This window comes from Ochlerotatus camptorhynchus, unplaced genomic scaffold (assembly GCF_037179485.1).
Source record: "Ochlerotatus camptorhynchus isolate MF236.1 unplaced genomic scaffold, CSIRO-AGI_Acam_v1.1 ptg000558l, whole genome shotgun sequence".
Lineage (NCBI taxonomy): Eukaryota > Metazoa > Arthropoda > Insecta > Diptera > Culicidae > Ochlerotatus > Ochlerotatus camptorhynchus.
Window position 1 is genome coordinate 133,616 of NW_027041041.1, and position 288,358 is coordinate 421,973.

Below are 288,358 nucleotides of genomic sequence, written 5' to 3' on the forward strand. Positions count from 1 at the left end.
AGAGCAGAACCATTGACTCGTCCCTTGAGTTGAGTAGAGTCCCGAGCAAATTCGGTTAACAAAATCAAAACAAATCGGTATAAACATTTGCTGTTCCTATCATAATGAAAACTCATTTTGATTTCAATTGCCGCGACATAAGTCTGATATCTTATTAAGCTTCCAGTATGCAGTCAAGACTTTTTTTTTAATGGAGGCAACTTAACTTGTTGAACATTTAATTTAATTTCATCTGTTGTTGAACAAACGATTATTGTTGACCATATTTTAGGTCCTTTTCCAGGGTGAGATTTGAACTAAGACTTTTCAGTGTAAAAAATATCGCATGCTAACCATTTACGCCAGGTCCGTATTCATTTCAATATTATGAAGGCAAAATCAGTAATCAAATTGATTTAATTGAATGCAGGATTAGTTTTCAGTTTGATTCCTCAGTGTAAAATGTTGTTTCCATTAACTAAACCAAAATAAGAGTGCTGTGCTGTGGACCCCTGGTAGTCTGACCGTTTTTAATCTGGACACTTTTTAGTTTGAACCCCGCTACGCTAGCAAAGCTGGAGATCCAATTTAAATCAAAGTTTGCTGTTATGATTCAACTTATTTTGAATACAGTTGATCTCATTTTGGTCGACTTAACGGTTAACACAGCAAAAATGAGAGCTGTTCACACTTTTTTTTTATTATTATAGTCACTTTAACACTCTTAGGTCATTCGTGACTTGTCCGGGGTGAGATTTGATCTCGTGACTTTGGCGTGAGAGGTATGGACGTTAACCACTACGCCGGGGTCGCCCCGCTGTTTACACTGTTGAATGAAACGGAAAACTAATCTTGCTTTCAATGAAATCAATTTTGTTAACCGACTTTACCCGGGTAATCTGCACGTCGTGCACGTTACTCAAACGTCATTTAGCACATGGAATGGGGAAAACCGAAATGTCACGACGGAACGCAGAATCAAGACAAAACAGCAAATATGGCTACCAGAAACTCGCTGGTCGTAGGATTACGAGGGTTACAAGTGGTGGCCCGATTACTGGTTTTACTAGAAATACTCAGAGGGAGAGATGGGCGGAGAAAACAAAATATAATTCGGCAGCAGGGATTTGTGCCTAAATAATCTTGCAACCCTGGCTAGAAGCTAGCATTTCACATGACTGTTACTTTTGATTCGATTTATGTGCAAAATAATAATTGATTACATCACAATATTTTGCACATTTCTTTGTGCCATTAATTAACCAACTAAGATCAATTAATCAACAGAGTTAGAATATTGTTTTTTATTCAAAAATCTAGTTGAATTTGAGAAACACACGAAACATAAAGGTGATTGAATTTCTGTTCGATTGCAATACTCTCAAATTTAATCTAGTAAGAATAAGAAATGCTCGGAAAAAATCTATATGTGATATAAGTTTCGTTTACCAGTGAAATAGTAAAGTGAATATTTTCAGGAAGAACCAAAATTATTCTTCAATTGGGTTGTTTAATTTCGAAAAACATACCGGTTTTTCTACATCATCTGAAAGAGCTTTGTTTTCTGAGCATCACGATATTTTTTTTCGATCCCATAGACATTCATCTTGATTTGTAAATCAAGATTTAAATTTTTAAATGTTGACACTAAACCTATTCGTTAACAGCTCGCTCCCATACAAAGTTCCACCGAGGGGCACTAAGATGGTGATTTTTGCTAATGTAATCGCACTTGTTTAAATTAGTTCCAGAGCACCAAAATTGACTAAATTTTGGATTTAGGTTCCATTTTTTATGCTGTTTACGAATACCCCTAAACAACCCAATTGTGGTTTATCCATCTGTGCACTACACGAAGGTTGGTTAGCTGAGCTAAAGTTTGGACAAGTAGCTATTTAAACAAATCGATAGGGCGAACAGAAGGTAAAGGTGGAATCAAGAGAAGCTAAGGTTATAATGGGTTAGGAAACCATTTTACAACCGTGGGCCCCTGCTAATCTGAACGACATTTCGTTTCATTTTGAATTTGAATTTCTAATAACCCAGTTCCCCAGAAAAGCGTGTTTCTGGTAGCCTTATTGGTTGTTTTGTTTTGATCCTGCGTTCCGCCCAAGCAACCAACAAGCCCGCTAATTCGACTTTTTGCAATATAAGGCTAATATGCGACTAATATAAAGCTTAGCATGCCCTATGTTAGTCGTGTATCAGCCTTATTTTGCAAAAAGTCAAATTAGCTTGTTGGTTACTAGGGCGTTTCACAATGTTCCACTCAATTTCACAAGCTAAAAAATGTTTGAACCATTTTTAGTTTGCACGTCGTGTAGATTAACGGGGGTCAAATTAAACAGTGTTCAGATTTAAAACGGTCAGATTACCAAGGTTCCACGGTATTGAAAAGTAAAATTGTAACTAATTGCATAAAAATATAAAAGTTTAAGCGTTGCTGACGAAAAATAGTCAGCTGCTGCTAAAAATTTGATTCTGTTCCGGAAAAATCCAAGTGAGAGGTCAGGATCTTCCCACGGTGGATAAACAGCGACTCCACGTGAAATTTGCGTGGCGTTAACAGGCGTTAACATGCGACAAAGTAATGGTTGATAGCGACGATTGTTTAAGCTGGTTTCACTCTCGCTTTGTAGACCTTACGGAGGGACATAAACCGAAGAAATGGGCCTATGAATGCCATAATCAGATCAAAGAAGGCAATAAGCAGGCTCATATCTGGAAGCACATCGACCCGTCAAATTCAGTGTCAACTCTCGCAAAAGCACTTCCAACGTTGACCAAAGAATGAAGGTGTTGGAGAAAAAAGCATAAGCGACAGATCGAGGAGATGGAGGTCGAGATGCTCCTATGGAAGAAGGAGCAAGAGATGCAGCATTAATTTTAAGGAAAGCAGTTTGGGATGGAGATGAAGATCCTCTCTTATCAAGAAAAAGAACAAATAACTTTGCAGATAGAGATTCTGCTGAAGAAAGCGCAGATTGAGTTGATTAAGGCGAACCAAAAATCGTTTGTACAGCAGATGACGAATATGGATAAGGAGTTGGTGGAATCAGAGGTAACACTTCCTTCTGGATCATCATGCACGCATTTAACTATTGATTTGAATATTATCAATTCCGTGAACTGCGCATCGCAGCGCTGCTGATTACTTTGATGTTTATATATGTATATTCTGTTTACGTTGCATGCAAATTTTTTTGCGACTTAACGAGCTAGCTTGTTTTCCGCGAGAAGCTCGAGAGATGTCGGTTCTATTTTTAAGTACAATGTTTTCAAGAAAACTTTTCTAATAGTTACGTCTGTTTATCTGTGGTGGAACTATCGCTCGTCAAAGTTCAAAAGACGGTGCCGACAAAAAGTCGATGATGGAAGGGAAACAGGTCTTGTTGGTAAAGTTAACAAGAAATTGCTGAAGCTGATCGAGGAGAATGTTATGATGGTACAGCACGCAACAACCACCCAACTGCTTTCTCTCTGAGATTGTCATGACGAGAGGAGCAACACAATAGTTAGGTAAAGAAGAATTGCATTATAACACACCATCGACTGAAAATGCTTTGATGAAACATCCCTAGAACTATTCCACAGCAGCAGACTGTACATATATGAGCAAAGGCGGGTGCCCACTTATATATACAGAAAATTTGATTTTGTTTCAATTCGTCGATGATTTTGGAATATTATTATAGTGAAAGCAAAACACCCGTCGGAGATCACCAAAACTGCCCAAGCATGCTTGGATCGATTTACGGAAGCGACTAAAGGACTTAACGTACAACAACGCCAGGAAAAAACCAACAGAAACATTCTAACAGTATTCAACAAATCAGTGTTTGAGGAAGATCACGGGGTTGAACCCACTAATGGTGATAAGCTCCAACTGGTATTATCCTCAGATTAAATCCCGATCATGAATGTCCGGCTGCTTTGATGTTGAAATCATCACGATTCTAAGCAAACACTTTGCAGATCATCTAAACAGGAATGGGATTAAAAGATAATCCGAGTTGGAATTTACCGCCATAAATGTTGTTGTCTGCATTGAGTGGACAAGAATCATTGGAGTTGCGACACGAACTTTTGACTCCGAAGGAGATCGCCCGGTTTATATAGGTACAGAGAACCTCGACAACTTGAATGTATTGAACTACCTACCAACGATTTGGAAAGCTATCCAGCTTTCCACACTCGGCAATGGCGTCCTGTAGGTATGAATAAATAAATCCTTCACTGTGGTTTTTGACACTAACTGGAGGGCGCATGTTGTTCCATTTTCCTCTGTTCCTGGGAGTGGGAAAGAGAGGGGTGACAATGCGAACCTCCAGTTAATGTCAAAACCACAGTGAATGATACATTTATTGATACCATACTGGACGCCATTACCGAGCGTGGAAAGCTGGATACCTACATGGAAAAGTGTATGATGGAAAACACGAAATCTTCAAACGAGATTTATGCATAGCTGGATGAAGTTCACACACAATTCACTATACAAAACTGTAACATACCAGATCCCAAGATTTACGAACGGAAGAATCAAAGGCCAAAGAACAACTTTCACAGACACTTGTAAAGAAAGTAAAATGTACTAAATATGCATTTTCATTAAAACCATCAATCAACGATACAGCATTCGGTTGAAGCAAGTTAGTATCTCGTTGGCCATTTTGCTTGCTATTCGGTTGGTGGTAGCGCAGATCAAGGAACATCAGATTCGAGATCGGCTTATGTGATAATTGAAAACGCTCAACAGTCGAGAGAAGAAGAGAACATCAAACCGATTAATGTCAGGACTAATGTGGAATGGCAGAAACTATTGAGCATCTAATACATACACTGCATTGTCCGAGATATGTATTTTTACGGATGATGTACACTTTCGATAACCGATAGGTATAAAACGCTAATGGATCTGTTGAATACTAAAAACGTGAATCTCTTCCGCGAAGTGACAGATTTCCTCAACACCGCAAAAACAGTTGTAATCAACCCGGTGTCCAATGTGACGTTAAAACTTGATGCCTCTAAAGCAACTCTGAAATTGCTCGTGATTAGGAGCTGTCCTGCCCCTTGCTCTACCCCCTCGTAGCGTATTTTGCTATACCTAACACATAGCCGGTCACACATCCTGAACCGCCCCCTTCTCCCTTTGGATGCTACGTCATTTATGAATGTTCCCTAAATTTATCACGATTAGCCTGATCCACATCGTATTCGATCAGATTATGCAGCGCATTTATATTTTTAAGTACATTGATGGTTCCGCATCAGATTGCTTCAAATATAGCCTATTGCGTCAAGACAAGTCTAAACGTAAACTTAAGCTTTTCAGTAAGCGAAGACGTCTAATTGTGGTCCCTCGTGGCTTTTACAATATTTAAAGGGTGAGGGATGCAACTCAAAAACAAATTTAACACTAGCAGACTCACTTCGAAGATATCATATTGTCTGTTGAGACGAAAATCGAAATGCTTCGATTGATAATATGCTTCGCTAGTCACATTACTAGCGAACTTCCGATTTGTGCTTTACCGGCTATATGTACACACACGCACATCTATCACTCTTTATAACGACAATTCCTCGGTGGAAGAGTTGATTTGTGTCGATTCGCTCTGAAGTGGCCTATCTGGTCCCACACCCGTACCTCCCGGCGGATAAATGTCCGTTAAAATAACCACCTCGTAAGGACTGCAATCGGAGAGGTGCAGGAAAGAGCACAGCCATCCGTAGAAACCTTTTTCGATGTCACATATCTCATTGATCCAGGCGGTAAAATGTAAGCTGACTTGCTTGATTCCAGCGTAGATTCCCAAGCCCAGTGTGCACAGGACAATCACCAACGGATAGGCCAGAATCAGGAGCGGTGACATTAGCAGTTTGTGTAGATATGATTTTTCCTCGTTAAAGTAGGTGAACATGTTGTACCACGTGACGGTTCCGATGTAGAACGAATAAATGCCAGTGGTTAGTATGACGAAGGGAAAGCAGATAATCGACAGCAGAAGGATGTGGACTCCAGCGCGGAGGGTACACTGGCAGCAACAATTACGCTTTGTTCGACATACTTCCTCGTGGGCCGCCAGTGCTTGCTTGTTGATTTGCTCGAGCTCTTCCCGGGATATGTTCAGCTGCACGTCCATTGATTGACCTTTCTTTCGACCACGCTTGATGGTTCCTGAAATATAACAATTACATATTTTTGTTTCAAATTTTGAATTACTGTATGCAATGAAGAATTTCATATGTAAGTGACATTACCATAACTGATAAGATTGCCAAGAATGAACAATATACTTGGATGATATCTAAATAAAATCAAGATTTCGGGTTCGGTGGTAATGCGTTGCGAAAACCGCACACCTTATATTTTTTTTTTTTTTCCTTGGATTTGTTTTCCGTCGATCTTGTTTTCCGTGCTGAGCACCAATGCTACCGACGCCAGGAAGGCAGCTCCCACACCTGAACCCTACCTATCGACCCATCAACTCATGAACCGGGGACCAACGGCTTTACTTCCCATCCGAAGGAAGGCGTGATCAGAGATGTTATGCCTCAGAACATCCCGGCGGCGCCGACTGGGATTGAACCCAGGCCTGCTGGGGTGAGAGGTAATCACGCTTACCACTACACCACCGGCGCCGCTCAAACACACCTTATATAGAATGTCAACTAATTAGTGCACCGCAGTAGAGAAACCACATGGCTCTAATGTTGGCCTATGGATCTAAGATTGGGCCCATCGCTAAAAATCTGCTATTTATCAATTTTATCTAGATGAACGCGTCACGGACGGTACTAATGGATATTTTTGGTCGCTATTGAAAATTTAGTCGATTGCTGAATTTATGTATGGGCCCAAAATAGGGGCATTTAAGCAAACATTACATCCATTTCCTCTAGTTGAGAAAGTTTTTTGTTGTATTATAAGGTACACCGGGGCAAGTTGAAACGGAACCCGTAACTGTAATCGGAAATGAGTTATCACTGTGATTATTTTAAATAGTATAATATTAATCTAAACGCATCCTATGACTGCCAAATTAGGTAGTTACAAACAGATTAGCGTGCTCCTCAGCTTTGTTTATTTTAATTTTATGTAGGGGAAATGGCTCTAATGTTGGCCTATGGATCTAAGATTGGGCTCATCGCTAAAAATCTGCTATTTATCAATTTTATCATCATTATTTTTGGTCGCTATTGAAAATTTATGTATGGGCCCAAATTAGGGGCATTTAGACCGACATTACATCCATTTCCCCTATATAAAAATGAATTTCTGTCTGTCTGTCTGTCTGAGACCCTTATAGACTCGGAAACTACTGAACCGATCGGCGTGAAAATTTGTATGCAGGGGTTTTTGGGGCAGGGAAAGGTTCTTATGATGGTTCGAGACCCCTATCCCTCTGTAAGGGGAGGGGGGGGGGGGCTCCCATACAAATGAAACAGAAATTTCTGCATAATTCGAGAACTAATCAAGGAAATGGAACCAAATTTGGCATGTGGACGTCAGGGGGGGGGGGGGGGGGGTGGTATACGTACAATGTAGCATGTTTTTTTTTTCTGTAATTGGCGCATAAACTCAAGCTACGATTTTCTTCCTCAAGACTGAGCTCCAACCAGGTGAATTTGTGTACCGGTTCTTGAATTTATCCCGGCTTGTGCTCTCTGGTATATTATACATACATCCGGGAGGCAGCACGAATAGAAGCTCCATTGCTTACATAGTCTAGAGCGTTGCGCAATCTATCCACAGTGAATTGAATCTGATTTTTCGAAGCCATTCTGGAGTAGATACCCAACCACGGTAGATATTATGATGTTGGTATTGCTTCGCTAATGAAAAACACAAAACAATACAAATTATATTAAATTCTATGCTAAATCGAAGATCCACCTGTAGCATTACACTCAACGTGTTTTCACTTTTATTTTATTTAAAAATTTTAAATAAAAATATAAACCAAACTTTTTCTCACGTCCTTAACTACGCTCAGACTGGGCAACAAAAATTTACAGGTTTTTATTTTATTTTTCTTATTCATGCTGTGCTGGCGCTGGGTGTATGCGAAGTGATTTTTTGTTCAATGCTAAATAAAATGATTAATCGTCATGGGTTGACTGCCAAACTGTGTTTCGCGTGAAGGCCAATCATGACTCTTAGATTGTTTGTTTACGTTCGTGGATTCGTGAAAGAGAAGGGATAAGCCAAATGAACCAATTTGTGATAAAAAAATTAGAAAAATACTATTGGTGTTTAAAAAAAAATGATCTTAATTTTTACTACATTCCATCATAAATAGAATAATTTTCGGACTGATTCGAAGTGAGCTAGATTATTTTTCATATTGAAGGACTGCAATACTTTAATCATACCGGGATAGTAAAAAAATGGGTCGATTTTGGGGTCCATCTTTGCATCATCCAGTTGCTGTGTAACTATAGTTGTCAAGTTAGTTATGCCTTAGTAAAGTAGACTCGATATTCTGAGATTTGCGGTAAAAATTTATAAACTAATCAATCAACAACTCAAAATATTCCTAATTTTTAGCACGGTATTAGGCGCTGTGTGGAATTAGAGCTGTTTACGGTATCATCAGCAAACATGAATCTCTTTGAATATGCTTAGGCACATTAAATGTTTACGGTATCATCAGCAAACATGAATCTCTTTGAATCTGCTTAGGCACATTAAATTAATTTTTTTTTCAAATACCTACCAGTCAGAGTTAAATAATTATCCGGAGACATCGATCGCCTGCTGTTGTACCGATCTAGACTGTACTGATCCATATCGGCATTCAAAACGCTCGTCTCGCCAGATTCCAAATCTTCATAATTGCAGACAGCCGACGGTGACTGCCTGCTGCTGATTTCGTCAACATCTGTTCTAATATTGACACGCTTCTTAGATCGTTTTCCGCTTCCGGTTAGCAGTTCGTGAGATTTGCTAGACTTTCTATCCAGGCTACTCTCCGATATGCTGCTTGGTGTGACGGTCGAACTGTCCTTAAGTGGATGAAATTGCTGCAGTTCGTTAAGATCATCATCCTCGTCTAAGTGTTCTCCCCGACTATTGCATTTGCTACCATTGATTTCGATTATCTCCTCGCTATTCCATCGTTTTGCGTTCCTTACATCGTCCTGTTCCGCCGATAAATCCCAGTCTTTTTTGTTACCCTACAATGAAAAAAGAGCACGTGTTGCTTTATGTTGCATTTATCATGTTAATAGTACATACAACAGACGAATACAAAGACGCCCGCCACCCAACAGAAAACCACCCCAAGGGATGTATTCAAAGCATAGACGTCAAAACAAAAACCAATGCATGCGCAAAACCGACAAAAGAACATACCCCATACAAAACAAGCATAAAAAAGCGTCCCAGATCGGACCCACCCCGAAAAAAGTATGACTGAATGGAAGTAAATGTAACTCTTCCACTGGCTTGGAGCTGAATTATACCTGTAAATGAACAATGTGATCCACATGATTGCCGAGGAAGGATTTCTTTCCGGCTTGCCGTTTTCGTGGCGGTATAAAAACCGGTAAATCTGGCTGTGGTGATTGAGCTTGGTGCGGAGACAGTTGTGGTCGAACTGGCACTTCCCCGCTGTGGCCTACCATGGCTTATAATTTCAATTTTTATTGCCTAAACCACGCCTTTACATTCAAATCTATCACTTTTTTTTCCGTAAAATTCCGTCACTATATGGCGCTTTGGACTATACTACAAATCAAGAGAAAAAAACTGCGTTAAGGAAAAGTTTGACTACCATTGTGGAAAAGTGGAAAGCTACTGATGCTCGGATAGAACATAGCAGGCAACGCAGTTGTCAGTCATCCTCGCCCGGTTCATAACAAAGCAAAGGGGGCGTTTAGGAGTTTTCCAAAGAGTGTTTTCCCTTTTTCTTCGATTTAGGGATGCTTCGCAAAAGATGTTCACTTAGTTATGGATAATACATTTTTACCTATTTGTTTGATAGATTTTTTTATTGAAGCTGAAAAAATGAAAAGTAACTAGGTATAAGAATTGATCAATAATTAAGTACCTAGCTTAATACGTTTTGGTGATTAGTTGTTCAATAAAATAGTTGAGAAGTGTAAAACGTTGTGACGTCATGGAACATAGTTTCATCATTTTGTGGTAATAATAAACTCTTGATCAATTCTTGTAGGAAATTTATCACGCTTTCCAAATCTGAAATAATATTTTAGGCTTACTTTTATTTATTTTTTCAGTTACAGTACATAAATTGACAAAAAATCAGGTTAAAACGTGGATGCATCCTGGTAGAAGATGTTGAATGTTTCTAATATGTTTGAGCAAATAAAATCAGGGCCACCAAGCTTATTACAGTAAAGAGTAGGAATATAATTAATCTGCCTGTTTGTCCATATTCAGAACCAACGATCACACAAAATGCTCATGTAATCAAACAAACAAATTACAATTTATTTTGATCAACCTTGATCAACTTTGAATTGCCATGGCCGGATATTTTCGATGGAAGAAGCAACAATCTAGCATCTAATTCGACGAAGACGGCAGGAAACATTTGTGAAGCCGAGTTATTTACGAAAGAGAGTGTCGATAAAGAGAATCGATCAATGTAGATAGGACCTATTGAAAAGTGAAGCGAGATTTGTTTTCCGTACTGAGCTCCAATGCTACCGACGCCAGGAAGGCAGCTCCCACACCTGGACCCTACCAATCGACCCATCAACTCAACCGAGGACCAACGGCTTTACTTCCCGAAGGAAGGCGTGATCAGAGATGTTATGCCTTAGAACATGCCGGTGGCGCTGACTGAGATTGGACCCAGGCCTGCTGGGGACGCTGGGGTGAGAGGTAATCAGGCTAACCACCGGTGCCGATATCTTTCAAGGTGATATTACGGCGAATGATATCGACCCAAATTTGAGTTTAGTTATCTCAGAAATAAGAAATAAAGTGCAGGAACTCAGCGATGAGTAAATTTGCCTCATGTTTTCCCAGGTTTTTCCAGGATTTGAGAATTTGAGAAAAGTAAAGATTGGATTCACTCAGTCTATTGGTACTACTCCGAGACTGAATAAAATTTTTGTCAATTTCATCATTTTCTGGCAGATTTTTTAGGTTTTCCACAGGAAACCATGAGACAAATTTATTCATCGCTGAGTTCCTGCACTTTTGGCGATTATGAGTGAACTAAACTCAAATTTGGGTCGTTCTCATTCGCCGTGTACGCAAAAGGAAAAGAGCCAGTGTCGCTACTTGATAGCAAACTAGTCATAATGGGAGGAGTCTTTGTAGCTTTTATACCACTTGGTTGCACATCATTCTGCTTTAACCTGAAAATATCTAAAAGAGCGCTGCTGTATGGCATTAGCTCATTATCGCTTCGGACGGCGTGGTTGGAAGGTGGTGGCTAGTCCACTCCTTCACACCTAAAGGGTGTCCACGATGAAATTGCTACACTATGAAATTGCTCTAACTTTTTAACCGTTGGGTAGAATTTAATGAAAATTTGGGTGGATTTAGTTCATAGTGCATTATTTACATCCTGCAAGTTTTAAAGTCCTGTGATCAAAACTCGCGGAAATGGAGTCGAAAGAACAGCTCGTGCGTGATAAAATCTTGCGCATTCATCACGAGAACAAGGATCTCTCGCATCGTTCCATCGCTAAAACGTTGGGAATCGCGAATTCCACGGTGTCGCGAGTGATTAAGCGGTTCGAGGAACGGTTGACCACCGATCGGAAGCCCAGAAGTGAAGGAAAAAGTATTCCGTACAACACCAAAAATCACAACCGCGTAGTTGGGGCCTTCAACCGAAATCCGAACGCCTCCGTTAGGGATGTGGCTAAGAAGCTGCACCTAAGCCGAAGTTTTGTCCAGAAGGCCAAAACTAAGGCTGGGCTTCGAACGTTCAAGGTACAAAAGGCCCCTAATCGCGACGAGAAGCAGAACAAGTCCGCCAAAACCCGTGCCAGGAAGTTGTACCTCAACATGCTGACGAAAGTTGAATGCTGCATCATGGACGACGAAACATATGTGAAGGCCGACTTCAAACAGATCCCCGGCAACCTGTTTTTCACGGCCAAGGATAAGTTCAGCGTTCCGGAGCATGTCCGCACTCAGAAGATGTCCAAATTTGCGAAGAAATTCCTGGTTTGGCAAGCCATCTGCACGTGCGGGAAGCGAAGTGCACCTTTCGTGACCCAGGACACGATGAACGGACAGGTGTACATAAAAGAGTGCCTCCAGAAGCGGCTGCTTCCTCTCCTGAAGGCCCACAACGTCCCAACAATCTTCTGGCCGGATTTGGCCTCATGCCACTACTCCAAGGACGTGCTGAAGTGGTATGCGGACAATAAGGTCAATTTCGTGCCGAAAATGTTCAACCCTCCCAACACTCCGGAGCTCCACCCCATCGAGAAGTACTGGGCGATTATGAAGCAGCACCTTCTTAAGCGACCTAAGGTAGTGAAGACAGTCGAGGAACTGAAGAAAGTAGGGGTTTACATGCAAAAAACGGTTGATTCACAGGTTGTGCAGAATCTTATGGCCGGGGTTAAGGCCAAGGTGCGGGCATTTGCGTATGGACTGTAAATAAAATACGAGTAAAATGGTAAAATGAAGTTTAATAGTTATTTCTCAATCCCTGAAAATTTGATGGCAATCGGATGAAAACTCGAATTTTGCGAATCAATTTCGTGTGTGGCAATTTCATCGTGGACACCCTTTAGCAAGCAACAATTGACTGAGGAGGGCCATCAAGCTTACATCAGTAAAGAGTTGGAATAGAATTTATCTGTGCTTGTTGTTTGTCCATATTCAGAACCACAAGCCCCCAATGACCACACAAAATGCTCTCCAGAATTGTAATCTTGTAACCAAACTTGGAAGCAGGGGTGCAAGTGATTTTGAATGATTCTCTTAATCAACTTTCTCTTGGAAAAAAATTGCTACAAATTTGGTACGCCTACAATTCAAAAACGGAAAGAGTTGAGATAATAGATAATTGATCAATTAAAAGAACTTAATGCTCTTCACATTTATTCCGTCCACTAGCGGTCCTACGTCAAGCTTCCGTTCGTGCCCCTAGGCACATACCCTTCTACTTTTTTAAATACTGTAACATTACCTTTCCGTTGAGAGGTTTACAAACTGAAGCAAAGGGGGTGAGGGATTGGGGTTTTAACACTCCCGTTCCAGAGCCTCAATAAGATTGTCTTTTATGCTAAATGTTAGTCATCTTTTTCACTTTTTAATACAGTCAACTCTACTTTAAGAACTGTTCATGTTATAAAACGGACATCAAAAATTGTTAGTAACTTTTTCATTTTTCATTGTATCCGTTTTGTTTATTTAGGATATGTATAGATTATGATCCAAAACAAATGCATTGCTTAAATTCATGATAATCAAACGCATAACTTCATAATGATTGAATACTCATATCAAAAAATGCATTTACTAAATACAATAAAAAAAAATTCAATATGTCCATCTTTATATTTTCTCGCGTAAACAAACAAGGTCTTTTAATTTTTGGGATCCTTTTTAGACATTTAAGTATTATAAAACTTAAGCCTATTGGCTATTAGCTCTAAAATTGCTAAATTGTTGAAAGTGTAACCTACAATTTGTTGAAAAGTTGATAGTGCGGTCTGATTATAAGTAAGATATAAAAGTGAGTTTTAGTGATGTAAAATTACTAAATAAATAATCGAGTTTAAACGAGATTTGTTCCTAGGATTGTAGTTAACCTGTGTAGTCAAGTTAGACCAGACTAGTTGTCTGAATTTAAAATGCAAAACTAGTCAGGGACCAAACCCACCACCTCGCCCACCGCTTAACGTGGGTGTTTGTTTGGAGTGGTCCATTTTCAGTCTATGGTTTCAGTCGGTCTGTGCTGACGGATTGGTTTTGTTTTTCCGAACCATTTATCCTGACGGTGAACCAAGTTGTACCGAGATATGGTAATGCCGAGCTTAACAAAGCTAGGCCGCCCAACACCCTACGGTTCGACAACCCTCACAAAATCTGCACGAAAACAGCGAAGAGGACGATATCGCCATCACGTGGTCGGTTTTTTTTTTGTTCCAAATTCAAAATAAATTACATTTCATTTTAACCTAGGTGCTCCAGTTACTGCAGTAACGTACCAGCCTTAATTGTTATGATATATATCTAAGTGTTTTTACATTGTTCATGTCTTGGCAATTCAGTATTTTAAACAGGTTTTTTAACCTGCATGTCAGTATAACAATTGATATCTTAAAACTAAAAACTAAAACTAAATCTTATCTAAGTATAAAGGGAATTAATCGTTGCAATTGAGGATTGCAACGATTTTTGCCTGAAATTATTAATTATTTTGTTGGACATTTGTGCTAAAGTCTCAACATTCGAAATTCTATGTACTTCGGTTGTACTGTACCAGGGAGGCAACTTCGAAATCATTTTCAGAATTTTGTTCTGAATCCTTTGAAGTGCTTTTTTCCTGGTAGTGCAGCAACTAGACCATATTGGCACAGCGTAAAGCATGGCCGGTCTAAAAACTTGTTTAAATATTAGAAGTTTATTCGTCAGGCAAAGTTTGGATTTCCTGTTTATAAGAGGATACAAACATTTTATATATTTGTTACATTTGGCTTGAATGCCCTCAATGTGATCTTTAAAAGTTAATTTTTGGTCAAGTATTAATCCAAGATATTTCACTTGGTTTGACCAGGAAATTGGAACTCCGTTCATAGTGACTATGTGACTACTACTAGGTTTCAAAAACGAAACTCTAGGCTTATGTGGAAATATTATAAGTTGAGTTTTGGAAGCGTTGGGAGAAATCTTCCATTTTTGTAAATAAGAAGAGAAAATATCTAAACTTTTCTGCAGTCTGCTGCAAATAACACGAAGACTTCTTCCTTTAGCGGAAATGCCTGTGTCATCAGCGAACAAAGATTTGTGGCAACCCTGAGGCAAATCAGGGAGGTCCGAAGTGAAAATGTTATACAATATAGGCCCAAGAATGCTACCCTGAGGAACTCCAGCTCTAACAGGTAGTCGTTCAGATTTGGAATTTTGATAATTTACCTGCAGAGTTCTGTCAGTTAAATAATTTTGAACTAATTTCAAATATAAAATGGAAAATTAAACTTTTTCAATTTAGCAATCAAACCTTCATGCCAAACACTGTCGAATGCTTTTTCTATGTCTAGAAGAGCAACTCCAGTTGAGTGGCCTTCAGATTTGTTTGAACGAATTAAATTGTTAACTCTTAAGAGTTGATGAGTAGTTGAATGCCCATGGCGAAATCCAAACTGCTCATCTGCAAAAATTGAGTTCGTATTGATGTGAAGCATCATTCTATTCAAAATTATCTTTTCAAAAAGTTTACTTATTGAAGAAAGCAAACTTATTGGACGGTAGCTAGAAGCTTCAGCTGGATTTTTATCCGGCTTCAAAATTGGAACAACTTTTGCATTTTTCCATTTATCAGGAAAGTATGCCAAATGGAAACATCTGTTAAATAATTTTACCAAGAAAGACAAGGTACTCTCTGGGAGTTTTTTGACGAGGATATAGAAAATTCCATCATCACCTGGAGCTTTCATATTTTGAAATTTTTTAGTTATAGACCTTACTTCGTCCAAATCAGTCCCCCAGGAATCATCAAAAATATTTTCCCGAGAGAAAATATTCAGAAAATCCCGAGCAACCTGATTCTCAATAGGACTAGTAGGACCCAAACTGAAATTATGGGAACTCTCGAATTGCTTAGCAAGTTTCTGAGCTTTTTCCAAATTTGTGATCAAAATTTTACCACCTTCTTTAAGCGCTGGAATAGGCTTTTGAGGTTTTTTCAAAATTTTTGTGAGTTTCCAAAAGGGTTTGGAACTCGGGTCTAATTTAGAAATATTATTTTCAAAAGTTTTGTTCCTCAGGGCAGAGAATCGCTTTTTAATTTGTTTTTGCAAATCCCGCCAGATAACTTTCATGGCAGGATCGCGTGTTCTTTGATATTGTCTCCTACGGACATTTTTAAGACGGATCAAGAGCTGAAGATCATGGTCTATTATAATTGAATCGAATTTAACCTCGCATTTTGGTACTGAGGCAGCTCTTGCTTCAACTATAGAAGTAGTCAGAGATTCAAGAGCATAATTAATTTCATCTTTGGTTTGCAAAGGAATGTTTGGATCGAAGTTATATTCCATAAATGTTCGATACTGCTCCCAATCAGCTCTATGGTAATTGAAAGTAGAGCTGTTGGGATTACAAATTATTTCTTGGGATATTTCAAAAGTTACTGGAAGGTGATCAGAACCGAAGTCAGCATGGGTAACCAATTGGCTACAAAGTTGACATGAATCAGTTAAGACCAAATCAATAGTGGAGGGATTTCTTGCAGAAGAAAAGCATGTTGGGCTGTTTGGATATTGAATAGTGTAATAACCTGCAGAACAATCATCAAACAGAATATTACCATTGGAATTGCTTTGAGCATTATTCCATGAGCGGTGTTTTGCATTAAAATCACCAATAATGAAGAATTTAGACCTATGACGGGTAAGTTTCTGAAGGTCACCCTTGAGAAAATTCTTTTGCTGGCCTACGCATTGGAATGGCAAATAGGCAGCTATAAACGTAAGTTGTCCAAATTTTGTTTCAACAGAAACTCCCAAAGTTTCAAAAACTTTGGTTTCAAATGAAGAAAGAATTTTATGTTTGATTCGTCTATGAATAATGATGGCAACGCCACCACAGGGTCCATCAAGACGATCATTTCTATAAATCAAGTAATTTGCGTCCTTCTTAACCTTATGGGCAGGTTTAAGGAACGTTTCAGTTATAACGGCAATATGCACGTTAGGAACTCTCAAAAAGTTAAATAGCTCGTCTTCATTATCTTTAAGAGATCGAGCATTCCAATTTACAATATTTAATGCTTTAAAATCCATTACTGAATTTTAAAGTCATGACAATATTATTTGCAAATTTTACTCCAGTTTGAATAGCATCAAACATGGAGTTAGATTTAAGCATATCAGAAATCATGTCAATTAATGAATTCTGTAAAAATTCCATTTTGGGAGCAGTAATGCTTCCTAAGTCAAAATTGTCAAAATTTCCGTTAGAACGTTGGTTAGTATTTTGATTTCTACCCGCTGCAATAGCAGCATAGGTAGCTCCATTAACTCGCTGAACATTGTTAGCAGCGAGGGGAGTAGGTACAGATGAAACATTTGAAGCAGGGGAGATATTTGTACCTACGGGTACGAATGTAGAATTTGTTCCTCGCTGACCGTTGTTAACAGCAGAGGAATTTGTACCTGGTCGGAAACGTGGAGCGTTTCCTACCTGACGGTTAGAACGAGATTGTAGGATCGCTTTGCGAGTCTTACATTCCCAAAAATTGGATTTGTGGTTTTCACCACAATTTGAACATTTAAATTTCTTAGGATCTTCCTTCACAGGACAGTCGTCCTTTGCGTGAGAGGAATCACCACAATTCATGCATTTAGCTGGCATGTAGCAATTTTTAGTTCCGTGACCCCATCCCTGGCACTTACGGCACTGGGTGAGGTTTTGGAAATTTCCTCCAGTCTTCCTGAAGTGTTCCCACTTCACTCGGACATGGAGCATAAGGCTAGCTTTTTCTAAGGCCTTAAGGTTGTTTAGTTCACTAGACTTGAAGTGAACTAAATAAAAATCATTAGAAATCCCGTTGCGCGAATCGCCAGGACGGGATTTCATTTTCATTTTGATTACTTGGAGTGGCACAACTCCTAGTAATTTTGCCAGTTCATCTTTGATCTGATCCAGGGATTCACCACTGGGCAGTCCTTTCATGACAACCTTGAACACACGTTCAGTTTTGGTGTCGTAAGTAAAAAATTTGTGCTTCTTCTCAGTAAGATACTTGAGAAGACATTTAAATCCGTCCAAGGTTTCAGCCAATACACGGCATTCACCCCGACGTCCAATTTGTAGTGAAAACTTAACTTTCACGAAATTCAAAAGTTCCATGCGAAGAGCATGGAAATCGGTAGTGGTTATCACAATAGGGGGAATCTTTTCCTTCTTGGCATTAAGCCGGGAAAGTTTATTAGAATTTTTCTTGGATGATGGATCATTCTCATCATCCGTGAGCAAATCAAATTGATTACTCAAATTAATTTCATCAGAAGGGGGGTCAAGAGTTTGCCCCTTTCTTTTGCGTTTAGGCGCCATGGCGGCAGTAAATTTTTATCCAAATCGACTTCCAAGCAGATTACTATAAGAATCTGAAGGATCGAAGAGGAATTTTCCAAATCGATATCCAAGAAGGATTACCTCGGGTAGGGTCCAAACAAGGATCGAAGAGGAATAAGAGTTGAACAAGGTAGAAATTTTTACAGGTACACGTGGTCGGTTGTGGCTACCGTTCAGGTAACGTGTGCTATCATCGGCACGAACCATCCGCTTCGAGCCGTTACGTCATCGGACGTCGAAACATCGCACGCGCGTAAGCCAGTGACAAGGCCATTGACTTCTCGACGCAAGATCTCACTAATACAGCCTAGCTAGCGTAGCCGTGTTAAATCGATTTGTTTATTATTTTCAACCACGAAATCAGATGTCAAAGTGTTCGACTTGACAGCGGTTTGTTTTTTATTTTCAACCAGCAAAATGCATGTATTAGTGAAACTTCTCACTAATACTAACAGTGGTAGAGAACTCTATACCAACAACAGAGTTTCACAGTATGCAACGTGTCCCGGGCTCAAATCATTTATTTTGCTGGCTGGGCCCGCTGTCACGGTATAACATGTTGCCTATACGTGCCTGCCACTGGGCTGCATGCTCGCGAACGTGCCAGGACTGCCCTCCAGTAAATCTACGCACGTGATCTGATCTGATTAATTTACTAATTAAAAGCTATATAAACGTTGATTGTCTTCCTGATTCAACACCAGAAGTTTGATCTAATAACAAACTGAATAAATGTAATTTGCACATAAATTGACGCTTTAATTCTACTGTTTTCAATTGATTTATTAACATGCTCTATTTGACGTCTAATAATTGTTTTCTAGCTCCATCATTAGATTCCATTGAATTGCTTTACAATGTTGCTGAATAAAGGTGAATACAGTCAGCATAATACCTCTTATACCACTATGTGTCCATGATTTAATCGTATGCTTTGTAAATGCTTTACAAACGACGTATTCATTCATTATTCCACAACACTGTTTCAGGTCAACAACCAGACGAAATTGGTAGCATAGTGGTTACCGTTTCCGCTTTCCAAGTTGAAGATCACGCCTTGTTCTACGCCTAATTAATTTAAATCGTGATCATCCATCACATCACACACGACAAGGAATTCATCAACTTAGTGAAAATAATTGCCCAGCATCCTTTCTATGGAAATTGGAGTGGTGAACAGGTACCATTGGTCTCATGTAAGACAACGATGAATGAATTAATCAGTCCCACAACTCCTTGAAGTAGTTAGAGTTGTAATCGGGAATGCTGATAGGTATTCAGATTCAAGCTTTTATTAATTATTTAGCTGCCCATATGATGTTTTCTAGGCAAGGCAAGCGGCTGGTGATCGGAAGGTCATGCTTCGAATCCCATGGAATGACATGTGTATGTATCTATGTAATTCATTTTCTAGTATCTGTGGTGGTTCGTGCGACAGAAATAATTACAACAATCACTAACGAGAGAAGATGCAACAACCCTGCTCTTTCTCTCGTTCTTATTTTAGAATTAATTATCCCGTAGTTGAATAATCTTTTAATAAATGTATAATAGTCACTAATTAAACGTTACTTCACATGATAATCAAGCGTATATGCACAGTGCATTGCACACCTTTATACCATCGCTGTTTGAGGAAGCAATGATCTCTAATAAACGCTGAATAAACAAAAATTTGATGGAATTAGGTCTGTTACAACTCCTTCTTCTTCATTCCGTCTCGCACGCTGAGCCGATCAAGTCGCATCGGTCTCGTTGTACGACACTATCATTTAGTTTTGAGTTTTTCCCCACGCGAGGGTTTTTTCTCGCCAAAGTTAATTGGCATAGTGTTTAGACGACTAGTGCGCGAGTGAGGAAGCCGTTAATGATATGCCGAGTGCTTTCATTACGGTCCAGCTTTAACCCAGCATCATCGCAACATCATCAGCAAAATCATCACCACTATCGGTACATCACCCCACCGATAGCAACAACGAAAGAGCGTCATATTGCCTACCGAGTCGACCGAGGCACACCAGCATCGAGGTTATTGACTCTGCAGCAGTTGGATCAAACAATTATATCTCTCCAGTCTGCTGCCGCCTCAGTGCGTTAGGTATAAATCGTGTCGTTTGTACTGTCGTTCAAGTTAGACATCGGAAAATCCCACACGCGACATTCGATTTTACCCTCGTTCTGTACGTTAAACATAACGTCGGACATAGTGCGCTGAATAGCGCATCATTGTGTGAATACAGAGCACTATGTCCGACGTTATGTTTAACGTACAGAACGAGAGTAAATTCAATTGGCGCGTGTGGGATTTTCCGGTTTTCTACTGAAACGATAATATTGTTCTCGCCAGTATAGCATCTTCCTTGTTTCCCTGGTCCAATATTAGATTGGTGTTTAATTAGGGTGATCCAAAAATCCAATTTTTTTTTTCGCTTGATTTTTTTTTTCTTCTTGATTTTTTTTTATTATTATTTTTGTATTACTTAGGGTGATCCAAAACTCTGTAAATAATATATAATCATTATTTTTTTTTTTTTTTTTTTTTTTTTTGATTTTTTTTTCTTTGCATGTATTACTCGTTAGTAGAGTGAAACTATATATATATATATATATTTTTTTGATATTATTTGAAATTACTGCAATTATTTGTAAAAAATTTTACAAAAAACACCATTGCGGCGATATTTAACCGCAATGGATGAAAATGATAAAGGCGGGGGATGGTCGCTTTCCATCTCAGACGACGAAACTCTTAATTCCACCTCACACGAAAGTCTCGAGGAAGTTGTGGAAATGGAAACCCTTGACGTTCCAGTTGACTCGCTCTCCAGCAAAAATACTGGAGCATATCCCAAGAAAAGGTATCGCCCACAACCCTCTCCCCCACCATCTCCTCCTCGTCCACCTGCACCCCCCACACCATTGCCCCCAAAAACCTCTGCTCTCCCCCGCCTAAAGGCTTACCCAGAAGCCTCGAAAGGCCCATGGGTTGTTTTTTTCCGGCCCAAACAAAAACCTTTGAACATTCCGAGGATCTCTAAGGATCTAACAACACATTTTTCGGCCGTTACCGATATTTTCAAGGTAACACCAATAAAACTGCGCGTTACCGTTGATGACCGGAAGCAGGCTAACCAAATTGTTGCGTGCGAGCTTTTTTCATTGGAATACCGAGTCTACATACCCAGTAGTGAGGTAGAAATTGAAGGAGTGGTCACCGAAGCGAGTTTGACTAGTGATGATTTCTTGGGTCCCGATTCCTTCGGAATCTTTAAAAACCGTGCTCTGCCGAAGGTGAAGATATTGGACTGCCTTCAAATGCAGTCAGTATCCGTAGTAGGCTCCAAAAAAACTTATTCCTTGTCAAACTCGTTTCGTGTGACGTTTTCGGGTTCAGCGTTACCTCACTACGTCGCTATTGGCAAGGTTCGGCTGCCTGTACGCCTGTTTGTACCTCGGGTAATGAACTGCTCGAAATGTAAACAACTTGGTCATACATCGGACTACTGCTCGAACAAACCACGCTGCGATCAGTGTGGCGAGCAACATCAAGAGGGCCCTTGCGGTGCTCCACCAAAATGCGTGTACTGCAAGGAGAGCCTGCATACCCTGACTAACTGCCCGAGGTATAAACAGCAGGGAGAAAAACTTAAGCGGTCTCTGCAAGCTCGCTCCAAGAGAACACTAGCAGAACTCTTGAAGAATACCGCTTCATCTTCTCAGACCACACCAAAAAACAGTAACACGTTCTCCATTTTGCCAGTTGATGATCTAGACTCTGACTCAGAGGGCGGTGAGGGTAGTCCGTTTGTCTTTAAAGGCAATACGAGAAAACGAGCAAAACAACACACCACCGAAAAGCCTCGTAAGGCCACTCGTACGGACCACCCTTCCACCTTGGAAAATTCAAGAGGTAACGGAAATACACCGAAACCCATTCCACCGGGTTTTAAACCTTGTAATTATGACAAGAACTTTCCGTCACTTCCAGGATCATCTAAAACCCCAGATGTCCCAGTTTTTCGGCCAGAAAAGCAGCTGAATAATCAGCAAGAACATGCCCCCATGTTCACGTTTTCTGGTATTGTGGATAGCTTCTTCAGTATATTCAATGTCTCTGACTCAACGAGGAGCATTATTAATTTAGTGCTGCCAATGGTGAAAACTCTTTTGAAGCAACTAGCTTCTAGGTGGTCCTTCCTTGCATCGATCATATCTTTCGATGGATAATTCTCCGAATGAGGTCGGGGATATGATCTCTGTTCTTCAGTGGAACTGTAGAAGTCTTATGCCAAAACTTGACACATTTAAATTTTTAGTTAACAACTCACTTTCTGATGCATTTGCCCTTTGTGAAACATGGCTCTCTTCAGACAACGATCTTGCTTTCCACGATTTCAACATTATTCGCCTTGACCGCGCAGATTCGTATGGAGGGGTGCTTCTGGGGATCAACAAGCTCCATTCCTTCTACAGAATCGATCTGCCTTCGGTGACAGGCATTGAAGTTGTTGCATGTCAGGTTAATATTCGAGGTAAATGCCTCAGTATTGCCTCAGTATATCTTCCACCGCGAACTGCGATTTCTCGTCAAAGTTTCTCGGATATCTGCACGGCTATGCCGGAGCCACGGTTGATCTTGGGAGATTTTAACTCTCACGGTACAGGCTGGGGGGAACTGTACGACGACAACCGCTCAACCTTGATATACGACATGTGCGACTTTTTCAAAATGACAATTCTGAACACCGGGGAAGCAACACGAGTAGCCAAACCTCCAGCAAAAATAAGCAGATTAGACCTCTCACTTTGTTCGAGTTCACTATCGTTGGATTGCTCGTGGAAAGTAATTCAAGATCCCTACGGTAGTGACCATTTGCCAATCAAAATTTCTATTACCAATGGTTCATCTTCTACTCGTTCGGTCGACATCGCGTACGATCTTACAAAAAACATTGACTGGCGAAAATTCGCGACCGCGGTTCTTGATGCCAGCCAATCGGTTGACGTACTTCCTCCGCTGGACGAGTACTCCTTTCTCGCGCGTCTTATCATCGATTGTGCGCTGCGAGCACAGACGAAACGTGTTCCGGGTATTTCCGTCCGCAAGCGACCTCCCACCCCGTGGTGGGATAAGGATTGCACCGACGCGAACAGCGAGAAGTCCGCCGCGTTTAAACGGTTCCGCAAACACGGCAAGGTCGGGGATTTCGAGCGGTACACCGACCTCGAGAAAACTTTTAAGGACTTAATTAAAGCAAAAAAACGCGGTTACTGGCGTCGGTTCGTCGATGGTTTGTCGCGAGAGACTTCCATGAGAACACTCTGGAATGTCGGCAGGAGAATGCGAAACGCGTCATCACCGATTAACGAAGACAAGGAGTACTCGGACAGTTGGATATTCAGCTTCGCGCGGAAAGTTTGCCCGGATTCGGTGTCGGTTCAAACCAACGTTCGTGATCGTCCGTCGGGTAATAACGAAATAGATTCCCCGTTTTCGATGGTGGAATTCTCACTTGCTCTCCTTTCATGTAACAATTCAGCTCCAGGAATGGATAGAATCAAGTTCAACTTGCTTAAAAATCTCCCAGATGTCGCGAAGAGACGCTTGTTGAACTTATTCAATCAATTTCTGGAGCACAACATTGTTCCGGATGACTGGAGGCAAGTAAGAGTTATCGCCATTCGAAAACCCGGTAAACCCGCGTCGGATTATAACTCGTACCGTCCCATCGCGATGCTGTCCTGTATACGGAAATTGTTGGAGAAAATGATTCTTTTTCGTCTAGACAAATGGGTCGAGTCGAATGGTTTACTTTCAGATACGCAATTTGGATTTCGGAGAGGCAAAGGAACGAGCGACTGTCTTGCGTTGCTTTCAACTGAAATTCAACTGGCCTATGCGCAAAAACAGCAAATGGGTTCAGTTTTCTTGGACATTAAGGGGGCTTTTGATTCTGTTTGTATCGATGTCCTTTCGGATAAACTCCACGATAGTGGGCTTTCACCAATTATAAACAACTATTTGAGCAACTTGTTGTCTGAGAAATATATGAGCTTTTCTCATGGAAACTCGACAACTTCACGAATTAGTTACATGGGTCTCCCCCAGGGCTCATGTTTAAGCCCCCTTCTTTATAATTTTTATGTAAAAGACATTGATGGTTGTCTTGATGAAAATTGCTCGCTAAGGCAGCTTGCAGATGACGGTGTTGTGTCCGTTATAGGGCCAAGTGCACCGGACCTGCAAGGACCATTGCAAGATACCTTAGACAATTTGTCTACTTGGGCTATGAAGCTGGGTATCGAATTCTCTCCGGAGAAAACTGAGTTGGTTGTTTTTTCTAGGAAGCATCATCCTGCACAGTTACAGCTTCAACTAAAGGGTAGAACAATCACTCAAAGTATATCTTTCAAGTATTTAGGTGTCTGGTTCGATTCCAAAAGCACATGGGGAAAACATATTGCGTATGTGAAACAAAAATGCCAACAAAGAATCAATTTTCTTCGTACAATCACTGGAACTTGGTGGGGAGCATACCCGGAAGATCTGATCAGGTTGTACCGAACAACCATCTTGTCAGTTCTAGAGTACGGAAGCTTCTGCTTTCAATCCGCGGCGAAAACACATATCCTGAAGCTGCAACGGGTTCAATACCGTTGCCTCCGAATCGCGCTTGGCTGTATGCACTCGACGCATACGATGAGCCTTGAAGTACTCGCGGGTGTTCTCCCACTGACAGATCGTTTCGCGGAACTGTCCTTCCGGTTTCTTATCCGTTGTGAAGTAATGAACCCATTAGTAATAGAAAACTTTGAGAAGCTGCTCGACAGAAATCCTCAAACAAGATTCATGAGTCTCTATTACGAGTACATGACGCTGGAGATTGGCCCTTCTTCATTCAATTCCTCTCGTGTTTGCCTCCAAGACTTTTATAGTTCCTCTGTAAATTTTGATCTGACCATGTTGCAAGAAATCCGTGGAATACCAGATCACCATCGATCGATGGTTGTTCCCTTAATTTTTGCAAACAAGTACCACCATGTTAGTAACAATAAGAGTTTTTTCACAGATGGGTCAACTATAAACGCTTCCACTGGATTTGGAGTATTCAACGAATTTCATAGCGCCTCATATCAACTGCAAAAACCCTGTTCCGTATACGTTGCGGAACTAGCAGCCATATTTTACGCAGTAGAGCAAATTGCCTCACTACCATCTGATCACTATTTTATTTTTACTGATAGCCTTAGCTCGTTGGAGGCTATTCGATCAATGAGGCCGATGAAGCACTCCTCGTATTTCCTGACCGAAATCCGAGCAAAATTGAGTACTTTATCTAACTGCTCCTATACTATCACCTTAGCTTGGGTCCCATCTCATTGCTCAATTCCGGGTAATGAGAAAGCGGACTCGCTAGCTAAGGTGGGCGCTATGGAAGGCGATATTTTTGATCGACAAATCGCCTTTGCGGAATTTTTCTCAATTACCCGTCAGCACGTCCTCACCAACTGGCAACAAAAATGGAATGAGAGTGATCTGGGAAGATGGTTACATTCTATTCTCCCACAGGTGTCGAACAAGCCATGGTTCAAAGGATTGGACATGAGCCGTGACTTTATACGTGTCATATCAAGGCTCATGTCCAATCACTACTCGTTAGACTCGCATTTCTTCCGAATCGGGCTCGCAGGCAGCAATTTGTGCGCTTGTGGTAGTGGCTATCACGATATCGACCACGTGCTTTGGTCATGCACCCTACATTGTGTTGCTAGATCCGAGTTATCCGCATCCCTCAGGGCCCGAGGAAAACAACCTATGCAGCCCGTTAGAGACATCTTGGCGAGCCGAGATCTCGAATATTTTAATTTAATTTATGTGTTTTTAAAACGGATCGATCTGAGGATTTAGTAGTTAGTGTCATCTTGTGTTCCCCCAAGTTGTTAGCTGCCCATCGGTGTACCCCCATGTTTGTCTTTTTCGTCAGTTGGTCGCTTAGTTCGAGATAAAAAGCACATTGCTCTCCAAACCTTGTGTTCTCAATCCCTACCCTGCCATCCATTTGTTACAATTTGTTACCCCTAACCTCGAGATAGCCGCGAGTAATCGGCCCCCGCTTTACTAACGTTAGTTTTAAGAAATTTTGTCATCCAAACAATGAATATCGGCTCCGCAAAGCTACGGCAAATGAGCCTGAAAAAATAAACGCATTTAAAAAAAAAAAAAAAAACTCCTTCTTCTTATTATAATTCGCATTTCAAGCTTATTGCTTAGTGCATATTAGCTTATTGCGTGCTTTCAACTTAGTGTTCTAAATGCACTTCCACAGTTATTAATTGAGAGCTTTCGATGCCAATATCAATGCATGAATTTGTATATTGTGTGGCAAGCACAATGATTCTCTATGCCCAGGGAAATCGAGAAAATTTCCAACCAGATTCCCTCGACCGGACCGGGAATCGAACCCGCCGCCTCTGGCTTTGTAATACCGTGCCTTTACTGACTAGGCTATGAGGCCCCCTGTTACAACTCCTGTAAGTTGAATAAACATTTCTCGACATACCTTATACAACACCAAGTAGTTCAGAGTTGTTGTTGAATAAGTTCTCTAGATTTGTGTGAACAAAGCCTGAACAGAAATTATTATTTAAAATAGTACAAGTATTATTAAGCATGCAGTTGCCTCGTAACGTTGGTTGATCACTTTTCCTGGTACGTTACGGGATGTAACATCTAGCAAGGTGACTACATATAGGTGTTCTAATGTGTCAAATTCATGATTCAGCCATGTTGTATTTTTGTAAGGGTCACCTCCTCGCCTATATAGTGACAAAGCTGTATCACCATGAGATCTACCACCGATTCCTAGTTCTGACTACTTCGAACCAGGGGGACAGGATTTTTCAGTAATTAAAGGACATACATGGTTTTTATGTACCTTGTTAATATTTATGCCTTGTTAATAGTGATAAGTCCTCGGGTTGCTTGGACGAGGATGATTTTGAAACAAGGGAAAAAATTAGTTAATCTTCGTTTATGTGATTCCTAATCCCTAGTTTGAAGTGGTTAAGACCAGAGACGTTGATAGAGACGCGCAAAGAAATTTTTTGTCAACACAGCAGCACGGTTATTGAGGGATCTTTTTTCAAACATGGTTCTTCGAGCGGCTTCAAATGACTTTCATAAAGTGTCGCAATGCTGTTGAGAAAATTTGAACGTTCGACCGGTACTGAATAAAAATGAAGTGTGCGGCAACATTTTGCATAAATAAAGCGAAGGCGGCGTTTCGATTTCCAAGAGAAAAATTATTGAGCGTTTCGTTACCTTTAGGCTGAGAATCAATGTGCCGTACAAAGTTCTATGAAATAAGTATGAAAGTCGCTCCGTGACAGGATAATTTTTGTCATATTTTACTGTTTTGTTTTAAGCGCAATAATTTTTATTAAAATAACACGTTCCGATTCGAAATTGTTTTTATCACTAATAAATGTTGTAGTTAATTGAATCAACAATGAATAAATAAATAACAGATATGAAACATTTCATGAAAATAATTAAACACTTTTTTCATCATTGAGAACAATACTCCTTTCTGGTGAATTGAGCGAACAGTAATGCTTGTTTACTTTGCTCGTTTGGTTTAGCGTTTGACGGTTCGTTTGGTTATTCTTGCTTCAGTCTATGCGTCAGCGTTTGACTAGGGTTCTGATGCATGGTTATTATCGGTGTCATTCCTTAATTTTCTAAGGAATCAAATTTTGACTGACAAAGGGGCACGCCTTTGGAGGATGTTTCAACACTCCGAATGGTACACTAGTAAAAATCCACACATAACTAATAGAAAATTTCTATAAAATAATAAGCATAATATTCATTTGGCCACACATAATTAGATATCATGGAACAAAACACATACAGATTATGTGTCATATAAACAGTATGTGTGATCACATATAGAGATGATATGAGCAAGTGAGATTTATGTGTCTGGCATATAAAAACGTGTAAAAACTATATCATATCATGTGTGGAACACATAGAAACAATCATTGACTTTTTCTCAGTGTATAAATAGCGGGACCTTTCAATTAGAGTCAGATCCTTGCGATAAATGCAAGAATGACAACTTAAAAAAAATCGAATACTTCAGGCATAACATTTGATAACGGCACAAAAGCATTTGTAAACAAACTTTCTAAGGTCCTTTACACGCGAACCAAAGTACGCCCACGCAAACCAATACCACTTCCGGAAAGGTGATAGTTGCCCCTATCTTATGATGTTGTTGGTTTGCGTGGGCGTACTTTGGTTCGCCTTAGAAAGTTTGTTTACAAATGCTTTTGTGCCGTTATCAAACATGCAGAAAAATTGATTTTTGTTTCAGGGCCTAATGTTTTTTATTATTGATTCAAACGTATTGTATCACTATTTCAACAAAACATATTTTTGAATCGACAAAATGGTTTTTATAACCAACAAACAGATTATTGACTCTACAACCGGTTTGTTAATTCATAAATATTTTTCTTTGAATTAACCGAATAATATATTTGTATCAATACCAAAAATATATTAGGCCATGAGCCAAATATATATCCATTTGAATTTAAAAATCATTTCTCTGCGTGAATGTTATGCCTGACTTCATCGTTTCTCAATTGACAAATCCAAGTTTCAATCGGCCACCATGGCGCTGCAATCGCAGCGGTGATAAGTCCGAAATAATGTGTCAAACTGAATACATTTTTGAAATTTCAACCAAAAAACTATTATTTTGTATTTATTCTAGCGAGTTTCTGTGGGAGTCAAAACATGATCCGAGCAAAAAAGTAGTACTCGTAATAATGGTATATAATTCTGAATTTTATCGTGCTTTGTTTCGAAAATATCTTCCAAATAAACAAACATCATCCAGATCACCCGATTCGTCCACCGACTAAATATATTGCCACTTAAAAATTAATTTCAGTTGGTGTATTAATCAGCAGATTAAATCGTTTTTCGTCTGGTGCTACACCGAGCAATCGGCCTATTTAATAGTTTTTCGTCGATTGATTTAGTCGGTCAACTTTGTCTGTTGTTTAATCGGCAGATGATTTCAAACCTTAACATGTTTTCAATAATTTATAAGTCTTGAAGTAGCTTTTTATTTAAGAACAATGCATTACAAAATAGTTTTATGCATTTTGTACAAGATTCATCCATGCTGACAAGAAATTTTCATGAAATTACATTGAAATTAAATAATTTTGCAAACAATCAATGAAATTTTCAAGGGCTGTCACAGACCGTCGGTTAGTGCTTATTCCTGCCACCAGGCGCGCATGAGTTTAAGTTGGATTTCTCAATAGTGATGGAGTAATATCTACTTGACTAGCCTATTGGTCCCAAGCAAATCGATTAACGTACCCCATTTTAGTCGAAATTCTATACTATGTTTGTTTTGATTCGATAACAAAGTTTGACAGATAAAATGCACGGCAACCGCAAAATACCCAATAATGACTACAAAGTAAGCATTTTCAAGGGAAACTGGGACTACCCATTGGCAAATCAAAGTTGGCACTCGTGGAGAATAGAAGAACTATGAAAGTGAAGATAGTTTCAAAATTTTACACGGGGAGGTATACGAGTATAGTCTTTAAAAGCGTTTATTTTGTAAATGGAGCATTTTATTTAAATGTGGTTGTTGCTACAGTGGCAGAAAAGCTGAAATCTATGTATACATCTAAAAATCTGAAAAGAAATTATTCCCTCCCCTTGGCTAGTTTTTGCACCTTGCTGTTGGTGGGCGGGCTTAATTTCATGCTTTATAGTGGAGTGTTGGAGACGGTAGGTTTATGGCCGGCGTTGCTGGCTCATGCCGCGATAGAATGGCGTCATGGGCAGGCAATGGGGATTACTAAGCTTCCCCTCTCTGATAAACCACTGCATGAGAGAACCAAAGATCTAGTCTAGCAGTGATAGTATCACACTTGTTACTCCTTTAATTGAGAGCCGCGTCGTAGTACGCTTACGTATAGGCACTGACGTTGGGTGTGATACTGGCGGGTTTTGCCGCAAATCACTCTTATTTTATTTATTTTTACGCAGATAGATTTATTTGGGTTTGCAAGGGAATTATACTATTGAAATATTTCAGAAGGTGCCCAACGGTGCTTCTTCTATTTGCGTGACAAGCTTTCATTGTTGTTTTCATTGAAGTATTACTCAGGAAACAATGTTTAACATCATTTTTGTACATGGTATTGTAACTAATCTTATATGTGCTTCAGTTTTGATTTGGGATAAGTGTTTGAACTATGGCTCGAGATTTCCACTGTGGTGTGCTTCTATTGTGACATACCCATATGTATTTTGTGGTGCTACAACGTGAGAGCGTAATTGGAGCATATACCCTATATAATTTAAAAATCAGCTAGGAAACTAACTTCAAAATGAAGCATTTTAGTCACATGAAGGTGTTACCTGGGTCGAACTAAGATATAATAAATAGGTATAGGTCAAAATCAAAAGTACTTGAAACACGTTTAATTTTAGATTACAAGCACAAGTGCAGGTACTTAATAAAGCATGGGTTATGCTTGATTAGGTGAATTAGAGCTTTTCATAATTTATTAAATTAGACTAATGAGATATCATAATCATCAAATGAACTTAAATAAGAAACTTCAGAAAGTCTAATGACATTAAGTAGATTAACAAAAGAATTAGGATGCGGGGGGTCCGCTTAGGAAGGCAACTAACAAGTTGTAGAATAAATCTTCTTATTTAGTCTTGAACTTTAAAAAGAATACGCAGGCAGACCAATAGCATTTAGCAGATTAACAAGTGACCAGCCTTTAGGCTGAAAACCTCTTAAATAAAGAAAAAAAAAAGATTAACAAGTAGAGGAATAGTTTAGGAAATAAGCACAAGTAGATGTATGTGACTATTAATGGCTTTTAAACTTTTGGAGGTATTGTATTCCCCTGAGTTTGTTGTACTCGATTACTATATAATTCTCTCAATACGCGAGATCTCTTATATATGCGGTTAAAGCATTTGAGTTAACTTATTTCTTAGTGTTCAAGTACTTACATTTGTAAACAGCAGTCAATGTTAATCTATGAACTAAACCCTACGTAAAATCGATCTTTCCTTATGTGGTATTGATGCATGTTTAATTTTTCGCGGCTGTCGGAATCAACGCGCCTACGTCTACGGAGCTTACGCAGAAGTGATTCGCAATGCGGTAGAGCTCACCAAAAGTTTTTTTGAGCTTCTGTAGTATAGAATTTGTTCGATACGGTCGGGAAATCTTGAAATGATTGATACGTGCGGTAAAATAACTAAATTGAAACAAAGCTCAACAGTAAAATAAGTAGAATATTTAGGGAGAAAACCAAAATTAATCAACTTGCCAACATAGGCTATCACATTTATTTTGGTGGCACTCTTTAAATGATAACAAGCCTTTTTTCTCGCTTCGGTTGTCTCGCACGGCTTTCGGAATTCGCGCGGTTTTCGTAACTTACATAATTTAGATATTTCGTTCGAAACGGATTTACTTATTCAATCGGTTTACTACGCGGATGTATCTACGCGCACACGTCACAGCATTTTTTCTATAACTATCTTGAAACAATAAATACGGAATCCAGTGTTCAAGCGGCCAACATAGGCTAGTCCTTCTGCAGTATTGTCAAAGATAGAAGCAAAATTTATTCAAATGGGTCAAGTCTTGAAAATTAAGCTGTCACGCAGCTCCAACTTGATACCCAATAAAAAAAATCTGAAAAGAAATTATTTTTTATGTTATATGTCTATTGAGTAGTCCTAAAGTTTTCTACTAACGTAGCATTAACCAGATTTAAATAAAATGCTCCATTTGCAAAATAAAAGCATTTTACGATTGCACTCGTATACCTCACCGTGTAAAAAATTGAAACCATCATCACTATTATAGTTCTTCTATTCTCCACGAGTGCCAACTTTGATTTGCCAATTAAATGAGTAAAATTTTACCCATTTATGAGTAATTACAACTACAAAAACAAGTAGTAAGTATTCATTTTTGAGTAACAAATACCGTAAAACGGGGTAACATTGATAATTTTTTAAAGTATATTCTAAATATTTTTTGCAGCAACGAATATTTTTCAAATTTTATATTTTTGAAACAAGTACTGAGGATCCAAGAGTTAATTCGTTAGTAATTTGTTTAACGGGAATTAAAGCATTTGTACTATTTTTTTAGTTTTGTTACCGAACATCAGTATTTTGATTTGGGGTTACTTTGATAATGCTCGATGAATGTAGAAAAAAATGCGGAAACTCAAACATTTTAGTTCTTTAAATATGAAACTTTGAATGAGTATATAATCAGAAAACATCATAGGCAATAAGATGACATCTCACTGCGTCCTAGCAAGAAGCACGGCTGACTTGTTTCGCGCTCCGTTGTTTTGGAAGTTTTCTCGGTATTCGCTTGATATAAATCATCAGTTTTTTTTTCTCACTAAGTGACTCCTGGCATAGTTCCCGGTAAATTGATCGAAAAGTGAGTTTTTTTTAGTAGAAAATGCCATTTTCGGAAAGATTAATCCGTGCTATTAGAAATTCGCAAACCAATTCGCATACCCGCTCACGTATCATCATCATCGAGTGTGAGCACCCGTTTCTACATCTACATCGTTCATCAATCATCGTGCGCCTGTGTGCGCTGAGTGCCGCGCCTCGATCAAGTGCACCACAGCGAAGGTCATCCACGCTGCGCGTCGCTTCCCAGCCATCTGTGTAAACGCCTACACATATAACGCTCGGTGGTAGTAGTATAGGATTATCAGATAAGTTTTTGTTTTTTTTTCTTTTCCTCCCCGATTAGGTAAATTTTCATTTTGTATTTCTGTGTTTGTAGTATTTTCTGTAGCCGGCGCCGGTGGTGTAGTGGTAAGCGTGACTGCTTTCTAACACCCCGATGGGTCTGGGTTCAATCCCAGCCGAGGTCGGTGGGATTTTTCTGAGGCATAAAAATCTCTGGTCACGTCTTCCTTCGGAAGGGAAGTAACGCCGTTGGTCCCGGCCCATGTGTGTTGAATGGGTGCGATATCCTACGCAGGTGTAGAAGCTGCCTTCCTGCACATTCGATTGCCGTCAATGGATGGCAATCGTTGTCCGTCGGTGATTGGCACTAGATTGCGGAACAGAGACCGACGTTTAATAAAAGGAAAAGTATTTTCTGTTGATTGTGTCTGTGAGTTACATCAGTTCAGTGGGAGAACGTTTTGAGCTCCCACTACACAGAAACAAAATCCATTGGCAAAAATACTATATTGATGGTTTAAATTAAATACTCCCACCAATAGATTTGTGCAGAAACGAAATTCATTTAATTTGACTAATTTTTCTGTCAAAACTACTATACCGTTTGAGTCAGCATAGTAGTTTTGACAGAATGGTAGTAAATTTGATTATATTTATAGTCAACTATACTGAAATCATGGTAGATTTAAGGTTCAATTTACTTTGATGCTTTTTGGAAAATTTCAAGAGCAGTTTTTTCCGACGCATTATTTCAGATTGCAAAAAGCTCGCACTATTCGATTCCTTTTGATATTTTAAACAAAATGACGCGAGCTTTTGCAATCTAAAATAATGCGTCGAAAAAAAAACTGCTTTTTAATTTTTAAAAAATGCATAAAAGTAAATTGAACCTTAACGGTATTAAGCGTAGTTATACTGAAAATAAGTGTTTTCTGCAGAATAGTATTCCTAACTGTTATCTTTGTTTCAGTGTAGTAGAACAAAATGGATGTTTTGTCGGAAGACGACATGGATGACCATTAATCTCAGAAAAATGATGATGTCATCCCTGGTTCGTCGTCTCAGTCTGTCAATGGGCAGGCTGAGAAAAGCACCAGATTGCGGGCCTACCCGAATGACTCGACTGGCCGATGGGTTGTCTATTTTCAGCCCAAAAACAAACCCTTGAATGTTGTTCAGATATCTGATGATCTGACAAAGCGATTCCCTGCCGTGACCGAAATAATGAAGGTTAGGCACAACCAGGCATGGAAAATCATTTGCACTCATTTCATACATTCATTTACATTCATTTGCCTCTTACTTTTTTCATCAACAACATTCCGCAAAATGATGTATAGAGCTTTTGTCGGTTTTATTATAAGCTACAAATTTTGCTCATAACTCAAATCTTTATCTCTTATGCATCACGAACTAGAGCGGGCAGAACTTGTTACTGTTTTTCAGTGAATGTAAAATACATTCACTGAAAAACAGTAGTGGCTTCTGTTCGCTCTGGTTCGTCATGCATAAGAGATGCGGATTTGACTTGTTGGCAAGTAACAAAACCTACAGCTAGTAGCTAGTAACAAAACCTACAAAAGCTCTATACATCATTTTGCAGAATGCTGTTTAAGAAAAAAGTTAGAGGCAAATGAATGTACATGAATGCACGAAATGAATGCAAATGATTTTCCATGCCTGGGCTCAACAAACTTCGTGTGACCGTCGCTAACCTGAAGCAGGCCAATGAAATTACTGTTTCCCAGTTTTTCACAATGGAATATAGGGTGTACATTCCAGCCTCTGATGTGGAGATCGAAGGCGTGGTCACTGAGGCGAGCCTGGACCCCGAGATACTGGAGAAGCAAGCGGTTGGCCGATTCAAGAACCCCTTGCTTCCTCCGGTAAAGATACTGGCCGTTCATAGAATGAAGTCAGTATCGCTAAGCGAGGGTAAAAAGAGTTTTACCCCCACAGACTCGTTTCGGGTGACCTTTTCTGGATCTGCCCTTCCTCAATACATCGAGCTGGGAAAACTTCGTCTTCCTGTGCGGTTGTTTGTACCTCGGGTCATGAACTGCCAGAATTGCAAGCGGTTTGGACATACGGCCTCCCACTGCGGCACAAGGCACGCTGCTCCACATGCGGGGAGAAGCATGAGGATGGCGCCTGCGCAGCTACTGCACCAAAATGCGCGTACTGCAACGGAACTCCTCCTCATGCTCTCTCGTCGTGCCCGGCGTACAAACAGCTCGGGGACAAAATGAAACGCTCCCTTAAGGAACGTTCCAGGCGGTCTTTTGCAGAAATGCTTAAGACAGCCACGCCATCGACCAATGACAAAAATCCTTTTTCTCTTTTGTCAGATGACGAGACTGACTCTGACTTGGCTGAGGAGGGAACATCTTTCAGTTTTCCGGAAGGTTCTGCACGGAAACGAAAGCGCATCCGTTCGCGGATTGTTGCAAATAAAGAACTCCAAATCAGCTTCCCCAAATCAAGGAGTGGTGGAAAAAAGGAGACTTCTACTCCTCCTGGATTCCGTAGAACTGACTATACCCAGGATTTTCAGCCTCTTCCGGGGACATCCAAAACCCCTGATGCCCCAATTTTAAGAACAGAAACCCCTTCTTCATCTGGGTTGTTCTCATTTGATGACATTGGGGACGGTATTCTCAAATACCTCAACATTTCTGATCCTCTGAAAAGCATTGTTCTCACATTGCTTCCCACTGTGAAATCCTTCTTGAAGCAATTGGGTTCTTTAATTTTGAAAAATATATCGGTTTTTATATATTTTCTGAAAGAGCTTTGTTTTCTGAGCACAGCTATACTTTTTTCGAACCCACACACCTTCATCTCGATTTTTGAATCAAGATTTATAGCATAATAATAACTTTACTGTTTGACACTAAAGTGACAAACTGAAAGCTCGCTCCCATTCAAAGTGATACCGAGGGGTGCTAATAAGGTGATTTTTTGCAAATGTAATCGTTCTTATTTAAAATAGTTCCAGTGTACCGACATTGATGAAATTTTGGGTATGGGTTCCATTTTTAATGCAGATTACGAATATACATTTACCTCAATACCATTAAAGAACCCAATTGACTTCAAAATGGCCCCTTCTTGCAGCTATCATCTCCTTCGATGGATAATTTTCCAAACGAGGTCGGGGATTTGATCACTGTTCTACAGTGGAATTGTCAAAGTCTTATTCCGAAATTAGATTCGTTCAGGTATTTAGTCCATAACAATAATTGCGATGCATTTGCCCTCTGTGAAACATGGCTCTCTCCAGAAATTGATCTCCCTTTTTATGATTTTAACATTATTCGATTGGATCGTGAGGATTCACGTGGAGGAGGGGTACTTTTGGGGATCAAAAAGTGCCATTCCTTCTATAGAGTGAATCTTCCCGAATTCCCCGGTATTGAAGTTGTCGCATGTCAGGCTACCATTAAAGGTAAGAGTCTTTGTATTGCTTCTGTATATATCGCTCCTAGAGTCTTTGTTAATCGTAAACAACTTTTCGACATATGTGCGGTATTTCCCGCTCCATGGTTGATCATGGGAGATTTTAACTCCCACGGTACAGGCTGGGGGAGCTGTACGATGATAACACTAGTTTACAGCATTTTTGAACTCGGTAAGGTGATGATCATTTCCAATGCAAAATCCTATGCTGAATTCAATGCCGTGGTCAGAAAAAATTAAAGTAGAGCCATTTTTGAGATATACAAAAATTCTGATTTTTTAAATTTTGGACAAAAGTACGATTACTAAAATGTCAATATCTTTGGAACTAGTGCACCAATTTTAAATCTTTTTTTTATGAAAGTGAAGGTAAATAAATTTGCTATCGTTCACTAGAATTATATGTCTTAATTAAAAATTTAATTTTGAAGTCATTTAAAAATTTACAGCATTTTTTTTTATTTTTCCTGAGAATTTTCCATAAAAATCTTGTTTTAATCAACATTTTTAATGGGATAAAAAGATTCAAAAATCATTCCATAATTTATTCTTAAAGTCCATTCAAAACCGAAGAAAATGAGCCTTTAATGGATGAAATCGGTTGGAAATTGTCGAAGTTATGAGCATTTTTGTAAAACACTTAAAAATGTTGCTGAAATACAACAGCTTTAGAGTTCCTTTTCTAGGTGTCGTTGTAAGCATCCAAATCGCATGTAAAGTTTTTATGGGAGATTCTTTTCTCTACATATCAATTTGATTAAGGCACATCAGGATTTAAAACCGAGTTGATACAAAAGAAATTTATTTAGGTTTTATTAAAAATGATTGAGAATCGAATGACTTTGGGGGCGACCCCGGCGTAGTGGTTAACATCCATACCTCTCATGCCAAAGTCACGAGTTCAAATCTCACCCCCGGACAAGTCACGAATGACCCAAGAGTGTTAAAGTGACTATAATAAAAAAAAAAAAAAAAAAAGAATGACTTTGTCTTCGATGTTTTGAACTTGTTTCTCGAATCAGAAACCAACAATAGTCACCCATCATTGCTTCATCCCAAAACCCTTGGTAACGACGTTCCATCATCTTCATTTGTTGGTGAAAACGTTCGCCGTGCTCATCACTCTCGTCACCAAGATTTTCCGGGAAAAAATCCATGTGAGAATGTAGGAAATGTATCTTCAAAGACATATTCACACCTGTGTTCAGTGAAATAAAAGGATTTGAAATTAATTATATGTAACAAACACAATATTTTTGATTTATACCTATTTTCTCATAATTTTTGAGCAATTTATCGACGGCTTACTCATAATCTGGGCTTCTGAAATTTCCTAAAAAGGTTGTGACAACATGCTGGAACGATTTCCACGCTTCTTCCTCATCTGGTGTCAAAACTGTATTGAATGCGGAATCATTGAGCAGTTTTTTGATCTGTGGGCCAACAAATACACCTTCCTTTATCTTTGCGTCAGATAAATTTGGAAATACTGATTTCAAGTACTGGAATGCCGGCCCTTCTTTTTGCAACGCTTTGACGAAATTTTTGAATAGCCCAAGTTTTATATGTAGTGGTGGAAGTATTATGCGTTCTTTTACCACAAGAGGATCATTTTTAACGTTGTCTTTACCAATTGTAAAATTATCCCGTTTTGGCCAATCTTTTCGGACGTAGTGTTCCTTACGAGCTCGACTGTCCCATTTACACAAAAAACACATATATTTTGTGTATCCCTGTTGCAATCCAGTCAACATGGCAACCACTTTAAGATCGGAACAAATTTTCCAATTGTGTTGATTGTAATTTATCAAATTGAGCAATAGAGCCATTGATTCATACGTTTCCTTCATATTAACGGCATGAGCTAATGGAATAGAAGGTTTCTCATTCCCTTGATGCAGTAAAACGGCTTTCACTAAAACGGCACTACCATGCTGTTCATAAATTGTTTATATGAAAGTTATTCAAAAAATCAATTTACCTTGCACCTGACATCCACCTAGCCAAGCACGTTTTGCACGAACTACATAATACTTTTGGAATCCACGGTTCGTCAAAGTCTCCAGGATCAATTTTAAAATAAAGCCTGTATGCAGTTTGCAACGAAGCAGTGAAATTGACCGATTTTGTAAATATATAGTTGCCACACGCGTAACAAAACTTTTGAGGATCATTTTTACACTTGAATTCACGTTTTGTCGTATACATCGTTAAGCAATGTTGAAGAAAGAAAGCTGTCAAATTGAGTTGGTTGCGTTAGGTTCTCGCCGAGCGGTCTCACAAACACTAGCGTAAATTATATTGTTGAAAATATCCCATTTAATTTTGCGTGACAGCTGGTAGTGTTAGTGAAATGCACCGTATGCGTACACGTCCGCAGAAAGGCTTACTGGAAGTGGTGCATGAACCTAGGAGCGGGACAACGGCCAATCTTGGAACATTCAATTTCCATGATTTTACAAAAAATTTCATAACTTCGACAATTTCCAACCGATTTCATCCATTAAAGGCTCATTTTCTCCAGTTTTTAATGGACTTTAAGAATAAATTATGGAATGATTTCTTGAATCTTTTAATCCCATTAAAAATGTTGATTAAAACAAGATTTTTATGAAAAATTCGCAGGAAAAATAAAAAAAAATGCTGTAAATTTTTAAATGACTTCAAAATTAAATCTTTAACCAAGACATAATATTCAAGCGAACGATAGAAAATTTATTTAGCTTCATTTTCATAAAAAAAGATTTAAAATTGGTGCACTAGTTCCAAAGATATTGACATTTTAGTAATCGTACTTTTGTCCAAAATTCAAAAAATCAAATTTTTTGTATATCTCAAAAATGGCTCTACTTTAATTTTTTCTGACCACGGCATTGAATTCAGCGTAGGATTTTGCATTAGAAACGTTGGTTAACCACTAAAGTTCACACTTTTTATGTTGTTTTGTAAACTAGTGTAACCGTTCTACTTTGATTTATGATCTCTGCGACAACTTCAACATGACGATCCTTAACAATGGAGAAGTAACACGTTTGGCTGGTCCATCCTCGAATGGTAGCAGATTAGACCTCACCTTTTGCTCCAATTCACTATCGTTGGATTGCACTTGGCATGTAATCCAGGATCCGCACGGTAGTGATCATCTGCCGATCAAAATTTCGATTGCTAGTGGGTTTAACTCGTCAGTATGACCTAACCCGTAACATCGATTGGACTAAGTTCCAATCCCCGATAGGCGATGCAGTATCGTCAGTGGAAGAGCTTCCGCCGTTGGAGGAATATAACTTCCTCTCTAATCTCATCGTCGACAGCGCACTTCAAGCTCAAACACGACCGGTGCCGCGATCGTCAATTCGTAAGAAAACACCATCGTTCTGGTGGGATCAACAATGCACGGAAGTTTACCGTAAAAAGTCCGACGCGTTTTAACTTTTTCGGAAACGCGGAACACGCAAGCATTTCGACGCATACACATCTCTTGAACGCGAACTCAAGAGCCTCATCAAGGCCAAAAAACGGGGTTACTGGCGGCAGTTTGTAGACGGATTGTCGCGCGAAACGTCTATGAATACGCTTTGGAGTACGGTGCGAAGAATGCGTAACCGGTCTACTAACAACGAAAGCGAGGAATACTCGGATCGATGGATTCTTAAATTCGCGCGAAAAGTGTGTCCGGATTCCGTGCCGTCGCAGTTGATTCCTCGCAAAACCGCGAATTCGGTAGACGAAATCAGTCAGCCTTTTTCAATAGTCGAACTTTCACTCGCTCTTCTTTCGTGTGGCAATTCTGCCCCGGGGGCCGGGATCTGATAGAATCAAGTTCAACTTGCTGAAAACCTCCCAGACGTCGCTAAGAGGCGCATGTTGAACTTGTACAATCAGTTTTTGGAGCTCAATATTGTTCCCGATGATTGGAGACGAGTGAGGGTTATTTATCTAGTTCGTTTATTTGGAAGGCTCAATCTCGTTAGCTTTACGGAGCCGATAATTCATTGTTCACTGTGTGTAACAAGATTCACTTAATTCTATGTCTAACGAGTGAGGGTGATAGCCATTAAAAAGCCTGATAATCCCGCGTCGGATCACAATTCGTATCGGCCCATCGTGATGCTGTCGTGCATTCGGAAATTGATGGAGAAAATGATCCTTTTTCGCCTCGACAAATGGGTTGAGACGAACCACCTTCTTTCAGATACTCAATTTGGTTTCCGTAGGGGTAAGGGAACGAACGACTGCCTCGCGTTGCTTTCTTCGGAAATTCAGTTGGCTTTTGCTAAGAAAGAGCAAATGGCTTCTGTGTTCTTAGATATCAAGGGGGCTTTTGATTCAGTATCCGTTGAAGTTCTTTCAGAGAAACTCCACGTTTGTGGATTGTCTCCATTAATGAATAATTTTGTGTACAATTTGCTGTCAGAAAAACATATGAGCTTTTCTCATGGAAACTCTGCAGCTTTTCGATTTAGCTACATGGGTCTCCCGCAAGGCTCATGTTTAAGCCCCCTTTTGTACAATTTCTACGGTAGAGAAATTGATGACTGTCTTAGTGACAATTGCACGTTGAGACAACTTGCAGATGATGGCGTAGTGTCTATCACAGGGCCAAAAGAGGTTGACCTGCAAGGACCCTTACAGGATACCTTGGACAATTTGTCTACTTGGGCTATTCAGTTAGGTATCGAATTCTCCACGGAGAAAACTGAGTTGGTCGTTTTTTCTAGGAAGCATAGCCCAGCACAACCGAAGCTTCAACTTTTAGGTAAGCCGATCACTCATTCCATGTCTTTTAAATATCTCGGGGTCTGGTTCGATTCCAAATGCACCTGGAGATCCCACATTGAGTATCTGAGACGAAAATGCCAACTAAGGATCAATTTCCTTCGATCAATTACTGGAACGTGGTGGGGAGCCCATCCACAAAATCTTCTAACGTTGTACCGGACAACGATTTTATCGGTTCTAGAATATGGTAGTTTTGTTTCCAGTCGGCAGCTGAAACCCACATCATTAAGGTGGAACGGATCCAGTATCGTTGTCTTCGTATCGCGTTAGGATGCATGCACTCGACTCATACTATGAGTCTCGAAGTGCTGGCGGGCATGTTGCCACTATCCGTCCGTTTTTCAGAGTTATCTCTGAGGCTCCTCACCCGTTGCGAAGTAATGAACCCACTGGTGATCGAAAACTTTGAGAAGCTTCTGGAGCTAAATCCTCAAACATGTTTTATGACTTTGTACTACCTATATTTAACACAGGATGTCAGCCCTTCAAGAAATATTCCCAATCGTGTAGTCTTCTCCGATTTCGGCAATTCAGTGAATTTTGATTTATCTATGACGCAGGAAATCCGCGGAATTCCAGAGCATCATCGTCCTATGATTGCTCCGTCATTATACTCTGCAAAGTTTGGCCATGTTGATTCTACAAGAACGTTTTTCACAGATGGATCTCTAATAGAGGAGTCCGCTGGTTTTGGTGTATTTAATGAATTTCATAGCGCCTCTCGAAAACTTGAAGCTCCTTGTTCTGTATATGTGGCTGAACTGGCAGCAATTCACTACACTTTGAAAACTATTGCTTCACTTCTTCCAGACCACTACTTTATTTTTACGGATAGTCCCAGTTCTGTCGAGGCTATCCGTTCCATTAGGCGAGTAAAGCACTTCTCGTATTTTCTCTTGAAAATACGGGAGGTGCTTAGTGCTTTATCCGTGCGCTCTTTCATCATCATCTTCGCGTGGGTCCCTTCGCATTGCTCAATTTTGGGCAATGAGAAGGCGGATTCACTTGCGAAGGTGGGCGCTATGGAAGGCGACATTTATGATCGACAGATCGCCTATAGTGAATTTTTCTCTATTTATCGTCAGCAGTCGCTCGTTAGCTGGCAACATCAATGGAGTGAAGGGAGCTTGGGACGATGGCTACATTCAATTATCCCTAAGGTGTCGAAGTTTGCATGGTTCAAAGGGTTGAACTTGAGTCGAGACTTCATACACGTGATGTCTCGTCTCATGTCCAATCACTATTGTCTAAACGCTCACTTGTTCCGTGTGGGGTTGGGAGACAGCAATCTCTGTGAATGTGGACAAGGTTACCAGGACGCTGATCACATCCTTTGGTCTTGTGCGGAGTATCGTGGAGTCAGATCACATTTTTATGTTCCCCTTCGGGCTCGAGGTAGACAACCTAATGTTCCAGTTCGGGATATTTTGGCTAGGCGCGATCTGGAGTTTATGAAACTCATATATGTTTACTTTAAGGATATTAACCTAAGATTGTAAGTTTGATTAACCTTGTGTTTAGGTTGTATTTTGTACGTGTGGGTTTTTTTTTTCATTGTTTGTTTTCAAGATGAATAGAAATAACTTCATGCTTTAGGATTAATTAAATAGTTGTATCGTAAACCACATATCAAACCTCCTTCTTCCCTTTTCCCATCCAAAAAATTGTAAATCTACACTAACTTCGAGACAACCGCGAGTACTCGGATTTAACTTTAAATATAAGACAGTAATAATGTATAACGTAAAGGATAACTCGGCTCTGTAAAGTTTATTCGATTGAGCCTGTACAAATAGAGTTATTATATAAAAAAATAGGCAATAAGATTACGACATTGAATTTATGATGGCTATATCGGAAATTCATTTCATAAGTGATGGTTTGAGTGCTTTTTCAAACAGGCGAAAAATACGAAAATTCAGGCATAACATTTGATAACGGCACAAAAGCATTTGTAAACAAACTTTCTAAGGCCCTTTACACGCGAACCAAAGTACGCCCACGCAAACCAATATCACTCTCGGAAAGGTGATAGTTGCCCCTATCCGATGATGTTGTTGGTTTGCGTGGGCGTACTTTGGTTCGCGTGAAAAGGGTCTTAGAAAGTTTGTTTACAAATGCTTTTGTACCGTTATCAAATGTTATGCCTGAATTGTTTTTTAATATGTTTGTAAAATATGTAACACATACTATATAAAAACTATATACGATTTCAACGGAAACACCCTAAGCTACAATATGGAACCAATATTTCTAATTTAGAAAAAGCGCAGCGAGTATATTTAATCTTTATATTATACTATCAAAGTTACCCGCATTATCAAAGAAAATTTTCATTACGTCGAAAGTAACAAAGGTAAACAAAGTCGAGCTATCAGTGTCAATCGATGCTCCTGCTATTACACTATATCGTCGTTTCGCTTTTTCATTATTAAAGTGAATAAATCGAACTGTTTGTTGCTAAGATGATTTCGGTGGTCCTAAAATAATGAATGGGCTGCACGTAAGGAGACGTAATTGATAATTCTTCCGAATATTATGGTAAATACACTTTGACTTAAGTAACAATAGGGGCCACCAAACGACGTATAATAACTTTTGACTCAAAAACCAGTATATATTAGCATGAAAGCTAGCGATTTGCATTTGTATGATTAAAACCCTGCTAAATATGTTAAACATTGCTATCACTATGAGATTATATGTGTTTAATTGGAAATAGGAATAACTTTTCGGTCATCAAAACAAAACTTTATTTTTCTCGGATTGGTGTGAATGTTACTTACGACATAATGAAAATTTGCTCTTGATTGGGTATTTTGCGGCTACCGTGTGAGGGGTTTGTGGATTTTCCTATGTTTCGAGAAGTGCATCGATTAGCTTGGGACCGAAGAGGGTACCAGAGCTGAGTCAAAAAGTTGAGCACATTTCTTCGGGACCTTCTGGTACTGGAGTTACGATTTTTTTCTCCGGTACAACAATTTAACAATACATTTTTATGAACTCTAAATTCAGCAGTAAAAATCATTTGAATTTCGTTGTTTTATTATGGTTTCCGTTAATGGTCCGGAGAGAGGTCGCTTAACTAAAATTTGGGTTTAACAAACTGAAGCTTTGGCTAGTTTTATTGTCTGTGTATATAGAGATTAGTGACGTTTAACGCACTCACACTAGCGGTAGCAACGCCGTGTAAAGTTGTTTATTATTTTCCTCTGGCTAACATAAAAAATGTATGAAAGGAGATCTGTCAAAATGAGTTTGACATCGATTTGTTATGTATTCAGTGCTAACATTTGAAAACGGCGCAAAAGCCATTTGTAAACAAATGGTTTGTGGGCCCTTTACTCGCTACCCGAAGAACGCCCACGTAAACCAACAGCATCGTCAGGAAGGTGAAAATTTCCGTGGGTTTACTTCAAGTAGTCAGTAAAGGGCCCACAAACCTTTTGTTTACAAATGGCTTTTGTGCCGTTTTCAAATGTTAGCACTGTATTTTCCTCGGATATTCACTAACACACTCTCACATATCGCACCAATACAACCGGACGTGAAAATCTCTATTGTAACTAAGGGTAAAATACTTTTAACGTGTTTATTAGATTCCTATCCCCGCGTGATGCAAACGCGTGATAAATTTTGAAATGAAATGTCATTTTTCTTGTCGCCTCGTGAAGTTGATTCGATTGTGTAACTTCCAAAGCAAGATTCTTTCTTGCCTTTAGATTATGTTGTTAAATAACAATAAAATAGCGAAACTATGAAGTAAATTGTCGTTTGTCGACTATTGAAGTGTAAAACAGGCACTATATAGTGTGTATCCTGTGTGATAGTAATTTGATTTCTGTACATAGTGGAAACCGGTGCTTCGTGGAAAGATGGCTAAATACATCGCTCAAATTATCGTCTTGGGTTCACAGATTGTTGGTCGAGCCTTCGCCCGTGCACTGAAGCAAGAGTATGCGGCTTCACAGGAAGCCGCCAAGAGAGCCGGTGGTGGCCAACAGGGACAAAATCGCGTTGCGGCTAACTTAAAAACCGGTAAGTTTCCGCTGTGCTAATGATTAAATGCTGTTTGGTTGAAGTTTTTTTTTATTGTTACAGGATTGACTTTAGAAGAAGCTCAACAAATTCTAAATATTACAAAGCTAGACCCTGTGGAAATTCAGAAGAACTACGAACATCTATTCAAAGTCAATGATAAATCCAAGGGCGGATCGTTTTATTTGCAGTCGAAGGTATTCCGAGCTAAGGAGCGGATAGACCAAGAATTAAAAGCAAGTAAACCTCCAGAAGCAAACGAACGAAAGGACACGACCTCAGAGAGTACAAGTGAGCAGAAGTAAGTTCGTTAGAAATTTTTATTTTAAGTTGTATTTAGAGTCAAATTCAATAAAAATTTGATTATCTTAAAGAACTGGTAAAAGATCATCTCTCGTCTCGATGGCAATGCATATATCACTCGTCCTCTTCTTCACTTTCCTCCAAAGATTTCATTAGTTTGTTATGCTGGATATTTAAATTGAGTTCTTGTCTGTTGATTTGATCGGAAGAAACATTAGATTCAGATTTGACGCAAATTTCTTGGGTCTGTCCACTGCTTGATGGGTATTGGTGGTCCAATTCTCTTGATTTAAGCTGCAATTCTTCGACCTGTAAGACAATCATCAACACTTGTTAGTTGTATTTTTTTTTGTTATTCGTTTTTGTATTATTCCTACCAGCAGTTGGTTGAGATGACCATTGATTTTGTCAATCATCGACTTGAGTTTAGTTTCGGTGGCCCTTAGTTGATGTTGTTCCTTCAATAGAGCACTTAATTCACTTTTTGTAACGCGGGAGCTACTATCTGCCATTTTTAAACTATTATTATTTCTTATGCTTGTCTACAGAAACATTTTACGAGGTATTCCAACGATTTTGAGACAGATCCGATAAAATTGATTCGGTGACAAAAAAGCTAAAAACTAATAAAAGCTAAATAATAACAAAATTCATGTGCACGGGTGAACTTTTGTTCATCTATTGAAAAAAAATTGACACAACAGCAAGGCCCTGTTTACTAAAAATCTGGGACTAAAAATGAATAATGCTCGCGTAACATTTGAAAAGGGCATATCAACTTTTGTAAATAATTTGCTAAGTCTTTTTCACGAGAACCGAAGTGCGCTCACGCAAACCAAGAGCACTATCGGGAAGGGGAGAATTTTATCTGCCCGATGGCGTTGTTAGTTTTCGTTCACGCGAAAAAGGCTTAACAAGTTTTGTGTACATAAGTTGATAGACCCGTTTCAAATGTTACGTGAGTATTATTTATGTGTTCATTTTAAGTAGACAGGGCCCCGCTGTTGTGTCACTTTTTGTTGAGTGAGTGAACTCAAATCCATCCGTGCACTCGTCTATTAAATCCTTATGTAAACATTAACAAATTTTCTTCGTCAACTTTCTTTTTGCATCCTCACTTTCATGTTAAGACATTGTCAGCTATTGGCGTTGACGAGAGCTCTGTAACTCTTTACTCCTATTGGCAAATCAAAGTTGGCACTCGTGGAGAATAGAAGAACTATGAAAGTGATGATGGTTTCAAAATTTTCCACGGGGAAGTATACGAGTGCAATCTTAAAATGCTTTTATTTTGAAAATGGAGCATTTTATTTAAATCTGGTTACTGCTACAGTGGTAGAAAAGCGAAAGTCTATGTTTACACCTAAAAATCTGAAAAGAAATTATGTTTTCTGTATTATATGTCTATTGAGTAGTCCTGAAGTTTTCTACTAACGTAGCACTAACCAGATTTAAATAAAATGCTCCATTCACAAAATAAAAGCATTTTAAGATTGCACTCGTATACTTCCCCGTGGAAAATTTTGAAACCATCATCACTTTCATAGTTCTTCTATTCTCCACGAGAGCCAACTTTGATTTGCCAATGGAGAAATCTCATATGTATCTGTCAGTCTATGTGTGAAACATGGCGGACTTTTTCTTATTCTCTCACTCCAACGCAAAACCCCATAAGGAACTGTCAAAATGTATGTGAAGAAACGTCACTTCGGGACTGGTGTCAAGGTGAATTGTCAGATCGATGAAAGATGCTATTGGCGTTGACGGCACCGTCGAAAAATTTGCTCTTCCAGCAAATTTAGATAGTTTCTTATGGGAATTTTCGGTGGAGTGAAAGGATAGTACAAAGTCCGCCATGTTTCACGCACAGTCTGACGTTTGCTTATAGAGATCTCCAAGCGCAATCTCACGAACACTAAAACCCAACATCCATACATAAAAATGAAGAAGAAGAAGAAACAAAAAGGTATCGCGATATCACAACTACTTAAAAAGGTAGCGCGCGGTCTCACGCACACTTTTGTGCATCTGGAGAACTCTATAGAGATTGCTGACGTTTATTGCACGCACACTACGTCACGTATACGTATACGCAAAATGTTTTCATCGGGAAAAAAAACTTCATGGCGGAAATTTTTCCCGATGAAAACAAATCACTGACACAATCACACTTTAGCAATCTCTATGGATTTTCTCATAGGAGTAAAGAGCTACAGAGTCGCCGTCAACGCCAATTATCTAGCTTCTAATTCGACAAACACGACAAGACACGGTTCTGTACCCAAGTTTTTTACGAAAGAGAAAGTCGATCGAGAGAATCGATCAACGTTACTTATAGCGAATTCGTTTATTATCGGGGTTGGAACCAGTTCCAACCCAGTGCGAAACCGAACTTTTTGTCAGTGCGAACCTCAACCTGAGCTAGGTTTTAAAAACAAACGAGCAAACTGACGTTTGTCAGAAAACAAGCAGACCCAATCTTGATACCCGATCCAGGTTGGAACTGAATAATAAACGAATTCGCTATTAGAACCGAATACATTGTTCAGCTTGAATTTGTGCACGCTATTTCAAAAATACCAAAATTTAATGTCGTTTTCGTTTTTGCGGTGTAGCACCGGTGTAGTGTAAGCAGGAATAAGCGCGAGTCTTTGACAGCTCAACACCATTTGTTTGTAAAAAAAGGTGCATCCTATATCTACACCCTAAAATATTTCGGTGTACGGCAGTGTAGCACCGGTGTACCCTAATAAACAAATACCATTTACGAACAATAGCCCAAATAGTCGAAATTTTCCACAAATGGTTTGGATGATACCCCAAACACGTCGTTAAGCAAAATAACCATCACGGTGTTTCGCGAAAACCCATTAATGGGTATAAAAATACCCATTTCCGCTAAAAGTGCCCCTCCTCATTTAATGGGTAAACTATGGTTTACTCATAAATGGGTAAATGGGTGGTCTGTCAATAAATGGGTGTTTTTTCACCCATTTTCTTATATTGTGTTTACCGTAAAATGGGTGAAAAAATACCCATTTTTACAAATGGAGGATGCAAGCGCTCGTTGATGTAAAAATGTTTTTAAAACATTGACAATAAATGCAGGTGTTCCGCTCAAATTTTTCACGAAACATTATAATACAAATTATCCATTGTATTGACTTATCCGTAAGCCTCTCCAACGTTTTGGATTCTAACATTTTCCGGAGATCGTTGCTGCGGACAGTAACTGTTTGCATCGAGGTTTGCATTCCCAATGAGCCGGTGACGGAAATGAGACGATAAAATTTCGAAGTGTTTTTTCACCCATTAATGGGTAAAAAATATACCCATTATTCAACCGTGAACTGATTCTTTAAATGGGTATTTTTTCACCCATTTTATGATTTCAAAATTACCCCATTTTTTGACAGCTGCATACATGGTTTGAAAATGGGTATTTTTTACCCATTAATGGGTATTCACGAAACACCGTGATAAGAAATTTATTAGGGTAGCTACACCGCAAAAACGAAAACGACATAAGTAGAATTACAAAGGTTGGTCCATGGTGGGTATATAAATGGTGATACAGCTTTGTCACTATTTAGGCGAGGAGGTCGCGGGGGGAAAAGTGCGGTTTTAGAGCAAATTGTAAACAAACTCGGTCGCTGTTCCATACAAAATCCAACATGGCTGAATCATGAATTTGACACATTAGAACACCTATATGTAGTCACCTTGGGTTGGTCAAAATTGAGCTACACGGTAAGAAAAAGTACCCAACGCATTAGTAAATAAGTGTACTACACGGTAACCAGCGTGAACACATTAATGTGTAAAATTTCACACATTTCGTAAAAAAGGGGCCTAGTCATAAAATGTGTAAACTGCGTTTACACATTTATGTGTAAACCAAGCAAACGTCAATAGAAGTGTATTTTTTTACACATTTTTCAAGAACGGTTTTTACAGCAAAATGTGTAAAAAGTAATAATTTCTAGAACTTAAATATAATGGGTGCGCATGTTTTTTTTTTATTAACTACGGAATTCAGTGCCAATATTTCAAAGGGGCGTAATTGCTTTTGTAAACAATGACTTTAGCCGTCAATTTCTCGCGAATGAAATCTTACCTCTCCAAAACAACACTGCCCCTAATCTTATAGTCCACGTAACCACCAACAGCATCACTGGTGGGAAAACGCGTTTTTGTTGCATGCAGCCGAAAAGCAATATTTTGTAACAATTTCATTCAAATAATCTGTCCATTTGGTAAAGATTAACGGTCAGAAGTGGGCCGCTGAGCTTTTATGATTTATTGCTTAATTATTTCATCTCAAAAACGCATACGCCAGGTTATGCGAACAAACATACGTTCTGCTGAAGGTTTATTCGCATAGCTTGGCGTAAAAACCAGGTTACTGTGTTTGAAGTAGTATCAACATTCACGGTCACGTTGACAGATTTTCTCCAAAGCTCGTTAGATTCAGTGATAGTGAAAAGGAATTCAATTTGGAAGAATTAAAATGTCCGGAAGAGGTGCCCTGGATTTACTGCTGACCTATGGTAGTTCCGACTCGGAAGATGAGATTGATCCGGATCTGCCGACTGCGATTAGAGACGATATACAACCACAGCCAGCCGTAGCAGCCGCACCGAGGCCAAGGCCACCAACAAAGCGAACCTCGGAAAAACAGAGCGCCGGGAAAAAAGGTTATCTGACCGGAGGCCCATTTTGAAAGATTGTGGATTCAGAGCAGTTTGTTGCGGCAAAATTGGACGTGACAGAAGATCTGACATCAATTCATGGTTCTGGGGATTGTCGGGAACGGAACAAAAGTCGTTCGTTTTGCAGTTCAGCAAGCGTAGCCCTGTAAAACGACGGCGTGGCCAGGTGAATCCTACTACCCAGAACTTTCGGAGACAGTTTTCCTACGATTACCAACTTGAAGACGAAAGAGGAGTACCACATGATGTATGCTGCGCATTCTTCCTGAATACGTTGGGCTACGATATCAAAAGCAGGTTCGTATTTTCTTAGTAACAATAAATATCTAATTAAGGTAATCTTTAATGATGCTAACTTTAGCAACATGATCTATCGATACCACGACCAAGCGCATAAGGATGGAGCACCAGCAGAGAAACGTGTAAGATACACCCGGCCTAGAACTCTTAAAGATACCGTCAAACAAAACATTTTCCGTTACTCACCGACAAACTCGCATTATCACCGAGAGCACGCACCGCACGCGCTTTATCTGCCGTCTGACCTTTCGGCCCAGAAAATGTACGGTCTATTTAACGAGCGCCAGTTGGATGAAAAGGAAGAAAGTTGCAGTTATGGGTTTTATTGCAAAACGAAGAATGTGAACGGTGCCATGCCCATCACATCCACGAAAATCAAACTGGACACTCTACTAAAACAGACAACAACGAGCTAGAAGAAGTATCTTCTACAAACCGGACCGCATGCGAGATGTGTTTGAATTGGAAGGATCATATCGCACGGGCAATTTCGGGGCGGGAGGAGTACGACAGCGATCGGTCGAACGTGACGATGAACGGATCGGTTTTCTCGGTCGATCTTCAAAAGGTAACTTATAAATATGAATTTACGAGTCCAATTTCTTACTCATCATATTAATGCAGGTGGTTCAGCTTCCAAGAATGGAATCCTTTAAGGAGGTCATTTTTTGCAAAAGGATCGTTGCTTACAATGAAACGTTTGCTCCACTGGGTGGCTCTCGGAACGGTCCCGTTTATGCTTTTTTGTGGAACGATGTGATTGCAGGACGAAAAGCTTATCACATTGCCAGTGTTTTTTACAAATTTTTCTCTTCTCTTGGGTCCAAGTTCGTTATCACTTTGTGGCTTGATAACTGCTCGGTGCAAAATAAGAACTGGAATTTGATTGTCTTGCTGGCCTTGCTTATCAACTCTCCGGCCATTGAAACCCTTCAAATTAATTTGAAGTATCTGGAGCCCGGGCATACTTATATGTCAGCGGATTCATTTCATGCATCGATTGAGCGCACGATGAAGCGTGTCCCTCGAGGAGAAGTTTACAGTTTCCCTGATTCCGTTGACTGCGTGGAAAAATCTGGAAGTGACATTAAGCCACAAGTTTTTGTGATGGAACCGGAGGATTTCTTTGAATGTTTATTCCAGTTTAAACAGTCTGTACTAACTAAGCTCAAAGACCGATCAAAGATGGCAAACATCAAACATGTCATCTTTACCAGAGGTTCTTTTGACATACAATATTCCTATAACTACAACGACGAAATGAAAACACTACAGATACTGACAAAAAAAACAGCTGAAGGAGGTTTCCAAACCATCATTCAATTTGGTTGGTCAGCTTCAACGCCAAACAGAAGCAAGTGGAATCCAAAAATCTCAGAAGGATATTATTATTAAAAAGCTTTTGCCCTTGATGCCGGAGGAGAAACGTGACTATTGGATAAATTTGCCAGAGACTGAATCAGGTGAAGATGTTTAGAATGGCGGTGTTGATTTAATCGATGTAAACTTGGACTTAAATATATCATATGTTGAACTGAATATAACGTTGTTGTGATTTCATAAATATGAAGAAAAATTTTCAAAAAAAATCATTTGCAAATCGTTCAATACTTCAGAACAGGTCAATACAAAAATTATCATATTTGAAGAGTGAAAGCGCCTCGAACGCTATAAGAAAAGGTTCAGTACGTTAAACGGCTTGATGGCGTGTTTGACGAACCACGTACAAAGCTAGTGTGTATGCTGAATATTGAGAATGCAAAAGCGTGTAAAAGCAGCTTGAATGATATGGGTTCAAGTGTACATGTGATAAATAGCAGGATTTTTATATTTGAAATATTGCAACCTGTATGGAGGGACGTCATTTTTGCATTGAAACGGCACTTACGCCAAATCGTTTTCTCAATATTACTCACATGTTTCTGAACAAAAAAAATGAGTTTGCATGTGGAGTTTGTGTTTATATGGTTAAGAATGCGTAGAAACAAAAAAGTGGATTTTGGTCATTGTGGCTCTTACGTCAACTATGCAAACATGGGCAGAACAATGCTAGCTGGTAGATGAAACATTCATCTACCTGCTGGTGTCATTATTTTTCATGAGTGAGCTTTTATTCGCGAGAAATCGACGGCTAAAGCCATTGTTTACAAATGCAATTACGCCCCTTTGAAATGTTGGCACTGAATTCTCTTATTTGTGTCAATGATAAAATAAAGATTCCTCGGATACAATACTATTGTATTAAAAAAAGAAATGCCATTAACAAAACTCAATAGCGGCACCGATGGTGTAGTGATAAGCGTGATTACCTCTCACCCCAGCAGGCCTGGGTTCAATCCCAGTCAACGCTGCCGGGATTTTCTGAGGCATAACATCTCTGATCGCGCCGAGGATCACGCCTTCCTTCGGAAGGGAAGTGAAGCCATCCCCGGTTCATAAGTTGATGGGTCGACAGGTAGGGTCCAGGTATGAGAGTTGCCTCCCTGGCGTCGGTAGCATTGGTGCTCAGCACAGAAAACAAATCAAGGGAAGAAAAACAAACATCAGTATATGAAGCAACCAAGCGAAACACCGAACATTAATCAATTGATTATGATTTTTTTTCTAAAACTTAGCTATGAAAATAGTATAAATCACCTACCCTCTAGCATGTTCATCGTTGCGCACCTAGGCACAAACACTTGCCATCAGCGTTGATTCTCATTGCATAGTGATAAAATTTTCACCCAATTTTCGGTAAAAAATAAAGTAAATATTTGAAAACGCTCTTTACTCATAATATTAGTTAAAAGTAACGTCATTTATGGGTAAATTTTACATATATTCTGGGTATTAGCACAAATTTTGAGGTAAAATTATAACCTTATTTTAGGTTATCTTATCTTAGTGTGTACACGCTATTTCAAAACTACACAAATTTATGTAGAATCCACCCAGATCCGTCAAAACTGAACCTACCCAAAAAATGGTTAAAATATGTTGAGAGTGACAAGTTGACAAATGAACAAAGTCGATTAAATTCATGTCGATGTTGTTCATTTGTCAACTTGTCGATCCCAACACAGTTTACCCATATTTGGGTAGGTTCAGTTTTGACCGATCTGGGTGGATTCTACATAAATTTGTGTAGTTTTGAAATAGCGTGTACACACTAAGATAAGATAACCTAAAATAAGGTTATAATTTTACCTCAAAATTTGTGCTAATACCCAGAATATATGTAAAATTTACCCACCACTTTAGTAGCCTATTGGTCCCAAGCAAACGATTAACATACCCTATTCTAGTTGAAATTCTATTACTACACTATGTTTGTTTTGATTCGCTATGAAAGTTTGACAGATAACATCAGGGGTGTGTGGATTCATGCAGAACATGCAGGGGTGAGTGAAATAGCTTGGGACTGCTTGGGACCGTTGTTCTGGTACTGAGTGAGCCAAAAATAATAATGATTTTCTTCGGGACCCAGTGGTCTTAGAGTTACCTCTATGGTGGTACTGTTTACGTGGACTTAGCCGATTTTTTCTTGGGTGGATTTTCTCGATAATTTTTCAGACTGCAGTGAGATGTAAACCACATTTCTGCAATGTTCACGAGCAACATCCTTGCAATGCGCTGTTCCTCGACAATTTTCAAGTTAAAATTCGGAAATCTTAGAATTTTTTTTTTCGAAAACACGACTAAGTGTTTGTAAACAGTACCACTGAACTGTCAAAAAGGTTCAGTCGATTAACACTGAGTTCATTTGTGACGTCACGCTGCAGAACCTAATTAGGTTCTGCAGCGTGACGTCACAAATGAACTCAGTGTTAATAGGCTGAACCTTTTTGACAGTTCAGTGGTACTGTTTACAAGCACTTAGTCGTTTTTTCAAAAAAACAAATTCTAAAATTTCCGAATTTTAACTTGAAAATTGTCGAGGAACAGTGCAGTGAAAGGATGTTGCTCGTGGACAATGCAGAAGTGTGGTTTACATCTCACTGCAGTCTGAAAAAATATCGAGAAAATCTACCCAAGAAAAAAAACGACTAAGTCCACGTAAACAGTACCACTGAACTGTCATCAGATTGAGGTTAACCCCGACGGTGCAAAACCTAATTGACCAATGCACGGAATGAACTGCACGAACAAATTTGACGTTTAAGCGGTGCCGTGTTTACTAAAAATGAACACATGCATAATGCTCGCGGAACATTTAAAAAGGGTCTATCAACTTGTTTACACAAAACTTGTTCAGTCTTTTTCTCGCTAACCGAAGTACGCCCACGCAAACAAACAACATCATTGGGTAGGGTTAATTGTTCCCTTCACGTTAGTGCCCTTGGTTTGTGTGGGCGTTTTTTGGTTCGCGTGAAAAGGGCATAACAAAATGTTTAAAAAGTTTATAGGCCCTTTTCTAAAGTTACGCGAGCATTACATAATATGTTCATTTTTAGTAAACACGGCACCGCTCAAACGTCAAATTTGGACGTGAGTTCATTCCGTGCATTGGTCAATATAGGCGAGGAGGTCGCGGGGGGGGGGGGAAAAGTGCGGTTTTAGAACAAATTGTAAACAAACTCGGTCGCTGTCCCATACAAAAATCCAACATGGCTGAATCATGAATTTGACATATTAGAACACCTATATGTCAGGATAACAAACGGCACAAAAGCATTTGTAAACAAACTTTCTAAGGCCCTTTACACGCGGACCAAAGTACGCCCACGAAAACCAACAACATCATCGGATCATGCATCATGCCCCTAGCTAGAGTCGGTGTATAATGAGTCACGCCAAGAGTGAAGCCAAGTCTACCTATTGAACTGTCAAATCGGCTACCTATCGTGCAAAGTAAATAAACATTACGATGCTATGAAAGGTCTACGAAAGGTATTGCAATGAAATATAAAATAAAATTGAAGAAATCATCATAAACACGCAGCGAGCATTAAATGGTCATGGGATACGTTTGGTTTTGATCAGTAATGAGAATTTCTACTATTTTTTGATAAGATAATTTGACAAAATCACTGATATTATGATTCACTACAGCCGTTATTTTTGGTTCTCGCTAGAAGTCATTTAAAGTTGATGTAGAAGTCCTCTGTTGCCAAGTGATAAGAAAGGGAATCCTTCGGAAACCGTGATGCGAGTTCAACTGTTTTTCTCTTGGCGTGACTCATTATACACCGACTCTACCCCTAGCAACTATCACCTTTCCGAAAGTAGTATTGGTTTGCTTGGGCGTACTTTGGTTCGCGTGTAAAGGGCCTTAGAAAGTTAGTTTACAAATGCTTTTGTGCCGTTATCAAATGTTATGCCTGATGTAGTCGCCTTGGTCCGGGCCAGAGACGAGAGACACGCATTGACGAGTGCACGGATGGATTTGAGTTCACTCACTCGACAAAAAGTGACACAACAGCGGGGCCCTGTTTGCTAAAAATGAACATATGTGTTCATTTTTAGTAAACAGGGCCCCGCTGTTGTGTCACTTTTTGTCGAGTGAGTGAACTCAAATTCATCCGTGCACTCGTCAATAGACGAGTTCACGGATGGATTTGAGTTCACTCGCTCGCCAAAAAGTGACACAACAGCGGGGCCCTGTTTATTAAAAAGGAACACATGAATAATACTCGCGTAACATTTGAAACGGGCCTATCAACTTATGTATACAAAACTTGTTAAGCCTTTTTCGCGCGAACCGAATACGTCCACGCAAACTAACAACACCATCGGGTAGGAGAAATTCTCCCCTTCCCGATAGTGCTCTTGGTTTACGTAAGCATACTTCGGTTCTCGTGAAAAGGACCTTGCAAGTTGTTTAGAAAAATTGATAATCCATTTTCAAATGTTATGCGAGCATTATTCATGTGTTCATTTTTAGTAAACAGGGCCCCGCTGTTGTGTCACTTTTTGTCGAGTGAGTGAACTCAAATCCATCCGTGCACTCGTCTATAGAGAGATGCACCGTCGGCTTAACCTCACATTTTTTGACATCTGGCAGTGGTTTGTTTACATGGACTTAGAAAAAATTTATTAAATCTTGATAGAGCTGTAATTAGGGCGAAACAGCTTTTGTAAACAATGACTTCTCTCGATGATTTCTCGAAACTCAAGGCACGCCCACGCAACCAACATAACCAACGGGAAGGAGAAGTCTTCCCCTACTCGATGGTGACGTTGATTTGAGTAGGCGAGCCTTGGCTTTCTAGATATCATCGAGAAAAGTCATTGTTTACAAAAGCTGTTACGCCCTAATTCCAGCTTTATCTAGAAATGTTTCTTTTTTAGATTTTTTGGAGAGGAATATTTTTCAAAGGAACATAGTCGGATATCATATGTTTTAGTTCTTTATATTTAAAAACTAAAATCCACTTGAATAGCCTAAAAAGCATAGGTAAACAAACCACCACTGGATGTCAAACTGATGAATGCGGGTTCATCGCGTTCATTCGTGACGTCAGCGTGCAGCGTCCTAAGTGGATTTGTGAGAATATCTTTTTGAGATTTTAGTAGTCATGTTTTGTTTGTGGTTTATATTTTATTTCTTTCATGTAATTATCGTAAATAATAGTTATTCAATAATAGATAGTTTATCCATACATTCGTACTTTGACGCGAAGCGCTGTGGATTATGAGATGCTCGATGACCCTGGAGGGATCGTTTTTGCTTACTGAGCAGAAAATCATGAGTTTAATCCCAAGCTCTCCGTCATTTTTCTTAAAATTCATGATCACTAAACAAAATGAATATCCAGAACAACATGTGAAAAGGGCATACAAGCTTTTTGTAAACAAACCTTCTTATGCCCTTTTCTCGCCACTCATATGACACCAACGCAAACCTTTAACATCACCGGGTAGGGGACACTTTCCCCTTCGCGATGATATTGGTGGTTTGCGTGGGCGACCCTCGGTTGGTGAGAAAAGGGCCTACAAAGGTTTGTTTACAAAAAGCTTGTATGCCCTTTTCACATGTTGTTCTGGATATGTTCTTTCGATAGCCGGCTATCGAGAGATTGAATAAACAACAAATAAACAATACATACTTTTGGTTGCATCGCCAACTTTAGGTGAATCCTAACCGAATACCCTACCCAACCCTCCAACTCCGTAGCACTTATGAGGGTGTCGCTAAGTCGGTGGCCTCTCGTTAAGTAAGTACTACATCAACATTTCCTTCCCTATCCATAGTTATGGTAAAGATGGGCGTGGCCAGGAATAGCGACAGTCATGCTTCTGTTACTCTTGTTTAGATTGGAACCAATGTTTACTCCCCAGCATTATTCCTGAAAGTAGTCTAACTGAGAATTTCAGAAGAGACGTGAGTGTCGCTCGTATCCAATCTACGAAGTATATCATAACTAAAGAGCCTGAATTTATCTAGGCTCTTTAATCATAACAACGCTAACGGAACATGGGAGATGAGTGAAAAAAAAACTTAGCAAATCGAAACGATAAGTGAATCGAAACGATAATGAACATTACTGTTTACGCAATTCGAGATAGCCGCCGGTGCCAAACTGAATGTGCGCAAAACTGTAGCCATTGATGTTGGGTATTATGAACGAAACCGAATAGACGATCAGTGGCTGCAAACAGCCAACTCGGTGAAGATCCTGCACTGAGGCAAAAGAACGTAAGAACTACATAAGAACCACTAATGAATTTTAGCCACAAGAAATCGGTATGAATTTCATTGATTTGCCTTATGAAAATTAATGTTGAAAAAAAAAAATAAACCCCGCCCATCAATCTCATTGATCATCTTAACCTCAAAATAACCCTTTACAACTTATCCCAAATTCCCCTCCCGGTCTAACAGAACCCCTCCCCCCTGTATGATACCGACAAATAAAAAAAATCAATAAAATTAATAATTTTTAATAAATTGCTCCACCTTACCCTACTATCAGAAAGTACACTGGTACCGTATGGGACCGAACTCTGTACACCTTAAAAATGAGTCAAAATCGGTCTGCCCATAATCGCATAACTGTCCCATATATATAGGAAATCAAGCAAGGACTGATATGCGATTATGGGCAGCGGACATCTGCTTTTTGCAAGAGGTGTACGAATTTTTCCACGTAAATAGCAAAAAGAAGCGGTGCCGGTGGTGAAGTCACAGACAAACAGACGTAACTCTTCATTGTGTATCTTCGTTCACGTATTTAACGGTTGATTTGAATATTATCAGTTCCGTGACCTACTCGCCGCAGCGCTGGCATCGGATCACTTTGACGTTTCTATACATTCTATAGAACTTTTATGCAATATTGTTTGCGAGTTAGCGAGCAAGCTTCTTTTCCGCGAGAAACCCGAGAGATGTCGTTACTGAGGTCCTATGTTTTGAGATACTATGTTTTCAAGAAAAACTTTTTCACAGAGTTACATCTGTTTGTCTGTGGTGTAGTGGTAAGCGTGATTACCTCTTACCCGGGATGTTCTGAGGCATAACATATCTGATCACGCCTTCCTTCGAAAGTAAAGCCGTTGGTCTACGGTTCATGAGTAGATGGGTCGGTAGGTAGGGTCCAGGTGTGGGAGCTGCCTCCCTGGCGTCCGGTAGCATTGGTGCTCAGCACGGAAAACAAATCAAGGAAAAAAAAATAGCAAAAAGAAAATAATGGTTCAACTAAATGATGACATAGCTTGTTTTCGTAAAATAAATACATTTTATTTGATCTAGAATTCATATAAATAAAATCTATACAATGTGTCCGAAAAGTGATGAAAATAAACTATAAAAAACTACTTTATGACGTTAGTGTACAATTAAAAGTTAATACAAAACAGTATAAAATATTCGCCTAATTAAATAATGTTATCAACAAATTTCTGTTCGTTGTTTTTGGCAGAACTATAATCGAAATTCGAACTTTAAAAACAATTAGCTACAGTTTGAATGTTTAAAACAAAGTAAAGAGAGCACGTTAGGCCTGTACATTCCAATGCTAGCAAAATCCCGGATTCGTGTGTTCGATAACGCATCTTTTGCAGTACTTTTTGACCGCACGATAACCTTCTACGGAAATTTGGCAATCCTGGATGTTCAGCTGTTGTAACCCACGGCAGTAGTACGCAATACATTGGATCCCTCGATCGGTGATCATATCACAATTTCGCAAACTAAGTTTCTTCAAATTTGGACAACTCTCGGCTAGCGCCCGAAGTCCAGCGTCGCTGACGTCACACTTGCCGATATCAAGAGCCCGCAACCGAGGACAGGATCGGGCAAGGACGTTGATGGAATCGTCGCTGACAGCTTCGCAACCTCGTGCATTTAGGTAGCGCATCTTGTAGCACCGCCGGGCAATCACTTTTAATCCCGCGTCCGAAACTTGGTCACACTTTGCCACTGAGAGATATCGCAACGTAGCACCAAGCTTAGCCAGCTCGTATAGACCAAAGTCGGTGATGTTGGTGCAGTCCGAAACACTCAGCTCCCTTAGGGCTATGCAGAAATTTGGGATGAACTTGAGACCAGCATCTATAAGAATACGACATGTATGAGGAACAAAAGCATTTAATTGATGAGTAATGGAATACAATTACCAGTTATCTGAATACATCGCCTTAAGTATAGGTAAACCAACAGTGGACAATTCCGGGCTATAATTTTAAGTCCAGAATCTGAAATTGATGCACAATCCGTAAGATCCAGATACTGCAGCAATAATCGTCGGGGTGGTTCCAATCCTGGATTGACGTTTATGCACGTGATTTGAGCACAACCTAGAACGTATAGAGCAGGGATCAGTTATGTTTAGAATCGATTGTTTCGCTCTGCCTACCTGTTATGTCCAAATGTTGTAAATTTGTACATTTTGTAACCAAGTCAAACAGCGCTTGGTTTGTGACGGTTACGCTGTTTTGAACTTGTAGATGGGTGATTTCTGGACATCGTCTCGAAAGTAACTGTAAACCTTTGTCTGTCAGTCTACAGCCGTCGCTCAGCAACACTCGTTCCACCCCAGGGCAGGCACCATTTCGTGTTTGACCGCATAATCGCCTTAGAATGGTTTTGATTGCCCTATCACCGCTGTTGTTCTCACCTGGAAAGTAAATACAATTCTTAAGGTGATCTTGCATTCGTGTCAAATAAGTGAATAAACCTTTGATTTTTATAATTTTCCAAAGATGTGGATTCCATATGACCGATTCGAAGCGCTTGCAGACACGAGCAATATTGCATAGTTCACAGCTGTCAAGCCAATCGAAGATTTTCACCATCAGTTCATCGGAAAGCCGATCAAACAGAGGACCCGATCGAAACAATGATGTGCCATTACTGCCATTAAGCAGGTCGCTGCTCCCCACCACGTTGTTCTGGGCGCTACCATTGGTGCTATTCGCCGTCGAGGTACTGTTGCTGGGAGCTGCCGTGTTCCACGTGGCCGGTATCGATGACTGTTGTTGACCGGATGGAGATGGTGATACCAGCGTGTGATAGCCTTGGTCCAGACTGGGTGAAAAGCGACCATATCGGGCCAGGCCATCAGCGAAATGTTGCGACTTGGAGAGATGAATTCTGAAAGGAAGGAATGTATTTTATTTCAATTAGTGGTGTTAACAATGTGATGTTATTGAACGTCAATGAAGAGCTAAATAGCTGATTGTAAAATGTAGAGAAATGTCTTTGGTAAGTAACTTGTCGATTGATGACGGAGAAGGATGGTTCAATTCCCGGTCCGCCTAAGGAATTTTTCTGGCTAAAAGTCTCCTCAATTTCTCAGGGCATATCATTGTGGTTGTAAAAGCAAAAATTATGTAGGATAAGGTGGAGCATGGGGCAAGATGGCCCAACAAACAATTCAAAGTCACAAATAAGCATACACATTGAATAAATGCTGTATAACAGTGTACAATGCTGAATAAAACAAGATGTCGAATTATGTGCTGAAAAAAGCTCATTGAGATCGATAGAGGCGCTTTTATTCCGCCGTTTGCTCTGATATGATTAATTTCCTTATTAAAAGCTTTATAAACGTTGACTGTCTTCCTTATTCAGAACCAGAAGGTTGATCTAATAACAAACTGAATAAGTGTAATTTGCACATACATTGTCGCTTTTATTCGATTGTTTTCAATTGATTGAATAAAATGCTTTTTTAAACGTCTTATAAATGTTTTCTAGCTCCATTATTAGATTTCTTTGCATTGTTTTACAATATTGCTGTATAAAGGTGAATACACTCAGCAAAATAGCTCTTATACCACCCAACAAACAATTCAAAGTCACAAATAAGCATATATATTGAATAAATGCTGTATAACAGTGTACAATGCTGAATAAAAAGAGTTGTCGAATTATGTGCTGAAAAAGCTCATTGTTCCACTCTGATCTGATTAATTTACTTATTAAAAGCTGTAAAAGTGTTAAATGTCTTCCCAATTCAACGCCAGAAGTTCGATCTAATAACAAACTGAATAAGTGTAATTTGTACATACATTGACACTTTAATTCGACTGTTTTCAATTGATTTAATAACATGCTTTATTAGACGTCTAATAAATGTTTTCCAGCTCCTTTATTAGATTTCATTGCATTACTTTACAATATTGCTGAATAAAGGTGAATACAGTCAGCATAATAGCTCTTATACCACTATGCGTCCATGTTGTAATCACATGATTTGTAAATGCTTTATAAACGACGTAAAGATTCATTATTCGACAACACTGATTCAGTCTTACAACAAGGCGAAATCAGTAGAGTAGTGGTTATCGTTTCCGCTTTCCAATTAGAAGGTCGTGAGTTCAATCCCAAGCTCAACCTTTTTTTTTATTTGTGTAGAACATAATTAATTTAAATAGTAATATCGATCACATGACTCACGATAATGAAAGCATTGATCTAGTTTAAAATATAACCGAGCATCCTTTCTTTCGACTTGGAGATGTGAAGAGGCAACATTGGTCTCATTTAAAACAACGACGAATGAATTAATTATTCCCACAGGGCCTTGAAGGAGCTAGAGTTGCGATCGGGAGTGCTGATAGGTATTTACTTTCATGCAAGCTTTTATAGATTATTGAGTTGCCCATATGATGAATTCTAGGATAGCTCAGATGACAAGGCAAGCGGCTGGTGATCGGAAGGTACATGGTTCGAATCCCATACAATGGCATGTATAAGTATTTAATAAATTTTCTAATATCTGTGTGGTGCGAGCCACGTCAGAAATATTGAATTACAATACACTTAAGAAACACACAACACCCTGTCCCCTGTCCCCTGTCCTCTTATTTTCGGGTTAATTTTCCCATAGTTGAATAATCGTTTAATAAATGTATAATAATGTCTAATTAAACGTTACTTCACATGATAATCAAGTGTATACAGAGCATCACTGTTTTAAAGAAGCAGTGATGTCAAATATAAACACTGAATAATCAAAAATTTTATCGTATAAAACTCTGTTACAACTCATATAAGTCGAATAAAAGCTTCTCGAGATACCTTATACAACACTAGCAGTTCAATGTTGAGGTTGAATAAATTCTCCAGATTTGTGTGAACAAAGCCTGAACAGAAGTTATTATTAAAAATAGTACAAGTACTATTAAGCATGCAGTTGAATAAAATGGCCAAGAAGTCGTTTCTTCAATAGACGGTAGGTCAGTAGAGCCGTGTTGTTAGAATGAATCAGTGTTGTCGAATAATGAATCTAATACGTCGTTTATAAAGCATTTACAAATCATGTGATAACAACATGGACGCATAGTGGTATAAGAGCTATTATGCTGACTGTATTCACCTTTATTCAGCAATATTGTAAAGCAATGCAATGAAATCTAAGAATGAAGCTGGAGAACATTTATTAGACGTCAAATAAAGCATGTTATTAAATCAATTGAAAACAGTCGAATTAAAGTGTCAATGTATGTACAAATTACACTTATTCAGTTTGTTATTAGATCAAACTTCTGGCGTTGAATTGGAAAGACAATTAACACTTTTACAGCTTTTAATAAGTAAATTAATCAGATTAGAGGAAACAGTGGAATAAATGTGCATCTATCGATCTCAATGAGTTTTTTCAGCACATAATTCGACAACTCGTTTTATTCAGCATTGTACACTGTTATACAGCATTTATTCAATATATATGCTTATTTGTGACTCTGAATTGTTTGTTGGGTGGTATAAGAGCTATTTTGCTGACTGTATTTACCTTTATACAGCAATATTGTAAAGCAATGCAATGAAATCTAATAATGGAGCTAGAAAACATTTATAAGACGTTTAATAAAGCATTTTATTAAATCAATTGAAAACAGTCGAATTAAAGCGACAATGTGTGTGCAAATTACACTTATTAAGTTTGTTATTAGATCAAACATCTGGTTCTGAATCAGGAAGACAGTTAACGCTTAGAAAGCTTTTAATACGTAAATTAATCATATCAGAGCAAACGGCGGAATAAAGGCGCATCTATCGATCTCAATGAGCTTTTTTCAGCACATAATTCGACATCCTGTTTTATTCAGCATTGTACACTGTTATACAGCATTTATTCATTGTGTATGCTTATTTGTGACTTTGAATTGTTTGTTGGGAACACTCGCAAGTTGTTCATCGAGCATGCATTTAACGGTTTTTTTTTTAGTTTGTAGCACCACCATCTGCGGCACGCATAGTCAATTCCCTTGCGTTTGACGTTTACACACTACCGCCATCTGTTCATCGTACTGTTCATCACAGTATACTCAACAGATGGCGATAGTGTTTTAGCAACGATGTTTTTTAGTGAAAAATATTCAATGTGTTTTGTCTGTTTGTCTGTGATATCAGCTTCAATCGACAAAATCATTGCGACGAAGAGACTGCTAGCTTTCTTTTTCTGTAGAAGTTTAACAGCAGTATTCTAGAACCTCAGTTGGCGTCTACAAACAAACTTTAAATCGCTTGTGTCTGTTTCTTCCGTCGCTTGATTGGTAGGGTAAATGTTGGCTTCGGCACCCATTGACTGTTTTCGGCAACCTAAATTTAAACGTTAATTTCACTATGTTTTCCCATCCACGCACTTCCCTGAATGTGTCCAAACGATTGTTTAGCCTTTCAGCTTCAATCTGATTATATTTGAACGATCGAGCAATCCAGTAATGCTACATTTTTCTTCAAATAAAGCATACGCACTACAAAATGGGGTTGATTTCGAGTTGCCGATAATAGAACAGCTGGTTAACACGCAGTTCTAATGGGAAGGTTGCCGAAGAAAAAGAGGCTGCCGACAATAGTCACACTCACCTGAGAAGTTTGGAGCGTTGTAAAAACGCTTTCAAAACGTTTTGAAAAATTCTGTCGATTGGAATGGATAGAAAAGCAAGCAGCAGATGAATGTAAACAAACAGACACATCATATATGTGCGTGACGCTGAGAAAATGCTAGTAGAAGTGCAGACGCTGCTTAGATTGACGAGAATACGTAAATTCCCCTATTTCATTCAAGCTTCGGTGAAGCGAACGAAAGAAAAAGAGAGCTTGACATTGACAGTTTCGTCTTTCATGAAACACATCAACAGAGGTTTCATGACGCCGGCGCCGGTGGTGTAGTGGTAAGCGTAACTGCTTTCTCACCCCAATTTAATCCCAGCCGAGATCGGTGGGATTTTTCTGAGGCATAAAAATCTCTGGTCACGTCTTCGGAAGGGAAGTAAAGTCGTTGGTCCCGGCCAATGGGTGCGATATCCTACGCAGGTGTGAAAGCTGCCTTCCTGCACATTCGATTGCCGTCAATGGATTGCAATCGATGTCCGTCGGTGATTGGCACTAGATTACAGAAAAGAGGCCGATGTTAAATAAAGGAAAAAAGAAGAAGGTTTCATGACGTATTGACGGAAAATGCAAATATATATTTGAAGCATTTCTCACGTGAAAACACTTGAAGATTACACGTAATTTGTTTAGTTTATCTCTCATCCACATATCAAAATAAAAAGTAACGAAAACGGAACATAACGCATATTAAACAAATTGAAAGGACGGTGAAAGGGATTGAAAGCCATAAGAAGATTTTGTTTCATCTCGATAATCGACGTTACTTTCATTGAATGTGATGGGCAAAGAAACGGCGAGAAAATCCACAGCCAGCCTTTCGTTCTAAGCGTGCTTGTTTTTCATAGTCTAACTACACGGTTAGAAAAAAGTACCCAAAATTAAGTTCTTTTCACTCATCTCGGCACTATAGTGCAGGAACCCAAAAGTAGGTAAAGCGGGTCAAAGTAATTTTCATTTACTTGTGTGCAGTTCGTATGGAATTTTCCACTGAATATTTAACCAAAAGTAAGTTAGTTGTACCCAACAGTACGTAAATATGATAATACTCAACGTTGGGTTCCCACACTTTACTACCCCTGTTGGGTGGTTTTGCTCCTCCGTTTTTGACAACATTAGAAGGAGAAAAGGAGACAAACTAGTCAAAAGTAGGTAAAAGTGAACTGACCGTTGGGTACTTTTTTCTTACCGTGTAGGTGTTATAATAATCATGCGTAGAACACGTTGTATGAAAGAGACAAAACTCGAGTTCACTGAACCAATATGACATATTCCTGTTATGTGGAAGTCTAATAAATTTGCGCTATAAGATAATCCAATGAAAACGATAAATGTGTCAGGTAAATTTTATATGAATATCTGATACATTTCCAATGCTGATAATTTGGTAACTTTTATATGATCGTCATATGATAAATGAAAATCGGTCAAATTATAATAATTAACTGAAATGGATTTGAAACCCATAAGCATAAACTTTACTTTTCACCACAATATAATATATGTGTCATAAATCAATCGAAATAAAGTTAAAGTGCAGCGGCGCCGGTGGTGTAGTGGTAAGCGTGATTACCTCTCACCCCAGCAGGCCTGGGTTCAATCCCAGTCGGCGCCGCCGGGATGTTCTGAGACAAAACATCTCTGATCACGCCTTCCTTCGGAAGGGAAGTAAAGCCGTTGGTCCCCGGTTCATGAGTTGATGAGTCGATAGGTAGGGTCCAGGTGTGGGAGCTGTCTCCCTGGCGTCGGTAGCATTGGTGCTCAGCACGGAAAACAAGATCGACGGAAAACAAATCAAAGGAAAAAAAAAAAAAAAAAAAAAGTTAAAGTGAAAATCACATGAAATTTACTTCTTCTTTTGACACATATATTTAATCGATTTCTAAAAATAAATCGAAAAATAAACATCAGGCAGCTTTCACAGTTGTGTTTTTTTATTGTAGCTGATTTATGATTCGATCAAGAACTGTTGAGGTGTGATGCTTTCCGTGTCTGCGCTCGATTCCACTGGGCCACGACTGACATCAAGATTGAGCTCGTTCAATTAGCATGAAGTAAGAACAGCTCTCCCGACATGGAATGTAGTGCAACGTTATGCTCGTTTTGCTAGAGTGAAGAAAAATAGCACTGACAAATTTATGCGTTTGCGTTTCGGTGGTGTCGTGTATTCAAATCTTTCAAATGCTCCTGTGTGCAATAAAACAACGACTACATTATATGAGTTCATGGAACTGGTTCATGAAGTTCGAGAAGTGCTGGAATCTGAATTAGCCGTGCACACTAAGATTTTGTTTCTGTGTTCGGTAAATTTTAACGAAATCAGAACAACTGAACATTCGGTAAAACTTTGACCTTCATTTTAAAGGCAATATTTGAAAATAGTTTCAAAACATGTTCAACCTTGTTTAAATGATCAAATCTTGTCATTTTAGTAGAGATTTAGTTTCAAAGTAGCTTTTACCGAACAGTTCAGCTGTTCAGATTTCGGTAAAAATTACCGAAGTCGGCGATAATTTCTAAGTATGTGTAGGAGGCTTACAATTAGAATCTTAGCAAAGTAAATATTGCAGTAGAATCATTTTTTCAATCTCAATACATTCTTTTCTTGAACCCCTTATCTAATGGAACAATAACAAACAAGAATTATTCAATAGAGTATCATTGTTGTTAGCTGTGTTTAGTTCGACTAATCATTTTAATGAGTGTACGATAACATCATTGAAAATTGTTTCAATAATTTATAAAGAACAATCATGTAAGATGTATTTTATTGGGAGCGACATTTATCACAGAAAACCATGCCAATACAAATGTTTGCTGTTGGATTTCTTAAAAGGCAAATCTATATGACTACATATTTAATGATTGGGATAGATCTTTATACAATCTTTAAACGTCAAAAATCAAAGGAAGCTATTACAATGAGATGCTTGACGTAGGGCACGGAACAAATGTGAAGAAAATTTAGTTCTTTTCATTGATCGATCATCTATTATCTTAACTCTTTCCGTTTTTGGTTTGTAGGCGTACGAAATTTGTAGTATTTTTTTCAAAGAGAAAATTGATGAAGATAATCGATCAAAATCAATTGCACCCATGTTTCCAAGTTTGGTTACAAGATTACAACTCTGGAGAGCATTTTGTGTGGTCGTTGGGGGCATGTGATTCTGAATATGGACCAACATGCAGATAAATTATGTTCTAACTTTTTACTGTAATAAACTTGTTGGCCCAGAAAAGGGCCGTTTTGTTGCCAAAGTTGGTGATGATTTAACCTCCGAAACTGTACAGAGTTCGTCTGTCGCTTCAAAGCGTAGATGACATCGATGGCCGCTTATGCTTGGCGTGTTAAGTATAGGTGACAGCATCACGGATCACATTTTCCAAGAACACCTTCAGCACACCTCGTGTTTTCTCGTAGATCAGACCGGAAACACGTTTGACACCGCCACGGCGAGCCAGACGACTGCTTTTGCTGCTTCTGCTGCCTGCTCACCACGGCGTCCGAAGCGAAAATGAGTTGAGGCACAGCAGCGTTGTTTTATATCTTTTCAGAATGATGTGCAACCAAGTGGTACTCGATTATGACGACTGCGTTTGGGAACAACGTTTATTTCATGAAAACAGTGAAAAAATTATCACTTTTTATTTGTACTTTGGATAATGCTTGACATAACCACTTTTTCAATAGTTTCTTGTTGAAAATAATCAGTTGGAAGCATTGTGTAGACATATTTCTGATCGATTGGTGATAAAATTATTGAAATTGATCCAGGGGCAGCTGAGTTATTAATGATCAAAATCTTTCATAATTTGGTTTCATGTTCCATTTTCGGTTTTCACAAAGTGTACCCCAGTATAAAAATTAAAGATGCAGTCCTACGTCAATAACTATTTGCTATGTAGCTTCCATGAATATTGACTTCATGACCCTGGAAAATTCAGAAACACCAGGAAAGCTGCAATTAATACCACGATTATAAAAAGATCTTTGTTCCCATGTAAGATATTGGGGTGCTCATCATATATCTGAGTGATGCAACCCGCTTTTTCCTATTAACTGGAACCACATTATAAAACCAAGTCGAAACGAATGTTTTCATTCGAAAAGCGCTTCGTTTCGTCTTCCCCAATGAGGCTTCTGTTCTTCATGTTTTAAAGGGAGGTGACTATGTCGTTCCATATCGTGAAGATTTTCATTAATAATGGCAAGAACAATTTGTATTTCACTGATATACCACTGGCGTGGTAACCATAGTACGGTGATAGAGGAAATGCTTCACCAAACCCGAGCGTCTGTTCACCATGGAGGTGCGGCTCAAAACGGCGTCTGTTCTCCATGTTAGGAGCGGCTGATCACCGTCCTAGTGCCAGCGTGGGACTCTAAACAGAGCTGTGCACGATGGTCCCCCGGCGAGACAGGCGGTTGGGGCAGGCCCAACAAGCCGCCCTGGAAAAAAACAAAGTTGCAAATACCGAAGAAAAAAATACGGATTGGAACAATCGGCACAGACCTACGCGACGAAATAAGGACTACGATTGGAAACTCGGAACATGGAACTGCAAATCGCTTGGCTTCCCGGGTTGCGATAGGTTAATCTATGACGAACTTCAACCACGCAACTTCGAAGTCGTAGCACTGCAGGAACTTTGCTGGACGGGACAAAAGGTATGGAAAAGCGGGCATCGAGCGGCTACTTTCTACCATAGCTGTGGCACCACCAACGAGCTGGGAACCGGCTTTGTAGTGCTGGGTAAGATGCGCCAACGCGTGATTGGTTGGCAGCCGATCAACGCGAGGATGTGCAAGTTGAGGATTAAGGGCCGTTTCTTCAACTACAGCATCATCAACGTACACTGCCCACACGAAGGGAGACCCGACGACAAGAAAGAAGCGTTCTATGCGCAGCTGAAGCAGGTGTACGACGGCTGTTCCCAACGGGACGTCAAAATCGTCATCGGCGACATGAACGCTCAGGTAGGACGGGAGGCAATGTATAGACCGGCAATCGGGCCAAACAGCCTGCATGCCGTATCGAACGACAATGGCCAACGATGCAATGGATATCCACAAAGCCACCTGGAGATCACCTGACCAACACACAGAAAACCAAATCGATCACGTTCTAATAGATGGGAAATTCTTCGCCGACATTATCAACGTCCGCACGTACAGCAGTGCGAACATAGATTCGGACCACTACCTAGTTGCAGTATGCATGCGCTCAAAACTCTCGACGGTGCATAACACACGTCGAAGTCGAACGCCGCGACCCAACATTGAGCAACTACGGGACGCCGGAGTTGCCCAGGACTACGCGCAGCAGCTGGAAGTTGCACTACCCACGGAAGAGCAGCTTGGCGCAGCTTCACTTGAAGATAGCTGGAGGGACATCCGTTCAGCCATAGGTAGTACTGCTGCAGCGGCACTAGGTACTGCAATCCCGGACCGAAGAAATGACTGGTTTGACGGCGAATGCATACTGTTAGTAGAGGAAAAGAATGCAGCACGGGCGAGAATGCTGCAACACCGCACGAGATTGAATGTGGAGCGATACAGACAAGCGCGGAACAGACAAAACTCGGTTTTCCGAAGGAAGAAGCGTCAGCAGGAAGACCGAGATCGCGAGGCGATGGAAAATCTGTACCGCGTAAACGACACACGGAAGTTCTACGAGAAGCTAAATAGTTCGCGCAAAGGCTACGTGCCGCAAGCCGATATGTGCAAGGACTTGGACGGTAACCTTCTCACGAACGAGTGTGAGGTGATTGAGAGGTGGAAGCAGTACTATGGCGAGCACCTCAACGGTGAAGCAGCAGAAAACGAAGGTGGCACGGCAACAGACCTTGGAGCACGCGCAGAAGACGACAGGCTACCGGCCCTGATCTTCAAGAAGTTGAGGAGGAGATCGGTCGGCTGAAGAACAACAAAGCAACTGGTGTAGATCAACTACCAAGTGAGCTATTAAAATACGGTGGTGAAGCACTGGCTAGAGCGCTGCACTGGGTAATTGCCAAGATTTGGGAGAAGGAGATATTACCGGAGGAGTGGATGGAAGGTGTCGAATGCCCAATCTACAAAAAGGGCGACAAGTTGGATTGCTGCAACTACCGCGCGATCACACTGCTGAGCGCCGACTACAAGGTACTCTCCCAAATTCTATGCCGCCGTCTGTCACCATATGCAAGAGAGTTCGTGGGGCAATACCAGGCGCTACCACGGGCCAAATTTTCGCGATTCGGCAGGTTCTGAAGAAATGCCGCGAATACAACGTGCCCACACATCGTTTGTTCATCGATTTCAAATACACATACGACACAATCGATCGAAATCAGCTATGGCAGATTATGCACGAATACGGACTTCCGGATAAACTGACGCGATTGGTCAAGGCGACGATGGATCGAGTGATGTGCGTTGTTCGAGTATCGGGAACACTCTCGCGTCCCTTTAAATCTCGAAGGGGGTTACGGCAGGGTGATGGACTTTCGTGTCTGCTGTTCAACATCGCGTTAGAAGGTGTGATCAGAAGAGCTGGGATAGACACGAGTGGCACGATATTCAGGAAGTCCATGCAGCTCCTTGGCTTCGCCGATGAAATTGAAAGCGACCCAACAGGAACAAGAAGAAGAGGCGCGCAGCGGGCAAGGTGGATCGACCAAGTAGAAGGTGACCTGCGGACCCTTCGCAGACTACGAGGCTGGCGAACTGTGGCCATGGATCAAGTAGAGTGGAGACGACTTCTTCGAAAAGCAGAGGACAACAAGACCTTAGCCTGATTGGTAAGGTAAGTAAGAGATACCACGTATGTGACGTATGCTTCTACCTAAAGAGTTAAAACAAAAACAAAATATGGAGATTTCTCCGTTCAGACGCCAATACTCAATGATTGCAATGGTAAAATACAAAACATAACAGTCAAAATAAGAATAATTAACAATACAATGTGTGAAAAGCAGTCATCAGCAGGGTTATTAAGCAATGGCCGTCGATAATATCTGCATTAACGTCTGAAATGCAAATTCACCATTGCAGACGTACACGTTACCGTTATCGACGGTTATCGATCAATCCTATTCTTGAGAAGTTTATTTTCTGAATAAATCAATACATACTTTACGTTGAAATAAGATCACATTTCAAATACAGTCAAGTCTCATTCTATTTAACACGATATTCTCCCTTATTTGGTGGAAATCCTGGCTACTTCAACCACAGTTCCCATGCAAAACAGCAAAATTACAGAGGTAAATTTATTTTCATTTTGATATTGTTTTCAAATTTCTTGTTCGCATGTATCTATTTAGAAAGAGTTTATTGTAATAGACTTCTCTGACGTTTGTCAAATGCACAAGTATTAGTGCAGTCCTTTGGGTAAATTATAAGTATTAGTGCAAGAAAACCGAGGGGGGCGACACATCTAAATCTCAAGTTTAGATGGTCAACAAATCTCACACTAGCGAATCAATCTTCGAACAATCTTCTTTCATTTGTCGCATCTACTTGCATCGCTCATCAATTTTTTGCAGGAAATCTTCAGAATCGTCATCAATCTTCTTTCTATCTACTCAGCGTGCGCGCAGCTAGCCACAGCAAAACACAATCTTTTTTGCATCGAAGATAGAGTCGTCCCCCTCGAAGAAAACCCTTGAATTTATCCAAAGTTCTGCAATAATACTTGTGCAATTCACAAATGTCAGAGAAGTCTATAAGGTATACACGGTGTTTCGCAAAAACCCATTAATGGGTATAAAAATACCCATTTCCGCTCAAAGTGCCCCTCCTCATTTAATGGGTTAACTATGGTTTACTCATAAATGGGTAAATGGGTGTTCGGTCAATAAATGGGTGTTTTTTCACCCATTTTCTTATATTGTGTTTACCGTAAAATGGGTGAAAAAATACCCATTTTTACAAATGGAGGATGCAAGCGCTCGTTGATGTAAAAATGTTTTTAAAACATTGAAAATAAATGCAGGTTTTCCGCTCAAATTTTTCACGAAACATTATAATACAAATTATCCATTGTATTGACTTATCCGTAAGCCTCTCCAACGTTTTGGATTCTAATATTTTCCGGAGATCGTTGCTGCGGACAGTAACTGTTTGCATCGTGGTTTGCATTCCCAATGACGGAAATGAGACGATAAAATTTCGAAGTGTTTTTTCACCCATTAATGGGTAAAAAATATACCCATTATTCAACCGTGAACTGATTCTTTAAATGGGTATTTTTTCACCCATTTTATGATTTCAAAATTCCCCCATTTTTTGACAGCTGCATACATGGTTTGAAAATGGGTATTTTTTTTTACCCATTAATGGGTTTTCACGAAACACCGTGTACCTGTTGGTATACCTTTGTTTCCCTCTCTCGATTTTTTTCCTCTTTGTCTTTCTCTCTCATTCTCATATTTACTCGCGCTCCATCTATCACCGCAAGATGCTGATTGCTATAGATCAATAGAGATTAGTGACGTTTAACGCATGCACATTACTATAAGAGATGCACTAGCCTATGTCTAAAAATCTCTATAATAAAGAAAAAAAAAAAGAAAAGCATGCACATTAATTGTTTAACGCTTAACGCACGGCGTGTAAAGTTGTTTATTATTTTCTTCTGGCTAACCTAAAAAAATTATGAAATTAGATCTGCCGAAATGAGTTTGACAGCGATTTTTATGTATTTTCCTCGGATTTTCACTAACACGTTCTCACATATCGCACCAATACAACCGGACGTGAAAATCTATATACGCAAGCTTAAGTCCATATTCGGTAACATCGTTATGCCATATACCTCGAGAAAGAGTAAAGGTATCGAAAAATGGACAAAATGTTCGCCATTAATAAATCACGTGTTTACTTATAGAGCTTTTTGTCGTTTAAGGTGTATTCAGATCTAAGCGTACATTAGCGGAGCGGAGCAAAATTTGCGTAAGAATGAGAGAGACCTAGTACTTTTCTCCCTCTCGTACCTTCGCAAAATCTCTCTCCGCGCGTGAAATATCGCTCAGATCTGAATACACCTTTAATCGACGCACACAGAAAAACAAAACTACCCACCGCTTGGGTTTTTTAAACTCAAATTTGAGTTATTTGACCTCTGCCCGTTTCATTTCCTCTCGCTATTGTTGTCAAAAATAGAACGAAAGATTCGACTCAACCGTCTAGTTCCGTACGAGAAGCCAAAATTGAGTAATATGCGATATACCCAAATTTGAGTTAATTGAACTTAATTTTGGGTAGAAAAAATTGAAAATAACTTAGCGATGGGTATTTTTTTTTGCCGTCCTTAAATGCAAACTACTTTGAGCCGGTTTACCCAAATTTGGCTTATCGTGCGGAACATGGGAGATGAGTGAAAAGAACTTAATTTTGGGTTGTTTTGAATTTCTGTGCACACTTCTGCCTCATTTAAATCGAACGAGTGCGAGCAAGAGTGAAACACATTTGTGGGAAAACAAACCATTCATTCATTCATAAGCGCTAGATAGAGAAAGACGATTTAAACGTCAAAAAGGTCTAAAGAAGCATACACGGAACCGAAAAATTACCCAAATTCAGTTCTTTTCACTAATCTCCCATGTTCCGTTCAATAATCTAATTTTCAGTAAACCGCTTGTAGTAGTTTACATTTGACTACGACAAAAATAATTACTTACTCGTGAGTATTTTCTATCCATAATTAAGTTCAATTGACTCAAATTTGAGAATATCTCATATACTCACTATTAGCTTATTGAACGATAGTCATGAGAAAATCGAATCTCTCGGTCCATTTTTGACAACAACAAAAAGTGAGAGTGGGATGCAAAACTCAAAATTACCCAAAATTAAGTTAAAATAACTTAAATTTAGGGTAATTTTTTTCTCAGTGTATGTTTTATTCGAAAAAGTTCATCGTTCGACATTTTGGACTTGGACCTTTTGCGCCAACGAAAAAATCTCAATTTTTGATATGTTACTTAATTAGGCCCAATATTAATTTTACACATGAGCAAACATGTCCTCGAACGACTTTGAAAAATAAGCCCCACCCTAGTGCCACACCGTACTTTTGTCGGATTAAGATTCTAATAAAATTCCTGGTTGTTATCGATCCCTAGATGATTCCCGGTTTTCCCAGTTCATGCTAATAGCATCTCAAACTTGTACATTTTGACTCATCATGCTGAATGTCAACTCACCTCCCATCAACGAAATCTGTAGTGTTAACTTTCATTTGCTGGGCAATACGTGAATTTCTCCCGTGATACGCTGGTGAACCTCGTATCCGGTCGATCAGGTACCGATCGGATCCACTTGTCTCCGGGCTGGACGCTCGACGCAGCAGATTTGGTGAACTAGAATCAAGGCAGTCATTGTGACTCGAGGAGGCCTTCGAGGAGGAGTTGTGCGAGTTAAGAGTAGTGATTGCGGCTGCCGCATGGCAGTAGTTGTAGATCGCATCGATGTTCTCGTTCTCCAGGTAGTACCGTTCGGTGTTATTGCTACTGCTAGACTGGTTCCTAGTAAGACTGGACGGAGTGTTGGCGTTTCGTCGGATGGCACCTTGAATGTAGAGAGAGTCCATTTTCTCCTCCAGAAAATATCGATCCGCTTCCGAAAGCGATGTGAGGGGTTGTCCTTCCCTTTGATAGTTCACATGATTCCGCTGGATGTCCATTAGGACTGGCGACAGTCTTTGATGGTGCTGGTAGGTGTTGGTTAGTAGTGCATCTATTGGGGTATACGTTCTAGGTCGTAGCGGTCGATACTCGCCACGCCTATTGACGCTTGGCCGTGGAGGTTGGTGAAGATAGGAAGCGTTTTGATCTATTGATGAAGAGGAGCTCCTAGAGAGCATATTGCCATTTTCTAATGTTTTATCACTCGCGCACCCATTCGTGGCAGGATGGTTAGTTACTAGGCTTGTTTCCGCAGTGTAGATGTTCGAATCAATACCGAGGATTGGTGATTTTCGGGACATTTGGTAGGCCTGCGGATCCAGTGGACTGGAGCTTAGTGGGTGGTGATACTGAAGGGCGTCCATCGAGGGAGTGTTCCGCCCAAGGGACGCTAGCGGACACTCGACCGGCGCACCTCGGCGCTGTGGATGCGACATGTTGTGTAGAGTGATGTTATCTGAAAATAAAATAATAAAAAAGGTTTTTTAATGTTTTTGCAATATTACAAGAGAGAATTTGAAAAATAATCTTCACAAATTTGATACTACTTGATATCCACTGAATTGCACTTATTAAAATGTCAGCGAATGCGGAATCATGCCTGGTAGCAATAGATTGGACATAGCATATTATTAATCAAACGCCATACATGAACATAAACATGAAACACGATGGGAAATAAAACACCATGTTCTCCACGTGAATGAGCGACGATGCACTTGAAGTTGCCCGTCAGCTGGGTATAGCTCACGATGGGAGAGGATAGGTAGGTCCTGACTGGAAGTATCGCACTTGATGGACTTTATTCCACTTTTACCTTGGCCGTGTGCCGCATATCAATTGTGCTGTGGTGGCTGTGTTCCATCGTCTGTTCTAGCCTAGAGTGCAGAAGTTGTTTTGCGATGAATTCCTTCATTTCCAGTTGATAAATTATGCGTATCAAGGCTAATAAAAACATTAATCAATGGCAGTTTCCGAGATTAAAATCAGGCAGCATCGGATTGCGAAAATTCCTCAGGGTATCAACTAAGTTCCAAACGATTGAATGTTGTTTTACGTTACTGGGCGGAATTGAGCTCAGGGTTCTTGTGGAGTGTTAGGTTTTTTAATTTGTTAATCAGAATAATTTTTATTTTTGTTGTGATGATTTAAAGTGATCAATTTATGTATTTTTTTTTTATAAATCAATTTTCTTTATCAAATCTATATTCAACATTTAAAATATTCCCCAACCAGACACAGTGCTGAATTTTGTGCTTCTAGCGTACAATTTTTATTTATAGGGGAGTTCTATCATAAACATATTTCTTTGCTCGTTATTTAACTATCTATGATTTTCTGGTCATATGATTGTGATATTTGCGTTGATAAAAAAGCTGCTCTTATTGAAGCTTAAATATCAAAACAATTAATAATTATCTTACTTATTTGAGAAAGTGATCTAACAAATAATTCAAATCAGAACATTGTTCCTATCTGACTTATAGATGGTGCCTCTTCTTATTAATATTAAGATTAATATCACTGACATTTTCAGCTATTCCAAAGCTTAATGAACTGGCATAAAACTAATTTAACATATCAGCCAACAACGATAAAAACGTACTCAGCAAAGATGTTCACCCGATTTGTTGTACCTTTTCCCGGAATTAAATCAGTTCTAGGCTAGGTTCTAGGTCATGTTTTGATATCCACGTTCGATGAATAAATTATGTAGGGTAAATGTCGGCTTTGGCACCCATTGACTGTTTTTTAAAAACCTAAATGTATACAGTAATTTCACTGTATATTCACACCAAACACTTCGCTTCCAACTTCCAACGTGTAGTGTAATGTGGACCGACACGATTGCTTTTATTGACAATAATCGTATTGTCAATACATTCAATATTGACGTCAATACATCGGTATTGACAATATTTCTTTATTAACATCATCAATATTAATGTCAATAATTCCCCTTCGCGTCAATATATTGATACGTGTGGGGTTTGCTTAGGCAGCAATAGAGCTTTTTGACGTTTAATCGGCGCACACTACTGCACTATTTAAATTGAACGAGTGCGAGCAAGAGGGAAACAGATAAGTGGGAAAACAAACCGTCCATTGATCCATATGTGCTAGATAGAGAAAGACGATTAAACGTCAAAAAGGTCTGTAAGCGCGAGTCATTCTTCTTCTTCTTTCCTTTATTTAACGTCGGTCTCTGTTCCGCAATCTAGTGCCAATCACCGACGGACATCGATTGCCATCCATTGACGGCAATCGAATGTGCAGGAAGGCAGCTTCCACACCTGCGTAGGATATCGCACCCATTCAACACACATGGGCCGGGACCAACGGCTTTACTTCCCCTTCCGAAGGAAGACGTGACCAGAGATTTTTATGCCTCAGAAAAATCCCACCGACCTCGGCTGGGATTGAACCCAGACCCATTGGGGTGTTAGAAAGCAGTCACGCTTACCACTACACCACCGGCGCCGGCTGCGCGAGTCATTGACAGCTCACCATTCTTTGTTTGTGTTTGTAAACAAAGGTGTAACCGATAGCTATGCTACACCCTGATTTTTTTCGGTGTTCGGCGGTGTAGCATCAGTGTAGCTACACCGCAAAAACGAAAACGACATTAGTTTTTCAGCAGTCTGATTAAATTTTTAAGACTGCCCAAGTAACAAATCTAGAGCTGCTTGGCTATATTCAGAATGTATAAAGGTTTTATTGCAGCTGCAACCATTACCTACTGCTTTATCACGGTCATATACAATGCAAGTCATGAAACATTCTTATAGCTATCTACACAACCCCTATAAAGCTAATGAAAAAACCAACTGATGCTTATGCTATTTTCACTTATGAAAGGTTTTATGATTGCTTTGAAGTATAAAAAAAGCAATATGAATTGCCCTTATAAAACCCAAAAATAAATCCTTTTATTGCTTTATAAGTAAGCGCAATAAAACTAGTTGGCCATGAAACAGTTATTTTAAAACAATTATAAGCATTCAGTTGCAACTTGTCAGAAATGTAAATAGGCGGTTTATTTTTACAACATAGAAAAGAATCAAAACTTTCCGGTGCTTCCAAGCGGAGCGCAAAGAAAATCAACAAAATTGTTAGCATGAGCATGAAAACATTTCGTGTATACGTATACGCGACGTAGTGTGCGTAAGAAAAACATCAGCAGTCTCTATAATTCTTCCGTTTTCGCTCGCATATACATGGGGTGACACTGTCGAATCTTGGTCGAAATACATGGAATGGTGACAGTCCTAGGACAAAAAGGTTGAAATCACGCATAACTTTTCATAAAGGTTAATGTACCATTTAAAACTTTTCCAAATGTTTGTAAAATTCATCGGTTGCACCCGTAGAACAGGAATATACATTTGCCCTCAAATAAAAAAAAATCAAGCTGAACATTGCATTAGGTCCTAAGTAATATTGACAGATTCTCTTCGTCGACTTTCTCTTTGCATCCCCACGGTCATGTAAAGACATTCCCAGGTATTTTCAGCACATAAATCGATAAAAGAAGCTTTTATCTAGCATCCAATATGACAAACACATCAAGAAACGGTTCGGTGAATAAGTTATTAACGAAAGAGAAAGTCGACGAAGAGAATCGATCAATGTTACTTAGGACCTAATGCAAAGTTCAGCTTGAATTGCTCTTGTAAAAAGAAAATAGTTCTCGTGATAAAATCATGCATTATGCTTTTCTGTTCTGCTTTCATCCTATGCACACTGGGCCAGGAATGCAACCTAGCGGAGCAAAATTAATAACTCCGAAACGAAGCATTTCCGCGACTTGGTGTCTTCGGCAAAATTTCTCATCATAATAAGGACCATCTATTGACATAAACAAATTGTTCAAAACTCTTCCGCAAAGATGGTGCCACAATCTAACTTCTTGGGCAAAGTTGTTTATCTTGACACCAAAATATACCTCTCTCAAATTTTGATATTTTGTTTATCGAGTATTGCTTAATTTTTGCTAAAAATGTCAGTTTGCGATTTTTTGCGCTTTGGAAGATATTAAAGTTCAAAAATTGTGTTCTTTTTCGTTTTTTTTTCAACAATATCTTTGAAATTTGAAGCTTAATCCAGTATGTTTCTTCACAAAAGCTATTTATTTAATGTATTTGCATAAGAGAAAAATATAACATTATATTTTTAAGCAAAAAACCGAAACAAAAAGAAAAAACCATATTTTCGACATTTTTTCTTTAACTCCATATAACTTGGAACCAATAGACTATGGAAATTTAACGTCTTTGAAAGAGCTGTTCATTTTGTCAAGATAAACAACTTTGCCCAAGACATCAAGTCTCCAAAACGTCAGAGAAAGAAGTTAGATTGTGGCACCCTCTTTGCGGAAGAGTTTTGAACTATTTGTTTATGTCAATAGATGGTCCTTTTTATGATAAGAAATTTTGCCCAAGACGCCAAGTCACGGAAATGCTTCGTTTCGGAGTTATTAATCTTGCTCCGCTAGGTTGCATTCCTGACCCAGTGTGCAATGTAAGCATTAGACATTTTAAGAAATTGCGCTTGGTGTTTTTCTCGCTGCTGTCCTCTGTCGCCATATTGTCATTATGAAAATGCCATTAGCCTTGGAATAAAATCCAAGAAATTTCAATAAAATAATGGCTAAATAAGAGATCCGAAATGATTTCCAGTGTGCATTGGTATGAATTTATGTATTGAGATCTATTTTCTGTAAAATTAAGGTGATTCCATCAAGTTCATTTGATTTCTGAAACAATCTTTTTTGTTAACTTGAATTATTTTGGAGGCGCATTTATTTAACGCTCATATTATCCCAATATACACGATAACATTTCAAGCGCATATGTTTTGGAACTTCTAAAAAGTCATTTATTTTCTTTAAGATTTTCACTTATGTCGCCATGAAACAAAATTGATTGCATGGTGATCTTGACACCAACACTCAAACCTATTTTTACGCCAAAGATTTCCATTTGGAAAAAAAAAGTTTCAGCAGAACAGAACAACAACAAGCTAATTTATGGCGGTTGCTTTGATGCAATAAAATTAAATTGGCTTTATAACTGATTTTCACCAAAGCGTAATAAAGCTGCTTGGATATAATATTGCTCTTAAAGAGGCTATGAGAACCTTTTGTAGAGTATGAGGCTTTATGACAAAAGGTTTTAAGACAGCTTTATTATGATTCTCAAACATGCTTTATAAACCTTATCAAGAGTGGTCCACTAAGCTGTAAGACGATCTTATAGCGGTTATCAAAAGGTTGTGCTGGAGCTATTAATTTTATTGACGGTTTTATAAAATTGATCTCAATAACCACTAATAGAGTGCAATAAAACAAGAAATGCTACTTGGGTGAGCAAACGCATTTCGCCAGGTTTTTCTTGAAATGAAACACACGCACTACAAAATGCGGCTGATAATGAGTTACCGATATCAGAACAGGAGATTAACATGCAGTTCAAATGGAAAGGTTGCCGTAGAATAAGAAGTTGCCGACAATAGCCACACTCACCTGAGAAGTTTGGAGCGTTGTAAAAGAGTTTTAAAACAGTTTTGGACAATTCTATCAATTGAAATCTTTCTTTTTTTTTTATATTTATTGAAATGACTAGAACAACAGACAGCAGATAAATGTAAACAAAGAAACACTGCATATGTGTGCGTTACATCGATAAAAAGCGCATAGAAGCGCGGAAGCCGCATGGATTTGCGAAAATACGTAAAATCCTCTACCAAAAAAATAATCATTCTCGGAAATAAAATAAAAATGTTCTGAAAAATGGCATATGCCGTGACCATTTTCTCTTATATTGAATCCCAAGAAATGTGTAAAAAATAATATGAGGTTAGGGTTCACTAAACTTAATTGCGATAGAAGTTCGGAAATGGCTGTGACAATAGGACTTTGTTCAAAAATCTCATCGGTGCTACTGCTGAAATATTTTTTATTTGCGATATAGAATCGTCGCACTCAGACTATTTTACAATACTCATGAATTCATTCAAAAGTGACATTTCGTTAATTTCAGTGAGACTGTCGGATTAACGTCTAAATATTGTGTTTCTAGTGTTATAATTTCGTTTTATGAACTAATTCCAAGATGAAGATGTTCCACCGCAGCTGTAAAATCAACAATTTTTCATGAATCATCAGCAAACATACTTCAAATTTTTCAATGCACACTAGGTTTATTATTCAAGAATTCAACTCATTTTCATACTGGCGGTAGAACTTAGACAGCTGCGGTAGAACAATGGAGGTAACTCTAAGACTAGAAGGTCCCGAAGAAATGTGCTCAACTTTTTGGCTCTTGTACCATAGAGGTAACTCTAAAACCAGAAGGTGCCGATGAAACGAGCTCAATTTTTTGGCTCAGCTCTGGTACACTAATAAAAATTCAATGATTATTTTTATGTGTCCCACACATGAATTTTTGCAATGTGATAAACAAATGATATATATGTGTCGGACACATAGTTCTTATGTGTACACATAAAATTCACGTGTAGCCACACATACTATTCATTTTACTCATAAATTTCATGTGTACTTCTGAGTGGATTCTGTTTATGTGTAGACACATGAAAATCATGTGGAATTTTAGATGGATATTCGCCAATAAAAATGTGTCGAATTTTATGAGTGTACTATCTTCGGTCCCAAGTTAATCAATGCACCCCTCGAAACATAGGAAAATCCACTAACCCCTCATTTTATCTGTCAAACTTTCATAGCGAATCATAACAAACATAGTGTAGTACTGGAATTTATACTAGAATGGGGTACGTTAGTCGATTTGCTTGGGACCAATAGGCTAGTCAAGTAGTGAGCCAATTTAAAATCGTTAGTTTCGTATTGATCAACGAGTGGAAACTAACGATTTTAAATTGGCTCACTACTTGACTAGCCTGTTGGTCCCTAACAAATCGATTAACGTACCCCATTCTAGTTACTATGTTTGTTTTGATTCGCTATGAAAGTTTGACAGATAAAATGAGGGGTTAGTGTATTTTCCTATGTTTCGAGGGGTGCAAGCTAATCGGGACCGAAGAGAGTACCAGAGCTGAGTCAAAAAGTTGAGCACGTTTCTTCGGGACCGGCAATATATTTACTGTGATTTAATGTGATTGACATGAAGACGTTTTTCAAAGAAGTTATGGGGTTTTACGTCACATAATTCCAATGTAAGAGTATTATGGTCTTGACCCTGATGGGTGGATTAATTATTATCTCCTGTAATGTTAACATAGTTTGTCCACTTTCTTTAATGTATAACTTGATTTCCGAGTCATAAAATTGAAAATCGAGGTCATGGCACCTAATGATATCCGGAGGGAATTGGGAGAAATAGCGAATTTTTCACAATGAATACTGCATTTTTTGAAGTTTTTTGAACTGTCATCTGTTTTGGGACATACAAACATTCTGCAGGCGGAGAGATCATTCTGGGTACCGTTTCCTGTTCTACACTTTCAATATCTTTAATCTCAATGACAAAATCCTACCATCAACATACAGCAACAGCATAATGGAATGCTGGGGATGGCAATAATCACACTCAATCGGCCGAGAATGTCAAGCGCCTCAGGCACATTTTTGCAGTAGAATGACCGATGCAACAGCCTGTCCATACATATTCGCTCGTCTACCAACACATACCTCTATCCGTCGTAGTTTTGCATGCAACATTGAGAAATTATGCCCGTTCAGTTCAGTGAAGTAAGTGAAGCACACGGAGAGGCATCTGAGCTTGCTTCGATAATGGGAGTGACCACATGGCTGCTTAGATTATTCAAGATGGATTTCCTGGCATAAGCATCAAAAGGCTCCTCCTACCAACACTGACTTCAGAACTAACGATTCCTGAGCATAACGGGAAGTCACTGGCAAATGTGTAGGTCGAGTAAAGTTAGGAAAAATAGCTGCCTGATTTTATGATGCATGCTCGGCTTCCTTTTCTGTACTAAATTCAATTAACGGGTAAAAGGAAAAACTCAGAAGAGACAAATTAACTAAGGTTTTGCTCTAGCCATTGTAACATTCCAAAATGAGCATAGCTCTTTAATCACTCACATGTTTAGACTTTCACCATCAAAATGTGGGTAATATAACTCGCTCAATGGGAGATTTTCTAGCAGGAAGAGTTTAATACTATTCCTCCATTAAGCCAACCCGTAAATGACTTGGTAAGTCAGTGTGGTTATAAAAGTGCTAATTAAATTCAAATTATCCACATATGACTCCATTAGAGGCAGTTGAGCCGAGGATAAGATGATAGCTCATATCACTGCCGCTTGCACGAGTGGTGAATTTATCTGAAACCATATAATCCCTCGGGGAGGCACCCATCCGGCTGTATGGTTAGGGCTCAAAGTCTTGCGTGATATAATAAATGATTACAAATTATGTTTTGAATGAGCACTTGATGGGTGGATATTTGAGAAGAAAACTTTTACTGGTCGAACCAGCGCTGGATGGGACTCTCATGTTATACAGTTGCATTTTTTGATGAGAGAATCAATTACGGTGCTCCCAGGTAACAAGGATTATGTGTGTAACATTTGATACGGTTCGCTTCGGTCGGTGTTCTAAATTACGTTTATGATGATAGTGGTTGGCTGATGGAATACCATCTCTGGAGCTTTACGTTTTAATCTGATAATGTTTATAAATGGCCGAGGATATACAAATTACATCGCCATTTAGATTTTATTTTGCGGCAAAGAAACGGCCTTCTCACGGTTGTAAATCAAGCGCAGCATCGATCGCTCATAAGAAGTAGCAAAACTGTTGCCCTCGCTACCGCGTTGCCACCGCTTACCGCGCCGTGCCGAACGATGACGACCGGCGGTAGGAGGCCCCCGTTTGTAGCCCATCCATCAACTACCGACAATTGTTTTCCAAGATCTGATTTTGAATATCTGATAGTACATTATAAAAAGAGTACAAACCACGCATCATGACCGACGAGGGAAATGTTGTACTTGACGGAGCCAAAGATTTCCATCATCGCTACGAAGAACGGCGAAAAGCCTGAGGGGGTACACATACAGGGTAATAACTTCAACATTCCACAGGTTAACTGATAGTTTGAGACTCTGTTGGATGGGTTGAATCGAATATCGTGTGTTCGACGCATGCAAAATACAACGTGCTTTGTGTACCGGAAAGGATTATGGGTTAGTTTTAGTACGTTAGCGGCTTAGCAATCGAATAAATTTTGTGATCATGTTAGAACATACTCTTTGCTTACCGGAGGCGACATATTTCGCTTAAGGACATTTCACGTAATGAGAAAAGTCATTCTTCTTCGCCTTTTCACGCTATCTTATCGAAGCTTTGAAACAAGTTAGAATCCAAGGAATTAAAAGAACATTCAGGGACCACATTATGAACAACGCACAGTGGCGCGGGCCTCCATTCTCAAATGTCGTACAATACCTTAAACATTGCCATAAATTAATAAAATAGATTTTTTATTTGTTTTCCGTGATGAGCACCAATGCTACCGACGCCAGGGAGGCAGCTCCCACACACCTGGGCCCTACATATCGACCCATCATCAACTCATGCACCGGAGACCAACGGCTTTACTTTCGTGATCAAATATGTTATGCCTCAGAACATCCCGGTGGCGCCGACTGGGATTGCACCTAGCCCTGCTGGAGTGAGAGATAATCACGCTTACCTCTACACCACCGGCGCCGCTGATGAAATAGATAGGTTTAGTTAATTGAAGTACCAATGCTGAATTCATTTTGAGCGGCGGTTGAGTGCAACGTGAATAGTTAATAGTTTATAGAAAACAGAAGTTTCTAAAGGAAAGAAAACGTGATTCATCATGTTTGCAAGCATCAGAAGAGATGTCGTTATCTGCGTTGTTTGTTTTTTGACATAGAACTACGTCTTTGTCGACTATACTAGGGTACAAATCAAAAAATATGTGTGATAAAAATAGTAGGGGTATTCACGTAGGGTCGAATTATTAACTAAGCGTATTTGCTAAAAGTTTACCACTGCTTGTATGTGAACGAACCATGGCAACATTGCTATGTTTGGATGCGTAAAGTACGGACTGTCAAAATCATCTGTTTCTTTTTTGTTTTCATGCAGGAGAATCAGGATGCCGAAGTTCAGTGCCGTGCAAAAACAAATTAGATGCCGGCTTCTGTTTACAGTTTTGTTGACGTACGGCGCGAGCGGTACGAGAAACGAAACGAAATGCGAGAAACGAAGGGTGCGCTGATTTTGTTACGGTCATGACATTAATAAAATGCAGCAATTATTTTTTGATAAGGGGCTGTTCATAAACTACGTAGACAGTTTAGGGGGGGGGGGTTTGACAATTTTCCACGGCCCATACAAATTTTAAAATTTTTGTATGGACAATTGTCTACGCAGGGGGAGGGGGGGGGTCAAGAATCCCAAAAAACTGTCTACGTAGTTTATGAACAGCCCCTAATTGAGAAGTTGCAAAATTGGATTTAATTTTTAAAGTTTTCTTTTTGTTTGATAACATATTTCCAGTCACATAAAACGAAGAACAACAACATCATGAACTCACAATTTTATGTTGGTGATTTATTAATGGAAAAACTACATTTTAGAACCCCTCAGACGTGGTATTCTAAAAAGACGTAAATGAATACACATCAAAATCGAGGACAGACAGACGCCCTCGTAAATCTTTTTCCTTTGAAAATAAAACGAGCTCATAAACATTTGGATACACGGTATACAAGAAATACACTAAATACCATACGCTACGTGAATACCCCTAGTGTTAGGTTTTGATCGTTTGTAACTTTTCATTTATAGATGAAATTAAAATCCAAATACGCCAATCGATAGGATATTACTTAACAAATCTGCTAAAATAAATACTTTTCCAATTTTTAATCAAAAAACTTTTGAAAAATGCGCAAATGATAATTTTATCACTGTTTTCATGAACTAAACGTTTTCCCCAAACCCAGTCATCATAAACGAATACCACTTGGTTGCACATCATTCTGCTTGAACCTGAAAAGATATAAAACAGCGCTGCTTTCCTGCCTCTGCTCATTACCGCTTTGAACGGCTTGGCACTAGGTCCTGCAGCATGAAAACAGTGATAAAATTATCATTTGCGCATTTTTCAAAAATTTTGATTAAAAATTTGAAAAAGTATTATATTTCAGCAGATTTGTTAAGTAATATCCTATCGATTGGCGTATTTGGATTTTAATTTCATCTATAAATGACAAAGTTACAAACGTTCAAAACCTAACACTATTTCACCACACATATATTTTTGATTTGTACCCTAGTATAGTCAACAAAGACGTAGTTCTACGTCAAAATTGCTTGAAAGGCATATTCGATGATTTATGTTGGTGAATTACACACAACTGACTTTAAAACATATCTAGTACCTCTATATATGCAATTAGATTAACATCCAAAGTCCATCCTTTTTTTCCATATTCTGCAGAAAAGATCGTTCTGTCACGCCCCATTCATAATAAAAAGTATAATAGTCAAAAATGCATGACAAACATCAATTTTGCGTGGTTCTACGTCATACTGCGGTCGTGTCTAGGACACAACCCTTTAATTTTTTTTTTCTTCGCTTGTGCTCCCGGAACAGGCATTTGAGGCATCATTCATTCATTCATCATCAGGCATCATTCGGGTGAGGTGGTTCCTTTTAGTTTGTTTAATTTTATTTTTAACCGGATTGGAATTTAAATTTAGGGGCTCGGCTAAGTTAGCGGCTGCCGTTTTTGCTTACTGTGTAGGATTTACTCCCAAGCTCCTCGAGAACAAAACAATTACTATGGTCGCATGGCCTGCTTAAGCATGGAAAACGGAAGTGGTTATCACAATAGGGGGAATCTTTTTCTTCTTGGAAGCCGGGAAAGTTTACCAGAATTTTTCCTGGACGACGGATCATTCTCATCATCCGTGAGCAAATCAAATTAATTGTTCAAACTAATTTCATCAGAAGGGGGATCAAGAGATTGCCCTTTTTGCGCTTAGGCGCCATGGCGACGGTAAATTTTTTATCCAAATCGATTTCCAAGCAGATTACTATAAAAATCTGAAGGATCGAAGACGAATTTTCCAAATCGATATCCAAGAAGGTATAAAATTTTCAGGTTTATTGAGCACTGAAAAGTGCTGTTTAAATTTGTTGTAGCTTTAGGTAGTATTAACACTTCCTTCAGCAAAAAGCAAATAGATCCACACGGCAAGAGAGCACGATGCGGCCTGTGAGATAGCATCCCCCCAGAGCGTGAGACCGTTTATCAATACGGTACGAGGTAGATGTACACGAGCTCGGAGGCAGTCCTTCCATCCCGTGGCCCTAAATGGGGGTGGGGAACCATATGACCATCGTAAAACTGATTTGGATATATTTGTTTAGGGTAGCAGTGGAAACAATAATCAAGCTATAATGACATCTTACAATAGGTTTCTGATGATCCTTGTAAGGGAGCATCCATCAGATATGTCACGCATTGAAGGGGGAGAGGGGGTTTACAAATATGTGACAATAAATGCATTAGGTATAGGAAAATCGTTACGAAAGGGAAGAAGGGGGGTTTATTTTCCCTAAATTTCAAACTGGTTCTATGGTAGCCATATGGCTCTATAGTTGTCGTTTTGAGTGCTATTGGTAATATTTCATTGAGTAGATGTGATTTTATATGTCACTTGATATGGTTATGATAGATAATAAATTTGACCAAGACAGACATGTGGTCTTATTATTGTTCTCTATCATTTCTTGAAGTTCCAATATGTTGTCGCAATGATAGGTAAGATATATGATAAAGATAGAAAAAAAAAACTCCCCGTGACAACATATTCTTGAATATATAAGAAAGGAGAGGCCTGGGGGGCAGCCATGAGATACAAATGTTTGAAAATAAAAAGTTTGTCCAGCAAAGACGAACCAGCCGACGGCTGAAAGTCTCTTTAATAAAGAAAGATAAGATAAAAAAAAGTTTGTCCGGGCTTTTACGAGTTAATGACCAAAATTTGGGATTTTTTTTTCTGAAAAGGCGATCCAGTTTGCAACAACTTTGTCTCAGACGTCATTTTGATAAGATGACCCGTTTTCGTACTTACCTTACCAATCAGGCTAAGGCCTTGTTGTCCTCTGCTGTCCGAAGAAGTCGTCTCCACTCTACTCGATCCATGGCCACAGTTCGCCAGCCTCGTAGTCTGCGAAGGGTCCGCAGGTCACCTTCTACTTGGTCGATCCACCTTGCCCGCTGCGCGCCTCTTCTTCTTGTTCCTGTTGGGTCGCTTTCTAGAACCATTTTCACTGGGTAGTCGTGCGGCATTCTTACGACGTGCCCAGCCCACCGTAGTCGCCCAATTTTTGCAATGTGGACGATGGATGGTTCTCCCAGCAGCTGGTGCAATTCGTGGTTCATTCGCCTCCTCCACGTTCCGTCATCCATCTGCACTCCACCGTAGATGGTACGCAACACCTTCCGTTCGAAAACACCAAGGGCGCGTTGGTCCTCCACGAGCATAGTCCAGGTCTCGTGGCCGTAAAGGACCACCGGTCTAATCAGCGTCTTGTAGACAGTCAACTTCGTGCGGCGGCGAATTTTATTCGACCGGAGCGTCCTCCGGAGTCCAAAGTAGGCACGATTCCCTGCCATAATGCGTCTTTGAATTTCTCTGCTGGTATCATTTTCGGCGGTCACCAGTGAGCCCAAATACACGAACTCATCGACCACCTCGATTTCGTCACCGTCAATCTGAACTCGGGGTGGGAGGCTAACATTGTCTTCCCTAGAACCTCTTGCTTTCATATATTTTGTCTTTGATGCGTTGATGGCAAGTCCAATCCGTCTAGCTTCAGCCTTCAGTCTGATGTACGTTTCCGCCATCATCTCAAAGTTCCGTGCCATAATGTCAATGTCATCGGCGAAACCAAGGAGCTGGATGGACTTCCTGAATATCGTGCCACTCGTGTCTATCCCAGCTCTTCTGATCACACCTTCTAACGCGATGTTGAACAGCAGACACGAAAGTCCATCACCCTGCCGTAACCCCCTTCGAGATTCAAAGGGACTCGAGAGTGTCCCCGATACTCGAACAACGCACGTCACTCGATCCATCGTCGCCTTGACCAATCGCGTCAGTTTATCCGGAAATCCGTACTCGTGCATAATCTGCCATAGCTGATCTCGATCGATTGTGTCGTATGCGGATTTGAAATCGATGAACAAATGATGTGTGGGCACGTTGTATTCGCGGCATTTCTGCAGAACCTGCCGAATCGCGAAAATTTGGTCCGTGGTAGCGCGGGCACCCATGAATCCCGCCTGGTATTGCCCCACGAACTCTCTTGCATATGGTGACAGACGGCGGCATAGAATTTGGGAGAGTACCTTGTAGGCGGCGCTCAGCAGTGTGATCGCGCGGTAGTTGCAGCAATCCAACTTGTCGCCCTTTTTGTAGATTGGGCATACGACACCTTCCATCCACTCCTCCGGTAATATCTCCTCCTCCCAAATCTTGGCAATTACCCAGTGCAGCGCTCTAGCCAGTGCTTCACCACCGTATTTCAATAGCTCACTTGGTAGTTGATCTACACCAGTTGCTTTGTTGTTCTTCAGCCGACCGATCTCCTCCTCAACTTCTTGAAGATCAGGGGCCGGTAGCCTGTCGTCTTCTGCGCGTGCTCCAAGGTCTGTTGCCGTGCCACCTTCGTTTTCTGCTGCTTCACCGTTGAGGTGCTCGTCATAGTACTGCTTCCACCTCTCAATCACCTCACACTCGTTCGTGAGAAGGTTACCGTCCAAGTCCTTGCACATATCGGCTTGCGGCACGTAGCCTTTGCGCGAACTATTTAGCTTCTCGTAGAACTTCCGTGTGTCGTTTACGCGGTACAGATTTTCCATCGCCTCGCGATCTCGATCTTCCTGCTGACGCTTCTTCCTTCGGAAAACCGAGTTTTGTCTGTTCCGCGCTTGTCTGTATCGCTCCACATTCAATCTCGTGCGGTGTTGCAGCATTCTCGCCCGTGCTGCATTCTTCTCCTCTACTAACAGTTTGCATTTGCCGTCAAACCAGTCATTTCTTCGGTCCGGGATTGCAGTACCTAGTGCCGCTACAGCAGTACTACCTATGGCTGAACGGATGTCCCTCCAGCCATCTTCAAGAGAAGCTGCGCCAAGCTGCTCTTCCGTGGGTAGTGCAACTTCCAGCTGCTGCGCGTAGTCCTGGGCAACTCCGGTGTCCCGTAGTTGCTCAATGTTGGGTCGTGGCGTTCGACTTCGACGTGTGTTATGCACCGTCGAGAGTTTTGAGCGCATGCATACTGCAACTAGGTAGTGGTCCGAATCTATGTTCGCACTGCGGTACGTGCGGACGTTGATAATGTCGGAGAAGAATTTCCCGTCGATTAGAACGTGATCGATTTGGTTTTCTGTGTGTTGGTCAGGTGATCTCCAGGTGGCTTTGTGGATATCCTTGCGGGGGAAAAAGGTACTTCGAACTACCATACCCCGGGAGGCTGCAAAGTTCACGCATCGTTGGCCGTTGTCGTTCGATACGGCATGCAGGCTGTTTGGCCCGATTGCCGGTCTATACATTGCCTCCCGTCCTACCTGAGCGTTCATGTCGCCGATGACGATTTTGACGTCCCGTTGCGAACAGCCGTCGTACACCTGCTCCAGCTGCGCATAGAACGCTTCTTTCTCGTCGTCGGGTCTCCCTTCGTGTGGGCAGTGCACGTTGATGATGCTGTAGTTGAAGAAACGGCCCTTAATCCTCAACTTGCACATCCTCGCGTTGATCGGCTGCCAACCAATCACGCGTTGGCGCATCTTACCCAGCACTACAAAGCCGGTTCCCAGCTCGTTGGTGGTGCCACAGCTCTGGTAGAAAGTAGCCGCTCGATGCCCGCTTTTCCATACCTTTTGTCCTGTCCAGCAAAGTTCCTGCAGTGCTACGACTTCGAAGTTGCGTGGTTGAAGTTCGTCATAGATTAACCTATCGCAACCCGGGAAGCCGAGCGATTTGCAGTTCCATGTTCCGAGTTTCCAATCGTAGTCCTTATTTCGTCGCGTAGGTCTGTGCCGATTGTTCCGATCCGTATTTCTTTCTTCGGTATTTGCAACTTTGTTTTTTCCAGGGCGGCTTGTTGGGCCTGCCCCAACCCCCTGTCTCGCCGGGGGACCATCGTGCACAGCTCTGTTTAGAGTCCCACGCTGGCACTAGGACGGTGATCAGCCGCTCCTAACATGGAGAACAGACGCCGTTTTGAGCCGCACCTCCATGGTGAGCAGACGCTCAGGTTTGGTGAAGCATTTCCTCTATCACCGTACTATGGTTACCGCGCCAGTGTTCGCGTCGCACCTCTTCACTTTGCTATTGCCGGACTGGCAACATTGCCCAGGCTACGCCAACCAGCTGTGTCCATGTTTCAGCTGGTAGTCTTTTGTTATCATATGACTCGAGGAGGCGTGAAGTAGGAACTTGTGAGGACCAGGGCTAGGTATTCCGCTCCTTCCAGGTTGTCAACTCACCATTTTGTAGCCCATTTTCCCGTTTCGTGCTATGACTAATTGAAAAAATAGCGAATACGCCATTTGCGAATATTAGGCGAGAGTAAAAATGGCCCTGCACAAATTTGGTTCATTGTCCCAAGCGAAAAATTATGCAAAGTTTTATGGAATTCTTTGAGGTAAAATTTGAAGTTAGTTTATTTTTTTTGCTATTTGGTGTGGATTTGCTCAGCAAGATGAAACTGATTTCATTAATTTGATTTGTTTTGAAATTCCTGAGTAGATTGTTTTTTGGGACCTCCCTTAGCTCAGTCAGTAAAGGCGCAGCTACAAAGCAAGACCATGCTGGAGGTGGCTGGGTTCGATTCCCGGTCCGGTCTAGTAATTTTTCGGGTTGGAAAATGTCTCGACTTCCCTGGGCATAGAAGTATGATTGGACTTGCCACACAATCATACCAATGCAAAAATGGTACAGGCATCGAAAGCTCTCAATTAATAACTGTGGAAGTGCATCTAGAACACTAAGTTGAGAGCACGCAATAAGCTAATATGCGACAAGCTTGAAATGTGAAGAAGAAGAAGATGCAGAAAAGTAGATTGTTGAAAGTACTTGAATACAATTTTTTTAAAATAGACATATTGAGAGAATTTGAAAATTCCCAGAGTATTCTAGGTTTTTCTAGAAAAAAAAATATTTTCAACAATCATCAATACATTTTTGAGCGCCCCTGAATGAACGATTGCAATCTTAATATATTTCTGTGAATTTTCACTTAAATTTGACATTTCGAAAATAAATTATAATGTTAGAAAATCCCTCTGTTAATGATCTGTGATTTTTGAGAAGGTGTTTGTCAAAGTTAATTCCTGGTTTGTCAGAAATAAGTCTGATACAATAGCAGGTTTATTTGAAATTTTTTAATCTTACAAATTTAAGTGAAAATTTACCAAATGCAGCACAGTCTTAGTAAAGCCCTCTAGTTAAGTGTGAACGACTGTCACCACAAAACTGAAAAAAAAACTGTTCCAATCGAGCAAAGCGGTGCATTTTGACGGTTCAATTGGAACAATTTTTGACAAACTTTTACTGTAGGACTTTAAGCCATAGACACACGTGACATATACTGCCATGTCACAGCAATGTGACGTAAGCGCCAAAATCAAAGTTGTTCAGGAGAAGACTTTTTTTTTCTGTTCAGGCATTACAAATAGGTAAATTGAACCGCTGTTTGATTTCGATCGATCATTATAACGCTAATTGACATCCTTATGCATGTAGATGTTAGGTAAAATGGAATTTAATTTTGTGGTCAAGGTACATGAATTGTACAATTAGTTTTTTAAAACACTTTAAAGTACCGTAAGACGGGGTGACATTGGGCCAAAATTGATAAATAATGTTTATTGATGAAAATACTTTGAATATACAGAAAACGATGACTAGAATATGTTCCTTGAACTTCGAGAGTAAAGTGTAGATAACATTAATCAGTAGTTCTATTGTAAACTTAAGTGTCTTAAATAGAAGAAAAAGAAAAAAACATTTTTTTTAAATGTTCACAGGTAAACAAAAGTTTGAACACACTTTTATTTGGATAGATAAGGGTTACACGCAATCTATAGTCATGCAAACGAAGTACACTGTGATCATAGCCAAGTGTACTACAGATAGCTACGTTACATTTAAATATTTTAAAATATTTAAACCAAATTTGTGTTTTGGCCCAATGTCACATAAAGTTTTTCATTGGTCTATTTTTTTATTTAAATTTAGCAAAATGAGGTACCAATTTCAATCAATAATTTCCATGACAATCGTAAATATGTCATTGAATGTATTCACATGCTTAAAATTGTTTTTCTTGGTAAAATGTGAATTTTGTAAGGTAGAGAAAGAAAAAAAAATTCTTTTCGACCCTTTGTCACCCGACTTACGGTATGTGACAAAGTTTATTTCCATGTGGCCAAGAAGTGATTAGTGTCGCTTTTCCGTTGTTCGTTGTGGTTTTTCCCGAAGCCACATCGTAGACACCCTTAGATTGCCATCTGATGCCCAGTTGGTAAACAAAACAAATCAGTGTATAAGTTGTGCATGACTATCTTGTAATGACAGTACCTAGTTGTTTGTTTTTTCGTTTCTCGTAAGCAGTTGAAATGCGATGTTACGCAAAATTTTGCAGCTACAATGCAAGTGCACTAGTAAGACGAAGTCTATTTCAAGGCTGTTTTCGCTAAGTTTATATTACTCCTGAAGTGCTGTCAACAGAAAAGTGTTTCCATAAGCTACACACTGTATTAATGTTTCCTTGCGCTGAACAAGTTATTGTTCAGGATACTTTGAAAAGTTCTAAGCTGATCAATTCATTCATTTCTTATCATTTGAAAAATATGCAGAAGTTTAAAATTAAGAAAAGATGATGCATAGCAAATTTATGATGATGTAAAATTTTCTCAATTGACAATTTTGTTTGTTTGGATTAGATAAGGAAAATGGATGTCGACCTAAATGTCCCTTATTTGGGCCCATACATAAATTCAGCAATCGCATATTTTCAATAGCGACCAAAAATATCTATTAGCACCGTCCCAATGACGCGTTCATCTAGGTAAAATTGATAAATATCTGATTTTTAGCGATGTGCCCAATGTTAGATCCATAGGCAAACATTAGAGCCATTTACTCTAATTGATAAGAATTAAATAATAATAAATATATTAATATCAGTCCTATATGGAAAAAGTAGGCAATGAAAAAATTGCAGTCAAAGCTCGCTAAAAAAAGTTGTGTAAATTTCCGTTATTATGATGCACATAAATGGAGCGTCATATATCATACAAGTTTACATTTTAGATCGTGTAAATTTATGATACATGTCATGCAATATTCCATATATTGTATGCAACTGTCCACCTTTGTTTGCAAAATTTCTTGCAAGCTGCTAGTTTACGTGAAACGGAAGTTTACATGCATGAATGTCACCAGTAAAATTCAGATTTTTTTTCCTGTGTACAAAATGCAATTCCAATGCAATTGAAAAAAAAGAGAAAATTAAATGATATTTTTTGTTATATCAGCAAACAATATGACAATTTAAAAAGCAGAACTGTAACTTTACACACCAAAAAATTCTGAATTTTACTGGCGATGTAAACATCCATGCATGCAAACATTCATACATGTAAACTTCCTTTTCACGTAAACTAGCAGGTTGCAAGAAATGTTGTAAACAAAAATGGACAGTTGCATACAATATATGGAATATTGCATGACATGTCTCATAAATTTACACGATCTATAATCTAAACTTGTATGATATATGACACTCCATTTATGTGCATCATAGTAACGGAAATTTACACGACTTTTTTTTAGCTGTGTACCTCTGGACGATTGCATTTCAATATGGGACTGATATGCGATTACTTTGCTTGATGGTACAAACTGGCGTGATCACGGTCAAATTCCGTAGTTCTATCACATAATCACATAATATGAAAGTGGATACCGTTATTTTCTCAAAATTGACAAAACTCCATATGGGACTAGTATGCGATTATAGGCAGTATACTTAATATATAGCCGCTCACAACTTCTAACCCCCCCCCTCTCCTCCTCTCTTAAATGCAACGTAATTTATGTATGCTCCCTTATACTAGCATACAGCGAAGGCTATATTTCCACATAAGCGAATACGAATAAAAGTGCCTCCAATAGACTGACTAGGACACACGCGGTCACTATTTAAGGTGACATTACCTGTGGTTTGCAACGAAAGGACTCGGTGAAGCAAAGTTTAATTGAGCTCTAGGTTTTAGTTTTTGCAATGCGATGAATTGGAAGTTACATCATATAACTTTATGGTTCACTGGAATACCTGTTGTGGGTGGCTGGAAAATTATTTTGAATTGATTTGGGATATGAGAATGAGGAAAATAAAGCAATAGTGCATTTTTTTTTTCAAACATTGGAATCTGTATATGAACTGACATGACATATGAAGTCCATCATGAAATGGTTGTTATATCGCAAGCTTAGAATTTTCGTAATAGCGCTTGATCTGCTGATTTTGTCGATCGTCGTCTTTCCATACAGCGAAAAAAAAAATCAAATGACTCACATCCTTGTTCACCATATCATTGTTCCCGATTTGGCTGCCAACAAAGTTCCGTCGTCAATAATCATATAATATGTGAGTAATTATAATAATATAGGATGTTTTATGCTTCTGTCCATAAGCGCTCTGGAGAATGTATGTAGATGGTTGGAAAGTGATTACGCGACAAGCTTGCCGATGATGGTGCCGGACAGATGCTGATGGATATATTTCGCACAAGTATATGTTAGTGAAAGACAAGGGGCTAAACGAACGTGGCAAGAAGTGATCTGATCCTTATCCCTGTTTTATTCGAGCTGGCCGTGCTCTCCTTCGATGCAAGAGAGTAACCCGAACCACTTTTCGCAATGATCCCCCCGAGGAGGAGGAGAGAACAAATTGGTAACCGTGCGACAGCCGCGCATCGACGCACCAACCAGCACCGTTGTACACATTTATAGTCGCATGCACGAAACGGTTGATGGATGAATTAAGCTCTCTTTGCACGTCGCTCGATTTCGCAGCTTTGGGGCCACTGAGGATGATGATGATGATGATGACACGGGAGAATTTTGCATTTTTGCAGAAAGATGCATCACCGCAAGTCTGCGGGTAAGAAACGAGTTGGTCATAATTTCTGTCCAAGTATTTGTGATAAGAATCTGGTTGTGGTTCTGTTTTCTGTTTTCTACTGCAAGTTTGTGGGCGAAGGTGAAGTATTGTGTTTTGAGTGCATATTTTTGGTTGAAGTGAAACGTGTGTGCCAATTACAAGACATAATACTGCATTTGGGTGAAATGGACGTGTTGTGGAAAGTTGAAGGAATTCACTTAGCAGTAACGAAGTTAGGGGTAGTGCTGACATGTGTCATAGTATGTTATTGAAAGACTTCACTCTATAATGACAAAATTATTGATTGTCAAAAAAAAAAACCCTGGTCAAAATCTCATTAATTTTTCGTCAATGACAAACATTCACCTGGTAAGCAAAAGTGTAATTTCGTGCATCCTGTGTCACATTATTGCTATGCAGGCAGTTAAGGACGTAGATGCTTGTTCGCTTTAACGGCTTCATGAAATCGTTTTACTTAATTCATTTAATTTTCTTACAAATATAGCTAATAACACTGACAGGATTGTCACTGCCAATCGAAATTTCTATTGAAGATGACTCTTAGCTCGAATGAGCGATTAAAGCTGTTTTGTTAATATAGCCGTGTATGAGGCCTCCCTTAGCTCAGTCGGTAAAGGCGCAGCTACAAAGCAAGACCATGCAGGAGGTGGCTGGGTTCGATTCCCGGTCCGGTCTAGGAATTTTTCGGGTTGGAAAATTTCTCGGCTTCCCTGGGCATAGAAGTATGATTGGACTTGCCACACAATTATACCAATGCAAAAATGGTACAGGCATCGAAAGCTCTCAATTAATAACTACGGAAGTGCATCTAGAACACTAAATTGAGAGCACGCAATAAGCTAATATGCGATAAGCTTGAAATGTGAAGAAGAAGAAGAATGGTCGAGATTTTGCAGCACTGGTTAGGGTAGTCAAATCGGATGTGTCGTCAGTGCAGTTTCAGATAGTAACAAAATGAGCTCAACTTTTTTATTGATAGATTGTTGTTTTATAGAGCACCTTAGAGTTACAGCGCGATTTTTGGAGAGGCTGGAGTGTTTGATATGTTTGGAAATTAGTCCTGGGTTATGTGCATATTTATTTATTTATGTATTCATCAATCAAAAACCGTAGCCTACATAATAACATTATAACTTATGATCTATGATTTCGCAGTGCTTGGAAATATTTTTTTTTCAGTTTTAGGGGCGGCATATTTAGGTCTATCATTTAACAGTACTTACCTTACCAATCAGGCTAAGGCCTTGTTGTCCTCTGCTGTCCGAAGAAGTCGTCTCCACTCTACTCGATCCATGGCCACAGTTCGCCAGCCTCGTAGTCTGCGAAGGGTCCGCAGGTCACCTTCTACTTGGTCGATCCACCTTGCCCGCTGCGCGCCTCTTCTTCTTGTTCCTGTTGGGTCGCTTTCTAGAACCATTTTCACTGGGTCGTCGTGCGGCATTCTTACGACGTGCCCAGCCCACCGTAGTCGCCCAATTTTTGCAATGTGGACGATGGATGGTTCTCCCAGCAGCTGGTGCAATTCGTGGTTCATTCGCCTCCTCCACGTTCCGTCATCCATCTGCACTCCACCGTAGATGGTACGCAACACCTTCCGTTCGAAAACACCAAGGGCGCGTTGGTCCTCCACGAGCATAGTCCAGGTCTCGTGGCCGTAAAGGACCACCGGTCTAATCAGCGTCTTGTAGACAGTCAACTTCGTGCGGCGGCGAATTTTATTCGACCGGAGCGTCCTCCGGAGTCCAAAGTAGGCACGATTCCCTGCCATAATGCGTCTTTGAATTTCTCTGCTGGTATCATTTTCGGCGGTCACCAGTGAGCCCAAATACACGAACTCATCGACCACCTCGATTTCGTCACCGTCAATCTGAACTCGGGGTGGGAGGCAATATCATTTAACAGTGTAGATTATAAATAGACATCATCCGATTTATCGGTATATATTTCACGTAGTTAGTGCGCTGACGATCTATCGCGAAAAAATATCGATAACGTAATTGACGAACAGGTAGGGGAAAAGTTGGCTTCGGCAATACCTTAACCTATTATCGTCAGGGGGGTAAACAACGTCCTTGAGAGCTAAATTTTGGCATGTGGATACATTGTGCTTCAGAGCAACTATTGGCCAAATTTGAGTGCTCTAGGACTTTGTTTACCCCCCTGACGATAATAGGTTAAGGTATTACCGAAGCCAACTTTTCCCCTACATAAAAATTAAGTCTTGATAATAAATAAGCTGAGTCAATGAGTTGCAAATCAATACTGTTCACGGAAGAGACCATAGCATAATCCCGACGCTCTTTTAATGACTGAATGTTGATTAACAAACAACGAGCTTCATAAGATGGGAGAGGAAGTTCTGTCCATGCCAATTTACGTAATGCATATAATAAAAATTGCCCGTTGGATTGACTCTATTCGTTCTTTATGCTTTTTAATATAGGGTGACCAAACAAGACTGCAATATTATAATATTGGCGTCACATAGGCAACATAAAGTGTTTTAATTGTGTAAGGATCTTTAAAGTGGAAGCCAAAACGCTTTAAAAAATTAAGCATATTCCCTGCTCTATGAATTATTGTGTTATAATGATCCACAAATGTTAATTTAGAATCAAGAATAACTCCTAAATCTCTTATTTTATCACAATTTTGCATTTGTAATACAAATATCTGGTTTTATTAGTTTTCTACTGTAAGTTATACACACTTAATCTAGCTCGGTAAAATCTCCAACAGCCGATTACTTCGGCATTCACTTTTGCTGATATCACTGCAAAATATCTGTTTGTTAGCTGATATCTCAGCAAAATTTAATTTGTTCGCTGAGTCTCGGCAATTGTTTGACTGAATCTCAGCAAAATAAATTGCAGAATTACTCGGCTGTTGGAATCTCGGCGAAAAAATTTAAGTGTGTAAGATTACATTTTTTAACATTTAGTTCCAACAAACTTTAACAACACCACGTATAAAAACATTAACTTCATTCTGAAACGTATTCATATCATCATCATTTCTGAACTCTAAAAATAGTTTCATGTCATCAGCATAAATAAGCACTCTGAGATTTTTCAAAATAAGAGAGATATTGTTAACGTACAAAATGAAAAGAAGAGGTCCCAAGTGCGTGCCCTGTGGAACTCCTGACGTGACTTGAATTGGGTTAGATTTTTTCTCGCTGAATCTTACAATTTGCTGACGGTCCGTTAAGTATGACTTAATCCAGGTGAGGAATTTTATCTCAATTTCCCATTTTTTCTAATTTAAAAATCAACATTGGAATTTCAAGTCTATCGAACGCTTTACTGAAGTAAATTTAAAGAGCTTGTATTTGGTTTCCCTTGTTATTCTATGTTTTATTTGGCTGAAGATATTTTTGTTTATGATTGATACGAATAGTTTAGGAATACACGAGATGATGGCAATCCCACGATAATTTAGGATATCAGATTTTTTACCAGATTTATAAATGGGTATTAAAACCGATTTTTTCCATTCCTACGTGAATGTACCAGAGTCAAGTGACATATTAAACAGCCAGTATAAAGGTGGTTGTGAGCTCAATTGCTAAATTTTTCATAAAGGCTGGTGGGATTTCATCTGGTTCTGAGCCTTTATCGGCTTCCAAATATTTTAGACCTGTCAAAATATCTTGAACATTAATATTTATAACTCCAACATTTCTTGAAAAGTCAGGAAAGCATGAAAAATAATCATAATCATGATCATTATCCGATAAATTGAAGTACGTCTCTTGAAAAAATATTGCAAAAAGATTACATATATCTTCTGAATTATTTCCTACTTTTTCGTCTCAAGTTATTTTTGATGGAAAGTTGCACGAATTAATTTAGTTTTAACGTAATTGAAGAAGTTTCTTGGACATGATTGAATTTCATTTTCAGTTTTTAAGTTGTACTCATTAAGAGCAGAAGAAACAGCAAAATTAAGCTGGTCACAAATATTCAAATATTTTTCCAATAATCAGGGTTATTCTGTTTTCTATATATTTTGTGAGCCTTTTAGACACTAGAATCTGCTATTTTGCCAGTACGGGCATTGTCTCAGTCGTGTTTGATCTGGTAGGTAATATGATCTGAGGCTTAGGCCGATTTTTCACATGTATAGAAAAAAAACTGGAAATGATGCGTATAAACCTTGTATTGAGATTTTCACGTCTGGTTGTATTGGTGCTATACGTGAGAGTATGTTAGTGAAGATCCAAGGATAATACATAACAAATCGCAGTCAAACGCATTTTGACAGATCTAATTTCATACATTTTTTAGGTTAGTTAGAGGAAAATAATAAACAACTTGCATGGTGATGCACCCGCTAGTGTGCGTGCGTTAAATGTCACTAATCTCTATATCACCTTGTACATATTTGCTTGCTGAGGTATTTGTCTCAGTTGTGGCTCAACTGGTCAATCGAGCGATCCGAATACCAATAGGAGAACCTACAGCTTCTAATAATCTAAGAAATGGATCGTGGTTGATGCGCATGTACTCCATGAATCTGTATAGGCCAGAGCGTTAGTGATTAATAATAAAATAAAGCACGAGTAATGATTAATGGTTAAGATTAATGATTTAATATTTCCACCAATAATGATTTTTTAGAGGTTAATCATTAATTATTAATCGTAATCATTAATTATTGTCGTGATTTATTTTATTATTAACATGATTAAATTCATTATTCTATAATCATTGAAATAGAACTAATCAATGAATAATCATTCATCAGTAAAGATCAGTAAATCACATCACGCAGCACTGATTTTATGATTCCTCTGAATTCACCTTAAGATTTTTCTTCGATTTGCATCAATGCCCCCATAATTCTCTGAGTTCTCTTCTATAATTCTATTTAAAACTCCCTTGAGCATTCCTTGAAATTTCAGAGCAATTCACCTCATACAAATATTGAAATTCTGTCAATAAGACTCTATGAACTCTGCCACATGTTTTTTTAAATCACTTGGAATTCTACTCAGAATTCTCTACAAATTATTTCGGAACTATGTCAAGAATCATATTTTTTGTCCGAAAGAAGGCATCAAAATTAACATGTTTTTTAAGTAATACACATTTTTATAAGATCGATGATTTTTCATTGATCAGGATCATCTAAAATTTGGGATACCGTTAATACTTATAAAAGCACAGAAGCATTAACTAAAGGCTAATATTTTCCAGCTTAACACATTTTTTTCAAGTTCAATGTAGAATCTATTAAAAAAGTCGAAAGACAAAAGGTCGAATGGAGAGAAGGTCAAATAAAACGGAATGTCGAAAGTGTTTGTTCATAAATGTTATACAATTAACTACATCTGAATTCAACAAGTTGAAGAACGAATAGATCAAATCAAATTATATCGATATAATAAAAAATCAGTTTGAGAATATATACATCAGCATATATCGACACACATAGGATTCAAAGTTATAAAGGATCGGTTGAACATACGTTCGAAGGAATAAATCTATCTAGACCTAATCAAACAAAATAATAAAAAAAACTTTATATTGCATTACCTTATTGGAAGCCTAAGATTCTCGAAACAAGCAAGTATAGTTTAGTGATGCGAAATACTTGCATGATATAGACGATCATGAACAAAATATTTTTTAGCCAACATTATATGATCGCTGTTTGTTTGTTATGCAACATTTATTTTTGACATAATACATTATTAAATGGTATAAACACATTTAATTATTTATTTCTAAGAAGCCTACTGTGATTCAAATCTTGGAAAATTCTATGATACTGCATCTGCATATGGGCGTATACGCTTAGAGCTTCAAAACAACCTTTATGAAATGCATAATAATGAAGGAAGATACTAGAATTTTGAGCATAGTTTTGAACGTAATGTAGTTTATTCTATTTTATCTGCCAGTTTTGTGTTTAAGATTTTTTAAACTAATATTGCTGATAACTCCACCTGTGTTAGCGTTATAATTTTGGCGCCTGGTGTTGTGTATTTTGATGATATTGAATAATTTGTAGAATATCGTAGCCTTCCAAATCCTATAGTTTGGGATGCATATTGAAAACCCGGATTTATAGGGGCCTGTCATTAATTACGCCTCATATCTAAAAACTAAGACATTTAGAGGAATGGTGTCTTTTTTAGAATACAACTATCTACAACTTTGCTGAAGACACCTCATCTCTATCTTGTAAAACAAAAAAGTAATATTTTGTAGCGCCGCCTGTGGTGGAGTTCCAAAATAAAAAATTAATACTAGTCTTTACGCCTCGTTATAACCACCACAATAAATTCTATATGAGCGACGATTAATTGCGATTTAAGCTATTCAACCTAACGGGGTTTTACGGTAGAACTAACTACCTTACTTTCCGCACCAGTTCCCCAGTTCCTTCTACGCTACTGAGTCATGCTTGAGGTGGCATGGTGTTATATTTATCTCTCATTCGGTTGATCCCTGGAAGAAATTCGTGAGTAAAGCAAATCCACCAGTGCCTTCTTTATGATGAATGGCGTGAAAATAAATTACTGAGTTACTGGCCATGTGCAGGTAAGTATGCATTTTCATGACAGTGGCAAATGGATTTTCAATTGCAGGTTTGTGCCTCAAAACGCAACATGCAAAGCTGAGGAGTGTTGCTCAAATTACCATACCATGTAGAAACTGCATTAAATAAATAAACGAGAAAAGGACTTCTTTTCTCAGAGGCAACCGTTGTCGGCTTCGGTTAGTGTGTTTCTAGTTCAATCTAGATCAAATTCCTCTTCATACTTTTCTCTGCACTCAGAATGCTCCCAGCGAAATAGTCATCGGCGAGCGACTGCAGTTGGTGAAGATGTATGTTAACGATAATGCCTTCTCTGTGATGCACTTCCGACCGACCGACCACAGCCATTGCAGTCTCATAGTGCACTTTGAACGGAGCGACAAAATGACTAATCTGCATCTCGTAATTTGCAAATAAATATTATATTGCACATTTGGTTTATTGCAGTTTATGACGCGAGCGGTTAGGAAAGACGTCGTGAATCATGGATCCGATCCATTCGTTGTTTGCTTTTCGCAATGTGCATTTAAACGATTTAGAGATTTCAATTACGATCTCGGTTCGGTTCTTTGTTGTTGATTTTTTTTGTTGCAATTGGCTTCATTTGAAATATGAGAAATCTATTTTTTGATACAAATGGTACAAATCGCTACAAAACTTTGATGAAATAGTACTGTCTCCCAATAAGTTGTGGCTACTAAATCTTCAGTCGAATGGTCGATCAACGGCAAGCTTTCTAGTTCCTTCCGGCACTGGAGAGAACATTCATTGCAAGCAGAGAGGAGGACAAAGATGGTTGCGTGACAGAAATGCAGTTGAAAATATGCGCATAATTACCGACGGATGTGTTACGTAAACAGCAATGTCCATAGGTTCGAACTTTAAACCACGTGTTACCTTTGGTTGGCTAGTTAGCCGTGCCAAATAGGGACGACAGAACGAGATGGAGGAAACAGAAAAAAAATGAATGACTTATTAGGGTGGTGTGAGATCTATAGTCATTTGCGAAGTCTAAAATTTCTTTTGTGGATTGAGTTCGGTTATGTGACATTTGCAACAAATAACAATTCACCAAAACCATTTCTCAATACCTACACTCAATGCTGTACTAGGTGGGGTGAAAAGTAACCTCCTTGGGAGTGATTTTTTTAATTATTTTTTTTTAATTTTATTCAAGTCCCCTTTTAGCTCGATACACTTATTCCAGCGATTTTCTAACTTCATCCGGAAGGTCTGCAAAATAATCCTCCGCGGCTCGATGATTTCCTCACATGAGCTGTTTTTTTTTTATTTATGAGCCATCTTTTGAGGTTTGGGAAAAGATAATAATCTGAGGGAGCCAAATACGGTCGAATACGGTGGATGCGGAAGCAATTGTAGCCGTAAGTCATTGGTTTTAGCCGTGGTTGCGATGCTCTTGTGCGCCGACGCATTGTCTTGCACAAACAATTTTTTTTTTCGCTTCATGTGAGGCCGTTTTGCAGCGATTTCGGCCTTCAATCGCTCCAATAATGCACAGTACGCTGTTGATGGTAGTCCACGAAAAGTATGCCATGACAATCCCAGAAAACCGATGCCCTTCCATCGAGCCTCCCTCGGCCGCTTCGGAGCACTCCTGCCGGCTTCAGTCCATTACTGGGCACTTCTGTTTTATGGGATATAATAGTAGATACAGGTTTCATCAACAGTTACCAATCGGCGCCAAATGTCCGCACTCTTTCGAAGTGCTCTCGCGTTCGTGTTTTTGGTCAGGAGTGAGCTAGCGCGGCACCCAGCACTTTTTCTTATGTATAATCTAGCCAAAATATGGCTCAGTACTAATATTTGCGGTATCTGCTAGCTCGAGCACCTTCACCTTCCGGTCAGCCAACACCATTTCATGTATTTTTTGACATTGTCCTCTGTAATCGCATCGGAGGGCCTGTCGCTGCTGACTTGATCGGATGTGGAGTTGCAACTCCACGAAACTCTCGAAACCAATATTTCAGTGCCAACATTTCAAAGGGGCGTAACTGCTTTTGTAAACAATGGCTTTAGCTGTCGATTTCTCGCATCTTAAAGCTCACTCCTTCAAAATAGCAATGCTAGATGGTAGAGGAAATATTCCTCTACCTATTGGTGTCATTATTTTTCATAAGTGAGCTTTTATTCGCGAGATATCGTCGGCTAAAGCCATTGTTTACAAATGCAATTACGCCCCTTTGAAATGTTGGCACTGATTTGACGGTGTAAACTGACGGAGCTTCTTCTTCTTCTTCTTCTTCTTCTTCTTCGCATTTCAAGATTATTGCATATCGCGTATTAGCTTATTGCGTGCTCTGTGTTCTAGATGCAGTTCCACAGTTATTAATTGAGAGCTGTCGATGCCTGTACCATTTTTGCATTGGTATAATTGTGTGGCAAGTCCAATCATACTTCTATGCCCAGGGAAGTCGAGAAATTTTCCAACCCGAAAAATTCCTAGACCGGACCGGGAATTGAACCCAGCCACCTCCAGCATGGTCTTGCTTTGTAGCTGCGCCTTTAACGACTGAGCTAAGGGATGCCTGACGGTGCATTAGCCCCATAATATTTATCCAACTTTTCTTTTGTTTCCTTCGCCGTTTTGCCTCTTTAAAAATAATGTTTTATTAGAGAACGAAAATCGTTTTTATCCATACTCACCAACAACAATCAGCTGTCAAAACAAAACTAAAGACAGTATCGCACTGAAATTTGACATATCTGCCTAAATATGAACGGACTAGAAGGCACCATAACCTTTTTGCAGTACACTGAGGAAATGTTACGTATGAGCTCCATAAGATATGCTTATGAAATTTCGACAAAAGAAAAAACTTTGAAATTCATAAGAAGTTCTTATGAAATGACGTCAGTGGTGTTGATGTTCTTTTTCATACTATGGTCTAGAATTTTTAATAAGATAATCTTATGAGCGGACATCTAATCTATTTTATGGATTTCATAAGACACTCTAATGGAATTAAGTTTATGTATACATGGAGCATCTTGAACATTAATAATACCGAACCTGCAATACATTTTGCTGGCTCGGTGTAATAAATGTTAATTTATTATTGAAGTTCATATAAAAGACAACGTTTTCTATTTATCAAAAATACATTTATTTCTATATACAAGAACTTATTACCTATCTCGTGTACTCTGAAAGGGGGCCCATCTATGGTTTCAATATGTATAACACTCAGTTCATTTAATCTTTCTATTGCTTCTGTGGCACCGTTCCTACTCCATAATCTGTGTGAAAAATTATTTTGAATGATCGATTATTATCTATTTCAAACAATAAATTACCTTTAAATGTGTTTAAAACGGAAGAAGTAATCGGTAGGTCTGACAACAAGTTACTTTCGGTCGCCATTTTTCTTTTTTTTTTCACGAATCACTTATGATTTTCACATTGGTGTGACATACGGATTTCATAAGAGCGCTTATGAAATGGGTGTGCGGAACGTACAGAAAATAACGTTGTGTCGTATAAATTTCGCTCATATCGTGTGAATTACATAAGAATCTTATGAAAGCACAAAAAAATAATAAAAAATCGCTTCATAAGATGGATCTTATGAAAATCATTTGCTATTTTTGCCTGAGTGTAGGAGCTGTTTGAATCTCTGAAACCCATCTGAAGGCAGCCCGCAACCCACCCAAAACGTCAAAATTCTACAGCCTACTGAAAATTAGATATTCTAAAATTTTGGTCGATTCCACGATAAAAACCCTTTTTATCTTTTTTCTTAAGCCCAGGGAATATCCACTCAAACGATGTCTCGAGAATTTTATGTAGTTTTATTATTTATTCCTAGTGAAATATCTATTTTATTTGATAATTTTTTTGAGCATTTTGTCAAAATATCGAAAAAATCATTGAACATTGCCTTCATTTTAGCACCCCTCTAATTCTCTTTTTAGGTTTCGCAACGGTGAAAATTTTTAGACTAGCGCCGAATAGATTATGTTTGATTGCAGACGGGTAGAATGCCTATGCAGGGAATTATAAATATATTTATCACGGCAACATGAAATACGATAAACGAGCCAAATAATAATACGTGATCAGAAACTGCAAGCAACAAGATATAATTTGTTTGCAAATTTTTCATAACTATCTCTCTGCGAAAGAGCTTGATCAGAACTGTGGAAGTAACAAAATAGAACTGTACGCATAATTGACAAATTTCTCCATTGATACGTGTATCATCAACTGCGTATGTTGCAAACAAACTTTTGAACAATTTTATTCTGTTGCTTCCACTGTTCCGATCAAGCTATACCGTGCGGCACTAATTCATCATACTCCACTTCCCTTTGGCACACCTTCCTTAAATGGGCAATTCGAGTATAACTTTTATTTTTCAGTATAAATTTAATTCTTGAGCGAAGAATTCATTGCATACATGTTAGATGTAGATGTTTGGAATCAATATTTTGAGGCGTATGACAGAAATAAGTCCCATGTGACAATGTAGCGCTCAACCCAATTGCAGATAGAATTTATCATGACAATCGTCGCAAGCGTTTTGTCTATATTATGTTTGTTATCGTACTTGCTGTTCTGTAGTATGTTGTATGTATGTTCCCATAATTTCTGCAGTATAAGATTTTCTAATATAAACTTACAAAACAATACTTTAATAAAAATATAAACTGAAATACTGTATATCTTATTGTAACATTGTAATTAAACCAATTGTCGCACCATAAAACCAATGGTTAAATGAAATTAAAATTCAATAAAATATATTGTTTTGAGCTATCCAATTTATAGTAAAAATCTTTATTTTTGCGAACTAATTTGTGGCTAATACAATTTAATTTATTGTTTTCGATTAGTAAAAGTTTGCAATCTTTAAGGTTCAACAAACCATCATTGTTCTTTCAATCATCATCAAAAAATGAAAAGCAGTTTTTCATTCAAATTCAAAATTCTGCAAACGAAAATGTCATCATTGCATTCTACTGGCCTACCGGAACACAGTGATGACATTTTCATTGGCAGAATTTTGAATTTGAATGAAAAAACTGCTTTCGACGATTGAAAATTCCATGATGGTTTGTTGAATCTTAAGACGTATTGTAGATATATTATAATAGACTGGATATATTGTACATAACGCTCCTATACTCTATCGATCATAACAAAGTTTCCATATTCTAGATTTGATTCAAATTTTCAAAATTTGTAGTTCAATTAATAAGTAACAATTTTGCTGAAGATTGCATCATGAATCCAGTTTTATTGAGCTATTCGCTTTTGAATGTGTATGAGCATTTTACATTTGAAAATTTCAACCAAATCTCCTGTATGAACAATTCAACCAAAAGTGCCAGCCCGTGTAACGCTAAAAAGAGCTGAAACATTCAGAGAGTGGTTATCGCACCAAAAGACACGAGCCTGGATGTTGTCCTGTGGAAAATGTGTGTTTTTATTTTTAGTGGTAATCTACTTGTTGCATAAGCTGCCTGTATTTTGTTGCAATATACGAGTAGAATGTACATACATATAAATTCAAGAATGAAAAAATGAAAATCTCCATAATACAAACTTGAATCATGATGCTGTCTTCAGCAAAGTTGTTCCTTATAGTTTAAGCTACATGTGCTTAATTGAGTTTGCTGAACTTCTTCTATACACGAACGAGTGAAGGAATATTATGACTCCATACATTTCAACCAATATAATTTTAAATCTATAGCACCAGCTCATGTTACATCCGAATGAGCTGAAATTTTCATAGAGTGGTTTTCTCACTGGCACAAATCGAGGGGTTGGCGTTGAAAATAATAATAAAAAAATTCTGCCATATAAATGTGGGCCAGTCTAATATTGTAAACACAACCGATTGCTGTTTCTTATAAATTAACGGTAAGATGAATCATGAACAATATTTCGAATAATAGAGTTTATAACACATTTGTTTTTTTTTATGGTTTACTTTTGATATTTTTTATCCGGGTACTCTGGCCTTAGTGCATCGGATTCAAAATAAAAAAAAAAAATCCCCTTTTTGCCCTTTAATTTTAGGATCACATCCGTTCAGTTGGTAAGTCGAAGTATTTACCCACTGACCTGGATTCATCTTTCTTTACTATGGAGACTTTTAGCATCATTAGTATACGAAATGATTTCCGTCGAGCTTTGAATAATTCTTCGAACTATGGTCGTAAAATTCCCCTGTCCATTATAAAGTGTTTATTTAATGGGAGTTTTCAGCGTAAACAACCTGAGGAGAATTGCTTTCGCAGAAGCTAGAAGAAGTCGAATTTTTCTCTGGCACGTTCTTCCAGGAGAAAACGTGTACTAATTTATGTACATACTTCGCCGTGTTCAGTATCCAGCACAGCCGGCGCACAGTGCACTGGCTAAGCGCCCCAGTCAGATCCGCAGATAGAGCCGCGCTTCGGGAGAAAAACAATAATTTCATATCAATTATCGGTTTGTTGCTGCGAGGTTACCGGCATTCATTTCCCATTGCCCGGGGTCTAGTTTGTATGTGCGATAATTAAGGCAACGCAAAACCGTGCTGGTACTCTGCTCTAATGGATAGCATTGGCGTATGAGTGGGTTAATTTTATAGTCGTTGGGACGAATTAACCGCTAAATATCGGTGCCATCGAGTGCGATGGGAATGAAAGTTTTGGAGCAAGGCAAGGATTACATTTTTGTTTCGGTTAAAAGTTTTTGTTTTTCCTTGATTTATTTTCCGTCGATCTTGTTTTCCGTGCTGAGCACCAATGCTACCGACGCCAGGGAGGCACCTCCCATAGCTGGAGCCTACATATCGACCCATCAACTCATGAACTGGGGACCAACGTCTTTACTTCCCGTGATCAGAGAAGTTATGCCTCAGAACATTCCGGCGGTGCCGACTGGGATTGAACTCAGGCCTGCTGGGGTAAGAGGCAATCACGATTACCACTACACCACCGTGTGCGCTTGTATGAGACTCGGCACTCAGCTGAAAACACACGATGATAGATGAGCGGTGTAAATGCGGAGGCAGATGCTCACACTCGATGACGATGATCCGTGTGCAGGTATAGAGATCTCCAAGCGCAATCTCACGAACACTAAAATCCAACATCCATACGTAAAAACGAAGAAGAAGAAGAAACAAAAAGGTATCGCGATATCACAACTACTTAAAAATGTAGCGCGCGGTCTCACGCAAACTTTTGTGCATCTGGAGAACTCTATACGTGACCACGCACCGATGTCGCGCAAAATGGTTTGGTGAATGAATCATATCGTCCGGACTTTTTTCACAGAGATGGCGCTGGCGCTGGGAATAATTCGCTTTCGTTGCATATTCAGGTCAAAAAAAAGTGAACGACAACCTTATTTAATTAGTCAGGGACATTGTCGTTCAGATTTTCCCGGAAATTATTGTTAAACAAGCTTTAATTGAATAAAAATGAATTTCCCCATTCAATTTTACCTGCTTTACTACCAGTCCCCAGAGAGCCACAAAAATTTAAATTTGAGAAAGAAAATTCTCTCTCAAAACCTTAATCACTAAGACAAAACCAGAGGATTGTGATTTGAGAAACCGTTTATTGGTAATTATTCAACATCACTCCAAGATGATCTGCTTATGGCAGATGTGGGTGTTATCTCGATGATCATCTCAGTCAGAAGTAGCAACGAAAAAAAAACACATTATTAGCAGAGTTTTACCAATGTTTTCGCTCATGTCATGCGTTCTCTTTTCTGATGTTAGTCAGTTCTGCCTGGCATGACTTGCGCCTACCTGACTGTAGAATCTTATGGATTGCAGTTAAAACTTCTTGCCACTCGCTTTTATCTTGATTTTGTTTGATGGATTTGTTTATTGAGCCTCTACACTGGCGATGGTCCCGAACAGGTTATTAAAGAAAAAAAGTTGTAGATTGGTGTTCATTGAACAATAACATTCACTACATAGGTACGAACCGAAAGAAAAGGTTCAATTGTCATAATTATGAATTCTGTATGTGTGCGCAGCCATTAAGATAACTGTTTATTAGTTGTTTATTTGTGTTAGGCACAGGAAGTAGTGATTTGTAGCTGTCCGAAAAGTTTATAATTTAATTAAAAACGGTGCACAACAAACTTTTACCAGCCTGCTAAGTGAATCGGCGAGTCGAAGCGAGTGCTGCGATCGGTCGGCATGCCGTGCCTCGACAGACAGTAGCCAAAATGGTACAAGTGGAACAAAACGTTTATAATTATTCATGGAAACGAGAATTAACGAGAATTAAAATATTTCGGATACTTTTATTTTCGGATTTATTAAACACTCCGAGGGTGCCCGAACGCTTGTTTGCGGCATTTGACGGACAGAGCGAGGAGAAGGCAAAGCAACAAAGAGTGCGAAGTAGTTTTCGAGCTCCATCATCGGTGTTCAGCAGCGCCAAAGTGCCACGGTTTGGATGAATCGAGAGCCTAACGGGCATTTGTATATGTGTAGTGCGCTGCTCCCATTTTGGAAAATGCGGTTGTCAATCTGTCAGATTATGTTTCAGATTGTTTTTTTTTTTCTTTCCTTAAAATTGGTTGCTTACTTCGCATTCTAGTAATTGATTGTCGACCTGACCGGTGGTGGTGGCGGTGATTAGCGGACGAAGGAAGTACCGGGACGGATGGGCTGAGAGGAAACCAGATTAACAATTTCTGTGCGAAGACCTACGTGAGGCTCGATTGCTGGAAAGGGGGGAGGAGGAGTGAAAGGCGCAAAGGTAACCTGCGATATTTGAATGATTGAGTCGTTTTTGGTTCGATATGTAGTTATGTGCCAGTGGATATGGTCGTTTACGCTTTGGCTTGATGATTGAGTGAGGTGAATGGCCATTGGCGTACACAGGTGGGAGCATGCTAAAGGTATGTTTCAACGAACAGTCTTGGTTGAATGCATATAACATATCACATGCAACATTTTGCATATAAGTGTCTCATTATAAATAGCTTCAAAATAATCTTAAATTTTTTGATCATAATTAATCTTAATAAACTAATTCCTAATTTCCCCGTAACGTGGGTAGATCACCTTTTCGTGGTACGTTACGGGATGTAAGTTCGACCACCGATTCCTAGTCTTGAGTACTTCAAACTAGAGAAACAGGATTTTTCAGTAATCAAAGGAACACATCTTAGTCCTTGTTACTTTTTATGCCTTGTTGATAGTGACAAGTCCTCGGGTTGTCTGGACCGAGGATGATCTTGAAACAAGGAAAAAAATGAGTTAGTTAGTCTTCACCTATGCGATTCCTAATCTTCTATTCGTTGTTACCTAGTTTGAAGTGGTTAAGGCTAGGGTTCTGATGCATGGTCATTACCGGTGTCATAGCTTATTTTTGTTGCTAAGGAAACCAATTTTGACTGACAAAAGGGCGCGCCTTTGGAGGGTGTTTCAACACTCCGAAGGGTATAAATAGCGGGACCTTTCAATTAGAGTCCGATCCTTGTGATAAATGCAAGAGTGGCAACTGTAAAAAATCGAATACTTCATCATTTATCATGTAAAGTAATACGACATGCACTAAACTAAGGACTCGGGATATACTACAATAGATCAAATTACTGGTCGCAGTGTTGTTATGTCCCGAACAGAGGAAAAAAAAACCTAATTCAAGAACAACTTGTGAAAAAGGCATACAAGCTTTATGTAAACAAACCTTCTTATGCCCTTTTATCACCCCCCATATGACACCAACCGGATGTTGGTTTGCGTGAGCGGTTTTATTTACAAATAGCTTATGTCCTTTTCACATGTGGATCTTGAATTATACGGAGATAGGAGGGAGCATTAGGATATCATTCAAGCTGGAGCCCTTCTTAAGAAACCATCCGATGGGATGCTTTATAAGTATTGAGAATTGTGTTATTCGTTTGTTGGATCGTATAATTGGAAGGAGACTATAATTTTCCTGCGTATTTCGCGTAGGTGTCTCTGCTTACTGGTTTCACAAAAATATGTCAAGTTATTTAATTATTTTACCTTTTCACTGTTTTAAGTAAATATAATCATTGTTGATATATTAAATAGTATCCTTAGTAAATATAATGTCCCATGTCCAAATAACCTCGATTTTGCGATCTATTGATTCATAACTTTAGCATTATAATTTTAAAACATTCCAGGACACGTCATAATTTCTTTTCATATCACATGAATAAAAGTATCAGTAAAAACTACTTACAATCAAGGTGGCAAAGACTCATTTCAGCTAAAATAATGTTTTTCGGAATAAGAAAACCAAAAGATGGTATGATGGCATGTTTTACTTGTAACTTACAAGAAGAGGTTACAAAGTATGCGTTGGAAACATAAAACCTGTAAATTTTGCTTTCTATGAGTCACAATCAGCGATTTGCTAATCGCTGAGTGAGTGAGTGAGTTTGTGAAAAATCGCTGATTGTGACTCTCATGAAGTGAAATAAACGGGTTTAATATGTCAAACACATTCTTTGCAACCTCTTCTTGTATCCTACCAATTCAAAATTTGATCATGGTATCTAATTATTTCATAATTTAGAAAAACATTGTTTTAGCTGAAATGAGTCTTTGCAACCTTGCTTACAATACATTGAAATCAAGGTTATTTGTATTTTGTATTATTTATTTATTTTACATATTTTGCATATCCTTATATATTGTATTTCCATTAAATATATCATGATTATAAATATATAAATTTATCCTGTATATTAAAAAATGCTGGGACGGGAGGGAGCATCAGGGCATCATTGAAGTTGTAACTGGACAATGGAGTGGAGTGCCAACCGGAGTCTAGGAGGGAATGTGCACACTTAGATTTTTTCGCCGAGATGGGCACCACCGAGCAGGTCGGCATTTTATTTTGCTGGATCTCAGTGATAAACTTGCCGAGATTCAGCTAACAAACGGGAATTTTGCCGAGATCTCAGCTAACAAACATATTTTCTGCTGAATTTCCAGCAAAATAAAATGCCGAGCTGCTCGGTGGTGCCCATCTCGGCAAAAAAATCTAAGTGTGTGCACTGTCATTTTAGATAATTACATTTCACTTCAACAGTTGCAATGAATTTGACGCGCTCTTCTAAAACAAACCATCCCGTGGGAAACTTAACATGTATTGCGAATTTCGTTATTCGTTTTGATGGATCATATTATTGGAAGGAGATTCTCTTATTCCCGCGGGTTTTGCGTAAGTGCATCTGCTTACGGGCCCGTCCAACCCTTTTTGGCCCTTCATACAGCAGTATGTTGAATTCAGAATGATGACGAAATTTGATCTTGCTGTTGAGTGGAGCCGCATGCAGGGCAAGACCCAAGCTAGGATGGTGGCTACTTACATACATACATACATTTTCATATGTGGATCTTGAATTGACCAGGACATAGAATTTTTATAACCTTACGATTTTTCGTCTTCATTACTAATTTTTTTTTCGTTTGCTTCGGTCGTTGTAGTGATTTTCACTATCCCAGTTGGTCACTAAGAGCTGAGTAAGATTTCAACGCACTTTACTTAGAATAGTACGTTGAAATCTTACTCAAGACCTTGAACGTAGTTAGTAAAAGTAAAGAAAAGAAAATTTCGACATAGGTTACCTGTTAAAACATGGTAGTTGCCCTAATACTTACATAAGTGCGTCTAATGTTAGGTCCTTGCAAAAATAAAGGCACTTTGTGTCCATTTTTCATTAGCAACTAAAATTTAACATCTAAATTATGCAATCTCATGGACAAAACAGAAAAAAATTAACAATAAGCCTGCAGTATTGATTTCAACCTGAAATGTGTGAAGGTGATGGTGAAGTCCTTTTATGATTTAATTTCTTTTTAAGGGTTTTGTGAGTAATTATTACTTCGTGTTGAAAAGTGTTGGAAATTTTTCATTTTTAAATTTTCTCATAAATATACTTTGAATAATCCAATCATTTCTGCAGCTGATATCAGAAGCTACGAATGAGCAGCTCTAGGCCAAATGATGAATTGATCAGAAGCGGCCTTCTCCGTGGCAAGTGTGTGCGTTGTTCTACAAAACGTAAGGCAAATGCTTGCTTATATAGTCAAAAGCGAAGAAAGAATTCGAAATAAAAAAGATAAAAAAATCATGAAGTAATGAAGTAATGACATTGGGTTGTTAGCGGAATGCTTAAATAAAACAGCAAAAAAAGGTTATCTTCCATTTAATTCCACTTAATTAATTTTGGTATCCATGACAGATACGTATTTCGATTACAATGTGCAGTCATCAGTGTTTTTTTAGATAAAAAATCATTGCATCGTCTGCAAGGTCAACTTATATTATTCGATGCGGTGTTCGCTGCTGAGGATGATATGAAATACAACTAACTTTTGGTTTGCGTGTAGACATAGAGGAAATTCGCGCCAAAAAAAAAATCAAAATTTCATGGTCTAGAAATGTGAAAAACAGGAAATTTCACAGCGATTTAACGGCAATAAAAAAATATCAAAAATAATAACATTTTCTTCATTTAAACAATCACTTACCACAAAATACAACAACTTAACCGAAATCATGTGATTTCTTAAATTTGGTTGTTCCAAATATTATGATTTTATTTCAAATTTATGTCAACTATCTACTATTTATGTGACCTAATACCAGCCACATGAAAACAAATAAACCACATCAACATTACGGTTTAGTGTCAATTACCAAATCTTCTCGATTTTCTTGATAAAAAAACTTAAAATATTATTTAAAAGTTTGATTGAAAGTAAATGTAATTTTAAGCTGATTGACAAAGGTGATCATTGATCTAAAAACCACAACGTCAACGGTCTCATAAAGTCTCATATTCCAAGTAGTGTAGTTATTTGTTGGATTATTGAAAAAAGAAAAAGGAAGTGCAATCAACATTTCTACTACTTTACACATCACATTCATTCAAAAACGACACACCCGTTGTTTGTCACTTAGACATCGTAAAGCATTAGTGCAATATCAGATCGATGGTAGAATAGTTCAGATCAGACTCAATATACTTAATCATCATAGAAAAAACACTGCACGCTAAGATCAGATAACCCAAATATAGGTTTACTTTACCCAAATCAGGCGTAAACCGCACGAACTCAGATATAGGTAAATTTTTTAACCCAAATATGGGTAAATTTAAATCAAATTTGCATAAAAATAAATTATTTATGGTTCACAAAAACCCATATTTGGGTTAAAAAAATTTACCCATATGTGAGTTTGTGCAATTTACGGCCAATCTCGGTAATCTCTTTGTACCGTCTAGGTAAACTGATCTTAGCGTGTGCATTGCATATTATAGTTACAGAAAACAGAGGTTGAGGCTCGAACAAAATTTCTCTAAAAACTAGTGTAAAAATTCCTATTCGGATTGAATGGTGTAAGGAGAATAATGTCAATTTTATTGAAAAAAGTGTCAATCCACCGAATTGTCCAGATTTTCGTCCCATCGAAAAAATTTTGGCACACTGCTGAATACAAATGGAGATCTCCAAGCGCAATCTCACGAACACTAAAATCCAACATCCATATATAAAATGAAGAAGAAAAAGAAACAAAAAAGTATCGCGATATCACAACTACTTAAAAAGGTAGCGCGCGGTCTCACGCACACTTTTGTGCATGAGGAGAACTCTATGAGAGACTTCTCGATTTGGCATTCGTAAGTGATAGCGATGCCGTAGCCCTTATCGAACCTCCGTTGCCAATTCTGAGAATCTGTAACAAGATACATTCCTACACAACCTCATTAAATTACTATTTTCACATGAGCGAATCGCGTTCCACGTCTCTGGATTCAAACCGACAAAGAACGTCAAACGAGGAATTCATATGACGGTTGGTAGGTAGCGTTTATGCCACCGGAAAGACTCGTCCGAACGTGTGCGATAATGGGAACCGAACTTCAACAAGGTAGACTTCGGGTTCGTTCACGAGTCGAGATGAGAGAGGCTCCCCAATTGGATAGTTATTGGTTCAAAACTGCGTGAAGGGCTAGATCGGGTTGGAGCAGAGATTAGTAGGAAACGGTGGTAGAAAAAGTTAACGAGTTTTATAATACGTCTTGAAATTTTACGGTGCTTAGTAATCTAAAAAAATAATAAGTAAAAGTGCGATTTAAAATTTAAAACTTAAACTTAAAACTATTATTTAGATAGAAACTCAAAAAAAAAAAGTGCATTCGAGGTTTACGTGGAATACACGTGGGTGATAAGGATTTCGCACAAGTAATTGAACATACATCCCTGCAATTAGCCATATCAAACTGTGAGACATTACAATAAAACACAATTTGTTTGAAGATTTAAACCCTTCAAACAAGGGTGCACCCCTCTGGACGGAAAAATAGAACCGGCCGATCCCGTTCACCAGACCGACTCGACCGAGCGTCGGAGTCCACGTGTCGGCCGTATTATCGGACAGAACCCCAACGATTCGACGCCGCCCAACGATACCGGCGCTACCCGACCGCCACCTATTCGTCGATAGCCACCTGTTGAGGTTAAAATCGTGGGGGAAGCTCCCACCGATCGGAAACTCACCTTAGTAGCGTGGGGTAATCTGCTACCTCGTGCCCTCGTTCTCGAAGCTCGACGACGCGATACCCAAGACGCACGCCGCGTGGTATATGGCATCGAAACCACGATTTGTCGTACCACAACGACGCCCGCCGTTGGTGGAAAACTACACACCACCGGCACCCTGCAGCGTATCGCAAAAATCACCGAAACCACACGTCCAAAAACAGGTCAGATAACTTTAAGTACACTCCAGCCCATTGTACACACTCTACTAACCCCATCACCGATTTAAGTAAAGAAAAACCAGCCTTACAACACACCTGAAAAAACTTTTTCTTCTTGGCACGCCATAGACCCTAGAATCTACACAGCAAAAAAATAATTTTGATATCACGTCAAAGTGGATGCACTACAATCATGTCGAAAATATGGTGTAATATTACTTGCTAAAAAGGACAAAATTATCATTAATACAATGCATGAACTGACATTACGCTGCTTTTACTGCATTTGTTTATTTATGTGGTCATAAAAATTACATGAAATTTTCGACATGATTGTAGTGCATCCACTTTGATGTGATATCAAAATTATTTTTTTTGCTGTGTGTCCCATAGAGATCTCCAAGCGCAATCTCACGAACACTAAAATCCAACATCCATACGTAAAAACGAAGAAGAAGAAGAAACAAAAAGGTATCGCGATATCACAACTACTTAAAAAGGTAGCGCGCGGTCTCACGCACACTTTTGTGCATCTGGAGAACTCTATTTGGGCGCCGTACCATACCTGTCAAGACTTGCGTATCGAAAGGGTGCAGAGAAGCTTCATTAGATAAGCTTACGAACAACTGCCGTGGCGTGATCCACTTAACTTACCAGAGTACCCAGCGCGATGTAAGCTAATTAATTTGGAAATGCTCTCCAACAAAAGGGTCAGTATAAGGAGCTTTTTCATTCGCGATCTATTGACAGGCGAGATAGATTGTCCTATGTTTCTGGAATAGCTAAGAATCAACGCTCCTCAAATTTCATCCGAAAAGCTGGCGAATATTTTTCTTGTAATTCTCCCTTAAAGCTAAATAAAAAAACCTACACAATGATGCCTTTAGAGTTTTTGCATGGTATATCCTCTTGGAGAAACTACCCTTTTTGTGTGACCAAATTCTAAATGGAACAGATTTGAATACAAAAACAAAGAGTTCTTGTTTGACTTTCATCATTTTCAATAAATTTCGTCGCATTTCGTGGTCTAATCCAAATTTCGTGGAATTCACGGATTCTGCGAAATTGTGAATTTTCCCTGTCCCTATTGACTAAGAGAACCCCAAGGGTGCAAAGTGCATTGCGATGCTGTGATATAATACACCTGTCCCATCGCCACACACTGTGCACCCTTGCACAGGCCTTAGAAAGTTTGTTTACAAAAGATTTTGTGCCGTTATCAAATGTTACGCCTGATATACAAAAACTTCACAGAAGGCACTACCGTGGTAAGCTTGCAATTTCAGAAACAACATAGTTTGTTCCTCCTAAATTTACTTTTTGGATCACTGTGGATTTTGCGAGATCAAAGAAGTCTAGTTTGTTCCAAAAGACCTCAGCCTACCCAATTGTTCCCAGTTTAGTCCGATTGAGAAATTTTGGACAAATATAATGCGGATACTGAAGGTTAAGGGTAAAGTGATCAAAAACACCTAGGGGTCATCCATAAATGACGTAGTGTTTTTTTGACCACTTATAGCCCTCGTAGAATATTTTGCTATAACTTATATAAGGGCGGTCACAATGTCTGAACCCCCCTCAAATGATACGTAATTTATGCATGTTCCCCTATCAGATGAGAACATGGTACATTAGAATTACTAAAAACGGTGAGCGGGTTGATGAGTCGGGATCCAGGAAAAGTCGCGAATGTCTTTAAAATCGCGATTAATTTTCCTTTGAAATATACATGAAATATAAAATCTAACCTTTCTTTAATTTGTAAACATAAATTCGAAAAGTACGCAATTGTTGTTTTTTTTTTCATTTCTAAATGGTTCATGGTTTACTGGATAAATTCTTGCTACGCCCATGGCAAATCTGTACCTTTCGCACACCTATGCTAGCAAACAAAATACTGCCGTGAAGATCGACAACTAATCGTGGGAATGGGATTTTATCTTGCCATGAATTCGGTGGCAGAACTGCCATTTCTTAGAATCCAATGAAACAAATTTATACGGACCACTATCGCAAATACATAAATCAAAATGTGTGAAACTTGCTACCTTCGATCGGCTGAATCCTTTTAATCCAACTCACCGGTCTCCGGGACGTTCTCGATTTTGCTGCACACGGACCCAACCAAACTTCACTCAACATTCCACTGGCTCAGGCATAAGTCAAATTTTCTCCCAACCTGCATTCTTGAAGCTAATTAAGTTGTTTTAATTTACCTCGTCTTATTTGTCAAAAATCGACTCAACTTGATCGCAAAAGTTAAGAAGAAATAAAACGTCTTCCATTTTTCAGCGACCCAAGCTTCAGCCTGGAAAATGCAAACCCTTCGAGACTGATTTCGAACGTGAAGACATTGCGCAAATAATTCAACATATACCGGAGTGCATTGAAAGTCAGAAGAAGCAGCAACCGTCTCGTGAGGAAGTTGGTTTTCTTTTTGCGCCAAGGAGGAACACCGAGAGACATGTCCGTCCATAGTTGTTTTAATTAATTCGCAGTAAATACGTTCTTTTTTTGTGGTTGATGCATAGTCGGAAGGTTGTGCTTCCCTTTCTGGCGGATGAGGTTGTTGGCTATGGCCGCGATATACAGCTGAACGCGCACAGCCGTTGCCCACAGCATTTAATTGCAAATGACTGATATCAATTAGGAATCGCTTCGGGGAACCGTTATTAAAACATATCTACGGAGTTGTTAAGCCCGTGCGTGAAAATCATACGGATAAAGGATGCTTTCTCGTGTCGAGTTGTGGTGGTTGTGAAGTTTGGGTGATTGATCTGTGTGACGGACAAAACTAAAATGGTTCCTTTGTTGCTATGAGCCTGAATTCATCCGATTGACTAAGGAATTTCGTTATGAGCAATCATGTAGTTGCAACCATACACGACAACCGGGATAAGTAAGATTCTCTTCCAATTATGTTTAAAAGTCTTGTACGGCTAATTAAAAAAATATATATTTTTCATTTAAAATATCTCTAGCTTTCAAAACTTACATTTCTTCTAGAAATCCTGTTCCTGTTATGATGACATGATAAGAGAAAAAAAAAAATGCTATCAGACATGATAAAAGAAGAAAAAAAAATGCTGATCTATAAATAGATCACTGAGCGTTAAGATCCCCTCAACGGAGACCGGCCGATTCAAATGTGCAGCGATACCATCTGTCAACACCATAGAAACTATTCAACTAGATAAAAATAACTTGTCCAGAATAGACACGAACCAATCCATACATTTTGCACTCGTGTTCATGGCTTAGATAAACGTTTTCCGCGAACACGGAGACGGATCCATGTCGGTAGTGTGCTTTGAGCACGTGGTAATTTCAAAGGTCATTCATGTCGGTTTGTCTTAGCATCTATCTAGTTGATCTTTCAAGTTAAAGCAAGTAATTATAAGTCAAATCGTGTACTCGCCGGGCCTTGTGTGAGAAATGTAGAACTGAGCTGTCCACTATACAATAGGTCGTGTTGACAGCAACTTTCTGACATCATTGAACATTTCACTTAAAATAAGGTTACTTACAAAAATCTGCTCGAATAAGACGGAAAATTAGCTGGTGCCGGTGGTGTCGTGGTGACTGCTTTCTCACCCCAATGGGTCTGGGTTCAATCCCAGCCGAGGTCGGTGGGATTTTTCTGCGGCATAAAAACTCTTGTCATGACTTCCTTCGGAAGGGAAGTAAAGCTGTTGGTCCCGGCCCATGTGTGTTGAATGTGTGCGATATCCTGCGCAGGCGTGGAAGCTGCTTTCCTGCACATTCGATTGCTGTCAATGGATGACAATCGATGTCCGTCGGTAATTGGCACTAGATTTCGGAACAGAGACCGACGTTAAATAAAGGAATGAAGATGACGAAAATCGATAACAAATTAATCCAGCCGATAAAAGTAACTCAATACCTGAGTCGAGCTTAACTCACAATTGCATTACATTGCGTGGCGCCATTGGGCACTGTAGGGATATCCGTTAAACAAATTCAAAATGAGTACCGTTTAATGCAATATTAGCTGTTCAACGGGGTTCTACCATAGAGTTAACTCTAAGACTATAAGGTCCCGAAGAAACCTGCTCATCTTTTTAGCTCAGCTTTGGTACACTCTTCTTTTTTTTTAAGTTACTTTAACACTCTTGGGTCATTCGTGACTTGTCCGGGGGTGATATTTGAACTCGTGACTTTGGCGTGAGAGGTATGGATGTTAACCACTACGCCGGGGTCGCCCCCTGGTACTCTCTTCGGTCCCAAGCTAATCGATGCATCCTTCGAAACATAGGAAAATCCACGAACCCCGCATTTTATCTGTCAAACTTTCATAGCGAATCAAAACAAACATAGTGTAGTACTAGAATTTCAACTAGAATGGGGTACGTTAATCGATTTGTTTGGGACCAATAGGCTAGTCAAGTAGTGAGCCAATTTAAAAAAGTTAGTTGCCACCGGTTGGTACTACCATTTTCACCAAATGTACTAGAATGTTTTGGTTTTTTTTTTTTTTTTTTTTTTTTTTTTTTTTTTTTTTTTTTTTTTTTTTTTTTTTTTTTTTACGCGTTGTATGATTTTGTGAGCGGTCGCTTCGTGTTCGCGTCATGGAGCAATCGACTACATTCGACCAGAGGATTGATCCCCGTAGGGCGGGTCTATGATCGGAGCTACTACACCAAGCGTGACATAGCTGCTTGCAAGGGATTCAGTTGGACTGATTTGGTGAGATTGTTCCATTTTTCTACTTTTGTCTATTTAAACTTAATTTCTATGAATGCGTATCGTTTGGAATCATTTCAGTGCTAACATTTGAAAGCGGCGCGGGGGCCGTTTGTAGACGAATGGTTTGTGGGCCCTTTACTCAATACTTGAAGTACGCCCACGCGACACAACAGCAGCATCGGGTAGGGGAAATTTTCCCCTTCCTGACGATGCTGTTGGTTTGCGTGGGCGTTCTTCGGGTAGCGAGTGAAGGGCCCACAAACCATTTTTTTTTTTTTGCAGATGGCTTTTGCGCCGTTTTCAAATGTTGGCACTGATTTGATTCGGATGAGACTCTTAACTTTTATTTGTTTACATTGTGTTTCAATTGGTATTCTTAAGAACTTCACAAAATAAGGTTTCAATATTTAAATTGAGCAGCTCGACTAGCCTGGTGGCTGCCGCTTTTGCTTACTGAGTAGAAGACCGTCGGGGATCCACATTGTAAAGATTCCCTATTTTCAGCTTTTTTACAGGCAGGAGTTGTTGTTTGAACCATTTAGTTTATCAATTTAATTTATCTGTATAACAATTATTCACAAGCATTCTTCCAGGTCAATTCAAGAATAGTTTGATGATGATAAATCTTCCTAATATGCACATTACAGTTATGACCCGATCCTGTCAATCTCTCCGCGCATCAGACTGTTATTTTTCAATAATTCCACATAATTGTAATTTCATACCTTCCTCCTTCAAGATGAATGTTTAAGATACATATACTTTGCTAGCTGACAAAATGGGGTCATTGCTGTATAATTATTCTCTTTTTGCAGCATTCATTCAGACTGGATCTATTGATTTAAATTATTTGAGTTTTCTTCCAGCTCCTTGATGACGGAACATCACTAGATTTATACTGTAATGATTCACTCTTACAGTTTTCACCCTGGTTTTGTCTGTTGATTTGATTTGTTTGAATTGGTTTTCAGCTCTTTGGTGTTGGCAGTCGCGGGTGATCAATTTTGCTCATGCTCATGCTCTAAGTTCATTTTCAGCATTTCGATGATGGAACGTCTTCAGATTTATATTATAATGGGGCTTATTACGGATGTCACATCACGGTGAAAAGTTGTCACTTGTCGTCACGGTGAAGTGATTTCCATTTGATTTGTACGGTAATCACGGCTCTTATTCTGAGTATCACTTGCTTATCACCGTGTAGTGACACCCGTAATAAGACCCAATGATACACCATTTGGTTTTGGCTTCGCGCAAATCCAAGTATAATGCATGATAACACTGATTCATTTAAAACCATGGCCGCATCACTTATCAAGGTGAATCCTGATCCAACGAACCCAACTTACTAACAAAATCTCCTTTTCTGTGTCTTTTGTTGGGGTGCAGAGGTAAACACGGCCCACAAACAACAAAGGTCACTCTAATATTCCTTCCCTACTCCCACCTGATTGCAAGGACGTGGCCGGCGCCGTTATTGATCTACAACATATAGAGTCACTGAAACTTGTACAATGAGAATGGACGGTCACTCCCAGACCCATTCAGTTGATTCATTGTACAATTTCACTGATTCTGATCAATCACGGAGTGCAGTCAATCTAAGCTAAGCTAGCTATTGGTTATCCTATTTGTATAGTGTTTATAGTACTACATATCTTTCATTATTGAGTTTACATCATTTAATATTATTGTAAATTACATTTTATTATACTTAATTCTTAATGTTAGCTATTATGAGCGGCTCCAGGGAAGCATAGTGTCAGCTTGAAAAGAAATCTGAATCGTTCATTATCTGTTTTGTAAAAATCTTGTGTTTATTGTATCTTTTTACATGGCATTATAACGCATTTTCATTTAAATTTAAATAAGTATTAACCCGGTTACACACATTTCAGGTCATCCAGGTCTTAAATAAGATGGGATCCGTTCCTTTTATCAACAGTTGTGATATTGCATCATATGCTGAAAATATATGAATTATCGCGTATTTCTGTTGTTCATTACATACCAGGTGAGGGCTTAATCATGTTTTGCCACCTAGTGTTTTGGTTTTGAGATGCTCGATAACTTTAGAGGGATCGGTTTTGTTTAATGAGCAGAACATCATGGGTTTAATCCCAAGCTCTCCCACAACATAATACAACACAAATTCATATGTTTGTTCATTCTAGCTAAAAATATTTATTTGCATAATATAACCTGGAAATTTCAGGGTTACATCTTCCTTATTGGGAGCTGAGGAGACATAGAGCTGCATCATATTGTATGTAAAATAATTATTATTTTCATTGCAGAATACCAGTTTTTTATCCATATAAATGTATTTTCATTATTACGTATTTTAATGTTCTGATATATTTCATTTCTCCATTACATATGTTTACTATATATATAAATAAATACTGGGTTGGAAGGGAGCATCAGGGTATCATTTGACCTGGAACTGGACGATTGGAGTGGTATGACAACCGGAGTCTAGGAGGGAATAAAAACTATCATTTTCTTTATCCTACCGATTCGATTGTGATGGTGTGAATTCTACTCCAACAGTTTCATGGAGATTGACGCGCCCTTCTTAACAAACCATCCTGTAGGAAGCTTAATAAGTATTGCGAATTGCGTTATTCGATTTGTTGGATCGTATCGTTGGAAGGAGATTCTTAAATTCCCGTGGATTTCGCGTAAGAGCCTCTGCTTACGGGTCCACCCCACCGTTTTTGGCCCTTCATACAGCGATATTGTGAATTCAGATCGGTAGCTCAAATTGATCTTGCTATTAAGTGGAGCTGCATACAAGACAAGATCTTCGAAGGGATGGTGGCTACCTTACATACATACATACATGTACTAGAATGTTTTGGTTCTATTTCTGAAATCTATAAAAATTGACAAAAGGATACACTCTTTGCACACTGTCAAAGATCATTGCACACAAAATCAACTTTGTTCAAATCAAAACAAAATTACTAGCCCATCTGGGGGCTGATGGCACAAGCTTCTAAGAAAATTCTATTACAGCGAACCACATTATTTTAATTGATTTCTTCGCCAGTTAGTCGTCTGTCACTTCATTTGTGCCTAAATAGTAGTTGGAAATCACTTGATTAGAATTTTCTTCAGTCGCATTAATTTCTCCAGGCACTTTCATCAGCTCCTAATACTCTTCCAATGGAACATCTATTTTCCACCAATGAATGCAAAAAAGCGTGCTCTACTGCGTCTAATCCGATTAACTTGTTGACATGAGGTTGTGGTTACTGCATGGTTGATATTTTTAGCTTCTACACGCGTGTGGCTACATGTCACATTTAATCTCTCGATGTACCTATGTTAGCAAACATACTATGTTGAACTTAGGATGTTTACTTAATGCACTGTATAGTTTAGCCTTGTGGTTTCGAAAAATAATATTCAATTATTATCTGCCCTTGTGCAGCTGCAGTGATTTTGAAGTTAAATTTATTTTTACTGTCATGGCAGACCTGAAGACCATTCGCCGAAAATTCACGCAATCCATGCACTCGAACTAAAGCACGCTGTTTGGCTGCTGGCTGTTGGCCGCATTGGCAAAATATTATAATAGCAGCTCAACGATTAAATGTTATTTTTGATTTCCGGTTCTCGTTTGCTCTCTGTCTGGCTGGCTGGCAAACAAAGGCTGGTTGCCCAAGCAAAAGCGCCTCCTCGTAACCAACTGGTCGAGTCCAAGGTGATTAGAGACCAATCAATTATACTGTTTGATAATTACCTTCACCAAGGGGCAGCTTATAGACATTGCTGTAGCAGAAAATGATTTTCAGGTATATTTTTCTTTAGGTTTGCACTGTTTTCCGGTACACAGGTTAATTAGTGGGATTTATTAAAAATTCAGAACTTTTGAATTGGTCTGTAAGGTGTTTGCCGAGTTTAAACTGAATAACAGCAGACGTTTTTAGATGCCCACGATAATAATACTTACTCAATTTGGATAGGATATCAGAAAAAAAATACACAAAACGCTTTTTATTTCATTTTCAATCATCAAATGTCATGATTATCTAAGTCTAAGATCTGTTTAATCATGTAATTATAATTCATGGAATGGACAAAAGGTCGAAGGTACAAAAGGTCAAATACAAATTAAATAGACTAAAGGTCAAATGGATAAAAGCTCGAAAGACAAAATATCGAATGCTATGAAATATAGAGACGATCGCGTGGTACACATCGACGGGTACAACTGCTGCTTCCGGTTTCGACAACAGCTGAGAGAAAACTGTACTCTTCTTCATAATATGAGAAATTTTAAATGGTCGTTTTTATCCTTGGTTGCTTTTTCCCATATACTAATTTTGCCTCTTGAAATTTAATTTGACCTTTTACCCATTAAGCAGTTCTACGTCCAATGACGAATTGGAGAAACTCGACCTTCTCCGAATGTGTATACAACTTTACATAATTCTTTGCCATGGGTAATGATTAACATTTCTGCTAAAATTCTGCCATTTTGAATCTTATAAAATTTTCAAAACGACGTTTTTGAAATTTTACAAAAAAAAAATTGTAGCATGAAAACGGCCATTCTGATCGAAATGCGGCCTCAGACAAAGTTGTTTTTCTGGGAAAAACTAATCAAAACATGTTTTATTTTGTTGTACATTATTAAGAAGTTTGGAAAAAAACAGTTATAGGGGAAATGGTTCTAATGTTGGTCTATGCATCTTAACATTGTGCAAAACATGCTTTGCTATATATGGGCTCAATATTAGGAACACTTAGACCGACATTAGGGACATCAACCGTATGCCCAATTTTAAGTTTAATTTCACTCAGTCTCTCTCGCTTTTAAAGTTGTATGAATGTATGAAATTAAGTAATTTCAACCGGTGCTGAGATTTGTCATTGTCATTGTCAGTCTTTCGCACGATATTGACAACATTGGTTTTTATATAGTCACTGACAGACAATGACTCTCATAAAAATCCACGTCAAAACCTCATTAATTTTTTCGTCGATGACAAAGATTCACCTGGTTATAAAAAGTGTAATTTCGTGCATTCTGCGGATTTTGTCAGTTTGAAATTTTTCCAAATGACTTCTCAACGCAAGATCTCAGTAATACAACCTAGCTAGTGTACACACAGAGTTCAGATTACCAAAGTCGGTAAAATTTTACTGGGTTTTTAAACAGCTGAGTTTTCAGTAATCAATCCAGTATTTTTTACTTTTACTGAAAACTCCGTAAATTGCAGAATCTCTGAACTGTCAAAAATTACCGTTTAACTCAGTAAAATAATTGCTGACTTTTTCAGTAATTTATTTGTTTGCATTTTTTTTTGCTTAGTTTTTCGGTATTTTTATTTTTTTTTGGTGAATAAGTCAGTGAATTCATCAAAAAAGTTCCATACAAAGGGAGGATGAAAATTTATGTTTTTTATTAGGGGACTGAGTTTCAAGTTTAACGCTTCATCATGGTGATTCAGCCGGTTGGTTGGTGGCTCTCTCGGTGTGCCGGATTGCATGTCCATGCATGGAGCTAAAAGGCAATGTTAGTGAGCACACTAATCGAGTCAGTACGGTTTTACCGAGTTTTTGAATTGCGGAACTGTTCGGTAAAAGGTTAAAAATCTGTGGAAAATTTATTAATGAAAAAATTTGTTCTGAACATGTACATACTTAGTTCTGTTAATCCCATTTAATGATAAAAAATAAAATTGGTCGATTTCATTGATTCCTTACGGATAACGGTCATTTGAATTTTTACCGACTTTTTCAGCAATTCAAAAACCCAGTAAAAAAATACTGACTCCTGTAAAAAAATCTTAGTGTGAGTGTTTTTCCTTCAAAATTATTGAAACATCTGGAAGTCGATGCGGGAGTGCATAAACTGCGCAATTCCGTGGTAGTTTCTGCACTCCTGCGTTGGCTTCCAGATGTTTCACTTATTTTCACAAAGGTTTTCTATTATAACACAGCGAATTCCGGGGTCAAGTGCGCGAAGTGATACGGAGCAGGATGATGCAAACAAGTTCACTTACTGGAGAGATCAGCAATTTTGAATTTCATTTGATGATCATTCAGTAAATCATAATGAATACTGAAAACTCGGTACTCTATTTTACTGAGCTGTAGTCATTCCCCGTAATTCTGTTATTTTACGGAAAATTCAGTACGTGCTATTACCATAGAGGTAACTCTAAGACCACTGGGTCCCGAAGAAAATCATTATTATTTTTGGCTCACTCAGTACCAGAACAACGGTCCCAAGCAGTCCCAAGCTATTTCACTCACCCCTGCATGTTCTGCATGAATCCACACACCCCTGATGTTATGTGTCAAACTTTCATAGCGATTCAAAACAAACATAGTGTAGTAATAGAATTTCAACTAGAATAGGGTACGTTAATCGTTTGCTTGGGACCAATAGGCTACTAAAGTGGTGAGCCAATTTAAAATCGTTAGTTTCGTATTGATTGTTGCTATTACCGTATTCAGTAGTTAGTCGCAAAAGCTACTGAACATCGGTAGTTTCATTGAGAATAGCTGTATGTTCGGTATTTTTTGTGATTTACAGTTCGAAAACTGTAAAAAAATTACCGAACAGGAAAGCCATGATTAAGTGTGTAGCCATGTAAAATCGGTTTGTTTATTATTTTCAACCACGGAATCAGCTGTCTAAGTGTTTGACTTGACACCGGTTTGTTTATTTTTATTTTCAACCAGTAAAATGCATGTATTAGTGAAACTGCTCACTAATACCACAGAAAACAGACGTTGAGGCTCGAACAAAATTTCTCTAAAAACTAGTGTAAAGATTTCTATTCGACTTTAGCACCACTAACGGCGACTTCCCCACTTAAAAACCCTTTTTGACAACCTGATGGCGCTGGCGTTGCACAATTTACACTGGACACTAAGTGCTAGTAGCGCCAAGTGTAATTTTTCAACAGAAAATTTATCGATACTAGCGCCAAATTGGTTGAAAGTGGAAAATTTATAGAGGAAATCCGCGGATGCTAGTGTCACGTAACGGCGATGTTCCCACTTATCTCTACACAAGTTTCTGACCGAAGTTGGACGTCTGTTCTCTGTGCTAATACTAACGGTGGCAGAGAAGTCTATTAGATCAATGAATACAATTGACGAAGCTTGGTAAATGATTGTTCTTACCGAAATTGTGCTGAACCCAGATCCGTATTTTGGTAAACTGTTATATGTTTATCGAAACTTCAGCAAATTGCCAGTTTACTGAACTGTTACGGCAATACCTTTCACCGAGGACAGATTTCAGGGAAACTTGTTACATTTCCTGATTAATTCATCCATCGCAGGTGCTAACAATCGTCATCCACATGGAATATTTTTTTATTTTCTTTATCAATGTTGCAGTGTTCTGGCGAAGGGCGCGCCCCAGATATATCCAGATATATATATTTTTTTTCCTTTGATTTGTTTTCCGTCGATCTTGTTTTCCGTGCTGAGCACCAATGCTACGAACGCCAGGGAGACAGCTCCCACACCTGGACCCTACCTATCGACTCATCAACTCATGAACCGGAGACCAACGACTTTACTTCCCTGATCAGAGATGTTTTGTCTCAGAACATCCCGGCGGCGCCGACTGGGATTGAACCCAGGCCTGCTGGGGTGAGACGTAATCACGCTTACCACTACACCACCGGCGCCGCTGTCCAGATATATAAGTGCGTGATATTTAAATACATCGTGGTAATTTAAATACTTTTTGACAGTAATAATTTGAATTTAATTACAGGGCGGACTCGATTATCCGGAGTCTTGAAAAAAATTTCACTCCGGATAATCGAGCCATCAAAATAATTTTTTTTTTTTTTGGTCTTATGTGGTCTCATTTAATGTTTTTAGTGGTCCCATTGAACGCTATTGAAGGATTATGGAATCGGACCAATGGTTTTGTAGATATGGCCGGAACAAGTTCCGGCGTTTATGGGCCATGAGGCTAATTTGACTTGAAAGGAACAAAACCCATTAAGCGACATATCAAATTAAATCAAAATTTGGTATCAAGATCAATGGTGGCAAAAATTAAGTACTTTGGACCATTTTGGCCACTTCCGGGCTAGTTCCGGGTGCCTCCGGAAAAGTGGCCAGAACCAGACTTGAATAATATCCTATCATGCGACACATCAGATATTTAAATACATCGTGGTAATTTAAATACTTTTTGACAGTAATAATTTGAATTTAATTACAGGGCGGACTCGACTATCCGGAGTCTTGAAAAAAATTTCACTCCGGATAATCGAGCCATCAAAATAATTTTTTTTTTTTGGTCTTATGTGGTCTCATTTAATGTTTTTAGTGGTCCCATTGAACGCTATTGAAGGATTATGGAATCGGACCAATGGTTTTGTAGATATGGCCGGAACAAGTTCCGGCGTTTATGGGCCATGAGGCTAATTTGACTTGAAAGGAACAAAACCCATTAAGCGACATATCAAATTAAATCAAAATTTGGTATCAAGATCAATGGTGGCAAAAATTAAGTACTTTGGACCATTTTGGCCACTTCCGGGCTAGTTCCGGGTGCCTCCGGAAAAGTGGCCAGAACCAGACTTGAATAATATCCTATCATGCGACACATCAGATTATCTCAAAATCCGATAACCAGATCAATGGTGGAAACAATTAAGTACCTTGGACCATATTGGCCACTTCCGGACAAGTTCCAGGTGCACCGGGAAAGTGACCAGAATCGGACTTGGATAATAACCAATTATGAGGCACATTAAGACCAAAAAATTTTTTTATTTTTATGGCTCGATTATCCGGAGGGCTCGATTATCCGAAGTGAAATTTTTTTCAAGACTCCGGATAATCGAGTCCGCCCTGTAACTCGTCCTCGGATTGAAAGTCGGTTTTCCAAGCGGTTTATGAAAAATAATTGGCAAGATAGGTAAAAAAAAATATCACTTCGGATAATCGAGCCATTTTCTCCGGATAATCGAGCCCCGGATAATCGAGCCTCCGGTTAATCGAGCCTCCGGATAATCGAGTCCGGCCTGTACTTAAAGCGGTATTGAAAGTAATTAACAAATAATTAACGATAATTTATGTAATGACAAATAATTTAACTATATTGAAAATAATTAAAATATAAAATTTTGAAATTAAGAGTGTATTTAAAGTATGTAATGCAGTAATGGCAAGATTTTAAATATTTGGTCAGCAGGCTGTGTAGTATTGAAAGAATAGTGCGTGCCCCTCGGGCGGGTGCTTCCTTACATTTTTGTTGAGGAAATAAAGATTTATCAAACTATCCCAGCGGTTATAATCTTCCGTGTTTTTAATGTGTGATTATTTGAGCTGTAAATCAGCTTAGATCTGTAGACAATCGTAAAAAAGGACTAATACCCATGGCAATTTTCAAGATATGCAATAAAATTTGCATTATTTTGAGTTTTGAAAATCGTCATTATGATGTTAACAAACGGTTTGGATGACATTCCCTCTCATAATCGCCTAGTGCAATCTACATTGATGGTGCGTCAAAAGAGCCCATGGATTAATCAATCGGGAAAAATAAAAATAATTTTCCTTCCTATTGGTGGTCAAAGTTTTGCACGGTGAGGTATGGAAGAGAAATCATCAAAGGATTCCCTAATAAAAAATTACCATAAACGAACGATCATCCAAATGATTGAACTATTCCACAAATAGTTTGGATGATTCCCCGAACACGTCGTTAAGCAAATTAACCATACCATTTTTATTAGGGTTTATTAAATATCCGAAAAAAAAAATGTTAATTTTTATATTGCTGGTACGGGGGAAAAACCCTGAAAAGCTTCCCAATAGACGTATTATTCAAAAAATATGATTATTTTTCTTAGTTTTCGTTTAGATCTACAGGTTTTAGCTTTATTCGTAAAATAAAAGCATTTTAAAATTATTCTCCCATATCTCGCCGTGCAAAACTATGAAACCATCATCATTTTTCTAGTTCTCCTATTTGCCACAAGCGGCGATTTATGTCATCGTTAGATCGCCAATTGGAAAATCAAAGTTGGCCACCGTTGAGAATAGAAGGACTGCAAAAGTGATGATGATTGGAAAATTTTCCACGGAGAGGTATACGAGTGCAATCTTAAAATGCTTTTATTTTGCAATTGGAGCATTTTTTAAAAATCTAGTAGAAATCTGCTTATACAACTAAAAATCTGAAAAGAAATAAGATTTTCAAATGGAGAGTCACCTCACACGAGGTGACAATTGTCACTTCACCATCACTTCACTGTCACCTCACCTCACACGCCGCGCAGAATAGGCCCATATATGCCTTCTAAGTAGCCCTTATGTTTTCGACGACCGTAGCATTAACGAAATTTTATTAAAATGGTGTGTTCGCAAAATAAATGCATTTTAAGATTGCACTCGTATACCTCACCGTGCTAAATTTTGAAATCATCATCACTTTTGTAGTTCTTCTATTCTCAACGGTGGCCAACATTGATTTGCCAATGCTTCACGGTGAAAATTTTAGCCTTCATCACTCTTTTGAGGGTTCCCCTATTCACCACCAAAGGCTGAAACGATCGCTTAGTTTCTATTGAATTTGCCTATAGGTGAATCCAAAAGAAACTAAGCGATCGTTTCAGCCTCTGGCGGTTAATAGGGGAACCCTCAAAAGAGTGATGAGGGTGTAAATTTTCACCGTGAAGCATAGGAAGAGGACAATATTTTCACCTTTCCTGATTAATTTATCCACCGCAGGTGCTTGAAATCATTATCCACGTGGAATATTTTGTTTTCTGTATTGGGTTTGCAGAGATCCGACTGGTGCTTCCATATATTTTTTATGAGAAAAATTTAGATTTATAAAATTGTCCCAGCGGTTATGATATTCCGGATTTTTAATGTGTGATTATTTCAGCTGTAAATCAGTTCAGATCTGTAGATAATCGAAAAATAAGACCATTCCCGATGGAAATTGGCAAGTTGTGCAATAAAATGTACATTATTTTGAGTTTTGAAAATCATCATTATGATGTAAACAAATGGATTGGATCGGCTAGCGCACTCTACATTGATGGTGCATAAAAAGAGCCTATAGGGTAATTGTCAACAATAAAATGTCCTTTTGTATTTTATTGTTAATTTATTTTAATTGTATGGTTTCGGGTCTCACTCCAGAGGCGAACCAGGATAAACATTTTTTTAGATTACATCAGATCGCGACGTTTAATTAATTTTTCAGTCATTTGGCATAACAAAATCTGAAATCCGAAATTTCATGATTTATGTATGAAATATGTATGATTTTTTGATATAACAAAAAACTAAAATTTTAACAATAAAGCACAACCCCTCCTAAACTATGTCCGATTGAGCCGAAGATTAGCCCAAGTTGTGCACAGGGTCTTTTTTTGATGCAATAAACATCTTACAAATGGTTGGCCCCCTAATATCCATTGATCTTGGTGAAAGGGTCGACGAAAAACGATTACAACCTACTTTCAAATCTAACAAGATAATCTTTCCATTATTTTATCTCTGTTTACAGTAGTTTATCGAAATCATAGGGAACATTATGCCAGTCTACTGACCCGGTTACAAGGTAGCAGATACAAGTTCACTAAATGCCCACCACTTCGAAAAATGTCTAGCTGGGTGCAATTTTGTATTATTTATGCAATTATAATTAAATTTAATCAGTCAAATTATATATCAATGTTGTTGTTTTTGGTTATCGCATATTGATCTCCTTGCACTATTTCATGAAAGTGAACAGATCGTCGTTGATGGCACAGAAAAGCGACAACACTCTCATATACGGTTTCATTGATCCTATTTTTTATGCTATTTGCTATGTTTGATTTTTGATGCATATGTACAGTATTCATCCAACTAGTGCCATTAATTGATACCACTGGATTTGAGCTGATTGACTTCATGCGCAATATCTTCTTAGTAAATTACTTACTTTTTTAAAGGCAGATTCATGAAGTAATCTATGTACGATGATTGGTCATATCACAGAGTTAGAGGTACAACCACTACCAATGCCATGATTTTCGTACACTTCGAATTTCTTTATATCAACATAATTGGAAACCACGCTAACAAGGGGATAACTGTATTCTTAGATGAAAGCAACGTCCACAATGAAAAACACCCCATCTCACGATTCGCATCGTTTCGGTGCTTTTATTACTGCTGGCTGCGGTTCGACTGTGGACGATGACTGCAGCAAAAAGAAAAATGGCTTTGTTCAGCACATTGTTAGCAAACAAATTATAACGTCCATTATTGAATTTATTACCATCTGGCTCGGTGTTGGCTTCATGTGGCAGACACTACACGGGACTCGAAAGTTTCTTGGATACGATGAAAGTGAAATTGTCTTCTATCTTCAGATTGACGTTGACCTGTATCGTAGCATTTTGGTATGCTGGAATTAATAAAAAATGGCGTTAATCAAACATTCACATCAATTCAAGATGTCCATCGAAGTATACACACATTGCAACTACAGTAACCCCTCCATATATGCGATGGGTGGTACTGTCCACCCACCGCTATTTCTCAGCTGTCCTTCAACCAATTGAGCTGATTTTCTGTAGATAACTATTTTATGGCTGACACTAATCACATACAAAAGCGTAATTGGTTGCAGGACAGCCCAGAAACAGCGGTGGGTGGACGGTATTAACCAACGCATATATGGAGGAGTTACTGCAGCGTTAAACCATATGCTGAAACGTTGGCTCACTTGGTCGCATTACCGAGAGAGTGAGGTGGAAAATCATGATTCGTGGGAAATGCACCCCAGGGCAGAAAAAAAAAAGCTTTCTGACCATGTATAATTACCGGATTTGCTGTCGATTTTTCGATCACTAACCACCCAGCCAGGAAGCTCGTCACTGCCTGGGGGAAAGAGAGAAGAAAACAACCAACGTATCGTTTAGTAGCTGAGTGTCTCTCATAACAACACATGTCTCACATGATGGGTAAAAGGCGCGCGCGAACGGGTCAGTTCAGTTTGTTTTTAGCCAGAGAAAGATGCAAATCAGCTGCGCGATCCAAATTATGAACAATTTCGGGCAGTTTATGACGCTCAACGTGGCTGGTTAAGGGGCTACGTAACACAAGTATTGTTTGTTATGTGGATGGTTGAGGAACTACTGGGTACCAGATGGATAATTACCTATTTTCTACGATTTGTAACTCCATGCTGCCTCCGTCTGAAATGAGAAAAAAAATTGTAAGCTCACAACGACTACAGGTATGTGTTGGATAGGTGAGTAAATGTTGGTTGATCTTATGTTCGTGTTATGGTCTTATTTCTTTTCAATAATTTCCGTCAACAGAGCATCCTAGATACACAGCAAAAAAATAATTTTGATATCACGTCAAAGTGGATGCACTACAATCATGTCGAAAATATTGTGTAATACTACTTGCTAAAAAGGACAAAATTATCATTAATACAATGCATGAACTGACATTACGCTGCTTTTACTGCATTTGTTTATTTATGTGGTCATAAAAATTACATGAAATTTTCGACATGATTGTAGTGCATCCACTTTGAAGTGATATCAAAATTATTTTTTTGCTGTGTACGAAATAGACACAACACCCATACCAAGCAGCAAATGCATTAAATATACACGCAAAACAAATGTAATAGACATCAAATGTAAGAGTTCGATCCACTGCATTTTTTCTAACAACAAATGTAATGGCGGTTATTACAAACAACTGTAGCGTATACAGTTAAAATTATTTTTAATTTTACACGAATTTCCATGCACATAAAAAGAGCATGCATATGCATGTAAAATTAAATTGGTTTTTAAATTTACACCACTTGAAATTTACATCACTTGAATTTTACATGGATGGCTTTAGATGGGCTCAATTTGTAATTCTACAGGACATTTAGAATTATACGCATTTGGCTTTTTGAACGAATTTGCATGAAATCGAACTGATTGTCAAGTACGCGGAAAAACCCGCCTTTACGGCACAGTACACCCTAAACTTCCACCGCTGCATCAAAACGATCAGTCAGGAGAAAAAAAGAACCACGAGCGCATTTTTGAATGTTTTTCTATTTTTCAATATCCAAATTTTTGATTTTCTGCACGAACTAAAAGTGCTCTCTGTATAAAACGCTTTAATTAATATTATGTCTGTCATATATTTTCTATTTGTGGACGCGCGTATGCACGATAAATCGTTCCACATAACCAAAACTGAGCGCACAAAACAAAACAAACCGAGCGGAGAAAAAACTGATCGAATAATCGGTCCGTCCGCCATATTTGCTTTCTCAATGTTTGTTGATATAAATTTACACGAGCATGTAAATTTATATGTTTTATCGTTGAAAATTCGATGTTTTTCAATAAGTTTTTACATCGCATGGAGAGAGAACAATACATTGCAAGAGAAAATTAATCGAATAAACGTGTAAATTTATGAGTTTTATCATGCTCCTATGATGTGCATGATTTTTAATGTAAAATTAAATTAAAACGTAGTTTAAAGCGATGTAAATTTAAAATGTTTGTGATTTACACGTCATGTAAAATTCCTTATTTTTTGCTGTGTACAAGCAAGTTTTTGACAATGATTTTTTTCGTATAAAATCTTCACGAGATTACAAAATTCTCTGATCACGCCTTTCTTCGGAAGGGAAGTAAATCCGTTTTTCCCACACAGATAAAAATTCTGAATTTGAATTGTGATGTAAACATTCATTCATGTAGACTTGTATTTCATTTCACGCAACTGAGCAACTTGCAAACAATGTTGTTTACAAAGATGGGTTTTTGTATACAATATTTGCTACATTGCATGAAATGTGTCAGAACTTTACATAATATATAATGTAAACGTTTATGATATGTGACGCTCCATTTATGTGCATCATATTGAACAGAAATTTACACTACTTTTTCGAACTGTGCATACACTTAGAAATACCTAATTTTACACGTGACGGAATCCATCTTTGACATAATGGATGAGACGTAAACAAAAATGTCATGTAAAATTAAGTGCTTCGAGACTGAAAAGTTCATTACTCGACGAAAAGTACATTTGATTTAGCTGAATTTCGCGTCTATTATGACTCAATTTTATGTCATAATTGACGCTCGTATATGTCAGTCTCAGAGCACCTAAATTTACATGATTTTTTCTAAGTGTGCAGGTTCATGAGTTGATGGTTCGATAGGTAGTTTCCAGGTGTGGGAGCTGGCGTCGGTAGCATTGGTGCTCAGCACGGAAAACAAGATCGACGGAAAGCAAACAAAGGAAAAAAAAAGTATTAGGTATTAAGCATGCAGTTGAATAAAATGATCAAGAAGCCGTTTCTTCAATAGGCGGTTGTTTGTTGGGAAGTGCACTGACCGATCTGCAGGCAATGAACAAAGCGCACCACAAGAATGCCGTGATCGAGTAAACAACTGTCGATAGCACGACCGACACCGAGAGAAACAAGTGCGGCTTAAGCTACAGCTGAAAGCAAACTGACACATGATTTTCTTGTAAAGTACAAGAAGTATGTAAAGGTCGCAAAGTATGTGTTTGACACATACAACCTGTCAATTTCGCTGAGAGACTAAATTAGTGGTTTTATGATTACTGTATGTGTCATACAAATACTTTGCAACATCTACTTGTAACTTACAAGTAAAACATGAGATCATTACATCTAGCCGGGAGTAGCCGTCAACAATGCTGATGATGGTACAGCACACAACAACCACCCTACTGCGTTCTCTCTGAGATGACTACACTGAAAAAAGTTTTCACTTAGTTTCTATTAGGAACGCACATAGTATTTTTCCAAAAACAAAAACAATGATTTATACCTGAATATCACATAGCATAAGAAATTCTATATGAGAAATCATATAGATTTCATTGGACACATAACGTTCATGTGATTTAGTGGTGCAATTTCCAATTATGGGATCACATGAAAGTTATGTGAAATTCACATGGATATTTTCCACTGGTTATGTTATTTATTTTATGAGTGTACGTATCATGACGAGAGGAGCAACACAATAGTTGGGTAAAGAACAATTGCATTATAACACACCATCGACTGGAAATGCTTTCGGCAACGTAGGGCTTAATGTAGTGATGAAACAACGCTAGAACTATTCCACAGCCGCAGGCAGTATTTGAGAAAAGTCAGGAGCACACTTTTTGCCTGTAGATTTGAAGACATAGTTCAAATCTTCGCGTACATCGTACGAGTAGGCAAAGAGTGTGCGTTTGACTTGCACTGTCGCATTAAAGGCCCTTCGCTCATTTTCAACTTCTATACAATTTTCATACTGCCGCACTCTAACGGCACCATATACCTACCCTCTTCTAAGATCATTATCTAGCTAATAAACTATCACACTAAAGCTTCACGGTAGATAGCATTTCCAACCAACTATGGTAATGAACCATACACCATTACTTTCTCCTTGATTTTAGCTTCCATACGCCAGCAATTGACGAATTTGCTTAAACGGTGCGTTTTGCACCATCCTACCCTACACTCCGCAATAAACAAATTGAAATTATCTGTGTGCAGTCCAGATGGCATACCCTCATGCATCTTTAAAAAATGCGGTGAAGAGTTGATTTTCCCTCTTATGATACTTTTCAACATATCCTTACGAGATCGTAGGTTTCCCGCAAGCTGGAAAACTTCGCTCATGTTTCTTGTGTTTAATAAAGGGGATCAATTCCGAAATAAATGATGTAGGGGAAATCCGGGAAAAACCGACCCTTTGGGTATTTCCGACACCCTTTCGAATTTGCAGATTATTAGTTGTTTTTAGCAAACTTTTAATAATTTAATTTAGCATAGGGGTTGCACACTTGTCGTTTCTTATGTTCCGAATTACCTTATAACTGTCGTTATCCTGTAACTGTCAGAATAAATACATTTGGTAAGCATTGATCCAGTAAGATTTCGCTCTCAGATTTTAACTGGTTTTAGACGTATCATTTTATAAAATTCAATAATTGATGTGCGCATAGTTCATCATAAATCATTATTTCGTGTATTCCGTACGAAGATTGATAATTTTTTAGATTATTGACTCTCAAAAACTTTGTTCATTCGTGGTTAAAAAGACATTAGCAATATGCTTCAGAAACAGGATATGTCTTAAGTTTAATGCAAAATTGATGGGTTTTCTACATTTTTTTGTACATGCCTCTTGTTTATGATCGAAAAATTGACATTTGATATTTATAGTCGATTTTACCACGATAAGGTGTATCGGTTTTACCCCAAGTGGTGTCGATTTTAACTCCTATAAGATGTGCCGCTTTTACCCCAACAGGGTGTCGATCTTACCCACCCTCCCGATTGTTGCGCCTGAAAACACATATAGTCAGGAAGCTTTATTGCCGGGGTAACGGGGGCGTGAATAAGGAACTGCAAATAAGGATACCCACAGTTTATGAGATTTCCACGAATGGGGGCTGTGGTGGATTATCTAATTTATTTCAATATATAAAGCTATACTGTTTTGGACAAGTATCTAAATGCGCATTCCAAGCAAAATCTAAGTACAGATCAACACGGATTCATAACTGGGCGTTCCACAATTACGAACCTGCTGTGCCTAACGTCTTACATCACAGACAGTTTGATTGCTCGGACCCAAACGGACGTTATCTACATAGATCTTACGGCAGCCTTCGATAAGCTGAACTACAAAATTGCGATCGCTAAGCTTGATAGGCTAGGGATCGGTGGAAATATTTTGAGATGGTTTCGTTCATACCTCACGGAGCGCCAATTGACAGTAACTTTGGGTACTTGTCGCTCAGCAAGCTTCTGCGCAAAGTCTAGTATACCTCAGGGTAGCCATCTGGGACCATTGGTATTTCTCCTTTACTTCGACGACGTTCACCATGTTATCACAGAGCCACGATTATCGTTTGCAGACGATCTGAAAGTTTTTCTGCGCATCCGCTCACTCGCCGACTGCCGTTCTCTCTACAATCAGATTGACATCTTTGCTGACTGGTGTAGTCTAAAAACCGACTGGTGGTCAACCCAGCTAAGTGTACAGTTATTACTTTCTCACGCAAGAAACAACCGATTATTTTCAACAACAAACTACTAGGCACGACTATCGAACGGGTGCATTGCGTGAAAGACTTAGGCGTTTTTCTAGACTCAAAGCTGACATACTCACACCATATATCGTACGTCGTCGACAAAGAGTCCAGAACTCTTGGCTTTGTCTTCAAGATTACTAAGAACTTCACAGACATTTACTGCTTGAAATCCCTCTATTGTTCTCTCGTACGATCTACGTTGGAATACTGCTCTGCAGTCTGGAGCCCAAACTACAATAATGGGGCCGAGTGAATTGAATCTGTGCAATTTGCTTCGCGCTCCGTAAGCTGCCTTGGAGATACCCACTTCGTCTTCCAAGCTACGAGAATCGCTGCCAATTGATCAATGTCGAGCCCTTACGTATCCGAAGAGATGTTTTCAGAGCCTTAACCGTCGTCGATACTCTGCAAGGAAGTATAGATCACTACGCAACAGTCTTATGCTGAGACTTCCACTTCTTCGAACTAATTATAGCTTAGGGAGCGCTATGTACGGCTTGCAGCGAGTGTTCAACCGAGCAGCGTCGATGTTCGATTTCCACTTGACACGGAATATGCTTCGCCGAAGATTCTCTGCCTTTTTTGCTGACCGAAGGCACTTGATGCCCAACAGCTAAGTGTAAAATTTAAGACTTATAAATTTTTAAATAACTTGACAATGCTTTCCTAGTTATTTTGATGTGTAACTGTAGTAACTGTAGTATATGTATTCTGTATAATCTGTACTTTTTTTTTACAACACATCATTGGGACTATTTCTAGTCTGTTGATGCAAACATAACAAATAAACAAATAAAAAGTTGTTGTAGACCAACAAGCCTGTGTCATTGGATTCAGGTTTAATTGGGAACTACGCCGCTAGAGGCGCTTCACTTTTATGTTACTTATGACGGGCGCTATAATATATGGATCTTAGGTCCAACATAGAATATTTCGTGATCCTGGCCATATAGAAAGTTACTGTATTCAGCAAAGTTGTTCAAGTGGAAAAGTCCTTTCGGATGGTTTCTTATTAGTTCAGAACTCTCATTACACAGCGCTAGTGTGCACATGACCTTCTGTATCCCAAAATCCTGGCCATATAGAAGGTTACTGTCTTCAGCAAAGTTGTTCAGGTGATTATGTCCTTTTGTATGGTGTTCATATTAGTTCAGAACTCTCTCACTACGTAGCGCTAGTGTGCATATAAACTTCCTATGTAAACTGTATCTCGAGAACCTGGCCATATAGAAAGTTGCTGTCTTCAGCAAAGTTGTTTAGGTGATCAAGTCCTTTCGGATGGTCGTCGTATTATTTCAGAACTCTCTTACTACGTGGCGCTAGTGTGCACATGCATTAATATATTCTGTGTGGAAAACTTGTCCACATAAGATGTTGCTGTGCAATATGAGGACAGAAACCGGAAAACCGATGATGTGTAGAGGTCAGAAATAAATTTCGGACGCCATTCTAAAATTTAAGATGGCGACCATCGGTTCAAGAAAAACTGTCAAATACTCTACAATATGGGTATTTCTGGAAAGGGGACGACGTGTAGAGGCCTATTTTAATCTCACTCTTCATCAATGACCGTTCTATCGTACCTTAATATTTTTGAAAAACTGTAGCTCAGAATGGAAAAAAAAAACATCGCCGAATTTTTTTATTTGTTATATAAAAAGCACGAATATAATCAATGTTTTTCAATGTAAAACCACAAATAAGGTCTTTTTTCCTTGATTTGTTTCCCGTCGATCTTGTGTTTCGTACTGAGTGCCAATGCTATCGGTGCCAAAGAGGCAGCTCCCACACCTGGACCCTACCTATCGAAAAATCAACTCATGGACCGGGGACCAACGGCTTTACTTCCTTTCCGAAGGAAGTCGTGATCAGAGATTGTATGCCTCAGAAAATCCCGGCGGCGAACTCAGGCCCTTTGGGGTGAAAGGCAATCTCGCACCAGCACCGCTCTGATAGGATGTTTAGGAACAGTTAAAATGTGCATATTTTATCACTTCCACAAAATTTTACATTTTAAGTGGTAGTGGATCGTTTGTTAAGGGAAAAGTTTCAAAAGTTCAATTTTAAACTACTTAATCAAATACAAAACAAATTATATCTTGACAATATGATGAGAAACGAATAGTAACACAGACCAAAAAGGACCTTATTAAACGCCAACCGTAGAATGCCAAAACCTGAAAAACACCAAAATTGTCTTAAAACGCTAGAATAGCATAAACTCGTCAAGACGGTAAACCATTAAAGTAACCTTTAAAACAACTTTAGATCGATATTTTTTTCATTCCGTGCTGGGTATATTCATTACTGCGACCATTACCAATTTTTACTTTGTCAGTGTCCCGCAACAATACACGAATGCAACAATGTTATACTCTTAGAAAGCTTTCAACAGCTCTGCAAAAGTGCTAAAAGCACAGTGCATTGAGGACATAGGAGTGAAATTCTAGTGAAGAAGAAGAAAGCTTGAGCTTCCCGAATTTCAAAATGTACATGAGCACGCAACGCCAACGGGAACGGTTTGTTCCAATTTATTTTCGAGATCAGGTTCTCAATAGAAAAATGTCTACCATGATTGTGAGTTGATAGCTAAAAGAATGTCGGTAAAGGCTATTATTTCCGCAGTTGGTAATTTCCTAACAGTAGAAAATATCGAACAATTTATGTCCCATTTTAATGCTGCCGGTATGCGATAAGTGTCACCACAAAAAGTCACTGGGAAATAAATCCCGACCAACTCCCGGTCTTTCCGCTGCTGGTCCGTGCAGCAGTGAGCGGTGCCCAAGCATGTGTATCTGACCTCAAGTCGCTGCATGTACGTATGTTGGGTACGCTGTAATCACGGCAGCTGCTACTTGTGCGGTAGGGTGGTTCGAATTAAAAAACTGCAGCTATTGACTTCTTCTCGAGGTTCGGCTACAATACCGGTAGGAGTCAAACTTTCATGAGTCACTCTAGAGAATGACACTTGGCGACACTGGGTAGTCAACTTGAGAGAAGAAAACACTGGTAGATTTGTGGAAAGCCTGCCTGTCACTATGAAACTATTTGCTAAATAATTTTCTCTCAGTTCTCTTTCGTCGGACCCGTTTGTCGCACTATGAATAGAGCATCGCGCCTTTCCGTCCAGTGTCTCTCAAAAAGGAATTGTGTGCCGATGAGCGGCAGTGATCTGAGCGAGTGGTTGACCGCGGATGAAGAAGAAAATTCAATTTCGCGTTAGCTACAGTGGCCACGTTTTTCATCGGAAGCAGCCGTAGAAACGACAGTAATTATTGGCGCGATTTAAGATAAAGGTCCTGTGATACAATGCAACTGAACGTAAATTATCCTATCAACCTGACAAACTGACAAATGGTTCTGAAAGTTGAATGCGCACACGTTTCTTCATGCTTCGTGCCAACGAGATCTTTTCCATTAAGTGTAAAACCTTTTCAAAGTCGATCGAATTGCTGCGGTCGCCGGTGGGATTGAGTACCCGAGCAGGCCGAAAACGCTTACCGTTCAAAATATGTAGATATGCAAATTCACTTTTACGTATGTCAGCATCAACGTATTGTTCTGCGAGCGTGAATGCGTGCCATCATCCGCTTTATTTATCCTTCTTACTCATAAGAAGAGTGTAAAAACTTGCTGAAAACCTTGTTTTGTGCACCTTAATGGTAATTTTCCAAATAAATTCCAGGTTTGAATGTACAGCAGTTTTCATGTAATGATGAATTTTAATTTATCTTAAAATTTATGCATAGTCATCCATAGATAACTAATTTATACTAAGAAAAATTCAATGATTATTTTTATGTGTCCCACACATGACTTTTTGCAATGTGATAAACAAATGATATGTATGTGTCGGACACATAGTTCTTATGTGTACACATAAAATTCATGAGTAACCATTATTCATTTGACTCATACATTTCATGTGTACTTCTGAGTGGATTCTGTTTATGTGTGGACACATGAAAATCATGTGGAATTTTACATGGAAATTCTCCAATAAAAATGTGTCGAATTTTATAAGTGTAGATACTCAGAAACTCAGAGTGAGAGCTCACGAATTATACAATTCAGTGCCAACATTTCAAAGGGGCGTAATTGATTTTGTAAACAGTGGCTTTAACCGTCGATTTCTCGCGAACAAAAGTTTACCCCTTTAAATTTTACTATGCTAGTTGGTAGAGGAATCATTCATCTACCTGCTGGTGACATTAATGTTCATGAGTGAACTTTTATTCGATAGAAATCGAGGGCTAAGGCCATTGTTTACAAATGCAATTACGCCCCTTTGAAATATTGACACTGAATTGTTGATTATGAGTATCTGAAAGTGAAATAGACAAGTTTCATGTATCAAATACATACTTTTCATCCTTTTATTACAAATAAAATAAAAAAAAATATTCCATTGTTTACAAATGCAATTACGCCCCTTTGAAATATTGACACTGAATTGTTGATTATGAGTATCTGAAAGTGAAATAGACAAGTTTCATGTATCAAATACATACTTTTCATCCTTTTATTATAACTTACTAGTACAAAATATCAGTATCCAATGATTCCATAATTCTAGAAAGCTTTTTTTTAAGGAAAGTGAGCCGAAGCTACCGAGAATGGATTTGTGAAATAACAACTGATATGGATATGGGTACAACCCCGGCATAGTGGTTAGTATCCATACTTTAGTCAAAGTCTCATCCCCGGACAAGTCACGAATGACCCAATGTTACACTAAAAAAATTCCACACGTTTGATCGAAGTGATTTTTTAAATGCACAATTACATTGACTTTAAGTATATTTCACCTTGGTTCAATGTGTTATACACGTTAATTTATAGTGTTTCAAACTTCTTTTTTTTCCTTGATTTGTTTTCCGTCGATCTTGTTTTCCGTGCTGAGCACCAATGCTACCGACGCCAGGGAGGCAGCTCCCACACCTGGACCCTACGTATCGACCCATCAACTCATGAACCGGGGACCAACTGCTTTACTTCCCTTCCGAAGGAAGGCGTGATCAGAGATGTTATACCTCAGAACATCCCGGCGGCGCCGACTGGGATTCAACCCAGGCCTGCTAAAATCTATTCAAGTGTATTGCACATTGAATCACACTACTGTTCAAAACAGACTAATTTAAAGTGTTTTGCATTTCAATGCGATGTGAATTGCTTGCTCAGAAAGGTAAACATCGAAAACAAGACTTGTTACTTTATCCTATCAACCTGCCTCATATATGAGAACAACCGTGGCACAGTGAGATCGAACGAAGACTCCGGCAGCAGCACACCCCAACAGTCCATGATCGAATCCCAAATCAGACCCATTAATAAGATATGTAAAAGCTCTGGCCTCTGGCAGTTTTGTTTATATATTTGTCGATTCATGTTTAGAGTCGGTAAAGTAGAAGTCGTTAAAGTAGAATATTGTAGAATATTGAATTATGATTTGCAAAGCTATTGATATCACCATATGAGGCGCATAGAATCCAAGTGTGTCACAATTCAAATCTATAGTATTCAGGCATGATTCATAGCATAAGATTCACATATAAATTGGATGTGTTTCACAATAAGCGCGAAATTAAGTGTGAGATACATGATGATGACGTTTGTAATTTTTTGAGTGTAATGTGACTACCGTAAGTCACCGAAATTCAGACACTTAGTCTATAATTAGGGACACTTTTAGAAGGTAAGTCTAAATATGACCCATATGCAAAGTAATTTTTTTGATGATCCTATAGTAACGTCCATGTTAATATATCATAATTATTATGTTGTCAAGTGAATATGTTATTTAGTTAATTATTATTGATGTATTATTTCATTAATAAATGTCTGGATTAAAAGACTGTCCGGTATTCCGTGCATTAAGGAATGAAAAAAAAATGGATGTATACATCCCAGTCGATGGTGTTTGTTTGCAACTCTGTTTTTACCTATTTATTGTTCGCTGTCATAGCTAGAGTGCCTATAAATAGAGTAACGTCAAATTAGCCATTTGGTCTTTTGCTCGATTGGAATCCCTAATAAACGGGTAAAATACACTAACGATATCATATATGGTACGACACTACCACATAACGTTGGGATGATATCCCGAATTGGTGGTTAGGTGCTTCTTATGGTTTTTGTTTATGCGGGATGACATATTCCAAGTCGTTGACAGATGATTCCAATTTTGAAATGTCGTCACTCTATTTATAGGCACTATAAGCCAACTTAGCTATCTCAGAGAGAGCAGTAATGTAAAGGTTTTGCGGCTGTACCAGTCGACCAGCAACAGCATGTTTGATGGTTACTCCCATTTAGGGTTTTTACTTTACTAATCATATTTTTACTAGGGTTGCTTCCACTCATTTGCTATAAAAAATGTTTTTCGGAATTATGAAATCATCAAATGTTTTAATGATGTGTTATACTTGTGAATTGCAAGAAGAGTTTGTAAAGTATGCATGTGCCTGACGCATAAAGCCTGTCAATATTGATTTCAGAGCGTCACAATATTCGATTTTACGATTAGTGAGCGCTTACTCACATCCAGGGCTCATAGTGACGGAGTCTCAAGAAAGAAACCAAGAAAGTCGACTTCTTCCTCTTTTATGTGACCTGGGCCCAGGTCAAGGCAAAGGCAAGCAGTCACGCTGGAGGTGTGCAAGATATGTACTTAAGTGAGTCATGTGATAAAAAAGGCTGTATGACATTTTATTTATGACGCACAACAAGTGAGTATGTCACTGTCATTTGAAAACTAAACCATGTCCCTATCACCCCATATTATCTGATATATTTTTGATATCGTTACTGAACGAATTGATTTTCACATAAATCTTCGTCAAAATCTCATTAATTTTTTACCTTTTTCAGATTAACCATGCAAAGTTTGCTAACCTTTTACCCTGCTTAAGTGTAATGCAGCGGAGAAGAGAAGAAAGGCACACATCCAGAAATAACAAAAACTCAATGTGTTGCCATCGCTCCGACGGATCCGACGCAAAGGGCGCCACAAAGTGTGTGGTTGTAGGACTTGCATCTAAATTTGGGCCTACTAAGCATAGCTCGCAATTTGCCTCACTTTTTAAAACATATTTTTACATAAAATGGATTTTTTCCACTACAGTTGTCTTCCAAATTTATTTACCTTTCCATACATAACAATAGATTTGATTAAGAATCTCAAACTGTCGAGATATTGATAATAATCTATCACCTTTTCTTGACTCCAAACTCGGTGTACAAATTCTGACTCCGTTCTAACGCATTGAAACACCATTGACTTTACTTTGACGTACGGATGAAGTTAAAAATGGAATGGAAAAATGGATTCGGTCAGAGCGCTTCTTTTGTTTTTGAGAAAAATTGGTGTAAACATTCATTGGTTGCCTTTGAACTAAAATATCTTACCATATCATCATCGATTCATTTACGCTGAAATTTGATGTTTTCTGCTCGATAGGCCCAATATGGGCCATTATGCCTAAGTAGTTATCTACCCTAAATAAAAAACCCAGCATAAAGACAATATTCGTTTTGCACTTCTTCATCTGCTATGCGGCAAAGACGGCAAAGAACTCAAAGAAGACGTTGTTGTATTTTATTCGCTCCCTGCACCACACGGAGTGCACCGCTCATTATGTGGATCGCTTTCTCAAAGATAAGTTGGAAAAGAGTGTGCGAAGCAAATAGGAGAACCACACACTTTTTGTCGAGTGAGGCGCTTTCCAGCCCTGATTCCATATAGGGTTTCATATCTAATTTCCATTCTACTAAGCACAACCCGCACTTAACCTCTCTTTTTATAATGGATATGAACCCAAAAATGGAGTGATTCTTGTGTAGATGTCTTTCCACTTTATTTACCTTTCAATACGTACCGTTGGATTTGATAAAGATTCACAAATTATTGAGAAATTGATAGATATCCAACACTGCTTCTTCTTCTTCTTCATTCTTTTATTTAACGTTGGTTTCTGTTCCGCAATCAAATGCCAATCACCGACGGACATCGATTGCCATCCATTGACGGCAATCAAATGTGCAGGAAGGCAGCTTCCATACCTGCGTAGTGTATCGCACCCATTCAACACACATGCGAAGGAAGACCTGACCAGAGATTTTTATGCCTCAGAAAAATCCCACCGACCTCGGCTAGAATTGAACCCAGACACATTGGGGTGATAAAGCAGTCACGCTCACCACTACCACCGGCGCCGGCAATACTGCTTCTTGATTCCCAATTCGTTCTACGAGTTTCAATTCCGTCCTAACGCATTTAAATGGTATTGATTTTTCTAGGCTTTACTACGTTGCACGAATGCTGGCAGAAAAAATGGATTTGCTAGGAGCGCTTCTTTTGTTTTGAGAACAATGAGTGCAAATATTCACACATTGTACTGTAGCTTATGAGCTAACACATGCAAGAAAGTAAGAGGTTGTATCTAATACGTGGATATGACGTAGGATTACTTTCTCGGTATAAATATTTGGCGACTGTGTTAGGGAAACCGCTTTTTTCCATCACGGAAACGCATCGTTTTATTATGACAAAATTACACATTTTCGAGTTACGCACGGAATTTTTGGTTTATTCAATAGATAATTAAAAAAAAAACGAAAAATTACTGGAGGAATTTCTTACGAAAAGTTTCCAATCGTGAAATATTCGCGATCAATCATATAAATTTGTGATTTGTTTGTTTTTTCTAGCGTCTTTAAGGAAACCTTACCTTAATTTGAAGTGTTTCTCGTTAATTGACAAGGTCATGTGATATTCGGTTATTGAGAGAATTTGTATGTACTACTTCAATACTGTTACGCATTTGACCACAATCGTTTGGTTGTTGGGTACATTATCAAAGAGCCCCCGGCTGGCAACAAGGCGAGCGAAAGTTCAATGAAAATTAACTCTTAAACAACAATTCTGGCAGTTCTGAAAAGAACGGTTTTGTCGAGATGGTTGAGTAATGCTGAACTATTAGAGTGTTCAACACGGATGAGGCTGGCGAGCTGTATGTTGTTTGGAACGAGAATGACGCGCTTGGCATAGATGGCCCACAGCGACTCATAAAGAGCTACTGAATGCGATCGGCAGCGGTGCGGCTTCTTCCTCCTTCTTTGGTGAATAGACGCTCATGTGGGCTACAAGTCACTGCTTGCGGGCAGCCTTTCGCTGTGTAATGGAGAACAATGTTCATTGCCACACGCATAAAGCACTGCTGCTGATGACGACGGACCGGACACCACCACACACGGTGATTGAATGAGCACCGTTCGGAGAGAACGGATGGCATTAGATTTTGAAATCTGTGTTAGGGAAAGTTCTTTTGATTTTTAATTTTGATCACCATAGCAGCAGTTGGACATTTTTGAAGTTTTCTTTAGTAACCTATTGAAAATTGATAAAGTGTTCATTTTAGCTGATTCGCAGATAAATTTCAAATCGATTGGCTTGTTTAGAATAAAAATTCATCCGCTATTGACAATAAGTGCTAAAAATCTGACTACTTTTTGTAGCGCAGTCGATTTTGGTTTTTTTTTTGCTCGATAGAACGGATATGGGCGATTGCGACGAAGTAGTGCCTTACTCTAGTATAATGCAAATTATTGTTTCGCATACAGATAAGATTTTAAACCATTTTGACGATTCCATGGATATATATATATATCGCTCATTTCATGTGATTAGACATTTTGATAATGTAAAAATATATACATACAGTGTGGCACATATATATTCAATCAAAAATTAATCAAACATTACAGAAAAATTAATGCTTGCTGTTCCGGAAACATACGGTACAGAAACTAACGATTTTAAATTGGCTCACTACTTGGCTAGCCTATTGGTCCCAAGTACATCTATAAGCGTACCCTAATCTAGTCAAAATTCTAGTACTACACTTTGTCTGTTTTGATCTGGGGGGGACGTGCTGTCAAATCAGCCTACTGATCATTCTTGTATGAAACTGGTTCCAAACGTAAACAAACGCTGTAAGTTTCTTATCGCTTGTTTACGTTTGGAACCAGTTATGCGAGGCATGCGAGGTAGGCGATGATTGTTCGTATTTGACAGCCACCTCCCCCCCTTGGTTTTGATTCGCTATGAAAGTTTGACAGATAAAATGAGGAATTCGTGGATGTTCCTATGTTTCGAGGGGTGCATCGATTGACATAGGACCGAAGATAGTACCAGAGCTGAGCCAAAAAGTTGAGCATGTTTCTTCGGGACCTTATGGTCTTAGGGTTACCTCTATGATATTACTCTTTTCATCAGGATGGAGCTCCAGTACACATAGCAAATCATACATAAGGTACGATGAATTTAAGACTGTGAATAAAAATATATGGTACGTGTCCGTTGTGACGACTTTAGGAAAGGTTTTTTTTTAAACTTTATTAAGGAGATTTTTAGCGATGGGCTAGTTCATCTCCAAGCTTTAACAAGGGTGTTGCCGCAAGTCTACCAATTTACCACAGGGGTGGTGAATCTGGTAACCCGGTCGCTGAAGGCGACGCGTCCTACAGAAACGTCACCCGCTGTCACCGATGATCAACCGAGCTCAGGACGGTCGAGCTGTCAAACGAAAACCCTGCACGACCTCGGATGACTACGGCGTTTTAGTGGAGTGATATTTGTATTTAATTAGTTGAATTTCCTATTAACCTTAAATCTATTTTTCCGTGGATTAAAGTTATATACATATTGCTAACCATAAAAGCACTAAATTGTAAGTTACTTGTCCTAAATCTACCATTTCTGTTCTAATTAATCCTATTAATTGTAGCTTTGAAGCTGATAAAAATATAGCTCTCGAAAATTAGTGCAAGGGGGTTTTATTACGGCAACAATTCTTCAAAGAATTTACCTTGAACGATGCCGAACCCCCCGGATCCTCCACGTATGCCTGCAGATAAAGAGGTTAGTTGTGTGGCGTGCAGCAAGTCCGATTTGCCGGCCAACTTCGTGCAATGCGACACCTGTGATTGCTGGTGGCATTTCGCATGTGCCGACGTCGATTCATCGATTAGCGAACGGGCATGGATATGCACCAAGTGCGAAGCTGCCCCCAGCGTGTCGGCAAGAAGCAGCAAATCCAACAAAAGCGGATCGACTGTCGCTCACGAGCTCGAACGACTGAAGCGACAGCAAGACCTCGAGCGGCAACAGGCGGATTTGAAGCTGCAGATGAAATTTTTAAAGCAGCAACAAAAACTGCTGGATAAGGCCAGAGCGGCCGAGGAGACCCGGAGTCAGAAGAGCCAAGTAAGTAGTCAGGCACATAATCGGCGAGTGCGTCGATGGGTAGAGGAGTCGTCCCGTGACGGTACGGAAGAAGGCGCGGTGGGCGGAAATCCAGCACCAGCTGCCTCGCCAATCGATCACGGCGTTCAACCACAAGGTTCCAACACCGGTGACCCGAATCAAACCCAGGGGAGAGCGAAATCTCGCGATCGGTCGCAGTCGCGTAACGAAGTGGCTGAATTGCGAGCACAGTTGGAGCAATGCATGAAGCGGATGGAAGAAGCTTTCCGTCAGCAGCCAGCGAACACGGTACCGCAAGCGCCACCGCTGTGGGTACCCGAACCGGGAAGGATGACACGTGATGAACACCGGGATACAGGTGCTATTCCTAAAACGTATCCTAACCCGGAACAAGCAGGTAAGCGTCAGGCCCCTCTTCACGCTCAAAATAAAGGCAATCCTGGTTTATTTGACATAAGTCCTCCCACAACCAACCAAAACAACCACCCATTTCCTCAGTTTGTGCCACCGCAAAGTACAAACCCACTCTCAAACATTAACGATCGCCTTCCTTACATGAATGGGTCCAACCGTCAAGTTTTCCCCCTACGAAATCCCCCTAGAAATCCCCCCGTGAATGTGCAATTGGGTCCCACGTCGCAGCAGCTTGTAGCCCGTCAGTCCTTAGCTAGGGATCTTCCTACGTTCACCGGGGACCCAGCCGAATGGCCTATATTTATCTCCAGCTACAACTACACGACCGAAGCTTGCGGCTATACGGATGGCGAAAACATGATCCGGCTACAACGTTGCCTGAAGGGCAGTGCGCTCGAGAGTGTCAGGAGCAGACTTGTGATACCTTCCACCGTTCCACAGGTCATCGAGGCACTGCAGATGCGCTACGGACGTCCGGAACTCCTGATCAACGCTCTGCTCCAGAAAGTTCGATCGATTCCAGCACCAAGATCGGATCGATTAGAGGGGCTCATCCATTATGGGACCGCTATACAGGCACTGTGCGATCACATCGAGGCGGCGAACGAACTCAGTCACCTGTCTAATCCTACACTTCTGCAAGAACTGGTAGCTAAACTGCCAGCGGACCAGAAGATGATGTGGGCTGGGTATAGACGATGTTTTGCGGGCATCGTAGACCTGAGAACGTTCTGTGCTTACATGCAGCAAGTCGTCGAGGATGCTACGAGTGTACTTTCGTTCGAGTCGGACGGGAACAGATGTCACGGAAGAGAGCAGGGAAAGGAAAAAGCAAAGCAGAAGGGATTCGTCAACCAACACGCGTCCACCGTCGAAGGGTCGTCGGAAGCAGCTGTACAGAAGCCGGCTGACAAGATCGAATGCGTGAACTGTAGTAAATTTGGACATCGTATTCGAGATTGTGGGGAGTTCAAAGCTCTCAGTATCGACAATCGTTGGCGGAAAATTCGTTCGTTGGGCGTCTGCCAAAACTGCCTGTTTAGGCATGGCAGGCGGTCATGCCGAGTCATTACACGCTGCGGCATCGACGGGTGTCAGTATAGGCACCATCCTCTCCTACATTCAACGCAAAGGTCATCGAGTGCTGTCACGCAGGTAGCGGATAATCATACTCATCGTCTGCTTACTTCGAGTGTTCTCTTCAGGATAGTTCCCGTGACTCTCTATGGGAATAGCGGCCAGGTAAATACCTTTGCCTTTCTAGATGAAGGGTCCTCATTGACGTTGATCGAAGGGGAGCTAGTGAACCAGCTTGGGATAACCGGAAGACCACAACCTCTCTGCCTGCGATGGACGGCAAACACCTCCCGTACGGAGAAATCTTCACAGAGTGTTTCCATTTCGATCTCTGGTGAAGGTAAGGAACGGAAGTTCACTATCGTTGGAGCGCGAACGGTCGAATGCTTGAATCTACCGACACAAAGCTTCCATTTGGAGAATGCAGCGGAGCGCTTCAAACATTTGAAGCATCTACCATTGAAGAGCTACCAGGATGCTACTCCTAGGATTCTGATAGGGCTCGATAATCTGCGGTTGGCCCTACCACTGAAGGTCAGAGAAGGAGATGGATCCGGACCTGTTGCAGCCAAAACCAGGCTTGGCTGGTGCGTTTACGGCCAGCAGCAGCAGCTGGAGCAGGAATCGTACAGTTTTCACGTGTGCGAGTGTACGAAAAACGAAGAGCTCCATGAAACGGTAAAGCAATTCTTCGCCGTAGACGAAGTAGGAGCGGCCAACCCCATTCTCTCGGCCGAGGATCAACGAGCGCAGGAGCTACTGGAGCAAACGACCCGGCGAGTTGGAGACAGATACGAAACCGGACTGCTGTGGCGGAAGGATCACGTCGAGTTACCGGAAAGCTATCCTATGGCGCTGAGCCGAATGAAATGTTTGGAGCGTCGTATGGAGCGAGATTCAACACTGAAACAGAAAATACAGCAGCAAGTTCGGGATTACGTGATCAAGGGCTACGCACACGTTGCGTCGGATGCAGAACTGGAGAGAGCTGACCCAAGAAGGGTGTGGTACCTTCCGTTGGGAGCAGTAACGAACCCGAAGAAGCCCGAAAAGGTGCGCATTATCTGGGACGCTGCTGCCAAGGTGGACGGGTTGTCGTTGAACAGCCATCTGTTGAAGGGACCCGACCAGTTGACCTTTCTTCCTGCTGTTCTATTCCGCTTCCGGCAGTTCCACATTGCGGTTAGCGCAGACATCGCAGAGATGTTCCATCAGATTTTGATGATAGCACGCGATAAGCAGTCATTAAGATTCCTATTTCGCTTCGATCCCACACTGCCTCCCATAGTCTACGTTATGGACGTAGCTACATTCGGAGCAACCTGCTCACCGGCTTCAGCGCAGTTCGTAAAGAACTTAAACGCCAAGGAGCACTCGCAGCAGTATCCTCGTGCTGCTCAACGGATAGTAGACAACCACTACGTTGACGACTATCTCGACAGCTTCGGGGATGTAGAAGAAGCCAAGCAGATTGCTGCAGAAGTGCGCTTAGTTCATCGCAACGGTGGCTTCGTTCTGAGGAACTGGAATGCCAACAGCGATGCAGTGCTGGAGTTCCTGGGAGAGCCAGGGATCGATAGAAACAAGAATATCAACCTGGTTGACAAGGAGCACACTGAGAGGGTTCTCGGAATGCTGTGGATGCCCGCAACCGACGAACTATGCTTCTCAACGCAGATGAACGAGGAAGTGCGCACGCTTATCGAGACTTCCACTCGGCCTACAAAACGGCAAGTACTGCGCTGTGTGATGACGTTGTTCGACCCGCTAGGATTACTGGCGACGTTCCTCATTCACGGAAAGGTTCTAATTCAGGAGCTATGGCGGACCGGAATCAACTGGGATGAGAATATCAAGGACGCTGAGCTGAATCGCTGGCGGGAATGGGTGCAAATGATCCAGTTTATTTCAACGGTTCGTATCCCGAGATGCTACTTCGAAGCAGCGACGAGTTCCACCTATGAGAATGCACAGCTGCACGTTTTCGTTGACGCAAGCCCTGCGGCGTATTGCTGCGTCGTGTATCTACGCGTGATGGATTCTGAGGGTAACGGACAGTGTTCTTTAGTGGCAGCAAAGGCGAAGGTGGCTCCTCTGAAGCCAATGTCCATTCCCAGGCTTGAGCTACAAGGGTGCGTACTTGGAACACGGATGTTGAAATTTGTTCAGGAAAACCACACCATCCCGATCACGAAGCGCTATCTGTGGACGGACAACACTACGGCGCTTTCTTGGATCAGGTCGGATCCACGCAACTACCGCCCCTTCGTTGCCCACAGAGTAGGAGAAATTCTGGAGACTACCAGCGTAGATGAATGGAGATACGTTCCATCGTTGTCCAACCCGGCTGACGAGGGGACTAAGTGGGGCAAAGGACCGTATTTCAGCACCGATAGCCGCTGGTTTGCTGGACCACAGTTCCTGAGGTACCCGGAAGACGACTGGCCAACTCCACCAGAGTTATCTTCCATCGAGACTGAGGAGATACGTCCTTCTGTTCTTTTCCAATTTCCGTATGAGCCAGTCATTCAGTTTGAAAGGTTCCCGAAGTGGGAGAGGCTACATCGCACGGTAGCTTATGTGCTACGTTTCATGAACAACATCAACGCAAAATGTGTGGCGAATTGTAACAAGAGGAGCTCCAGGCAGCGGAAGCGGTGATCATGAAGCAGGTGCAGTGGCAAGTGTTTCCGGACGAGATGACAATTCTCACGAAGAACAAGTCTGCTGCGGAAGGTGAAGCACAACCGATCCCGAAAAGCAGTTCGCTGTATCAACTAGTACCGGCGTTGGACGAAGACGGAGTAATGCGACAGAGCGGACGCATCGGAGCAGCAAAACATGCATCGTACAATCTGCGGCATCCAGTGATTCTTCCCCGGAAGAGTGAAGTGACTACGCTCGTGGTGGATGAGTACCACCGGAAGTATAAACATGCCAACCCGGAAACTGTAGTCAATGAAATCCGTCAGCATTTTGAAATCCCTCGATTGCGAACAGTGGTGCGAAGGTGCAGCCGTGAGTGTAGGTACTGCATACTTCGCCGAGCGCGGCCGTACATCCCTCCGATGGCTCCACTTCCATCGGCCCGTCTTGCAGCCTGCAGCCGTCCATTTAGTTTCGTCGGATTGGATTATTTCGGTCCGTTGTTGGTGAAGCAAGGAAGAGCGAGCGTGAAGAGGTGGATCGCACTTTTCACTTGTCTCACCGTGCGCGCGGTCCATCTGGAAGTTGTGCACAGCCTGACGACTTCATCATGCGTTTCCGCCGTCCGAAGGTTCATCGGCCGTCGCGGAGCACCAGTAGAATTCTACAGCGATAACGGGACCAATTTTCAAGGCGCCGAACGACTTCTGCGGGAACAAATTGAGCAGGGACTATCCGCCACCTTCACCAGCTCGAAGTGCAAATGGCTCTTCATTCCGCCAGGTGCTCCACACATGGGCGGTGCCTGGGAAAGGATGGTCCAGTCAGTGAAAGCCGCGATGGGTGAAGCTTACGGGGATGGGAAACTTGACGAGGAAGGACTTGGGACTTTGGTTGTGGAGGCTGAGAGCGTAGTCAATGCTAGGCCTTTGACGTATCTGCCGTTAGACTCGGAGGAATCTGAGGCACTAACACCGAACCATTTCTTGCTCGGGAGTTCGAGCGGTATCAAGGAACCGGGCCGGGACATTCGCTACCAGCAGCGGAACCTTCAGAAGACGTGGGTAGAGATACAACAGCAACTGGACATCTTCTGGAAACGGTGGCTTAAAGAATATCTGCCAGTTATTCGCCGGCAACCGAAGTGGTTCGAAGAAGCTGCGAGAGAGATCAAGGATGGTGACTTGGTTCTCATTACCGATGACGGCAGACGAAGCGAGTGGACCAGAGGACGTGTGGAGCAAGCTATTAGAGGACCTGATGGAAGAGTGCGTCAAGCTATCGTGCGGACTAAGGGAGGTAGTGTACGAAGACCGGTTACCAAGATCGCCTTGCTGAATGTTGGAGAAACCCGTGCAGTCTTGGCCGATGGCAAGATGCACCCGGCGGAGGATGTTGCCGCAAGTCTACCAATTTACCACAGGGGTGGTGAATCTGGTAACCCGGTCGCTGAAGGCGACGCGTCCAACAGAAACGTCACCCGCTGTCACCGATGATCAACCGAGCTCAGGACGGTCGAGCTGTCAAACGAAAACCCTGCACGACCTCGGATGACTACGGCGTTTTAGTGGAGTGATATTTGTATTTAATTAGTTGAATTTCCTATTAACCTTAAATCTATTTTTCCGTGGATTAAAGTTATATACATATTGCTAACCATAAAAGCACTAAATTGTAAGTTACTTGTCCTAAATCTACCATTTCTGTTCTAATTAATCCTATTAATTGTAGCTTTGAAGCTGATAAAAATATAGCTCTCGAAAATTAGTGCAAGGGGGTTTTATTACGGCAACAAAGGGGTTAAAGCTGTTTATCCAGGCAAAAGGGGAATCAAACGAGAGACGCTTATTTTTGTGTACTCTGCTAACTACAGTTGAACCAGTTATGGCACTATCTCATAAAGGGTTGTTTGCCGGTAATTTCACTACTGTACGTATTTGTATTTTAAATCAAATCTAATAATGGTTAATCATCCAAGTGTGGTTCAAAGTGAATGTAAGTGATACATAATGTAAACTATGTCAATTGAATCTGTTTTTCTTCAAATTCGAGAGCTCACGAACTCCCTTGCCGGCCAGAATACTGAAATAACAAGATTCCGGTAATGTCGGTAATCGGGTCGATAATGGAGTCCGTGAGCTCCCAAATTCGGAAAGATCCAAATGGCATAGCTTACTTTATCTATAACTTCCACTCACTTTAAGCCACATTTGGATTTTTGTGGTTTTAGTATTTGATTTTAAAATAAAAATACAAACAGTAATTAAAGTAGATGAAAACAACTTTAATCTCATATACGCAATGGTACTAGTTATGTCACTACACCATTTATACCAAACGGCCAGTACTAGTTCATGCCATAACTGGTACAAGTAGTGCCATATCTGGTTCACCTCCCCTAGTATGTAATTATGATCTCTTTATTGATTAGCGTATTCATCCTGAATCTCTTAAGCGAATAAAAAACGTTCGAACAATGAACCACTTCATTCGATCAGTTCGAAATGACGTTTACTATTACTCGAAATTAAAAATAAAACAACATTTTGAGATTTTTTCTTCTAGAAAAAAACGCCAACATTTATGACTTTCATAAAAAAAGTAATTTGTTGTTCCAGTTTTGTGAAACCTGCTAGAAAAGCCCGCCAACAGTGCTTGACAAGATGGTCCATTGAGTTAAATTGTATTATATCTGTAAAAAAGTTTCTACATAGTTAATGAAATACCTCCACATCGGATGTGAAATGAATCCAGTGACCAAGACTACTTGATTTCACTTTCAGACGACATCAAATACGGTAAGCACACACATTAAACTACACCTCCCATGCATCATAAGTGGTCACGAAGTGGAAAACTTTCCCAGCAGCAGCGCTCCCAAGCACAAACTCACCACGTTTTAATATATTTTAAGATAAAAATCTTCTCAAACTGATATTGTGCTGCCCTCGACTAGCAAGTAGCCGTAATACGATGAGGAAAGTAAGACAAAAAAGAAACGAATTATGGTGCGAATCGTTAAAAGGCCTCAACATCAAACCACGTACGGTAACAAAAGTAAATCTCAATTATTCTGCACTTTCAGGTCATATTTTTTTTTTCAGTGAGCGTAAGCACGGTAAATCATTCCAAAAGTGCTAATGAAATTTATTTCCTCACACAATGCGAGCCGACCATTTTCATGATAATAAACACTAAACATTTCTTTGCATACAATCGAGACGCAGTGTATATCGGTGGAGTGAAATAAGATGTAGTTAAACAATTACATGAACTAAACGGAAGATATAAACAATCGTTATGGTCTAATGAAGTGTTCAAAAAATAATCTACAAGTTCTAAATCATTGTTAAATTGACTATTTAGGTTTTGGCAGGCATCTTGCCATCAAACTGAAGATTTCAAGTGAAAATTTATTAATTTTACCATCTTAGACATTGAAGCCATAGCGATGACTTAACGAGACTCGTAGAACACTATAGCTATTAGCATAACAGTTCCATGTAAATAGAAATTCGACAGGACATGGAACTTTTATGTCTCTATTTAGACAAATTAAGTCAGATGAAACAAATTGATTAATATATCAGTTTGATTTTTGTGAAATCATAAAAATGTTCTTCCACCTCCTTATTTTGTTCTCTGGGAGACCAATCTTCAGGAATTAGGCAAAATGGTTGCCATTTAAGGGTGCCACAATGACAATGAAGGTTCGTTTTGAAAATTACTATCAGAAGAGCAAAGTTCATACAAATCGCTACCAAATTCGTGTTATTTGAGGTGAGATCCATATTCGTACACACATTCTCAAAAATGTCAAGACATAGGCTAAAATATACTGACAGATTCATAAAAGCCCACCCCGACAGTGCTAATAAATTCCTCAACAACACCCTTCCGGAGCGCTAAATCGGTAGCATTTAAAAGTAAAACAAATACCATTCCGAACATGCTTTTGCAGTAATGTTCAAATCATAATGCAAAGTTAACCTTTGCCACTGCACCATTGCAACTATTTTCATGAGCAAATTTTATGGCTTCAGTCGGTGATCGGTAACTTGCAACAGGCGATACGGACGCCAGATGTTTGACGATGGCTGTAGGAATTTATATGCAACCGAGAAACCGTCAAAGTTGGATGCATATTATGGTAACCTTAACCCATATCATGCACACGCCAAGTGAACGGACCAATAAATACTTTTACAACAACTCACGACCTGCTAGAAGAACTGACGATTATGAGTGTTTAGTTACATGATTGTTCAGCAGATTGGTGCAATTTGCTAAAACATAAACATTAATTAGCAATTCATAAAGCTGGCGTTGCTCAGCTGGTGGACGGTGTGTGGAGAACTTGACATTATTTGATTTTGCAAAAAAAAATACAACATATCATCATTGACGGCTATAGCAACAATCAATACGAAACTAACGATTTTAAATTGGCTCACTACTTGACTAGCCTATTGGTCCATAGCAAACGATTAACGTACCCCATTCTAGACGACATTCTAGTACTACACAATGTTTGTTTTGATTCGCTACGAAAGTTTGACAGATAAAATGAGGGGTTAGTCGATTTTCCTATGTTTCGAGGGGTTAATCGATTAGCTTGGGACCGAAGAGAGTACCAGAGCTGAGCCAAAAAGTTGAGCACGTTATTTTGGGGCCTTCTAGTCTTAGATAGAGGTAACTATGGTAGTAGTGTTGCCATGTTTTACACTGAAAAATTGCAATAGCAGTTTCGTCACCAAAGTTTTCAAGCCGCTCCGTCTGTCACTTCGTTTGTGGTAGTACTGATCACCAGGAAGAGTTTTGTAATCAAAGGGTAAAAAAATAATTCTAAGAAAATTCCATTACAGTGAACCACATTATTTCAATTGATTTCTTCGCCAGTTAGTCGTCTGTCACTTCGTTTGTGGTACCACACCGTTCGTGGCCGAAGTATTGACGGTTTGCCAAACCAAAGCCTTTTCCCCAAATTTTTCGGTAAAAATCGTTTTACCGAAAAATTTGGTGAAAAGACTATGGTTTGGCAAGCCATTTGTGAGTGTTGTATGCTTTCCAAACCGTTTGTAACAACGGATACAATGACAACCGTTGTTTACGTGAGTGGGTGTTTGAACAAGCTTCTGTTTTGGCCGGATTTGGCGTCGGTTTATCACTCCAAGGACACGGTAGTCTGGTATAAAGCCAACAAGGTCCAATTCGTACCCAAGGAAATGAATCCGCCAAACTGTCGGTAGGCCAGACCAATTGAAACTTTTTGGGCCCTGTTTGCGGAAACGTGTAAAGGCAGCGGATTCCGTTACAAAGTTTGCGAATGATAGGGAAAAAGTATCAAAAATTGTTTGAAAGGCATCTGTGCTGAAGATAATGAGTAGCGTGAGATCAAAAATCCTCTACTTGGATTACGACTGATCGAATCTCGGATTTTCTACGTTAAACTGCATGAGATCATGAATACGAAATAAAAATCGAATTTGCTGTAAACCGAGTTACGTCATCGTTTTTTAAATCGTGCTTAGACATTCTGGGACACCCTAGGTTAACAGGATTTTAGTGATGAGTACACTGTGAATTTTTGTCAGGACAGCATATTAAATTTTTTCATAAGCTAGTTTCCAACGATAGTGTCAATACAGGTACAAATCTTACCGATCGTCATAAATTGAAAGCCTCAATAATCGAGAATTCGACAATCGTGTTATTTTAAAATCTCCAAATTGCTTAGTTCAACCACAATTTTTACATGAAACTGTCGTTATAGATATCAAATTCAATAAATCATTATAACCTTCACTGTGGATCAAAATCATAATCCAATTCAAAATGTGCCTGACGATTGGTTAATATTTGTGCATATTGTATTGATTGTATAGGAATCTCATAGAAGCATGAATTGTAATTGTTTGTCAGCAAAGTACAGACTCGACATTAGAGGAAAATTAAAATAGCATTGTACGATTTACAGTAACGGAATTACAGTAATTACCCGATTTGTTTACCCTCTTTTTCAAAATATTTTTTCAGAGATAATATTGCACCAAAGTATACATTAAACATCTTGAAGATGAATGCGAATGATTTTTAATTCGGTTATGAGAAATTATTCAAAGACGGTCGGAGGGACACAACTCGGGGGCAACTTGACAGCTCCGGTCTATTGCCAGTGTACCCCGACAATTTGGTGCTGGTGGTTCTGTCAAACTCACAAATTTCAGAAGTGTTATCTTAAAAGGGCGAATGCGGAAATGATGTGCAGTAAACAAAATTAAAGTTTAAAATTCATCTTATTGTCGCGCGCTCACCAAACCGCACACGCGATGTTAGCGACATAGGAACTCCAGTTACAAATTTCGCTTTGATTCTCAGTAGTATGCACAATGCAGTATCAGTTTATGAAACTTTTTTTTTGTGTGTACCGTATATGAGCAGTACAGAACCAAATGAGAATTGAACAAGGATACTTTCGGTGTTTTCAACGCTATTGCTATGCTATCGATGATGAACAAAGAAAGCATGGTTTTGCAGCGAGTAAGAGTGTACTAATTATACGCAGCTAGTACTGCAAAATGTACAATTTGAGGTACTAACATAAAAGAGTACAACGTTAGTACAATGATAGTACAACGATTGTTCAACGATAGTAGAACGGTGTACTTTGTACGTATGTCGAAGGTCTCTAATGAATTTAAGCTAAAAATGTGATATATTGTCGGGGCCTCCCTTAGCTCAGTCGGTAAAGGCACAGCTACAAAGCAAGACCATGCTGGAGGTGGCTGGGTTTAATTCCCGGTCCGGTCTAGGAATTTTTCGGGTTGGAAAATGTCTCGACTTCCCTGGGCATAGAAGTATGATTGAACTTGCCACACAATTATACCAATGCAAAAATGGTACAGGCGTCGAAAGCTCTCAATTAATAACTGTGGAAGTGCATCTAGAACACTAAGTTGAGAGATTTTCAGCGTTCTTCATGGTATTTGTATTGTCATTGTCACTATGCCCATAACTGTGTTACTAAATAAGGAGCATACAAATTTATGGAATCATCTGCTTCTTGAGGCTTCAAGTTTGGTGAGGAATACCGTTAATGATACGGACGTTTGTAACAAAAAATAATAACTTTAATTTATTAATTTTAGAAACTCACTATAATTTTTTTGTGAGACCCTTATTTGATTTATCAAGATGTTGCGATGATTTTTTACTGCATCCTGCATACATGCTCATTAGGATTCTATTTTCAAGCCATTCGTAATATGTTCCAACGTTGAAATATTTGTGGTGATTACTGAGTATTTCCAATTTAATTTCCGAAGTCTTGCATGTCAGAAGAATACACAAAACACAAGAACACAAGAATAGAGAAACACGGGAAAGTAAACTGTTGTTTATTCATATGGCAAGCCTTTATCGCACCACTATGATCAAAAAAAGAAATCTGTAGGCTGATTATATTCAAGAGGGAATTAAAATAGAAGACAGTAAAGTGTTTTTCTTGCCATTTGATTATATTAGAAAATGAACCCCCATCAATCGGTTTCAATTTGTTTGGATTATTTTATTTCACCAATAATAAATTCGCTCTTATCATATAGCATTCTTGCTTGTTGTTTGAGATCCACACATGGAGAAACAAAAAGTTGGATTTCCATAAAGAAATGCCATTGCGGCGGTGAAGGACAATCCCTTTGTTTATGTTGTGTGGCGACTTCTACTATATGCAAGTGGGTACGTGAAACTAAGGTTATCTGTCACCTTGCCGGGGACTTGGAGGGACATTACTGTATTTTCACGATATACTCACCTTTGTATTCTTTCAACAGGTTCCGCAAAATAGATGGTATGGTATTTGATTATTGATACTCATCTGATTTAAGGAACCTTTCTAAAGACTGCTAGGGTTAGTAAGTAACTCAGTTTTTACCCCTGATCAAATTAAGAATGATTTGGTCAATATTGTACTACTTTCATACTATAGCTGATATCACGTAATATAGGCTATCTTGACAGCCTTTATCACGTGATATCAGCTATAGGCTTTTTTAATGCACCATCAATGCAGAGGGGGCCAGGCGAGTTCGAGAGGAAACGTCAACCAAACCGTTTGCTTACATCAGAATGAGGATTTTTCATAACGCAAATTAAAGCATTTTGCATTGAACGTCTTTCCAATTTCCATCGGTAATTGACTTATTTTAAGATTTTCCACAGATATGATTTGATTTGTTCCTCAACTATTCACACAAAAGAAATCCGGAAAATCATAACCACTAAGGCACTATTCTAATTTTACATTTTTCTCAACAAAATATTCCTGATCACCAGCAGGATCCTTGCAAAAACGATGCAGAGTTATTTTTTCAACTATAGATCAAGTTTAGGAACATCTCCGATTAATCAATTTATCAGGAAATGTGAAAAAGTGTTCCACTTCCTATGTCTCATGGCAAAAATTTCTGCTCACAACACTTTTTTTTTACTTTCTCATATTTATCACCCTAGCTCGAATCGATCGCTTAGTTTCTATTAAAAAGGCGTATAGTCTGAATGTAGTAAATATTAGGCTACTCAGAAGTAATGAATTAAATTATATTTTTGACGATTGTCATTAAAACGGGTTTATGAAATATATTACAATAACACATTTACATTTTTCTTAAGGGGAGGTTTATTTTGATTTTGTCGAAAAAATCGATTTTTTTAACCTAAAATGGAAACTACACTTGTGAAGAATATATGTGTCAAAGGATATTCCGATACGTTACGTATTTTTCGAGTTAGAGCGTCTCGAACGGACCCATGTCACGCTAAAAACTTTAAATGTGTTTTCCTCGGAACCATGTTTTGAGAACTCTTGTCAATGATAAGTCTTGTTCTATTCATCCGATTCGCTTCATTCAAACATAGTTTTAAAATTAATACTTTTCTTTACAGCTTATACCTATTATTGGTATGAAAAATTGTTTTTTAAATGTCCGAAAAGTTAGGGTTTTTTCGTTAAAAATTTGTTTAGGTTAGGTAGGGTTAACTAACCCATTTCCGGCACAACCCGCACTTAGCCTATCTTAATCTAGCGCAGTGTAGCACCAAACGGAGTGTTATTATTACTGATGGCTTCCAAATTTATTTACCTTTCCGTATGTACCGTAAGATTTGATAAAGAGAAACCAATCGTTGAAATATTGTCAAAAGTCTAACACTACTTCTTGACGCCGAACTCGGCCTACGGATTCTAAACTCGGCCTAACGCATTGAAACGCCATTGGAACGCCAATGAATTCACTTCGGCGTATCGGTTGAAGATAAAAATTGATTCGGTCGGAGCGCTTCTTTTGTTTTTGAGAATAATAGATGCAAACGTTCATATCACGCGTTCTCATTGACCTCGTTCCGTAGGCCTAACTAAAGTATCGTACCAAACGCATAATTGACTTGTTAACTCTGAAATCATGGATTTATTTGAAGTTTTCTGCTCGATAGGCCCAAAATGAGCGATAAGGCCGAAGTAGTTCTCTACCCTATATGCCGTAGGAAATTTAACTGTCATATATTTTCATAATATATGACAGTTACTCATTTCAGTTTACCACGGAAGGCCCTACAATTGACAGCAGAGGCCGACAAGATCCGCCATTTTGAAGCCACCATTTTGAATTTTTCAAAAACAAAAAACATTTTGTAGTCATGAATGTATAACGCATTAAAACTCAACAGCACAACTTTGTATGTCTTTTCGTTTTCCCACAAAAAATTCGCAAAGTTTGCACGATTTTCGCCATGACTCGACGATCATAATTATTTAGGCATAGGGGCCCCTGGGGTAAAATGCACCAGTTAAGGAAATCAATGTGTTTTCCCATTAAAATTAAAGGCAACTATGAATATCATGCACTGCATAAATTCTCTTAAGCATTATTTAGTTGTTTATATTCGCAACATACATGAAAAGTTCGAAAAAATACATTAAAAAGTTATTTTAGAAATTGATAAAATAATCTGAATATGCCACTAATCGGGGCAAGATGCACCCATGCTGGGATAAAATGTCCTACAATAAAGGGGAAAGACGCAACATAATGATGAGGCAGAATGCATCCCAACAATGGTACAAAATGCACCACAATAATGGGGCAACATGACTCTCTTTACCGTCTTTTAAATAATCATGACCAATTGAGGCAGAAGAACATCTTCGTTTTCGACAGCCTTCAGTTCTGATCGTAGTTGATCAAAGGTCCATGAGCGCTTAATAGACTTCGGAACGTTGTGGACCTCTCTGAAGAAAGAATAGAACGTAAACAACGCTAGTTTACTAAAGGATTTTTTTGCTCCAAACATAGGAGTGAATTGTGCCCCGAATGTATAAAGAAAATGTTTTTGATCATAAAATAGAAATACATATTAAAACCTACCGGTATATTATCAGAAAAATGTAGCTCAAACCTCAGTCAAATGGGTAACATCTTTCACCGATGCTTAATAATGTTTGAATCGCTAAAAAATCTTAACAATTCGGAGGACAAAATTACAGTATATCTAATGCAAACTCGTTTTTGTTTGTATTTACATTATCTGATAACATAGAGCTGCCAAATAGATACGGTGTCCAAAGCAAACATAGATTTAGCTTGTAGAATAACTACTTCGTTGTAAAAATGTATGTTAGGCTTAAAACGAAGGAAGTGCATCTTGCCCCAACGGTGCATGTTACCTCAGGTACCCCTATTTGAATGTGTTCATGGTTTGGCTGGTTCTACAAGATTAGCTCGAATTCCACTCTCCCGAATGTCATATACAGTCATTCCTCCATTTATGCGGTGGGTGGTAGGTACCGTTCACCCACCGCTATTTCTCGGCTCTCCTTCAACCAGGAGGTACTCTCACTGAGGCAGATTTTGAAACCTTCATGTTGATGGCATATTTTTTTTTTCCTTTGCCTTTCCTTGCTGAGCACCAATGCTACCGACGTGCCAGGAAGGCAGCTCCCACACCTGGACCCTACCTATCGACCCATCAACTCATGAACCGGGGACCAACGGCTTTACTTCCCATCCGAAGGAAGGCGTGATCAGAGATGTTATGCCTCAGAACATCCCGGCGGCGCCGACTGGGATTGAACCCAGGCCTGCTGGGGTGAGAGGTTATCACGCTTACCACTACACCACCGGCGCCGTAACTTGATGGCATATTGAAGCAACCTATTAATTTTGCCATTGAATCGGAATATGCCTCTCTACCAAAACGTCAAATCCCACAGGTACCATAACGTCAAAATCGAAGACATGTTGGTGTCAAACTGAAAGTTGGGGATTTGACAAGGGTAGAAACCCCCTTCCTTCAATCAATTGAGCTGATTTTCTGTGGATAACTAGTTTATGGTTGACACTAATCACATACAAAAAATCAGCGTAATCGGTTGAAGGGCAGCAGAGAAGAAAGGTGGGTGGCTTGTACAACTCACCGTATAAATGGAGCGATTACTGTATACGAACTGCGTTTTCCCTAAAATATTAGACCCATATTTTTTTTTTATTTTGACATTATGGTGACTATTAGGGAGGTGATCCAAAAAATCGTGTTTTTTTAAAAATTAACTTTGTTTCAAAAATTTATAAGTTGATTGGCCAATTTCAAAGATGAAAATATCAAATGAAAGTTAATGAGCTTTTTAGAAAAAATATAATGATACTAAAAAATTGGGATTATGCATTGAAAAACATTGATTGTATTTGTTTTTTGTTATGGTTTTTATGGTTTGAAGACAGAGGGCGCAATATGTTTATATATTTTTTCTTGAAAATTAAGGATTTTTTACACAACATATTATAAAATCAGCAATGTGTTTTTTTTTTCTTTTTTGAGTTATATTTTTTTGAAGTTATCAAGTTTAGAAGAACTGTATCGCGACAACGGCATACGAAAGTTTTGCGAGAAGCCAATATGTGTAGAGATCTGGATGGAAATCTTCTCACGAACGAGTGTGAGGTGGAAGTAGTACGAGCACCTTAATGGCGATACTGCATATTACGAAGGTTGTACGGTAACAGATTTAGGGGCACGCGCAGAAAACAACTGGTTCCCGGAGCCAGACCACCGAGTCGAGGAGGAGATCGGTCGGTTGATAAACAAAAAAGTCGCGGGTGTTGACTGGTGGGGATGCACTGGCTAGAGCGCTGCACTGGGTAATTAAAATATTTTGGAGGGGGAGCTATTACTGGAAGGGAGGATGAGAGATATCGTGGGTATAATCTACAAGTTGGAGGAGCGCTGCAACTACCGCGCGATCACATTTCTGAGCACCGCCTATATGATTCTCTCCCAAATACTATGCTGCCGTCTATGACCGATTACATAGTACATAGTTCATGGGGCAAACCCTCGCTACCACGGACCAGATTTTCGCGATTCGGCAAGTTTTGCACTGCACTCACTCCATTTATTCATAGACTAGCATCGACTATGACACAATCGATAAGACACAATCGATCAAGACTATGGCAGCTATGGCAGATATGCACGAATACGTGTGGATCGAGCAGGTGGAAGGCGTCTTATGGAGCATTCGTAGACTGCGAGGCTGGCAACGTGCAGCAATGAACGAGTTGATTGGAGATGACTTCTGTGTACAGCAAAGGACACCCAGGCCGCAGACAGACGTTCAAGGTTGAATCTCCGCATGTGTAAACTCCGTAACCGTCATTTAAAATTAGATATTTCTAATTTAACTAGTTTCAGTTACGCTGCGTTTAGTCACAAACTGCGAGATGTTTCATCGGGTAACGATTTGGTTTGTTTCGGTAGAAGTACCTTCTTCGGATGTGGGACTTTTAGTTCTACTACTCCCAATGAGGCCATTTTCAGAGTCCTCGTGGAATTGATTTCCAGGAATTTGATGAAACTTTATCTGCTGTAAACTGGATGCAACATTAAAAACTAGCAGTACAGCATCATACAGTTCTTTTCATGTTGTGCTTGTGTAAATGTTTTTCTTTCGATTTGGAAGTAGTCTCATATATTATAATCAACGATTCTTGAAGGAAAGGGTTCATTCATGTTGCATTAAATATTCATTAATATTCTTCTTATGATGACAACATCATCTGAGGTACATATCTACTTACTGGAATAGTCGCATTGCATTACCTGAAAAGAATAAAGAAAAAAGACAGATACGTTATTATTTGCAGAAAACTTTTTACAGCATTTTAGAGATGAACTAGCCTTTGGCTAAAAATCTCTATAATGAAGATTAAAAAAAATTGAAAGCATTATAAAACATACTGATTTTAATGATTAATCTTACTTCATTTTTATTTTAAAGAACGTCTCAGCGTATTTAAGCATAGACTAATATATGTTGTTTCCTAATGCCAATTTAATAGGAGAGGGTAGGTCAACCACCCTTTCTTATTCCCCTATTCAAAGCCAGCACAATGTTCGACAAAGTTGTAGAACAATGCATTAAAAGAAATGTTGCTGACGAAACCAATTTTCTATCTTTAATGGTTCATGGCTTATAAATTTTCTTGAAAAGTAACGTAATAAGGCTTAGTTCAATTAAATTTTAATGCATTTATTTCCCTTAAATGCTGTTTTCCAGACACTTTCAGAGCTTTTAATTTTTTCATAGAATGCTCATATCTCAAAAAGGGAGAACGAGAAATCAATGAATATAAAGTTAATTTGATTAAAGTTATTTTTAGGGATCACCCTAAGTTATCAAACCCAATCTATTGGCAATGTATGTACGGCTCAACCAGCGTCTGACTGGCATCCAGCGGCTTTGCATAAGAAATGCTTATCCCCGGAGGCTACACCAAAGATGGCAGCCCCATCACGGAGATATGCGACCTTAGGCCAACCACCTACTGTCTTTGAAATCAAAACATTGTTACAGAAACCATCAGAGACGTTGGCCCTATGCACTACTGAAGGTGCCCAGGATATTTCAGTAAGTAAACCGTATGTTATTTATAACAAACCACTAGAAATCGGGAACCATTAGAGAGAGAGAAAATTGGTTTCTTCAACAAAGTTGTTTCAAATATAATCTCAAACTTATGGTTCTGGGGCATATAATTTATTAATCCTAAATACGGCTTTTGTACCATTGTGGATTAGTATATGACGCTTAACATTCTGGACCTTGAATCGGAAATAGGACTTTCAAATGAAATTATGGCTATTTGATACGGTGTTAATCAATTTGACATGATAAGATATCAAGTCTCCCCATAATACTAATTAGTACGTTTTCAAACTACTGATAGGGTAATTGAAGTGTGCCTTAGTAACGACGTTTTGAATATTTTATAAAAATGTTGAATTTACACACTATTAGTTGAGACTGGAATAATATTTAAATGCATAAAACATCCTCTAAGAGTTATGATTGATATTGATACTGGTCGAGCTACAGGGCAACAGCTTACATTTTAAACCCTTCATCAAAACTCAGGATCGAAGTTTAATTTCTCTACAATGCCAATGAGATTGTACAATTCAGCGTGGATTACTGTACGGCACCGAAGTCCGTACAAATGATGGAAAAAGTATGGATAGTCGCATAGATATTATGTTTCAATGATTGGCCATCCAACCCATACTTGAATGTCGAGTTGGGCATAAATTTGTTTACTTATAAACGGAAACATATTGGCCTATAACAATCAATTAAATTTAACGTAAATAATCCGTTGAACTGTGTGCTTTTACGACTGTTTGTTGTTGCTTCTTTCACTGTAGGTATCTATCCTTAACGAGATCGTCGTTTGCTTTTGATTGCCAAATAAAGAGTGAACATATTTGATAGGAGGAATGGGATGATTTGCTTTGCAGCATCATGTTCATATGCAGTTAAGGTGATACGGTTGTGAATTTGAAGTGATATCAAGTATCTTTCTGAATATTACCATCGATAGGTTCGGATATCAGTAATAGACTCGATAATTGACTGCTGCATCAATATATCCATTCTTGTATTTGGTTAATGATGTAAGAGAAATGTTCATTGGTACTAGGCTGAGCGCCGTTAGGCTGAATGTCAGCCTGAATGTCAGGGATTGCTTCTTCGTTACAATTAAATTATAAGAGCAAGTAGCAATGAAAAGAAGACAACGAAAGTTGATGCATAATTTATCCACGATCCCCAAAATCATTGCTACCCCAAACTGGAATAAACTGCTCATTGAAAAGAGAAAAACTGCATTTAAAATTATGGCCAGGTCCCCGAATCTGAAGAATTTTCTTCAATCACGGATTAATGAACAATTTCCCATGTCGCAGAGAAACATTTTGAAGATATGGTAATACAGGTTTGTAGAATATTCATCTGAGTCTAGCATCTTGAATATTTTTCAGTGCCAGAATCCTAAAGAATTACCAAGCTACAGAATCTTAAAGAAACATAAAATTCAAACCATATACGTCATGTAACTTCAATTAATGTGCGACGAGTGAAAACTTGGGTTTAATAAATTTCAGCCAAATGGCGTTTAGCTAAACATCCGTACAGAGGATAAATTATTAAAACTGAGCATTATTATTTGGATTTAGGGAAACAGAATGAAAATTAAAGTATCACTGACTTCTAGAGTCCATATTCATGTAAAAAATCCAAATCAATCAGTATACGAGTATATAGCTATATAAAAAATATCGGAAATTAAGAGTTAGCTTGTTCTGAAATTCATGACACTTCTAGATCGCATCGTGCTCTCTTGCCGTGCGGATCTATTTGCTTTTTGCTGAAGGAAGTGTTACTACTACCTAAAGCTACAACAAATTTAAACAGCACTTTTCAGTGCTCAACCTGTAAAAATTTTCTACCTTGTTCAACTCTTATTCCTCTTCGATCCTTGTTTGGACCCTACCCGAGGTAATCCTTCTTGGATATCGATTTGGAAAATTCCTCTTCGATCCTTCAGATTCTTATAGTAATCTGCTTGGAAGTCGATTTGGATAAAAAAATTTACTGCCGCCATGGCGCCTAAACGCAAAAGAAAGGGGCAAACTCTTGACCCCCCTTCTGATGAAATTAATTTGAGTAATCAATTTGATTTGCTCACGGATGATGAGAATGATCCATCATCCAAGAAAAATTCTAGTAAACTTTCCCGGCTTAATGCCAAGAAGGAAAAGATTCCCCCTATTGTGATAACCACTTCCGATTTCCATGCTCTTCGCATGGAACTTTTGAATTTCGTGAAAGTTAAGTTTTCACTACAAATTGGACGTCGGATTGAATGCCGTGTATTGGCTGAAACCTTGGACGGATTTAAATGTCTTCTCAAGTATCTTACTGAGAAGAAGCACAAATTTTTTACTTACGACACCAAAACTGAACGTGTGTTCAAGGTTGTCATGAAAGGACTGCCCAGTGGTGAATCCCTGGATCAGATCAAAGATGAACTGGCAAAATTACTTGGAGTTGTGCCACTCCAAGTAATCAAAATGAAAATGAAATCCCGTCCTGGCGATTCGCGCAACGGGATTTCTAATGATTTTTATTTAGTTCACTTCAAGTCTAGTGAACTAAACAACCTTAAGGCCTTAGAAAAAGCTATCCTTATGCTCCATGTCCGAGTGAAGTGGGAACACTTCAGGAAGACTGGAGGAAATTTCCAAAACCTCACTCAGTGCCGCAAGTGCCAGGGTTGGGGCCACGGAACTAAAAATTGCTACATGCCAGCTAAATGCATGAATTGTGGTGATTCCTCTCACGCAAAGGACGACTGTCCTGTGAAGGAAGATCCTAAGAAATTTAAATGTTCAAATTGTGGTGAAAACCACAAATCCAATGTTTGGGAATGTAAGACTCGCAAAGCGATCCTATAATCTCGTTCTAACCGTCAGGTAGGAAACGCTCCACGTTTCCGACCAGGTACAAATTCCTCTGCTGTTAACAACGGTCTACATTCTACATTCGTACCCGTAGGTACAAATATCACCCCTGCTTCAAATTTTTCATCTGTACCTACTCCCCTCGCTGCTAACAATGTTCAGCGAGTTAATGGAGCTACCTATGCTGCTATTGCAGCGGGTAGAAATCAAAATACTAACCAAAGTAATTCTAACGGAAATTTTGACAATTTTGACTTAGGAAGCATTACTGCCCCTAAAATGGAATTTTTACAGAAATCATTAATTGACATGATTTCTGATATGCTTAAATCTAACTCCATGTTTGATGCTATTCACTGGAGTAAAATTTGCAAATAATATTGTCATGACTTTAAAATTCAGTATTGAATATTGTTTTTATATTAAATATTGTAAATTGGAATGCTCGATCTCTTAAAGATAATGAAGACGAGCTATTTAACTTTTTGAGAGTTCATAACGTGCATATTGCCGTTATAACTGAAACGTTCCTTAAACCTGACCATAAGGTTAAGAAGGACGCAAATTACTTGATTTATAGAAATGATCGTCTTGATGGACTCTGTGGTGGCGTTGCCATCATTATTCATAGACGAATCAAACATAAAATTCTTTCTTCATTTGAAACCAAAGTTTTTGAAACTTTGGGAGTTTCTGTTGAAACAAAATTTGGACAACTTACGTTTATAGCTGCCTATTTGCCATTCCAATGCGTAGGCCAGAAAAAGAATTTTCTCAAGGGTGACCTCCAGAAACTTACCCGTCATAGGTCTAAATTCTTCATTATTGATGATTTTAATGCAAAACACCGCTCATGGAATAATGCTCAAAGCAATTCCAATGGTAATATTCTGTTTGATGATTGTTCTGCAGGTTATTACACTATTCAATATTCAACCAGCCCAACATGCTTTTCTTCTGCAAGAAATCCCTCAACTATTGATTTGGCCTTAACTGATTCATGTCATCTTTGTAGCCAATTGGTTACCCATGCTGACTTCGGTTCTGATCACCTTCCAGTAACTTTTGAAATATCCCAAGAAATAATTTCTAATCCCAACAACTTTACTTTCAATTACCATAGGGCTGATTGGGAGCAATATCGAACATTTATGGAATATAACTTCGATCCAAACATTCCTTTGCAAACCAAAGATGAAATTAATTATGCTCTTGAATCTCTGACTACTTCTATAGTTGAAGCAAGAGCTGCCTCAGTACCAAAATGCGAGGTTAAATTCGATTCAATTATAATAGACGACGATCTTCAGCTCTTGATCCGTCTTAAAAATCTCCGTAGGAGACAATATCAAAGAACACGCGATCCTGCCATGAAGGTTATCTGGCGGGATTTGCAAAAACAAATTAAAAAGCGATTCTCTGCCCTGAGGAACAAAACTTTTGAAAATAATATTTCTAAATTAGACCCGAGTTCCAAACCCTTTTGGAAACTCACAAAATTTTTGAAAAAACCTCAAAAGCCTATTCCAGCGCTTAAAGAAGGTGGTAAAATTTTGATCACAAATTTGGAAAAAGCTCAGAAACTTGCTAAGCAATTCGAGACTTTCCATAATTTCAGTTTGGGTCTTACTAGTCCTATTGAGAATCAGGTTGCTCGGGATTTTCTGAATATTTTCTCTCGGGAAAATATTTTTGATGATTCCTGGGGGACTGATTTGGACGAAGTAAGGTCTATAACTAAAAAGTTTCAAAATATGAAAGCTCCAGGTGATGATGGAATTTTCTATATCCTCATCAAAAAACTCCCAGAGAGTACCTTGTCTTTCTTGGTAAAATTATTTAACAGATGTTTCCATTTGGCATACTTTCCTGATAAATGGAAAAATGCAAAAGTTGTTCCAATTTTGAAGCTGGATAAAAATCCAGCTGAAGCTTCTAGCTACCGCCCAATAAGTTTGCTTTCTTCAATAAGCAAACTTTTTGAAAAGATAATTTTGAATAGAATGATGCTTCACATCAATACGAACTCAATTTTTGCAGATGAGCAGTTTGGATTTCGCCATGGGCATTCAACTACTCATCAACTCTTAAGAGTTACCAATTTAATTCGTTCAAACAAATCGGAAGGCCACTCAACTGGAGTTGCTCTTCTAGACATAGAAAAAGCATTCGACAGTGTTTGGCATGAAGGTTTGATTGCTAAATTGAAAAAGTTTAATTTTCCACTTTATATTATGAAATTAGTTCAAAATTATTTAACTGACAGAACTCTGCAGGTAAATTATCAAAATTCCAAATCTGAACGACTACCTGTTAGAGCTGGAGTTCCTCAGGGTAGCATTCTTGGGCCTATATTGTATAACATTTTCACTTCGGACCTCCCTGATTTGCCTCAGGGTTGCCACAAATCTTTGTTCGCTGATGACACAGGCATTTCCGCTAAAGGAAGAAGTCTTCGTGTTATTTGCAGCAGACTGCAGAAAAGTTTAGATATTTTCTCTTCTTATTTACAAAAATGGAAGATTTCTCCCAACGCTTCCAAAACTCAACTTATAATATTTCCACACAAGCCTAGAGCTTCGTTTTTGAAACCTAGTAGAAGTCACATAGTCACTATGAACGGAGTTCCAATTTCCTGGTCAAATCAAGTGAAATATCTTGGATTAATACTTGACCAAAAATTAACTTTTAAAGATCACATTGAGGGCATTCAAGCTAAATGTAACAAATATATTAAATGTTTGTATCCTCTTATAAACAGGAAATCCAAACTTTGCCTGACGAATAAACTTCTAATATTTAAACAAGTTTTTAGACCGGCCATGCTTTACGCTGTGCCAATATGGTCTTGTTTGTTGCACTACCAGGAAAAAAGCACTTCAAAGGATTCAGAACAAAGTTCTGAAAATGATTTTGAAGTTGCCTCCCTGGTACAGTACTACCGAAGTACATAGAATTTCGAATGTTGAGACTTTAGAACAAATGTCCAACAAAATAATTAATAATTTCAGGCAAAAATCGTTGCAATCCTCAATTGCAACGATTAATTCCCTTTATACTTAGATAAGATTTAGTTTTAGTTTTTAGTTTTAAGATATCAATTGTTATACTGACATGCAGGTTAAAAAACCTGAATTGCCAAGACATGAACAATGTAAAAACACTTAGATATATATATCATAACAATTAAGGCTGGTACGTTACTGCAGTAACTGGAGCACCTAGGTTAAAATGAAATGTAATTTATTTTGAATTTGGAACAAATAGAGTTAAAAAAAAGAACAAACTAAAATAATAAATATAAAAGCTATATAAATAGTAAAATTCATGCAAATAAATAAACTAAACTAGGTATCATTCAAATTAAAAATTAAAAAGCACAACACATTGTGAAGGTATTGTACACAGTCTCAGTACACCCCTAAACGCTGGTAATTATGGTAGCAGTACTGCCTGCTGGGTGGTTGCTACCTATAACAACCACAGAAAAAGACCTATTCGCCAGTTCCTGTGGATTGTAAGTAGATAGGCTCGGTCACTTGCTTGAGCACCAGAAAAGCATCCAGACCTTAGCTCTCGAAGAAAACCAAAACCCAGGTGGTGGAAAAGTTCTGTGAACCACGATCGACTGCCATACTTGAATAAAACGGTAAGCGACACCGTCATCAAGTGGACGAAGCCACACAATAAGGATGCGAATCAAGGCTCCGCCGAGGGTAGTCCCGTCGTAGCACGTGTCGGCGTGGGACCATCTACGTCCCGGGGAACCAGACGAGTGCAATCTACACAATATGCGTGTTCGACGTACACGGTGCTATCGGGGCAATCGGCACGGTTGGCGCAACCCTCCCACCAGATTCGGAGAAGCCAGATCCGCGTAATCGACGCGAACGGCGCAATCGAGGCATTCGGCACGATTGGCGTGAACGACAAGGAAGGAGACAAAGTTCGTAGCATCCAACCAGGCACGGGGTCCTCGTGCCAGCCGTGACAGAACCAGCCAGCTAACGTTCATCGACGGGCCCGACACTGACACCACACACAAACAGAAACTGTGAGTAATTATTGATAGGAAGAGCTAGGGCTGTTAGGGACCGTTAGGGCAAAAATTCAATAAATCGCCGTCAGTAAGAAAATTAATTATTTCATGGTTTTTCCTCAAATTTCGCAAAACTCGGTGGAAAGAAGCCGACCCAGAGTGTGATTAGAGTCACTTGTGGGCTGAGCGGGCGTAACAAAAGGGAGTGTTACACATTAATGGCGATATTTATTTTGATGGGAGAGAACTGATTTTTTTTTATCCTCCGTTCGGGACATGACACCACTGCGACCAATAATTTGATCTATTGTAGTATATCCCGTGTCCTTAGTTTAGTGCATGTCGTATTACTCCATCACTATTGAAAAATGATGAAGTATTCGGTTTTCATACAGTTGTCATTCTTGCCTTCATCGCAAGGAATCGATTCTAATTGAAAGGTCCCGCTATTTATACCCTTCGGAGTGTTGAAACACCCTCCAAAGGCGCGCCCCTTTCTCAGTCAAAACTGGATTCCTTAGCAACAAAAACAAACAATGACACCGATAATGACCATGCATCAGAACCCTAGTCTTAACCGCTTCAAACTAGGGCACATCGAATAGAATATTAGGAATCACATAGATGAATACTAACTCATGTTTTCCTTGTTTCAAGATCATCCTCGGTGGACAAAGCCGAGTCTTGTCACTATCAACAAGGCATAAAAAGTAACAAGGACTAAGATGTGTTCCTTGGATTACTGAAAAATCCTGTTCCCTAGTTTGAAGTAGTCAGGACTAGGAATCGGTGGTAGATCTTACATCCCGTAACGTACCACGAAAAGGTGATCTTCCCACATTACGGGGCGAGAGAATTGATAGTTAATGAGTATAAGTATTACAGACGAACAGGACGAAATCAATTTTATATCGATTTGTAAATTCAATTCGTAGTTGGGAACTTTTCGTGTATATTTCAAAGTGATGGTTCTTGACAATCGTATAACTAATTTCCTCCAATGTGTAACTAATTTTCGATAAAAATGTTAATGAGACTGTTACAACGCAGTTTACTAAATGCGTGCCAGTTTCATTAGGTGTATATTTTTAATTCTGGAAATATGAATACAAAGCTGGTAACCATTTGATATTTCTAATGCCTCCATTGTATATGAAGGTAACCTCAGAATATACGAGTATGAGCAGTCATTCTTGAAAGGGGTACTGGATGTACATTAGAGCTGTCACCTTCCATCTCTAGGGCTGAACAAATACTTTTGATGAAAACAAATCTATCAACAAATAGGTGCAAGTGGTTTCAACGCATGTGACCAAAATGGGCTTCATACGACGAAGTAGCGTGGAACCCTATTTCTCGCTCTGCGATAAAACCAACAACCCTGTCATGTCATGTCAATCTTGAGCACCACGCGGTAACCTCTCATCGTTGCATGTTTATGTAACGGTGGAACACTATGAGATTTGACCGCCGCACGCCATTCGTCTCGGCTGATGTCGCTTTCGCATTTATTTAGTGCCCATTGGGGAAAAAAACACACCCAAACGCCGTCGTTTTTCGTGATCGTCGTCCGATCCGGAAGACCATTGGGTTCGTCGTTCATCGCTGGTCGGCCTCGGGGTCGGAATATATGGCAAATGTGGCTCCGTCGTAAATAAAATATATTGTCAGCCATAAAAATTATTCAAATTATAAGCGCAAAGATAGAAAAGATTGTGTGGAGTGTATTCGGATTACTATAGAAAATAAAAAGTGATCAATGATGCCTTGGGATTTCGAATTCGAATCCGATTTTTCTTCTATTACGTCTTCACACGTGTGTGTGTGAGAAAGGCATAAATTTCACGACTGGGTATTGCTCAGATGTTCAGATATTAATGACTTTATGTGCCCACGAAATTAAGTGCGCCTTAGAAGGTAGGGGAACACTGTTTAGTTTCTTGACAACCTTTCAACATTCCCAAATGATCAAGTCATATTTTTGACGTTTAAGATTTATGCCCGGGCTAATAGCTCTTCGATATAAGCTATAATAACTTTGTTGAGATTTACTAATTTCCCAATCGGTATTCTTTGGCGGTTGGAGAACACTCCTACACGGTTTCATGGAAAGTGGATCGAGGAGAAATAGTGTCGATGTAGGTGGCTCTACTCATCATCGTTGGCAAGCGACGTAGATGATGGACAAGCCCATGCCAAATCACAGTCATATTGGATGACTAGAAAGACGAAACAGCAATCGGAGAGTGGAGACTAAAGCTGCTGGGATCAATTCCATTTTCGGTCGGGTTGCCATTTCGATAGAGTCCCCTCCCCGACAGCCGTGAGACTTGAATCATTTCCAATGTGCATCAAAGGCACATCAGATAGAAGGAGATGTGGCACATGGTTCGATTCATCTCTATGGCGATAGTCGGCTGATGGTTATTTTTATGCGACCGTCCATGATTGATTTAATTTTTATCTATTCAACATCTGAAGTATTTATTTTATGTCACTCTTGTGTTTGATTACCGCAAACGGGACGTTAAATTGCTCACAGGTTGGCGAAGCATTCGGTCAACATAAATCCTTTTGACAGTGGCATAAATCAATACCTCAATGAAGCCTTCTATGGATGAAGTTTTTGAAAATAGGAACAAAGCCAAATACCGAACATGCTATGTTCCCGTGCGAACGCGTATCTTTTGTTTAAACGAAAAAAAGTAATGACAAACATCTTTGTCCGTTAAAATCTGCAAACCTAATATTATCATTTGATATGAGGTATGCTACTTGTTTTATCATTCAAGAACAAAACATATGTTAGGACTCCACAAAAAATGAGTAATTAATATAGGTACTCATGTTAAAGATATGCGAATGTCAGCTGATGTATTAAAACGAATCGTTAAATCGTATGGATATTTGGTACATCTATTACATGATTGTCTATTCTAATGACTTCTGACTACATTTTTTGTTTTTGAATGATACAATAAGGAATTATCATATGGTTTGCAGATGTTAACGACAGTAGTATTCATATACTTCAGAGTTTGGTCTTTCAGAGAACGCCAAAACAGCAGAGCTTCATCGCGAGTTTATTCGAAAAACACAGCTTCAACCATAACAATCATTCAATTTGCTAACGTGTTTTTCTGTGTATAAAAGTAAATGTTTACACCCTTCCAAGGAAAAATAAAATTACCCAAATTAGTTCTTTAACACGGTAGCAAGCAGCTCAAAGACTCAAATGAAATTTCCTAAGCTTTCCAGGCTTCTCCAGGTACCTTATTATATTTCTCTGTTGGGGACATAAACCAATTGCGACCAGATTGATCTATTGTGGTATTGAGAAATAATGAAACATTTGGTTTTGATACAGTTGTCATTATTGTCTTCACTGCAAAAAACCGATTCTAATTGTAATCTATGAAGTTTTAAAGAAGAGATATTTGAAAAATTGCAAATTATACTAAGTGATATTTGAAAAATTATATAAAAAATATTGATAATAAGCATCAAATCTAAAAAAGAATATTTTGCTTGAATCATGAGACACCTATAATACAATCTTGAAGTCTTTTCATGTTGCCGGAATCAAATGTGAGGTCATGAACAGCTCACTTTTCGCGTTGTATTTTTTTTTATTATTTCAATGTATGAACCGTTGAATAATGGTTAATTATTATTATTATTTATTAACGACACTTTACCATCATCGTGGCGTTCGTGTCGTTAATAATGGTTAAGGGTACAGCTGGTTATATTTCGTATGACGAAAATTGGAATCCTAAAACAAAGTAGCGAACATCTAAACATATGATGTAGCAGCCACCAGTAACACCGAAACATATGTTCACCTGTCAACGAAACATCCTTAAATTTATTACAAGAAGCTTCTTGCTTCAATCAATGATGATACATTTAGCACACCTTTGCTAGATCAATATAGTTAGGAACCAAGTTTGATCTGCTGCAAACATGCAGCACCTTCAATGGTTTGCTGTTGCAAACATGCATCGCGTCATCTATTGCTGTAAGTATAGGTAAGTAGGAACTATAACCAGTTCGATATTGGAATCGATGCCCAGAGAGTGAGAGACCTCGCCGCCGAACACCGTCATCGATGACATACATGGCACGGACACTAGTTAACATGTAACATGTGTGTTCGATCTTCGAGATCTTCGCCTGCGTCTTTCTTTCTTGGTGGTGAAGTGATCGAGCCAGGTGACCACACTATTGCCGCGAACCGACAGCATCAATGGGAGTGGTTATAGCAGTACAGCATTTTTGTATAATATATCTGTTCGTAGCGTAAACTGCACTGGTCAGGGTGTAATATAACACGTTTAATAAAATTAGTGTATCTAAAAACGAAAATATCACTGTTTATATGTTTTTTATATATTATAAAGGGTGTCCAAGAAAGTATGGACGCATTTTTAACACGCTACCATTAGTGACCCGATGCCGTTAAGCAGCTTTTTATGCATATTGCTCAACAATTTTTTGTGCAGGAATTGCAGTTTTCTGCGAAATCATAAAATGCGTGACATTTTCCCAAAAAATCACAATTGTTTTTACTCTACTATTTTCTACTTGTCCATCAGAAACTAGCAAAAAGGAAGAAAGTAAGTATCAACGCACCTTTCAGGGCTGGACCGGAAGATCACTCTAATTTTTACTTATAGAAGAGAGGCTCTTAGGGTGGTTCAAAACATCGATGTTGGTCCAACCGACTCAATCGATTCTAAATATGGTCCTGCTCATTCTCCCAACATTTGAGCTTATTTTTTGCTATCTCATACTGCATTTGCCCTTTCAAGTTTATATGGGAATTACTATGGTAAAAATGAACTATTTGATCACCTCGTCCTAACCCTTCACCATAATGGATAAACTTGCTATCTGTACTTATAGGAAATGTTCTCAGCTATAATTTTCCAGGATTGATGTTAGTAACCAGAGCCGAAATCCAATTTGTTATATTTTTCAGTGAAACTAACTGGGTGCGGAAATATCGATCTACATGCGCTTCTCTTATAAAAGCTGCAACCAACATGCATAATGGAATTTTTGAACGCCCATCCATTACACCAAACATATTAATGAATTTTTGGAATTGTTGGTCGATTTTTATACGTAATGCACAGAAATCTGGACAATAAGTCCATACATACGGACGCTTAAAAAATGATTATCAATGTCAACTATGCCCAAAATAGTTCGTAAATTTTAACACGACTTTATGTCATAGTTCAGAATCATCATACATGTTTATTATGTAGCAAAGTGGATTAAAAATTAAACGTCTAGACTGTCCGGTACACAGCAATAAATATTGAAATATCGATCAACGTAATTTAAGCTTATGTATGAAATATTGATGTTATCATCAAATAACGTCAGGAAAATTTCTAGAAATTTAAAGGTGTTCTGAGAAATTCAAGGAAGTCCAGAAAAACAGGGAAGTTCAGAGTTTTTCTAAGTTATTTTGAAAACTCCAGGAAAGCTTCGAAAACTTCAGAGATGTTTTTCCAAAACTTCAGGGAGGACCAAAAACTACAGGAAAGTTCAGTACTTTGGGGAAAGTTTAACAACCTTTAAGGTCAAGGATCATAGAATCCACACACCTTTGTAGTGGCTGTCTTGTCTTGCAATTTTGAAGTTATAATGGCACGATACTCAGAAACTTTAAAGATTTCATGTACGAAATGGTACACACACACTTATGCTGCATTACTGCAGATATACATTCATACACGAAATATTTGTAATGTCTGAGTGTTATGGAAAATTCGAAATGGCATGACAAGAGTACCATAATAACAACTATTTGTGGATTCTAAGGACCTTGTCCTTAAGGCTAAGGGACTGCTAAATCTATTGTAAAACTGTCATATTTGCGCAACGGATGCAATGGGCGTGGGTCTTACATTCCAAGAACATCAGGTCAGTCCCATGAACTTCGGAAGAATTTCGAAAACTTAAATGACAAGTAGAAAACTTCACAATAGTTCCATTGATTAAAAAAAAAAAATCAGGAAAATTTTCTTTTTAAGTGAAGATTAAAGCCATTAGCTTAAAAAAAGTAGGAACTTTAGTTGAGTTCAGTCGAGTTAAAAAATCTTAAGGGAGGTTACGTGAACTGCTGGTAGTTCTGAACAGATGTGGAAAATTGCGGGTACTTTAAGAAAGTTCCAAGAACTGCAGGTAAGTGCGAGAACTTAAGGGCAGTTCTGTTAAATTCATGTAAATAGTGTCAAAAAGTCCCAAAAACAAAAGACAGCCTTCAGAACATCAGGTAAGTTATTGTATTTTATTGTAAGTCTGTGGCTGTGTAGCCCTACAATCCAAAACTAAAAAGAAATTAAAGGGTGCTCCAATCAAAATGTGGTTGACTAAAACTTGACGCATTTATTTTTATCGAGCATTTAAAAAACCTGAACACTCCTCATTTTATAGGTGTGTGCGTGCAGAACGGTGCCTCTATTTTGATTTTGACATTTGTTCTTCAGTTATCAAAATAGCGACTAAGCAAGAGGAGAAACGCATCTAAATTTTGCACGCGCATCTCGAAAATTCGAACTACTCGCATGCCGAGTTGCGAAATCGTTAAAATTAGCCGGAAACGTAATAAAAGTGTTCGGGGAACGTTTTTCGACAGCCAGGAAGCCTGAATCGGGGGGAAATCGAAAGCTGGAAGCTGCAGTGACGACAATAAGAGTGACCAGCGGTTTCAAGCGGAACCCGAACCACTCCTTCCAAGATGTCGCAAACAAGCTGGGAGTGTCGTCTACAATAGTGCATCGAGCTAAAAATCAAAGCGACCATGCTGACGAAGTTCGATTGCGTGGTAATGGACGACGAAGCTTACGTCAAAGCAGACTTCAAACAGCTTCATCCGGAGTTTTATACGGTAACCTGAAGGGGAAAGGTGGCAGACATTTTTAAGCATATGAAACTGTCAAAGTTCGCTAAGCAATCTGGTTTGGCAGGCTATCTGTACTTGTGGCTTGAAAAGTGTCATTTTCATTGCAACCGGGACCGTCAACAAGGAAATTTACGTAACCGAGTGTCTGGAAAAACGTCTGCTGCCTTTTCTGAAGCAACACAATTGTTCCGTGCTGTTTTGGCTGTATTTGGCATCCTGCCATTACGGAAAAGGCCATGAAGTGGTATGCCGCCATCAACGTGCAGGTGGTGCCTAAGGACTAGAACAATCCCAACACGCCAGAGCTCCTCCCAATCGAAAAAAATTGGAAGCGGGAAGCATTTTAAGGTGAACTGGCTTTCTGCGGCGAACAAAGTGGACGAGGAGGTTTTACAGAATGTAATGGCAGGAGTTAAACGAAAGGCCCAAAAATTCGGATTCGGACAACCGGAATCTTAGCTGAATATCTGTTCTGTATTTTATTCTAATTGAACTTAAAAAAGAAACATAATTTGGTTTTTATATGTAGGGGAAACGCTCCTATAGTTGCGGTACGTTAGAAGCGTTAGGTTCCTATAGTTGTGTATGGAGACTCCATACACAACTATAGGAACCTAACGCTTCTAACGTACCGCAACTATAGGAGCGTTTATCCTAGTTTTGTTTGACAACATTTTGATCGTAACACTCTCTATTGAAATATATGCCTACGTTTCGGTGCTGGTAATTTTGGATCATAAGACTGCAAAACTAAAACTCAGTAAACTTTACGGAAGTGCCAGAAACGTCTTGAAGCTAAGAGAACTTTAGAGCAGTTTCATTAGTTTCAGGGCAATTACATGAACATTATCAAAAGAGTAGCAACAACTTTAAAGAAGTTCCTAGGAATGAATGGAAATCTTATTTACCGTTGCCAATGAATATCTACGAATCACTTTATGTCAGAGAATAAAAAAAAACTGCATAAATATGGTCAAAACAATCGAAAAGGACCCTTTGATGAAGCTTTTGGACTACCATATAAGCACTGCAACATTTTCAAGATCAATCATGAGCAGTTTTCGGAAAAAACATTATCAAATCTCATTCATTGAGCCCTCCTGCGAGAGTATAATTGCGTGTGAATTTACAACCCAAAACTCACACTTGAGATTTTTATGCATTTTCACGCACTCACACTCACATCGCCAAAACATCATTCCAAGCTAAAACACATAAAAACCACTCCAACATCAATTGATAGCATCGACTTGTACCTATCTTTTTTGGCTTTCCATTCAATGCAAAATCGCAAAAAGTCCATTTTAATTAAAAACCTACTATAAGGTAAGTCAACTAATTTTTGAACCAAGAGGTTCCCTAATTGGCCCTATCTTAATTTTCAACTTTACAGCAGTTCCATTTCAGTGTTAACTCGGCTGTCGATAGAAGCAGACCACTCTCAATGTGTGTCACGCGATCATCTGTTTACTCGACAGCAACCATTGTGTGGTCCTCCTCATTGTTCTTCATCAGCAGTTCTTTCAGTTGATGCGTCGTCGACTTTGGAAAGCAACCGATTCGTGATGAATGTGTGAGTGCTGGCCACGTTTTGCGTCCAATGGAAGCGCTCTGACCCCCGATGGCGAATCTGCCTTACAATGAAACCACTGGAAGCGGCTCCCATTCTGGTGGAGGAGGCTTATTCGATAGCGGAAGATAAAATGTTCATTGTGTTGTTCCTTTTGACTATAGTTTTAAGATGTATTGTATAGTGAACAAGAATCCTCGGCTGTGTAAAGTTGCCATATCAAATAAATTAATAAACAAGCAAAAAAGCAGTTCCATTTCAAATGACATTTGTTTTTTTAATTTTTTGATCGACCTTCTACGATAATGTTGAAACTTTGCACAGTTGTTTGTTATTGTCCAACATGCCATTTTAGATACATGTATATGGCTCCTTCGTCACCTTCGTGGGATCGTAGGAAGAACAGCAGGAAGAAGCTTCTGGAGGCATTATTCTTTATATATTTGGGCGTTGATGGTGCCGGTTGTTATGTACGGCTTACTGAATTTGCCGCACCCACAGTTCGCCTGCTACACTAAGTACTTCTTGGCAAATTTGTCGACCTTCTTATTCCAGAACTTCTTCAAAACATCCAGGCGGGACTTGCTGACAAAAAACTCCAGGCCGGGGATCTGCTTGGCGTCCGCTTTAATGTACGTCTCGTCATCCATTACGATGCATTTTGGTTGCACCAACCACTCGCGGTACAGCTTCCTGGCGCGGGATTTGGCCACCGTATCCGTTTATTGGTTCGGTTAGGCGCCTTCCTTACTCCGGCCCACTTCATTGTCTGCTGGATGAACCAGACGGAAGAGTTGACCATCTTGGCCACGTCCCGATTGCGCTTGAAGCTTGCGGATTGCGCTTGAAGTAATCCCTCACCTTCCTTGCGTTCACGCGGTCGGTCGTCTTCGCTTTTTATCCGCTGCCAGCTCGCCGCTGGGTCGTCTGGGTCTCCTTGAACGATTTTACCACACGGGACACGGTCGAATTGTCGATTACAAACTGTTTCACGATCCACCTGTGGAACTGGGCTGGATTTTCCACGACTGCTTCCATAATATTTGTCGAAGCACTTCTTGCTTGGAAGCCATCTCGTAACCACTTGACAGACTGTGACGAGATTTTGCACATATAAACATTACACTCTAGTTTTACTCATAATTTCATCATTTTTTACCCATGCAATAAAGAGTTATGCACAAAAGAAAGTGTTGCATTTTTTTCGAGTACAATCTTCAACATAGATTTCGTCGTATATGGGTAATGTCGGCCTAAATTTTCTGAATTTGCGCCCATGCATAAATTCAGCAATCGACTAAATTTTCAATAGCGACCAAAAATATCCATTAGTACCGCGTTCATCTAGATAAAATTTATAAATAGCAGATTTTTAGCGATGGCCCCAATCTTAGATCCATAGGCCAACATTAGAGCCATTTCCCCTACCTACGCGAATAAAATCATGAAAATTTATTTCAAATTTGAGTTAGATCCTAGGACTAAAAACTAGAGTGTCATAACTAGCTCACTTATCTTAATCAGTTTGATACAGTTTTACATTATGAATATGTTTAAAGTCACGTAATTCACCTTCTTCGCGTTTTTACTGGCACTGATCTTTCCATCCAGAAGTCATACAGATACGAAAATTAAACGCAATGCTTGCTTCTCTGCAGCACAGATGTAGATTCATTTTGAGCTTTGTACACTGAGTAGATCGCCAGATATGGATCCATGAAAATGCGAAACAGAGAAAATTCTATGTAACAAGGTTTCCGTCAATGGTGTCCTTAAAGCGTTGGTCTTTTATCGATAGTTACTAATCAAAACAAAAATCAAGCAAATAACCGAATCCAACTCTGTACCCAGAAAGATCATGTGGCTTGTACTTGCACTGAAGTACCCAGCATCTGTCCCCCATAATGCCATTTCGCTCACGTGCCATTTTTCCTATGTACTATTTTTGCCATGGCAAGCCAGCCTACAATTGAGATGCCATATGCAAAGTGCGGTTCGAAACGCTTAAATAAACCGTGTCAAGCGCTCATGCAGCATACCTGTTACCAGATCGACACGTTGTTTGGCTAAAATGAGCAGAAAGTTGAAATTATAGGTTTCATGCGTTGCGTATGCATTCGTCGTTATGCCAACTACCGAACGGCCATTTACGGTGACATGTGCCCATCCGGTTTTTCGGTTTAAAGGCTCTACGGAGTAAGAGGAAAGAATTGATCTATCGTTGTGGGTATGTTGGGAGCCAAAATGATAAAATGAATTTGTTGGAACGTTATTCCGACAGTGAAACACTATTTAGAATTAATATTTAAGGCAAACAAACATCACTACTTGCTATCGGAACATTCAGTTTTGCGTAACACTAGTATGGAAAGCCCAGGTCATGAGTGAAAATCGAAAGAAGGGTAACAGCATGATGTTCAGACTGCTTTTTCATTAACTAGATTGCTTTAAAATTATTTTATGGCTTCATGTGTAAAATCAACACATTCACACCCATGGTGTATTTACACAACGAGATACAGCCAGCGAAGGCACGCGGCTTCTGAGGTTGCCAGAGCTGCAACAGCAGACAAGATGGGACTGGGTGGAGGTCATTATGGTGCAATAAAAGTATGATTTTTCAACAGGAGTCATCATTTTCATACATCGATGTTGATGGATGAATGAGAAATGGATTTTATCACTTAATCGTTCGCAATAACGCAATAACAATTAATGTATATCGATTAAAAAAAAATAACTCTTTTTTCAACCTATATCCCACGGTTCGATTACGTTGCTTTCGTAACATAATTATTAACAAGTTGCATAACCGAATCGTGATCAGCCGAGAACGCTGAATAAACATTTTAGCTCGGATAAAAATTATATTCAACAGTCACAACTATGCAAACCCGCCTAAAATATGTTATTCCAGCATCGATCACGACAACGATGACGACGACAACGACGACGACTTAGTATCAAAATAACAGTGAGCGCGAAAAAGTGAAAAATGGGAGGGTCTAGCAAAACAAAATAAACACGTCAGTTTGTGTTGTGCTTTTTTGCATTGATCTGCGCCCTCCTTCGGATGGTTGCTCCGCTGAGCTGCTGAACCAGGCCAGGATCGATCGAGACAAGACGGCGGAAAGCGCTAGCTCGTGCCCAATCTAGCGCCGTCACTTCTCTCCACCCAACCCAATATTTACCGTCTAGGTAGTAGGTATGTGTTGCATGATAGGCACCTACGAGCAAAAAGCCAAATATGAGCTTAATTAAAAGCCATTCTAATTAAGTGAACGATCTTGTTATTATTTTACTCACTCACACGAGATTCTCCGGTTGCACGATGCACGATCCCGCACCGTTCGTTTGGTCGTTCCCTTATGTCTGCGAGATGCGAATAATAAAGTGGCGAAGGAATGTCTTGTTGCGTCGTCGTCGGGCGTGCGAAGAAAGCCATCACTTCGACGAGAGACGGTAAAATATGATCAGGTTTCGATTTCGCTGGCGTGAATTTCTCTTTCTGTCAATCGATGGGAATGTCTGATGCAAAATTTTCCGGAGAGCAAAGAGTCAATCGTGTGGAAGATGGTGATCAACAGATAACGGCAAAAATATGGTAGATCTTTTCTAGTGACTTCAGTCATTAGAAATTCGCTTAAGACTGTACTATATGGTTCTATTTGTGGGTGCCTTTAAGGAAGGAACGCAATTTTGTAATGTTTGAATCAAAACATACTAGGTATATCGGCATAGAAAGCTCTCAATTAACACTAAAGAACACTAAATCAGTTGAGAGCCAGCTAAAGTCCCAGTGGAGATGTAATAAAGCCAAAAGAAGAATTTTATGGAGCAGTTCCACGCCAAATGACGAATCGATCTGACACGACCTACCTTTTTTTTAATTTCCTGTAAAATAGTTAATTTGTGCTAAACTGCAAATACGTGACGATAGACACTGTTAATCACAGGCCTCACCCTTGACGGGGTACCCTGGTACTAACACAGCAAAAAATTATGAATTCTAATTGTGATGTAAACATTCATATACGTAAACTTGTGTTTAATTAAACGCAAATGAGCAACTTGTATGCAATGTTGTTTACAAATATGGGCTTTTGTATACAATATGTGCAACATTTCATGAAATGTCTCTGAACTTTACACGATTTATAATGTAAATTTGTATGATATATGACGCTCCATTTATGTGCATCACATTGAACAGAAATTCACACTACTTTTTCGAACCGTGAAGCTACCATTTGAATAACTTCTTATTCTTCTTCCTGGCTTAGACGCTCTTACAAGACTCTGTACCTGTTTTCAACTGCAACTTAGTGTTCTTTTGAGAACATGTACAGTTAGGGGTCATGCATTTATTATCACGTTTTTCCTATACCTAATGCATTGCTTGTCACAGAATTTTAAACCCCCTCCTGAGATGATAGGTAATCACGCTTACCATTACACCACCGGCGTCGCTACCCAAGCAACAATTTTTGTTTTATTTAAGTTTTATAGCACTTGATATAACCAAATTATAAAACCTTCACTGACGACCACATTGCTTTAACAATCTCCTGAGAACCGCAATACAGCCATGTCATGGCCAATTGGCCCAGTTTTAATGCAGTCATTAAAACTTGATATGCGAACTACTTTAGGAGCATAGGATTTATGTCAGTTTTATCACACTCTAGACGTGATTGTTAAAAATGAAAACATAAAACCTCCTCCAGGTCAGAAAGTTTTAACAGCCTTCTAATGACTACCATAAAACTATATTACAACCGCATAAATCGCTCCTGAAGAAGTTGATAAAACATGACACGCAAAACATTTTGACAACTTTGAAGGTTTTAAGTTGGGGTTTTTGGATGATAGTTAATATTGAGAAATATTTTATTGTGGTTTTATTCTTTCGATGTTTGATGTGAAATCATGATCCTTGTCAGTTGGTAATAATGGCTGATATTATTGTACATTGAAAATAAGACGACTTTATTATAATTTTAAACCAATCTGTATATGCTTCACAGCATGCCGTGCAATATTTATGGTGATTATCATACCAAATAGGAGCATAAATTTAGTGCGCCATATGAATACTAAAATATAGGGATATTTTTAATTTGTCTGCATTATTAGCACCATGCATTAAAGAGTCATTCAAAGATTATCTATTTAGTAAAAAACTGTTACTACTGTTGAGCAATAACCAGTCACATATTATTTAATTATACATAGATGTATGAAAGTGTTTTATTGCCTATCAATTAAAGCGTAATTATTCATACTGTGTGAAATTTGTTCATACGGCGACATTTTTTTTTCGTTATAACTTGCTACTCCTTAAAAATACCTCAATATAACATATTCTCCTAGATTGGAATTCTATAGCATAACATAAACCTAATGGTTGTATCTTAGCATTTCGTAGTCCAAATTGAGAGCGTTAAGTTATATTTAAGCTATATAACTAGCTTGCTGGTTTTATTCGGTACAGCGAATCAAAACAAAACAAAAACCATGACGACCTGTCAAAAAGTCAACATTCCAAGCGATCCTCCTATTTTCGCTTGTAATCAAGATGTAAGAAATGCTTATTGGATCCACTAAAAGCTTTTTCAATACAAGGTTTAAAGCCGTGATGTCAATACTGGCCATCTCCAAACGGATTTAGTGAAACTGTCGGCGTTGCTTTAAGAAGGGTTCGTGGATCTTTCGGAAGTGTATCGGAAAGCCGCTTGTTCAATATTTTTAAGAGCTCCTTCACCGCACTGTGCCTTATGTAGGGATCGTATAACTGTAGTTCCTCCAGGAGTTTCATATTGTCGATCGTCTCATCTTCATCGTGTTCAGAAGCACTGAAGGGGTTTTCATTTCATATATCTGAATAGATTTGTTTTTTATAATGACAAAAAATTTCAGAGTATTTTTTTGTTGTAGCAGTATATTTCTTATCTGTGAATCTTAGGCCTCTGATAAAGATGATAGTTGTAATGAAGCTTTAATGAAGGTCTAAGACTACTTCAAGTTTTATATCGGTCATAAAAAGTTTACCATAAAACATAATTGTATGTTTTGTTTTGGTTTTATTCTTCAGTTATAAGTAGTGATGCAGAACCACCTTACAGCTACCGTTAAAACTATGAAGTCTGAGTTTTAATTTAGTGGCCATAAAACAGTTTTATAGACGACTTGACGGCCTGATTTTATGACAAGCACACAAAACCGTAATACAACCACAGGCTGGAAGGGATGCTATGATAAAACAATGATAAAATAAGAATAAATCTTCCAAGCATTTAGATTGTTACTTGGGTATCGTCAAAAGTTTTGATACCATAAGTTTTTCGATATTGTAGATACCTTTTTGTGGAAATTTATTACGATATTCCAAGGCCCATGCAAATATGAAAGGGCTTGTTTGCCTTGGAGGGGGTAAACTAAATTCTGGTGTATATTCATTTTTTTGAACATTATGACTAATTGTTACGTTTCAACGGTGCCTAAACAGATAGCGTTAATGGGCTAGGGCACCAAGCATTGTGTGTCGATCTATGCTTACATATGTGGCGGGTGATTGACCAAAAACTGTTCATCTGGTGCATACAGCGCACTTTGTGGAGTGTAATATCTTAGCTGGTAAAGGAGCCTGGTGTACACCGTTCGAAAAATTCATGTAAATTTCTGCGAGACATAGCGCACATAAAATTAACGCTAGATTTGACATAAATTTACGCGATATTTCGTGTAAACTTAAGCGCAATATCGCATAAATTAGCAATATTGTATGCAAGCTTGAAAACGATTTCGCTGTTTATGCCAAGTATAGCTCAAAATTAAACGAAGGGAGACGCGATTGTTAAAATTCAGAATTTTTTTCTGTGTAGGAACGCTGATAACGCCCTGGGGGCAAATATTTGCTCTTGAGGTATCAGCATATGCATACAGCGGGAGCGACCTCTCTACATGCTGCGATCGTACATTGTAAGCACAGACAAACAGACATAACACATTGAGTATGTTTTACAGTGAAACATTGTCGCTAAAACACTACCGCCATCTGTTGAGTACACTGGCATGGGCAATGCGCTCAACAGATGGCACTAGTGTGTAAACGTCAAAAGTAAAGAAATCGGCTATGCGCACCATAGCGGTGCTACCAACAATCAATACGAAACTAACGATTTTAAATTGGCTCACCACTTTAGTAGCCTATTGGTCCCAAGCAAACGATTAACGTACCCTATTCTAGTTGAAATTCTATTACTACACTATGTTTGTTTTGATTCGCTATGAAAGTTTGACAGATAACATCAGGGGTGTGTGGATTCATGCAGAACATGCAGGGGTGAGTGAAATAGCTTGGGACTGCTTGGGACCGTTGTTCTGGTACTGAGTGAGACAAAAATAATAATGATTTTCTTCGGGACCCAGTGGTCTTAGAGTTACCTCTATGGTGCTACTACCAACTAATACAAATTTCAATTGACCGTTAAATGCGTGTTCGATAAACAACACGCGACTGTTATGTCTGTTTGTCTGTGTTATAAGTATGTGCCTACCTTCCCACAACCGACGGCATTGGCTTGATATTCATGGGATCGCTTCGCATGGAGCAGCAGCAGCAGTAGTGACTAGTGAGATGAAAGGAAAAAGCACAAGAATGAAAACAACCGGCGAGAGATGGAGTCATATAATAAAACTGGGCTGCATGTAACTTTTAATGCCTTGCTGGTCATCAGAATATTAGTGCATTCATCGGAGGGACTGCACCGTCTTACAGTATACGTGCTGACACAGAGAGCAAGAGATCTCTCTCTCGGAAGGGGTGGCTTTTTTGTTGCTTTCCTCAAGTTACAGCAGCTTTACGTGAAATTAATGATTTGCTTCGTATACAATGTTGCAATCTGGAGTGTGGTCCTGCGAAGGCCGGTGGTGGCCAATTGATTTCAATGGGAAGGAATGGAGGACGACGACGCGATGTTTTTTTTTATATGAGCGCAAGACTCGGAGACAGAAGCCTTCAGCCAGCAGTCTCAGAGTGTGGATTTAAAGCGGATATTTTACCCAACGGAACGTATCATATTAAGAATGTGTCGTGTTTATGACCGGCGGTGGTGTTGCGCTATGAATGTCGTAAATTTTGGATGGGAAAATAACTTGTTTATTGTTGCGTACAATGAATGTAAATTGCATTCTAAAAACTGCAATCGACGGTGTTATATGCATCCTGATTCGATCTCAAATGGCACAAAGTGAATCTTTGTTGTGCATTCGCTTTATGGTTATATTGTCGGGTTATAAAATGCAATTTACAACTATTTAAGCGCTATGAAGCTTACCTAAACCCTGTGATTGAAACTTCATTCTCTAGATGGGCGGTTGGAAGATGGCGCCATATTATTTATGTTTTGAAATTGTGTTAGTTTTGTAATAAGAGTGTATGTGTTATAATAGATGTTGTTCTAAGATGGAGAAACTTTATATGAAAACGTTACGTTAGGTTTTTGTATTAATTAGCACAATATACTGATAGGATAAGATTTTTAATGTAATTCAAAACAAAATGCTCTTGGTGTGCAACTTACTAAATGTAGCTGTTTTCGAGATATTTAGAAAATTATTTTCGACATAATTTGTTTTTTTTTTCTTCATGAAAATACTCCTTTTCCATAAGTTATTCGTGATTCTCCATCTATAAAGATAGGTTTTTCAAAATGTACATAAAATACCTTATAACTTATCACTTGACATAAAGAAGATTTGGCTTCATATACAATTCGTTTTGTTTCCTTCTCAGTGAGAAAGCTATCCAGTAGGATGGTTCATCATATCAATTTTACTCCACGTCGTTCAATTGGTTCTAAATCAGGTCCTGATCATTCTCCCAAGATTTGCAATCTCATACTGCACTGGCCCTTTGAAGTTTATATGGGAATTACTATGGGAAAAGTTTAGTTTTTTGTTCTCATCGTGCTACCCTTTTCCCATAATGGTTTACGGGTAAGCTGGTTATCCGTTGTTTTGTGAAATTTAATCAGCTATATTTTTGTTGAATACCATTTTTTAATGAACTTCAAAATAATTAGATATTCATTGATTTCAAAACCGAAAAGTTAGAGCAAAAGAATTATTTGTTGAGATTCACCCTAAGTAAATTTTGAAAAATATGCATAGAATGATATATTGATGAGATAGAATTTCGGTTGTTTCAGCAAAGTTGGTTAAAATTAAATTATCTATAACTATGTACAAGAAAGTATTCTTCTTAACTTTAAAAATAAAAAGTTTTACATTTTAATTTTGAAAAAAGAGGATCATCCTAGTAACTACCAACACGAAAAGGAAAATCTTTTCTTGTAGACAAACTCTTCTCAAGATATCAAACCTGTAGAGTGCATAGTTTTCGAGATATTGATTTTTGTCGCGAAATTTTACGTTTTCAACGGTAGAACAAAATCATTAAATTCACAGCAGTTTCGGCTCGAACCTCTCATCAACTCATTTAATAGTTTCTTCCAGTATCCGTAAAGATCGTTTGTCCTCTTCTGATAAAGGGTGGAAGGGGCAAAAAGTAGGCAACTAGTAGCTAGTGCATTTTTGTTTAGCGTATACTTAAAAAAACAACGTTGATTGTTGAAGCTGTTTGTTAACGGAATCTCTTGTCATTTTTGGTTTTGGGATTTTTTCATTCACTTTTTAAGATGGTTTCCAAACAAGTGAACCAGTATTTTAAAATTCTGCACGCGCATTCGTTGAATTTAAACCTATCTTTGTGAAGTCTCATTTTAAATAGCTTCCGGGTCAAGATTTTAACACTGCGACCAGAAGATAAATGGTTCAAGACAACTCAAGCAAAAAATAGTGGAAATATTCAGGAAAATATCGGTTATGTTTCCATTCTATCAAGTATCGTTACCCCGTAAAGCTATAACTGCTTACAAATTAGGTGACTTTCTAGCACCATTTCATTGCACAGCTAACTTTACTTTTTGTTGGATTTACTACGAGATCCCGTGGAAGTGTTTTCCTCCTCAACAACTCCCATTTTCGCTAGTGATTTTCATTGCGGTGGAGATCCCAAAACACACGTGGAAAACGTACAATAATCCTGAAGACTGAACTACTCCTCTGCAGCATTGAAATGGAGCACTCTCTAATGGAAAGAAAATGTGGGTTGTTTCACCGTGGTGGATTTTATAGGTTTATTTACGAGCTTGAGTCGCATTTCGTTTTTATTTTTTCGATTGACGATTATGGTTCAGAATCTAGATGGGAGTGTGTACTTTAAGGTTTTAATTTACTGAAAATTGTAAGCTTTCCTTTTTAACAAATAGTTTTGAATGCAGTCTTATTAACTTCCTCTGTCTTTGGAATAAGTGCCACACAGACTGATTAATGAGATTTAATTCTATTCATTAAAACTAGTATACTAATATCAAAATCAAAAGCATCACACACATTATTAAAAAGTCTGTAGCATTGATGGAGAGCATTGTTATAACCATAACCAGTGCGGTCCCCGGGAGTCCAGAGAAAGTAAGAATTCAGAAATGGCCACACTATGGGGATTCTGGTGGTCAATATTCAAAAATTGACCATCTCCGATTCCTGATTCGTGTTTGGCCATTGATAGTAGACTATTAAACAAAGAAAGTCCCAGAAAATCAGTCCTCTAAACTATATGCTTACCGAAATACAGGTAATAGAGTCGGACCGTTGTGGATCTTTGTAAAAATCAACAATAAATTCAATCTCCCTATTCTCTAGATTCAATCAACCTTATCTTATGTTTGGAGATGTTCATCAAAGCTTTTATTTATACGGATAAATAAAAAATAGCAGCACTATAATAACAAATAAATTAAAGTCTCTTTAATAAAGAAATCAAAAAAATCAAACATAATTTCGTATTTTGGCGTATTTTTTCAGTTTTACACTAACGATTAGTTTCAGCTGAGGAAATGAAGTTCAGCTGAATCAAACCCAATCTATGAATAAATATTTAAATTTCACGGGAAATTCAAGAATCCTGGGAAATCTCATTTCTTGGAAGATCATTCTCGAAAATAAAAACCCTACTCGAATCTCCCTGTACGACTTTGATGATCCTGTTCGCGTCATGTTGGTTAGGTTTAACGAAGTCTACACCGTCTTCGAGTTTAACACTACTGTGGACACATAAGCACAGACTGAACGAATGGCATTGATCATGCAACATGACACAATGGACGTTGTTTCCTTAGTTACTAAGAAGGTAAAATTCCATTGAATTTAAGTTATAACAAAGATGCTATGCGTTTTCTTCTTCTTTGTTTTCAGTTTTACTACTGACGACGAGGGCTGCTTTTAACAATGGTTGTCCTATCAACTTTACACTAGTTTTAAATGTTAAACGTAATATAATTTGGTCACCATGTTTATTGTGTGTACTGTTTACGAGTGTGTAATATATTGTTACAAAGTTAAATTGCTACACTTTCAAAAAGCTTTAACTTTTTCCCTTTGGGTTAACTTTAATGAAATCTTGGGTGAGATGGCCTCATCGTGTATTGCTGCGTAAGTTTCATTGTAAAATCTAGTCTAGTAGTTTTGAAAATGGAGTCGAAGGAACAGCGCGTGTACACTAGGGTGCTTCATTCTGAAAAAAGTGATGAATTTCTGATGGGCCACCCTCCAGTTCGATTCATAGCCCCAAAATATGAACCTGTGCAAAAATTGGTAAAGATTGATGAAGGTTTAGAGGTCGCGCCAATGATTTGAAATTTGTATGGGAATTACTATGGAAGAATTTAAAAAATCGCTTATATCGCTATAACTTTGCTTCTACTTGTCCAAATGTCGAAAAAATTTAGTATGTTATTGCTATGGCAATAAACAAAAAGCCTACAGTTGCTACGCTCAGTTTTGCAGCGTATCAAGAATTATAAAAATGTGAAAAAATGGCAAAATAGGGTAAATTGACAGATGAATATGTACAAGGCAACAACGCCAATTTCATCGCAACAACAACAGGCTTGTTGATCATTGTCATGACAACCACATATTTTTTTTTTCAACGTTTGGACAACTACAACCAAAGTTAGAGCAATGTAAACGAAAATCAATAATTTCCCATACTAATTCACCAAAATCTCCATACAAAATCCAAATCATTGGCGCGACCTCTAAACCTTCATCAATCTTTACCATTTTTTGCACAGGTTCATATTTTGGGGCTATGAATCGAACTGGAGGGTGGCCTATCAAAAATTCATCACTTTTTTCAAAATGAAACACCCTAGTGTACACTCACCTCAACAACCACATCTTTCGCACCGAGCCATCGAAAATATGTTAGGAATACAAAAATCTATTGTTTCTCGTGTCATAATCGATCGTGTCGTGTCGATCAGAAGCAAGTGAGTCCAAGAAAAAGTGTTCCGTACTGCGTTGAAGATCACAAGCAAGTGGTTGCTGCCTTCAAACGCAAACCCATCTTTTCCTTTCGGGATGTCGCGAAAAAATTGCACTTGACAAAAAGTATCATGCAGAAAGCCAAGAAACGAGCAGGACTACCATAGAGGTAACTCTAAGGCTAGTAGGTGCCGAAGAAACGTGCTCAATTTTTGGCTCAGCTCTGGTACTATCTTCAGTCCCCCAAGCTAATCGATGCACCCCTCGAGACATAGGAAAATCCACGAACCCCTAATTTTATCTGTCAAACTTTCATAGCGAATCGAAACAAACATAGTGTAGTACTAGAATTATGACTAGAATGAGGTACGTTAATCGATTTGCTTGGGACCAATAGGCTAGTCAAGTAGTGAGCCAATTTAAAATCGTTAGTTTCCACCGGTTGGGACTACGTTCGTTATGGGGTGTTTACAATTATGCTATTTCACTAGCGCTAATGAGCCAGTTGCTAGCAAAAAAGCTCACCGGCATAATGTAAACAGGGCATCAGCGTCTACCTGCTTGAGATTTCAGGAGCAACTGAAATTCGTGCTAGTTGGCTAGTACACTAGCGCAAGCAAATCCGCACAGATGTAAACACCCCATTAACGGGATCAGAAAACACCACACCGCAATGAACCACAGAATATGACAGCTAGAACGCGGGCACGTAAGCTGTACACACAAATGTTGAAAAAACCACAGGGCCCATGCATTAATTATGTCACGCTAAATCGAGGAGAAATTTACCCCCCCCCCTACCGTGTCGTTTTTCCTATACCTAATGCATTGCTTGTTACAAAATCTTAGACCCCCCCCCCCCTAGAGTGTGACATAATATATGCATCAACCCACACTGCTGTATCATGGACGATGAAACATACGTTAAAGTGGACATCAAACAAACTCCGGGAAACCACTTTGTGACTGCGAAAGACAAGTTTGAGGTTTGAGAGTCCCTCAGGAAACAGCATGTGTCGAAGTTCCCCAAGATATTTATGATTTGACAGGCGATTTGTTCGTTAGGAAAACGGAACAAGCCTTCCGTAACAACTACAAACGTAAGTCTAAATGAATGAGTGCCTGAAGAAGGACGTTCCCCCAAAAACACCAAAGTTGCGGCCAATCGAAAGATACTGGGGACGAACTCCGCAAGCATCCTAAAGGTGTCACTAGGGAGCATGAAAATTTCATGACAATCGGTTGAGACACTTATTTTTGGCGAGTAATTCTAAGTGATTCAATTTTAATGTGGACACCCTTTACTGTACTGCAATTTGAAAAGATATTTGGGGTTTTTACGCCAATCCAAACGGGTTTTCATTATAATTGAAATCATTTGATTAAGACAACATATGAATAAAAAAAAAATAAATAAATAAATAAATAATCATTGTTGTTCTTTGCTGAAGTTCGACATTACGGTGGTTTCAGAATTTAAATGTTGTAAATGAATATCTATGAAGAAACCTTAAGTCTTTTTCATGCACAAAAATTTAACAAAACTTAGTATGGCTCCTTTATAGATTTTTATTATATGATCGATTAAGAAATTACTTAAATGTGGGTATCTACCAATACATTTTTTTCTTGACTTGTGGAAAAAAAACATAATCTCCCATATCGTAGACATGTGAAATGTTTTATCCAAATCGGAAAGGGTTGCGAAACATTTGGGCATTTTCTTGAATATTTGACAGGTAAAGGCCCTATGAAAAGGTAAATACATTTAGAATTCATCTTTATTCAAAAAAAAAAAACTTTTTATAAAATCTTTAATAAAATGAAAGATAAAGTGAGGGCTGTGCATTGTAATAATATTTCAATCCTATTTTGATTGTAAATTAAATTGACAAGTACTGCTGCCTACCTGATACAATTTTGAAATCGAAAACTTCAATCCAAAGAAACATTTTTGGAATAAGATCATCTAATTTAGAGCACCATGCTAAGTGCCAGTTCTTGTCGAAAGGAGATTCGGGTTTGGGTTGTGTCAAAAATACTGCCATGACTGCGCTTAACGGAAAGCGGATCCTACTCGAGCAATGCTGGAGCATCGCACCTCGAAAGGTAGTTGGTGTTAATTTAGTTTCATACATTTCCAGCAAAGTTTTTCCTATTCCGATATCATTGGATTATAATCAGTGACACAGACCAATAATAAAAAATATAAATTTGTAACATTTTGCTTGGGTTGGCCTATAAATGTCTCAGCAAATGTCGAACAAACGAGATGCGCTATTATCATAATACCAATGTGCAACATTGTACGCTGTCTGCGTAACGAATCGTGTTCATCACGAATAAGCCCAACCATTTGGCCTATTATTCTGCCAATAACAATACACGACGATTCAGCCATTCACGCATAGTTGGGCCAGCTTCCAATTCACATTTATTACGGAGGAAAAAAAAAAAGTTCTTGAATAATCGAATCGCAATGCGCGTAGTTCACCTTGGCTTGGGCATTGGAGGTTATGTCCTGACTACGACCAACAGAGCAACCACAGAAACAGTTTTCTTACCCACTGCCGTATTTGATGATGGCACTCTTTCGCACCTTACCCAAGTTCACACATCCGACCGGGCGAGCCAGGGCTAAATCGTCGTCGTTGTTGTCGTCGTACACCTAGCACACGGTAATTCCAACTATACACTGGTGGAAATTAATTAAAGGACACTTTAAAAAGCATTACTCCTGACAATTTTAAGATTCGGAGGAATTTCAAATCATGTGTGTCTAGCCATGCTAAAATATTTATGAGCCTTCTGCCGCGGATACACTTGTATGACAACCCGCATAAACAATAACCATAAGAAGCGCCTAACCAATTCGGAATAACATCAAAACTATATGTGGTATGGTCGTACCATATATGATATCGTTTGTGTATGGTACCCATTTATTCGGGAAACTATGAACATGAGCATTATTTATATAATAAATTATGAACAAATCCATGGTCACACTTGTATAGTTTTTGTATAGTTATTGTATAGTGCTCATAATTATTATACAAATAATGCTCAAGTATATCCGCGTCATAAGAAAGAACCGAGTATATCACGTACGTATAAGAAATACACGGAAATATGATTTTCTTCTTCTGTAATAAAGATAAGTATGCCATACAAAATTGTAAGGGAAATTGGTAATTTTCAAAGCGTGATTTATCATATAAAAAATTATTGTGGCACCAAAATAATCAAAGAGTTTGCTTAAAAACACAGAAAAAAATTCTGAATTTTAACTATCGCGTAAAATCTCCCCTTATTTAATTTTGAGCTACAGTTGGCATAAACAACGAAATCGTTTACAAGCTTGCATACAACCCAACAAACATTGAATGTTGAATAAGAGCTTTTTCAGGCAAAAATAAGCTTCTTGAGCTAAAAAATGCCCTTTTCAGCTGTTAATCAACTCAAATTGTTTGTTGGGAATATTGCTAGTTTAAGCGATATTGCGCTTAAATTTACACGAAATATCGTGTAAATTTATGCCAAATCTAGCGTTAATTTTATGTGCGCTATACCTCGCAGAAATTTACATGAATTTTTCAAAAGGCGTAGTCATTAATCGGTTGATGTTCTCAAAATACACGAAAATCATTGGTTGATAATCAATGATCACCTAGGAGATACCTAGAACTAGCTACATGTGCATCCATGGCAACTACAATCAATTGTTATATAAATTCTATCAATTGGATTTCTACAAAACTTTGAAAAAACCAAGTGCAATGATTGTTTGAACTAACTCAATGGGTATTTTGGTGCCACAATAAATATTGGTCCTAAACCATGTTAGTAGGAGAAATAAAGGGAAATTTGATTTTCTCCTTCGGAAATAAAGATAAGGACGCCATAAAAAAATGTATCGGAATTTTCTTTTTCGCAGCAGCATACCAAAAATTATTGTGGAATTGAGAGTTAATCGGTAGTTGTTCTCAAAATTCTCAAAAATCATTTGTTGAATGAATAAACATTACAACGATTAAATTTGAAAGTTTTATAAGTTCTGACGATTGGATCTTCATATAACTTTGCAAAAATCATGTTCAATGATTATTTGAACTAACTTATTGGTGCCACAATATATTTTCACATGCTTATTATATTACATTGGGTGTTTCTTACGCTCATATTGCAACATAATAATGTGGCTTCTAAACAAACATGATTTAGAATTTCTTGGATGCTTACAATTGAGAGGCCATGCTTTTTTAAGTGTCCTTATATTAATTTCCACTAGTGTGCAGGAATCGGCACTGCATACCTATATCCTACCAAAGCCACGACCCGAGGCAGGGGCTGCATTATTGTGTACACAATCAGATTGCATTGAATTAATGAATCGTATAAAATACGAGAAAAAGCAACCGAACCGAAGAAGAATAGACTGTTGGTTGGGTTGTCTGGGCAATACGGGAAAGAGAAGTGCGAGAATTAAATTTATCTTCACACTTGCGCAGATTCGAGCCAGCCGTGCGTTGTCGTCTTTCAGCTTCAGCCCAAGTCCTTTTGCCCGGTCACCGTTGTGTGTAAAACCTCACTACGATCGTGTATTGTGTCAAAGAATTACAAAACTGAAATCACGTTGACATTGGGCGTTCGTTGTTGGGTGGATAGACGGGATGTACCCCGCCCCGGCGCATTCATTCGGACTACACCTCCTGTTCAGGTCTGATCAAGTATTGTTCCAATTAAAAATTGACAATATTCAGTTGAAACAAATGAGCTACGCCTGATGAATACGCAATCGGATGTAACCAAGACTGCATAGGAAAATGTAATCCAAAAATGGTTCGTGCTTTATTTTGTTGATATGCATAATGTTGATACTAAAGCAATAATTTCGTAAGGTGTTGTTTATTGTAATCAAATTATGAAAACTTATGTTTCCATTGTAACCTCAAAAAGCCTCGTTTCAGAGTGATTCCTACATTATAGGTCACAGTTTAAGCTACTCAGTTTCATGTTTAATGTGCTTAAATTTTATCATGTTACATGCCTGCTAAAAACGGATTATTCATGGATTTGGATAGCAACATTTTCTTATCCTTCATTTACATCGAGTATTTTAACACTGTTTGCAACCTCCAAAGCATTAAAACATGTTTAATCTCTAGCAATTTTATTGAAAATAAACCTTAATCTGATCTTTGACTATATGTTTAGTATTACTTCTGCGTGAAGTCAACGATTTACATAGTTGAAGATGCTAATTTCAAATAACAGACTAAAGTGGTAATTTTTATACGATAGATGAGGAGATGAAAGTATTGAATTGATAGTTCCGTTTAGAATACGGCAGTGTGAAAATTGCATATAGAGAGTAGAAAGCGAGCTAGGACAACTTTAGGAAGGTACAAATCGGTTTTATCATCTCTCTTTACCAAACTCCTTCTTTGGAAAGGGATGGTGAGGGGTATACCCCCCCCCCACCACCACTGGCAAAAAGAGATGATCACCTTCCTTCAGATATATATATTTTTTACAGGAACTGGTAATAGGGTAGAGAACTACATTATTCCCAAAAACAAAAGAAGCGCTCCGACCGAATCAATTTTTATCTTCATCCGATAGGCCAAAGTGAATTCATTGGCGTTTCAATTGCGTTTCAATGCGTTAGGCCGAGTTTAAAATCCATAGGCCGAGTTTGAGGTAAAGAAGCAGTGTTATACTTTTGACAATATCTCAACGATTGGTTTCCCGTTTTCAAATCTTACGGTACGTACGAAAAGGTAAATAAATTTGGAAGCCATCAGTAATAATAACATTCCGTTTGGTGCTAAACTGAACTAGATTAAGAAAGACTAAGTGCGGGATATGCTTAATAGGCCGGAAATGGGGTAGTTAACCCTACGTAATATGACCATCGGAATTTTTTTTCGTACTGCTCCAAGACCAGATGAACAATTTTCCAGATGATACCTCAGCAGTTGATCTAGTGATTCTGGGTGAAAAACCTTTGAACAAGTTTTGAAAAACACATAAACAAACGTTGTTGCAGTTGGTCATGTTATCCCATATTACCCTACCTTCTGCGTGCGTGGTAAAGCGGCTACTTATCGGGAAATGCAAAAACGAACACAATAATTTGCATGGCTTTTGTATCGTGGTGCTAAAATGCTCACCAGTAAAAAATAAGATTTTTTTTAAGAAAAAAAAATAATCATTTTGAGTATGATGTTTTTTGTTTGTTTTTCTGTGTACCGTGAAAAAATTCGAGAAAAAACAACTTTCTGATAATATTTTTCATGGATTGCTCAGATTATTTCTTTGTCATTTAACTTAAAATAAATTGCTTCTACGATATTTGGTCCTGGAAAATCAGGAAACTAATTCATAGAATCAAATAAATATGGTAAATAAGCAATACCTGCATGATTGATTTTAGCAATTGTTGTTTCTGGAAAAAAGTTAAGGCATTTTACTTTAAATGCAGAAAACCGGAGGAATCCCACACTATTAAGAATCATAAGTTAATGTCTAGAGAATTCTCATAATTTATATAATTTTTGACGTAGGACTACGTCTTTGATTTCTATATGGGGGTACACTTTGTGAAAACCGAAAATGGAACATGTAACAAATTAAGAAAGATTTTGAAAGTTAATAACTCAGCTGCCCCTGGTCCAATTTCAATAATGTTATCACCAATCGATCAGAAATATGGCTACGCATCGATAACAATGCTTCCGAATGTTGATTTTCAACAAGAAACTATTGAAAAACTGGTAAATGTCCAGCATTGTCCAAAAGCGTTGAATTAACTAATAAATCCACCAATTACCTACATGCATATGCTGCTTCCCCAGCACAGTCGTCAGAGAGTAGTAAGTAGACGAAACAAGTCGAAGTGGCATTCGCCTCCGATCCTCGGGCGCGTGCGAATAGGGAGGATGGAATTGCGTAATATTTTGCACACTCATCGCCATACTCAAAACCACACGCTCCCAACGACCACACCACTGTGTGGTGGTGTTCGGTCGTCGAAATTAGTAGCAGCAGTAGCAGTGCTTTCGGCGTGTGGCGTTAAAATTTGTTCTCCAGTAACAACGAAAGGCTGCCTGCAAGCAGCGAGTTGCAGAGCCCACATAAGCAACCATCAAAGGAGGAAGAAGCTGCACCGCTATGCTATGTATCGGAATCAGTAGCTCTTCGTGAGTCGCTGCGGGTCGGTCATCTATGCCAAGCGTGTCACCTTTGCTCTGAACAACATACAGCTCGACAGCCTCATCCGTGTTGAACACCTAGCTCAGAATTACTCAACCATCACTACAAAACGGTCCTTTTCAGGGCCACCAAAATTTGTTAAAGAGTATTATTTGGACATTGGTCAAGGTCATCAGTTCCCGCAAGCAGCTAGCTATCAAGGCGCAACCTGTTTATAGAAGGTGTGGAATTGTAGGCCTGAATATATTGGTGCAAATAGTTTTTCCTCGGCTTTCATTCCGCACGGTTCGTGTTTTTCGTTTAATCAATCACCCTTGTAGTGACGTCGAAAAGGTTGTTTCAATCGGCGCTTACATATGAAATTTAATGTGGATTATAGAATTTTTAGAACATTTTTTTATAGCAAGTGAGTGGAAGCAACCCTGGTATGAAGTGTTAAAAATCCATATAGAATTTGAGAGAAGTGGGAATAATTCGCTTTGGGTGTATATTCAGTCCCCAGAAAGCCAATAAAATCAAATTTGTGAGAAAATTAGCTCTCACAGCTCTCAGTTCAATCTCTCGAAGTCCCTCCTTTTTTACATATTCTGCACAAACGATACTTTCCGCCCCGCCCCATTCATATAATTCGGAAGGAAATCCTGTGAGGGGTGAATTGAATACACTTTAATACCAAAATGCACAAAACTTAAAAATTCATAAATAACAAAAAAATCCAAATGCACCTTTTAAAGTCGGGGTAGATGAATCGAAAATACTCAAGTTGACAGTTCCTTAGATTCTCTTCATCAACTTTCTTTTTGAAATAAATGCTACAAATTTGATATGCTTACAAATAAAATAACGGAAAGAGTTAAGATAATTGATGATTGATCAATTAAAAGAACTATATATTCACATTTGTTCCGTCCACTAGCGGTCCTACGTCAAGCTTCCGTTCGTGCCCCTAGGCACATACCCTTCTACTTTTTAAAGTTCGAAACATGAAATGATCTTAAATGAGACAGAATTTTGAAGTTTATCTAAGTTACATGCAGGCTTGCAATTGCTCATTACAGCTAAAATGCTATTTTTCGGTATTATGAAACAATGAGATACTATAATGATATAATTAAGATACTATAATTTTGTAAGATGCAAGAAGAGGTGGTAAAGTTTGTATATGACATATCAAATTTGTCAATTTTGCTTTCGGAAGGTCACAACTAGCGATTAGCTGTAACGATGAGCAACGCGATGAGCGAGCAATCAGTGATCATAAAATCGCTAGTTGTGACCTTCTGAAAGCAAAATTCACAAATTTTATATGTCATATACACACTTTACCACCTCTTCTTGCATCAAATAAAATAAAAATTATCATTATAGTGTCCCATTGTTTCATAATAATTATTATTATAGTATCCCATTGTTTCATAATACCGAAAAATAGCATTTTAGCTGTAATTGCAAGCCTGGTTACCTGTAGATTAATTAATTAATTTATCTTTATTAGGGAGGCTTTCAGCCTGGGGCTGGTTCGCCTCCACACCTGTAGATTATCCAAACACCACTTGGTCGTATTGAGCATTTTTTTTGTAAAGCAATAAGTTATGAGTTCCATGGAACAACATTTAGATTCTTGGATAATAATATCTATACCTCTCACGTTATAGTCACGAGTTCAAATATAATTAAAGTGACTGTAATAAAAATAAAAAAAAATACGAACAAAGATTTTTTTAAATGTTACATGCGATTTAATTTAATAAACACTAACAATACCATCTTTTTGGGGAACCATTACCCTTTCCGATGGTTGTGTTAGTTTGCGTGAGAGCGCTAAGAGTTTCGATAACATTGACGTTTGAATCGTTGTTTACAAAAGCAGATACGTCCCTTTGATAAAGTAATCGAGATTCAAATGATTTTCAGCCGTGTGGTGTAGTTTCAGGATTGTAGTCACATCATCATTAAGTTTCACTCATGGTTAATCTACTTTAAATCCCCTTCCAAATTCTCCAAGATCACTTGAATACTACTAAAAGAGGAAATTTTTCTATGGAGTTAATCCTGAGGTGAATCCAAGACAATTTTGGGATAAACCTTTTCTTAATTCTAAATAGCATACCACGAGATTTCCAGGAATACTCCATGTGAATTGTTAAGAATGAAATAGAGTGAAATTAACGCAAATATTCGCTTTCTCGAACAAAAAGATAAAGGTAGAGAAAATGTCAGGATTTTTCTGTAGGTGTGAAATTCCTAGTGTTTTGTACAAAATTGCGACTTTCATGGAAAAAAAGTCTAAGGATTACCGGACAGAATCAGAAGATTTTTGAGGGGTATCCTGAAAGTAAACATAATTCTGAAGAATTTTTTTAAATAATCTTAAGGAAATCCTTGAAAAATGTGCAGACTAAATTATTTCTTTGAAACGTTGACAATTATGAGATAATAGTAGCCAGGTGAGTATATACGCAGCTTAAGCAATAAATTTATAAAATTCTGAAGAAGGACAATAAAAACCTTTCAATTCTGCCTTTCAAGGAGAACTAATGATATATGAGGCACCCTCCCCTACAAAAAGAAGATTTTTGCTTCATGGTCTTGTTATCAACTTTACTTCTTCCCGTTTTAAAGTATATTTTGCTTGCTATCAAGTTGGATAAATTTGGTGCACTGGTGGTTGTAAATCCGATCTGATACTATTTTGTCACATCACTTAGAATACCGGAAATTTTGGACTCATGTATCTGGATTTAGTCGATTGATTTCAAGCATATTAAATAGTGTTCTCTGAAAATGTTGTACCATTAAATTGACGCGGTACAGACACTGTTTGATGCCTTTTAAAACAATTATCTCTCAGGCGAAACCAAGCGACGAACCCTGTTGCCGCGATGATTTCGGTACAGTGTTGTTGTTTTGAAGCATGTTCGTGTAATTCAGGATTTATTTTGAGATTTAAGAGATATTTTCAATCAACCTGGAAAGATATTGCTGCCAAATAGATGGTTCACTTTTGGGAATGATTGGCAGCTAGATTATATGCATACTCTGGCTGTTTTTCCATCTTTACTCACACACAAGTGAACCGTGAATGAAATCATTGCCAAAAACAACAATTTTAGCAATAAACCGTAACTTTCTGCTCATCCCGCCCGTGAATATTAACCATTCATCGCAACACGAAATCCTCCCGTGCCTGCATACCGGTTCAGTTACTGCGCGGAGCGGCATGGTTGCACAGAATGAAAAATTAACATCAAGTGGGATGTAACGAAAACCAGCGGGTGTAATGCGAAAGAGCTAAAGTTAAATAAATAACATAAATCATTCGATTCATACCTTGTTATGACCTTATTGTTATACATTTCTTACAAACACGTCGTCGTTGATCCATGTTTCGACTCCAGAGCGGTTCCAGTGGTAATATGCAAAAATTCTTCGGTCTCTCCGTCGCAGAAACGTCAGCGTGGCACACACATACGGAACGGGCGAGAAGAAGTTGGTTTCTCTACCACACCACACCACACCACAATCTCTGAGGTTCGCTGGACCCGTCAACTTGAATGATGTTGAATGGTTACAATAGCTGCTTACCAACACACGGGCACACATTCACGCGTCAAATCTTCGATTTCAATCGACACGGGCCTAGTGCCTTACTTGTAATTGTGTAGGCTGTATGTATGATTATTTGCCTTTACGCACAGGAACCAGATTTTACTTATTTTCATTTGAGAAAAATCGACTTTTGATTTATTGAACACAGAGCAATTAAAACATTGCACAACCTCACAAACACTGGCAACATTCAGCACAAAGTTCACTTTAATTCTTCGTACACATCCAACATCTTTAACAATTTCATTCCCATTTTCGCTTTCTGCCAGATGTCGGCCCCTCAATCCCACTCGTTTGCTAAATTAATGGAAAACTGCTTTTGGAGACACTTTTTTTCTTGCTTCGTGGTATGCCTTACAAAAGTACCCATTAAACAGCTGCAACTTTTTTTTGTGGTCAAACAAGTAAAATTTCATCCCATTTTAGTATCCATCCTCGGGCTTTAGTGGACCTTCTCTTGTAGTTGTTATAGATGGTCCTGTTTTTTTTCAGTTTCAACTTGTCACGAATTAGTCTATTCATGAAATATAATTTTAGCTTGGAAGCGATCACTTTTAGTAACTGTAGCTATGTGGCGAAAGGGGTTGCGTAAAGTATGCGGAGGAAAGAAAAAAACAAAAACATAAAATTCATACAAAAATTTTCAGTACAATGGCCTGCGGAATGACATGTCCTCACATACACTAGGACAAGTTTATTTTTCTTCACGCCGTGGCATAGTAGGTACTTGAAATGATTCTTATTAATCTTTCACTTTATGCTGCTTCAAACTGGTACCCACTGTTGTGACTATTTCACTCCCTTAGTCGATCGTGGCCAACATGCGCGAAAGAGATGACCGCAGTGCAGGAAAACAGTAATAAGAATAACAACTCACATCACCAACACAACTCCACTACCAAGCAGCTCCAGAAAGCTGTTTAAGATCAACATCAGCAATAACAACAACGGTAGGGAAAAAATGTAGTGCCCGAAGCACCACACGCCAATAACGCGAAACTTCCTTCTTGGGGTCTTGAACGCGCAGAGTCCGGCGACGGCGAAGACGACGACGACGAAAACCGTGATCGCGCAGATCAACTTCTTACGCTAAACTGAGAAAGCGAGCGAACAAACTGGAAACTTTGGGCCCCTGCTCGATCGGAGCCTTGATCCATCACCATCCATGGAGCAAAATATGGTGGTGAGCTTTTACGACCAGCCTGCAATATTCTCTCGCTCTCTTGCCGCTGAATTTTTCTATGGCTGTTTATGTTTATATGTTGAATGTTGAGCATGATATCAGTTGTGCTCTCTTTCTCCGTTCTATCTTATTGCCATCGGTGTTGTTCACTCAAGTGGCGGTTTCCGAGTGTGATGAAATGCTAGGAGTTTTGTTTTCGGGTTGCTTTTTTTTTTTTTTTTTTTGTTAATTACTTTATTTGTACAGGCTCATTCGAATAAACTTTACAGAGCCAAGTTATCATTTTCTTTATACATTATAAATGTCTTAAATCTAAAATTAAAGGATTGGAACCGATTACTCGCGGTCTTCTCGAGGTTAGTGGATGACAATTGTTTGGATCGGGAGAGGGAAAAGGAGATTTGGAATATGATTTATGATTCAAAAATTTCACTATTTCTAAAACAAATACTTAATCCTATCGACGTGATATCAACTCTGTAATTATACAATTATTACAGAAACAAATCTACAAAAAAAAAAAAAATACACACACACATACAAAACACAAACTAAACACAAGGTTAATCAAATTTACAATCTATGGTTAATATTCTTCAAGAAAACATATATGAGTTGCATAAACTCCAGATCGCGTCTAGCCAAAATATCCCGAACTGGAACATTAGGTTGTCTACCTCGAGCCCGAAGGGAATCATACAACTCGGATCTGACTCCACGGTGCTCAGCACATGACCAAATAATGTGATCTGCGTCCTGGTAACCTTGTCCACATTCACAGAGATTACTGTCGCCCAGCTCAACACGGAACAAGTGAGCGTTTAACGAGTAGTGATTGGACATGTGGCGAGACATCATACGAATGAAGTCTCGACCCACATCCAACCCCTTGAACCAAGGACACTTCGACACCTTAGGGATGATTGAATATAAGCATCGTCCCAAACTCCCTTCACTCCATTTATTTTGCCAGCTGGCGAGGGACTGTTGACGATAAATGAAGAAAAATTCGTCGTAGGCGATTTGTCGATCGTAAATATCGCCTTCCATAGCGCCCACCTTTGCAAGCGAGTCCGCCTTCTCATTGCCCGGAATCGAGCAATGAGATGGGACCCATGCAAAGGTGATGACAAAAGATCTTAAAGATAAAGCACTTAGAAGCTCTCGTATTTTCATGAGAAAATACGAGGAGTGCTTTACCGGCCTCATGAAGCGAATAGCCTCGACAGAACTGAGACTATCCGTAAAAATAAAATAATGATCTGGTGCAAGTGAGGCAATCGTTTCTAGCGTACAATGTATTGCCGCCAGCTCAGCAACATATACGGAACAAGGAGCTTGAAGCATTCGAGAGGCGCTATGAAATTCGTTATATGAACCAAAACCAGCGGACGCCTCTATTAGTGATCCATCTGTGAAGAACGATCTTGCGGAATCAACTTGGCCAAACTTTGCAGCGAAAATTGACGGAGCAATCATGGAACGATGATGCTCTGGGATTCCGCGAATCTCTTGCGTCATTGATAAATCAAAATGAACAGAACTGTCGAAGTCGGAGAAGCAAACACGATAGGGATTATGCTGCGAAGGGCTGACATCCTGTGTTATGTACACGTAGTACAATGACATAAAACGAGTTTGAGGGTTTAGCTCAAGAAGCTTCTCAAAGTTTGCAATCACCAGTGGGTTCATAATTTCACAACGGGTGAGGAGCCTGAGGGATAATTCCGAAAACCGATCAGAGAGTGGCAACATGCCCGCTAACACTTCGAGACTCATCGTATGAGTCGAGTGCATGCATCCTAACGCGATACGAAGACAGCGATACTGGATCAGTTCCAGTTTGATGATGTGCGTTTTAGCCGCCGACTGGAAGCAAAAACTACCGTACTCTAAAACCGATAAAATCGTTGTCCGGTACAACGTTAGAAGATCTTGCGGATGGGCTCCCCACCACGTTCCGGTAATTGTTCGGAGAAAATTGATCCTTTGTTGGCATTTCCGCTTCAGATACTCAATGTGGGATCTCCAGGTGCATTTTGAATCGAACCAGACCCCAAGATATTTGAAGGACATAGAATGAGTGATCGGTTTACCCAAAAGTTGAAGCTTTGGTTGTGCTGGGCTATGCTTCCTAGAAAAAACGACCAACTCAGTTTTCTCCGTGGAGAATTCGATACCTAGCTGGATAGCCCAAGTAGACAAATTGTCTAAGGTATCCTGTAAGGGTCCTTGCAGGTCGGCCTCTCTGGGTCCTGTCATAGACACTACTCCGTCATCTGCAAGTTGTCTCAACGTGCAGTTGTCCCTTAGACAATTGTCAATTTCTCTGACGTAGAAATCATACAAAAGGGGGCTTAAACATGAGCCCTGGGGGAGACCCATGTAACTAAATCGAGAAGCTGTAGAGTTTCCATGAGAAAAGCTCATATGTTTCTCTGACAGCAAATTGTACAAAAAGTTATTAATTAATGGAGAAAGGCCACAAGCGTGGAGTTTGTCTGAAAGGACTTCAACCGATACTGAATCAAAAGCCCCCTTAATATCCAAGAAGACAGAAGCCATTTGCTCTTTATTAGCAAAAGCCAACTGAATTTCAGTGGAAAGCAACGCGAGACAGTCGTTCGTTCCCTTGCCCCTACGGAAACCAAATTGAGTATCTGAGAGTAGGTGGTTCAACTCAACCCATTTGTCCAGGCGAAAAAGGATCATTTTCTCCAACAATTTTCGAATACACGATAGCATCGCAATGGGACGATACGAGTTGTGATCTGACGCGGGTTTTCCAGGCTTTTTAATGGCTATAACTCTCACCCGCCTCCAATCATCCGGAACAATATTAAGCTCCAGGAACTGACCAAACAAGTTCAACATGCGGCTCTTAGCGACGTCTGGGAGGTTCTTCAACAAGTTGAACTTGATTCTATCAGCCCCCGGAGCCGAATTGCCACACGAAAGGAGCGCGAGTGAGAGCTCCAGCATTGAAAAAGGCTGGCTGATCTCGTCTACCGAATTCGTCGTTTCGCGAGGAATCATCTGTGCCGGCACAGAATCAGGACATACTTTTCGCGCGAACTTGGGAATCCAACTATCGGAGTACTCCTCGCTCTCGTTGTTTGAAGACCGGTTACGCATCCTTCGCGCCGCATTCCAAAGCGTATTCATCGACGTTTCGCGCGATAATCCGTCCACGAATTGCCGCCAGTATCCGCGTTTCTTGGCTTTGATGAGGCTCTTGAGTTCGCGTTCAAGAGCCGAGTACGCTTCGAAATGTACGGGTGTTCCACGTTTCCGGAAAAGCTTAAACGCGTCGGACTTTTTACGATAAACCTCAGTGCATTGCTGGTCCCACCAAGGGGAAGGAGGTTTCCTACGGAAAGACGTTCCTGGAACCGGCCGAGTTTGAGCTTGAAGCGCGCTGTCCAAGATCAGATTGGAGAGGAAGTTATATTCCTCCAACGGTGGAAGCCCTTCTACCGACGTTAGGGCATCTTCTATCACATTCTTGAACTTTGTCCAATCGATATTACGGGTAAGATCGTACGCGACGTTAACGGGTTCCGACGGATTGAACCCACTGGTAACTGAAACTTTGATCGGCAAGTGATCACTACCGTGGGGATCTTGGATCACATTCCACGTGCAATCCAACGATAATGAGTTAGAGCAAAGTGTGAGGTCTAATCTACTTCCATTCGAGGATGGGCCAGCCAAACGTGTTACTTCTCCATTGTTAAGAATTGTCATATTAAAGCTGTCGCAGAGGTCATATATCAAAGTAGAACGGTTGTCATCATACAGTTCCCCCCAGCCTGTACCGTGGGAATTCAAATCTCCCATAATCAACCGTGGAGCAGGAAGTACCGAACAGATATCTGAAAGTTGTTTGCGATTAACAACGGCTCTAGGAGGAATATAAACAGAAGCAATACAAAGGCTCTTACCTTTAATAATAGCCTGACATGCAACAACTTCAATACCTGGAAATTGTGGAAGATTCACTCTATAGAAGGAATGGCACTTTTTGATCCCCAAAAGTACCCCTCCTCCACGCGAATCCTCACGATCCAGTCGAATAATGTTAAAATCATAAAAAGGAAGATCGATATCTGAAGAGAGCCAAGTTTCACAAACAGCAAATGCATCACAATCATTATTGTGAATTAAAAACTTAAAAGAATCTAATTTAGGAATGAGACTTCGACAATTCCACTGTAGAACAGTGATCAAATCCCCGACCTCGTTTGGAAAATTATCCATCGAAGGAAATGATTGCTGCAATGAGGGGCCACTTCAATGTCAATTGCTTCAAGAGGGTCTTCACAGAAGGAAGCATTGCCAGAACAATGCTTTTGAGAGGATCAGAAATATTGAGGTACTTGAGAATATCGTCCACAATTTTATCAAATGAGAACAACCCGGATTAAGAAGGGGCTTCTGTTCTTAAAAATGGGCCATCAGGGGTTTTTGATGTCCCCGGGAGAGATGGAAAGTTCTGGTTATAGTCAGTTCGGCGGAAACCAGGAGGAGTTGAAACTTCCTTTTTTCCATCACTCCTTGATTTGGGCAAGCTGATTTGGGGTTCCTTATCTGCAACTTTCCGCGAACGGATGCGTTTTCGTTTCCGTGCAGAACCTTCCGGAAAACTGAAAGAAACTCCCTCCTCAGCCAAGTCAGAGTCAGACTCGTCATCAGACAAAACAGCAAAGGGATTTTTGTCGTTGGTTGATGGTGTGGCTGTTTTTAGCATTGCTGCAAAAGACTGCCTGGAACGCTCCTTAATAGAGCGTTCTAGTTTCTCCCCGCGTTGTTTGTACGCCGGGCACGATGAGAGACCATGAGGAGTTCCCTTACAGTACACGCATTTTGGTGCAGTGACTGTGCAGGCGCCATCCTCGTGCTTCTCCCCGCATTTGGAACAGCGTGCCTTGCTGCCACAGTGAGAGGCCGTATGTCCCAACTGTTTGCAGTTTTGGCAGTTCATGACCCGAGGAACAAACAAACGCACAGGTAGCCGAAGTTTTCCCAACTCGATGTAGTGAGGAAGGGCTGAACCAGAAAAGGTCACCCGAAACGAGTCTGTGGGGGTAAAGCTCTTTTTACCCTCGCTGAAAGATACTGAGTTCAGCTTCTGGACTTCCAGTATCTCAACCGTGGGAAGCAAGGGGTTCTTGAAACGGCCAACCGCTTGCTTCGCCAAGATCTCGGGGGTCAGACTCGCTTCGGTGACCACACCTTCGATCTCCACATTACGAGCTGGGATGTACACTCTATACTCGAGTGTAAAGAGCTGGGAGGCAGCAATCTCGTTAGCTTGTTTCAGGTTAGAGACGACAACGCGAAGTTTATTGTACCTCACCTTCGAGATTTCGGTCACGGCCGAGAACCGCTTCGTCAGATCATTAGTAATTTGCATTACATTCAAAGGTTTCTTTTTGGGCTGAAAGTAAACAACCCATGGGCCAGTCGAGTCTTCTGGGTAGGCTCGCGATCGGGGGCTTATCTGTCCCTGTCCATTACCAGACTGAGATGACGAACCAGGGATGGCATCATCTGATTTCTGGGCTGACAGACGTTTTCGACCCTTCTTGCTATCGCGTGGCAAAGATGTGTCATCTTCCGACAAAACGTCCATTTCGTCTTCCGACAAAATGTCCATTTTGCCGTACTAGTGGGAGCGAAAAACGCTCTACCACTGCAACGATAATCAAAATTACTCGGACACAATACACGAGAAAAAAAATACAAACACAGAAACACAAACTTAAAATTTAACTGATGGGAGAAAGAAAGAAACAAGAACAAAAACTTATCTGATAATCCTATACTACTACCACCGAGCGTTTACACAGCAGCAGCGGAGCGACGCGCAGCTTTGATGATCTTCGATCCGCGTGTGCGGGCGGTCTTCGTTGGTGTGTGCTTGTATGAAGCTCGGCACTCAGCTGAACACACGAGATGGATGAGCGGTTTGAATGTGGAGGCAGATGCTGACACTCGATGACGATGATCCGTGTGCACAGGTATGCGTGACCACGCACCGATGGTGGTTGGCGAATTGGCAATCGCAAAAACAATTTTCCTTCCGATGATGCCGAAAACACACTTTCTTCTCAGAAAAAAACTCACTTTTTGATAAATTTATCGGGAATTATGCCAGGAATCACTAAGCGAGAAAAAACTGATTATTTACGTCAGATAATAGCGAGAAAACTTCCAAATTAACGGAGCGCGAAACAAGTCGACCGTACTTCTTGCTAGGACGCAGTGAGATGAGTTTTCGGGTTGCTGAAGGATTTCGTTATGTAGGTGCATGAAAGCAATTAATTTTCTCGTCTTGATAATTATTTTATAGATGACAGGGGTAAGTTAAGCCAAATTCCTTTTGTGGCAAACATTTTAATTTTTGAGCGATGACATTCAACATGGTTAGTAGCATTATAAGATTGATGTGTACACACTTAGAAAAATTGATGTAAATTTAGGTGCTCTAAGACTGACATATACGAGCGTCAATTTAGACAGAAAATTGAGTCATAATAAACCCGAAATTCAGCTCAATCAAACGTAATTTCGAACTTATCAGTCTCGGAGCACTTAATTTTACATGACATGTTTGTTTACGTCTCATCCTTTATGTCAAAGATGGATTCCGTCACGTGTAAGATTAGGTATTTCTAAGTGTGTATGACAAACTTAATAACTTATTAAATATGTTATAAAATATTCATTGTTGAATCTAACACAGTTTATAACGGTTCATATTATTCAAGAACAAGTTTTGATTTATCATGAACGTTTACCTAGTCTGACGACCCTTATGTTTAAACTTAAGCTAGTTCACTAGCTCCACCAGCTCAACCAGTTCTACACGCTTGGAAAAATTAATGTAAATTTAGGTGCTCTGAGACTGACATATACGAGCGTCAATTTTGACATAAAATTGAGTCATAACAGACGCGAAATTCTGCTCAATCAAACGTAATTTTCGTCGCATAACAAACTTTTCAGTCTCGGAGCACTTAATTTTACATGATTTGTTTACGTCTCATCTTTTATGTCAAAGATAGATTCCGTCATATCTAAAAGTAGTTATTTCTAAGTGTTTATTTGTCTTTTAATCAGTTCCAACCTGGATCGGGTATCAAGATTGGGTTTGCTTGTTGTCTGTGAAACGTCAGTGTGAACGTTTATTTTTCTAACCTGGCCCGGGTTGAGGTTCGTACTGCCGGCACCGGTGGTGTAGTGGTAAGCGTGACTGCTTTCTCACCCCAATGGGCCTGGATTTAATCCCAGCCGAGGTCGGTGGGATTTTTCTGAGGCATAAAAATCACCGCATAAAAAAAAAGCCGTTGGTCCCGGCTTATGTGTGTTTAAATGGGTGCGATATCCTACGCAGGTGTGGAAGCCGCCTTCCTGCACATTTGATACTGTCAATGGATGGTAATCGATGTCCGACGGTGATTGTCTATAGATTGCGGATCAGAGAAAAAGGAAACAAGAAGAAGAGTTTGGTACAGAGTTTGGTAAGCTCAGGTTCGAAGATGGATAATAAACAAATTTACTATTAGTTTCAACCCCAAAATTCTTAGGAGTTTCTCTTTTTTATATACCAAGCGCCTCCATTGATGCTTGAGCCAAATGATTGCATGTAAGCGCTGGGTACATTGTTTTCAGCATAGATGTTCGACTTCATCCTCGAGAACGCATTACCGAGAATTCTTTGAGGATCGAAGTAGGCCGCGCTGAAAATATGGCTTGTTTTGTACCATAAACCGCTATAATTCTGCGCACTACCTAATTTCACGCATTCGGAACAAAAAGAAATATTTAGGTCAATCAAATGCTAAATTGAATCTAATTCGTTACGAGTTACATTGTTTGCCATAGTTTCCCCATCGTGCTTCTGGGATTTCGTGAAGAAACGGCAACCATCCACTCGCATCCCATGCAACGTTAGCCTTAATGATGCCCAGTATAATACAAATTTCGATGAACATTTCAGAGGGTCCTATCTGCTTTGATCGATTCTCTCAATCGACTTTCTCTTTTGATAACCACTGCTATTCAAACAGATTTCGCGCTATTTTTACCATATAGGTAGTTTCATATAAGAGGTTCTTATCTAGCGTCCAAAATGTCTAATACAACAGGAAATGGTTTTGCAGCTGAGTGATTAACGAAAGAGAAAGTCGATGAAGAGAATCGATCAATGCAGATAGGATCTTTTGAAATGTTTATCTAGAAATGTGGATGCTGCAAACCTTTTTGCCATGTTATTCGAGAGCGTATTTAGCAAAGTGCCACCTCTACCAAGACGTGACTGGTTTGCTCACATTCCTTCGCACAACATAGACCTACCCGTTATTCAGTTTTCCGCAAAAGAAGTAGTATAAGTCATCATCATCGACCAGTGTTTGGAAAATCATTCTCAAATCTCATTCATTGAGTCTCCTTGCGAGGATAAACTCGCGTGCGAATATTGCATTCACGATTGAGATTCTCATGCATATTCAAGCACTCACACTCACAACGTTGAAAAATGAATCCCATTTTAAACTCATAATAACCACTCAAACGTCATACGTCGATACCATGGTTATGCATGTTTTGTTAGTTTTCCAACCCCTGATGCACAAACAATAGTAATAACAATAAATAACGCCAAAATATAAATAAATAAATTTTTGAACCTGAAAAATCATCGGTGATTATTGCAACGTTAAATTTTGCAAGGCAGAACTCATAGGCGCATAAACTCATGCATGAGTTTTGAGTTTTTGAGTTTTTCCGAACACTGACCTTGACATCAAAAAAGGACCTGGGACGGACGGTTTACCACCCCTGGTGCTGAAAAGCTGTTCCAGAGAACTAGCGAACCCAATTACTCGCTTATTCAACCGAACGCTCCATTAAAGAACCTTCCGACGGATTGGGATGCTGCTTACATCGGTCCTATTCACAAGTCTGGCAAATGTAATCAGGTGACAAATTATCACGGCGTATCTATACTTTGCTGTCTTAGCAAAGTGTTTGAAAGACTGGTGCACAAAGTTCTATACAACGTGGCGTCGCCCATCAACTTTGATCGTTAGCATGGCTTGTAAAACATCGTTCTACAACAACGAACCACATGTGTTACGTCACCACACTGTCCCGCGAAGTAGAAGAGAGGCGGAAGGTTGATGCTGTGTATGTTGACTTTGCGAAAGCCTTCGACACTGTACCACACATTCTAGTCGTGGAGAAACTGAAGCACATAGTTTTCCCAGATTAGGCATCGTCCATTAATTATGTCACACTTCACGTCTAGTGCACTTCAAGGAAGCGTTTGCTACTTTCCTCGTTCAACCTTTCACTGATGACCTAAAAATCTATTGTGTCAGCTTATCTTCTGGAATGTAGTGCCCTACAAGAAGATACTGATACTATGCTGGCATGGTGTGGCAATAACGGCATGCGGGTTTATAACAAGAAGTCAAGCTGCACATTGCATTAGGTCCTAAGTAACATTGATCGATTCTCTTCGTCGACTTTCTCTTTCGTTAATAACATGACCGTTTCTTGTTGTGTTTGTCGTATTAGATGCTAGAAGAAAGCTTCTTTTATCGATACGTGTGCTGAAAATACCTGGGAATGCCTTAAGATGGCCGTGGGGATACAAAGAGAAAGTCGACGAAGAGAATCTGTCAATCTTACTTAGGACCTAATGCAATGTTCAGCTTGAAGTATAAAATTATTACCTTCTGCCGCTGCAATAGCCCCATTCTTCATCAATACAAGATGGAAACGGCATCATTGAACGTGTGTCGTCCATATGCGACCTCGGAGTTACCATAGACTCGAAGCTCAGATTCAACGAACACATTACGATTGCCAAAGCTTTTTCTGCGCTGGGATTTATCCGTCGCGCACGCTTCTCGACATCGACGCATTAAAAACGGTCTACTGCTCGTTGATTCGTATCATTCTGGAGTACGCAGCTCCGATTTGGTCCCTTTATTATGTAGCTCATGTTCTCATCGTAGAACGGGTGCAGAAAAGGTTCTTACGTTTTGCACTGAGACAACTTCCCTGGAACGATCCGATCCGCCCAATCTTCCTCCTTATTTCGACCGATGCAAGCTCATAGGATTGGAGCCACTATCTGTCAGACGAGTAACGATGCAGCGGCTATTTGTCTTGGATGTCATTGGACGATCTATCGACTGTCCTGCCCAGTATGTTTTTATGAGGGCTCTGTAGATCATGATTTAGACTTGTAGAATGCTTTAAAACCACGATAAAACTAGCAATGTTACTTGGGTGAACTTATCGCACAGTTTCCGCTAAACATTCCTCCTCGACGGTTTCGGACATGTTTGTTTACGTCTCTTTCTTTATGTCAGAGATGGATTCTGTCACGTGTAAGATTAGATATTTCTAAGCGTGTATGAACAGCCCCTCTAGGGGAAAAAAGGCTAAATTGAAACGACGAGACAGTTATGTTCCTAAATAAACCTATCATGAGATTTAACTAAAGCTGTGCTGGGTTCAATGTTCAGTTGGATAAGCAGTAGGGAGTGACCGCATTTCGACATACCTCACTTCACTTTCGCACAACCCTTTAAATCAATCTTCTGACAGTCGTGTACAATATATTTTACAGTATTCGTAATGTAACTCGTGAGCATAGCATTTGGTGCAAAAATGTTGCATGTAAGCTATATTCATTGTTTTTGACGTCTATGATGAAAATTAGTCCCATATGTCGAAGTAGTGCTGCGCCCTATAACGGAAGGAATGAACCCTAAATATGTTCTTTCAACCTAATTTTATCATGTCGCATGAATTAATTAATTAATGATGCATCAATCCAACATTCGAACTATGTGTTCAGTAAAGAGCATAGACCGAGAGCATATTTCGTTACCCTATAGTCTCGCATCCAGTTACCCTTTAACCTTCCCTCCCCTTATCATATATGATGTGCCTCTGGATTCCGATGGTAAAATCACACAAATATGAAGCAATTGTAACGATTTAAAAAGTGCACGGAATTAGGTAATTTTATGCGCAGAATTAGGATTCCGGCTTTTTATATGTACCATCGGCGTCGGGCCCTGTGGTCGATGGTAACTGTGTGACAGATGCGGTCCACAAAAAAAAAACCATTAATGTCCCACACCACTAGAGTGACTAATGTGTGTTTGTGTATACTTCTTTGTATAATGCTTTCCGTGCTTAGCACCAATGCTACCGACGCCAGGAAGGCAGCTCCCACACCTGGACCCAACCTATCGACCCATCAACTCATGAACCGGGGACCAACGGCTTTACTTCCCTGTTTCCGAAGGAAGGCGTGATCAGAGATGTTATGCATCAGAACATCCCGGCGGCACCGACTGGGATTGAACCCAGGCATGCTGGGGTGAGAGGTTATCACGCTTACCACTACACCACCGGCACAGCTGACCTTTTACGTTGTTTTTCCTTTTAATTCTACTACTATTGTTTCACTTTCACTTTCTCAAATTCTATCTATTTTAAAAGAGTTTTCATTTTTTTCGTCTGTATACAGCAAAACGATATAGTGGTTCTCAGAATTTTGTAAAAATTGGTAGTTTTGTTCCTAATCGCAACATATTAGACCCTTATTTTTTATTTTGTCATTAGGGTGACTATTTATATATTAGGGCGGTCAAAAAAAAATTTTTTTTCGATTTTTTTCAAAAATTTATAACTTTTGAACTGTTTGGCCGATAACGGAACTCAAAATACCAAATGAAAGTTAATTAAAAGTATTTTTAAGAAAAAAATATTCAAATATTAAAAAAAAGGACTTTGTATTAAAAAACATTGAATGTTTTTTCACTTTTACCCCTTACTCCCCTATAAAGTGTACCCCGTATTCCCTTAATATCTCATGAACTGTTGTTTAAAGACATAGTATTCTAAAACCATGCATAAAGTGCTTATGTTTTACGAAAAATAGAGCTGTAAAAAAACATTTCCTCCAAAAAGTAGGGGAAAATGGGGTAAAATGGTCCAAAACACATACCTACAAGGCTCTCCGGTCTATGGGACTACGTGCAATCGATTCCCCGGACGATTTTCCTTCGGAAAAGTCGTTTTTCATGGCCGGAATTCAGCGTGCTGTTGAGATATTGAATTTTGGGTAATTTTGGACCCATTTTTGCCCATAGTGCGTCGGTTGCATTGGTGCTCAGCACGGAAAACAAGATCGACGGAAAAAACAAATCAAGAAAAAAAAAATACATTCATCGAGTATTATCAAAGTAACCCCAAAACAAAAAAACTGATGATACCAAGACAAAAAAAAAATAGTGCAAATGCAATAATTTCCGTATACATATTTCTAACAATTTTACTCTAGGATCCTCAGTACTTATGTAAATAAAAATAATATTTGAAAAATATTAATTGCTGTGAAAATTATTTAGATTATAATTCAAACAACTATCCCAGCTACACCATTTTACGGTACCTAGAACAAAAAGCTGACCAAAATAAGAAGAAACTTTATTTTTAGGTTTGATATATTGTTTTATTTTTATTGCTTGCTTAAATATATGCTGCACAATGTGATCATTTTAGACCAAATTTGACAATTTTTTTTCTTGTTGTCTGGGATTACAGTCAACTCTCCACAACTAGATGTCCACTAACTCGATACCGAGTTATAGAATTATAAAGTAAAAATAAATGTCATGGCTACTGCGATAGTGATTTCCTATGGGATTGTTGTTCTTTAACTCGATGGTCCCTCCAATATCGAGCTATAGGGAGTTCACTGTATAAGGTTTCCTTTTAATCAATTCTGATAAGTATAATTGATTGATTTATCTTTATTAGGGAGGCTTTCAGCCTGGGGCTGGTTCGCCTCCAACGCGATAAATATAATATTAAATCAATCAAACATACTTACGTTTTAAGAATTTGTATACGCTATTGTGTGATCATTCCTACATCAATATTTTAAGACTATCAAAATACAACTCTAGCGTTCAAAATCATTCAGTGTAACTTGGATTACTACACTTAACCCAAGTTACACATGCAACATCTTGCATGAAAAATAAAAATAAATTCCAGTAGTCAATAAGTTATATATTAATTTCTTTTAAAACATCCTGACTTAGACGCTTTGTATTGTTGTTTGTGAAGTATTCAACCATTCTGACAAGCACTTGTTATCTTGAAGTTATAATTCGATATTGCATGTCTCAATTACCAGTTTACAACACATTTATAACTGATTGTATTTGGTGAAAACTGGCTAGCCTTATGTACAACATGTTTTCATAAGTCATTATTAGAAACATGAATACATATGAGATATAACTTATTGATAACATGTTATTACTCATGTTCTACTCATGTTTCCAAAAAATGACATATGAAAACATGTTGAATATAAGGCTAGCAAGTTTTCATCAAAAACAATCAGTTATAAAAGTGTTATAAATAGGCAATTGAGAGTTGCCATACCTAATTATAACATCAATATACAATACAAGTAATGTTCTTGTTTTTCGTGTTATAAACATGTTTTGATAACAATTATGAAATTTCTCAATGCATTCTACAAACTGCACTACAACATGGCTGACCAATGGCAATGTATAGAATGAAAAAAACATTTAATTTGTACTTTCAACATCACATGTACGTTTTGTAAAAGAGAAAAGTAAGATAATTAAAAAAGAAAGTTGATATTCTATTTGTTTTTGTTTTTTGCAAGGTTGGGGAATTTTATCCAGGATTTTTTTATGCAATTCAATTTATTATATTAAGTGTTTTCTAAGAGCCAATGAGTTTTTTAGAAGTAGAATGCATAGATTTACCATAAATTTTTAACCGCATAAATGTTTGCAGTACGGAATCTTCACTTAATTCGCACGATAAAATTCCTCAGAAGAATAAGTTGTGTAAATTGATGATAAACAAATTCCATTCGTAGGAAGGATGAAATTAATTTACAACATGTCCAATATAGTAGGTTGCGTTATAGTCATAAATAAGTTGCGAAAGTCAAGCATATGTTGTATATAGATTCCACCTCTTGCGCTTTTTTCGGTATAAATAAGTTGTATATAAGTGACTAGACGTAAATTTTTACCGCTGATATTGTCATAAATAAGTTATGTAAACCCGTTTATGACAAATTGTGTTGCTTGGGAAGTGAACACATTTTCCAATTTTTATCCAATGAAGGTTGTATTGGCTCGCAACGCATCGAGAAATACGAAATGCGAAAACAGCTGAGTTTTCAACAAAAGAGAAAATCGATGAAGAGTATCGATCCCTTATAATTCTGAATGCTAGAAGTACTTTATTAAACTTAGAGCAACTTTGCCAATATGCCAAGTTTGTGACATTTCAATTTTTAGACATTCAATTTGTCAAAAGGAAGCATCTATTAAGTACGTCACACTCTAAGTGGAGCTATAAATGTGTGACTAGCAATGCATTTGTTAAAGGAAAAACGTTACTTAAGGAGGAGTCTGCAAAATCATTTCAATTCAGTACTATTTTCAATCTTTTATTTTAATTATTTTCAATGTGTTGTAGATTGATATACATCATAAAGTATTTCAGCATGGTATTCGGGAAAATTTCAGATGAGTTTTTAGAGGATCAAAATAAATCAATGCCATCTCGAGCCATCATTTGTGTCCCATCACAAGTCGGGATCTGGTATGGCTCTCCTGGAGTTGCGCGGAAAATTCCTCTCACCTGACGGCAGACCTGTCTGTGCTCATAAAATCATTAACGGCTGAATAGATGCCTTCGCAGTGACCACATATTCCATACAAAGTGGTCCATTGGACGCAACCCACACTGTTGAAAAAGCTTAAGGTTTATGGACCTCTAGCATGGCATAACACTCTTTCTCTTTATCTCGAGCATACACAGCATATACCTACCTGTTAGTTGTTGTTGTAGTTTTCTCCATCCAAAGCAGAAAGCATCTCTCTATCTCGCCTTTATCGTACGTTTGTTGTTTTTCTTTCATTCAAGTATGCCTTTCTTTCACTAATACTTTGAGCTCTAACTGTCTTTCGTCCGTTTCTTTCTCCACCTTCTTCACACTGCGCGCAGGAGATAATTTGCTTTCTTTTCTTACCTCTTTTATGTACGCTTACTGTTGGTATATGAAAAGTCATAAAATCATACCTACATTCTAATATCCCTCCACTGAATGGTAGATAACTCCGAACGTGCCAATCTTTCCAATTTCTGAATTTCTCCGATATTTTAGTTGCACGCTGGCGGCGGATACATTTCGTTCGGTTTGTTCTCTTGTTGCTCCACAGGAGGAATATGTACGTAGGCTACATACAACGCAGCTCGGCCTCGGATCTATGATCAGTCAGTGTCGTCCACCACTGACTGGTTACGATGGCAGGCAACAATATCGACCAAAGAGCGAAAGAGGAAGAGAGAGAGCGTTTATTTTTTTTTTCTTGTGGTATTTTACTCCCGTTGGATAAATTTGCCTATAAATTATGCACTGTGTGAGTTGAACGGTGTGTAAAATGTGAGTAACCGTTCGTATACCGAGCCTTGTGGGGTTCTGCCTGGTTCGGTCATCGCAGATCAAGCGTAAGCGTAAGTAAACGGTGCTCCAAATGCACCGGCCAACCGAATCGGATTCTAGAAGATGATGCAAATATTTGCTGCAAAAGCTTATTGCTCTCAGTTCTGTTTATTTTTTGTTTACTTCTAAACTTGACTGCTACGTTATAGGATGACTGAACATTACATGTGATATTTGCTTATTTCAGGCATGCAGTTGAACATACTGTTCATAATCTAATGTAGACAGTTTTTTAGACCTCTCCTCCCGCGTAGACAATCATCCAAACAATTTTTTTGAAATTTGTATGAACCGTACATACATGATTCACGAGAAAAGGTCACTAGAAGTTTTGTTTACAAAAGCTGATGAGGTCTTTTCAATTATTGACCTTGATATAATTTTTAATTAAATATAACGTCTGCTTTGCAACATAATAAAACTGTGTACACGGATACAAATCTCCTATTGTACACGGATAGAAATTTCTATTGCTGATTATTCATAAAATGTAGAAGTCAACTAATAAGCAGACGCCTTGCAAAAAGTTAATGAAGATCATGCGTCAAATGATCGCTTCTCGGTCTAAGGCTAAGATCAAAGTGCATGCGTCAAATGAAATGTATAAGTGGTCACACATACCTTTTATGCATTCTTATATGACCTATGTGATTTGTCTTATGGAATGTATAAGGCTGATGTTTTGACAAACATGTATAAGTGAAAACATGAATAAAATAATTGATTTTCGTTTCGTGTAATCATTCTGAGAGATACTACACGCAGGTAAAAGAACGTAAGAATTCCATAAGAAACGCTTATGAATATTAACCATACGAAATGAGTGTGAATTTCATTGATTTATCTTATGAAAAATAATGTTGACAAAAAAATAACAAATGGGAGCAGACTGGAACCGGAAAATGGACGTTGAGGTTAGGAGGCCCGTGTGTTGACCACTCGTCAAAATGTCTCGGGAAAATGAAATGGTTAAAGGTGTATAAGAGCTACCTGATGTTACCGTAAATCATTCATAAGTCACGCTTATGCAATTCATATATATTGTTCATAAGTCGAGCCTTATTAAATTCTTAGGCCTTTATGAGACATCGATCAAAGTTACGTGCTATTTTGAGCGAGAAAGGCGTGATCAGAGATGTTATGCCTCAGAACATCCCGGCAGCGCCAACTGGGATTGAAACCAGGCCTGCTGGGGTGAGAGATAATCACGCTTACCACTACACCACCGGCGCCGCTGCCGAGATGTTTGTATGGTCATTTCGAATACGGGATATCACTACCTGCTCTCGGTGACGGGTCGTCCCATCTGGTAATATTCTCTTTTAATTTTCGAATAGCTGGTGTTCTAGCTGCCATCCAGCCGCGACTCCAGGCATCCTCGATAGTTTTGGTTACCCACTTTTTTAGATCGGGTCCTGTGACTTCTCGCGTATATTTAGCCATATGCCGACCAATAAATAAAACTGGGAAATGTCTACTATTTCAAGTTTCATTTTTATTTCATGCAGGCGATTTGTATCTCACAAGAAAATTATTGTGTCCTATTCCGCATAACAGACGTCACCCGATTTTGTTTTTGCACAGATTTATTTTAAATTGATATTTTTGCACGGTTTTTTTTTGAAAATACAACGCACGAATCAATTGTTTCTTCGGGATTTTTTTTTAATCTGGATAAAGCTGATAAATTCGTTCAGATTGTTTTCTGCTGCGTACATGTGATCATCTGGTATGTGCTATGTTTTGAGATCGTGACCATCTAGGATGTTTCTGTATTTATAAAAGATGTTCAGGTGACCAAGACCTTGGAAAGTATTTCAGATGACCCATGTTTTCCATAAGTTTGAAACTCTCTCAGTATGCGCTGCTAGTGAGCACATGAACTTTCTGTAAGTGGACATTTTTGGAACGGGAACAAATAGAAGTCAGAAATCGATTTCCGACGTTAGTTTTTTTTCCGAAAAAAAAATATCGGTTTTTTTCGGAACGAGGACAACATGTATAGACTGGAACTCGCTATCTGACGCCATTTTGTCCTTGATACGAAAATACACAACACACGGTGAAGTGCAGATGGAAGACGGAACGTGGAGAAAGCGAATGAACCACGAATTGCACCCGTTGCAGGGGACGATTACGGTGGGCTGGACACGTCGTAAGAACGCAGCGGGCAAGGTAGATCAGCAGAGGACTCAAGCCTTATGGGGTGTTTATATCTGTGCAGATTTACTCGCGCTAGTGTACTCGCCAACTAGCACGAATTTCAGTTGCTCCTGAATTTTTATGCTAGTAGACGCTGATGCCCTGTTTACATTATGTTAGTGAGCTTTTTTGCTAGCTCATTGTCGGTAGTGAAATAGTATAAGTGTATACAACCCATTAGCCTGACTCACTGGCGCAGCAATGGGGGTGTTAGGGTACAGCCACCTCTCAGGGCCATGAGGTAAATATAAAATTACACTTTTCCATATGCACATAATGGGAATCGATTTTAGCGATTTTTGCTATGGACCACTTCCCGATGAAAATGTTGTGTAGAAGTATCAACATGCAGAGAAAAGTGTTTTCTTTCAAATCGTTGAGATTTTCGATTTAAAATTTTTAGTGTCTAATTCATCATAACAAGCGCCCTATGGGATAATTTTAGCCGAAGGAAAATCAATTATGAACTTCTGTACAACTATCCCATAAAATATTGAATACATTTTAAAATTATAATTTAATATTTTGATATACCCTGGAAGACCTTTTGAATTCCTCCCAAAAGGTTCGGCCGACTTCTATGGAAGTCAACTTATTCCAGATGTTAAATACAACTACTCCAGGAAGCGTCATTGGACCTATCCAAATTTTTTTTCCCAAATTTCCCCGATTTATTCTGACTTTCTTTAGAAGTTTCTACTGATTTCCTTTGAAAGATTCGTCAATTCGGATGCCTAGACAGGTTTAAATTTATCTGGAAGATATTTCCAACTTATCCTTATTTTTTCTGTATTCCCCTAATAGAATCTTAAGGCCACTTTTTGGAAATTTATGCTAGTTTTCTTGAAATGTTTACCTCAACTTTCTTCCATATTTCGACGTAAGCTTGTTGCTGTTTTATTGGCATGTTCCTTCCGACTTCCACTGGAAGAGTCCTGAAACTTCTCCAGTCCTGCAACAGAAAGTTTTCCAGACTTGATCTGGCCAATTCGAACTATCAAATCAAATCTAGATAGAGCAGGAATTAGGGCGTAACAGCTTTTGTAAACAATGACTTCTGTCGACGATTTCTAGGAATTTTTCATTTATTCATGACGATTGTAAAGGGAAATTCCATATTAGGATTCTTGCGTCGCAATACAGCACAATTAGACGACGTGCCCGTCATGAAAATGTTGTACTGTTCTCTTGTCGTAGCGTGCTTGAATATTGAGTGCAAATTTGGGCTCCGTATCCGTATCGAGATAAAACAAAAACGCAAAAAGCTGCATTACGGTGGTTTCCGTAGATCAATCCCGAAAATCTACCTCCATACGAACATAGATGCGCGCTGATTTGACTTCAAACTTTGTCGAGCCGGCGTATTTTCGTGCAGAGGATGTTCGTTAATGTCGTGCTGAGTAACCATGTTGATTGCAGTAGTGTGCTTCAGAACATCAGTCAACGCTCTCATTCTCCAAATCCGCAACATTTACTTTTTGTGGACTCCTGGGCACCGCACCACATACGGATATAACAATCCTCTGGATAGATGTTGTTGACTATTTAATGACGTGTATGAAGTAATTGATTTTAATATTAGTAGACTAATTTTTAGGAATAGAATTATTAATTTAAAAAAGTCTGTGTGGTTGGTAAACAAACAAATACATACGTGGGAGGTAAGCTTTTGAAAAACTAGTTTCTTTGAAAAAATCCAAAATTACCGCCTGAAATTCTAAATATGCCAAAGGTATCCAAACATTAGAGTTTTTTTTTTCAAAAATTACTATTGCATTTTTTTTTTAAATTGCTTGAGCTCTTCTAGCTGACGAGGGATTCATCGATTCAACATATTATAGAACATTTTTTCTATATTCATAACTAGTGCTATCGAATAAGTGAAAAAGAAATGGTTTGTAAAAACGTACAAAAAGTGGCAAGTTTCTGCGAGAATTGCTCAGAAGTTAAAACCAATCGCACCATTGACTGCACCACTTTGAAATTATCATCCCATCGCACTTCGGGGCATAGACATAAACCTTCGCTTCCTTGTTTGTCAGCATGTCTAGCATATTTCTCCAAGGAATCCGTGTTTTTAAAAAAAAAATGCTGTGAATTCGCATACCCTCATCATAAATCCTGACTGGATTCCAACATCATTACTCCATCGTTTTGCATTCCGTCTACTGATTCAAGGGGAGCAAATTTGTATCTACATATCATTCTATCTACTTAAATATGTTGCTGCTCCGCGAGCCAAGCATCCATGCATGCAGACAGACGTATTTGGTGCTTTGCGAAGCGTTTGGATCGGAAAAAAAAATCGCCGACATGTAGGCTATGCTTCAGAGCTAAGCAGAGTAACGCACACTCCCTCGAAAGCTCCGAAGGGGGACATAAAAACACAAACACGTGCTCTGTGCAAGCGGTTGATTCCGAGGTTGATGCTTCGATGTATCGAATCTGCAGACGCATGGTGATTTGTGAATTCACAAGTAAATCGATTGAATGAAATGACATTATTGTGCTCCGTTAAGATTGTCAATTCTTCGTTTGCTCATGGAAAACAAATGTTGTTCAAAAATATTGGTTGTTTTTGCTAATGCAAACTTAGACTCGTTCATGGATAAACACAAAGCAAAGACAGCAAAGACGCACGGTTCAACTCCGTTGCATATTTATTCATTCTCCCGCAGAGAAGCTTGACGATAAACATTGAATTGTTCGGTGGTAAATATTTAAGTTATCCTCACTTATTAAAATTTACGAAAACAATATTTCGTTCAGTCCACCTTGCGGAAATGAACTCGTAAACAATCGACCAATGGTCAGGTTCGGCTCAATCAAGCTAAATAGAACCAATCATTTGAGCAGCCATGCAAATTGTCAATGAGCGAGGATGAAACGGGATAGACAGTTGCTGAATCTTCAATATAATAATTTATTTTACTTTATGGCGACCAACCCTCTCTCCAATGATAATGGTCGCGTTGAATGGTCGTGATAATAACCGCACGAAACGCAATCCATCGTTGGTTGATACAATTTCAATCAATAAATCGTACGGTGTGAATCGTACTTACATTGTTTTTAGGAACGATAATTACAAAGTCAAGGAACGTTTTACTCAGGTTGCGCACATTTTCATGAATTGAGGGATCATGGATCTAAACTTTGAAATTGTATATGTTGTATAATGAAGTTTCACAATTTAAACAAATTTTGGTTATCAGGTCGTTTATTCCAATGCAAGTAAGAGCTAATTTTCACAATTTAAACAAATTTTGGTTATCAGGTCGTTTATTCCAATGCAAGTAAGAGCTAATTTAAAATAACTTCAAAACAGTTTCCGAAATCCGGGGGCAAATTGGTCACAGCACAGTGGTTCATCCTAGAGCAAATGTCGGTCCTATTCTCACACTTTTTCTAACCAGATAGTAATGTTGTATTATTATTTTTACTTGTTATTAAACTAACTTTATGACAATATCATGCATTAAAAAGCTATGTTTTTTATGTGTGCTGGCTAAAAAGGGGAATTAAAACAAAATATTTACAATATTTACATCTAACGAATACAGTGCTTTCTCGATTTTGTCAGCCTCGTCTCTAATTTTAGGCTGAAAAAATTCGTTTTGAATATCTTCGCTGTGAAGTACGAGCGAAACGAACAATTTAATTCATTATACATCAACGAATACGCGTTTGTTGATATTCACCACTGCTTGATTATCCAACCCAAAATTGTCAAAATCAGAAGTGATCCTCAAAAGCAAAATAATCAAATTCATTTTGAGCAAAATGATTATTTTGAATGTTGTCAATTTCAGAGCCTAAAACTTCGAAACTATCAATCATGAGGCACTGTATTTCCATCTAACGACTTTTATTCATTCAGATAAAAATATGGTAGACAGAATTCGTGTGACGTTTCTAAACAGATATAAATCTCCTTATACTTGTTGGCATATAAATATTGCTGATTATTCATAATATTCATAAGTAAACTAATAGTGTAAAGTGGGGTAAACATTTGAACTTATTTAAAAAAAAAAATCTCAAAACTCCAAGCATTGTGAATCAAACTTGTTCCATACACAGGATCCTTCATTCAAGGTGTACAACTTTCTCTAACAGAATTTTGGTGAATTTTCAGTCCATTCGTAGTTATAACGATTTTTTCGGAAAATCAAACTTTTGCCTTACGCCCGGTGGGACAAAAGTTCGTTTCTGCAATGGGGAAAAAGTTCGCAAACTTAATGGAAGTTTGTGAGAAGTTTTGCCATTACAAATCTTGAAATACCTCATGATGGCGTGAAGACGTAAATTTCATTCAACACGCCTCAAATACTTGGCTATTTACAAGGCTTTTGAAAATGAAGCACATGTTGGGTTTCGGTTTTTATTCCTTAACGAAAAGACATAGAATGTTTTCGAAGATGTGCTTTTGTTTAAAATTCATTTGAAATAGACGAAATATACAGTTTGTTTGGTTAACCTTACATTAATTATATGCACTTACAAATAATGTAAGCTTATTTCCATTCATTTTTGATGCCATCACTTTGAAGAAGTTTTGTAATGCACATTTTATGTTTTTATTTTTTCAAAGATTTAACAATTTTTGTATGTTTCAGTGTATTTTTTTCTTAAAGTCCAATCAGTTTTTTACAACTTCTTCTCAGACATAAATTAGATTCAATAAACAGTTTTAGAGTTAGATTTTTTTGAAAAATTCATATGTGAAAACACATACGCCCTTTTAAAAAAATTATCTGGGGTGAAAAATGGTTCGTGATCTGTGGAAAATCATAATCTCCAATGCTGAGAACATGTTGAAAGTTTCATTCAGATCGGAAAGAGTCGTGCCAGATTTTGATTTTTTTGACAGATTTCACCTGAAAATGCTCAATGCTCAACAGTTGCGCACTGATTGAGTTCCACACATGACGGTGAAAAAAAAACTCCAAAGGGGGAGTTTGGTAAAGAGAGATGAAAAAACCGATTTGTACCTTCCTTAAAAGTTGTTCTAGCTCGCTATCCTAATATCTATATGCAATCTTCACACTGCCGTACTCTAACGGAACTATCAACTCTATGCTTTCATCTACTCCATCTATCGTATAAAAATTACCACTACAGTCTGTTATTTGAAATCAGCATCTTCAACTATAAAAAAAACTTATTTACAGCCAAAAGAGCCTTGTGTAGAACGCATGTTTCATGACAGCGATTTTTTTTTCACCCTTGTTAGTAGTGAAATAATCGATTCATCACCTTAATAGGTATCAAGCGCTGATAAACTGTATTTTGTGTAAAGCCAAGTCTAGACTCTTCGATTGTTTGTTTACATTCGTAAATTCTTGAAAGAGAATGAGAGCAATGTTCTTTTTTCTTTAACTCTTTATTTGTTCCAACTTCAAAATAAATTACATTTCATTTTAACCTAGGTGCTCCAGTTACTACAGTAACTTACCAGCCTTAATTGTTATGATATATAGCTAAGTGTTTTTAAATTGTTCCTGTCTTGGCAATTCAGTATTTTAAACAGGTTTTTTAAACCTGCATGTTAGTATAACAATTGATATCTTAAAACTAAAAAACTAAATCTTATCTAAGTATAAAGGGAATTAATCGTTGCAATTGATATCTTGATAGCAGGCTTGCAATTACCTTCTTTTCTTCCTGAAAATAAGAATTATCGTTGAAATATCTCACAGCTTCTTAAATCCGAAAAATACCATTTTAGCTGTAATGAGCATTTGCAAGCTTGCTAGATAGAGCTGGAATTAGGACATAACATCCTTGGTAAACAATGACTTCTCTCGTTGATTTCTATGAATTCAAGGCACACCAACACAAACCAACATATCCATCGAGTAAGGGAAGTCTTCCCCTACTCGATGGCGACTTCGATATGCCAGGGAGAGCCATGCTTTCGAGAAATCATCGAGAGTAGACATTGTTTACAAAAGCTGTTACGCTCTAATTCCAGCTCTATCTAGATATTATCATTATCGAAGAGCCCATGTACAAGGGTTGCTATAGATTGACGATAGCAAATACCCACAGGCAACAGTAGCGGTAGCAGAGTAGCATGCTTAAGCGCCGTGCCAATACGGCCAATAGCAACTTATTTGCTGCTAGCTGAGTGTGCCCTCCCAAGTAACATTTCTGGTTTTATGAGGGTTCTGTAGACAATGATTTAGACTTGTAGAATGCATTAAAACCTCGATAAAACTAGCAATTTTGCTTGGGCGGCCTTGGTCGGGATTCAATATTAGCTTAAGTTTATGTGCCGGTTCAAAAAAGCATGCTAAATTTTTCTGTTTCATTTGTATGGGAGCCCCTCTGTAAGAGGGGGGAGGGGTCTTGAATCATCATAAGATCCTTTCCCGGCCCCAAATTTTCACGCCGATCGGTTTAGTTTCCGAGTCTATAAGGGTCAGCCAGGCAGACAGAAATTATTTTTTATATATATATATATATAGATATAAACGTATTGCATTGATGACGCGTCCTTCTAAAAGGTGATACGGTCAAAATTTGGTCAATATCAACTTGACGTATTTCTTTCAATTTTGCATTTAAAAAACCTGAACACCCCTCATTTTGAAGGTGTGTGTGTGTAGAATGTTGCTCTTATTTTGATTTTGGAATTCACTCTTCAGTTGTCAAAATGCCGTCCAAGCAAGAAGAGCAGCGTATCAAAATTTTGCTCGCGCATCGCGAAAATCCGAGCTACTCGCACGCAAAGTTGGCAAAATCGCTAAAAGTTGCCAAATCAACCGTTACAAATGTAATTAAAGTGTTTGGGGAACGTTTGTCGACAGCCAGGAAGTCTGGATCGGGGGGAAATCGATAACCGGAAGCCGCTGAGACGACAAAGAGAGTTGCCGGTAGTTTCAAGCGAAACCCTAACCTCTCTCTCCGAGATGCCGCAAATAAGCTGGGTGTATCGTCTACAACCGTGCATCGAGCCAAAAAACGAGCCGGACTATCGACTTACAAGAAGGTAGTGACTCCAAATCGCGATGATAAACAAAATACGACGACCAAAGCGTGATCCCGGAGGCTGTACACGACGATGCTGACGAAGTTTGACTGCGTGGTAATGGACGACGAAACCTACGTCAAAGCCGACTACAAGCAGCTTCCGGGACAGGATTTTTATACGGCAAAAGGAAGGGGAAAGGTAGCAGATGTTTTCAAGCACATGAAACTGTCAAAGTTCGCAAAGAAATATCTGGTTTGGCAAGCCATCTGTACCTGTGGCTTGAAAAGCAGCATTTTCATAGCTTCCGGGACTGTCAACCAAGAAATTTACGTGAAAGAGTGTTTGAATAAACGTCTGCTGCCTTTCCTGAAGAAACACGGTTGTTCCGTACTGTTTTGGCTGGATTTGGCATCTTGCCATTACGGTAAAAAGGCCATGGAGTGGTACGCCGCCAACAACGTGCAGGTGATTCCCAAGGACAAGAACCCTCCCAACACGCCAGAGCTCCGCCCAATTGAGAAATACTGGGCTATTGTCAAGCGGAACCTAAAGAAGACCAAAAAAACTGCTAAGGGCGAGCCGCAGTTCAAGGCAAACTGGCTTTCTGCGGCGAAGAAGGTGGACAAGGTGGCTGTACAAAATCTGATGGCAGGGGTCAATCGTAAGGTCCGGCAATTCGGATTTGGAAAAGCGGAAGCCTAACTGAATATTTTTCCTGAATTTTATACTAATTGAACTTGAAAAAGAAATTTAATTTGATTTTTTAAATAAACGATTTCACCGATTTACAAGCGTTTTCCCTTGACCAAATTTTGACCGTATCACCCTTTACTATGGCACAAGTTTCTATATAATCATAGAATGCACTATCGTCCACCGATGGGGTTCAAAACTAGTATAAGAGAGGAGCGGACTGGCTGGCTTTTAGCCAAACGATCCGCCACAGCCAGAGCCAATCGGAATTTCATTAGCAGGTTGCTAGAAACCATCTAGGCATAGGTTGCGAAGGCAGTTTGTTTTGAATCCACTCCTCTCTTATCCTAGACCCTCTTTATTCAAAACCATGTCATGTCAAACCATGTTTGGTAGTTGTATTTTAAATCAATGTAAAAAACAACCAAAATCTATGGCAAACGTCTGTGCGTTTCCCTCATGTCTGATTACGGTGCACCTCCCAGAATTGTGGCTTTAGGTGAGAAAACAACTATCTGAAAGTTTCAGCTTATTTGGTTGTAACACGAGCAGGTACATTTGGTTCATAGTTTATATGGTTTTTATTAATATGAAGAATGACACACCTTCACTCTTATACTTGATTAAGCTCAGAACTTCAGGATTTGAAGCTTACGTTTGAATGTTTGTAAAAATTGTGTTCGAACATTATTCTCGTATACATTTAAATGCAAATGTCTCAATAACACTGCCTTGAATCGTGATGCAATCTTTAGCAAAGTTTTTCTTGTTGTTTAAACTACAAGCCGTGAATTTGTGAGCTAAATCGAGAATGGTCCAATTTTATGACCGAAAGAGTGAAGGGTGTTATTTTCTTATACATTTTGAATTCCATACTTTGAATCAAAACCGGCAGCTCGTGTTACAACCAAATGAGCTGAATCTTTCAGAGAGTGGTTTCAAATATTATAAATTAACAAAGAGTGGACTATTTTCTATTATCCCCAAGACACGATTTTTCCTGACACTAGTACCACTAGTGAAATGAACAAAAACAACTCACAATTGAGTAAAATTAAAAACTATAAATTGCTCACCATGGCGTACAACAACAACTGGGAAAACATTCTTGATCATGACGACGTTAAGGCCGCTGCGCAAACTTTTTCTCATGTCTTGGCATATGTCATTGACAGACACGTCCCGAAAAGAATTCACCGCAAAGACTCTCACCCTCCAGGGCCACCCACATTAGATCCGTTTGCGTTGCGTTGACGTAAATTTGATAGTTAGACAATAGATTTAGCTGTCACTTTGCCGCAACGCGTCCGATCCGGATCTAATGTTGAGCTGCGTAGGTTGAAGTCGACCAAGAGAGCAGCATTGAGAAGATTTACGAAGAATCGCACGCTTCCTCTGAAACATCACTACGTGAGGCTTAATCACGAGTATCAGCGAGCCAGTCGTCGATGCTTTCTGCGATTTCAACGAGGTATTCAGCGTAACCTTAAACTACACCCGAAATCCTTCTCAATTCAATTCCGTCAATGGAATTGAACAGTGAAGTCGCTTCCACTCCGCAGGATATTTGCTGCCTTTTTTCTGTCAATTTTGCCAGTGTGTTCACTGATGAGAGACTAAGTGACGACCATGTTTCCCTCGCAGCCAGGAACATCCTACTAATTGGTCAAACGCTGGGTGCAATTGATGTCAACGTTGATATGATTTCTAACGCTGCAACGCAGCTCAAATCGTCCTTCAACCCTGGACCCGAAGGAGTTCCGTCCGTGTTTTTGACATATTGCTTGCTTATTAACTCCACTTCACCGTCTATTCCGAATGTCCCTCTCCAGTGGTATATTTCCATCCTCCTGGAAATTTGCACCCATGTTTCCTGTCCACAAGAAGGGAAGCAAACGAGCCGTGGATAACTGTCGTGGAATTACATCGCTGAGTGCTGTTTCGAAACTATTCGAGCTTGTTATTAATGAAACCGTTGCTCTCTCACAGCAAGCAGCATCTGAGTGCTGATCAACACGGGTTTACTGGCGGTCGCTCTACAACCACTAATCTGCTATGCCTCACATCCTACATTACCGATAGTATGACTGAACGGGTACAGACGGACGTTATATATACCGATCTATCCGCGGCATTCGATAATTTGAATCATGAAATTGCGATTGCTAAACTCGACAGGCTTGGGGTGAGCGGTAATCTCTTGAGTTGGTTCCGTTCGTATCTTACTGGTCGCCAACTTATGGTTGCTATAGGAGATTGCAAATCAGCTAGCTTCTTTGCCACATCAGGTATACCGCAGGGAAGCCATCCGGGACCGTTGATTTTTCTACTCTACTTCAACGACGTGAATCTCGTTATCGAAGGACCTCGATTATCATATGCAGACGACCTCAAAATATTTTTACGAATTTGCTCGATCGCTGACTGCCACAATCTTCAACATAAGCTTAATGTCTTCGCCAGTAACCGATGTACCCCTCGAAACATAGGCAAATCCATGAACCCCTCATTTTATCCGTCAAACTTTCATAGTGAATCAAAACAAACATAGTGTAGTACTAGAATTTCGACTAGCATGGGGTACATTAATCGATTTGCTTGGGAACAATACCAGTGAGCCAATTTAAAATCGTTACCACCGGTTGCTAAAACTGTACTAAAAAGTAGGCAGCATAATGTAAACATCAATAACATAAATGTCAGCATCTACCAGCATGATATTTCAGGATCAACTGAAATTCGTGCTAGTTGATTGTACAGGTTGAGTTGGTTGTGCTAGTCAACCAGCGTATATGCAAACACCCCATTAAACTGTCAAAAATAGCAGCAATTTTTTGCTTGACCACGAACGTTTTTTCCATTATATCCCGTACAGTTGCATCCTCCCATTCATTCTCGGTCATACATTCAACTGGATCAGCTGACCCATGTTCATTTCATACTAACAATGCAAATACCAAAGCAAAAAAAAAATCGTTTAGGAGAGGGGCGTAATTTTCATGGTTTGCCAAAAGCAAACCCAAACTACTTCTTTGATTTCACCAGACCCAAGCAACACGCAAGTTCTATGACATTTATATAACCTTTACATAACTGGATTAGGTTGTAAACAAGTTTACTCAACATAACTGCATGATGATGTGTTACTTGGGGAGGTCCCGGATTGCTTTCTCAGAGTCAGTGGGGTCGGTAAACAACTATTCTTTCACGTCTTTCTCAGGGATTTTAGAGTTTATCCTTGATCCACTGAGGCGTCGTGAGATATGTATAGTAGATGAGTCTAAAAGGTGTCCCACATCAAATTGCACCACGGAAAAAAACGCTGTAGAAAACTACCCCTTGGTTATATTCTCTTAAAAATTTGAGTAGAAGTAGTTTAAAGCATATTGTTTTTACTGTATTTTTATCGCTGTCAGTATTCCGAAAGTTGGAAAAAATGGCGTCACCCGAAAAGCAATGTCGCGAATTGATTTTGCGCAAGCACCTGGAAAATTCTCAACTCTCTCATCGGGAGTTTGGAAAACAACTCGGAATCGTGCAGTCAACGATGTGTCGTATGATTGAACGTTACTACGAAACTCTGAGCATCGTGAAAGTGTTTAAGCGGAATCCCAATGTTACCGTCAGGGATGTGGCCAAAAAGTTGAATCTGTCTAAGTCTTTCGTTCAGAGAGCCAAGGACCGGGAGGGACTGCATACGTACAAAGTGCAGAAGGCTGCAGCAAATCGTGACGAACGGCAAAATACGATGGAAAATCACGGGCCCGAAAACTATACATCCAGATGCTGACGAAGCCTCATTGTCTTATCATGGATGATGAGACTTACGTCAAGGTGGACTTCCGGCAGCCTCCGGGGCTACTGTTCTTCACCGTCCAGCACAAGTTCGATGTTCCGGAGGAAGTAAGGAAACAGAAACTTTCAAAGTTTGCCAAAAAATACATGATTTGGCAAGCGATCTGCTCATGTGGTGAACGGAGTGCGCCATTCGTGACTACCGGGACTGTAAACGGGGAGATCTACCTCAAGGAGTATCTACAGAATCGTCTGCTTCCTCTGTTGATTCAACACGAGAGCCCTACGATCTTCTGGCCAGATCTAGCTTCGTGCCACTATTCAACTGTTTTCCTGGAGTGGTACGAAGCCAACGGGCATGAACTCCCTCAACGCACCGGAACTAAGGCCCATTGAAAAATACTGGGCTATTATGAAGCAGACACTACGGAAGCATCCCAAGGGGGTCAAATCTGAGGAAGACATGAAGAAAAAGTGGGTTTCCGTACAGAAGAAGCTCCAGCCAGATGTTGTACAGAACCTTATGGGTGGAGTTAAGTGAAAGGTGTGATTTTACGGTTATGGTATTGAAGATGAATGAAATAAATATGTCAAAAGCTTACTAATGGATTATAATTTATTGTCTGAAAGTTTCAAAAGGATCGGTCAACTAGTTAATTTTCCACAGCGTTTTTTTTTTCGTCAGACACCCATTAATATCACCAGTTGTTGTGGTTTTTTTCCCTTCGTCAGTCAGACTAGGCTCGATGATACAAGACAACAGATTTTCCGGGATGATTTTGTGAATGGCATGAATGGATATTCAAAACATAAAATATAATAGATTTATTTGACCATACAGTACTGAAGGGACCATCGAGTTATAGAATTATCGCCTGCTTTCACACCGTTGAGTTAGATTGCGAGGGGGCACTTTGCTGTTGGCTTCCCTAATTAATTTGTTATGGTTATTTTGCTTAACAACGTGTTTGGGGTATCATCCAAACCAGTTGTGGAAAAGTTCGACTATTTGGGTTTTTGCTCGTTTATGGTATTTGTTTTTTAGGGTTGGCATTGCATCACATGCAGTCCGTAAATTTTCTCATTTTGTTGTTGTTGACAAAGTGGCAGCTGACCGCAAACAAATTGTTGCTTTGTTTTTTCGTGGTTTTTTTTTCGCATTTTACTGGGAGAACGAAGTGCTGTGCATAGTTAATAAATGTGGTCGCCGTGACGTGGCAAGCCCGGGGCTTCAGTTCCCGAAGGATCCAATTGTTCATCGAGAGTGGATTAAAGTCTGCTTGGGGAACGCAAATGAGGAAGACATTCCTTTTTTTAAGCTTTCTCCTCACAACAGAATGTGCTTCATATAAGTGTAAATCGTGAATTAAATTAACTGAGTTTTGGTTGATTGATAACTGTAGATTCATTTCCTGAATGACAAGAGGAACTCACAGTGGCGCCGGTGGTGTAGTGGTAAGCATGATTGCCTCTCACCCCAGCAGGCCTGGGTTCAATTCCAGTCGGCGCCGCCGGGATGTTCTTTTTCTACAAATTTCACGCATATTAGGGGCTGTCCATAAACTACGTAGATAATTTACCCTTCCCCCCCCCCGCGGAAATTATTCACGGCCCATACATATTAAAAAAAATTGCATGAACTGCCTACGCAGGGGGAATGGGGGGAGGGTAAATAATCCAAAAAAAACTGTCTACGTAGCTAATAAACAGCCCATACCTAATAGAAAATTACCATAATCGAATGATAACCCAAATGATTGAACTATTCCACAAATGGTTTGGTCTCACCGAATTCTGCATTAAAATCCATCCATGTAGAGTAGAGCACTACTTCGTCATAATCGCTCATTTCCGTTCTATCGAGCAGAAATCATCAATAATATCAATAATACACAAATCAATAATACGATTGTTTCCATGCGTTAGCTTATAATCTACAACACAAAGCCGAGAGTGTTGTATGAATATTTACACTCATTGTTCTCAAAACAATAAAAGCGCTCCCAGTGTTGGGAAAATATCAAAAAAATCAAATCTCACCAACGCCCAAGATCATGACCATATCACACCCATTGCTCTGAAATAACATTATATCTCTTAATATTATTAATGAAATGGTTAGCACGTCCCTAGTATTTATTTTTGTAGCAGTCACTCCATGTTGTAAATAGTAATTGATTAATCATGAATATAAAAAGAACGAAATATATCGAATCCATACGCCAAAAACTATGCCAGTAGCAAAACGACACTGGTCGATTTACTATAAAAATAGAATGCCTCGTGAGTAAAGCTACTCGACCTTGTACAATTTCTCCCAAGGCCGAGTTCAGTGAAATCTTCGGGAAAGTTGAGAAAAGAGAGAGTGTGGCTACACCCGACTTTGAACAAAGGCCCAGCGATCGGAATAATCTCTCGCATTGCCGATCTAGTTCGAAGAAGTTCGCGGGAAAATCGAACTTCCGTTAAGTTCGGCCGAGGTCACCTTCCCTAATCTGAGGGTCACGGTTTCGCTTCACTTTCGTCCGAACCGCAGATTGCAGTGGCAGTGTTTCATTTTGTTCGCGTGATGTAAAGTGAGTTAAAGCAACGTGTGGTTGTACTTTTATACTTAAATTCTAATTTCTCCTCGTTGATTGTTTAGCTATAGTTATAAATCAATACGTAGTATGCGTCTTAGGTAATGTGCTCGTTAAAGATCTGTTGCATTGTGCTTAATGTTGTTTTCACCAGCCGACGGCTACGGTTACGTTTCCAACGTCATCATCTGCATCCCCGGGGCCAATAATCCCGGCATCCGTCACCTTGTCCGGTGGAAAGCGATCCGCATCTACATCGCTGAGCGGGGCTTTGTGGTTCGCCCACCCACGTGGAAATCGTTGGCCGTTCAACACCAACGGTCGAACGCACATCGATTGAAGTAGCATCGTCGCCGCGCCAGTAACAGCAGCGCAGCAATCAACAGCCAGCTAAATCAACTGGTGAGTCCGTTCTGTTTTTTTTTTCGTTGAGTGTGGCGTCCGGCATAAGGTCGAAGAGCATGAATTGTCCAATAATTGTAAGGTTGGGGTGTCGGTAAGACAAACGTGCGCACGTATCGTCGTATATGGATGCCCACCCAACCCATCAATGTTAGAAACCCGGGTGCCAAGCTTTGCCGTTCCCCGCTTGCTGTATCGTCGTGGGATTCGTCAGGAAGAAACACAAGAGCACAGCACAGATAGAAGGTAGTTACGCACACAAGAATAGGATTAGGTAGAGAAAGATAATAAAGAGGAGTAGAAAAATAAAAGCAATGGAAATTTCGTGAAAGCACGCTCTAGTTATAATAAAATCTAAGCTTACGGTTTTCCGTTTTGAAATAAATGTTTGATTTGATTTCGATGTAATGTTGTCCTATTAAACATTAAAATGAGAGGAAGAAAGTGCCTTCACGTTGTTTCGGGTCCGTGTAATTATGTTGATGTCTTCCGCGTGGACGGAGTTTGACTTTATGTTGCGTACCTCTTTTGCTGCAACTGCGCCTCTGACGGAAATAGATGGAACTACCGGTGAGGAAAGCTTGACGTGTAACGTCGTTTTAGGTTTGTGTTAGGTGGTAGTGAAGCTGGCTCGATCTCTTCTTTTTAGGAAGATTACTATTGGACTCGCCCTGGGGCAGTCTCATCCGGGCAAAACTCAACATGGCATGCGGTCTCCTTTACAGGAGTGGCGCTTAAGCCGCATCTTAACCAGTGCACAGTAGGCCTGGCCGCTTAATGCGGTATTAACATCTGTACGGATTTGCTAGCGCTAGTTTACTAGCGAATTAGCATGAATTTCAGTTGCTCCTGACATCTCATGCTGGTAGACACTGATGCCCTGTTTACATTATACTGGTGAGCTTTTTTGCTAGCAGCTGGCTCATTAGCGCTAGTGAAATAGCATAGGTGTAAGCACCCCATTAATGTTTGTATCACATATCTAACATTATTATGGACAAGAAAAACGGTAGACGATAGCCGATCATTTTCCAAGATTCGATATTGACATTAAGAGTGGATTCACAAACATTCACATTTTCGAGAAAAAAAATGTTTTTAAACATGTTCTATTTTTATTTTAAATTTACTGTATATCAATCACTTTGGTGAAAATAGTTGCTGTCTTCAGAAATGTTGCTTATTTTGATGTTATCTAAAATCCTCTAGAACATATTGTTGAAATATGATTGAAATACTGTATACCTAAAAAAAAAACTAGTTTTAAGGTAGCCCTGAAAGAAAACCAATTATATCTCTTTATGGATAAGATGTAGAAATTGTTTTTTTTTTTTGAATAATTTCTAGGATTTTATAGTTTTACAACTTTGTCTCAGATACCAGCACGATAGCTCCAAAGATCAGCAAGTTAGAATTTGGATTTGTAATACTAGCTTAATAAAAACTCTGTGACTCTTTCAAAATATGTGTAGTAACATTTTATGAAACTTCTTAAAAGATATATAACTTCTAAAACTTAAAACAAATGTGAGAAATAGGTAATGAACATCTTTTTTTTCAGAACGACCCCACTGTAAGCAGTCAATTGATGATTTCTGTTAAAGAAATGAAGATTTTGGCATCATGTTTTCAACTACTTTTGAAAATGTAATGTAATAGATGAAATCTTTGATTAGCTCGAGATCATTTGTGTACTTCTGGATGAACTTTTCATAAAAGGAGATTATCTGAGAAATGTAATTTGAATTGAGTGAGATGAGCTGAGTTTGAGTTTAAGATCTTCAGAGTAATACGTGATCAACCTGATGTCTTAAATCCATAGATCTTTATTGAAATCTTCGATCAGCTGGAAATCTTTCAAACTGCCATCTTGGGAAAATTTTAATTTAAGAACAGTTGAAGATTTTCAGATCTTCATCTTGATCAACGATGTCTTGATATCATTATTAGAGGACTTAAGAACATTTTTGATCAGCTGGAGATCTTTTGAATAATTTAATATATATGATCAAAACAGCAATCCTTGGAAAATTTCAGAGCGATGCAATTTATGTTTTTTTTTTTAATAGTAGGTGATCATCAGAATGAAGTCTTGATAGAAGATTTAACTGAAATCTTCGATCATTTGGATATATTTTGGATACTTCCTGATCAACCATCCATCCTGGAAGAATATCTGAGATCCAACGTTTGATTTTTAGTAGATTTCCAAAATAATTCTTCAACATTACAAAGTCTTGAAAAGACTGTAGAAAATTTTTTTGCTCTCTTATCAAAAATCCGTGAATATCAACGAAGCTCTCTAAAATTCTACGAAGTTTCCAAAATTTCTATAAAGGTTCCTGTACTTCCATGAACTTTTTTGTGCTTATACTCAGTTCCATGAACTAAAATGAAGTCATTAGCTTATGAAGTTCCTTGCACTTGAGGGAAGGTCCACGATTTTCTGAAAACCATCAATTTCAGCGAAGTTCCCAGAAAGATTTTTCCATAGCTCATACAAAGTTTCTCAAACTCTTATGATCCATAACTGGATTTCTACAAAGTTTCCAGCAATTGCATGAATTTCCTACAAATGTTATGAATTTCCTTAACAATGTTTCCTGATCCTCTAAAATATTTCCTAAAACTTCTAGAAAATGTCCTCATCTTCTACGAAGTTCCCTGAACATCTTTCAAGATTCATATTTTTTCAAGCTCTCTTAATTCAACCAAAATCTCAGAACATCTATGAACTTCTCTGAACTTCAGTAAATACCTGAATTTAATCATGATCGGATGCTTGGTTCCAGAGATATGTCCAAAAAGTGGCAGAGGCGAACCAGCCTTTAGGCTGAAAATCTCTTAAATAAAGAAAAAAAAAATCCAGAAAGTGAAATGTTACATTAAAACAGTAAAACTCACTCATTTTTCTCGGCGATGGCTGAACCGATTTAAGTGAAACCAGTTCCATTTTGTTTGTATTTATTTCCCATAGAACCCCGTGGAATTTTATATTGACCGGAACATCCTGATCAATCTTCCTACAAGTGCCTTTATCAGTGCGCTCTTAGCTGTAGACACAAGCAGTTCTGTATTTTTTTTTCGGTGCGAGTTACGTGATAGTCTGTTTTTCGATAGCAACTCTTGTTGCGGTGCTGCTCATTGTTTAAGGATCGTTCACTTTTGCTGTTGCCCCTTTGAAAACAATCAACTAGTAAACATGTCGGTGGAAATAACGCTGACGATTTGATCCAGTTTCGCCCATAGCAGTGCTAAACCATCGATGGGAGAAATGGCGATCTTTGTAAAATCGCTGGATGCAGATCCCACTCAGATGTTCCAATTTTCCATGGGCCAACCTCTAGATTTGTTTGATTAGATGAGAAAACCAATTATGCAAAGTTTCATACAAACAGGAGAAGGTCGAGTTTTTACGATTCGTCGTATGGCTGGAACTTTTTTGTATTACACTAGTTAGCCGAATGACACTAGTCCGAATACCATTGGCCCGAATGTAACACAAGCCATGATCGTTTGTAATCATGTTACCAATAAAAAAGTTAAATTTTCTTGTATTTGTATCTATAATGAGAAATTAGAATCAAATATTTTTTGAAGATTTTTCTTTCTTTACACATGAGCTGTGCTTTCGAGAACTTTGGAAGATTTAAGAGTTTTAGGATTTGAAAGTATGATGAGAAATAAGAATCTCCACAATTAGAACAAAACAAAACTCGACTCAAATTTGAGTTCTATTCACTTCAAGTTCGCTAAAATTTCGGTTACTCACAGATCTATTAAAATGTTCGCCAATGTTTATCTAATATGAGTGAATATCATTCATATTCGAGTAAAATCTACTCAAATTTAAGTGACGTGTTTGTTGGAATCGCTTATTGAAGAAACGACTTATTAATGATTTTATTTAACTACTTTTACTATTTTCAATGATGACTTCTGTTCAGGATTTGTTCACACAAATCCGGAGAATTTAGTCAACCACAACAGTGAGCTGCTTGGTGTTGTGTAAGATATATCGAGATGCTTTTATTTTACTACACCACATTGCAACAGGTTTCGATCTTATTTTACATTGGTCAGCATTTACGTTTCCTTCGAAATGTATGTATGGGCCCAATATTAGGGATGCCCGGTGGTGTAGTGGTAAGCCTGATTACCTCTCACCCCAGCAGGCCTGGGTTCAATACCAGTACTCTGATCACGCCTTCCTTCGGATGGGAAGTAAAGCCGTTGGTCCCCGGTTCATGAGTTGATGGGTCGATAGGTAGGGTCCAGGTGTGTGAGCTGCCTTCCTGGCACGTCGGTAGCATTGGTGCTCAGCACGGAAAACAAGATCGACGGAAAAAACAAACCAAAGGAAAAAAAAATATATTAGGGACAGTTTAGCCGACATTAGGGCCATTTACCCTATTATACATTTGTCAAACGATAATTCAACTGTGTATTTTACTCCTCACCTTTTGAAATTTGCAAGGAAAGGATAGCCGGGATATTTTTAGAACTAGATCGATGGATTGGATGTCGTGAGTGATGTGATCTCGGATGTGATCGATGATTACGATTTAAATTAATTAGGCGTAAAAAAACAGTAGCGTTTGGGATTGAAGTCGAAACATTCTACTTAGAAAACGGAAACGGTAACCACTATGCATCAATGTTGTCTTGTTGTTACGCACAGTGGTCCAGAATACAGATTTAGGTGGAAGGATAAGTTTTGAGCCTGAAATTGAAATTAACGACAAAAAATGTATTTTACAAAGTTGTTCCTTATAGTGAGGCCCTTATTTTTATGACAATGAATTCTAGGGTGGTTGTTAGTATCATTGAAATAAATAATCCAACCTTTTTCGTTTGAAGAAATTAAGGTAAACATTCTTCGGCAAAGTTATAGTTGAGCTAATTTCAACCAACTTTATAGGAATATTTTTTTATCTATTAAATTGACCGATTTAGAGCTATTTTCTTGAATTGAGTTAGGGTGTCTCTAAAAACAGTTGTTTTGCTCTTGTTTTCTTTTTTAAAATCTCTGGTTAGGACAAACAAAAAAAAAGTTTTTTACTGCATTTGAAAGGGCGTATGTTATTCTCAATAATATAAAAAAAATAGAGGTATCTTATTTTTTAAACTCGTATAATATCAATTTGAATTTATTCATTTTTGCAGTGTTGTTTAATAATGAATCTATACATCGTTTATAAAGTTCCCTGAGTTAACACGATGTGATTTGAAGATCTACGAAGTTTTCTAAATTTATACGAAGATTCCTGAATTTCTACGAAGTTTTACGAAGTTCCATGAAATTTAGTAAAAAAATCCCTGAACTTCAATTAATTTCCTCGAATTTCTGCAAAATTTTCTTATTTACTAAAGTGTGCTAAATTTCTACAACGTTTAATGAAGTTCTACAAAATTCACTGAACTTCTACAAAATTCTTTGTACTTCTGCGAAGTTCACTGAAATTCCACAAAGTTCCCTGAACTTCTTCGAAGTTTCCCGAACTACTACAAAATTCCTCGTAATCCTTAACTTCCTGCTGAACACCCCTTGCTTCCGGTCGCAAATTAGTGACGAAGACATGTGAAGACATTTCGTACATCTCGTTGATGTTTTTTTCTTCAAAATATCCCTGACATCTCTGGTATTGATTTTCCATTTTCGTAACTATATCTACTCATTAACATTGTGTGCGAAAATTAATCTCCCGTTATAGCGAAGAGTAGCTCTAATTTAAGCACGGTTTTCCCTTTCATGTTACTGAGGATGAAAAGAACAATGTATTATTTTAGCCAGAGGTACACATCCTGCGCAATAGTATGCTCTTCAGTGAATGGCACCCATGTCGGCAAAGTCGTCATACTCGTCGTTATCATGTCATAGCCGTGGCGTCACCGTCGTCAACAACACGCGTGCTGCGCGTCGTTCCTATTCGTCTCGTCTCCGTTTGTGATTATCGTCTTTCGTACCGTTCTTGACCATCAGCGAGACAAGTTCATTCAGTACGTCGGCTGCTACGGAACCGTTCGGAATAGATTCGCTTCTTTCTCGTCAGTATCGGTTTACTCGCGCGGGTTATCAATCTCGGGCGTCACGCCGCCGTCGCTGGTGTTGTGTTTGGTCAAAACCATATTTTTACGTGAGTGTTGTTTCGGCAGCAACGGGTGCATGAATAAAATGCCATAAAATATATTTTCTTCCACCGGCGTCGATACCAGCATGAAAAGTGGTGAAGTGATGCTCCGAGGAGTGATCTGTTCTGCCTGGGATAGTAGGTATGTGCGCGTTTGAATTCAGAGGATCAACATTAAAATTTTGAGATTTTTTTTTCTCTAATTTGAGATCATTCTTATCGTTGATTCGTTAAAATTTGACATATGAATGCAAAAGTGACGGAAAGGATTTAATTGTCTATGTGTAGTTGAAATGCTAGTATTTCAAGTGCCATCGGTTTATACTGGTCAATAACGGCGATGAGGGATGTGTGAAATGTCGTTGTTTGATAAATGATTTTGCGGCCGTGGGAGAATAATTTTACTCCTCGGGGGTAGCCACATGGTGCATAGATACCAATAGCGGCGTATTGTTGTTTGGAATTGAATTTCGTTTTACGATTGATAGTGATTTAGCTACGTTCCTGAAATAGCTTGCGATAAGGACATGGAGCCGGCTAGGCTTCGGAAAAGGGAATTGGACTATAGGTGAGTTATTCGTGTGTTTGATTGATTTCTTGGTTTGATTTGATTTTCAATTTGATTTTTTTTTCAAAATAAGATTTACTGATTTGGGAATTCTTATGCAGTTCTGTATAAGATATGCGCTATGTGTAATAAAATCACCGCACAAATAGATTAAGTGATGTACTCGTCTGAATGGCTTAAAAATAATATTAAAATATTATTGTTTATGATGAAAAAATTGGCATTCACCAAAAACAATATCTCCTTGTTTGTACGGGACTATTGATTCTTTGAAAAAAGTTGCATGTTAACTACAGTTTATTTTAAGAACTACCGTAGATTGGCCTTTTACAGGCCACCCCAATAAACTATTTGTATTATTTTATGACGTTGCATACTAAAAATCACCGCAAGTGATGAAAATTGCTGAGGAGCGGAAAAATTGCACACATATTCATTGAAGATCTACAAAGTTCTCTTATCTTTAATTTTTGTTCCCAAATCAAACCCTGAAATTCTAAGAATCATGATGATTTTTTACAATATTCCCTGAGCTTCTACAAAATTTCCTGAACTTCTAAGAAGTTCTCTATGCTTCTACAATTTTGTCTGAACTTCTACGAAGTTCCTTGAACTAAAAAAAAAGCTCAGCACTTCTATATAGTTTTACGAAGTTCATCGAATTGTTACGTAGTTCGCTTGATTTCTACAAAATTCACAGAATTTCTATAAAATTAACTGCAGTTCTACAAAGTTCTCTGAACTTTTAAGAATGTATTTAATACTCTGCGAAGTTTTCCAAAGTTCTACAAAGATTCCTGAATTTCTACGGAATTTGATGATCTATTTTAAGTCTATTAAACTTTAACGAAGTGCCCTGAAGCTACAAGAAGAGCTTTTATGACATTTCTAAAAATTAAACAAGGTTCCATGAAGTTTCCAAAACCTTCATAAAGATCCCAATTCTACGAAGGTTTCCTAATTTTTACAAAGCTTCCTGAATTTCTTTTAAATTCTCTGAAGCTCAACGAAGTTTTGCCCGGTTTATATTGAATTTGTAATGTCATGTCGATGTCCCCTGAACACCTATAAAGTCCCTAAAGTTTAAAAAAAATGTCTGATTGAAGTTAAAGGAAAATCCCTGAGCTTCAAAGAAGTTCCTCAAATTTCAACAATGTTTGATGAAGATCTACACAACTTGCTGAAGCTATACATATGTTCCACCTTTTATCAGCTGCTGTGAATTATTGTTTTCATCCTGATACATAATATATGGAAAATTGTTGATTATACTACATCTCCGATATTTATTTATTTTTTTATGACTAACCTTTCTTCGATGTTATTCATTACTATACTAGCACATTAGTATCTGGCTGGCACCTGGACTCGATCTCGTGATGATCACATTGTAAAAGATCGACGCTAGCAACTTCGTTACACCAACACTTAGAAGTGGCAACAAGATCGTTGATTGAAAGCTTTATAATTTTCCCCACACAACCTTTGTTCGACTGTTTTATTCAGCACTATGGAAGAAACGAAATTATTGTATAAAAATCACTAGAATGCACACATTTTAAAACAATGTACAATCTACAGCTTTCCCCCGAAGAACGTGTTGCCCACTGAGATCTACCCAGCGATTTTTCTAGTGTTATTAGAGCAATTATTCAGTGTGTAACTTAATAAATTTATTATGAAGGATCTACTGCAATTAGCAAGTATGTCATTATGTTATTAGACTGATTTTACTAAACATACTATTGAAACATGTACGCATAGTGGTATATAAGCTGAAAAAAGTTGACTATAACTACCTTTAATCTGTACATTATTAAGCAATCGAGAACAATCGAACAGTGCAAGTAGGAAACATTCATTATGCATCTAATAAGCAACACATCGAGTGCAAGTGTCGGGGAAGTTGCACATATTCATCTTATTATTATACAAACTTCTGCTATCGAGACAGTAAACTAGATAGCGTAAGTGAATAGTTTGATAAGTATATTGTACATACAAAACTGCAAAGTGGAAAAAAGTGTATCTTCACATGAAAACGTTCAACAGTTGTTCAGCACATAATTCGACATATCATCTTATGCAACAATGTACACTGTTGTTCAGCATTTAAGCAATAGATATTCTTATTTGAAGCTCTGAATTGTTTGTTGGGATATCCGGGTACCCCAGGGAAAGAGGCAAGTTTCTGACTAGGGTTAAAAAAACGAATCAAAATACATAAAGCAGCCAACGATAAAGACAAAACGCTTGCTACTACTGCCACGATAAACTCTCTCTGCAATATAGCTTGCTCGAAGTTGTAGAAGGATAATGATATATTGCATGCCTGCTTTGTTGCAATACACACGGTTGAGGACATAACTTCATCGGATTCGATAAAAGACATAAGAAAAAACCAAATTGCCAACAATTTAGTCGTTTCCTTCTACCGACCAGAGCGAGCTATATTCCAAAGACCGTTTGTCATTACATTCGGCTCGTTGATCGCTTGTCATTTTGAGATATTTTGGATTCCTTGGTCAAAACAAATCATGCGATTTCTCAAATCATATTCAATATAGAAAACAAGATCAATAGCAGTCAAACTGACGATCCAGGACCACAGTGGCGACATCCGGACTTGATGCGGATAGCCTCAGCAAAGTGGTCAGCTTCTGACTCGGACCTATCATGCTATATCTCAAATCTCATGAGAATTTGGAAAACAAAGTGCAATGCTACGCATAACGAGTATCATGGAACACATTTCCAGATCCGGCCATATCACAGTACTATGCTATGTGTCAAAATCAGACATGCGATACATTCAATCGATTAAGGAGTCTTTAAAAATCCATAGAACATTCTAAAACATGATAATTGATCGCCGCATTGTGTACATAATGTATGGTTCACTTAGATTCCGGAAGAACGAGATCAACTCTATCTCGTTTATCTTATTTATTTATTTATTTATTTATTTATTCGTCAATCAATCAAATCGTAGATTAAAAATTAACATTAGGACTTATATTCTATGACTTCGCAGGGTTTTGAAATATATTTTTAATTCTGCTGCTAGCATATTTATGCTAATCATTCCACAATGATGATTACAAACAGTCATCATCTGATTTACCGGTCCAAATTTAGCGTAATTGGTCCGATGGCGATCTACTGCGAACAAGTGTCGATTGCGTAATTGTCGGGATGGTGCATACGAATTTAATCTTGACAATAGAACAGCTGAGTCAATGCGTTGCGAAGTGATATTGTTTAACAAAGAAATCTTTGCGCAATCCCGACGTTCTTTCAATGTTTGAATGCTGATCAACAAGCAACGTACTTCATAAGACGGGAGATTTTTTTTTAATATTATTTATGAAGGAGATTTTTAGCCTATGGCTAGTTTATCTCCGATATGACGGGAGCCGTCCAACCTAACTTACGTAGTGCATATAATAAAAACTGCTTTTGGATTGACTCTATTCGACTCTATTTAGATTGATTTGACGTATTACAAATGGACGGGAACAAATTCAATCTCCGAAATGAGAAATATGGCTCATGATTTCATGAACATGTCGTATTAAGTTATACACCATGAATAATATTCATGATATCATGAGATATTTGTGCATAACGACGTCAAGATTCCTGAAATCATGTATCATCCGAGTTGAAATCATGAATTTAATTTTTGGCTTTTAACCAAAATATGTAACAAAAATAAAATAAAGCATCAGACTGGATTCGAACCAAGAACCATACGATCATTAAACATATACTTTGAACACTATCAGTACTTGTATAAGATGGAAGGCAAAAGGCGTATAAGAGATACCTATGTAGTGCGGTGAACACGGTTTGCCAGGTAACGCTTGTAGCGGTCATGATTCCGCAGCATTATGATATCATGAATTTCCATCACGAAATTATGAATCATTGTTATGATTTCATGGGACGGCAAGTGCTTTTATTTCATGATTTTTTATTCATGAAAAAGGAATCGGATATTTTCCCGTGTGGAGTAATGAAATTGGGATGTTCATGGAATGAAAAAAAAAAAAACAACAAAACAATTAGGTTATCTTCCATTTAAACGGCGCCGGTGGTGTAGTGGTAAGCGTGATTACCTCTCACCCCAGCAGGCTTGGGTTCAATCCCAGTCGGCGCCGCCGGGATGTTCTGAGGCATAACATCTCTGATCACGCCTTCCTTCGGATGGGAAGTAAAGTCGTTGGTCCCCGGTTCATGAGTTGATGGGTCGATAGGTAGGGTCCAGGTGTGGGAGCTACCTTCCTGGCACGTCGGTAGCATTGGTGCTTAGCACGGAAAACAAGATCGACGGAAAAAACAAAGCAAAGGAAAAAAAAAATCTTCCATTTAATTCCACTTTATTACAAGGTTGCAAAGACTCATTTCAGCTAAAACAATGTTTTTCTAAATTATGAAATAATTAGATGCCATGATCAAATTTTGAATTGGTAGGATACAAGAAGAGGTTGCAAAGAATGTGTTTGACATATTAAACCTGTTTATTTCACTTCATGAGAGTCACAATCAGCGATTTTTCACAAACTCACTCACTCACTCACTCACTCACTCAGCGATCAGAAAATCGCTGATTGTGACTCATAGAAAGCAAAATTTACAGGTTTTATGTTTCCAACGCATACTTTGTAACCTCTTCTTGTAAATTACAAGTAAAACATGCCATCATACCATCTTTTGGTTTTATTATTCCGAAAAACATTATCTTAGCTGAAATGAGTCTTTGCAACCTTGCTTTATTATTGTTTGTATCCAAGACAGATACGTATTCTGACTACAATGTGTAATCTTCATCAGTGTCAATCCCACTAAAGATTTATCTTATCCTTAAGCATTCATCCCCTAGGTCAAGATCGCAGGTATTAAAATGAAACTACATTGCGCAGAATAGGAACCTATCTAACTAATAATAACCCAAGAATTAAGTAAAGTAAAGATGGAAAATCTAAAAAACTCTTCAATAAGGAAAATCTCCAAAGGATTCGTAGCCAGCATAAAGAAGTAATGAAAGGGGATGTTAGTGTAATGCTTTAAAATTCAGCAAAAAAGGTTATTCTACATTTAATACAACTTAATTATTTTTGTAATTAAGTAAGATTAAATGGAAAATAACCTCTATGTATTATTATATTATTATCTATTATTTGTTGTACAGTCTGCTGCTCAGCCTCAGCCGGTGTTTGTTTTTTCATCGATAGAATAAAGTACCGGTGTTTCCGTTCCTTTTAGTTAAATTCTAGAAAAAGTTTGAAAAATATGCTAAACTTCTAATACCTCTTAATGTACAGCAAAAATGTAGTTGTTCCCCTCGCTGGATCTCCGATCAAGTAGCAGTTATAAAAAAATAAATCTCAATTGAACCGTCAACATCCAATCGTCCGTTGCAGCCACACCAAGAAGAAGCGACAGTACATGGACTCCATTTGCGACGTTTCGTAGCAGTTTTTCAGAGCCCGGAAAAATTGATGATCACAGTCAAGCAGACTAGTTTTGGTGAGATCCATAGGCGTAGCCAGAGGGGGGCAGGTGGGGGGGGGGACGACTGCCACCCCTAAACTCAGCAACACAAAGGCTTTCGGGGAAATGGTGTTCTGAGAAATGCCATTCGACCAAATTTTCCATAGTAATTTGTTTTAGCCCCTCCCTAGCTCGAAACCTGGCTACGACCTTGGTGAGATCATTAAATTTTTATCTATAAATTTGAAAATTGGTTAACATTGGAGGTATTTCGTGAGATTCTTCCATTATACTATATATATTTTTTTATTACTAACTTTATTTGTACAGGCTCAATCGAATAAACTTTACAAAGCCGAGTTATCATTTTCGTTATACATTATTGGTCTTATATTTAAAGTTAAAGGAGCTGGACTCGTGGTTGTCTCGAGGTTAGTGGAGATTTACAATTTTTTGGACGGGAAAAGGGAGAAGGAGGTTTGAAATGTGGTTTTCGATATAAATATTTAATTAATCCTAAAACATGAACTTATTTCTATTCATCTTGAAAACAAACATAAAACAAAACTCACACGTACAAAATACAAACTAAACACAAGGTTAATCAAACTTACAACCTAAGGTTAATATTCGTAAAGTAAACATATATGAGTTTCATAAACTCCAGATCGCGTCTAGCCAAAATATCTCGAACTGGAACATTAGGTTGTCTACCTCGAGCCCGAAGGGAATCGTACAGCTCAGATCTGACTCCACGATGCTCAGGACAAGACCAAATAATATGATCGACGTCCTGGTAACCTTGTCAACATTCACAGAGATTGCTGTCCCCCAGCCCAACACGGAACAAGTGAGCGTTTAACGAATAGGGATTGGACATGAGGCGAGACATCATACGAATGAAGTCTCGACCCACATCCAACCCCTTGAACCAAGGACTCTTCGACACCTTAGGGATGATCGAATATAGCCATCGTCCCAAACTCCCTTCACTCCACTTATTCTGCCAGCTGACGAGTGACTGTTGACGATTATACTATATTATATAAACCATTAATTACATCACACACGGTATGGTATGTCCACGCATCCTAAGAAAACACCATTTTCCGAAGAAGATCGTGACCACGATTTCTTTGCATTCAGTCCTGAAATTTCTAATAACATCTCTGTCAACCAACTTTCTCAACATGAAGTCCTCAATGCACTAAAAAACTTAAGCGCGTCGAAAGGGTCTGGACCTGACGGCATCGCACCCATATTTTTGAAAAACCTTTCTGAAGAACTCGCATTTCCTCTACACTAATAGAATTCCACACATTTTTATTGACGAATTTCCATGTGAAATTCCACATGATTTTCATGTGAAATTCCACATGATTTTCATGTGACCACACTTAAACAGAATCCACCCAGAAGCACACATGAAATTTATGAGTCAAATGAATAGTATGTGTGGTTACACATGGCTTTTATGTGTACACATATTAAGTATGTGTCCGACACATAGATATCATTTGTTGATCACATTGCAAAAATTCATGTGTGGGACACATAAAAACAATCTTTGAAATTTTATCAGTGTAGAGTGTCTTTTCAACATGTCTCTGAAAAATGGAAAATTTCCTAAAATTTGGAAATCATATTACTTGGTTCAAATCAGGTGCAAAATCAGACATTCGAAATTATCGTGGAGTTGCTATGATTTCTTGCATTCCAAAACTTTTTAAATCAATCGTAAACGGCAATATTTTTCAGGAGGTGAAAAAACTAATTACAAGTAAATAGCACGGCTTTTTTAAAGGTTGCTCAACTACCTCTAATCTTTTGGAATAAGGGAAAAGGATGTAATGTCGGCCTACATGCCACTAATTTGGGCCCATACATAAATTCAGCAATCGACTAAATTTTCAATAGTGACCAAAAATATTCATAAGTACCGTCCCAATGACACGTTCATCTCGATAAAATTGATAAATAGAATTTTTTTAGTGATGGGCCCAATCTTAGATCCATAGGCCAACATTAGAGCCATTTCCCCTATGTATCTTTTATTCTTAAAGCGTTGGACAGTGGCAAGCACTTTGAAGCGTTATACACCGACTTCAGTAATGCATTTGACCGCATCGACATACCATTATTAATCATCAAATTGCAGAAAATACGAATGGAGCCTGGAATTTCGAACTGGCTTCAATCATACCTAACACATCGTAAACAAATAGTCCGCTTTCAAAATAAACTTTCAGAACCAATTTCAGTCACCTCTGGGTACCCCAGGGTTCTCTTTTAGGCCCACTTCTTTTTATTTTGTACATAAACGACATTTCATACATACTTAAAAAAATGAAACTGCTTTTATATGCAGACGACATGAAGCTCTTTATGGAAATAAATAATTTTAGCGGTGCAGAAGAATTCCAGAATGAAATCAATATATTCCACACCTGGTGTAGTAAAAGTCTACTTCATTTGAACGTAAAAAATGTATCGCAATAGCATTTAGCAGAGAACTTGAAACACCGCATATTGAAATATCATTAGGCAACCAAATAGTAGAAAATGCGAAATTGTAAGATATCTAGGTGTAATCCTAGACTCCAAACTTACTTTTATAGAACATTATAAAAGCAAACAGAATTAAAAGGTTCAGTCTTAATTTCGAAGACCCATACACTATTAAGCTATTATATATCACATATGTAAGGCAAATTCTGGAATACTGCCTCCTAGTATGGAATCTATACATTTCCATATACGAAGAACGCATATAATCTGTCCAAAAACAATTCCTTTTATATGCTTTACGTAAATTGAATTGGACTGAATTTCCATTACCATCTTATGAAGCGCGCTGCATGCTCATCAATATACAAACATTTAAGGAGCGCCGCCAATTTGCAATGCTTTTCTTCATCAATGTCATTTTTTCAATGCGCATAGATTCGGCAGAAATTCTTGCACAATTAAACTTTTACACACTTTGTCGATATCTTAGAAAACGGAATTGCCCAATCAATGGAATGATGCCCCTGTATAATTTGCATTGTGGAACTATTGACATCACTATGTCCAAGCAGCAAATAAAAACTAAGCTAAAACAGAATAGAATTAATGCATAGTATGTAAGTAAACATTGTAATAATTATTGTATGTAGTCTACACTGGCTTGACGAAATAAATAAATAGGAGAAATGGATGTAATGTCGGCCTAAATGCCCCTAATTTGGGCCCATACATAAATTCAGCAATCGACTAAATTTTCAATAGCGACCAAAAATATCCATTAGTACTAGTAATTGATAAATAGCAGATTTCTAGCGATGTTCCCAACCTTAGATCCATAGGCCAACATTAGAGCCATTTCCCCTAAATAAAATAAATAAATAAATAAATAAATACATAAATAAAAATAAATAAAATTTGCCTATGTTTTAATATTTTTCAAATATCAGCGTTTTTTTTAACGAACTACGTCAGATGGATTGATCAATTTGTGCAAAATAAATTTTCTTCTCTCGTCTTTCATCATGCACACTTTTTTGAAAACTTCACGAATCGTGACGAGGAGCACTTTCCATACAAATTACTGCTAAAATTCAGAACGGACCACTAGGATCGGTACCATAAAATAAGCTATACTTCCGGATTTTAAGTGGATCATGCCTTAGAATTACATTATCCACACACAGACATGTTTTGGGTTCTTCCAGGGAGGCAACCAATTTCAGATGTAGGCCAACACCAGGCAACGCATGGACATATAGGGTGTTTAGGACCACATTTGTAAAACCAGGTTGTATCCAGATGTCCCCAGAAAGAATACAGTTTTTGGATTGTGCCAAATCCATCATTCGACACATCAAACAATAGATAAAAAATTATTGGCGGTCATTTTGTATTCGCTGGTCTATATTAGTCACATCCATTCATATTCTGGGTGCCACCGGACAAGTGACGAGAATCTGACATGAATTAAAATCAATTGGCCCACCCATATATGTTCCGGGTACTTTTTGGCAATTGGTCAAAATTTTACAGTAGCCAAAACGCATCATCCCATAAGACTTAAACAACAAGACCATAGGCTGTGTCAAAATGCAATTTTGACGACAAACCCAATGTCTCTTAAACGACCAGGATGCGACCCTACGTTGTGTTGTGATGTTTTCAAGGCGGCGGAGGAAGCCGTTTCAGAGCACAAAGTAAACTACAAGCTTCACTTGGCGGCATTACAATTGTTACTGTTTATTGCCTCCGAGAGGCATCCTGCCTGCTCGGAGATAGTACGTTTTCTTAAATTTCTCCCTTAAAAGCTAACAACCATTGCAAAATGTAAACAATAACATTGAATAACATATGTACATAAACAATACCACGGTACTGGGGAATAAAACGATACTTATTGTTCTTACAGCATGGCGGGCTTTGCTGCCATCGGGCCGGGGGCATTTATTGCTGTTTGCTTTGCATATTCAAATGCAGCCAATGCTTAATCACTCTTAATTAATAGCACCGTGGAGAGTGGATTTAGAGTAATGACGCCTTGAGCAAAGTTGATGGGTATGACATGGTGCATCTTTGGAAGATATTAATTTAGTGATTAATCCCCCTAAAAGTGAGATGAACAATTTATTCTTCACAATGTCGAGAGGGTTTACGTCTTCAGCAAAGTTATAGCAATTGTTACAATCAACTTTGCTGAAGACATTTAAGTCACATATTTTACTTTGACTATAAATGTTTTAGTATTCTACGTGAAGTTAACGATTTACATAGTTGAAGATGCTAATTTCAAATAACAGACTGTAGTGGTAATTTTTATACCATAGATGAAGTAGATGAAAGCATAGAGTTAATAGTTCCGTTAGAGTACGTCAGTTTGAAGATTGCATATAGATATTAGAATAGCGAGCTAGGACAACTTTTAAGGAAGGTACAAATCGGGTTTTTCATCTCTCTTTACCAAACTCCCCCTTTGGAGAGGGATGGTGAGAGGTGTCTTTCTAAAACATTCTTCAGTTTTCCTCATTCTTTGGACTTGTGTATCTTTCATTCAAAAAATTATAAAATGATGAATTAAATGTTATTTAGGATAAAATTATGAAAAACTTCAAAATTAGTAGTTGATTAAAAAAAATCTGCATGTATTTGTAGATATCTGCAGAAACTTTTGACACCAAATTGAAGGTTGAAGTCCAGGTTACCACCATGGAATGGTGTCTGGTCGAATCCTTGGGAATACTGTTACCTTTAAGTGAACATGTAAACTTATAGTAATTTTTACTATAAAACGAATGTAATAGATAGCAATATTAACAAGTTTTTTTTTTCAAACAAAGAATATTCACAAAATTGGTATGCAAAGAGCAAAACATTTTTATTGGAAAACTATTGGATCAGTTAGGGTGTACCTTCAAATATAGTAAAACACTGTATTTTTGCAAGTATGGTACATTATATATATATATAAAAAACAAGCACATTTAAATTTAAAATGACCCCACAATTGACTTCTAAAACCTATAAAGATTGATTGAGTAGTTGAAAAATACCGATTGGTTTAATTTTTTTTTGTAGAGAAATTTTGATTTCCGGCTCATAGTGCCGGGGGATTTCTCGCATCTACTTGCATCGAGCATCATCTTTTTGCAGGAAATCTTCAAATCGTCATAAATCTTCTTTCTATCTACTCAGCGTGCGATAGCTAACCACACCAAAACAAAATCCCTCCTGCATCGTAGTTTAACCCTCCGTTACTCGCGCCAACTTTTGTAACACGAGTACTCGCGCGTTGTACTTTGTACAACAGTGTGAGTTTTCCATTGCCATTTTGCAGCCGAGCTACCAATCGATATGAAACCAACTTGTTTTTAACAAAACAAGATAAACTTTTATGACAGTTAACCCCCAAAAAATGCGGATAATAAAGAAAATGTGAATGGAAACCACATAAACGGTGTACGTATTACGTGGGATTTGACTTAATTGGTTACAACATGGAAAATCTTGAGATCCTGACCAGCTAGAATGTTACTGTCTTCGACCAAGTTGTTCTAGAGATCATAACCTTTTTGCTGGTGGAGAGTAGTTTCAAAATTTTCTCACTACGTAACGCTAGAATACACGTGAAATTCTCGCATGTGGTTTGTTTCGAGATCCTGACCAGATAGAAAGTTACTGCCATGGACAAAGTTGTTCAGGAGGTCAAAGCCTTTTTGGCTGGTAAACAGTAGTTAAGAATTTTCTCACCACCTGATCAGAAATAAAGTTACTGTCTACGACAAAGTTGTTCAGGCGGAATCGTTAGCGTTAGCGTTAGCGTTGTTATGATATACTTCGTAGATTGGATACTAGCGACACTCACGTCTCTTCTGAAATTCTCAGTTAGACTACTTTCAGGAATAATGCTGAGGAGTAAACATTGGTTCCAATCTAAACAAGAGTAACAGAAGCATGACTGTCGCTATTCCCGGCCACGCCCATCTTTACCATAACTAGGGATAGGGAAGGAAATGTTGATGTAGTACTTACTTAACGAGAGGCCACCGACTTAGCGACACCCTCATAAGTGCTACGGAGTTGGAGGGTTGGGTAGGGTATTTGGTTAGGATTCACCTCAAGTTGGCGATGCAACCAAAAGTATGTATTGTTTATTTGTTGTTTATTTAATCTCTCGATAGCCGGCTATCGAAAGAACATATTAATTTTGTTTAGTGATAATGAATTTTAAGAGTCATGATGGAGAGCTTGGGATTAAACCCATGATTTTCTGCTCAGTAAACAAAAACGATCCCTCCAGGGTCATCGAGCATCTCAGAACCATAACGCTTCGCGACAATACAGGACTACGTTTTCGCTTGATATGCAAATAGTTTCCGAGGTTAATGTTCAATATCAAATATACAAATGATGGTGGCGATTTATTGTGCTGTGGAAGAGCTTGGGGTTAAATCCATGATTTTCTGCTCAGTAAGCAAAATCGATCCCTCGAGGGTCATCGAGCATCTTATAATCCACAGCGCTTTGAATAACTATTATTTACGATAATTACATGAAATAAATAAAATATAAACTACAAACAAAACGTGACTGCTAAAATCTCAAAAAGATATTCTCACAAATATATTTCACGCCACCAGGAATCTCAAAACCATTAGACGTTATAATGATACTCTGCACATATTAGACACAAGAAGAGGCCAAAAAGCAAGCGTCCGACACACAAAACCCGTCAAATCCAATTGCAGTCACAATCAACGATTCTACGAATCGCGAGCGCTCACTAATCATAAAACCGCTGACTGCGACACTCTGAAAGCGAAATTGACAGGCTCTATGCGTCAAACACCCGCCCTCCAATCTCCACCCGCATCCAACAGCACAAATCTCCATCAACATCTAACGAATTCAAAACTCCGAAAATCACTCATCTATAGCAAGTGAGTGGAAGCAATCCTGCATGCAACCATTCTTAATGATACACTTTTTTTTTTTAACTCTTTATTTGTTCCAAATTTAAAATAAATTACATTTCATTTTTAACCTAGGTGCTCCAGTTACTACAGTAACTTACCAGCCTTAATTGTTATGATGTATATCTAAGTGTTTTTACATTGTTCCTGTCTTGGCAATTCAGTATTTTAAACAGGTTTTTTAAACCTGCATGTCAGTATAACAATTGATAGCTTAAAACTAAATAACTAAAACTAAATCTTATCTAAGTATAAAGGGAATTAATCGTTGCAATTGAGGATTGTAACGATTTTTGCCGGAAATTATTAATTATTTTGTTGGACATTTGTGCTAAAGTCTCAACATTCGAAATTCTATGTACTTCGGTAGTACTGTACCAGGGAGGCAACTTCAAAATCATCTTCAGAATTTTGTTCTGAATCCTTTGAAGTGCTTTTTTCCTGGTAGTGCAACAACTAGACCATATTGGCACAGCGTAAAGCATGGCCGGTCTAAAAACTTGTTTAAATATTAGAAGTTTATTCGTCAGGCAAAGTTTGGATTTCCTGTTTATAAGAGGATACAAACATTTTATATATTTGTTACATTTGGCTTGAATGCCCTCAATGTGATCTTTAAAAGTTAATTTATGGTCAAGTATGAATCCAAGATATTTCACTTGGTTTGACCAGGAAATTGGAACTCCGTTCATAGTGACTATGTGACTACTACTAGGTTTCAAAAAGGAAGCCCTGGGCTTATGTGGAAATATTATAAGTTGAGTTTTGGAAGCGTTGGGAGAAATCTTCCATTTTTGTAAATAAGAAGAGAAAATATCTAAACTTTTCTGAAGTCTGCTGCAAATAACACGAAGACTTCTTCCTTTAGCGGAAATGCCTGTGTCATCAGCGAACAAAGATTTGTGGCAACCCTGAGGCAAATCAGGGAGGTCCGAAGTGAAAATGTTATTCAATATAGGCCCAAGAATGCTACCCTGAGGAACTCCTGCTCTATCAGGTAGTCGATTAGATTTGGAATTTTGATAATTTACCTGCAGAGTTCTGTCAGTTAAATAATTTTGAACTAATTTCATAATGTAAAGTGGAAAATTAAACTTTTTCAATTTAGCAATCAAACCTTCATGCCAAACACTGTCGAATGCTTTTTCTATGTCTAGAAGAGCAACTCCAGTTGAGTGGCCTTCAGATTTGTTTGAACGAATTAAATTGGTAACTCTCAAGAGTTGATAAGTAGTTGAATGCCCATGGCGAAATCCAAACTGCTCATCTGCAAAAATTGAGTTCGTATTGATGTGAAGCATCATTCTATTCAAAATTATTTTTTCAAAAAGTTTACTTATTGAAGAAAGCAAACTTATTGGACGGTAGCTAGAAGCTTCAGCTGGATTTTTATCCGGCTTCAAAATTGGAACAACTTTTGCATTTTTCCATTTATCAGGAAAGTATGCCAAATGGAAACATCTGTTAAATAATTTTACCAGGAAAGACAAGGTACTCTCTGGGAGTTTTTTGATGAGGATATAGAAAATTCCATCATCACCTGGAGCTTTCATATTTTGAAACTTTTTAGTTATAGACCTTACTTCGTCCAAATCAGTCCCCCAGGAATCATCAAAAATATTTTCCCGAGAGAAAATATTCCGAAAATCCCGAGCAACCTGATTCTCAATAGGACTAGTAAGACCCAAACTGAAATTATGGGAACTCTCGAATTGCTTAGCAAGTTTCTGAGCTTTTTCCAAATTTGTGATCAAAATTTTACCACCTTCTTTAAGCGCTGGAATTGGCTTTTGAGGTTTTTTCAAAATTTTTGTGAGTTTCCAAAAGGGTTTGGAACTCGGGTCTAATTTAGAAACATTATTTTCAAAAGTTTTGTTCCTCAGGGCAAAGAATCGCTTTTTAATTTGTTTTTGCAAATCCCGCCAGATAACTTTCATGGCAGGATCGCGTGTTCTTTGATATTGTCTCCTACGGACATTTTTAAGACGGATCAAGAGCTGAAGATCATCGTCTATTATAATTGAATCGAATTTAACCTCGCATTTTGGTACTGAGGCAGCTCTTGCTTCAACTATAGAAGTAGTCAGAGATTCAAGAGCATAATTAATTTCATCTTTGGTTTGCAAAGGAATGTTTGGATCGAAGTTATATTCCATAAATGTTCGATACTGCTCCCAATCAGCTCTATGGTAATTGAAAGTAGAGCTGTTGGGATTAGAAATTATTTTTTGGGATATTTCAAAAGTTACTGGAAGGTGATCAGAACCGAAGTCAGCATGGGTAACCAGTTGGCTACAAAGTTGACATGAATCAGTTATGACCAAATCAATAGTGGAGGGATTTCTTGCAGAAGAAAAGCATGTTGGGCTGTTTGGATATTGAATAGTGTAATAACCTGCAGAACAATCATCAAACAGAATATTACCATTGGAATTGCTTTGAGCATTATTCCATGAGCGGTGTTTTGCATTAAAATCACCAATAATGAAGAATTTAGAGCTATGACGGGTAAGTTTCTGGAGGTCACCCTTGAGAAAATTCTTTTGCTGGCCTACGCATTGGAATGGCAAATAGGCAGCTATAAACGTAAGTTGTCCAAATTTTGTTTCAACAGAAACTCCCAAAGTTTAAAAAACTTTGGTTTCAAATGAAGAAAGAATTTTATGCTTGATTCGTCTATGAATAATGATGGCAACGCCACCACAGGGTCCATCAAGACGATCATTTCTAAAAATCAAGTAATTTGCGTCCTTCTTAACCTTATGGTCAGGTTTAAGGAACGTTTCAGTTATAACGGCAATATGCACGTTATGAACTCTCAAAAAATTAAATAGCTCGTCTTCATTATCTTTAAGAGATCGAGCATTCCAATTTAAAATGTTTAATGCTTTAAAATCCATTACTGAATTTTAAAGTCATGACAATAAAGTAATGAAATTGGGTTGTTAGCGGAATGCTAAATAAAACAGCAAAAAAGGTTATCTTCCATTTAATTCCACTTAATTAATTTTGGTATCCATGACAGATACGTACCTCGACTACAATGTGCAGTCTTCATCAGTGTCATTCACTGATTCATGACACTGATGAAGACCGCACATTGCAGTCGAAACACGTATCTGTCATGGATACCAAAATTAGTCATGACAATATTATTAGCAAATTTTACTCCAGTTTGAATAGCATCAAACATGGAGTTAGATTTAAGCATATCAGAAATCATGTCAATTAATGAATTCTGTAAAAATTCCATTTTAGGAGCAGTAATGCTTCCTAAGTCAAAATTGTCAAAATTTCCGTTAGAACGTTGGTTAGTATTTTGATTTCTACCCGTTGCAATAGCAGCATAGGTAGCTCCATTAACTCGCTGAACATTGTTAGCAGCGAGGGGAGTAGGTACAGATGAAACATTTGAAGCAGGGGTGATATTTGTACCTACGGGTACGAATGTAGAATTTGTTCCTCGCTGACCGTTGTTAACAGCAGAGGAATTTATACCTGGTCGGAAACGTGGAGCGTTTCCTACCTGTCGGTTCCCAAAAATTGGATTTGTGGTTTTCACCACAATTTGAACATTTAAATTTCTTAGGATCTTCCTTCACAGGACAGTCGTCCTTTGCGTGAGAGGAATCACCACAATTCATGCATTTAGCTGGCATGTAGCAATTTTTAGTTCCGTGACCCCATCCCTGGCACTTACGGCACTGGGTGAGGTTTTGAAAATTTCCTCCAGTCTTCCTGAAGTGTTCCCACTTCACTCGGACATGGAGCATAAGGCTAGCTTTTTCTAAGGCCTTAAGGTTGTTTAGTTCACTAGACTTGAAGTGAACTAAATAAAAATCATTAGAAATCCCGTTGCGCGAATCGCCAGGACGGGATTTCATTTTCATTTTGATTACTTGGAGTGGCACAACTCCAAGTAATTTTGCCAGTTCATCTTTGATCTGATCCAGGGATTCACCACTGGGCAGTCCTTTCATGACAACCTTGAACACACGTTCAGTTTTGGTGTCGTAAGTAAAAAATTTGTGCTTCTTCTCAGTAAGATACTTGAGAAGACATTTAAATCCGTCCAAGGTTTCAGCCAATACACGTCATTCACCCCGACGTCCAATTTGTAGTGAAAACTTAACTTTCACGAAATTCAAAAGTTCCATGCGAAGAGCATGGAAATCGGTAGTGGTTATCACAATAGGGGGAATCTTTTCCTTCTTGTCATTAAGCCGGGAAAGTTTACTAGAATTTTTCTTGGATGATGGATCATTCTCATCATCCGTGAGCCAATCCAATTGATTACTCAAATTAATTTCTTCAGAAGGGGGGTCAAGAGTTTGCCCCTATCTTTTGCGTTTAGGCGCCATGGCGGCAGTAAATTTTTTATCCAAATCGACTGCCAAGCAGATTACTATAAGAATCTGAAGGATCGAAGAGGAATTTTCCAAATCGATATCCAAGAAGGATTACCTCGGGTAGGGTCCAAACAAGGATCGAAGGGGAATAAGAGGAGTTGAACAAGGTAGAAATTTTTTACAGGTTGAGCACTGAAAAGTGCTGTTTAAATTTGTTGTAGCTTTAGGTAGTAGTAACACTTCCTTAAGCAAAAAGCAAATAGATCCGCACGGCAAGAGAGCACGATGCGGACTGTTAATGATACACTTGTTCTGCCTATCTTTCTATTAGGCCTGTGGACATGCGTTAGCTTCGAAACTTCTAACCAAACTGGGTAAATTTTCAGATCACAAAAAAAAAACTTGAAAAAAAAACTTTCAAAGGTAATTACAAGTAAGATAAATATTGATTATTTTACGCGAAAACGAGCAAGTAATATTAAATCTCTTGTATCATATGCTAATGCAAATTGACTGTAACAAAAATAATATGCTTAAATAAAATAAAATATTAATAAAATTATATGCAAAATTTACAAGAAGATCATTACTTTATTGGTGAGAAGTTTTTAATAATCCCTCCCAGTTCCTCTGTATACAGAACAAATCTGATACTATAATCAGAATTGCTCAGTCTGCATAATGCAGCCGATTGCATCAAGGTTGTTCTATTAACAACCAAGAATTAATCGTTTGAGGTATACTGAAGCATTAAGCAGGTGATATGTGTCACTATAGGAAATCATCATCGTTGCAAATATAAAGAAATTAAACATAACCCTTTGCTTCAGTACCGTCAACCTCCATGTCCATGGGGAGGGAAGTTGTTCAGGCGGAATCGTAGTACAAGAACAAAATTGCAATCAGCTGCTTGAAGATCCGTATGGAATCGTATTCTTCTTCTTATTCTTCTTCTTATTCTTCACATTTCAAGCTTATTTCTTATTGCATATTAGCTTATTGCGTGCTCTCAAGTTAGTGTTTTAGATACACTTCCATTGTTTTTAATTTAGAGCTTTCGATGCCTGTACCATTTTTTGTATTAGTATAACTGTGTGGCAAGCAGTTTTGCTTCCACTCACTTGCTATAAAAATACTTTCTCGGAATTATGAAATCATTAGATGTCATAATGATATTTTGTACCTGTAAGTTACCACAAAAGGTTGCAAAGTATTTGTTTGACTCATAAAACCTGTCAATTTTACTTTCAGAGCGTCACAATCTGCGATTTTTTTTATTCGTTAGCATGTGGCAAGTACAATCATACTCTATGCCCAGAAAAGTCGAGAAATTTTATAACGCGAAAAATGCCTAGACAGGACCAGGAATCGAACCCAGCCACCTCCAGCATGGTCTTGCTTTTCAGCTGCGCCTTTACCTACTGAGCTAAGGAAAACCCCTGCTAGAAGATCCATGCTCTATTTGAACTTCTTGAGGATAAATTCACGGGACTCCATTGGATTGTGTATCACTTTCTAAATTTTCTGTATTCAGCAGATACTTCTTTTTAATTGGCTATGGTTGAAAACTTGTTGTATAAGGTTGCGCTGAACTCTATCCAAAACTACCCGAAACATTTTTTTTTATTTAAACACGTTTATTCACATGCTATTTCGAAACCACCCCGATTTGGGTAGAATCAAAACAAAATCGGTCAATACTAAACCTTCCCAAAAATGGGTAGACTACAATATGCTGGAAGTGACAAGATGATAAACAAACAACAGCGATATGAATTGGATCGAGGTTGTTCAGTTATCAAATTGTTACTCCCGACATTATTTACCCTAGAGAGGGTCTGGTACAAGAGAGGAGCGGGCTGGATGGTTTTGAGCAGTGTTGGCAAAATCATCAATCAAATGATATTTTTTCGCTCTCATACGCTCTCAATATCACGCGTGATATTGGAACAAAATATCATGCTTGATATTGATTTAACAAGCTGAGTTGACTCGACACAAAAATGATTCCGTTGCACATCGTTTTCTTAGAAAGAGAAAGTATAGTTTGCTACCTCTTTTTACTCTTCACCGATGGCCAACACGAAGTAACTGCTACCAGCCGTGATGGATGTTTCGGTTGCGTTCGGGTGTAAAGCAAAAATCGTGAAACTCAATCTCACAACAGTTTGTTGTGATTTGCAGCTGGTGAGTTTTGTTAGCTTGATATTCCGAGCTGCGATATCATAGCTTGCAAAATTAACTGCAGTTGTTTGCTTGTTGATTTTTGTCTATGAAAATCAAGCGTGATCTTGGGCATCGGTGAGATTTGATTATTTGATATTTTTCCATCACTGGTTTTGAGCCAAACGAACTGTCAATGCCAGAGCCAATCGAGCAGCACTTATCTTGAATGCAGTGGCAATGCTGCTAGAAACTGTCAGGTATATGTTTCCAAGGCAGTTTGTTTTGAATCCGCCCATCTCTTATCAAAGACCCTCTCTAGTTTACACATTTTTGAGTAGGTCCAGTTTTGACCGATCTGGGTGGGCATAACAAAAGCCGTCAAATATGTACTTTTGTAAGGGCATCAAGGTGAAATCATTAAGGTTCCTTGTAGAGTCCAAAAATGGCCGCCACGTAGGCTATACATGCACTTCCACTTCAATTTTCAATTACACAAATCTCGGAAATCGGAGCCCTTTTTCACCTAAAATTGCTACTTCATTTATGCTGCAGTGCAGCAAACGTGGAGTAATAATTTGAACGCTGTACGTGTTGTAGAAGCTAATATTTGTACACCTAAAGTTTCGAAGTCGTTCTGAGAATAAGGATGTCACAGCGATTCACCTTAAGGGGTCATGCGTTAATCATGAATGTTTATCCTAGACCTAATGCATTGCTTGTTACATAATCATGTACCCAGCGTGACATAAAATGTGCATCTGTAGGTATACATTTCAAAAAGGGCATCAAGCTAAATACTATTTTCAAATACGCTTCCTCGGAACCAATTCCTCTTAAAATCCCAAATGTTTACAGTCTATGTTTCTGAGTCGGTCTACCAGTACCTGATAATTCAACGTTATCTGCCAGTGAGTCCTATACCTAGTAGGTATTCTACCGGTTTCGTTACACTAGGTCTGTTCCCGTACTTGCTTTTCTGTAAGATTCTGTACAGCAAAAAACATAAGAATGTTCCCGTACTTTCTGCAGCATACGATTTTCTTACAGCAACTTACAGCAAAAGCAAAAAGGAAAGTACAGGAACAGACCTACTACTGTTTTCCTGTCCATCGTCAATTCGACTCATATGCGACGATGTCGAGTTTTGTTTTTTAAATCTCACCCACCGAACGAAACCAAGGTCATGCAAGCTGCTGCGATCGTGCCTTTTCGCTTTGATGACCGCGTTTAGTTTGAGGTGAAGAGAATGTAGCATTTTTTTTTCATTTTGTGAATATACAGACAATATATTTACCAAACACACTATGCTGTTTATCTTTGCTCGAAAAGGCACACACGAAAAGGCAATTTTTATTTTCCACTTGCTGTTGTCTATTTGGATCGCGGTGCTTGCGAGTTTGCCTTACATTCAATGACGAATAAATGATTCCGTCTTTCTTCGCCGCCGGTAGACGGGGATTACACACTAGATTGAATATTAGAATCTGTGAGATTTTTTTCTCGTTTTCGCAGAAAGTGTACCTTAGCTCGCGTTTGACGAGGAGAACTCCTCAACCACCTTCACCGCAATACGGGGCTTATTGTGTTTCTGAAAGTTTTGCGAGACAGCTTATTAAATTCCCATAATTAGAAGAAAAGGGGGAGAAAGGCGTTATTTGTTTGTTGAGAGGTATGCCCCGAAGGTAAGCCACCTTGTATGTAAGACACTTTGCTAGTGGTTTGTAAAGGATGAGCTGAACACAGGTGGGAACAATCAGAGCTCATTTAATTGTATTAAGCCAATGGTTCACTTTTTCGTTGAGAGTTACTGGTGTAAGGTCAACCACATTAAACTCTGGCCTTAAGCTCTTCTTGTTGACGGCCTCGGTTTAAAGAGTCTATGAGGAACTGAGTTTGGAATCAAGAAAAGGTTTGGACCAGGGCTCTAATGCACGGTTAAATATCATTACCATCGTTTATTTTTGTAACAAGGACATATATTTTGCTTGATGAAAAGGTGCATACTTGAAGCACTTTTCGAATGACTCGGAACATCACAATTGAATAAGGTTTCTTGTGAGAAGAGCAAGTATATATAATAGGGTTGGTCATGTTTGTATGTTGGATCACAATCTCTGTTACACACTGTTCTTCCGGTGTGTATTGAGTTCCCCATGAACGGTGCCCAATTTAAAAGATTTTTTTCTGTCAGGATTTGCGGGATGATTTTATATTCTATATGGGAAAATGTATGGAAAACGAATTTAACCTATTAATTTAATTGCCAAAAAATTAAACATTGCTTAAATTTCACCAAATTTTAGAAATAAATTGCAAATAATATGAAAAATAACTTTCTAAAATATAGAAAATTGATAAGACTTCTGAGCAAATATTTATTATTGTATTAATTTAGCCCTAATGCTTTATGAACTTGTATGAGGTAACGTGTGGAACACTTGTTTTAAAGTGAAAGATAAATAACTTTTTGAACAAAAATCAAATCGATTTGCAGTCTTGAACAACATCGTTTTGTATAGTATGTTCAAACTAAGTCCAAGATTTGGAGAAATTTTAGCAATACTTGGATTTTTTGTAAGCAAATCAATAGAAAATTTTCCCGCAAACTAGATGATAACCAAATTTGTTCAAATTCTGTGCAGTTGATTGGGACCTCAATTCAAATTGAATAGTAGATTTTAAAGTTAACCCACCTTAATGTATATTAACTGTATTGAAAACGAATACCTCATAATATTTCCTTCCATAAAAATGAGGTACTACAACATTAACTAAACAAAGGAGACGGGCATATCACAAAAGATCAATTTGTTGGTCGCAGTGATTAGGACCCGAACAAAAGGGAGAAAAAAAACGTGGTTAAAAAGTAAACCATGCTGGAAACGGTAGGCTTGATCAAAGATCTTTACGGTTTGAACATTATCTTCACTTTCCTCCTGAAAATAAACTCAGATCTTTTTTACACGGAGGATGCCATTCGTTATTTTAGCATGATACGGTTCATATATACATATTTTAAAAATTTCAGTATTTACACCAAAAATTTTGACTCAGCGACACCAACCGTGCAACAACAACAACAACAACAACAACAAAACGGTGTGTAAAAAACCGCGCAAAAATACCGTGTTAAAAATACTAGAGTGTACCTAATTGAGTCAGACTCAAAATATAAAAGGGCAAAACACTAGGCTCACAATGCTCTGTATTAATAACTGTGGAAGTCCTCAAAAAAGTTGCCGAGTAGCCGAGATGATAATTAAGATGACAAAGATGCTGTGGCATCGAGTGGGATAATAACACCCGATGCGGATAGGTTGGATTGCAAGCCCCACCTCTCACTTATTGTAATTTTTATGAATCCTATAAAAATGCAGTCATACATTTTTCTTTGTTAAAAATGATCAAATCCGTCTGAAAAATGTCCATAGGCAGCAATATCTAAGTCTTTCCTGAAGAACAAAACATAAAAAAACGTAGAATTATGAGATTATTTTTGCTGCTCTATTCAACAATATAAATATATTATTGATTAATAACAAAATAAATGGGTTAGAAATTTAACTCCAAAAGGAACAATTTATTTGAATTTTTTTATTTAAGCGAACTTAAATTCTTTACCTGTGCTCTATTAAAAATCTATCAAATAGCATGCGTTGTAATTGAATTAATGGAATGTAAATTTAGTTGTTTAGTTGAACGGCTTTTTCCAGCGTCTCAATCAGTAGATGGCGACGCATTACCTCTGACTGCTTTCATGTAACATCGAGCTCTCTTTGCAGCGTTCTTGGGTCATTTCAGGGAACCGTCTGAATGACGATCCTTCGTGCGCTTCGGGGATATACGCATGTATTTTGCAGCCACATGTTGAGACTCAGCGCTGATTTTAGCTGTTGCACAAATTTCTCAAAAATCTCTTATTTTACTTCCCAGAAGTTTCTGTAGATCGCAGCTTCGCAATCGCACAAACACTTGCGCTAATTGAAATACATAGTAGATATTTTTTAAAACTTTAAATGATCTTGATTTCTTGTATTTGTATGGTTAACATGTATGAATTATCAAGTGACACAGATGCGTATTTTCGACTTTTGTTCATTTTAAAAGTTTCTAGTCCTATCAGGCCTGTTTTAGAGAATGACCACCTTGGTGGGATTACTTTGTTTTAATTGGAAAAGGAGACTACTTATAACTACTATTTACAACTCCAACTTCTAAATACACTTAACCTATTATAAACAAATTGCTTATCAAAGCATGTTCTGATGTGTTGCAATACTGCACAAACCTAGTTTTAATACCAGCTATTTTGAAATATGCAGGTCTGAAATTTTTGTATCGAAGGGACGATCAAGGACCATCCTCAGCACTCTATTTTGAGTGACCTGGATTTTGTTCCTATGAGTCTGTGCATATGATTCCTACACCGGAGCTGCGTAGCTGATCACAGGTTCTATGATTTGTTTGTAGACAGGCAGTTTGTTCACCCTTGAGAGGCGGTATCTGCGGCAAATCAACGGATACAGACACCTAACCATGGCGGAACACTTGACTACGGTTTTTGTCTACATGCGAGCGGAATAGGAGCTTTTTGTCAACATCCCGAGATAGATTACTTCGGCGGACCACTCAACCCTTGTGCCATCCATGATTACAGTACAAGAGGGAGCCGGTTTTAGTTTGGGTGATTGCCGATGGAGGAACATGATTGTTTGTCTTCTTAAGCAACTTTGAATACTTATTTTGTGTAAAAAAAACTTAGAGCACCATTTGAAATGGGCTGAACTTGTTTACATTTTGTATCAATAAATTGTGATATAACTCTTATAAGACCTTAATCAATTTCGTCAAATAGTGAACTGTAGACAATTGTCCATACTTAAAAAAAAATATTGTAAGCTTTCCGTTAACCATTGGGTTATTATTTACAATTTTGATCATACACTGCGATAAAAAAAATGGTATTATTGTTGTGTAACTACCATTTGTAGAAAATGGATCAACTAGCATACAGGTATACCCCGATATAACGCAACTGTCACACTTGAGTTCAATCGTCGATATTTCGCAAATAACAATTCAATCATACAAATCAACATTACCAATAGTTGGGAGATTGTTTGATCTGTCCGATTGTGTTGTTACTATGCTTGTTTGAATGATGCGAGAAATCGACGATCCAAATCAAAATTGACAGTTACGTTATATCGAGGTGTACCTGTACTTCTTCCGGTTCAATGCAAGTCTCAGCCAGCAGTTCTTCTTCCACCTCTGCGAAATTTAAATGAAAACTCATCCACGATGATTGTGTAGTGGGAGAGTCCTCTTATTCGATAAAATTAGTGGCTCATACCCTGTTCACACTACAATCTTATTACGAGATTAACCTATCTTGATATCAACATCAATACATCTAGTTTTTACTGGAAATATGTATGACGTTTGATATCAATATACTTTCTATCACGTAATATAGGTTGTAGTGTGAACGGGGTATGAGCCATAAATTTTATCAAATAGGAGGACTCTCCCAGGGGTGGAAAAAGAACTGCTGGCTGAGACTAGCATTGAACTGGAAAGAAGTCTACTACAATAATACCAATTTTGTTGTTGGCGTATATGACCAAATTTGTGAATTTTTTTCAAGATTTTTTTTAAAAGTTTTGAAAATTGTCTACAGTTTGCTATTTGACGAAATTGATAAAGGTCTTATAAGTGTTATTTTACAATTTATAGATAAAAGAAAATGTAAACAAGTTGAACCCATTTCAAATGGGAGTCTACATTTTTTCATGGAAAATAAGTATTCAAAGTTGCTTAAGAAGACAAAGTCTGTACCTTCGCAAAGTTTCATAATTTTTTACATTAAATTTTAGAATTACTGAGGTAAAACCAGTAATTACTTTTAAAATAAATTTGCATCGTGATGAATGCTAGCGTCTATAGTAGAATACCTGTATAAATAATGTAATTCCACTGCTTATGCTTGACAGATATGCGCATGTCATCTACAATGTGCAGACTTCTTCAGTGTCTTGTATACTGTACCATCGCAACTTACCGAATATATATTAACCAACGTACATTTTTCATTAGGAGCTAGGTAAACTTGAATTTAAACTGCATTTACTGCTTTTGTTCTGGTGTTGGGTTTTTGGGGATTTTAAGAAAAATGAAAAATGCTCAACTTTTTTTGTTACAATTTTTTGTAAAATAGGGGAAATGCAGGTAATGTCGGCCTAAGTGTCCTAATTTGGGCCCATACATAAATTCAGCAATCGACTAAATTTTCAATAGCAACCAAAAATATCACGTCTTCGGAGTTGGCAGCACCCTCTCAGAACCTTATGAAACTTTGTGGGTGTGGAGACTTAGCAATTTTAAGCAACTTTGAGTACTTATTTTTTTCAAAATTTATCTCGCCTAACATTTGATAAGGGTCAAAGTTTTTTGTCGTTTTTTTTTCAAATCGATATAGCTTAAAAATGACAAGCCCTACAAAATAGTGATGTATGGCAAACTTTTAGCAAATAATCTGAAATTTTATAAAAAAAAAATAAATAAATTAAAAAATTGGTTTCTACACTCTAAAAAAATATATTTAAAAATTAAAAGTCATTTTCCCAAAAATGGTACCCCTCAGATTTGCTTGATATTTTTTCTCATGAAAGGCAATATAATTACCTAACTTTTCTTCATACATCGCAAAGTGGGCGCTTTTAAGGAAAAAAAGTTGTTCGAACAACAACTTTTTCATGTTAATTTTTTTTTAGCGTGTTTCACTCAAAGTCGAATAGTAATACGCGCACAACCTTATTAAAATCCGTTGAAACTTAATGAGCATAAAAATTTTGACCTTTTGATAATCTGGGCGTGCTTAAAACAAAAATCTAGCGTAACATTTGAAAGGGCCCAATACAGAGGATTTTCCTGCATTTCGAATGGTGTTTTAATAAACGAAAACTCTAGTGTTTTTGTTTAGTGCATAATTTATTTTCCTATAATTCTCCATACATAATTTGAGTTTTTCATTGATTATTAGTCTATCGGAAACAGAGTGAAATTTTTCGGAGTTTCCTTTGAATGTGAAAATCGCTTAGTAGAAATTATGTTTTTAGAAATAGGTACAAAACAATGAAATTTTTGTGTACCAGGTATAGTTTTTACATGACTGAACAGCTCCTTGAGTTCATCGGACATCTTTGTGTATTGATCATTTGATATGAAGCAGAAGTTCAATTTTGTTATGCTTGTATCTGTTTGTTTAACTGCCCAGTCATACAGTTCTTGTGGAGTTGTGATTGTGTTTCCATAATCTCGAGCAAGACTTGCTCTCTTTGCCATTCGTTTGAGAGTTCCTCCAATTGCGTCACATGGGCCTTTCCCATGAGACGTTGCGAAGAAGTGCCATTCTGCTTCCAATCCATACTTGGACTTGAAGTTGCACAAACTGGCAAAATTCTTTTTATTTTTGTAATGAGCCGCTGCTCCATCTGACATGAAAGTAATTTTTGTGAAACTAATAGATTGTTTAATGAAATCTAACAATTTTGATATAAATAATTGAACTGCTATTGTATCATGGGTCAATACTTCTGAAATAATAATAAAGCTTAAATTTTCCAACTTGTTTTCTTTTATGTAGTAAATTTCGAAAGGATGTATCGTAGCTTGATTATTGTTCCAATGATACCCCTGTGCTGAGTTTTGAATAATAAATGAATAATTTTCAGAAAAGTCGCAAATCACTAAAATTTCACCGTTTTGAAGAGAATTTTTTTTATTACTTAGGTAAGATGATTGCTCTTTATGAATAAAATCATGGGTTATGAGCTTTTCAACTTTTTCCGTCAAATATTGAACAAACTCATCTGCAGGTTTAATAATAGTTTCCAAATTACAACGGTCGGTAGTCAACCACTGTTGAAATAAAACTTCTTCCATATCATCTGCTTCTAATACTGATGTAAGTTCCTTCACGATACTATCTGTGGAAATGCATTCTTCACATGTACGATAAAAACAATCTATGGTTCTAATAGGACTACTGCAAAGTATTTTGTCTGCAATTTCTTTATATGAATCAAATTTTACACTATTAATAATCAATTTAACATTTTCATGTATAGTACAGACACATACATTATGTGTACCTGTACTATCCAACAGTATGCAATGCTTTGGTCGGAGCTGAGTGAACGAAGTAAATCCGATTTTAACACTTTTGTATTTCTCTTCAAAAATCATAAAAGCCTCTTTAAGAGACATCATCAATAAACGTTTCTGAACATTTTTGAAAATTTGATAGATTGTTCACCGAGGTTGGCCTACCAATCGATCAAATTTGTACGATAAGCGGTTCATCCAGCTCGTGCTCTAAAAAAATGTTGAAAATGAAGTTGTATCTTCGATGTACAATCCTTAAACCACACAGTTGAAACAGTTAAAGTTATTATTATTTACCTAGTGTATCATCAAATTCCTGATGTTCTGATTGCTGATGACTTGTTGATGGTTGCGGCTCTTCAAACTTCCGAGCATGGCTTGATTCTTTTCCATCCGATCGCCTCTTTTTCGGGAGAGGTGTCCTATTGTGCACTAAAATTCCACGACACGATTCACAAATACGCATTGTTACATCCAATTGATGATCAAAGCCCCATGAATGTATTTTCTCTATGAGACTTGATGATAAATTACGTAAATTATTGCGGCTGCAATTGGGATTGTTTATGTTGGCACTACATTGCACCCTTTTAATAATCAATTCAGCAGATTTTTCCATTGTTGTATATATAAACACTTTTTCGTTTCAACAACTATGCAGCACTACACTTTCAACAACTATGCACTACAGCAACTATGAGCATTGTTGTGATATCACCAAACTTAAATATTAGATTATGTCGGTAGAAACAGACTGCGGTGCTTTAAGTTTATACCTTATACCTCTCATGTGACTACCTGCGTTGTTATATAACTGCTATATAGCAGGTAACTTAACGATTATTTTAGGCATGCCTTAAATAATCGTTAAGTTACCTGCGCTATTATATGTATTCACTTGAGAGATGAGGTATAAACATATATGCATATTGCTTACTAATGGACACACCTAATACATAAAAATAAATGAATGATTATTTTTCTAATTAAATTAATCACAAATACATGAATTGAAATCTTTTCATGAATAAAACATACTAAGTGATTTTTACTTAGTTTACCTGTTGATTTGGAACAATTTGAGGGTGGTTTTATAGAAGTTGGATAGAGTGTATGCATATATTATAATACAATCCATCACAGGAAAGTGCAAACCATGCTGAGATGGCTGTTCCTCATTAGAACGTTTTGTTCTGAACTCTTATTGGACGATTTGCAGGTAACTTCTCTGTACCCTTTTCAAATGTTAGGCTAGATTTCGCCCAGATTATCGAAAAGTATACCCATAAAGTTTAATCGAATTTTAATAAGGTTGTGCGCGTATTACTATTCGACTTTGAGTGAAACACGCTAAAAAAAAATTAACATGAAAAAGTTGTTGTTCGAACAACTTTTTTTCCTAAAAAGCGCCCACTTTGCGATGTATGAAGAAAAGTTAGGTAATTATATTGCCTTTCATGAGAAAAAATATCAAGCAAATCTGAGGGGTACCATTTTTGGGAAAATGACTTTTAATTTTTAAATATATTTTTTTAGAGTGTAGAAACCGATTTTTTATTTTATTTAATTTTTTTTATAAAATTTCAGATTATTTGCTAAAAGTTCGCCATACATCACTTTTTTGTAGGGCTTGTCATTTTTAAGCTATATCGATTTGAAAAAAAAAATCGACAAAAAACTTTGACCCTTATCAAATGTTAGGCGAGATAAATTTTGAAAAAAATAAGTACGCAAAGTTGCTTAAAATTGCTAAGTCTCCACACCCACAAAGTTCCATAAGGTTCTGAGAGGGTGCTGCCAACCACTGGATGAGTTGGCGTGAAATCCGTCATTAGTAACGTCCCAATAACGCGTTCATCTAGATAAAATTGATAAATAGCAGATTTTTAGCGATGGGCCCAATCTTAGAGCCATAGGCCAACATTAGAGACATTTCCCCTAATATGGATAAATGTTTTCCTATTTCAAATGGTAGTCTCTTTTTATTTTAATTACATTGATCTATTTTTGAAAAATTCAAAAGCAGTTTTTATCGTGAGCTTTCTGCAATCTAAAATAATGCGTCGAAACGAACTACTTTTGAATTTTTCGAAAAGGCAATTGAACCTTAAGTGGACGAAGTCTGTATATTCCCAAAGATTCATTTAAATCTGGGAGGATGCTGTCAACCAGTTGTCGAGTTGGCATGACATTGATCAATAGAATATCATATGGACACACTAGTGACGATAGAACTTTGACAACATTAATTTTTATTTTTTGGTCAGGGCGAAAACAATTTTAAAATATTATTTTTAACGCAGGCGTGGTTGGAAATGCTATCATGGGAAATGGACAATATGATAACCGATACATTATTTCGGATCAAATATCTCCGTAGAAGAACTTTTCTGCAGACCTGTTCTGCCTGATCTTAAAATTAACACACTTAAGGGGGTATTCCCGATCTTTTTTTTCAAAAAAATCAAATTTTTTTTTTTCACGTTTTTTTGTACTTTAGACTATATACTTTCATCCCCCCAAGCCGTTTTCCGATCAGCGAATTCGGTGTCCAGGCATAGCTGACTAATGGTAAGAACCCCCAAATGGTTTTAACTAAAGTCAAAACTTTAAACGCGTTTTTCTCGAAACCACATTTTTTTTATCGGGCGAAGATTTTTCTCAGAAACTATAAGAGATATTGACTTGAATCTTTGCGCATTTTGTTCCTTATTAAATTCTTTGGAGCTTCTCCCACTTTCAGCCAAAAATATTAACATTTAACATTGTTTGAAGCACCTTAAAGCTGCAAAAAAGCGGGCTAAAAATCGCCTGTTTTTTCATATGGCCGCCATTTTGTTAATTTGCAAGATTTTTTTGCTGCCAACGGGAGAAGCTCCAGAGAATCTTATGCAGATTATAATTTCATCACGAAATCTGTTTCAGATGAAGCCGTTCCAGAGAAAAGTCTTCGCCCGTCCAGGCGTTTGCGGCGAACAGGGGTCTGTTTGCCACCTTTTGTGACGTCAATAATATCTTTTTTTATGTCGAAAAAAATTTATTTGTAAACTTTAATGTTCAATAAACAAGAATCCCAAAGAGTTAGGCGCATTACTATTCATTTTCCTTGAAAAAAAATTAATTGAAAAACAGGCCGAAAAAAGGCAAAAGATTGGGAATACCCCCTTAATTTGAATAATTGTTAAAGTTTGATAACATGATATAATTCAAAGTAGCCTGACACGACGGTGCTCAAACCAATTTCTCTTCCCTTCCAGATTGCACTTACTACGATTTACTTGAAAGGCCCAGTGCTTCAGACGATTGATGGAGCACAGCGAAAACCTTATTCATACTTCCGAAAAAAAATTCGCTTTGCTGGTTTTCTGACGCACCCGCTCGGTTCCGTATGGCCTAGCGTTAGTGGTTATTTTCAGTAGATAATAAAAAAAAATTAGATTGCCTTCGTATTAGGGTAAGTGTTCCAGTAATAGTGGTGTCCCTATAGTTGTAGTAAGAGGCTTTTGTTGTTAAATTTATTGTCATCGGTAACTGTCTTTACAAAACGTAAATTGTCATATTTGAAACTTCAAATAAGCCACAAAATGAGCTGAATAGAGCACAATTATTTTTTCTTAATATTTGAATTTCTGTGCACCTATAGTTGCGATAGTGTTCCTATAATAGAGGAATACATTAGAAACCAATGCATTCCACTATTATAGGAATCAAAGTTAGAAACTACCATACCTACTGGAACAGTGTTCTTATTATTGGAAGACGAGTTTTCTAGGGATTGGAATCTATGGTTGCTATATAAAAATTGTTGGAAGTATGTTTATTTATTTTTCAATAAATAAAATATCGTAGTTCCGCCATTACTGGCTCCCCACCCTAAGTTCTTCTATATCGATTAACTGGGACCAAAAAAAAAAACACTCGTCTGAAAAGCCGTGTTAGTGTTGGATCGCTGTCTCATACATACCGTCTGGGGGCCCCACAGTATATATTGATTGTAAACCGCAGGTATTTACGGCACATCATTACCGTAAAAAAATATCTCTCACACGTACAAATAAGACAGAGTAGATAAGTACAGTGTAAGTAGCCACTGATAGCAAGCTGCATCAACCGTTGTCGATAACAGACATAATATTTATGAAGCTCTTTTCAATTGCACAAAACCGCGGTGAAATGTGCACCGTTTCCCACCGTCATCAAGTGTGTTATGTTTGATTTTCCTGCCGTTGATTCATTTCCCCTTTTTAACATCAGTTGCTGCTTGATCATATATCTTAACTTGTACCATAAGGGGCTAAGATGAGTAATTGCACCGGTGACAACAAATAATGAGCTACTGACATGGTAGAAATGGTGAAAACCCTTGACAAATTTGACACATCTTGGTAAAATACATCAGGGCGATATTTTATTGAATTTTTGATAAACATTTATGACAAAAAAAAAACAAACAAGACTATATCGGTATTGGACAAAGAAATTTATGGTACTATCAAGGAAACAGTCACGTTAACTGTTGGTAGGGGAGAGGATTCTGTATCTCAGAAAGCAGAAAAATGCGTGGAATTAAAGAGTTTGTTGATCGAAACGTCTCAGCACGAAAACGCATTTGCATGATTTGACAACGATCCGGTGTTTCTAAAATCGCTGGCTTCGGATGCTACTACCACGGGATTTGTGGAGACCTTTTGGAGGAAATAAGTAATCATCTCAAAATATTCCATAAGAATAAACTTTTAATATGAAATTCTCATTGAGTATCTTATTATTATTATATACTTTACTTTTCCTGGTCCGACGTCCCTTTATATTGCACCTGCGTCACAATGTTAAGCCAACTAACTCGGTTCGTGGCTGCTTGTTTCCAATTTTTTGACCGTCCCACACTTTCTAGATTTAGCTCCACTTGGTCTAACCACTTTGCTCGCTGTGCTCCTCTGCGTCTTGTACCGGCCGGATGTGAGGCAAACACATGTTTTGCGGGATTGTTGTCTGGCATTCTTACAACGTGTCCCGCCCATCGTACCCGTCCATCTTTCGCGACTAACTGGGTTCGCCATAGAGTTGCACCAGCTCGTGGTTCATCCTTCTCCTCCATACCCCGTTCTCACATACCCCTCCAAAGATGGTCCTAAGCACTCGTCGTTCGAAAACACCCAGTGCTTGCGGGTCCTCCTCGAGCATCGTCCGCGTCTCATGCCCATAGAGAACTACCAGTCTTATTAGCGTCTTGTACATGGTACATTTAGTACATGGTGAAGTTTACCCCACCCCTTGTCGAAGTCCTTAGCGAGTTTCAAACGGGTCCGATAACGCACCCGATATCTTCGCGCAGCACTGTACACCATCCATCCCCTGATCAGTCTGGTCAGCTTCCCGGGAAAACCGTTCTCGTCTATAATCTTCCATAGCTCTTCAAGGTCAATAGTTTCATAAGCGGCCTTAAATCGATGAATAGGTGGTGCGTAGGGACTTGATATTCACGACACTTTTGGAGGCTCTACCGTAACGTAAAAATTTGGTCCGGTTTCGATCGCCCGTTCAAAAAACTGGATTTATAATTTCCCACAAATCTGCTTGCTAGCGGTGATAGACGGCGAAAGATGATCTGGGAAAGCACTTTGTAGGTCGCGTTGAAAATAGTGATAATTCTCACATTCTACCTTGTCGCCTTTTTTTTATATATTGGGCATATTACTCCCTGCTTCCACTCCTCCGGTAGCTGTTCTGTATCCCAGATCCTGACTATCAGTTGGTGCAGACAAGTGGCCAACTTATCCGGGCCCATTTTAATAAGTTCCGCTCCGATACCATCTTGACCAGCTGCTTTGTTGTTCTTAAGCTTTCGGATAGCATCCATAACTTCACCTATCGTGGGAGCTGGCATGTCTCTCTCATCCGCTGTACCGACGAATCCATTCCTCCTGCTTCCTTGGTCCTCTGCCTCTGCGCCATTCAGATGTTCTTCGTAGTGCTGCTTCCACCTTTCAATCACCTCACGTTCATCCGTCAAGATACCCCCTTCCTTATCCCGACACATGCGTTGAGTTTCTCGTAGAACTTGCGCGTTTCGTAAGAACGATACATTGTTGCATTTTTTCGCACTCCATCTAGGCGATGCTTCTTATCCCGGAACAGATGTTTTTGCTGTCTTCGCTCCTGTTTATATCGCTCCATATTTTCACGGGACCCTTGGTGCAACAACCTCGCCCGCGCTGCGTTCTTCTCGTCCAAAACCGTCTGACACTCCTCGTCGAACCAATCGTTCCATCGATTCCGCTCCACAAACCCAATGGCACCTTCAGCAGCGCCGTTAATGGCTGCTTTCACGTGTTTCCAGCAGTCCTCAAGGAGCTTCGGTGAGCTCTCCTTCATACGGCAATGCTGCGTCGAGGCATTGCGCCTAATCAGTTGCGACTTCGGGCAGCTTCAGTGATTATTAATTAACCGTGGCGGGTGTCGTTATCGAATGTTCTTGACAACGGAAAGTTTTTGGCGCACCTTAACCATTAGAAAATAGCGGTCTGAATCGATGTTTTCGCCGCGATAGGTCCTGACGTCGATAATGTCCGAGAAGTGCCTTCCGTCGATCAAAATATGGTCGATTTGCGAATCTGTCTGCTGCGGTGATCTTCAGGTGTACCGATATGGGAGGTTATGCTGGAAGTAGGTACTACGTATGGCCATGTTCTTAGAGGCGGCGAAATTGATGAGTCTGAGGCCGTTGGCGTTCGTTAGCTGGTGAGCAGTGAACTTTCCTACAACCGGTCTGAATTTCTCCTCCTGGCCGACCTGAGCGTTAAGATCTTCGATAACGATTTTGACGTCATGGCTTGGGCAGATTTCGTATTCCTGTTCCAACTGCGCGGAAAAAGCGTCTTTATCGTCATCATCACTTGCTAAGTGAGGGCTGTGCAGGATGATTATACTGACATTGAATAAACGGAGTTTGATCCTCAACTTTCAATTCTGCTATCGATTGGCCACGATTGGCACCCAATCACACTTCTGTATTTCGCCCATCACGAAGAAAGCTGTGCCGAGCTATAGTGTATTGCTGCAGCTCTGGTAGGGGACCATGCATTCAATGTCGATCTTGCAGACCCTCAATAAATCGGAAAGAATGCGGTACTTCCCAAGAAATTCAAAGACTTGCAGTTACATGTTCCGAGTGTCCAATCGTTAGTCCGTTTTCGTCGCCTGGGTCTATGCCGCTTGTTCCGGTCCGTATTTACATTGCTTGCTTCCTGTACTTTAGTTTTTTTACGGCTGGCTTGTAGGGCCTGCACCAACCCCCATTGTCTCGCAGGAGGACCATCGTGCACAGCACTGTTTAGAGTCCCACGCTGGCACCAGGACATTGACAGACGCTCGAAGACTGCACTCTCCGGAGAGAGGAGTCTCCCATTCCCTGTCAGCATACGACCAAGGTCCCACCGAGGTTGGTGACCCGATCTTTCCTATGGTTACTCGTACCCCAGCAGGAACCGCGGGGAGGTAGGGATAGGAGTAACTGGACAAGAGGCTAAGTGACCACGCCCACAGAGGTGTTGGGGTCAATTTTATACCTGCAGATACGCGAAGTATCGATGGTACACATTACATTGTCCAGCCGTTTACAAGTTTATTATTATATTATTATAAAAAAATACATCTGATTCAGTTCAATCGTGGTACACCGCGCAACTTGATTTCTGAGCTCGTACACTCGCGATGAAAAACTATAACCACAGCTTTTAAAAAATTAACTACTCAATCATTCCAATTATGTGAAAGAAATATTGTAACTTTCAAATAAGCTTTTAACTCCTGGCTACGATAACGCCACAAATATAGTGAACAATTTGGCTATTTATCATTATGTTTCCCTACAGGTTGTTAATTTTTCAATTCTTTGGATGCTATTTTAGCCTGGCCACCAATCTTACCAACGGACTAACAATTATTCACCATGATTACGACGTCGGTTATAAAGCAACGCAACAAACAGAAAATACACACTTAGAAAAAATCATGTAAATTTAGGTGCTCTGAGACTGACATATACGAGCGTCAATTTTGACATAAAATTGAGTCATAACAGACGCGCAATTCAACTCAATTAAACGTACTTTTCGTCGAGTAACGAACTTTTCAGTCTCGGAGCACTTAATTTTACATGACATATTTGTTTACGTCTCATCTTTTATGTCAAAGATGGATTCCGTCACGTGTAAAATTATTGATTTCTAAGAGTGTATATAAGGCCTTGAAAGTGATGAACTGGCTTAAAACCACTCCAATAATGTAAAAAATGCCTTGAATTCCACATTCTTCAAGTTTTATTACATTAGAAACAGATTTCCCTAGCACAAACGATATTACTCGCAATTTTCGTAATGGTCTCTTACTAGGCACCGCCACAAACAGCAAACGTATAAGGCATAGACATCCATTTATATTTTTCTTTTTGAATACACAATTTGTATTTTTTATTTTATAAATGAGAAACGTATTTTCCTAGTAAATCCACAACTGCATAAATGATTTTTTTTTTCCGGAATTTTTGACACAATTCGACAGTGAGCATGCATAAGGGCGAATACGCGATGATCGATTCTCTTCATCGATTTTCTCTTTGCATTGCTACAGCTAAGCGAAACAATTTTCTAGAATTTGTTCAATGCAGAGTAGCATTTGTATTAGGTTGTATTGGCTATCAAAAGCAACAGCAAACGCACCGAGAAACGTTAAATCTAGCGAGTTATTAACAAAAGAGAAAATCGACGAAGAGAATCGATCATCGCGTATAGGCCCTTATGCATGCTCACTGTCGAATTGTAAAAGTATCTTTTCTTTTCGATTCACCGTTTATGTAGCAATATTTACATTTTGGGAGCGTGGCGGTGTGCGCCAATGTCGTGTCCTGACCACGATCCGGTGTTCTCAATATCGTTGGCTTCAGATACCATCACTACGAGATGTCTGGAGACCTTTCGAAGGAAATCTTTTCTTGCTGCGATATGGTAGAAGTTTGCTTTACCTAGTTTAAATATTCCTGTTTCCATTTCGGTAGGTTGTTTTGAGCGCACTCAATTAGCGGTAGATACCACAATTCCCACAATACCACATTCCCTGATGCTGGAATGTTCTAATACTATCGACAGATATCATTGTAGTAGCGTTGTACTGTTTTAATCAAGTTCGTCGATTGCGGTACTGTATTAAATTAGTACAACGGAACTTCAATCATGCCTGTTAAACGTTTAACATACAAAGTAACGCATTAACTTGACCTTTTCGAGTACACGCAATATATTCCACACATTTTTATTGGCAAATTTCCATATGGAATTCCACATAATGTTCATGTGCCCACACATAAAGAGAATACACTCAGAAGTACACATTGAACTGATGTGTCAAATTGAACGGTATGTGTGGTCAGACGAGATATTATTTGTTGATTACTTTGCAAAATTCATGGGTGGGACACATAACTATGATATGAGGATTTCCAATCAGGTTTCTACCTAGTACAAGTGAATGCAGATAGCCATAGCTTCCTAATGATGGTTGAGTCATAACGATTGATCATCGCATTACATGCATCGATAGGAAGTTTGCAGCTTATGGGTTTTGTCAGTTAGGGTAAACAGGTATAATACACCTCTTCCTTAAGGAAAATATAGCTATACAGTTATATTTTTACCGGATTCACTTTAACTAACGGAATAATCACGTATATCCGTTGCTTTGGGAATAAGAAATAACCTGTAATCATTAATTTTTCTTCAGTGGCAGTTAACATAGAAGTTAAGTTTTTTTTTCGACATCCCAAGTAACATTGAATGTTTTATAGTGGTTTTAAAGCATGCTACAAGTCTAAATCATGGTCTACAGAACCCTCATAAAACCAAAATTGTTACTTGGGATATGCCCCATCTATCAACTAATATGCTCCCACAACAAAGAGACTGTATGGCTCTATTCTAAACGGATAGAACACCACTCACCAAAGCCCCAGAGCATTAATTTTAGATATCTTATACAGTACAGAGATGGAATAAACATATACTTACCAAAATGTCGTAAACAATTACACCGGAAGGGTGCTCTTTAGGATTTTAGTTTTATAAAATACTTCCGATATGAAACTTGCAGAGCAGAGATATTCCATTAAATTCTTGGATTACCCATCAGTATTGTATTTTTATTAAGCCTGAATTCGTAGAAATGCAACGTGGTCGTTATGCTCAAGGAGGCATTTTGCACAGGAGGGTTTTCCACATGGAGCGTTTTATATCTTCCTACCCTAATTCATTTATTTGTTTCTCCCTTATCCGCGCCATTTAGTCCTAGAAAAATACCATGCAAAGAGCAGCTTGGTTTCATTCGTTTACATGCTTTTTCTAGTAATTCTCGATTTAAAACGGTCCAACGCCTTGTGCTGAAGGATTGAATCATTGATTCAACGGACAAATACTTTCAGATAAGACACTGTAGCTGTTGGCTGTAAATTTTTTTTTTTCAAAAATGAAATACGCTTGTATTCAATTAATAAAATTTCATAAGCACAAAATTCGTTATTATCTAAGTGAAAGCATTCTAAGTCACCTACCAGCATCGTCCCTACCACATAGAATGGCCAATTATATGTAACCACAATGATATCCTTTTGTACACAGAAGTCATCAAAACTTACAATCGCAAAAGAAACGAGAATAGAGTACTTTACCCCTAGCCTTTATAACCACGTCGACTTACACTTTTGGCACTCTCCAAAAAGCAAATATTTGCTAATGAATATTGTATGTAGACATAGGGTAATTTACTGTTTATGGGAGAGTACCGTTTGAAGTTTATTTACGATTCTCATCTTTCCACTTCACAAGTCATGTTCTCCAGAAAAGTTCGCAGATGGGCAAATATTTTATCAGTACTCATTTTCACATTCTGTTGGATATCGTATTGCTCAATCCTGGAAAACCAATATTTGATTACCAAACTTTACTTGTCTGTTGTTTGTTTGGAATACAATTTTAGAATAAATGGTTTGTGTCTTTCTCAATCACTTCAATTTAGGGAATGCTAGTCCTTATAAGTCGAACGTTCTTTAGTCTGGTAAATTTCCAGTCAGAGCATATGTTTGTCACACTGATACACTGACCATTGAGATAACTCACTTACCGGTCAGTATCTTATCAATCATCATACAAGTAGGAGTAAATTGCAATTTGCCCGCCAAAAGAAAAAAAAACTCAAATCGATTGTATTTATTCGCACACCAGCACACGCACCCGATAATTGGTTGGCTAAATTTTGCTAGGCGTCTAAAAATAGACATGCTTAAGGTTGAGATAAGTGTGTTTATTGGACCACCCCTTATCAAATGTACACAATACTCTGTATTTGCAGAACGGGCATTTATTTTCCATACTTCTCTACACCTTACCACAATGATGGTACGTTGCAGTTAGAATTAGGTTTATTGCTGAGTGAAATTTTCTTTTTCAGCTAATTTTAGCCTCTTGCAATGGATTTTTGCGAGTAGTATTGAAATCCCTATTAATAAAAAGAAGCATGAGTTTTTTTAGAAGCATTGTATACAATTTTAGATCAAAATCATATCTATTGACTGATCCATGCAATAAAG

The 288,358-nt window shown here is 38.7% G+C and overlaps 6 protein-coding genes across 6 annotated transcripts in view; 4 read left to right on the forward strand and 2 right to left on the reverse strand.

The window, feature by feature from the left end:
- Positions 1-5,237: 5,237 nt before the first annotated feature.
- Positions 5,238-9,663, reverse strand: LOC135713506 (transmembrane protein 169). The gene is made up of 3 exons (XM_065236637.1): positions 9,454-9,663; positions 8,706-9,165; positions 5,238-6,163 (listed from the first exon to the last, which is right to left on the reverse strand). The coding sequence occupies exons 1-3, from the start codon at positions 9,613-9,615 to the stop codon at positions 5,553-5,555; spliced, it is 1,233 nt and encodes a 410-aa protein (XP_065092709.1). The 5' UTR covers positions 9,616-9,663; the 3' UTR covers positions 5,238-5,552.
- A 35,288-nt stretch (positions 9,664-44,951) lies between these two features.
- blp (mitochondrial import inner membrane translocase subunit Tim16) lies at positions 44,952-45,676 on the forward strand. The gene is made up of 2 exons (XM_065236631.1): positions 44,952-45,311; positions 45,375-45,676. Exons 1-2 carry the CDS (start codon positions 45,149-45,151, stop codon positions 45,614-45,616), a joined length of 405 nt encoding a protein of 134 aa, XP_065092703.1. The 5' UTR covers positions 44,952-45,148; the 3' UTR covers positions 45,617-45,676.
- Positions 45,677-59,470: 13,794 nt separating this feature from the next.
- Positions 59,471-210,033, reverse strand: Fbxl7 (F-box and leucine-rich repeat protein 7). Its single transcript, XM_065236627.1, has 7 exons — positions 208,657-210,033; positions 135,982-136,018; positions 75,084-76,020; positions 60,727-61,142; positions 60,406-60,666; positions 60,167-60,346; positions 59,471-60,101 (listed from the first exon to the last, which is right to left on the reverse strand). The coding sequence occupies exons 3-7, from the start codon at positions 75,998-76,000 to the stop codon at positions 59,566-59,568; spliced, it is 2,310 nt and encodes a 769-aa protein (XP_065092699.1). The 5' UTR covers positions 76,001-76,020; positions 135,982-136,018; positions 208,657-210,033; the 3' UTR covers positions 59,471-59,565.
- On the forward strand, positions 151,807-156,348 carry LOC135713505 (uncharacterized). The gene has a single exon (XM_065236635.1). The coding sequence runs from the start codon at positions 151,807-151,809 to the stop codon at positions 156,346-156,348; it is 4,542 nt and encodes a 1,513-aa protein (XP_065092707.1).
- LOC135713493 (uncharacterized) lies at positions 156,387-157,829 on the forward strand. Its single transcript, XM_065236618.1, has one exon. It carries the CDS (start codon positions 156,387-156,389, stop codon positions 157,827-157,829), a length of 1,443 nt encoding a protein of 480 aa, XP_065092690.1.
- Positions 210,034-248,377: 38,344 nt separating the features above from the next.
- LOC135713497 (atrial natriuretic peptide receptor 1) overlaps positions 248,378-288,358 on the forward strand; it is a 292,939-nt gene continuing 252,958 nt past the window's right edge. The window contains exon 1 of the mRNA XM_065236626.1: positions 248,378-249,071. The gene's annotated coding sequence lies outside the window, so the exon portion shown is untranslated. The remainder of the gene's footprint in view (positions 249,072-288,358) is intronic.

Coding starts and splice junctions, on each gene's coding strand:
- LOC135713493 (XM_065236618.1), top strand. CDS start 156,387: ATGACAATTCTCACGAAGAACAAGTCTGCTGCGGAAGGTGAAGCACAA.
- blp (XM_065236631.1), top strand. CDS start 45,149: ATGGCTAAATACATCGCTCAAATTATCGTCTTGGGTTCACAGATTGTT. Junction 45,312..45,374: donor TGCGGCTAACTTAAAAACCG/GTAAGTTTCCGC, acceptor TTATTGTTACAG/GATTGACTTTAGAAGAAGCT.
- Fbxl7 (XM_065236627.1), bottom strand. CDS start 76,000: ATGTCGCATCCACAGCGCCGAGGTGCGCCGGTCGAGTGTCCGCTAGCG. Junction 60,347..60,405: donor ACAACATTTGGACATAACAG/GTAGGCAGAGCG, acceptor TATACGTTCTAG/GTTGTGCTCAAATCACGTGC. Junction 60,102..60,166: donor GCGATGTATTCAGATAACTG/GTAATTGTATTC, acceptor GTATTCTTATAG/ATGCTGGTCTCAAGTTCATC.
- LOC135713506 (XM_065236637.1), bottom strand. CDS start 9,615: ATGGTAGGCCACAGCGGGGAAGTGCCAGTTCGACCACAACTGTCTCCG. Junction 9,166..9,453: donor ATCACATTGTTCATTTACAG/GTATAATTCAGC, acceptor TTTTCATTGTAG/GGTAACAAAAAAGACTGGGA. Junction 6,164..8,705: donor TAATTATTTAACTCTGACTG/GTAGGTATTTGA, acceptor GTTATATTTCAG/GAACCATCAAGCGTGGTCGA.
- LOC135713505 (XM_065236635.1), top strand. CDS start 151,807: ATGCCGAACCCCCCGGATCCTCCACGTATGCCTGCAGATAAAGAGGTT.